Genomic DNA, 242652 nt, shown 5'->3' on the forward strand with positions numbered 1-242652 from the left:
ATGGTGGAGCAGACTCGATGGGCTGAATGGCCTCCTTCTGTTCCTATGTCTCATGGTGCTAGCTTTTCAGCTGGGATTAACAACTCTAATCTCATTCCACAGTAGTCTATATAAATAGATATAGAAGCAAAATTGATTTTACAGTTGTTGTACACCCTCTCTGAGAAACTGAATAGCGAATTGAAACCTTTTTATCGAACTTTGCATCTTCTGCTGCGGGTGTGGGAGCTGTAAAGGCTTTGAAAGGTCAGGAAGTTTCAGCTGACTGGCTCCCTCCAGCTTTATCTGGTGTCCACAATCTATTACCTTGCGGTGTTCAGTTGACACGTGCTAAAGAGGATTTCCCCAGCTGTGTTTGCTGTTTGAAAGCACAGCTGCCTCTGGGTTCCCATAAAGGAGTTGCTGAGGCAGAAAACGAGATCTACATGTGCCACTAACTACATTCTCTCCAGTGAGGGAAGCTCTCCCCATCCCTCGAGAATTTGAGTAGATGAAGCACACATTGCCGGCCTAATCTGGCATAGTCTAGGGTGATCGATAGTCACGAGGGAGTGTACATGTTAGCAAATGGCCTTCAGATGGCCCAAGGCTTTGTTAAGAGCACGAGGCAATATTGTGAAGTTGGTAGCGGGGAGGGGGCAGTGTGGGAAGTGGCTGCCGTGAGGGTAATGGTCAGGGAATTCACTGTAACGTCTGGAGGATATGGTTGCTTTGAGGGATATTAAACTAAAAGTCGATCCTGCTGCATATTATGAACTGGGACCGAGAAGGTGTGAGCCATTGCGCAAAAAATATAGGAGCAGGATTCGGCCATTCAGCCCACCAGGTCTGCCCCGCCATTCAATCATGGCTGGCAAGTTTCTCAACTTCATTCTCCCGCCTTTTCCCCATAATCTTTGAACCCCTTATCAATCAAGAACCTATCGATCTCTGTCTTAAATACACTCTGGCCTCCATTGCCTTCTGTGGCAAAGAGTTCCACAGGTTCACCACCCTCTGGCTGAAGAAATTCCTCCTTACCTCTGTTCTAAAGGGTCGTCCCTTTACCCTGAGGCTGTGTACTTGGATCTTGGATTAAGACTGAGACACACTCTGTCCAGCTGTGTGTTGCTCATGAGAGAGGGAAAAAGCTTGGAGTGGCGAGGCAGTTGTAAGGGAAAGGAGCCATTGCTGTTATTTCTTCTACTCAGAATTCTGAAACTAAGTGCCCGCAAGGGTGGGAAATATCTAAAAGGTGACCACAATAGGTCCGTAATAGAGCTTCTGTGATTTGGTGACGATTGGGCTAACTGATAAGGAGTTCTATACTCACTATCCCTGCTGGCATCAATTTCTCTCACTACTTTGATCAGTCCAGATTTTCCTTCATACTCCCCTGCTGGTCTTTGAGGTCAGGTTCTCGTCTCTTGCTCCTTTATCCTGGCTTTTCCTCCATTCCAGAGAAGATTTACACTCCAGAATTTCCACTTATTTTCCCACAGCTCCTCACGTTAGAAATGTTGCTTGCTAAAACTGCTTTAGCAAATGGCAGCAGTGCTAACCACTGTCCATCTACAGTAAGTACCTGGATTAATGTCCACTCATTTCGAGTTCTTTAAGATTGTTAAAAGAATAGGGATAGTATATCTGTTTAACATTGTAAGGTTCATGCAACATTGTTTGCCATTGACTTCCTGTTCTGCAGCCTGTATGTGCACATAACATTTACACAGAAACAGAAACAGAAGAAAGAGGAGGCTATTCGGCCCTTCGAGCCTGCTGTGCCATCATTTTGATCATAGCTGATTATCAAATTCAAAATCCTGATTTCCCCCCTTCCCCCCATATCCCTTGATCCCTTTAGCCCCAAGAGCTATATCTAATTTCTTCTTGAAATCTCACAATGGTTTGGCCTCAACTACTTTCTGTGGTCGTGAATTCCACAGATTCACCACCCTCTGAGTGAAGAAATTTCTCCCCCCCCCCCCCCCCAAAACACACACACACACACACACAAAATCGGGAACATTCTTTCTGAGTCCACCCTGTCTAATACTGTTAGAATTTTATCAGTTTCTATGAAATCCCTTCTCACTCCAGTGAACATAATCCTAACTGACTGAGTCTCTCCTCTGAAGACAGACCAGCCATCCCCTAATGTTTCCCAGTCCTGTTCTCTGCCCCAAAGTTCCTCTTTTCCCCAGCTCCTCCATTTTTACTTTTTAAGTTCTCAATGTCTGTTACCACTCCGCAATTCCTGGGATTCCTGCATCAGCTCCAGGATTTGTAACTCCACTCCAAGATTTCTGACTCCACTCCGAGATTTTGTGGCACCGTTTGGGTTTTCTGACCGCACTCTGGGATTTCTGTCTCTGCTCCAAGATTCCTGACTCTGATCCGGAATTTCTCACTCCACTCTATGATTTCCCATTCTGATATTTCCGATTCCCCTCTGGGATTGCTAAATCCACTCCAGGTTTGCCGACACAACTCTCAGGTTTCTGACATCACTGGGTTTTTTTTACATTCTATTTTGGGTTTCCATTTGGAATTCACCTGACAAAGGGACAGTGCTCCGAAAGCTCCTGATTCCAAATAAACCTGTTGGACTTCAACCTGGTGTTGTGAGACTTCTTACTGTGCCCACCCCAGTCCAACGCTGGCATCTCTACATCGTGAGTTTCCTTACTCTGTTCCTGGTTTTTTTTATCCACTCTTCTCTGGGTTTTTCTCTTTATGTTCCTGGTTTTCTGAAGCTGTTCTGTTTTATGATTCCGTTCCAGTATTTCTTCTCTCCCTTCCAGATTCTCCGAACTTTGGTTCAGATTTTCCTCACTCTGCCTTGGATATTCTGACTCTACTCTGGGTTTCCTCATGCTGTTCCCTGTCATAAAAAGGAACCCTACAGCGCAGGAGGCCATTCAGCCCTTTGAGTCTGCACTGACATCAATTCCACCTAAGACCTATCCCCATAATGCCACATATTTACCCTGCTAATCCCGCTAACCTGTGCATCCTGCAACATTATGAGGCAATTTAGCATAGCCAGTGCACCTAAACTGCACATCTTTGGAGTGTGGGAGGAAACCAGAGCATCCAGAGGTTCTGGGTTTCCTCACTCCATTCCTGGTTTCCCTATTTCCATTCCAGGTTTTCTTCACTTTATTCTGGAGTGGATTCTAATTCCTGTCCAGATTCTCTGACTCGGCTCCAGTCTTTCCTTTTCCTCACTCTCCTCTTGGTTTCCTCCACTCTGGGTTTTCTGACTGTACTTACTCCGAGTTTCCCCAAAGCCACTGTAGCTGTCCGTGTTCTAGTTCAGTTCAGTTTTTCATTTCTATGCTCCTGGTTTTCTTTACTTTGCTCTGCATTTCTTCTCACTCTGCTCCAGGTATTCCACTCCGGGTTTCCACAATCCACTCTGGATTTTCCAAACCCCGCTTTGAGTTTCACTCTGGGTTTCTCTAAATCCTCTCCAGAGTTTTCTGACATCACTCTGGGTCTTCCACATTCTAATTTAGGTTTCCAAATTCACTCTTGTTCACCCCACTCCAGGTTTCCCTGAAGCCGCTCTGGATTTTCCTCACTCCGACCCAGATTTTCAGATGCCAATCTAGGTTTCTCCTCACCTGCTCTGGTTCCACTTCGGGTTTCTCTGATTCCAGTCCTAGTTTTGCTCGCTTTGATTCGGGTTTTCTGACTCCCCTCCGGGTTTTCCCTTACCCCATTCTGTGTTCCACTCAGGGTTTCTCAGATTCTGCTCCAGATTTTCGATGCTCCACTCCTGGTTTTCCATAATCTGCTCTCCATTCAGCCTCTGCTGTTCCCTAAATCTACTTCGGTTTTTTTTGCTCCACTCTGCATTTGGCTCCAGGTTTGACCTGAGTTTTCTACACTTGGCTGTAGTGTTCCCTAATTCCACAGAATCCTTACAGTGTAGAAGAGGTTATTCTGCCCATCACATCTACACCGATTCTAACCTGCATCTTATTCAGGCTCACATCCTGCCCCAGATAACTGTAGTGCATTTATCCTGGCCAATCCATCTAACCCAACACATCTTTTGGACCGTAGAAGGAAACCAGAGCACCAAGAGGATACTCATGCAGATGCGAGGAGAACGTGCAGACTCTGCACAGACAGTGATCCAAGCCGGGAATTGAACGGGTCTCTGGAGTTGTGAGGCAGCAATGCTAACCACTGTGCCACCATGCAAACTCCATACTGAGTTTCTTTATCTGTTTTGCTCGACTCTGTTCTGGTCTCCTGTCTTAGTTTCTTGATATCCATTCTGGGTTTGTGCTCAATCCCATCCAAATTCCTCTCCGGGTTTTCATCACGCCGCTCTGGGCTCCAGTCTGGATTTTCATTCCTCCACTCTGGGCTCCTGGTTTGCCTTGCTCCATTCCATATGACCATAAGATATAGGAGCAGAATTAGGCCACTTGGCCCATTGAGTCTGCTCCACTGTTCAATCATGGCTGATATTTTTCTCATCCCCATAACCCCTGATCTGCTTATTGAGTAAGAACCTCTCTATCTCTGTCTTAAAGAAACTCAATGACCTGGCCTCCACAGCCTTCTGTGGCAAAGAGTTCCACAGCTTCACCACTCTCTGGCTGAAGAAATTCCTCCTCATCTCTGTTTTAAAGGATCATCGCTTTAGCCTGAGGTTGTGCCCTCGGGTTCTAGTTTTTCCTACAAGTGGAAACATCCTCTCCACAAAAGGCGGGGAATTATAGGCCGGTTAGTTTAACGTCTGTGGTAGGTAAAATGTTAGAATCTGTCATTAAGGAGGAAATTGCAAGGCATCTTGAAGGGAATTGCTTGATAGAGCAGACGCAGCACGGTTTCATTAAAGGGAAGTCGTGTCTGACAAATTTACTGGAGTTCTATGAGGATCGGTCTAGGGCAGTGGATAGAGGAGAGCCGGTGGATGTGGTCTTTCTAGATTTTCAGAAGGCGTTTGACAAAGTACCTCACAAGAGGTTATTGCAGAAGGTCGAGGGATATGGAGTTGGGGGTAGGGCGTTAGCGTGGATAGAGGATTGGTTGTCAAATAGGAGGCAGAGAGTGGGGGTCAACGGGTGCTATTCGGATTGGCGGATGGTGACTAGTGGAGTGCCCCAGGGGTCGGTGCTGGGGCCTCAGCTTTTTACCATTTATATAGATGATCTGGAGAAGGGAACCGAGTGTAGGGTGTCGAAATTTGCTGATGACACCAAGATTGGGGGAACGGCAAATTGTGCGGAGGGTGTGGAGAGTCTGCAGAAGGATCTAGATAGGCTGGGCGAATGGGCCAGGAAATGGCAAATGGAGTTTCATGTTGGCAAGTGTGAGGTGGTCCACTTTGGTAAGAATAATGGTAGGAAGGACTATTACTTACGGGGCGAAAAACTGCAGCAGGCGACGGTGCAGAGGGACCTCGGGGTCCTTGTGCATGAGTCGCAAAAACCCAGCTTGCAGGTGCAGCAGGTGGTCAGGAAGGCGAATGGGATGCTGGCCTTCATAGCGAGGGGGATTGAATATAAAAGTAGGGAGGTCTTGCTGCAGCTGTATAGGGCATTGGTGAGGCCGCAGCTGGAGTACTGTGTGCAGTTTTGGGCGCCGCACCTGCGCAAAGATATTTTGGCCTCGGAGGGAGTGCAGAGGAGGTTTACTAGGCTGATACCGGAGTTGAGGGGGTTGAGCTATGAGGAGAGGCTGAATGAACTAGGCTTGTACTCATTGGAGTTTAGAAGAATGAGGGGAGATCTCATTGAGACGTATAAGATGATGAATGGGATGGATAGGATAGAGGTGGAGAGACTCTTCCCGCTCAAAAAAGACAGTCGGACTAGGGGGCACAGCCTCAAGATAAAGGGGGGCGTTTTAGAATGGAGTTGAGGAGGAACTTCTCACTCAAAGGGTGGTGAATCTCTGGAATTCTCTGCCCGTTGAAGTGGTGGAGGCTGCCTCGCTAAATATTTTTAAGACGCGGGTTGATGGGTTTTTGATAAGAGAGGGGATTAAGGGTTATGGGGAGAGGGCGGGAAGGTGGAACTGAGCCACGACAGATCAGCCATGCTCTTATTGAATGGCGGGGCAGGCTCGAAGGGCCAGATGGCCTACTCCTGCTCCTATTTCTTATGTTCTTATGTTCACTCTATCCAGGGGTTGCAATATCCTGTAAGTTTCAATAAGATTCCCCCATCCTTCTAAACTCCACTGAGTACAGACCAGAGTCCTCAACCGTTCCTCACAAATCTAGGGTTTCCTCAATCTGCTCCGGGCTCCAAATTTGCTCCGCTCCGGGATTTCCATCACTCCGTTCCGGGTTTTCCTCACTTCACTCAGTGCCCCAGTCCCGCTCCGCTCCAGGTTTTCTAGGATCCGCTCCGGGCCCCAGAACCGCTCCGCTCCGGGTTTTTCCGGCTCCGTTCCGGGCTCCAGTCCCGCTCCGCTCCGGGTTTTCCCGGCTCCGCTCCCCGGGGAAGCCGCTCGGATCCGGCCAGAGGGAGAGTCGCCGCCGCCGTTGCTGTTGCCGGAGAATCGGGATCCGAGCCCGGCCTTGCCTCCCGCCTGAAGCGGCCCCGCAGCCTCCAGTTCCCCTCCCCCGCCGCTCTCCCGCCGTGTCGGAGCCGATGGCCGCGATCCGGTGAGAGCGGGGCCGCCGCTCCGGGAAGCGGCCGGCGAGGGAAGGAGGGAGGAGGAGGAGGCCCCGGCGCCGGGAGCCTCGCCTCAGCTTCAGCCCCGGAGCCCGGCTGCCGTCCGGCGGGTAAGTGAGCGGCTTCTCCGGGGGCTGGAAATCTCTTTGTTCACCGCTAGGCCCCGGGAGGGAGCCGGGGGCTGGATTAGTGGTCGTCCCCAGGAAAGGGGTGAGGGAGGGCGGGGAGGGGAGGTTTGGGTTGGTGTCGGTGAGGGATTGAGGAGCAGCTGAAGGTGGGGGGAAAGGCCTCACTCCCATCCCCGGGAGCCGGGTGAGGAGCTGAGGGGGGGGGGGAATTCAGGGGCATAAACCGCCCCCCCCCCCCCCCCCCCCGAGTCTCTGTCTCAGCCCCCCAGGCACAGAGAGAGCATTGAACAAGCTGAGATGCTGCTCTTTGTGAAGCCTCAACACCCCCTCCAACACCAACAGCCTCACTCCCTGCTCCCAAACCCATCTCCCTCATGTTTCTCTGCTCATCCTGGGGTGGCACAGTTGGTTGGCGCTGCTGCCAGGGACCACGGTTCAATTCCTGCACTGTTTGCGTGGAGTCTGCACATTCTCCCCGTGTCTGCGTGGGTTTCCTCCCACAGTCTGACAGATATGATGGTTGGGTGCATTGGCCGTGTTAAATTCTCCCTCAGTGTACCCGAACAGCCACCAGAGTGTGGCGACTTGGAGGATTTTCTTCGTTGCAGTGTTAATGTAAGCCGACTTGTTACACTAATAAACATTTAAACATCATCTCTGCCGTTGGCTTGCTTGCTGGAAATTTACTCCAACCAAGGGATTGTGGCTTCAGATCCCAGCTCCATCCCTGCTGCCATCAGACTTTTCGAATGAACCTGCCAGATATTAAGTTGATTTTTCTTTACACCCTAGCTATTTATTTATTTTATCAGTGTCATAAGTCACCTTATGTTAACACTGCAATGAAGTTACTGTGAAAATCTCCTAGTCGCCACGCTCCAGCGCCTGTTCAGGTACAATGAGGGAGAATTTAGTATGGCCAATGACCTAACTGACACGTAGAATCTACTGCATGGAGACAGGCCCTTTGACCCTAACAGGCCCTTTAACCCTTTGACCACGCCGGAAAAAAGCCTGTCTCAGCTCACCCCATTTGTCTGCATTTACTGTCAAAGCCATTCCTATCCGTGTAATTGTCCAAATGCTTTCTGAATGTTGTCAATGTTGCTGGCTCAACAACTTCCTCCGGCAGCTCGTTCCACATACGTACCACCCTCCATCTTTCAGACTGTGGGAAGGAACTGGAATACCCAGAGGAAACCCTTTCAGACATGGGGAGAATGTGCAAACTCCACGCAGTCATGCGAGGCTGGAATTGAATCTGGCGCTGTGAAGCAGCAGTGCTGACTACTATGCTGCTTTCGGTGTAACACTCCATTCCGCACCCTCTCTTTTCCTTCTGTATGAATGGTATGCCTTGTCTGTACAGTGCACAAGAAACAATACTTTTCATTGTATCCCAATACATGTGATAATAATACCTTAAAAAACTCACTCGTCTCAGCCTGGTGACTGTGTGGTGTTTGCACATTCTCTCCGTGTCTGCATAAGTTTCCTCTAGTGCTCTGGTTTCCCCTCTCACTCCAAAAATGTGTTGATTACGTGGATTGGCCATGCTAAATTGTGTCTTGGTGTCAGGGGGATGAACAGGGTAAATACATGGGGTTACAGGGATGGGGTAGGATTGTTGACTCAGTGCGACCAATCGTTCAGCCTTGGCTCAGTGATAGGTCGCCCTCTCACCTCTGTGACAGGTCACGGGTTCACATCTTGCTCCAGAGACTTGCTCACACTGGCCATCAGGTGAGTTGTTAACCCAAAGTCCTGTCTGTCCCGTCAGCTCAGATCCCAGTGGCTTTAGTTTGAGGAGCTGGAGGGTTCCCCTGGTGTCCTGGCCAAACTTTATCCCTAAACCTAAAAATCAGTGCACTGGTCATTTATTTTGCTGCTGTTTGTGGGAGCTTGTGTGCACAGTTTAATTCCTGCGTTTTAGTTGTATTTATTTGGCTGTGCTGTGCTATGGATCTTGCTGAGGTTGTGAATAGTGCTATATGAGCATAAGTTTTTAATGTAGTGTTTTGTGGTCTGACTTTTTTCAGATGCATTTAACTCAATTCACCTTTATTGTCGTTGTATAATGCACAATTACAACGAAAAGTGAGCTTGCAGGTTCCCAAGATACAAAAAAAAAGCTGAATGCAGTAGTTGTTACAAAATAGTTGCTATAGTCATTAAGTGTATACGTGCATATTACATAATGCCCATCGCCTGGGAATGTGTTAAAGAACGGAAGGGGAGTGGGGGACAGTGATACACGCACTACTTGTGAACTGTTTAAAATCTGCTTATTGAATGTCTATGGTTCAGGTAGTCATTGCTGCAAAGTGTTTTGCTGGCAGTGAGATGAATTGAGGATTTTCCCCTGATGGTGACCTCTGTCATGTAGAAACTGAGCCATGTCACAAGCTGGACAACTGTGATGTGAGTCATCCTGAGCGTTCTGTATTTGCTCAGCGGGGTTTTATCTCGATTAATTTTGACGTTTCCCTTACTGGCAGCAGTTTCTGTGGCGGGTGCCAATGATTTGGATACTTGTGTCATTGATGAGCAGAGCTTGAGGAATGTTTGATGCTTGGGACTTTTACTAACAACATGGTGAATGAAATGGCCAGTTATTCCAGTGTAACCCCCACAGAAAGAGAGAGTTGTGTTTTGGTTTGGGCCCACGTGAGGTTCCGTTAGAACAGATCGCATCGCCTGTTAACTGATGATTTTTATCTGAAGTTTACTGATAGCATTTCTCTCACTTGCTAACCTCGCTTTGTCAGGGCCATTAATCCTTCCTTGTTGATGTCCTCACGTGTCAGAATGTGTGAAGTGTCTTGGCTGATAGCTATGCTCTCTGTCGGGCAGATTTGTTCATGTGTGCTGTACAACATGATCTGATTTCAGTGCAGTCCAGATTAGAGAGAGACGAATTAGCAAGGACCTACCTCATCAGCGTGCAGTGGTCTTTACTGGAAGTAAGTGTGCATAGATATTTGCTGGGGACAGATATCGGCATCACACTGATACCTCTTGCAGTATAATCTGTCAGGCTGAACCATCAAAGTATTGCCACTTCAGGGTGACAAAAAACATCTGTGCAATCACACCTCTATGGGGAGTCAATACCTTTTAAGAAATAAATAGATTTGAAAGAGGAAATTGGAGAAATAGTGCCAGGTTAGAAAGTTTAATAATATGTATGTTTTGAAAAGAATTGAACAAGCTTCCTTTACATACCGATAGAAACTTTTCCAGTCAGTTTTTATGTTCCCCGCTTTCTTACTTTCGTACTCTATTTTCCCCTTAAGCAATTCTTTGTGGTCCTTTGCTGAATTTTTTGATTTGATTCATTATTGTCATGTGTATTAGTATACAGTGAAAAGTATTGTTTCTTGCGCGCTTTACGGACAAAGCATACTGTTCACAGAGAAGGAGAGAATGCAGAATGTAATGTTACAGTCATAGCTAGAGTGTAGAGAAAGATCAACTTAATGCGAGGTAGGCCCAGTCAATGGCAGCAGGAAAGACGCTGTTCTTGAGTCAGTTGGGGCGTTACCTCAGACTTTTGTATCTTTTTCCTGGTGGAAAAAGGTGGAAGAGGGAATGTCTGGGATGCGTAGGGTCCTTGATTACGCTGGCTGCTTTTCTGAGGCAGCAGGAAGTGTCGATGGAGTCAATGGATGGGAGGCTGGTTTGAGTGATGGACTGGGCTTCATTCATAACCCTTTGTAGTTCTTTTGTGGACTTGGGCAGAGCAGGAGCCACACCAAGCTGTGATACAACCAGAAAGAATGCTTTCTATGGTGCATCTGTAGAAGTTGGTGAGTGTTATAGTGGACATGCCAAATTTCCTTTTGGGGGGGGACTGGAACAAGTTGTTGGTGATCTGGACACCTGAAAACTTGAAGCTCTCGACCATTTCTACTTTGTCCCATTGATGTAGACGGGGGCACGCTCTCTTTAAACTGCTCCCAATCCTCAGGCCAATTGTTTTTTCTTGCCAATTTGTATGCTTCTTTCTTGAATCTAATACTATCTCTAATTTCCCTTATAAGCCATGGTTTGGCCACAATTCCCTTACCAGACTTGGGCCAAACAGGAATAAACAGCTTCTGGAGTTCACCAATTTGTTCCTTGAAGGCCTGCCTACTGCCTTTCCTTTCAGTAATGTTTTTCAGTGCATCATGGCCAATTCATGAATCATACTATCATAGTTACCTTTATTAAAGTTTCAGGATCCCGGTCTCTCAATCAACTACCTCACAATCCACCTTGATAAAGAATTTGTTTAGATCATGATCGCATGCGCAATAACTTCACACGTTTGTCTCCCTCTGTCTCTCTCTCACTCTCTCTCTGCCTTGGCACCCACTTCAGTCAAGTTTTTGTTTGTCTTTTAACATGGCACAAGAGAAGCAAGTGTCCAATTTCTTTCCTCCTCTCTGAGGCACCATTCTCTGTCGAAGGCGTTGTGTACAAACAGGTTATTGCAGACGGTTGTCAATATGTTCAGGAAGTGGCAGTCCTCATTAGAAGCGTTTGGAATCATCACTCAGTGTGAAGTATAAGATATGGTGCCAAACTTGGATACGACTTTGCCTTCAGACTCTGCGAGTGCTGGCTTCGCCACTGTGGGTGGATGGAGTGAGAACAGCAGGTTTGCTGGTCTCTCTCAAAGGCAGGAAGAGTGAGCCGGGGCGGTGACTGTAATCGTGCTCCATATGTTAAAGGTTGCAAGCGCAAGATGAGAAACTGATCTCTCAAAGAGCAGCAATATCTTGTGTTCTGCTCTCAGTGCAAGATGATTGTTTGAAAACTATTGCTGAATTTTGAATAATATTTGGTTAGCTGCTAGCTTTCTGTAGTTGGCGGGTGTTGAGGAGTTTTTTTTGCTTTTGGGGACTTTTAACAATGGGAAGAGATAGTGAAGCAGAGAATGACAGCAAACGATAAGCAGCCAATGGCAGACTGATTGAAGTTAAGAGGCTGCTTGGATTTGAGTGATGTGGAGAAATTGTGTCTTCAAAGGATTTGAAGCACTTTTAATACCGTCTGTAAGGATTGCAAGAGATTGATATTTACTGATTTAACTGTTGTATCTTAAGAGGATTAGAGGGCACTTGGGGCTGCAGGAGTTTAAGTTACTGATTGTAGTGCATGGATCGTCAGCAATAATGTGGATGTGTTTGGATAGTGAACACAGATTGTGTATACAGGAAAGGAGGAGACAGACAAACATTTGAGTTAGGAGCAAGATTAGGCCATTTGGCCTCTTGAGCCTCCTCTGCCATTCAATAAGATTATGGCTGATCTGATTTGGGGTGGCACAATGGTTAGTGCTGCTGCCTCACAGTGCCAGAGACCCAGGTTCAATTCTGGCCTCGGGTCACAGTGCAGAGCCTGCAGGTTCTCCCCGTGTCTGCGTGTATTTCCTCTGGGTACTCCAGTTTCTTCCTATAGCCTAAACATGTGTGAGTTAGGTTAATTGGCTATGCTAAATTGACCCGGGGTTTTGGGAATAGGGCTTGGGTGGGATTGTGGTCGGTGCAGACTCGATGGGCCAAATGGCCTCCTGCGCTGTAGGGATTCTATGGCTTCTATTGTAATCTCAATTCCACATTCTTGCATACCCTGATAACCTTTCACCCCCTTGCTTATCAAGAACCAATCTGCCTCTGTCTGAAAAATATTCAAAACTCTGCTTCCACTGTCTTTTCAGGAAGAGACTTCCATTGACTCACCCCGCTCTGAGAGAAAGAAGAGTCACCTTACTTCCATCTTCATCTTCAATGAATGACCCCTTTTGCAGTGACTCACTGTTCTAGATTCCCCCACAAGAGCAAATATCCTTTCCACATCCGCTCTGTCAACATCCCTCGGGATCTTGTGTTTCAATCAAGTCACCTCTTGCCCTTCTGAACTCCAGCAGATACAAGTTTAACTTAACCAACGTTTCCTCATCAGGCAAGGCACCTATTCCAAATATTAATCATCAAATCTTCTCTGAACTGCTTCCAACATGTTTGCATCTTTCCTTAACTAAGGGGACCGACACTATGTGTAATACAGCATGTGGTCTCGCAAATATCCTGTATAACTGAAGCATAGCCTCCCTAACTTCTGTAGTCAATACCCCACACAATAAATGATAACATTCTATTAACTTTCCCAATTACTTGCTGTATTTCTATGCTAGCCTTTGCAATTCATGCACTAGGCCATCCAGATCCCTCTGCGTCCTTACACCATTTAGAAAGCATACATTTTTACTCTTACTGCCAAAATGGACAATTTCACATTTTCCTACAATGTACTCCATTTGCCACATCTTTGTTCACTTATTTTGCTTATTTATATTCGTTTATTCTCTACATCTTACATTCCAACATATCTTTGTGTCAACTGCAAATTGAACAACCATACCTTTGGCCCCTTCCTCCATCATTAATCTGAATTATAAAAATTTGAGGCCCCAGCACTAATCCCTGTGTCACGTCACTCATTGTAAACACCGTGTTAATCAGAAAATGAGCCATTTAAACCAACTGTTTCCTGTTAGCCAGTCAATCTTCTATCCATGACAATATGTGACCCCCTACATCATGTATTGTACTTTTTGCAACAGTTTTTGATTTCAAGTGCCTTCCTGAAATCTAAATGCAGTACATCCACTGATTCCCCTTTATCCACAGCATGCATTACTTCTTCAAATAAGTCCAATAAGTTTGTTAAACATGGTTTCTGTTTCACAAAACCAGACTTGAGATCCATCTTTGTGCAATTAAATGCTTATTTTAAGGATTGATACTGTCTTTAACTTTTTTAGTTTGCCACAGATGGTAATCTTTCTGCTCCTTGGTGATCCTTAGCCCCCAGTATTGCTTTGGAATTTTTCTTTCTCGTTGGGATGTATATATTTCAGGTATTCTGAAATATTCCTTCAAATGTCTGCTGCTGCATCTCCATTGACTTATCCCTTAGCCTAATTTGCCAGCTCACTTCAGCTAGTTCTTTCAAGCCCTTATCGTTGCCCTTGATTAATTTTAAAATGCTGGACTTGGATCCACTCTTCTCTCCCTCAAACTGAATGTAAAGTTCAGTCATATTATGGTCGCTGCTGCCTAGTGGTGCCTTTACTTTGAATTCATTGATGAGATGAGTTAATTGACATAGATGAAGCGTCATCAACTACAGAATGGCAATCTAGTTTCGTTCCGGACCAGAGTGTGTACTTGATGAAAGGCCATCTATCAATCATTGCTATTAACCAGAGGATTTGAAAATGTCAAGGCCATGGAAAATAAATTATAGAGGCATCTTACGTCAGCCGAAAGCTACATAACATCAGCTAGAAGATAGCCACAGATTGACTTGCTGAACACAGTGCCAGAATTCTGATTTGAGATGCAGATGTAAATAGTAACAGGGCAATATTGGGGACTAAGGACCACCAAGAAACAGGAAGATTAAACTAACTGCAAGAGAGACAGTTAAAGAGAGGAGCTACATTCTTACCCATGACTATCATCCTGGAACCGAAAAAAAGCCAAGCAGCGTGCCTTAATGACTATCGGGTGGTGGCTCTGACATCCATCATTATGAAGTGCTTCAAAAGGTTAATCGTAGCACGGATCAATTCTGGCCTCCTAGATTGCCTGGCTCCGCTACAGTTCACCTACTACTGCAACAGGTCCATAGCAGGCACTGTGTCTCTGGCCCTGCGCTCAGTCCTGGAACACTGAGGTAACAAGGGCACCATGTCAGACTCCACGCTCAGCCTTCAACACCATCATTCCTACAAAACTCAATTCCAAACTCTGTGACCTGGAGCTCAACTCCTCTCTCTGAGACTGGATCCTGAACTTCCAAACCCAGGCTACAACACCTCCACCACAATCATCCTCAACACCAGTACTCCACAAGGCTGTGTTCTCAGCCCCCTACTATACGCTGATACACAAGTGACTGTCTGGCCAATTTCCCCTCCAACTCAATTTTCAAGTTTGCTGATGACACCACATAGTGAAGTTGAGTACAGGAAAGAGAGAATCTCGTGAACGGGTACAGTGATAATAATCTCTCCCTCAATGTCAAAACGAAGGAGATTGTCATCGATTTCAGAAGGCGTAGAGAACATGCCCCTGTCTATATCAAGGGGGACAAAGTAGAAATGGTTGCAAACCCTCAAGTTTTAAGGTGTCCAGATCACCAACAATCTGTCCTTGTTCCCCCCCCCATGCTGACACTATAGTTAAGAAAGTCCTCTACTTTCTCAGAAAATTAAGGAAATTTGACATGTCAGCTACAATGCTCTCCTTTTACAGATGCACCATAAAAAGCATTCTTTCTAGATGTATTACAGCTTGATATGGCTCCTGCTCTGACTGAGATCCCAAGAAACTCCAAAGGGTCGTGAACAAAGCCTAGTCTATCACTCAAACAACCTCCCATCCATTGACTCTGTCTATGCTTCCTGCTGCTTCGGAAAAGCAGCCAGCATAATTAAGAACCCCACTCGCCCTGGACATTTTCCCTTCCATTTTCTTCCTTCTGGAAAAAGATACAAAAGCCTGGACACGTACCAGCTGACTCAAGAACAGCTTCTTCCCTGTTGCCATACCTTGCATTAAGTTGATCTCTCTCTACACCCTAGCCATGACTGTAACACTACATTCTGCACCCTTTCCTTTCCTTCTCTACGTACAATATGCTTTGTCTGAATAGCGCGCAAGAAACAATACATTTCACTGTATGCTAATACATGTGACAATAATAAATCAAATCAAACAATGGATGAGCTAACATCAAGACTAGAGTTGCTATCTGGAAACAAGAGACTATAGTATTCTAAAGATCTGGCAGGGAACCGTGACGAGGTTCACATTAGACAAGAAGGAGCAGAGCTAGTGGAGAAAATAATTCAAACAGGTTAATTTTCTCATTGGAGGAACTGATTGGATGAGAGAAAGAAGTAAATGGGGATTTGCCAAAGTTTAAAGAAACATTGGTTGGAAAAATGAGAGCTACAAGTTTCTTTTCTGCTGAATACATTTGGTGGATTTTCAAACTGTACAGGCTGACATAAGGGTATCCCACTGTGTTGGATTGATAAAGACATAAGGTGCGAAAGGAAGAATTGTCTTTTGAAGAGGCTGCAGGATTCGAGGATGAAACAGTGCCAGAACTGAGGACTGAAAGAGCAACAGTGCCAGAACTGAGGGCTGAAGGGCTATACGCTGCCAGAACTGAGGGTTCCAGATCTGGGGGTTGAAGGGCGATGTGTTGCCAGTTCAGAGATCTGTGGGCAATACGCTGCCAGGTCTGAAACTTGGAGCAATGTGAGAAACAGCACTAGCCGTGCTGGAGAGAATAGAGTCAGATGAATGTTTTAGTGTGTGCTGGCTGTAACCAGATTTCAAATTCACTAAACAGGTAGTTTACCCATGTCGGTTTGTGCTGATTACTGCTGTGAACCGATGTGCCGACCTGTCAAAAGCACCAGTCCTTTAGCAGCTTACTGTGTTGGAGTTGTGCAGTTGACAATGATTTGAAATGAATTACAATCTTTTGTTTCTAGTGAATGTCAAAATATTATTCTTCCTATCCTTGGTAGCCCACGCAAGAGATAAGTTTTAAAGAGGGTCTTAAATGAGGAGAGAGATTGGAGGGGCTTTGGGGCGAGGATTGGAGGGGCCGAGGGGCTTTGGGGCGAGGATTGGAGGGGCCAAGGCGTTCAGGCAGCTGAAGGAATAACTGCCAGTGGTGGAGAGGATGAAATGAGGGATGGGTAAGAGACCAGACATGGAGGACTGGGGGAGGTTTCAGAAATAACTGCAGTGGGATTCCACAAGTAATGAGAGCACTGGCTGAAAAACAATTTAATATCACTCTCACCCACACACCGTTCCACCTTTATAATAAAGAAAGTAATTCTTCATGTGTTGACGATAGAACGAGAGCCGCAGAGTATTATAGAGAGCTCTCCCTCGTGTCCATAGCAGGTGTATAATTTTCCGATGAAAACCCCTATATCTGTGTGGTTCCTTTCTCTCCATTTACCTGATTAATGTGAAGAGTTTTGTCAGGAGCCGTCTTGCCAACAGAATAAGCAGAGGGAAGTTGCAGCTGGTTCCTGAGGCTCACAGCTGTCTGAGGATGCAGTGTGTATTTAGTGATTTTTTTTAAGAAGTGCATATCAGATATTTAATTGAGGGGCTGATGTAAAAATGAGACTGTAAACTCTTTAACCTGTTGACCTTCAAGCTGTGACTGCTTTTGCTTCACCAACTAGCTGGGAAAAATAACGTACCAAATGGTACGTGGATGACTCAGTTGCGTCTCTGGTTGAGGGGTGCCTGTGTGTTTGCTAATCAGTGCCTTCACCGGGGCAGAAGGTGCTGTCAGCTCCTGTGTGATTTGATCCATCTGCCACACAATGTTTGGAAGTCATGCGCAGGAAGGGGAGAGATTTGACGAGTGCTTCCTGAGCACCATATGGTCAGCGTAGCTGAATTGAAGCGCTCCCGTGGAAATGTGGCATTAACTGTTCTGAGTGTGTCAACTGCAGGTGTTTAACTGCAGGTTAGCCAGAGATGGTGCGGCAGTGGAAGAAATGAAAGAACTGTAGTACAGGTTTTCAGCCGAGAGTCTGCAGCGGATCCCGGTTGTGGGGGTCACAGTGGTCATCATGTTTCTGTTTGTCATTCGATTTCTGATATTTTGTCTCTTTTTTGACTCTTAATGCGATAGGCTTTCTATATTTATTTGATTTTAGGAGCTGTTTGTCTTTATTTTAAAACAGGGGGTGCCCTGCAGAGTCTCACCTCACTGGCATTGCCTGTACTCGCAGCATTTCCCCGTCTTTCGGATCAGGAATGTTTCGGGATTCGGGCTGTCTAAAATCTTTCCAAGAAAATCTTAAGGACAATTTCTAAGCAAGGTACTCTGTGTAATCTCTTTAATTTCACTGTGGATGGTGGCTTTGCTTAGAAATTGTTCTTATTCAAGCTTTGGTGTTTATAAATTCCCAGATAAATATCCGTTTCCAGTTCTCCTTACCACAGCCATTCAACCCTTCCCTCATTCGCAACATCTCTTTAAAAACATCTTCTGTTGCGGTGTCTGCTTGTTGGATTTGCACCAATGTCGCTCAGTGAGGTGTGTCAGTTTATTGAATTGTGTTCCATATGCTTTGCATTATCTGAGGAGAGTTTATGATTGGGCTAGGATTGTACGTAGTGCATGAATGTAGGATGAAAAGTGCAACAACGTGGAAGGAGGTTTGCTCCATTTGAATTCTGGCTTTTTGTTTACCTTGTTGGTGATGTAAAGAAATTATTGGGATAAAATTGATGATTTTGCTCTCAAATTCTGGAAAGACAAGCTGAGGGTAAGCTTCAGAAGCATATTGGGTGCGTATTTTCTCAGTTTCTCCATTGTCCCACTTTGCTGTTCTGTTCATGCTCTCCATGTCTCTGGAATGAGTTGAAGCATTTCCTGTGCAGTGCTGTGGTCTAAAAAGGCACTAGAGAAGGAGCAAAAATGATCTTGCATGAATGGAACAAGGAACTAAGAGTTTTCCTGACCAGGAGAGATTGAACAGACTGGGGCTTTTTCCTGTACAAAAGAGATGTGACCTGATGGAGGTCTTTAAGGTTACAGATAGTTTGATCGGGTACAAGATCTCTCCATTTGTGGAGGGGATTTGACGACAAGGTAGCCATGAATAAATCCAGCAGGGAATTAAGGAGAAACTTCCTTATCCAGAGATTGGAAGTGGTTGAAGAGTGTAGATGCATTTAAGAGGAAGCTGGTAAAATTCAAGAAGAAGAAAGGAACAGCTGTATAAAAGCAAAATACTGTGGATGCTAGAAATCTGAAATAAGAACAGAAAATGCTGGATAAACTCAGCAGGCCTGGCAGTGTCTGTGGAGAGAGGAACAGAGTTAACATTTCCAATCTGAATGATCCACTTGCGGGAATAGTTTTAACCTGATAGTGTTAGATAAAGATGGAAGAGGTTCCTTGGAACATAAACGCCAGCATTGTCCGATTGGGCTCATGCTATGGGCCTAGTGTTGGCGGGCTGATTTTATTTATTATTGTCACATATATTAGTATACAGTGTATAAAGTATTGTTCCTTGCAGACATTATAAAGCATATCGTACATAGGGAAGGAAGGAGAGAGTGCAGAATGTAATGTTACAGTCATAGCGAGGGTGTAGAGAAAGATCAACTTAATGCAAGGTAGGTCCATTCAAAAGCTTAATGGCAGCAGGGAGGAAGCTGCTCTTGAGTCGGTTGGTACATGACCTCAGACTTTGGTATCTTTTCTCCAATGGAAGAAGGTGGAAGAGAGAATGTTTGGGGTGCGTGGGGTCCTTTGATTATGTTGGCTGCTTTTCCGAGGCAGTGGGAAGCATAGACGGTGCCAGTGGATGGGAGGCTGGTTTGAGTGACAAATTCACAATCTCTTGCGGTCTTGGACAGAGCAGGAGCCAAACTAAGCTGTGATACAACCAGAGAGGATTCTTTCTATGGTAAAGATTGTGACTAAGAGGATTTGTTGTTGTACATTAGTGTTTAGTTGGCGCCTTGCATTCTGGCACAGGCTTTGCTCTGACAATTAATATGGGCCAAGTACATTTCATTTGTTACAAACTTAACGTTCTGGAAGTGACTGATCTTATAAATATTTATTTCAATTTTTTTTGGCTTCCCTGTTTAAATCATTTGCCTCCCAGTGGACTTGGGGAGGGAGGATGTGCACACTGTACGTAGCTGCTGTTCCAGGATTTGGGGTGTGTACGATACAAGTGGTCTCTAAATTAACTCCGTTCTCTGTGGGAAAGCACCTGGCTTCTTCGTTCAGAAAATTTGTCCTGTGAAGAGCTATGGCCTTGGACTTGCCTTTGGCATTTTCTGTTAGAGCCAATTCTATTCAATACACTGGCAAACTATGTATTGAAACCACTTGTTGCCTTAACACAACACTGGGCGTTCAGTACTCCAAATCTGAACTGATCTTTCATTCCACCCTAATTAATGGAGAAATTGATTTGACCAAATTGTGCATTGTTCAGGTTTTGAGTTTTCAGTGCTTGATAAGTTTTTTTTGGTTGGTTTAGCCAAATTTGGGTTATATTCTCACTTTGTGTTTCAGCTGTTCAGTGTAAATGAACCAGTTGGGATAGTGGTTTGGGATGCTCGCTGTTCACCACATTCAGCCCAAGCTGCTAGATTTAGAGTCACTCTGTGCACCATCACTACACAGCTACCCCCACGCACCACCCCCGTGTACTACAGCCACCACGACACAGCACTCCCCACCCCCCTGCAGGCCTCAGCAGTTTCCAGTGAACTTGTGATGCAAGCTGACCCTCGCTCAACGCTGAATGGGCAATATCACTAAGTGACTCCTGTGGGAAAGGAAAAAAAAAATACGGATGAAAGGTGGTCATAGATCCTTCAGTGGAGAAGGAGGCCATTTAGCCCATCGAGTTGCACTAACCACAATCCCACTCAGGCCCTACCTCCGTAACGTTTACCCTACCTCCTCTCCTCCTCCTCCACCCCCCCCCGACACTAAGGGGCAATTTAGCATGGCCAATCCACTTAACCCACACATCTTTGGACCATGGGAGGAAGCCAACGCAGACACTGGGAAAATGTGCAAACTCCACATGCAGTAATCCAATCTATATAATAAACTATTTAATATATAGTTTGCATATTAAAATGGTTTGCTGACTGGCTGCTTGACAGTTGAATAACTTAAAAGCCCTTTGTGTGCTTTTTAACTGGAGTACAACTACAATACGGCCTGTAACTGTTGGTGATGATATCTGGACTGATATTCAGGTAGACATGATTAATTTATACATGTGTACCCTGTGATATTAGATGGAAATGAAAAATGTAGATCATTGCTGTTTCATCTCATCAGGCAGTTTGAATTATCCAGATCAGATCACAAGATAATTACACGTGAAGAAAGTCATTTAGCCCACCGAGGTGCAGAACCTTCATTATTTCAGCCTCCTGTTAGATTACTTTTCTTTATTCTTCAATGGGATATGGGCATCGCAGACAGGTATTTGTTACCCATCCCAAATTGCCCTTGAACTGAGTGGCTTGCTAGAGGGCAGTTCAGAGTCAACCCATTGCTGTGGATCTAGAGTCACACTGGGTAAGGACGGCAAATTTCTTTCCTTAAGGACATTAGCAAACCAGATTGGGTTTTTGCAGCAGTTGATGACCAATTCTTGTTCACCCTTACAGATTTATTCATTGCTGTGGTGGGATTTGAACCCTTGTCCACAGAGCATTAGCCTTTGGTTACTAGTCCAGTGCCATTACCACTATACTTCCAAAACTGTTCCCAGAGTTCAGAGAATACAGTTCAGTTGAGATGAATGAGATCAAAGGTTACGGGGCAAAGTAGGATTAAGCTGTTGAGTTGGACGATCACCTGTGATCATGGTGAATAGCGGTGTGGACTCAAAGGGCCAAATGGCCGCCCCCTGCTTCTAATTCCTATGTTTCTATTGGGTAATATTGAACAGATGGGGTCTTGTATCTATGGAAAAGATAAGACCAAGAGGGAACCTAAGAGACGTCTTTAAAATTCCGAAGGGTTCAGAGGGATTGGGGGAGCAGAGTGAAAAGAGACTGGTGTGCAGTGTAACCACCAGCATAGTTTAGTTGGGCTGAGCAGCCTGCTGCTGTGCCTAGGAACTGAATTTGAAACCATGGGCTTTGTTGTTTGGCATTGGTTGGACATGTTGCACCTTTGGCCCGTTTTTCCTTTCAAATATGCTGGACTTTATATTTGCCTCGATTTGTATTTCACTCTTTTTCTGCCCGTTTGGGTATTTTGTTCACTCAGCCCATCATTTCTTCATTGGTGCTTCTGATATCAGAGTCTTTTCTGGTTTATTATCATCTGCATATTTGGCACTGGATATGAGTCCAAGTCACCTACACATATTAGTCCCAGTACTGATGCAAGGAGCATTCGTATACAATAAGCCACGCTGAGTTAACACCCATAAACAATACCCATTGTTCTGCATCTTCCGTTAGTTTAACCTCATATCCTTGCTGCATTAAATTTAACCAATCGCCATTTATGTGGAACTTTGTCAACTGCTTTTTAGATAAGACTTGCCATATGACTTACCACGGTCCATTGGTCAGATATAATCAATCTTCCCCTATCTGAATCCGTTTTGCAATTTATTACATTTTTGCACAATAGAATGTGGTGTGTGATTCTGTTATTTTACGTGGAATTGTGGCAAAGGAATATTCTCATCATATGTTTAAACCCCTCCGTGGCCTCGTCCCTCCCTGTAGAATGGCTGCAGCACAGGAGGAGGCCATTCCTCATCTTGTGTCTCTGCTAGCCCTCTGAAGGAGAGGCATTCCCCTGTAACCCCGCAGTTGTTTTCCTTTTCAAATCATGATTCCATTCCTCTCTGAAAGCTTTAGTTGTCCCTGCCTCTACCACACTGACAGCGCATTCCAGATCCTAATCACTCGCCGCATAAAAATGTTACTCCTCATGACACCTTTCCTCCTTCTGCCAATTACCTTAAATCTGTTTAAAGTTTATTTATTACTGTCACAAGTAGGCTTACATTAACACTGCAATTAAGTTACTGTGAAAATCCCCTAGTCGCCACACTCCGGCACCTGTTTGGGTACACTGAGAGGGAATTTAGCATGGCCAATGCACCTAACCAGCGCGTCTTTCAGACTGCGGGAGGAAAACGGAGGAAACCCATGCAGACACAGGGAGAATGTACAGACTGCACACAGACAGTGACCTGAGCTCGGAATCGAACCCAGGTCCGGCGCTGTGAGGGAGCAGTGCTTACCATTGTACCACTGGACTACTCCCTCCTCTGGTTCTCGATCATTCTATCAGTGGGAACAGTTTCTCCCTCTCTACTCTGTCCAGTCCCCTAATGATTTAGAACACTTAGCAAATCTATGGACAGCATGGTGGCAGTGCTAGACTATGGCGACTAGGGGATTTCCATCGTAACTTCACTGCACTGTTAACGTGAGCCTACTTGTAACACTAATAAATAAACTAAACTTAAATTGTGCTTTCAGCTGCCTAATTCATCACCCTCTCCTTTCTATCGTTGTCTCCTTTTAGATGCTTCTGAAAATGTATTTTTTTGGTGAAACTTTTGGTCAGCTGCCCTATTATCTGTTGTGGCTTGTCATATCTTGTCTGTTAATATCCCTTTGAAGTGCCTTGTGATGTTTTACTAAGTTTAAGGTGTGCTACAAATGTACGTTGTTGTTGTTGTTGATGTGGCTCCCATTTCGTAAATTGGACTGCGTGGCTGTTGATGGGATACAAGTAACTCATTTGTTGCGCAAACCTCCCCAAGGCCCACAAGATTGCAGAAGCAAATATTTCCTTCCTACGACATGCTTCTAGTAGTGGGTGTCTGGACTGAAATGGTGATGTTTCCAAACATGTTGCAAGACTGGGCAGTGCCAATCAGGCAAAAAGGCTGTGATCGGAATTCTAGCTTCCCTGTGGACGGCAGACACATTGTATTTGACATGTTGGCAGTGTTGTTTCTGTTGAGTGGGAGACTTAGCGAGCTGGAATAACTCAAAGTTGCCTGCTGGGTTGACCCAGCTTCTTGCCTCTGAGGTTGATCCAGTTATAATCTGAATGCTTAAGACTTGAGGTTGTCCTAGACCATTATAACATACAGCCTCTCCCAATATCAGGAGCTGTGACCATCAATTCACTTTGTAGTTGGAAGATTTCTGTTTCTGGGTGGAATCACAACCCCTGAAACAACATCCTTGGTGCACGGTGATTAGCACTGCTACCTCATAACGCCAGGAACCTGGATTTGATTTCCGTCTTGGGTCACTGTCAGTGCAGAGTCTGTACGTTCTCCCCATGTGTGCGGGATTCCTCCGGGTGCTCCGGTTTTTCTCCCATGATCCGAAAAACATGCTTGTTAGGTGTATTGGCTGTGCTAAATTCTCCCTCAGCGTACCCAAACAGATGCTGGAGTGTAGTGACAAGGGATTTTCACAGTAACTTCATTGCAGTGTTAATGTAAGCCTACTTGTGACACTCATAAATAAACAAACTAACTAGCTAGAATGGAAATGTTGTGCTTTGTGTGTACTCTTATTCCCTTTTTTTTAAAACCAGCTTCTTATGCAGTTGCTCAACCTTGGCTTCCTGAGATTTTAACTCAATTACAAGTCTTTCATGGGGCAGTAAACCATGCAGAGGTGCACAGTTTACATTATCTTCAACATGCCAGAGATTTGTCATGTTTGATTCCCCGTTCACAGCTTCTTATTGTTACCATCAATCAAACTGACCACTCCACTCCAAATTATTTTACTTTGGCAGTGAGAGTGATGAGGTGTATTTCTTCATTTGATAGCTTCTGTTGTTGTTCCTCTTACTTGGTTTCTGGGTTTGTATTTGCCTCTGTCAGATGTTACCATGTTTTAGAGATGATTGCCTTATTAGTTTCTCCCAGTCCTGTAGAACTCCCTTGTGTTTAACAGTTGGTGCTCTGCAGTTTTTCTTCTTGTTTCTCTTAAACATCCCAGGATATACACACAGCAACCATTCTGCTCGGGGTTGTGTTTGCTTCAGCTCCTCAACTTGCAGCCGATGAGGCTGAGGGAAGATTTATTGAGGTGTATGAAGTTATGAAGGGCGAAGACAGTGTAGATGGGGATTTTTTCTTGAGCAGATTTTCAATTGATTTTCCCACCTTGTGGTCGCCATTGTCCAGAAACTGAACTGGACTAGCCATATAAATACTGTGGCTTCAAAAGCAGATTTGACCCCCTAAAGCCTATCCACAAGTCAGGAGTGTGAGAGAATACTGTCCACTTGCCTGGATGAGTGCAACTCCAATGCTGAGGAGGTTGATACCATCCAGGATAAAGCATCCTGCATGATTGATATCCCTTCCCGAAACATTCGCATCCACCAACATTAGAGGTGCTAGTGACAGCAGTGTATCTCATCTCCAAGGTACACTCTTGCCAAGCTTCCTTTGACAGCACCTTCCAAACTCACCCTCTGCACTCTACAAACACAAGGGCAGCAGGTGCATAGAAGCACCATCACTTGCAAGTTCCCCTCTACACCATACACCATCCTGACTCAGAATCGTGTCACATATCCTTCACTGTCGTCGGGTAAAAAACCTGAAGCTCCTTCCCCACCTGTCCCCCCCCAACAGCACTGTGGGCGCACCTACACCAAGAAGATGGCTGTCCACCACTTCCAGTGTAGTTAGGGATAGACAATAAACGCTGGTCTTACCTGCAATGATCCAATGAAAAAAGTAACAAAACTTGGCGGGGGGGGGGGGGGTAGATTTAAAATAATTTCACCCAATGGGTGCTGGCTGCCTCGAACTGACTGTATGAAAAGGCAGTAGAGGGATTTCAAATGTACATGTGCATACACCTGCAGTGTCTAAACACACAAGGTTAGTAACCAAGAACTGAAAAGTGGGATGAAGTTGGATTGCTTGTTGTATTTGTGGCTGGGAAGGGCACACTGCTATCGACATCAATGATTCTACTCTGTAAACGTCCGTAGTGAACTGAACAGCCTGAGTATCAGGTTAGTATTCGTTACTACAATGAGGATATCTAGGGGGAAAAAAAAACTAATTGGCGTTTTCAACATGTTTACCTTGTTAAATTTGCTTTTCCAATGATGAAATTTTTTTACAGCTCTAGGATTGTTTTCACTGATGGAGGCTGAGGGGAGACCTGATAGAGGCACAGACAGAGAGGATAGTTAGAAGCTTTTTCCCACCGTGGAAGTGTCAGTTACAAGGGGGCACAGGTTCAAGGCAAGAGGGGGAAAGTTTAAGGGAGATGTGCGGGGGGGAATGGTTTCACGCAGAGAGCAGTAGGTGCCTCGAACATGCTACCAGAGGAGCTGATGGAAGCAGGCACATTAGCAACATTTAAGAGGCATCTGAATGGGTACATGAATAAGGAGGGAGTAGAGGGATACTGACCGAGTAAGAGCAGAAGGTTTTTTGTTTAGTTAGGGTGTCATGATCAGCCCGGGTTTGGAGGGCTGAAGGGCTGCTGCTGTGCTGTACTGTTCTTTGTTCTATTGTCAGCTCTTGACTCCTGGTAACTGTGGTTAGAATATTCAAATAAGTAAATGAAGCCGATTACATAGAATGGAGACAGAAACAAGTGTTTTGTAGATTAAAGGGGAGAGCAGAGCAGACCTGCACGTTGATAGGCTGTGCCAGTGCCGTGTAACTTGGAGAAATTCCATTTCCCAGTTGAAGGTTATGGCTCTGAGTCCAGCTATCATTGAGGCTGACTGTGTTGTGCCTAGGATGAACACTCTCTCCCTGTTTGATCAGGTGGAGGTTAAGGATCCCGTGGAACTCTTTAAAAAGAACAGGGAGTTCTCCTGACGCCCTGGCCAAATTTTTTGCTTACCCAGAAACAGGTTTATTTGTTGAGTACACAAAATGGCTGTTGCATTTGTTTGCATAACATTGACTGTGATTCAGAAGTGATCCATTTATTTAAAGCACTTTGGGGACATCCTGATGATATAAGGCCCTGTTTCTGTCTCCAGAAAGGTAGTAAAAGGCCTCCGCCTTCCCACCTGTCTTTTCTCTGAATGATCTCGGGATGCCACCCTAGTCAGCTTGGGGTGAGCTAATTGTCTGTGCGACAGGTTACAGCCTCTTTGTAACAAAGGAATGCCTTCCAACCTGTCACGCTCACATCTTTCCAGATATGCTGCCTGCCCTCTGGGCTCTCCGCTCCACCCTTTTAATGTGAGGGAAGGTGCCAGTGAGTTTCGCTCCACCCCAACCAGGAATACTGAGTAAACCCCACGGGACGGCTGTCTCTCTTTCAGAGAAGCCTGCAGCAATGGTGCACACACACAGCAGGTGTATCTGAAAGAGAAAGCCTGGTTAATGTTTTGGGTATTAGTCGTGAGAAGTGGAAGAGTTCAGACTGGTATAAAGCCCTTCACTAGGGTTGGTAAGGACAAGTCAGTCCAAAAGGTATTGTACAATGACAGGTAAAGAACATGAGTTCATTTTACTACTTTACGTCTTTCGATTAAAGATGTGGTGAATTGTTTTAAATAGCCTTTGGATGTATTTTAATGCAGGAGCGAGGTTTCAAGAGCTGTCACTGTGTGCTCTCTTGAGGGAGGGATGGGCAGGGACTTGAAAGATGAAGGCGAATGGGCGGTACAGTGACACAGTGGTTAGCACTGCTGCCTCACAGCGCCAGGGGCCTGGGTTTGATTCCTGGCTTGGGTCACTGTCTGTATGGAGTTTGCACATTTTCCCCATATTCTCATGGGTTTGCTTCAGATGCTCCGGTTTCTTCCCACAGTCCAGACATGTGCAGGTTGGGTGGATTGGCTATGCTAAATTACCCCTTAGTGTCGGGGGGACTAGCTAGGGTATATGCATGGTGTTATGGAGATAGGGCCTGGGCAGGATTGTGTTTGGTGCAGATTCGATGGGCCAAATGGCAGCCTCCTGCTCTGTAGGATTCTATGATTCTATGAAGTGAGGAGAGTATTAACTGGAAAAGATTTCAGATTTACCGATTGAGATTTTTTTTTCCTCTCTCCGAATATTGTATCCTCCCTGGTTTCCCCTGGAGTTCTGAAGAGCTGGAATCTTATTTTAGCTGTGGAAAAACAGAGCTGCTCAAAGTGCAAGTGTTTTTTTTGGCAGCTTTCTCTTGGCAGTGCCTTCAACCCTGATATCCACCCAACCTGTTCTATTGTAAATGATTGTGTGACACTTGCAACCTTTGTGGAAAACCTGCCCTGGGTTTATTGGAATTCAAGTACATACCTGGTTGGGGAGTTAAATAAATTATTTTCATAGCTTCAGCTTGCCAACTTCTGTGTTAGATATTTGTGTCTCTGACCATCTCCTTGTTATTTCCCCATCTCTGCCTGGTAGAGTAGCTGAGTGGCTTTTCTGTGTTTTCTTATCTTTTTTTTAAATTTATTTGTGGGACATGTGTGTTGCTGGCTGGCCAGCATTTATTGCCCCTCCCTAGTTGCCCTTGAGGAGGTGTGTTGTCAATTGAGTGGCTTGCTAGGCCACTTCAGAGGGCACAGTGAGAAGTCTCTCAACACCAGGTTAAAGTCCAATAGGTTTATTTTGAATCATGAGCTTTCGGAGCGATGTTCCTTCTTCACGATACCAAATAAACCTGTTGGACTTTAACCTGGTGTTGTGAACTTCTTACTGTGCCCGCCCCAGTCCAACGCTGGCATCTCCATGTCATTTCAGAAGGCAGTTGACCACATTGCTGTGGCCCTGGAGTCACGTAGACCAGACCGGGTAAGGATGGCACATTTTCTTCCTGAAAGGATATTAGTGAACCTGATGGGTATTTCTGACAATCAACAATGGTTTCATGGTCACCAGTAGATTCTTAATTCCAGATTTTTTTTTTATTGAATTCACATTCCATCATCTGCTATGTGGGATTTGAACCCAAGTCAGCAGAACATTAGCTGAGTTTCTGGATTAATAGTCTAGCGATAATAGCACTTGGCCATCATCTCTTTACGTTGTGTAATTTGTGTGTCTATCAGTGCTGCTGGCTCATTGTCAGGTAGTATTTCTGTCCATTCACATCCAGTTACTCTGTGTCTCATGCACAATTTCTTACCTTTTTCTAGGTGATGATGCACTCACATCGGAGGAGAAGTTGTGAGGACGCTGCGATAAAAACCTAACGCACCGGCACTGGTCCAGGGCCACCGAGAAGAGAAAGGAATCTTTTCACAAGGAAGGTGAATCTAAGATGTCCTTAAGCAGCAGTTCAGCTGGGAAAGGTGTGGATTCGAATGCTGTTGATGCCTACGACAGTGGGGATGAGTGGGATATCGGAGTTGGGAATTTAATCATTGACTTGGATGCAGACTTGGAAAAGGACCAGCAGAAAATGGAAATGTCAGGGTCAAAAGATGGAAGCATCCCGGTGCCAAGCGCGGTGGCAGCTCTGCCAGAGAATATCAAGTTTGTCACACCAGTTCAAGCACCTCAAGGGAAGGAGAGCAAATCGAAGGCAAAAAGGAGCAAGAATGCAAAGGACGGGGGGAAATCTGTGTCAGCTGCTTCCCTCTACGCAGTGGGAGAATCAGCAAATGGGAAGAAAGAGATTCAGGGCCGGTCTGGGGATATGGCGAATCCCAGCGGCCTGGCATCTTCCAACAGCACATCCAAAGGGTCGGAAAAGGGCCCAAAGACTGTCCGGAATGGAGCTGGATCGAAAAAGGAGAAGGAAGGTGGATCCAGCAAGAGCAAAAAGGATAAAAGTGAGAGCAGTGGAGGGGTGCAGCCGCCCCCTGGGAGTGACCCGAATGCTGCACAACAGCTGGGGTTGGGGGCAGGGTCAAAGGGCAGCCCATTTGAATGTCCTCAGGGCACAAGCTGCCCAGATGGCACTGCGGGCCAAGTGCTGGATTTAGGAAATGCGCCAGTGGATACCAACTCCATCTCCAACCTGTTGGGAATTAAAAGCGAGTCCGAGGAAGCTGAGAGCGAGTGTCGACCGCTGAAGAAGATCAAAACAGAGAAGGTAAGAACAGTGTTGGTTTTGAGTGCTTTGTGATGTCCCAGTGTAGTAAGGAGATCAGTGCTTGTTCATCGTAGGAAGAGGTCCAGTTTGACAAATCTTCTGTCTTTCATGCAATGACAAACCAAGCTCAGGACCCATTATGCATATCAACCAGCCTGTGACCTCCTGAACAGCCAAATGTCAGGACCTCTTACAGCATGGTTGTAGAGAATTGTCAGCATTGATTTACAATTGCTGCTTTTTGCTGTGTTGACGTGCACATGTATTTGTTCAACTGTGCTGGTGATATCATTGGAGAAAATGACTGTAAGGCGCATTCACTGGGGGTGTTGTTTGGTGTCCGAAACTTAATACCAGTGCAAGAAGTCATTAACTGGTGTCCTCACCTTGCATGCACTTTGGGTAGCACAGTGATTACCACTGCTGCTTCTCAGTGCCAATGACCCAGGTTCAATTCCTAGCTTGGGTGACTGTCTGTGGAGCCTGCATGTTCTCCCTGTGTCTGTATGGGTTTCCTCCCACAGTCTGAAAGACCTGCTGGTTAGATGCATTGGCCATGCTAAATTCTCCCTCAGTGTACCCAAACAGGTGCCAGAGTGTGGTGACTAGAGGATTTTCACAATAACTTCATTGCAGTGTGAATGTAAGCCTAATAAATAAACTTTTCACCAGGCTGCCACTAACCGAATCATGTCACATCAGTAACTGAAAGAGAGACTAATGAGAGAGGAGAAATGAACCGAGGTGCGTTAGAATTCACGATTTTGTGTACTAGTCGACCGTTTTTTAAAAGGTTGTCCTGATGGTGCAAATTACCTGTTAAACATTTAGACTTAGAATCCTACAGTGCAGAAGGAGGCCATTTGACCCAACAAGTCTGCACTGATCGCAATCCCACACAGGCCCTCTCCACATAACCCCATGAATTTACCCTAGTTAGTCCCCTGATACTAAGGAGCAATTTAGCATGGCCAGTGCGCCTAACCAGCATATCTTTTGGACTGTGGGAGGAAACCAGACATGGGGAGAATGTGCAGACTCCACGCAGACAGTGAGCCAAGTAGGAAATCAAACCCGGGTTCCTGGTGCTGAGATGCAGCAGTGCTAACCACTGTGCCCAGCAGGAATGGGTCGCTATCCTATAGAAATGGTTGACACTTCATCTCACAAAATGAGGGTGTTCAGCTTGTTGGCTCTGAGATCACCGTAGGGGTTGAGGGGTTTTGGGTGAATGAACTCGTGCAGCCTGCTGGAGCAGGGAGGGTACTGCTGTTTCATTGTTGCTGCTCTGCAGCTTCTCCAGTGAGGGGGCCGCAGTGTCATGGTCAGTGTTGGAGTGAGAGTTTATTTGATCAGTCAGATTTCAACCACAGTGATTCCATTGTCACCAGCTTCTAAATGCTCCAAATGATTCTGATTGCCTGCTTTGTGACTGATGTTGTGTAATTAGAATTGAAAGATACACGTATCCCCTCTCTGAATGTGGTGAATTGATCCAAAAGCGACTTGAGTGTGAGGCCTGAAATATCAAGTGGAATGTACTGCTGAAAGAACTAAATTGGAAGCAAACGAGGTGATTGTTTCACTCTGACGTTAATCATTGTATTTCACTCCACGCGATGTGTTGCCTTTGGTTTAAGCAGGAAAGAAAATCTAACCGGTGCGAGAAAACGGAAACCAGCCTGCTTAGAGATAGTCAGTGAACCATTCAGCATCTGATGGAGAGAGGAGGAAAGACGTTTCAGCTTTAGACTTGGCCTCGATGAGATATGTGTTGTAAATGCAGGCCTGGGATAACATGGCTGTGAAAGCACTGCTGAGGAAATGGACCATAATGTTGACAGTTTTCTTGCAAAGGCACCACGCGGAATACTCAAAATCTGATCTTTTCAGCACCTAACAGTGTACCACCGTCATTCTGTTTGTTTTTAGACCAGTCCATCGCTGCTTTTGCAGATAATGTCGGGCACTGTTTCCAGAACCAGAATAACAATAGATAAAAGCAAATTACTGCAGGAATCTGAAACCAAAAGAGAAAATGCTGGAAAATCTCAGCAGATCTGGCAGTGTCTGTAAGGAGAGAAAAGAGCTGACGTTTCCAGTCTAGATGACCCTTTGTCATTCCCTCACCTCACAGTATAAATATCTCCCACTTTCTATGCCTTCTAGCTTTGACAAAGGGTCATCTGGACTCAACGTCAGCTCTCTTCTCTCTTCCAGATGCTGCCAGACCTGCTGAGACTTTCCAGCATTTTCTCTTTTGGTGCCAGAATAATAATATTTGGGATCCTGGGTTCCTTCACAATCCCATACTGTTGTACCCTGTCCTTCATTCTGCCCAGGTCCCTGTGAGAACTGCAATGGCAAGAGTTAGCCGGAGTTCACTACTGCCACTGAGGGCCAAGTCCCACTCTACAACTTCATCCAGCGCAGATTCTAGGCCCACACTCCAATGCAGTAACTGAAAGGTGTGTTGCATCATTGGAGGTTGAGAACATTAAATCAAGATCCTGCTTGCCCCTCAGATGGATCCAATATCCTGACCAATATTAATCCATTTACCAAAGGCAGGTGATTTATGGGACCATGGAGTCTCCATGTTTACAGATCCTCAAAATATACAAGGAGATGGAATTAGAGTTCAGTGTTGCTTTTCTGGAGAAAGTGGTGTCTGAGACACTATGTATTACACTGACATCCTTATATGGAAAATCATAATTTAACAACAGCTCTGAGATAAGTTATTTTAATTCCTCTGATAGTGTTTGCACCAACTAACAGCTCAGGCGTTTGAGAGGTCACCAACTCTTGTCTGCAACCAATAATTGTTGCTTATGGGCATGGCTTGTCCTTGTTTCTGCTCGCTATCTGGCTATCTCTATTGAGAGCAGGTGAGGAGAGGATCGGGGATTGAGTTGCTCTCAGGCTACCTAGCAGTAGGTGATTGAAGGGTAGGGTGGGGAGGGGAGGAAGTGCGGGTGCTGGCTGGAAGTCCAGCGTGGGTTTCCTCCTACAGTTCAAAGACATGCACGTTAGGTCAATTTGGCCTGCTAACCTGCCCCTTAGTATCCCAAGACAGCGAGATTAGGGGATTAGTGGGGTAAATACATGGGATTACTGGGACAAGCCAGTGGGTGGACCTGGGTGAGATGCTGAGTTGATAGAGACTCGATGGACCGAATGCCCTCTTTCTGCACTGCAGAGATTTAGGAATACCATATTCCCAAAATAAGGCCTGTGCTGCAAATCACATTAAATCTGCATGCTCCACTTCACATATTGTAGGAATATGCAGGTGACAGAACTGGAATGATTATGAGCAGCAGTAATAGAAATGATTCCATGGCAAGTGTGTGTTTCTCCTCTTGGATCCCATGCTGAACACTAACCCTGTTGATGCAGCCAGGAGGATGCTGCTGGACTTAGGCAGAACATATTCAGTAACCTGATTACGGAGCTGTGGTGGAGGGAAGGGGCTGAAATACCAGCTCCACTGCATGGGGTTTATTTTGAACTGGTGATCCTCAGTTGGATAGTGGGCTAGATCTCAGCAGGTTGCTTGCTGCATATCCCTTACTTATGATATTTTAGTACAGACTCTGCACTAACGCAGGCTCTGTTGAGTGTGGAGGTCTGCTATAGCTACTCAGCCTGGTTCATCGAGTCCAACACCACAGAAGGAGTCTATTCAGCCCATCAGTCCCACACCTCATCATACCACCTCAAAACCCTTCAGACTGAGTGGTTCAGCAGTGCTAACCACTCTGTAGGGTGGCAGAGAGGTTAGCACTGCTGGTTCATAGCGCCAGGGACCCAGGTTCATTTTATGATTTCACTTACTGTGCAGAGTTTCCACGTTCTCCCCATGCCTGCGTGGGTTTCCTCCGGGTGCTCCGATTTCCTCCCACCATTCGAAAGGCATGCTGATTAGATGATTGGCCATGCTAAATTCTCCCTCAGTGTACCTGAACAGGCATCAGAGTGTGGCAACTAGGGGGATTTTTACAGTAACTTCATTGCAGTGTTAATGTAAGCCTACTTGTGATGAATAAATAAAACTTACTTTAGATTTCATTTTACAGATCAGTTTGATTGAGGAGGTTTGAGTGGAATTCTTGCTGCCAACAAGAGTAGAGAATTTGGCACTGAGCCACATCTCCATTCACTGCAGCTGGATCAGAGAATCCCGGCCACGTGAGGTTGGAGAATTCCAGCCTTGGTATTGGTTATTTTTCCTGTCGCTAATTCCCCCTGAGAAGGTGGTGGTGAGCTGCCTTCTTGAACCGCTGAAGTCCATGTGGTGTAGGTACATCCACTGTGCTGTCATGGAGGGAGTTCCAGGATTGTGATCCACTGATATATTTCCAAATCAGAATTAAAGGGGAATTTGCCATGGCAGTGTTACCATGTATCTGCTGCCCTTGTCCTTCCAGAAGGTGGTGGTCATAGGTTTGGAAGGTCCTATCTGAGGAGCTTTGATGAGTTCCTGCAATGCATCTTTTAGATTGTACACATTGCTACTGTTTACCGGTAGTGGAGGGAGTGAATGTTTGTGGGTGGGGCGCCAATCAAGCGGGGCTGCTTTGTCCTGGATGTGTTGAACTTCTTGAGTGTTGTTGGAGCTGTACCCATCCAGGCAAGTGGGGAGAATTCCATTACATTGCTGATTTGTGCTTTGTAGATGTGGACAGGCTTTGGCGAGTCAGGAGGTGAGTTACTCCTTGCACGGTTTCTAATTTCTGACCTGCTCTTGTAGCCACAGTATTAATATAGCTCATCCCGTTCAGTTTCTAGTCATTGATAACACCCAAGTTGTTGATAGTTGGGGATTCAGTGATGGTAATGCCATTGAATGTCAAGGGATGATTGTTAGATCCTCTCTTGTTGGAGAAGGTCATTGCCTGGCAGTTGTGTGGTTTGAATGTTGCTTGTCAGCCCAAGCGTGGGTAATGTCCAGGTCTTGCTGCATATGGGCATGGACTGTTTCAGTATCTGAGGAGTCCGAAGTGGTACTGGATGTTCTGCAATTGTTAGTGAACATCCCCAGTTCTTAGTTACGATGGGAGAAAGGTTATTGATGAAGTAGCTGAAGATTGTTGGGCCCGGGTCGCTACCCTGAGAGATTCCTGCAGAGATGTCCTGGAAGCTGAGATGATTGACCTCCATCTGCCACAATCATCTTCCTTTGAGCCAGGTACGACTCCAATCATTGGAGAGTTTTCTGATTCCCATTGACTTCACTTTTGCTAAAGTTCATGTATTAGTCACATTAACACTGCAATGAAGTTACTGTGAAATTCCCCTAGTCGCCACACTACGGTGCCTGTTCAGGTCAATGCACCTAACCAACACGTCTATCAGACTGTGGGGGGGAAACTGGAGCACCTGGAGGAAACCCATGCAGACATGGGGAAAACGTGCAGACAGATCGTGATCCAAGCTGGGAATTGAACTGGGGTCCCAGGCGCTATGAGGCAGTAGTGCTAACCACTGTGCTGCCCAGGGCTCCTTGAATGCCATGCTCAACCAAACACTGCCTTGATCCAAGGGCAGTCATTGTCACCTCACCTCTGGAATTCAGCTCTTTTGGCCATGTTTGAACCAAGGATGTAATGAGGTCAGGAGCTGAGTGACCCTGGCAGAAAGCAAACTGGGTGTCACTGAGCAGGTTATTGACAAGCAGGTGCTGCTTGACAGCACTGTTGATGACACCTTCCATCAGTTACGATCGAGAGTAGACTCATGGGGCGGTAATTGGCTGGGTTGGATTTCTGGTTTTTTTTTGTGCGTACAGGACATAACTGGGCAATTTTCCACATTGCTGGGTAGATTGGGCGTAAGTCCTTTCCAACCTCGTAATGTGATGAATTGGGCTACTCATTACAGAGATGGAATGGTGTGATTGGAGGCTGAGGGGGCGCTTCTCCTTGCCTCAAACCCTCGTAGACATTAATCCGAGGTGGCTGAAGGGCCGTTCATCATCATCAATCTTCCTGTGGAAATAAGTGGGGAATGAGAGCGCTGTCTGGGGACTAGATTCTCCTGAGCTAGGAATTACTGTGAAGACCACTAGACCATAAAGCAGACAGCAACAGGCCGTGAACTCTGGCCTGTGTGCTACCAGAGCGCTGTTTACTCAGCATTGATGGATTGTTTCTGGCTCCCCCACCGACTGCTGATTCCATTAGCAGTGCTGTCTCTCTTTAAGTAACAACACTGAAGTTACAGCTGTTGTATGCAGAGACCCAAAGAAACGTGATCTATTTGACATTGAGCAATGATAGTTGCTTGGTCAGTGTAGGGATTAGCAGTCCCCACCTCCTTGTAGTCTGGGAAGCAAGACCCTGAACACCATTATGAGAGAAATATTGGGAAGTGAGAATGTCGGTGCGGTTCCCAGTTCCAGTTGTAATACTGTTGGTTTGGATAAATGGGGCTGCTTGAAGCAGAGATGATTTAATGATGACGTTTGGGTCTAGTCTTTATGTGCCGATCTGATTTTTCTATGTTCTTGCACCACATATAGTGGTAGCTCATTGACTTTCACCTCAGACAGATTAATCTGTTTATTTCTGGGATTGCTGCCCCATCAGAGAGAGTCTCAGGCATCAGGCAAGTTAGAAGTGTTTGCAGGGATCGGTTAGTCACTTTGGTTTGACCTACATCCTGCAATTCGCAGTCGGTCTACTTCAGTGTGGAAACTGGGTAATATCTCGGATACGGTAGCAATTCACTGTCAGTTGTACATCCATGCAGGTTTTAGTACATGTATCTCTAGGGTGTGATCTGTGGAAGTCATTGTGGCTTATACTATTGCTGTGGCTTGTCCTATCATGTCACTGTGGTGCCAGCCTTTACCCTCTGGATATCTGTTTCTGGACATTACCCCAAAGGGTGAATGAGGGAATGAATGGTCAGAATGGAACTTGCTGACCCTCCTTTGGGAATGTCGTGCCATGGCTAGGAAGTGGTTCCTTGCCTGCCCTCCAAGGTCGTAAGTGGGCGAGGGGACCGGAAACCTAAAACAGAAGATGCAATATTTGCTCTGAAATTCATTATTCTAATACCAGCCGCACACCGTCGCAAATCCCCCCACTTCTAAGTGTTCATGATTCTGTCAGCAAAAATCGCTGGTTTCATTGTGATTTCAGAATGCGTTTATTGTCCCCTGCCAGCTAATCGTAGCAAACATTTTTCCTCTCTAATCTCTATGAAATTACTGTCTCTAACTTGTTGATTTCTACCTCCTGCGTCTCTGCCACAAGTTTGGAGTTTCGGCAGCACGCGGCTGGAGTTGTAACTGCAGATGTTTGCAGAAGCGACCTGTGAACTATGTAAATAACATGGTGCGATTGTTATCTTCAGTGGGTCACTTGATCAGTAAAACTTATTTTGTCACTTCTGCTCAATTGTTTCCGTTTGAAAGTAATTTCTGCTGTAATTTGGAAATGAATAACTAGAAAGCTGAAATCAATCTCCACTGCTTGTCAGAAGTTCACGGTCAGTGAACCTTTCGTCTATTTTTTTCCCAAAGAGTGTGGGTGATAATGGGTGGGCTGCATTTGTTGCACGATTCCTTGTTACCCTTCGATGTGTTCATTCTATAATAATTGTTTTTGCAACTGAGTGACTTGTTGACAGTGTATTATTAACCAGAGAGGTGTAGGCTGGTAGTTTCTCAATCTTTCATTGTATCGCTCTGATATAATTACCAAGAACTAAGAGTAGGAACAGGCAATTTAGCCCCTCGAGCCGCTCCGCTATTTAATTTGATGATGGCTAATCTCATCTCGGCCTCAACTCCACTGATGCCAGTTCACCGTAACCCTTCAAACTCTTAATTAAAATCTGTCCACCTCTTGCTTAAATTTACTCTGTCCTGGCATCCATGGAATAGGATGTGACTAGTGCGGTAGACAGAGGGGAACCGGTGGATGTGGTGTTTTTAGATTTCCAGAAGGTGTTCGATAAGATGCCTCACAAAAGGTTGCTGCAGAAGGTTAGGGTACACGGAGTTGGGGGTCAAGTGTTAGCGTGGATTGAGGATTGGTTGTCTAATAGGAAGCAGAGAGTTGGAATCAATGGGTGCTTCTCTGGTTGGCAGTTGGTGCCTAGTAGAGTGCCACAGGGATCAGTGCTGGGGCCTCAACTGTTTACCATATACATAGACGATCTGGAGGAGGGGGCTGAGTGTAGGGTAACAAAATTTGCTGATGACACGAAGATGAGTGGAAAAGCGAATTGCGTGGAGGGCGCGGAAAGTCTGCAGAGAGATCTGGATAGGCTGAGTGAGTGGGTGAGGATCTGGCTGATGGAGTATAACGTTAGCAAATGTCAGATTATCCACTTTGGTAGAAATAATAGTAGGAGGGAATATTATTTAAAGGGTGAAAAGCTGCAGCATGCTATGGTGCAGAGGGACCTGGTGGTCCTTGTGCACGAATCGCAAAAACTCAGTCTGCAGGTGCAGCAGGTGGTCAAGAAGGCGAATGGAATGTTGGCCTTTATCGCGAGGGGGATAGAATATAAAAGCAGGGAGGTCTTGCTGCAACTGTACAGGGCACTGGTGAGGCCGCAACTGGAATAGTGTGCGCAGTTTTGGTCGCCTTATTTGCGAAAGGACACATTGGCCTTGGAGGGAGTACAGAGAAGGTTCACCGGGCTGATACCGGAGATGAGGGGGTTGGCTTATGAGGAGAGATTAAATAGACTAGGCCTGTACTCGTTAGAGTTTAGAAGGCTGAGGGGGGATCTTATAGAGACTTACAAGATAATGAAGGGGCTAGATAGAGTAGAGGTAGAGAGATTCTTTCCGCTTAGAAAGGAAACCAGAACTAGAGGGCACAGCCTCAAAGTAAGTCGGGAGGGGGTGCAGTTTAGAACGGAGTTGAGGACGAACTTCTTCACTCAAAGGGCGGTGAGTCTCTAGAATTCTCTGCCAATTGAAGTGGTGGAGGCTACCTCGCTGAATATATTTAAGTCACGGGTAGATAGATTTCTGATAGACAAGGGAATTAAGGGTTATGGGGAGAAAGCAGGAAAGTGGAACTGATCCACTTCAGATCAGCCATGATCTCATTGAATGGTGGGGCAGGCTCAAAGGGCTAGATGGCCTACTCCTGCTCCTATTTCTTATGTTCTTATGTGGACAGTGTTCAAATTCTCTTAGTCTCATTCCACTGCAAAATCTTTCTGTCTGATATATTTTCCTGTGGGTGCCTGGTTAGTCCCATCCACCTGCCTTTTTCATTTTCTTTCTTTGGTAACTCTTGTCTTGCAGGTGCCAGTGGGTCTCTGGTACCTGGCACAGTTGTCCATTCGTCCATGCCCCAACATTCTCTCTCAGCAGCTTGCCTTTCTCGCACAGACCACCCCTAGGACATGAACCCTGGCCATTTCCTACTCCCTGACAGAGTCAGCTCAAATTGATTAACTCAGCACAAGTTGCGGAAATCCCTCCTTAGGTTTCCTTAACATCAGGGCACTATTTTCAGGCTGTTCTGTTTTTTCCCTGGACGTAGCTTTTGTCTTTTTAATTATTAATGCAGATCATTTTTATTCATTTTTGTCAAAGTGCTTATTGATTTCCATCCGGTTCAGTTACATGTCCCAGTCGGTGAAATTTCATTGTCCAAATCAGAACTGGAGCCGGCTGTGCAAACTCAATCCAGGTTTCTGCTGAACAAGGCACAAACCTGGGGTCAGTAAAAATACTCTGGGTGCTTTTTTCCTGATGTCTGACCCTGCGAGGTCACTCAGCCTTTTGGGGGAAACCTGATGTTACTGGAGATGCGTGGATATAAGTTTTAGGAATTGAAAGCATAAGGCATTTACGAGAGTGTCAGAAATAGGAGCAGGTGTTAGCCATTCAGCTCCTCAAACCTATTCATTTGTTCAATTGGAACATGGCTGATGTTCTTTCTCAACTCCACTATCCATACATCCCTTGACTCTGAATATCTAAAATTCTAACGCTCTCTGACTTGAACACACTCAGTGACTGAGTATCTATGGTCTTGTCTCGCACCCTGCTTCTTGTAAGAACTCCATTTCATCTCCATTGCATCTGTTCTGATGATGTAACCTCCACATTCGTGCATCAAATATGTCTTCCTTTTCCCTTGTGAAAATTCCCACCCAGTGTGATTGACAGGGCACTCCAACCTGTCTAATTCATTTCACGCATCAGTTCTCTTACCTCTTGTCCTCACCTTTTACCCCAGCAGCCTCTGTATTCAATGGATCATCCAAACACATCTTCCCAGGCCCTCCCTTTTCAGCACTCCACAGGGAGGCTGCACAACACCTTAATCAACTCCTCAATCAACCCTAACACGCTAAACATTCCCACGGCACATTTTCACGCCAGTACAGTGATGCAACATCTGTTATTTCACCTCCTGTCATCTCACAGTCCAAAGCTACAAACACTCCTCCCAAGTGAAACAGCAATTTACTTGTACATCTTTCAACTTCGTATTCTGTATTTGCTGCTTACAGTTAAAGTTTATTCATTAGTCACAAGTAAGGCTTACATTAATGCTGCAATGAAGTTACTGTGAAATTCCCCTAGTCACCACACACCAGTGCCTGTTTGAGTCAGTGCACCCTAACCAGCATGTCTTTCAGACAATGGAGTACCTGGAGGAAACCCATGTAGACATGGGGAGAACGTGCAAACTCCGCACAGACAGTGACACAAGCTGGGAATCGGACCTGGGTCTCTGGCTGTGTGAGACAGCAGTGCTAGCCACCATGCTGTCCATTGTGACCCCGTCTACACTGGGGCGAGCAAATGCAGTCTGGGCGTCTGCTTTGAGGAATACCTTTGTGCAGATTGCAAGCATGAACACAAGCTTGTCATTTTCATTCTCGACATTGCTCTTGCCCATGACCTGCAGAGTGCTTTAGGAGCTTGAGGCAAGCTCCAGGAACAGTACATCATCTTTTGACTCAGCATTCTGTGCAGTCTTCTGGACTGAGCATCGAGTTCTACAACTGTACCTCAGAATCTCTGCCTTCGTCTTGTTCAGTGTGTATCTTCACCTTTTTATTGTATTTGCTGATATTGATTCTTCATTCCTTTGTGTTGCATTGAGGTGTTTTTTAAAGTGCAACCCATGTCTCATTTGGACACAACCTTTTGTTTCTTTACTTCATCCATTGGCTATGGCATGAAGGAATCTTTTGTTATTTAAACTCACCTGCCCTTCTACCACAGACTTTGTTCTTCCTGTTTCTTCTCTTCCAGCACTGCCCGCCCCCCTTAAATGTCTGTCTGTCTGTCTTCAGAGCTGGTCATTGACCTGAAAGGTCAACTCTGTTTCTACAGATGTTGCCTGACCTGCTTGTGTTTTTCCAGCTGTTTTTTGTTATTTCTGGTTTTCCTCTTGTCAGTCCTAAATGGCCTGAAAGTGTGACTCCCCAGCCAAGGGAACACCCTTCAATGTCAATCCTGTCAAGCCCCTTAAGAATGTTATATACTTCAATGAGATCACCTCTTCTCCTTCAAAATGCTAGGGAGCAAGTCTCTGAAGTCTCCTTGGGCAAACCCCTTAGTGCAACAATTAGTCGAGTGAACCTTTGCAGCATTCTGGCTGAGAATGGACATTTGATCAGAGGTGTGAAGGAGCTGTGCAAATGAGGGTATTGATACTGCAGGTAGTCTTTTGTCATCCTATTTCCCGCTTGTTCATTGCTTGTACAAGTTCCTTTTGTTCCTCATGCACACACTATATTCCCAGAATAAACACTCGGCAGCCTCGTATCTCCATCTCCCAGGATTTCATAAGCGAATCCCTTCAGTAACCCAAGGGGAATTTATTGATGGAGCGAAATGATGAGAACATTGTATATTTGGATGATGCAATACGCTTGAAGGAAGCACTTTGCTGGTGAATGTTCATTCAGTTAGATTGGAAAGAGTTTGTAACCTGCATGATGTGTTCTCCCGAGGTGGGTGGATTAGAGTAGGATACAATAGTTGCTGTTAGCACAATGAGGGCCTTTGAACAACTGTGGAACATTACATCAGTTGAATACCGTAGGCATTGTACAGCAATGCATTGATTTATTGTTAACCTGTATTAGCTGCAACCTTTGGAAAGCAAATGCAGGGGAATCCAAAACCAGGGCCATTAGTGTAAGGTAATCGCTCATAAATTCAATAAGAAATGCATAGAATGAAAATGTGGAACTTGCAACAATTTGGAACGGCTGAGGCAAATAACATTGAGAAAGGAATTGAAGAATTGTGAATATAGTCATAGAATCCCTACAGTGCAGACGGAGGCCATTCGGCTCATTGACTGACCACGATCCCACCCACGCCCTAATCCCATAACTCCATGCATTTACCCTAGCTCATCCCCCTGACACTAAGGGGCAATTTGGCATGGCCAATCCACCTAACTGGCACATTTTTTTGGACTGTGGGAGGAAACCCACGTAGATATGGGGAGAAAGTTGTCTACAGGGTTTTCCGTTGAATCCACCCCTCACCCCATGAAACCTGTGATGTGGGTGCACGGTTGGTGGGACCCTTCGATTCCGTCAGCATGGGGGCAGCAAGATTTTGGAAACTATTTCCTATTATTTGATATTGCTGCCTCAGTGCACCTTGCAAATTTGGAAAGCCCCGCCTGTTGTACCTCTGTAACCACCACCACTTCCTCTGCCTCGGTAAGGCTTGCAAACATCAACCAGGTTGGCTTTTGGGGGGCGGGGGGCGCGGTGGTTACAACAACTACTGTGGCATCTCCTCAGTGTCACTGGCAAAGCTTTTACCCAGAGCCATTCCAACAAGGCTTCATCAATTAGCCAACAGAATAATACTGAGAGACAATGTGATTTCAGAGCAGGCAGATCCAAGGGAAGTGTGGTCAGCTTCAAGAGAAGTGCAGAGAGTAGCAAAAATACTCCGCTTTGCTTTTGTGGATCTCATAAAAGCACTTGACCTGTCCTAATTGGGAACTTCCGCATATCCTGATCTGTATACTGATGGTGTTAAACCAATTGTCGGGACAGAAGAGCAGCTCCAAAGGTTCATGGATCATCTGCTCCATGCCTATTTCATGTCCCCTCTCATCATCAGCGTTAAGAAAACTGTCGTATTGGGACAGGGTGTTGTGTCTGTGTCAGTGATCGAAGTAAAAAACACCACCGGAAGCACATTCTGCCTCCTTGGGTGCCTGGTGATAAACAATCTGTCTCTTGATAGAGTTCAGCACGCTCATAAATTTTTGCTGATTAACAAAGCGGTCATGGAAGATAATCAAAGCAGTAAGTGCTGGAAAACCTCAGTAGGTTTGACAGCATCTGTGGAGAGAGAACAGAGCTAATGCTTCGAGTCTGGTTGATCCTTCTGTTTGGGTACTGAAGTCAGACCAGACTGCAACAATTTTGATATGATGTTTCACTCAAGGTGACGCACTGGGAAGCTTTTATCAAAACAAACTTTATTTAACAACACAGTTTAACAAATGAATCAGCTTACCTTTTAACAATAGAACAGTATTTAAACAAGGTACAATTCTTAACTGCTAACCTATCACTGAGTTCTAATCAAGCAATATTTCTCTTATAAGACTTAAACCCTTCTTAAAAATTAGTGAGCAAAACACAGGCATACTTGCTTTGAGTTGGATTAACAGTTCTGGAGCTTTCAGAAAGTCTTTGGAGAGAGAGAGAGAGAGAGACGGAGCTTTTTTTTTCTAGCAGCTTCAGGCAACAACTGATTGTATTTTGAAATGAAAATGAAATTGGGCTTTCTTGCAAGCTTAGGTCCTCCCATGAATCACATAACACTGTCTCTGTCAATCAGCCAACCTAATCGAAATTCTCACGACTCTGCATACTTAGTCTATAATCCCAGGAGAACGTAAATAAACAAAAGGTCCATTAATTCCACCAAGTAACACATTCCTATACAAAAATCCTGCATTCTTAGCAACTACTGCATGTTTACCAGGCAAATCAACTTGTGTACAAAACACTTCCTCTTGAAGCAACCCCACCTTAAACATAAAATATAGTAAAATAGCACAGCGTAATCGCACTTGTTTAGAGCTCTGAATAAGCGGAATCCAGGCTCCATAGTCATTTATTTTTATGGAAAATGACAAACTGGCCCACAGGACCAAGATGCTTCTCTACAAGGCCAGTATCCTGAACACCTTGCAGTGCATCAGCAAAGCTTGAACAACCTGCACTTAACAAGATGCAGAGAGACTCAATAATTTCCATCTCTGGCATCACATGGAAAGATAGAATCAAGCAGAGAAGGTTTCCTATCTTGGGCATGTGAACAGGATGCAAGGTGACTGCATTTCTAAGGATATTCTGTATGGGAGTGGGTGGGGGGAGGGTCACCCGTTCCATTACGCCAGCAGGATCCCAAAGCTCTAGTTCAAGGATTCCCTCAAAAGACACGTGAAAGCCCTCAACATCAATCACAACAAGCTGACAATTGATGCAAATGGTGACACCAGCTGCGGGCAGGAATTTGCCACCATAGTGACGCGTGATTTCTGAAGTTCCAAAGCTAACGCCAGCCCAGCAAACTAGGGAGAGATCATCCTCAATCGCAGGCAGAAATTAACCTCATGTAGCACTTGTGGCAGACTGTACCTTTCCAGAATCGACTGATTCAACCATCGAGAGCAGGTGATCTGATCTGACTTCACCATGTGCTCTGAGACCACATTCCTAACCTCTCCCGCAGATGGAAAGATGCCAAATATTTGGGCATCTTGCATTGCTGCTCATCAGTTACTGTTCCGCATTCTCTGCACTATTTAACTGAATCCTATGGCTGTTTTGTGCATTGTTGCGTTTGGTTAACTGCTACAGTAAACATCATGGTGATTTGATCTCTGCTTATTGCCTTGACTGCCAGGTCCTAACTCTGTTGCTTGCTGCAGGGACAGAGTGCTGCATGTTATTGACTGTATGGGTCTTGACCTTGATGTTCTGCTGCTCTGGGCACTCATTAACAGGTGCCCCACGGAGGATTTTACTTTGTCCTGTCACAACCACGTGGGCTGATTGTTTGAAAAAAAATTCAACTCCGCTGTATTGCTTCTGATTGATTGCTGTTTAACCCTTTGGAGATATGACTGGCTTCCAATTGTTAATAATCCCTGCATTTTAATGAGTGACAAAGTGGGTGAGTGGAGCTGGTGTGACAGTCCTGCTAGCGCTGTCTCACGGCTGAGCAGTTCTGTCAGTAAGTGTGCCTGACTTTCAATTCTTGTCTGTGATCTAAACGATTCAGATGGGAGAATTATTTGCTGAAGATAGCTAGAAGCTCTGTGAAGAAAACAGCTGAGTGGAAGGGTGAAGATATTGTACCCTCCAAGTGTCAGGTTACAGTTCAGTCATTCTGCTTTTCATAGAATCATACAATGCAGGAAGAGGCCATTTGGCCCATCGGGTCTGCACCGACCACAATCCCACCCAGGTCCTACCTCCATTGTTTTTGTACAATGTCCCCTCATACACAAAAACCTACGGGACATTTTCCTGCATTGTTTATTCAGATGTCGGTTTTGGCGTAGCTTGCTGGTTGAGAGTGATAACCTGGCATCTGGAACCTTAGACCCTTTGTCATGTCATTCGCTATCTCCATAACCAGTGATATTTGGGGATGTTTAGGGATGGCTCAGTGGTTAGTACTGCTGCCTCACAGCTCCATGGGCCTGGATTTGATTCCTGCCTTGGGTCGCTGCCTATGTTGCATGTCTGTTTAGGTTTCTTCTGGGTGCTCTGGTTTCCTCCTACACTCCAAAGATGTGTGGGTTAGGTTGATTGGCCATTTTAAATTCTCCCTAGTATTGGGTGATTAGCAGGGTAACTGTGGGTTACAGGAATAGGACCTGGGTTGGATTGTGGCCAATGCAGACTCGATAGGCCGAATGGCCTCCTTCTGCTCTAGGGATTTTATGACAGTGCTAGTTTTGTTCTCTGATTCACAGTAGGGATGTCAACATTAGTAGAAAAACGAGCTTTAATTCACCACCCTGGTTTGTCTTCACAGTGTGGGAGGAGGTTGATGGAGTGAAGAGTTTTTGCTGATTAGGGTGGAGATTGGTGTTGGAGAATTCCTGGAGAGGTTTGGTTTTGAGGTTAAAGGTGACAGTTTAGTTTTCTGGTTATGTTTAAAAGTTAGACCTTCTTCCCGGTGTTAAGTTTTGAACTAGAGGCAGAGGTCCAAATCATCAGAAATCGGACCTACCTCCCAAGATACGTGTCGGCATCCTGTGGAACGGCCGACTTGCAGACCTCTGTGAAGTCACCCAGATGTTTGAACTTCTATTGATCAGTTCTCTGCTCCTCGGATGTTCCTTAAAGTCTCAGACTCAGAGCTAAAGTCAGTGATATCAGACAGTTCCACTATAGTTTAAAGTATATTTAGTGTCACAAGTAGGCTTACATTAACACTGCAATGAAGTTACTGTGAAAATCCCCTAGTTGCCATTTTCTGGTGCCTGTTCAGATATACTAAGGGGGAATTTAGCGCGGTCAATGCACCTAAGCAGCACGTCTTTTGGACTGTGGGAGGAAACCGGAGCACCTGGAGGGTGTTAGCTGTGAGGTGAGATTGAGTAAACTAGGGTTGTTCTCCCTGGAAAGATGGAGGTTGAGGGGCATAGATACAGTGAACGGTTGGAAACTTTTTCCCAGGTCGGAAATGGCAAACACAGGGGGTCACAAGTTCAAGGTAAGGGGTGGGCAAGGTTCCATACAGGTATGTGGAGGATGTATTTTACACAGGGGAGTGGGGGCCTGGAATGCACTACCAAAGTGGTTGAGGCAGACACACTAAGATCATTTAAGACTTAGCCACATGAACAGGCTGGGAATAGAGGGATACAAACGGATGGTCTAGTTAGGAACACATGATCGGTGCAGGCTTGGAGGGCTGAAGGGCCTGTTCCTGTACTGTACTGTTCTTTGTTCCTTGTTCTTTGATATTTATTTTCATTTTCTATGCTGCTGGTTGTCAGTCTTGGCTGAGTAGTATCACGTGAGCTTGCCTATGGATTGCCATTGCTTAGATCTGAATATGTAATCTTGGTAGACGTTTGATGCAGTACAGAGGGAATAGCGGTGTTTTCTTGCAGACCAAATGTAAAGCTGAGACACTGTCAGCCCTTAGATGTGAAAGATCGACTGTATCAAAAGAAGAATAGGAGAGTTCATCTCTCCTGGTCAACAGTAATCCTTCACTCAAATCAGATTATCTGTAACTGTTTGCAGTACGTAAACAGCATGGAAGGACATGCTCTGAAGGCTGCAAGCAACACGCTTCTTTGAAACACCTTCACATCCCTACAGCCTCCTGGCCCACCCAGAGCAAAACCCCTTCAGCCGCAGCTGATTTAATTCACCTTTATAAAAAAAACCTGATGATTGAGGGAAGAATATAATTTGGAAATCTGGGAAACCGCCATTCCTCCTGTGTGTGTATGGCCTGATCCTCCACGCGAACCTGACAGACAGAGCTTCGGATTAAGGTCTGAACTGCTCAACTCCAGCTTTGCAGCGCTGAAGGTTCGTCCTGAAGTGGGGCTTGAACCTGGAGCTTGCTGAATCAGCCGTCAGAGTGCTACCAACTGAGTCAAGGTGCCACAGACTCCTGGGTTGTGTGCCAGGGATAAGAAATAGGCGTGTTTAGAAAATGGCAGCTGCTACGCTGCAAGTTTTTACTGTCGCGTCTCCCTGTTTGACAGGGAAACGGTTGTAATCCTGTTCTGATGCTGTCCCATTCCCCATCCTACAAAAAAACCCCATTCATCAGAAATCCTATTTTTACCTCGAACCAAGTTACTGAAGCAATTTAAAATTCTCATCCCCGTCTTTAAATTCCTTCTTGGCCTTGCTTCCCCGTTTCTCAGTCCGAGGACATCCCCAGAATATAAAAGCAGGGAGGTCTTGCTACAACTGTACAAGGCACTGGTGAGGCCGCAATTGGAATACTATGTACAATTTTGGTCCCCTTATTTGCGAAAGGATATATTGGCCTTGGAGGGAGTACAGAGAAGGTTCACCAGGCCGATACCAGAGATGAGGGGGTTAGCTTATGAGGAGAGATTGAGTAGATTGGGCCTGTACTCGTTGGCGTTTAGAAGGCTGAGGGGAGATCTTATAGAGACATATAAGATAATGAAGGGGCTAGATAGGGTAGAGGTAGAGAGATTCTTTCCACTTAGAAAGGAAACCAGAACTAGAGGGCACAGCCTCAAAATAAGGGGGGGTGGGGTGCAGTTCAGAACAGAGTTGAGGAGGAATTTCTTCTCTGAGGGTGGTGAATCTCTGGAATTCTCTGCCCATTGAAGTGGTGGAGGCTACCTCGTTGAATATGTTTAAGTCACGGGTTGATAGATTTCTGATTGATAAGGGAATTAAGAGTTATGGGGTCCAGGTGGGTAAGTGGAACTGATCCACTTCAGATCAGCCATGATCTTATTGAATGGCAGGGCAGGCTCGAAGGGTTAGATGGCCTACTCCTGCTCCTATTTCTTATCTTCTTAGAACACTCCATTCCTGTGACTGCAACTTCTCCGATCAGCTCACCTTGAGCCCCTTCCTCTGTAATTCACCCCCTGAACTCTGCCTTTGCCAATTCCTCCTTTAAAACTCTCCTTAATTCCCACTTCTTTGACAAAGCATTTTGGTCACGCTTCATAATATCTCTTCCCTCGTCTTGATGTCTGTTTTCCCATCTTGCCATCTGGGAGTTTTCCAGGAAGCCTTTTGAAGTTGAAAGCTAATTGTGATATAAAAACATGCCCTCCAATTGCAATTCACAATTGGGCTGCCTTCTTCCCAACTCTTATTGCTGAAACGCCTGCCTTCAACTCACGTTTTTAGCCCCCGGTCCCTGGAAAAAAAACAACATTTTCTGGAAATCTTTGGTAAGCCAGCGCATTTTTAGCCTCGGTTGCATGTTTGGCAACGTGCATATTTGATGTCTGATCTATCTAACAGCATGCTACGCGTTTTAAATCGTTACAGGTTTCAGACATCGTTCCTCTTGAGAATTGTTTCAAAATCACAAACAGTAGAAGATGGATTAATGAAATTTACGTTCCTTAGATTTCTTAATTAAAAATTGAGGTCACCTGAGGTCCCACGTCAGTCACCAGTGAGTTATGATGAGTGGCGTGAATGGAATATTGGTTGTATCCCGCAGATTTCAAGAATGTATTGTCTAAAATAATTATAGCCATATAAAGAAAAGTGTAATTATTCAGCAGTGGGTTCGGTGATGCTGCAGTGTTTTATTATGCATTAGTTCCAGTGCTTTCACTGCTGCTCTCCTCCTGAGTGATTAAAAAAACATTTAATGCATTTTCATTTCTGGGATCTGCTTTAAGTTAAGACAGTTTTCCGTAAAATGAATTGTTAAAAGATGGAATGAATCCAGGAACAGTATGGAATGATCTGATATCTGTGAATGTGTAAAGCAAATGTGTGGAGGCAGGAAACACAAGAGGAAAGTTACAGCTTATAAAAATAAAAGCAGAAATTAAATATTTGGGCTTTTTTAAATCTCTGCCTCAGAAATATTTGCATTCAATGAGTTACATTTTTTGAAGTGTTGCTAATGTAATACAGGCAGATGTTTAAAGTTTATTTATTCATGTCACAGTGGCCCATGGTTAGCTGCTGCCTCAGAGTGCCAGAAACCTGGGTTCGATCACTGTCTGTGTGGAGGCTGCATGTTCCCTCCGTGTCTGCGTGGGTTTCCTCCGGGTGCTCCAGTTTCCTCCCAGAGCCCGAAAGATGTGCTGGTTAAGTGGTTTGGCCGTGCTAAATTCTCCCTCAGTGTACCCGAACAGGCGACTAGGGGATTTTCGCAGTAACTTAATTGCAGTGTTGATGTAAGCTTACTTGTGACACTCATAAACTTTAGAAAAAAAGGTAGGCTGACATTAATACTGCAAAGAAATTACTGTGAAAATCTCCTATTCATGCACAGTAAGATCCCACAAACAATAAACACGAGGGAAGATCATTTCAAAAAAAAAGGAAGTTGGACAATTGAGGAGCTTTTTTGGTCCAATGCCTGCGCACTCTGCCCCAAAAACTTGCTGTGTAAAGACAGGATCTTCAAATTTGGAGTGGCTCTAACGTACTGTGCATCCCACACTTCTGATGCCCCACTTTGCTGGCCATGCCTTCATCCATAGAGACTTTAAGCTTTGAAATTGCTTCCTCCAACTTCTGCTTCTCCACCTCTTTTCCAGATATTCTTTAAAATCCTGCCTCTCTTGATGAAGTGTTTTGGTATCTCCACTTAGTTTCTATCTGAATATTCTCACATGATGCACCTTTGTCATTTTAATAGGTTTAAAGACACTGTAAATGCAAGTTGGGGGGAGTGGGTGGTGGGTTGATTGGCCATGCTAAATTGCCCCTTAGTGTCAGAAGGATTTGCAGGGTAAATACATGGGGTTATGGGGATCGTGGTCGGTGCAAACTCGATGGGACAAACAGCCTCCTTCTGCAGTAGGGATTCTGTAGCTGTCCTTGCGCATGTGATTTCTCCCAGTTATTGAGTTATTGCTGGTGATCAAACTTGATTTCTAATCAGAAGGGTTGGAATTTGTTTCAGTTATTATTTAATGAAAATAGCATTTGAAAAACACATCTGTAATTCCTGCCAGGAAAACAGTCAGGGTGGCCACGGAGATGAATGTAAGAGTCTCCTAACATGTTAAAAGGTTAATCAGGAGCCAGAGAGGGGCCAGAGGGAGTCAAACGTAACCATATGCAGTCAGGAAGTCTTTGGGAAGGATGTTTCTATCGCTCTTGGGGCTAAAGGATCAAGGGATATGGGGAGGAAGTGGGGGATCAGGATATTGGATTTGATGATTGGCCATGATCGAGATGAATGGCAGAGCAGGCTCGAAGGGCTGAATGGCCTAATCCTGCTCCTAGTTTCTATGATTCTATCAGTAAGAGGATTGTCCAAGAGTTGGGACGTCTTGTTGAAGTTGTACAAGACATTGATAAGGCCACACTTGGAATACTGTGTACAGTTCTGGTCACTATTATAGAAAGGGTATTATTAAACTAGAAAAAGGGCAAATAAGATTTACTAGGAGGATGCCACCAGGACTTGATGGTTTGAGTTATAAGGAGCGTAGAAGGCTGAGGGGTGATCTTGTAACGGTCTATAAAATCAACTGAACAGCCAATATCTCTTCCCAGAGATAGGGGAGTCTAAAACTAGAGGGCATAGGTTTAAGGTGAGAGGGGAGAGACACAAAAGTATCAGAGAGGCAATGTTTTTGCACTGAGGGTGGTGAGTGTCTGGAACAAGCTGCCAGAGGTAGTACAAGATGTGGGTACAAGTTTGTCTTTTTAAAAGCATTTAGACAGTTACATGGATAAGAAAGGTATAGAGGGATAAGGGCCAAATGCAGGCAATTGAGTTTAGCTTAGAGGTTTAAAACAAAAGGGTGGCGTGAACAATTTAGGCTGAAAGGCCTGTTTCTATCATGTAAACCTCTATAATTCTATGACTCTGTGATGCGAGAACCCTATAGGATGATGAAAAAGAGTTGGCTGAACCAGGGATAACCATAAATACTTTATTGTTTGGCTATTTCCAAGCCATCACAAGGGGATAAGTCAACACGGCATCCTTTGTAATTGGTGATCGTCCAAATTGGACAATCAATGAGATGGGGGCCCTCAAAGGGGCTGAAAACAATTTACTCTTCTGTGATAGATGGAGTTTATCCTCAGGGAGGAAGTGAGACCAAGGCCAAGAGATTGGTGATATGTTCTTTTGGCAGAAAGCGGAGGGCTGGACAGGCTGTGCTAGATTGGATGTAGGCTACCATTGTCAAAGAGGGAGACTAAATAGATCCAGGAGATGGGAGAAACAGTTTCACTGTTGTACCAGATAAAATTATGGAATCAGTTTAGCAAGATTAAACTGCAGTTCTTCTATGATTCTTTAAATAGTCGCAGCCAGTACTGATTTAGAATGGGAAATCCTGACTGCTTGACACTTCTGGAGGAAGTGACATCCCCTGAGTGACATTCTCTTGAATTGGTGTTGGAACCTCTGCTATTTCTGAGTAGGCAACTGGGACCCATAAAATGAGAAAGACTAAATATGTAAGTTCGTGGATCTGTGCCAGGTGTGTGTGATAAACTGCTTCACAGGAGGAAAAAGCACAGGCAACCTGAGTACTTTAAATGGTGTTGAAAAAGCTAAAGTTTATTTATTTATGTCACAAGTAGGCTTACATTAACACTGCAATGAAGTTACTGTGAAAATTCGCTAGTCACCACATTCTGGCACCTGGAGAGAATTTAGCATGGCCGATGCACTTAACCAGCACATCTTACAGACTGTGGGAGGAAACTGGATCATGTGAAGGAAACCCATGCAGACAGTCACCTAGCCAGGAATCGAACCTGGGTCTCTGAGCTATGAGGAGGCAATGCTAACCATTAAACTCAGTGACAGCAGCCATAGGAATTTTGTCTCACCTCCGAGTGAGTTATCATCATAGAATCCCTGCAGCGAAGAAGCAGGCCATTCAGCCCATCAAGTCTGCACTGACTCTCCAAAAGAGCATCTCACTCAGACCCTATCTTCCATAACCCCACACATTAACCCACTTATCTCCCTAACCTACACAGCTTGGAACACTAAGGGAAATTTTGCATTGACAATCCACATAACCTGCACTTCTTTGGAGTGTGGGAGGAAATGGGAGCACCTGGGGAAAATGTGCAGACTCTACAAAGACAGTGACCCAAGCTGGGAATTGAAGAAAGGCCCTGCATTGGAGTCTGGCACTGGAAAGATGTGAGCGCTTTCAACAGAGAACCATGTCACCATGCAGTGTCACACGCTGATGAAGGGTTACTTGTCATTTGTACAACACCAATAAACAGCATCAATTGCTAACCAGTCTCAATATGGTGGGAAGTGTGAACACTTGGTCAGTGCAGTTCCAGCAAGTCTGAAAGCAGTTTGCTCTGCCATGGAGAGAGCCAGGAGGAGGAACTCAGGTTGGCAGAAATATGGGCCAGTAATTAGGAGCAGATTTCCCCTGCCTGAGGAATGATGATGACTAGCCTCTGCCCCAACAGGTGGAGTGATTTCAATTGCATGGATTTTTGTGAAGGAAGAAGCCAACCAGTTGCATCCAATAGGTTTCAGGGTAGATTTCTTTATTTTAGTAAAGGTTTGTATCAGTGTTAGCTCTGGTGTAGGGAGAAGAAAGAAGGATATGGGAGACGGCGGTAAAATGATCTTAGTGTTCCGTCTGAACTCGACAGTGAGCTGTCTTAGATGTGGCAAGCTTCAGGTTGAGGAGCAGCCTGGAAACAACAGCATTCGCTGATAGTTTAGAAGGTTGAGCAGGCAAAGCAGCGTCAAGATTTCGAAGTAGCCTCACACACCAGGTTAAAGTCCAACAGGTTTATTTGTTAGCACGAGCTTTCAGAGCATTGCCCCTTCATCAGCTCGTGCTATCAAGTAAATCTGTTGGACTTTAACCTGGTGTTTGTGAGACTACTTACTGTGCCTACCGTAGTTCATCGCTGGCAACTCCACATCAGAATTTCTCAGTGCACAGTGGCTAGCACTGCTGCCTCACAGCGCCAGGGACCCAGGTTCAGTTCCCTGTTTGGGCCACTGTCTGTGCGGAGTTTGCACGTTCTCCCTATGTCTGCATGGGTTTCCTCCAGGTGCCCTGGTTTCCTCCCACAGTCCAAAAGATGTGCTGGTTGGGTGCTTTGACCATGCTAAATTCTCCCTCAGTGTATCCGAACAGGCGGCGGCGGAATGTGATGACTAGGGAATTTTCACAGAACTTCATTGCAGTGTTAATGCAAGCCTAATAAATAAACTTTGCTGTTTCCACATGAGTGAAATTTGACCTTCTCTGTCTCCCACTAGTGTTATCATGTGGTTCTGTTCAGAGGCTTTTGGATTCTTGGAAGTTTGTACTATTAGAGTGGAGTTGCTCTGTTTTAGGTAGGCAGAAAAGGGTGCTGCCTTTTGGTAATTTGAACTGAGCAGAAGGCAGGGCCTCTTTGCAGGGAAACAGGAGAGTGTTGCAAGTGAAAGTATTGTATGAGAAGTTGAGACAACAGACTGGATAAACAGGAAATAGACCTTTGGTTTTTTTATCAGAGGAGGAGCATTGGAGACCGGGGCAGATGTGGTTAACTGTTCAAACCGCAGTTAACTCATGTTAGACTTTAGATTGAGGCTGAATTTGTGGTTTCAGTTGGTGTGAGTGAAATAATAACTCAGTTCTCCAAACCTTATTGAGCAGTTCCAGCAGACCAGTTGAACCACATTTGATCAATTGATTGGATTCCCAATCATGAGATCTTGTACCAATAGCCTGTGTTGATTTCCACTTTGAAACAGACTGCTTACCCCCACCCCTCAGACCTTTTTGACCACATTGGTGGTACAGATCCTTGTGGTGTAGTTGGAATAAAGATTTACTGTTCTCCCAGAATGTAGCTGAGACACTTCCTGTATGCTTCAGTTAAAAGTTCTTTCAGAGACTGTCTTATGTGGTTTCTTTACTCTATTTCTGAGCAAAGCTATCACGCTAATGTTGTTATTTGTGGTGATCATCTTGCTTGAAGATATGGGTGGCGTTGTATCATGCCTATGATGTTGTGCAGCTTGAATGTGACCCACATGCTATGTCAGCATTGAGCTATACTGGTCTTGTCTGTAAGCTTTTGAATTTATGACTGTTACACTGTGGGGCTCCCTACCCTGTCATCCATTGACAGATAGCAAGCATCTTTGATATGCTTACAAGGTCAAAATGCTGCATGGGTGGCACAGTGGTTAGCCCTGCTGTCTCATAGCGCCAGGGATCTGGGTTTGATTCCCGGCTCGGGTCACTGTTTGTGCGGAGTCTGTACTTTCTCCCCATGTCCACATGTTCCGGTTTCCTCCCACAGTCCAAAGATGTGCGGGTTAGGTGAATTGGCCATACTAAGTTGACCCTTAGTGTCGGGGGAATGTTGGATAAATGGGGTTATGGGGATAGGGCTGGGTGGGATTGTGGCCGGTGCAGACTCGATGGGCCAAATGGCGGCCTCCTGCACTGTAGAGATTCTTCGATTGTTTTTTTTAGTCCCTGTTATGTCATGCTCCTCTATTGTATAGAAGAAGGTGAACAATTCTGTATCTGACCTTCCCAGATAACTTGATGTTCTGTGAGACCCAGTACCAGGATATGATACTGTGTGGGACCCTGTGTTATTCTGGATTAATCCATGGATGTGCAAAATGGCGGTGGTCAGATGATCTGCGAAAGAAACTGTCAAGAGGGTCACGGGGTAGTGATTCCATTTCCGGGTTCAGCTGACCATTTTGTTGTTGTATTTCTGACATCTGTTCTGCCCTGTCGAAGCAACACTTGTATAGTATCTTCAGCATTGCCCCAAGATTCTCAGCAGTCAGCCACGCATTTTGAAAGTGTAGACACGGTTGTAATGTAGGAAATGTGGGCAACCTGTGATCCACCAGCAAAAATGACCACATCCTATGCACCATCTGCAGACATTACCACACTCCCACAGACTGCCTGAAAATATTGCAAAGCTCTTGGGCTTGTAATTTTGAGCTGTATGAAAGAATGCCATTTTTGACCCGATCTCATACCATGGCAGTCACATTTTTATTGCATCTGAAAATTCAAGAAACCACAAGCAAGCTGCAGAATTGTGAAATAAGGTTCATAAAATCAATGCCCCCCAACCCCGGTTTATATTTTTAGGACTAATCGACAGGATTAGCTCAATTGTGAAGATGCTGAAGTGTAGTTTGTCAGTGAAGAAAGTGTGAGAAGTGCAGTGTTTCCATTTGCAGCTTTCGGAGACAAGAAGCCAGTCTGTGACCACTTCAATAACAGCAAAGTATCTGAACCTGCCTTACTGTTACGGTGCTAGAGCACAAACCTCAAAGTGTTATGAAGCCTGACTGCAGACCGACAGTTTTTCTGTTTCGGCATTAGTGTGAGGTTCAGGTGTTTCACTCCAGGTGTGATTCTGTTGACACACCAGGGAGCTTTTATCAATACGAACTTTATTTAACAATACAGTTTAACTATAACAAATGCATTAGTTTAACTTTTACCAGCTGAAATATTTAAATGTGACAAGGTGCAGCTCTTAACTGCTAACTTATTACTATTTCTCTTATAGACTTAAACTCCTGTTCAGAATCAGTTAGCAAATCCCCAGGCTTTATGTGCTTGTATTTGTTAACAGTCCTAGAACCTTTGAGCACCTCTGAGAGAGAGCAAGGAAGAGAGACACAGATACCAGTCTTCTGAAGTCTTGCCAACCATTCCCTTGCTCGGACAGAATTCCACATTGGCCCAAAGCCTCAGTCCCCCTCCTTGGGTCAGGTGCCCCACAGCATGTGCCTCCTCATGGAAATGTCCTCTGTGCCTTTTTCCACTGCGTGGAAGTGTTTCCTGTACAGGCTGCTACCATGTCCTCGGCTGTCACTCAGGTACATCTTGGCGGGCCTTGGTGCCGTTGGGCGGCTGAGGTCCCCAGTGAAGGTCTCTTTATGGAGGCATCTCCCCCATTACATTGGGGACCTGGGATGGAGGGTGATGTGTGCAGCAGTTCCACACAACCGTAGGATTCACGGGCTATGAAGCTTGCCCCCTCTGTGGCCTTGTGTAGTCCATGGACATGTGTATGTTTCATGTCTTAGGTTGCACTCCCTTTTTGTTTTCCTGAAGAACCTTCTATTAAAGTTTTGTTTGCACTTCAGTCCCACCTTCCTGATCTATGATCACCCGGGGCGGAAAAGGGCGGGTCAGGATGACGACCCTCTCGTGAACCTGCACCTGGGCATGGTGAAACACACCATTTACAGGTCCAGTCAGCAGGTGATCGAGGGGGCCATCCATCCTGACTGTCTGCCCCTCTACCACGGCTACGTTCGCGGCCAGGTGTCCCTGAAAAGGGAGCATGAGGTGCCTGTGGGTGCAGTTGATACCTTCCATGCCTGTTGGGCACCACGGGCTGGGGTGTATTATCAACCCCAATAATCGCATCTTAATTTAATGTTTTCAGGTTTCCTTTGTACTTTTATTTGGGCTGTTCTGCCTCCTTTTGTGGAGCTGCCGCTTTTATTTTGTCCTGATTTAACTTGAGTTTCTTTATTTGGTTTGACCTTAAGAGGCCAAACAGCAACTTCAGGAGAGAGACAGATGTGCCTTGCTTCTTTCAGGATTAGGCAGAAACTGACTGTTTTAAAATCAAAGAGAACTCTGTGTTTTCCCTGCAAACTTGGCTCCGCCCATTCACATGACTACCTCTGTCAATCAACCTATTTAAAACCCTACTCTGAAACCCCAGGGGAAAACCAAAATAAACAACAATGCGTTAACTCAGATTAAAACAAAAGCCTAGCTAAAATCAACCACCAGCTCGCATTCTCAGCATGAGTTTCGTGGTGCAGACAAATTGGCACTGTGCAAAACAGCTGAATTTTAAACATAACTTTTACAAGAAACATGATAAAAATACATTTCTTAAAGTCACACTTACGAAGTTGACAGCTGAGGCTCATTTTATAGGTGCTGTCCTTCAGATGAGACTTTAACCTGAGCCCTTGCCTGGCCTGTTAGGGCTGTAAATGTTGCCATGGCATTAGTTTAAAAAGAAAGCAGGGTGTTTTCCTCAGTTAATATCACTGAAACATATCTGATTGCTGTCACATTGCTGTTTGTGGGAACTTGCTGTGTGTTTCCGACTTTACACAGTGACTACACTTCATGAAGTGCTTCATCGGCTGCAAAGCACTTTGAGACGCTCAGTCGTTGTGACGGTTGCCAAATAAATGCAAGTCTGTCTGTGTTCTTGCATAAAGGGATTGTAATCGGAGGATAGCTGAGACCTTTTGGAGCTAATTCCAATTCCAATCCATTAAAAGTCATCATTCCACCCCACTTCGCAGGGAACACTTCACTCCTTGAAACCCAGCGTCTGTTTCAAAGAAAAGTACAGTACGGGAACAAGCCCTTCGGTGCTCCAAGCCTGTGCCGATCATGATGCCTAAACTAAAAGAAAACTTTCTACCTTTACTTGGCCCTTATCCCTCTACTCCCTCCCTATTCATGAACCCATCCAGATGCCTCTTAAATGTTTCATGTTTCATCTTTAAACTAATCCATTTTCCTCCTTAGCACCCACCGTTGCATTGAAGGATATGTTTGAGATGTGATTTCCACTTGCAACCTTTCTCGCCCTTCCCTTTTGCTTTGCAAGCTGACAGCCCAGTTGTGACACACCTCGAGTCGTCATGTCTTTCTTTACTCCCTATGGATCTTACAATGAAAGATTATGATTCATGTCACTTGGTACAATCACTGTAGAGACCAGTAATGGTTTAAAGAGAAATTTGAACTTGCTGTTATTTGCTGAAAGAACAAGACCCAAGATTTTGCGTTTTAAAGCTTTTACTATGTCAATTGACTAAAAAAAACACTTTCAACAAAGGTCTGTTTTCTATTGGCCCTTTGCTTATTAAACTGCTAAACCGAATTTACACCATTCTACTTTTAATGATGATCCCAAATTCGTTATGTTACTTGGCCTCTCAAGTAAACATCCAATTCTTCTGGAAGCAATCCAAAGTAAGCAGTGTTCCAAATGTTTTGCTTCTGTTCTTTTCCTTTCCCAATACTATTTTCCACAATAAGAGTTTTCCCAAGGGCTTTCCCTTTAGCTCCAGTTTGATGAACCCTTCCTTAACTCCTCACAAACCAAGTCTTTGAACTGAGCACAAACACCCACCCATATTCTATGATAGGATCAACATTTTCTCTGCTGAAGGTGCAGGTCCAGTTAACATTCTCCTGGCAATCCACCCCTCAATTGGCTGCAGACTACTGCAAGACCAAACTGCAACTCCAGAAGCTGCCTGTCTGTAATAAGCTTGGGTTTATCAGGAAGCCCGTAACCTGATCTCAAAATGGCTTCTTCTGTCCCCTTCTCTGGTAACAAGAAACATAGTAGCTTTGTATCAAGTAGAAGCCGGTCGGCTATCTGATCACGATGACCTTTCAACTTGGAAACAAAGGCACAATGTTGACAACTTGATATTAATAACTCCTTTCTGGACCTTAAGCTGGTTAAGGTGTTCACATTGTGGAGTTAGAAATAAGCTGTCTTTATTTTCAAGTGTAAATATCTCGCATGTGCCACTCAATAAACCTGCTTGCGACAGTCTATTGCCAACAACGAGAAGCAGAGGTGAGTGTTCCACTAGAGCATCATCTTGTCACAGAAATAGTCTTCCTCAGCCACACAGGACATCGAGATGACCTACACAGCGATGAAAGAAGCAACAAGTTTGTCCACTCGACAAGAAACAGTTTAGAATATCAGTGGCCATCGTTCAATGCAATAGCTGAACTGGCTAGGAGGAATGGTAGGAAACAACGGAAGCACAATCTCCAGACTGACAGGAAGAACCTGCAACGCAGAGCCTTTCGTTCCTCTCCAGAACTGTGAACAAGGTATGGAAAGGTTAGAAGGCCACAAGACCACCTGAACCTCCAACTTCAAGGACTTGAAAGGAGGGATATGGGGTAGTGAGAATATGTTAATATTAACAACAATGGAGAGGTATGGCACCAATAACAATGTCCGACATAAAGTAAACCAGTCTCATTCAAATGTGTTTCTCTCTCCCGCCCCCCCTCTCTTCTCGTCCTCCCTCCCACCCTCCAGTCGTCCCCCCTCCCACCCTCCAGTCGTCCCCCCTCCCACCCTCCAGTCGTCCCCCCTCCCACCCTCCAGTCGTCCCCCCTCCCACCCTCCAGTCGTCCCCCCTCCCACCCTCCAGTCGTCCCCCCTCCCACCCTCCAGTCGTCCCCCCTCCCACCCTCCAGTCGTCCCCCCTCCCACCCTCCAGTCGTCCCCCCTCCCACCCTCCAGTCGTTCCCCCCTCCCACCCTCCAGTCGTCCTCCCTCTGTGTGATGGGAAGGTGTAGGGAAGCTGCAGTGAGATGTTTGAGCTGGAAGCTGGGATCTGTATCGCCTGACCCTCGTGCAGCTAATTGTTCACAGCAGAATGCTGATGATGATCACGTGCCCAGTTGTTTAGATGAGCCAAAGAAGCAATTGAATTTTCAGCACAGCCGGGGTGGTGGCAGGAAGGGGGTTGTACTACACCATGAGGGAAGTGTTTTTCTGAAGGCTTTTACATTGAAAAGTTTTCATGAATGAATGGAAATGATATCATGGCAAGGTTCCTCTTCTGTGTGTCTAATCCTGAAGTAAGCTGTATTTATCAGCACCATTTTGAAATGTAAGGTTTTCAAAATGGTGGGTATTTCTGTGTAGCAAGCCTTCCGTACACAAGTCTGTTCATCATGAGTGAAACATCCAACAACAGAATTCATGTTTTTGTATCATGTGGGGAAGTGTTTTGACAGAGTACAGTGCTGTTACTGTGAATAATATTGTTCAAATACTCCTGTGACCCAGTCAGATTTCTCTGTGTGCTATTTGAAAAGGCTCACGGGTACAAACCAGGGTGCTAGCACCCTGTGCTGCAGCCCTTGTTCCTATCTTAGCATTTCATTTGAATTCTGTGAGCCCAGTGCCTGGGCACAGCTCCTTATGTCTATGCTGCTGGACCAGGCTTTTGTTAACGTGGTACTGATTCTCTCTTTGAGTCTCTTTCTAATCAGTGGATACAACATAAGCACCAGGATCAGTGGGCACTTAGAATCCACACTAGTAGGAGTCTGTATGTCCCCGCAACAGTGCCTTGCAGGTGAAAAACCATAGAATCCCTGTAGTGCAGAGAGAGGCCATTCAGCCCATTGTGTGTGCACCGATACCTGATGGAGCCCTCATGGCCACTCAACCTAGCCAGCACATCTTTGGACCGTGGGAGGAAACTGGATAACCCAGAGGAAACCCATGAAGACAAGAGAATGTGCAAACTCCACAGATAGTGACCCAAGCCGGGAATCGAACCCAGATCCCTGGTGCGTTGAGGCAACAATGCTAACTGCTGTGCCAGTGGATTGTTCATGTATAAAATGCATTGTGGAGCCCAAACCAGCTCATTCATTTGTCTCTGGTGAAGTGTTGATGTGCTGCAGGGATGAAGTCTAGTATGTGAGGTTCACCTTCGAATGAGGTGAAGTGTACAGGACAGCTTGGAGTGCGGCCTCACTTTCTCTCGTGGTTCTGCGATATTGCAGAATGAGAGTGAGCAGGGAATGAATGAACTTTTTTTGCTTTGTGAGATCGACATCAGGGATCTCAGGGAACAGGAATTAAGCATTCTTTTCCTCAGCTGCTTAGCAGGTGTGATTATTGTCTATTTACTGCTGCATCTTCAAATAGAAATTCTTTGAAGCTTTTAAGGTCACAGTTTTATGGCTGTGCTGTTTGCCTTTCCCCGGTTAGTTGTGTTTAAACAGCAACAGGTCTGTCACGTTTGCTTATCTGATTCTAGTTAACCTAGAACGTGAATCAGAGATGTGATAGGTCCCTCCAAGTTGTGATCATGCTGCTGTCTTCACAGGTCTGGCCCAGTTGAGATTGTAAAAAGTCTGACAACACCAGTTGAGATTGACTGAGGCATACAGCTTCGAGAGTTTATCAGGAGCATATCATGGGAACCTATGGGCACCTGTCTTGTGCAGTTTAAAAGCTCCTGGAATGATGGAAAATACCTCCCAGGAAGAGATTGGCGATTTCCTCTCCTTGTACCTTACATATTCCTCCCTTGTTAATATTTGCTCTGTTCCATTTTAAACGCTGCCCAAATCCATATCTCCAGAATTATTTTTAGCAAACAATGCCATCTTCCAACAATTTTTCTGATGGGGGAAAAAACTAACATGTTGAAATCAATTTTCAAATCTCAATATAAATTCCTGGCCTTTTTTTGTTATTGTCTTCTTAAACGACCCTCGCCTCTGATACTGTGTAAGGACTATAGGGACTCGTCACAAAAATCGAGACCACCCATTCAGCCTCCTCTACTGCTTCCCTTCCCTCCCCTTCGCCTATTGGGATTTCCCCAAATGTACCCCACTGCCCCATTCTCCAAATTTTATCCCATTCCTGTAATGGGCTCTCAGACTTCATTCTTGTCCAGGCAATCCTATTCTAACCAAGCTGATGAGCTTTCAGCTTCCCATCCTGGGCCCTGTTTTAACTGATATTAATGGTTCCCTCCTCTTGGGGCTATTCCATTTACCTCTCTCTCTCTCTCTCTCTCTCTCTCTCTCTCTCTCTCTCTCTCTCTCTCTCTCTCTCTCTCTCCCCCACACACACAAACATCTGCTGTTGTCACATCTCACCTCAAAAATTCTAGCCGTGATCTCTCTGTCTTTGTGAGCTCTCACCCAATCTCCAACTGCCTTTACCTCTCCAGAATTGCCATTTCCCAAATCTGTGCCCACCATTGTCACAGCTCTGTGTTGAACTCTCCCGTCAGGTTTCTGACTACATTACTGAACCTGTCTTATAAAAGTCACTACAGTCATAGAGGTTTACAGCACGGAAACAGGCCCTTCGGCCCAACTTGTCCATGTCGCCCAGTTTTTACCACTAAGCTGATCCCAATTGCCCACATTTAGCTCATATCCCTCCATACCCATTTTACTCATGTAGCTGTCTAAATGCTTTTTAAAAGACAAAATTGGACCCAACTCTGCTACTGCCTCTAATGAGGCTGTTTGTGACTGTGGCCAGAATAAACTATCTTTCTCAACCCATCTGCGGCCTAGTTGACCTTGCCATTCTCCATCACCCAGCTGCCCTTAGTGACTATCTTATCTAATTTGGTGTGAGGCGCTGGTGTGGTGGTAATGTCACTGGACTAGTAATCCAAAGACCCAGGGTAATGCTCTGAGGACCCAGTTTCAAAGCCCATCACAGCAGATGGTGAAATTTGAATTCAGTAAAATTTTTGAATTAAAAGTCTATTGATGACCATGAAACCATTGTTGATTGACATAAAAACTCACTAATGTCCTTTATAGAAGGGGGATTAGCTGGGATTAATACATGGGGTTATGGCGATAGGGCCTGGGTGGGATTGTGGTTGGTGCAGACTCAATGGGCCAAATGGCCTCCTTCTGCACTGTAGGATTCCATGAAGGATATCCTTACCTGGCCTGGCGTACATGTGACTCCACACCCACACAATGTGGTTGACTCTTAAATGCCCTCAGAGATGGGCAATAAATGCTGGCCCAGCCAGCGACATCCATCCCATGAACGAATAAAAAAAATTTAATTGTGCCCAGTCAATTGCCTTCAATGGCTGCCCCTCTCATTCTGTCACTTTTCTCTGGACTCCACCTGTGTTTGGTTCCCTTCCATTATCTATGTGCTATCCCCTGGTAGTATCACCTGAAATCCAGGTTGCACATGTTGACACTCTGATCGTACTTTAGCACCACGCCCCCACCTCCCGTCTGGTGTCTCTGATTGTCGTGCTGTTCATTCACTATTGGCCGAGTAAAAATTTCTTCCACTAAGCATTGTGAAGATTAAAGCCATTTCCTTAGGTCTCCATCATAAACTCTGTTCCACTGATTCCATCTCTGGCACAGTCTCTACCTGATTTCCCGAAATCTGATTGCCCTTGAGAAAGTGGTGATGAGGTGCCATCTTGAACTGCTGCTGTCTATGGTGGTGTTGGTAGGGAGTTCAAGGATTTTAATCCAGAAGCAGTGAAGAAACAATGATGTATTTCCAAGTCAGGATGGAGGGGAATTTGCATGTGGTAGTGTTCCCATGTGTCTGCTGTCCTTGCCCTTCTAGATAGTAGTGCTCATGGCTTTGGAAGATGTTGCCTAAGGAACCCTGGTGAGTCGCTGCAATGCATCTTGTAGATCCACGGCCGCTAATGTGCGTCTGTGGTCGAGGTGGTGAATGAAGTGCCAGTCAAGTGTGCTGCTTTGCCCTGGATAGTTGAGTTCTACAGTTGTTGGAGCTGCACTCATCCAGACAAGTGGAGGGTATTCCATTCCACTCCTGACTTGTGCCTTGTAGATGGTGGACAGGCTCTGGAGAGTCAGGAGGTGAATCACTCGTCATAGAATTTCCAACTTCTCACCTGCTCTTGTTGCTACAGTATCTATATGGCTAGTCTGATTCAGCGTCTGCTTGATGGTAACCCCCTGGATGTTGATCATGGGGAATTTAGTGATGGTGATACATCGAATGTCAAGGGAGATGGTCAGATCCTCTCTTATTGGAGATGGTCATTTCCTGACAGTTGTGAGGCACAGATATTACTTGCCACTTATCAGCCGAAACCTCAATATTGTCCAGGTCTTGCTGAATTTGGATATGGGCTGCTTCAGTTTCTGAGGAGTCGCGAATGGTGCTGAATATTGTGCAATCGTTGGTCTTTGCAGCATTGAGAAATGGGGCCAGTTTGTGCATAGCAAGGTCCTGCAATCAGTCGTGAGATAATGACCAAATCATGTTTTGATTGCTATTGGTCTGAGGGATAGTTACTGGCCAGGGTACCAGGGAGAAGTCTCATGATCTTTTTTGAACGATGCTGCGAATAGCACCTTAACTACCTCGTAAACATTTTGCTGCTAGCCCTGACATGGAGCTATGGAAGTTTACACTGCTGCTGAGGCCATTCAGTCCATTGTTTTTGTAGCAATGCTTTGCTAATTCAATCAAAGGATAATGCTGCTATCCTGCTGTCGTCCCAGAGCATCTGCTTCAAATGCTGAAACCAAAAGAGAAAATGCTGGAAAATCACAGCAGGTCTGGCAGCTGAGATTTTCCAGCTTTTTTTATTTTGGTTTGGGATTTCTCAGTAATTTGCTTTAATCCTTTATTTGAAATGCTGTTGGCTGTTACCACTTTCCAAACTGGGGAATTGAAACTGAAAATGGGTTGCTCCCTTTTTGAATTGAAATGCAGTCAAGCTTTTATTAATAAAAAAACTGAGAACAAATAATAATGTTGACACTTCATGACTTTGCAGCCGTATGTGTGTGTGTGTCCGACTCTGCATCTCACATAAAGCTTCTCTCCACGTGGCTGGTCCACAGATGAGATCAAAGTTGGGTGGGGGAGCACTCTGGGTTTGTAAAACACTAAAAATGAAATCACGTCCTCCTCGCTGAGTCTCCCTCATCCTCTGGCCTGCTGACTTTCTTGAGCTGCAGGTTCAATCTCTGTATCTCTGACTCAGGCTGTTACATGGCCATGTAGCTTGGTGGCTGCTCCCACTGACTGGCTGGCCAGCGGGCAGGCATTACAACTGCAACAACTGATTGGCTGGCAATGCAAAGAGGTGGGGTGGGTTGAGGTATGGAACACTCTGAAAGAACCCATGGGGTGCTCCTGGTAATTAGGAGCTGAGAAACAGCTGACAGGTCAGTGTGATGTTGTTAAAGCAAGCTGCATCTAATGCATTCGTTGCAGCCACTATCTCGGAAACATATATGGTCAGTGCTTTTGGGCCTAACTCCTCCTTCCCCATACCTTTGTGTTCTGGGAATTTTGTGAATGCCAAGGGGAATATCAGGATTGAGAGTTGAGCTGAACAGGCCCCAATAAGTAATCCCAGTGATCATTTCTCCTCTTCCCCCAGCAGTCCCAAACATTCCCTAAGGGAGGAGAGGGGGAGTTTGTCCTTTTGATAAAAGTTAACTATTGAAATGTTACAGACCTGATCCTGAACGCACAGATGCCAGAACTCCATCCCGTCCCACATTCTCATTAAATAATCAGGTGGAACCTGCTACACCAGATTTGACTGGCAGCACCTACTTCTGAGTGTATGTGGGTGAAGCAGGGTGGCTGGGGTTACAGGAGGAGTGGTTATCTAGAGTGAGGTTTGCGTCTGGTTCAAATTTTTTTTGAAAAAAACGTCGAATATAAATCCAAAAGATGTAAGAAGCGGGGGGAGGGTGATTTAGGAGAAGGAAAGCAGTGAAAGCCTCCCTCAGAAGATAGTGAAAAGATAAAAGAATCAAAAAGGATGTGGTAAAACAGAAACACATTTAGCATGAACCCTCCTGGGTAAAATCTGTGCCTTTTTTGAAGGGTTGGATGAACAGAATTACAGTGTCTGCTCCAGCAACTTGGGAAACAGGCCCAGGGCTTTTGAACTACTTTGACAGCAACTCAGAGAAAATTACTCTTGACCCTGTGTGCTGCACTCTGACAGAGGACTACACATCATGCATCTATTAAACAAATCCCTGTGTCTGCGAGAGCTACACTGAACAGAATATGGTGTGATCTTGCATCATAGAGGGCAGGGAATCGAGCATATTCCCCAGAGAGGAATCCTTGTGAGCTCCTAATGAGTGCGTTTTCTTGTTTGGCAATGATCACAAATGAGAAAACAAGAGTCCACGTCCCATCTGCTCGCATAGGCTTGCGTCAGGGTCACTTGCTTTGCTGGACTGCTGTGCATTGGGCTACAGTTTGAGGCATCACCAGTGTCTACACTTGGTACCAGTTGCTGGGAGGAGAGAGCGGAAGGTAAGATTTTCAAAAGAAATGGTATATACATCGGTTCACAGAATGGAGCATCTGGGATTGAACAACAGATGAAGGGGTTTGTTTTCTGGAGCTTTTCAAGGCAGGGAGAGTTGACAAGGTGAAGAGATTTTGAGAAGGGATTCCAAAGGTTAAGTCTTTCTAGAATATAATAGGAGCTCTTTAGTAGAACTGAGTTGTACAAATCAGAATGCCCTACATTCAGTCTCTGGTGTTGTAGTGGATGTTAATGTGAGCCACAAATCCCCTTTGATTCGCTATTTGTAATCACTCCCAGAAGTTCAGACACTCCTTGTGGTAAAGTAGGCTGAGATGTGCGAACCCTCCTCATGGTGGACCACACAAGTGGCCGTATACATTACCAGTCCAGAAGCCCCATGTGTTAAATCTATATATTCCAATTTTTAAAATTCATTCATGGGAAGTCGGTGTCGCTGGCTGGCCAGCGTTTATTGCCCATCCCGAGTCGCCCTTATTCAGAGCATAGTTGAGAGTCAACCACATTGATGTGGCTCTGGAGTCACATGTAGGCCAGACCAGATAAGGACAGCAGATTTCCTTCCCTAAAGGACATTAATGAACTGGATAGGTTTTTCCGACAATCGACAGTGGTTTCAAGGTCATCAGTTGATTCTTAATTCCAGATTTTTTTATTGAATTCAAATTCCATTAGCAGCTGTGGTGGGATTCGAATGATGTGGAGATGCGGGCATTGGACTGGGGTAAAACAGAAAAAAATCTTACAACACCAGCTTAAAGTCCAACAAGTTTATTTGTATCAAATGCCCCAAGCTTTCGGAACACGCTGTTCCTTCGTCAGGTGGGTTGGAGTTCTGATCACAAAAGGGCAAAGACACAAACTCAATTTATACAAACCTGTGCGTAAAGCTCTCTCTACTCACATTGTCTGTGCCTTTAAGAATTGATTAGTTGTAAAGACTCACATTCCAATCATTATGCATGTAAATTGAGTTTGTGTCTTTGTGCCCTGTTTGTGATCAGAACTCAAACCCATCTGACGAAGGAACAGCGTGTTCTGAAAGCTTGGGGCGTTTGCTACAAATAAACCTGTTAGACTTTAAGCTGGTGTTGTGAGATTTCTTTCTGCGGGATTTGAACCCAGGGCATTAGCTGAGTTTCTGGATTAATTGTCTAGCGATAATGCCACCAGGCCATTGCCTCCCCAATTAATCTCCGGTTGCAGATGCTATTGAACCTGCTGTTCTGATTTGGTATTTATCCACCAGGGGGGCAAGATGTCTTAAAAATATTCATGACCAAACATTGGCGCTAATGACAAGTAAGCAGTCCTCACACAGATCTGATCTGGTGCTGAAACTTTGAGGATCGATGGCTAGGACTCTGAAGACAGCAGGTTGTACACCATTCCTGGACAATTCAAAGTCCATGGCCAGAGGTGAGAGGTGCTGCTGGACTTGCTCAGAGTTATCAGGATCTAGATTGTCCTATCTGGGAACATCGTGAAAACAGATCCTGCAAACAACCTTGAGCGAGTTGGACAGGTGTTTGAAGATAAAAAACTCGAGTTTCTGCAGACAAAACATGGGGACGTGAGACTAAGCATGTGTTTTCTTTGAAAGATCTAGCCCAGACATGATGGGCCAAATGATTGCCTTTTATACTGCAAGATTTCCTCAACGAGAGAAAGATGAGAGGTTGTGAAACCAGATGGGGTGCCACAATGCCCCATTTTATAATGATGGGATACGGATTCACCTACAGGGTTTCCCTACAGTCAGCTGCTGGTGTGAAATGGAAAGATGTCTACTCTTGACCAGGTGGCTGTCTTTAATCCCACCTGCTCTCAGCCCAGTGATTTCCCAGCAGAAGTGCAAGGTAGGTACTTGTTTTAAAGAAAAGGCTCCATTCAGGTTTTTTTTTGCTAAACTCAACTGACCTTGTGCTGAACCCTTCTGCCTGTTGGTACTGCTGACTTGTAATAAATGATCGACTCAGAAATCTCAGCTCTGAGCTGTGCTGATTGTTCTTTAGTCTCGCCCTGTCTCAGAGCCGTTTGTAACCAGTGACCAGCCTATTTTTAAATATGTCTGTATGGATACACTGTGATTTGTTTACTGGGCTAATATGTTATTTCCCTGAAGGGCAGATAGAAAGATTTTACTAAGCTGCATTGGGCCCTGCTTATTTACAGCTTATAAACCAGTTTTAATGCGGGATACTGTAGAATTAATAAAGATCTTAGACTGGAAACTTTTCAGTACTTCATGTGTCAATCTAGATCTTGATTGCTATTTTTAAATGAAACAAGCGTTACTTCTGCCTGTTAGATCTGCTTAATGGTGTTAGCACCCAGTTCATGTTGCGAATTAAATTAAGTTGAAATATTGATTTCTACCTGGGTATTAAGTGTGGTTTCTAGGGCAGTAATCACCTCCCACTCAGTACTAACCCAGAACCACTCCTTGCTCTGCGCTGTGTGTGGAATCTGCATTCCTGGTAAACATTAAAGGAAGTGATAACAAGCATTCATACACTGTTAACTTTCAACTCCTCCCAATTGAAGGTAAATCCTCAGCTGTAGTATACCTGCATTAACTGTATGGGACCTTTTTTATTGGGGTCAGTTTAGTTCAGTTGGCTGGCCGGCTGGTTAGTAATGCAGAGTGATGCCAACGGCGCGGGTTCAATTCCTGTACGAGCTAGGGTCTGCCTTAATCTTGTCCCTTGCCTGAGGTGTGGTGATCCTCGGGTTAAATCACCACCAGTCAGCTCTTCTTCCCCTCAAAGGGAAGAGCAGCCTAAGGTCATCTGGGGCCACAGGGACTTTATGGGACTTGTTTTACTTATTGAAGCAGGCCCTTCATACCGACTGGTCTGTGTCAGCATTTATACTCTATAGGAACCTCTTCCCTCTCTAATTACCTCCTCCTGCCTTGCTTCATAATCCCACCATTCCAGTGCTTTCCAACTTTTTTTCCCCCATTGAGTCTTCATTTTAAAGCTTGAAGGTTGTTGACTGTAAAATTTGGTGGTTGTGGGGGCTGAATGGGAGTGAGAAGAACTGTGTGAGCGGGGCAAAGGGGGTGGCATGTGAGCAATTAAAGTGTTGGTTGGGGGAGAGAGAAAAGCAGTCTGAGTTGGTGGAAGGTGGATAAAGATTAGTTTTTTTCCAATGTTTTGCATGCACACTGGGCACCTGATGCAGAGGGGGACAGGAGAGGGGCCTTGTGGGCCTGCTTCTGGGCTGAGACAAGCTGGCCATTAAATATCATCTATCCTGACAGTCTTCCCCTCTTCTGTGCCTCTGTATCACTGGAGTGAGAACGTGTAGCTGCTGACACCATCCAGGCTTTCTGTGTGCAGTGGGCACACACTGGGGTGTGTTATTGACCCCTTTAATCACATTTTGTTTCGATTTTTAAAATTTCCTTTGAGATTCTATTTACTTTCCTGCAATAACCCTTTAAGGAACTACATTTTAAATTTATTCCTATTGATTTAGTTTATTTGGTTAATGCAAAGAAGCACGTTGATGGGGTCTCCGAGAAATTCTGTTGTGAGGCAATGTTTGAATCTTGGATAGAAATAAAAACCTCGGCATATCAAAGAGCTGTGTGGCAGGTTCCTGATTTCCACTCCGAGATTTACACATCATAGTCACTCATGAAGACTCGGAGCTTGTGACAATTTCTTTTTAAATTCATGCATGTGGGATTCGCTGGCTAGACCACCTCTAATTGCCCTTGAGAAAGTAGTAATGAGCTGCTGCCTTCAACCACTGCAGTCCATGTGGTGTAGGTACACCCACAGTGCTGTTAGGAAAAGAGTTCCAGGATTTTGACCCAGCGACAGTGAAGGAATGGTGATATATTTCCAAGTCAGGTTGTTACTTGGAGGGGAACTTCTAGGTGGTGGTTTTCCCGTGTGCCTGTTGTCCCTGTCCTTCTAGATGGTAGTGGCCATGGGTTTGGAAGGCATTGCCTAAGGAGGCTTGGTGAGTTCCTATAGTGCATCTTGTACACATGGCTGCTACTGTATGTCACTGGTGGAGGGAGTGAATGTCGAAGGGATGCAAGTCACATTGGCTGAATTTGTCTTGGATGGTGTCAAGCTTACTATGTTGTCGGAGCTGCACTCATCCAGCCAAGTGGGGTGTATTCCATCACTCTCCTGACTTGTGCCTTGTAGATGGTGGACAGGCTTTGGGGAGTCAGGTGAGTTACTCGTTGCAGGATTCCCAGCCTCTGATCTGCTCTTGTAGCCACAGTGTTTATGTGGTTAGTCCAGTTCAGTTTGTAATCAATGGTAAGGATGTTGATAGTGGGGGATTCAGAGATGGTGATACTATTGGATGTCAAGGGGCGATGGTTAGATTCTCTCTTGTTGGAGATGGTCATTTCTTGACACTTGGGTGATGTGAACGTTACTGGCCACTTGTCAGTCCATGTCTGGATTTAGTCCAGCTTTTGCTACTTCTTTTGTAATCCTCAACATGAGCTGACCTTTACCAATTTGTCATCATCTGCAAATGTTAATGTTATACAGTCAGTTCCCGAATCCAGATTATTTGCTTGTGAGCCGAACAAAAGTAGTTCCAGGATGGATCCGTACAAAACACCACTTTGTACTGATCCAGAAACCTTCCTTTAATCCTGTTTTCTGTATTTTTGTCAACTTTCAATCCATTCTTTGACTCTGACTCCACATAACTTTGTCATAAGTGTTTTATGAGGCAACTAACTGAAGGCCCCCTGATTGTCCATGTAGACCATACACATGGCAGTTAGGCAGAGACTGGAGCTGTGGTAAAGTCAATGGACCAGTAATCCAGAAGGGCAGGCTTATTCTCTGGAGCGTGGGTTCAGATCCCGCTACTGGAATTTAAATTCAATTAACAAATTAAACTAACTAATCCAAAAATATCTGTACAGCAAGCTAGTTTAAGTAATAGTGACCGTAAAACTATCATTGATTGATGGAAAAAGGCACCTGGTTCATTAATGTCCTGTAGGAAAGGAAATCTGCCATCCTTACCTGGTCTGGCCGACAACCAGTTTCCCATCCATTGACTCTGTCTATGCTTCCCACTGCCTCGGAAAAGCAGCCAATATAGTTAAGGACCCCACGCACCCCAGATGTACTCTTCTGTCGGGAAAAATATGTTAAAGTCTGAAGACACATACCAATTGACTCAAGAACTTTGTCCTGTCTCCTAGCTGAGGTTTTAGTATCTTTCCTGCTGATGCACCATATTTCCCTGGATTTGTTCTTTCTCCATTTTAAAGACACATTGCCATTTGCTGCGAATATTTGTTCTCCTGTTTCAGTTTTACATGTGGTATCGGTTCTTCTCTCTTCCTCCTGGTTTCTTTAATTTCTCCGGGTATAATGCAGCTGAATCGGGTCATACACTTGTCTGTCTAATATCCCATTTGCTTTTATTTTAACTCCAGCAATATCCCTTTTCACTACTGTCGTGACTTACTCTGATAGCATCTCCAATGAGAACAGATGCAAGGTATGTGTTCAGCAACCTTTAGATCTTAGCCTCACTTTCTGTGATATTTTCTTGCTCATTGCTTCATGTCCCAATCAAATCTTAATTCTTTCACATCAAATCTTAACCATTCACATTCTTTGATATTGTTATTGCACAATTGCCTTTCTTAAGAGAAAATGCTGGAAAATCTCAGCAGGTCTGACAGCATTATGAAAGCTTTGACAAAGGGTCACCTGGACTCGAAACGTCAGCTCTTTTCTCTCCTTACTGCTGCCAGACCTGCTGAGATTTTCCAGCATTTTTTCTTTTGGTTTCAGATTCCAGCATCCACATAACTTGCTTTTATGCCTTGCTTAATTGTCTTTTTAAACTGTTTATTCAGCTTTTCAAATTCCTTCTTGCATTTTTCACCTTCATTGTGCAATTATTTCCCCAGCCTCTTCATACACTTTTTATGGAATATTTTTCATCTAAAGTCTTGATTTTTCCAAAGCATTGTCCAGTTCTATTTCTATATCAGTACTTATCTCTTGTTTACATTCCTCAGTTCCATCTTGATTCTTTCATAGCTTTATTTTAATCTTCAACATTGATCTATAGTATCTAGACCATTCCTCAGAGCAACCCTCCGCCAACCAGTCAAAAGTTTAAATTTCAAACAATTCTTGGCAATTAACTGTCATCAACTGGTTTATTCTCCATGGTAATGTTTCTATCAATGTCCACTTGCCAACCAATTATACAGTATAAATTTATTTTTCCTTGCATTGGTAGTCTTGCAAATTGCCCTGATGAGTGGAAGATGAAAATCTTTGACAAAATGTCTTTGTTGTCCGACAGCACCATATCATTATGTGAAACTTGATGATATATTAAGATCATTACTAACGTGATGCGCCCCCCCCCCCCCAAATGTCTGCACCATTTCAGTTCACTTTTTCATGTAAGGAATTTCTCTTGGTTCTTTATGTATAGCATACACCACACAGTTCGGATCAGGAGGATACAGATTGTGGTTGTGTACAATTCTGCTACTGCTGATGGTCCATGGTGTCTCACGAATGCCCAGCTTTGAGTTGCTATATCTGTTCCAAATCTGTTCCAATTAACGTAATGATTGGGTCTCTGTAAGGACTGTATGGTGATCGCTTCTCCCGATACTGTCACAGGCAGAAGCACCTGCTACAGGTAGATTGGTGAGGGTGAGGTCAAGTAGGTTTTTCTCTTTTGTTGGTTCCCTGCCACTGCCCATTCTGGCAGCTATGCCCTTCAGCTGCTTGGTCAGCAATGTTTTGGTGCCATTCTTTGTAATGGGTGTTAAATTGGCTCACCCAGAGTACGTTCTGTTCCCTTGCTACCCTCAGTGGTTCTTCCAAGTGTGCTCAACACAGAGAAATGCTGATTTACCAGCTGAGGATGGTGATATGTGGTAATTAGCAGGAGATTTCCTTCCCGTTTTTTGACCTGGTGCCATGAGACTTCATGGGTTCCCGAGTCACTGTTGAGGACTTCCAGGGTAAACTCGTTCCCAACTGAAAGTAACTGAAGTTATTTCAGGTGGGACAGAAGGTACTGAGGGATGATGGTCTCTGTAACGTTGGCTGTAAGATATGATTTGGTGAATATGACTGTCAGCTGCTGAGAAGTCTGGAACAGCTCTCCCAACATTGGCCTAAGTTCTGAGGTGTTAGTAAGCAGGCCTTTACATGGTGGCACAGTGGTTAGCACTGCTGCCTCACAGCGCCAGTGACCTGCGTTCAATTTAGGCCTCAGATTACTGTCTGTGTGAAGTTTGCACGTCCTCTCTGTGCCTGTGTGAGTTTCCTCTCACAGTTCAGAGGTGTGCGGGTTAGTTTGATTGGCCATGCCAAATTGACCCTAGTGTCAGGAGGATTATCAGACTAAATGTAGGGTTATGGGAATAGGACCTGGATGGGATTGTAGTCGGTGCAGACCGAATGGCCTCCTCCTGTGCTGTAGGGTTTTTATGATTCCTTGTTTCTGTGTATGCAGTGCAGTGTCTTGATTTAACATGGATGTAGCAAGTTAAAGATTCTGATTAATGAGGGCATCACATGGTCCTTATGGCGAGCTCCCAGGGGCATGTTGTTGAAGGCTCCTTTGTGTACTGAGAATCATGAGTTGATTGTTCCACTACCCTTTCCACATTCCCGACAGCCTTCCTTTCTTGCATTCCTCAGAACAGCAAACGGAGAATCACTGGCCATCTCATATACTTCTCATCTGTTCCAGTTGTAGAATTTTCCTTCCACCAGTCACTCAAATAGTTCCTGGCAATTTGTCAGCTGTGATGGGCAGGGAGTCCTGAGGTCGGATACTTATTCCCTGTGCTCAATCCCACCTGTTCCATTCTCATCCCGTTTGCATTGAGCCTGGAGGTAGAAGGATGAACGAACAGAAATCTCATGACAAAATCCACATTTTCACTCAAGTCTCTTGCTGCAGGTATGGATCCGTGATTGTGATCTCTAGGAGTTGGTGAGCAAAGTTGAAGTCTTGGAATGCTTAACATCGACGCAGTGTTAGGTGGTTCAGGTTTGCCAACATATCAAGGCACCGGAGGGTGGAGAGAGAGAGAGCAGAATCTGGTTTCTGATTAATAATTCTGCAGCAAGCGCCTCTTCTCCCAAACTAATGTTTCAAAATAAGGGTTAAAGTTTATTTATTAATGTCACAAGTAGGCTTACGTTAACACCGCAATGAAGTTACTGTAAAAATCCGGCACCTGTTTGGGTACACTGAGGGAGAATTTAGCACGGCCAGTGTACCTAACCAGCACGCCTTTGAAATGTGGGCGGAAACCGGAGCACTGGAGGAAACCCACGCAGACACAAGGAGAACATGCAGACTCTGCATAGACAGTGTCCCAATTGAACCTGGGCCCCTGGCACTGTGAGGCAGCAGCACTAACCACTGTGCCATTGCGAAGATAGTGGCAGAAGGGGGAGGGGTAGGGCATGAATTGTAGAATCATTTGAGCTGTGGTTTGATGCTTTCAATAACTTGGATGGTGGAGGAAAGATTAAGGGGAAAATATTTGTACATTTGTATTCCTGCCAGTTACAGCCTCTTTCATAAATGATTAAATTCCTCTGAGTATCTCCATGGAGGTGTGAAGTCAGCCAAAGAGCCATTGTCAGACAACAACATGTAATCTTCAGGTTCTACACAGGTCTGACAGATGGATACAAACAACAGCTTTGATGAAGGCTCATCTAGATTTGAAACGTTGGTTCTATTCTCTCTCTCCAGATGCTCTCAGACCTGCTGAGATTTTCCAGTGTTTTCTGTTTTTGCTTCCAATTCCAGCATCCACAGTATTTTGCCTTTACATAAAAACAATGGCATTCATTTATATGGTGTTTTTCGTGGACCTCAGAACATCCTAATAGTGCTTTGCAAGTGATAAGTGCTTTTTGAAACAGGGTCACTTTTGTCAAGTAGGATTGAAGAGGGGGGTGGGATTGAACAAGGTAAATGAGGTCAGTACAGATGAACTGCACTGATAGCTTATGTTTCCGTTATGTTAAGCACCCTGAGGTGAGGGTCTTGCACAATCAAATCTACGAGAAGTTACTGCCAAGTCCACCAGTGTGACTGTTCATTCTTGAAACTCACTCTTTGTGAGATTGGCAATGGTGTTGAATTACATGTAGTTTTCAGTGCACCCCTTGCCCTGTAGGAGCTGGGATAACACTGTCTGGATTCATTTTGTAGCTGGCTGGCTGTGCTACATTCCAATCCAGGTTTTGTGGTCAATAGCAGTTGTGCTAAACTCACTGTGCCCCCGATTCCACAGAAATTTACTGGTGAAGGTGCCAGTGTGTTAATGACGTGCCAAAATCAGAGGCAGGTACAAACAACAAGTATCCAAGGCATTGGAGAAAACGTCACTCCTACTTTGTATCGTGCTGTAGCTGTAGGTTTAACATGCAGTAATATCAATGCCAGCCTTTATGTACAGACCTACACAGTTTGAGAGCAGTACTGAGTTTAACTGAGAGGGAGAGATGGCATGAAACAAACAAAGTCGTCATCTGTCATTTACACAGATTGACTTTGTAAGTGCCCTATACGGTTTGGTTGTGAGGTTTGCTGCCCCAGCCTGCATTACAGTGACTTAAAAGTGCCCTGGTGTTGAGGATACCCATTCTCAGCCTCTGTTCTCTAAGCACAGTTATTTCAGTTTTGTTATTGACCGTGTATTCAGAAAATCCTGCCCCTGCTCTGTTGCCATATCAACTCACCCTTGAAACGAGTCAAAAAGACATAGCCGGCTACAAATTAAGTAGTGGTGTGTGCATGGGGAAATTAAACATTGTGCGTCAAATTGAGTGTATCGTGGAGATGGAGAGAGCTAAAGTGTTTGAGAAAAGCTTCAGAGAAATCTGGGTGGGCTGCGTAGTGGAGATCACTGCAGCACTGGGGATAGTCTTCTGAAGATTCAGCTCAAATTGGGAAGAGAATTCAAAACTTGGGTACACCTGAGATGATTCAACAGTGAGGTCTGCTTGCAACGTCCTATGGCTGACTGGTAATGAGTATGTGAATAATATGGCAGTACTCAGTTGTGCCTCTGGCATGATGTGAAATGTTCTTTGGTTTTTTTGGCGATGACAGTGTGAGTGTGTTGAATGTGTGTTTGTACAGGTGTGGATTACCATGGTCCCTGGCCCAATCACTGCTGTGATCACCTTGCATCCGAATGAGGTTCAATTCACGGGGTGGTGTAAATCACTACCTGTACAACCATTTCACCCAACAGGAAGGTAATGGTGGAGAGGCAGAGCCAGTTGGAGAGTATATGGATGAGGTGAGGCAGGTGTCTTATTCTATAGGACAAATGTGGCCCGTATCACAACCCTAGGTAAGTTGGGGTGGCACAGTGGTTAGCACTGCAGCCTCACAGCAAGGTGTCACAACACCAGGTTAAAGTCCAATGGGTTTATTTGGCAACAAACGCCACTAGCTTCCAGGCCTTTGCTCCTTCGTCAGGTGAGTGGGGAGTTCTGATCACAAACAGAGCATATAAAGGCACGCATTCAGTTTACAGAATACTGATTAGAATGCGAGTCTTTACAGCTAATTGAGTCTTTACAGCTAATCAGGTCTTAAAGGTGCAGACAGTGTGACTGGAGATAGCATTAAGCATAAGTTAATAGGTTATTGTCTCCAGACAGGACAGTAAGTGAGATGTTGCAAGTCATACCTGCGTGGCAGGAACTGCAGCCGTATGCTTAACCTGTGCTTAATGCTATCTCCAGTCACATTGTCTGCACCTTTAAGACTTGATTAGCTGTAAAGACTCACATTCTAATCAGTATTCTGTAAACTGAGTGTGTGCCTTTATATAGAACAAGAACAAAGAACAAAACAGCCCGGGAAACAGGCCCTTCAGCCCAACGAGCCCGCGCCGCCATTTTAACACCACCAGTCCCCCCCCCTCCACCCATGACCCTTATCTATTGTTTTATGGCCATCCACATTGAGGGAAACTAATTTAGGGACAATTTATTACTGCCAATCAGCCTAATAGCACATCTTTGGGGTGTGGGAGGAAACCAGAGCACCCGGAGAAAACCCACGCAAGCACAGGGAGAATGCGCAAACTCCCACAGACACTGGCCTAAATCCACGTGTCTGCACAGCAAACAGTGATAATCACTGAGCTGTCGTCTTACCCAGCATCTGGTCCAGTTTAAGCACATACTAACGACATGAAGCACCAGGCCAATCTCGAACAACCAAGAGAAGCCCAAGTACGACCCATCGTGTGTATGTCCCTCATTGGGCAACAAGGCGGACCGACTTAAAACCTGTGAATGAAAAAGAGAAAAAACATTATTATCATACCATATCCATTTACCTTACCAGGGTCGCCCCAATGCTAATGAACCTTATTTAAAACAATCTCCTATATCCACCCATCTCCAACCCACTCATGTGCCTGTCTAAGTTACTCTTAAACATCGCTAGTGTGCTTGCCTCCACCACCTTACTTGGCAGAGCATTCCATACCCCCACTACCCTCTGTGTGAAAAACCTCCCTCTAATATCTGTGTTATACCTCTCGCCCCTCACCATAAGCCCATGGCCCCTCGTACTGTGTCTCTACCATAGGAAATAGCTTATCTCTGTTTACTCTATCTATACCCTTCATAATTTTATATATCTCTATTAGATCCCCCCTCAGTCGCCGTCTTTCAAGGGAAAAGAGCCCCAATTTCTTCAATCTTTCCTCATAACCCAGTCCTTCCATACCAGGCAACATCCTGGTAAACCTCCTCTGCACTCTCTCCAGAGTCTCCACGTCCTTCCGGTAGTAAGGCGACCAGAACTGTACGCAGTACTCCAAATGCGGCTGAACCAACGTTCTATACAACTGCAACATTAGACTCCAGCTCTTATATTCTATACCCCTTCCTATAAAGGCTAACATACCATACGCCCTGTTTGTGATCGGAACTCCCCACTCACCTGACGAAGGGGCAAAGCCTGTTGGACTTTAAAACCTGGTGTTGTGAGACCTCTTACTGTGTTTACCCCAGTCCAACGCCAGCATCTCCGCATCATGACTACTGTTGAAGACTCTCAGCACCAGAGACTGGAGTTCGATTCCTGGCTTGGGTCACTGTCTGTGTGGAGTTTGCATGTTCTCCCCGTATCTGTGTGGGTTTCCTCCTATAGCCCAAAGATGTGTGGGTTAGGTGGCTTGGCCATGTTAAAATTGACCTTGCGTGTCAGGGGGACTAGCTAGAGTAAATGTATGGGGTTGTGGGGATAGGCCTGGGTGGGATTGTTGTGGATGCAGACCAAATGGCCTCCTCCTGCACTGTAAGATTCTGTAAGTACAAATGGAAGAGAAGGAGTTCACTCAGACCATTTGGCTGCATGTGGGTACAGCTGCAGTTCCTGCCACATGGGTATGACTGCAGTTCCCGCCGCACGTACAGGGAGTTTGTTGTGTTGCACTCATGTTTCTGGTTACTGAAATCCTGGCTTGTCGCAGAGTGCTCTAAACTCCTGGCCTTAATTCAGTTTAATACTTTGATCAATACACTTGAGTATATCTGGAAGTGGTTCATGTTGCATTGATGGGAAGCATTCAATTCTAACATCCTTTCAGTTCTGAGAAATGGGTCTGTTAAGCGAATCCCTGCCAGAGGATTGAAGCTGTTCTGTGGCTCATCTCTTTAAGCACCTTAAATTCTCCATGCGCTTTAGAGAGAGCTGTACTTTTCATGCTGGCTATTCAACTCTGTGCCCTATCCTTTCTGTCACGTTATCAACATTGACAGTCACAGCTCATAATCTAAAACCAAAAGCTGGTGAACCACATTCTCGAGAAGAATGCTACAGTGCAGGTTGAGTGACGATTGTATGCTGGCGTAAATTTAAGTAAAGGTTGTACTATTTCCCGAAAGGGTGTGGACAGTCATTGTTCAAGGGAGGGCCAGGAGGGGAATGGACACTTGGAAGGGTTGCAGAAGATAGTTAACTTGGTATAATGATGATGAGCAAAATACTGCTGAAACAGAACAGAGGATGCTGGAAAAACTCAGCAGGTCTGGCAGCACCTGTAAGAGAAAACAGAGTTAAGGTTTTGAGTCAGTTTGACTCTGTATCAGAACTAAAAAGAGGAAAAAATGTGTTGGATGTTAAACTGTAGCTGGGATGGATTGCAACGAAAATGTAGCAAACTTAACAGAGACAGATGGGCTGCGTGGAGGGTGGTGGGGTGTGGGGTTGTGTTGGGATGATAATGTATGGACTTGTGGCAGGTGGGATGGACTTCACACAGTTCAACAACTTACGCAGTTGTCCAATGCAAAATAAAAGTGAATGTTTATTTCGCTTTAGATACTCAGCAAAACAGAAGAGAAAAAGAAACAAGTACCTACTTCTTTGAGCTTAACTTTACACACACTATATCCCTAATTGTACCTGGAAGCTTAATCCATTTCGCAGAGGCAAACAACACGTTGTATCCAACAAAGACAGTCTTTCAGGAGGCAAGGCAGAGAGGTAAGGTCACATAGAGTCATAGAGGTCATAGATGCTGTTCGGCCCAACTTGCCCATTCCGCCCTTTTTTAACCACTAAGCTAGTCCCAATTGCCTGTGTTTGGCCCATATCCCTCTATACCCATCTTACCCATTTAACTGTCTAAATGCTTTTTAAAAGACAAAATTGTATCCACCTCTACTACTACCTAGTAGTAGTATGAAATACAGACAAAAAGGTCAGGTTACCAGAATGCCAAAGTTCTATCCAAATCGGGATTTTTATATAGTCCGAGGTCAGGAACAAAACACAATTATGTCCCCCACAACCTCTTCACTTTCCAAGGCATCCTTCTTGCATTCACCAAGATGGCCTCCACCCCTGAGTAGGACTCAGTGCTCTGCTTATGTAGTCTAGCAGGACTACACAGCTGATCCTCTTGGCATTTTCCATCAGTCTGCCATGTGACTTCCGGATTGACTTCCTGTGGCCACCTTGATAGGGGAAAACAATGTTAAGAAACTGGAGAATGTTATACCAAGCTTGGGTCTGTGCGGAGTCTGCACATTCTCCCCGTATCTGCATGGGTTTCTTCTGGTGCTCCTGTTTCTTCCTACAGTCCAAAAGATGCTGGTTAGGTGCATTGGCCATGCTAAATTCTCTCTGTGCACCCGAACAGGCACCAGAGTGTGGCGACTAGGACTTTTTCATAGGCTTCATTGCCGTGTTAGTGTAAGCCTACTTGTGACACTAATAAATAAACTTAATTCCTTCTGGCACTCAGCCCCTGGTGACACCACAGTGTATAAAAAAAGGGTTAAGACGGAGGAGAAAGATTGCAGTTTAAAGTTATTGAACTCAGTGTTGAGCCCTGAGGGCTGTTGCATGCCTAATTGGTAGATCAAATGTTGTTCATAACTTTGCATAATATTCTGATCAAGGTGTTCCCTCTCTTATTCCACCTTTTAGTTTAATACACCCCGGCAATGTTGATGTGAGGTTGCTTGCACGGAGGGCTTGTGTGGGCAGATGCTGAGAGTTTGTTTTCCCTGCTGGACAGTAAGATTGAGATGAGAAATAACTTGAGTGGGTTATGAATCTTTGGAAATCTGTACTTAAGAGGGCCATGGATGCTTGCAACCATTGAGTAAATGTGAGGCTGAGATAGGCAGATTTATGATCCATATGGGAATCAAGGGTTATGGGGATTGGGATAGGGAAGTGGGATTAAGATCACAATAAAAAATGATATTAAATGAAAAAGAAAGCTTGAAGGGCCACCTGACCATCTCCTGCTCTTGTTTCTTATGCTTCTGAGGCTTTCACTTGAACTACCTGATTGCCCATCATTCGGGCATTGAATGTACTGTCAGAAACTGTTGGGAAGCTGTAAGCTGGACATTGCACCAGTCAAATTAAAACAAAAATGCAAGTTGAAGCTTTATTGTTCTGCCCAGTACCATCAGCCATGGTTTTGATGACAACTGAATCCGAGCAGATTGAAAGAACGTAATAGAGACGTCTTGGAGTTGAAGTTAATTTCTCTCAGCCTCCTCATGGCTGGATCGAAATTTGAAATGGGGGCAAGAGAGTCCAGTTCCTGAACTGAGATCTGACTGTGCGAGATGGGCAGCCCTGGAACCACCTTTCCCTGTTGCACTGGGTTGACAAATGGAGACATTTTGTCCCTCACTGACATCGTCACTTCAGCTGAATACAAACATGTGAATAAAAGAAAAATGTGTAACAGTAGATGCCTTTTTTTTAAAGTTTATTCATTTATTAGTCACAAGGAGGCTTACATTAACATTGCAGTGAAGTTACTGTAAAAATCTCCTAGTCGTCACACTCCAACACACTGAGGGAGAATTTAGTATGGCCAATGCACCTAACCAGCATGTCTTTCGGACTACGGGAGGAAACCGGAACACCCGGAAGAAACCCACGCAGACGGGGAGAATCTGCAGACTCCACACAGACAGCGACCCAAGCCGGGAATTGAACCTGGGTCCCTGGTGCTGTGAAGCAGCAGTGTTAACCGCTGTGCCGCCCAACCTAGATACCTATATTTTCCTTTATTATTTAACAGTGCAATAATTGGGGAATTGTTATTTTTGAATTTGCAAGATTTCAGCATGTGTTTCTCAGTCTCAGGCACTTCAGTCAGCTCCATATTTGTCTTTAATTTGTGGAAAAATATTAGAATGTTGGAATATTGTGCCAGCTCTGGTGATGGATGCCAGTCATGGGGAATGAAGTATTCTCCTTGTGTGGTACCCAGTAGCCATTGGGGACAATCAGTTCAGTTAAGAGAGTGAGCCATTGTAAAGTTCTCTAGCGGTAGAAAACTGGTCGTTTTGCCAGTCCCGCAGGCTTCTCACAGGCAGTTACTGTATATCATGTTGATTTTAATGGCCCCATTTGATTTTTGTTTGGTCTGTGCCACTTGGATTACACTACTTATTAAATCTTTGTTAATTCCAACGCACTGCTGGCTGATATCCCTTGTTCTTTTTGTATGTGTTTCGATCTAGCCTCTGCCTTGCTTTCCTGAATCCCAGTCACCTGTCAGCCCTGCACTCACTAACCTATTCTAGTATTGGTTGAACAAATTCTCCATTTAAAAATGCTCATCCTTGTTTTCAAATCCCTCCATATCTCTGTAGTGTCCAACCGTAAAGCCCTTAAGGTTTCTGCACTCCACTGATCTTGATCCAATTTTAATTCCTCCACCATTGGCGACTGTGCCTCTAAGTGCCAAGGCCCTTAGCTCTGAAATTCCCTCCTTAAACCTCACCGCTTCTCTCTCTCTCTCTATGCCCCACAGATGTTTTTTAAAACCTGTGTCATCTGCCTTAGTATCTCCTTCTGTGACTTGGTGTTAAAGTTTGTTTTAACAGTGCTCCCGTCAAATAGCCTGGGATGATTCATTGTATGAAAGATGCTGTATAGATGTAAATGGATCTTGCTGCACTTCCGATAAAACTGGTAAATTCTCAAGTTGTGAAACCACTACATAAATGCAAGTCTTTCTCTATGACCCTTTCTATTTATTTTATTATCTTCTGTTTTTTTCCCTTTTCCCTTCTATATTTCACGCTTTCACTTGTACCTCAAACTAACTCTTGTACAAAAATTGGCTCTGATTCCATTTCAGGATTCACTTCATCCAATTAAGCTGCTAGCCAGCGTTCTGAGGGGATTGATTGTTTTATTCTTTTGCTACCTCCAGCGATCTCCCGTTATCATCATGCATTATCCCTGGAGTAAGAACGGGAAGTCATTGATTGGAGGTAGTTCAGAGAAGGTCAACTAGGATGATCCCCAGTATGGCTGGATTGTCTTATGAGGAAAGGTTAAATAGGTTGGGACTCATTGGAATTTAGAAGAATGAGAGGTGATCTCATTGAAACATATTAGATTCTTAAGGGACTTGACAAGGTAAATGCTGAGAGAATGTTTCCCATCTTGGGAGAGTCGAGGACCAGAGGTCACAGTGTTGTGATTCAGAGGTTGTTCCTCCTTTTGAGATGTAATACTGAATTTCCCAAAGAGGAATACCTCGCCTAGTAATATATTGAAAGTGTGTGGGAAGGTCTAAACATTACTGAAGGACAGGTTTACCTTCCCACACACCTTTTTTAGTGGATAACTAAATGTTACTGAAGGACAGTTTGCCTTCTCGCACAAGACTAGTGGGTGACAGAAATACCTGACACACGCCTTCAATGAACAGTTAACATTTATTTATTTTAACTAACAGAGAATTTTAACTAAATGAGTAACATAACAAATAAAATCAGATTCTACTGGAATGTTGTTCAAGTATCCAAAAAAAAACAGAATTTAGTCACTCAAAAAAATGGTTTTTGTGTCTTTTGGAACCTTCTGGTGTTTCTCGGTTGATTTCTGTAAGTTCTATTTAATTTGGTACCTTTCTCTGGTTAGATGGTGCGTTCTCTTAAGAGATATCTGAAGCTGACAGGGTGGAGAGTTGCTCTCCCTCTCGGGACTTGAGAGGTGGCAGTCGCTATCCCCTGTTTTTCTCTTTTGGACTCTTTCTTATACCTGTGATGATCTATCAACTTTCCTACAATAGGATTGGTCTAATTTTGTTTCAATGTCAAATTCAAATCTTATAGCTTCTTGGTAGTGGAGTGCCAGCTTTAAATTGATTGGGCAAAATTCAAACAACAACAAGTTGTCTTTGTCAAGACTGTTGCTTGACTTTTTGATACAAATGTTTCTGCTTGGACTTTGGGATGTACTTTGCATGTTAAACCTCCAAGCACTGAAACAAAACCAGCTTTTAAAGGGAGCATGCACTGTTCTTTTTCCTCGAGCATTTTTACAATTTTTTACACTTTATCAACATCACATTCCAACCCCAAGCTCAACTTCACAACAATAGTCTCAAAATAAAGGGGCACTAATTTAAACTGAGGTGAGGAGGAGTTTCTTCTCTGAGTTGTGAGTCTTTGGAACTCCTTGCCATGGAGATCTGTGGGCGCAGAGTCCTTGTGTATATTTAAGGCTGAGATGGATTTTTAATCAGTAAGGGAATCAAGGGTTACGGAGAAAGGGCAGGAAAGTGGCCGTGGGGAATGTCAGATCAGCCATGATCCTGTTGAATGGCAAAGCAGGCTCAAGAGGCCAAACGGCCGACTCCTGTTTCTTATGGCCTTAAGTGACCTGCTTTATGTCCTATGTTAGAAACTGGATACTGGCAGGTGATTGGAAGCAGGACATTGAGGAAACTTGGATGTTCCATGCGGAATGATTTTAAGGCTTAAGTTGGTGGAGTAGTGCCAGGTGAACTTTACTATGTGAAGTACGTGGGGAGAAAATGCACAGAGGGAGAAAATGTGGTAGCACTTCAGAAACGATGTTAAATAGCTGAGGCAAAGCAGAAAGAGATCCAGAGATATTTGTCAACAGCCACTCACTACACAATCATCATCAGCAGAGCAAACAAACAGAATTATCCCGGCGAAAAAAGGATGCAAGTGGTTTGTAAATTGTGCAGCAGCAGACAACTATTGTGCAGAGGCGAGCAGATCTGACTTAACTCTGATTTCAGGCACTTATTTCAAGGAAAAGTCCAAGGTTCCTCAAATCTCATCTTTCTAACACTTGGTTTCTCCTCTCAGGTTATTTCAGTGCCATTAACTGCGGGGAAATGTTCACTTTGGCAGGAAGAATAAAAAAGCAAAATTTCAGGATGTGGAGGCTTTGGAGGGGGTGCAAAAAGAATTACCAGGATATTGCCTGGTATGGAGGGCACTAGTTATGAAGAGAGGTTGGAGAAACTTGGTTTGTTCTCAATGGAACAACGGAGGCTGAGGGGCGACCTGATAGAAGTTTACACAATTGAGGAGCGTGGACAGAGTGGATAGTCAGAAGCCTTTTCCCAGGCTGGAAGGGTCAATTACTATGGGGCATAAATTTAAAGTGTGAGGGGCAAAGTTTAAAGGCGATGTACGAGGCAAGTTTTTTTTTACACAGAGGTTGTTGGGTGCCTGGAACTTGCTGCCAGGGGAGTTACTAGAAGCAGATAAGCTAGTGATTTTTAAGGGGCGTCTAGATAAATACATGAATAGGGTGGGAATAGAGGGATATAGTCTCCGGAAGAGTAGGGGGTTTTAGTTCAGTTGGACAGCGTGGTTGGTGCAGGCTTGGAGGGCTGAAGGCCTGTTTCTGTGCTGTAATTTTCTTTGTTCTTTGTACGTAAAGGGAGAAGGACTGCAGAATTCTAAAGTGTAGTGAGATCTCGGTGTTCTAGTGCGTGAGTCACAAAGTTAGCATGCAGGTGCAGCAAGTAATTAAAAAGTCTAATAGAATACTATTATTTATTGCGAGAGGAATTGAACATACAATGCTTCAGTTATACAGATCTTTGGTGAGACCACATCTTGAATACTGTGTGCAGTTTTGGCACTGATGAATTAGGAGCAGGAGTAGGCCACTTGGCCCTTTGATACTGCTGTGCCATTCAGTAATATCATGGCTGATCATCTCAACCGCACATTCCTGCCCACCGACTGATAACCTTTCACCCCCTTGTTAACCAAGAACCTATCTAGCTCTGCCATATAAATATATTGCTAGATTTTGCATCCACCACCTTTTGCAGAAGAGCATTCCAAAGAGACTCAACCTTCGAAGAAAAAAAGAGTCTCCTCATCTCTGCCTCTTTATTTAAGGAAGGATGTAAACGCGTTGGTGATGGTTCAGAGGAGGTTTGCTAGATTGATACCTGGAGTGAGCTGGTTGTCGGATGAGTAACGGTTGGACAGTCTCAGCTTGATTGCACTGGAGTTTAACAGAGTGAGGGGTGACTTGATTGAATAATTCTAAGATCCTGAATGGTCTTGACAAAGTGGATGTTTCCCTTTGCGAATGAGTTCAGGACGAGGATGAGGAGAAATTTTTTCTCGAGGGTTGTAAGACTTCAAAACTCTGCCCCAAGGGGTGATGGGGAAGAGGTGGGGGAAGTTGAATATTTTTAAGACAAAGGTAGATAGATTCATATTAGGCATTAGGGAATCAAAGGCTCTTTTGGGTAGATGGGAACGTAGAATTTGAAACACAAATGGGCGGCAGGGTGGCACAGTGGTTAGCACTGCTGCCTCACAACACCAGGGACCCAGGTTCAATTCTGGCCTTGGATGACTGTCTTTGAGGAGTTTTCACATTCTCCCATGTCTGCGTAGGTTTCTTCCGTGCTCTACTTTCCTCCCACGGTCAAAAGATTTGCGGGTTAGGTGGATTAGACATGCTAAATTGACCCTTAGTGCCGGGGGATGAACAGGGTAAATATGTGATGTTACGAGGATAGGGGGCCTGGGTGGGATTGTTATCAGTGCAGCCTTGATGGGGCCGAATGGTCTCCTCCTGCACTGTAGGGTTCCTATGATTCTATAAGATCAGCCATGATCTTTTTAAATGGTGGAACATGCATGAGGGGCCAAATGGTCTACTTCTGCTTCAGTTTCATATGTTGTACTTATTTTGACCCTTTTCACTTTAATGAAAGAACTTGCGTTTCTATAGCGCCTTCCACAACTTAAGTGTCTGAAAGTGCTTTATGACAAGTGATGATGTTATGAGGTGGAGGTGACTGTTGTGATTTGGAAGCGGTGCAGAGCAGGCAATTTGAATAGAGCACGGTCCCACAAACAGCAACAAAGTAATGATCAGAGTTTGATTTTGTAATTTGGCTGAGGGATGGTTATGGAGTAGCAATCCAGGGAGGACACCCCTGCTCTTTGTAATTAATGTTGTGGGATCTTTGAAAGCAGACTGTAACCTCAGATGGCACCTTTGACAGAGCAGCATTCCATCCAGCGCCACTACACCAGCAACAGCCTAGCCTTTGCCCTAAGGTTGTGGGTGGGACTCGTACTGCAGCCTCTCAAAGTGCGAGTGCTACTGGCTGAACCATGGCTAATCATAGAATCCGACAGTGCAGAAGGAGGCCATTTGGCCTATCAAGTCTGCACTGACCACAACCCAACCCAGGCCTTATCCCCATAGCCCCATGCATTTAACCTAACTAGTTCCCCTGACACTATAAGAGCCAATTTAGCATGGCATGATACTGGAGATAACACGAGTACTGATCAGTTTGGTACAGTACCAGCTGGTGTCTTATATACGCCTACTTTTGCAAAGGGGCAATGTTTGAATAGTGAGGGGGGGGGGTAATGGAAGATGATGAACTACTTTCCAACACTGCTGTGAGGTAGATAAAGCTGCAGAAATACATTCTGTTGCTTCACCTACGTGAATAAGCCAGAGGACACAGAGCAACAAGGCAGAATAAGTGACCTTCAGTTGTGATCTAAACAGCAGCCACTATTTTCTGGCATTCTGTATTTGTTTTCGTTTGAAATTGGCTGTTGTCCTTGTTGCTTTCTCTCTATCACCATCACTCTGGCTGACAGGAGTGCACTCTGCTTCATGTAAAGGAAAATCCAATTACTTCCGACAGTGCACCTTGAATATGATCATTTATTAAAAAGCTGTAAGCCTCTGAGAGCATTAATGATGATGAGCAAGCACGCGGTGGAGAGACTGTTAGTTTGAATAACATTTGGAAAGCTGCCCAGCACTCAATCTCCTGATGGAGGCCGGGGACAGAATGTAACAGCAGAGCTTGGTGTCGGGAACCTCTGCCTTGCAAAACAAGTGTCGTGTTGATGCTCCGAGCTGCCTGACCATCCATGGAATGTTGCTCAGGGAGAATGTCAGTGCGATTCCGGAGACATCCATTGCCAGTTTCCCATGGAGAAAAAAAATGCACAAAACTGGAACTGCAGTGTAAGCATTTTGATTTTCAGGAGCAGACTGTTTGCACCAGCCTAGCTGGCATTTGATGCGATCATTGTGGCATGGTAAGATACGTTACCCATTGAATGACCTTCCCTTCCTGCTCCCAGCGTAAAACTAGAAGCAGGAGTAGGCCATTTGGCCCATTGAGCCTGCTCTGCCATTGATTTTGATCATGGCAGATCATCAAATGCAATATTTCATCAACTTTGTAAATTCCATCATGGTCTGTTGAGGATTCAGTTTCAGTGCCCAGCCTGGTAAGAAATTAGATCCAAATTCTTTATTTATAATTTTGTTTATTCATTGGATATGTGTGTTGTTGGCAAGAGAATTGTTTATTGTCACACCTAGGCCCACTTGAAAGGATTAAGGTGAACTCTTAAAGTGGTTGGCACAGTGGTTAGCACTGCTGCCTCACAGCGCCAGGAACCCGGGTTCGATTCCCTGGTTGGGTCACTGTCTGTATGGAATTTGCGCATCCTCCCCATGTCTGCATGGTTTCCTCCGGGTGCTCCGGTTTCTTCCCACAGACATGCAGGTTAGTGGATTGGCCGTGCTAACTTGCCCTTAGTGTCAGGGGGAACTATCAATGTAAAATACATGGGGTTACAGGGAAAGGGCCTGTGTGGGATTGTTGTCAGTACAGACTCGATGGGCCGAATGGCCTCCACCTGCACTTTAGGGTTTATATGGGATTTATGAAACTGTTCTATGTGATGGACGGGGTTTGCTGTTGGGATCAGAGTTCCAGAGATTTGAGCAGTGACAGTGAAGGGGGATGGTGATACAGTTCACGTCAGGGTGGTGTGTGACTTGGAGGGGAACTTGCATATGATGGTGTTTACATGCATTTACTGCCTCGCCCTAGCAGGTTGTGGTTTTGGAAGGTTTTGTGAAAGGAGCCTTGGTGAGCTACTGCAGTGCGCCTTGTAGATAATATGCATTTTTATTTAAAAAGCCAGCTGTGTAACTATTTGTTTTGGTTCCTTTCACTCACCCACAGATGGTTGTCAATCTGTTCATCCGTCAGGATGTTGAAAAATAATTGTTCAGGTGGATCATAAAAATCGTAGAATCCTACAGTGTAGAAGACCCATTGGGTCTGCACCGACAACAATCCCACCAAGGCCCTATCCCTGTAACCCTACATATTTGCCCTGCTAATCCCTCTAACCTATGTATCCCGGGACATTAAGGGGCAATTTCTTGGCCAATCAACCTAACCTGTACATCTTTGGACTGTAGTAGGAAACTGAAACTGGAACGCACAGACTCCATACAGGCAGTAACCCAAGCCAGGAATCGAACCCAAGTCCCTGGAGCTGTAAGGCAGCAGTGGTAACCACTGTGCCACCCCAAATACTGCCTGTTGGAGAGATTGTATGATATGAGACTATTCTTGACTGAGCATGGCTGTAGAATGATATAGAACTCTTATCCATGAAGAAGAATCCATGAAGTTTTCACTGGTGTAAATAGGGTTCCTTTAACATTCGCTGTAGGCTGAGCTTTCTACGTTGACTGTGCCTTTGAAAAATGTGAATTTGCCCTGCGGAGTTTTCCTTTAATCCCTGTTTATTGCTGTTGTCAAGCGTCCACTTGAAGATGCCACTTTAAACAGTGCAGCTCTTCCACAGTACGTCACTGAGCTGTCAGCCTAAATGATGTGCTCAGGTCTTGATTGGAAGCTGAAATGTACAGAGCTGGCCAGGGAGGAAGAGAAATCAGCACAGTAATTGATTGTACAGTGAGAAATGATGAGATGCTATATTGGTGCCGTGAGTCAGTGAGTGCTACTGGAATGTGTCCATATAGGGGCGTTGAATAGGATTTTGTAGAAATGTTAGCCTCTCCTCTGTTAATCAAATGCATTCACTCTCTCAGCTCATGCATGAGGGTGGGGGTGGGGGCAGGCACTGGCATGGATGGTCATGTAACTGGACTAGTAATTCAGAGTTCCAAGATAATACTGAGAGTCTTGGGTTCACACACTACCATGGTAGTTGGTGGAATTTAAATTCAATTAATAAACCTGGAATATAGAGGAAACCTCATTAATAGTGGCACTAACAGCTATCATCTACAACAAATGTCCCATCCAGTTCACTACCATCCTTTATGGAAGGAAATCCATCATCGTTATCTTACATGTGACTCCAGATCCACAGCAGTGTGGTTGGTTCGCAACCATTCCCTGAAATGGCCTAGCAAACCATTCACTTCAAGGGCAATTAGGGATGGGCAACAAATGCTGATGCCCAATCCAGCAGTGCCCACAACCCATGAAAGAACAGGGAAAACAAAATGTTGAAAATCTCTAACCACTGAGTAGTTCCCAACCTTTTACATGTCATGGCATACCTCTATACTATTAAATAATTTTGAGGCACCCCTTATTTTCTCTGTCTTCTTCCCTTCCTGGGGACCTTTTTTTAATCTCTCCCTCTCTCTCTTCCTTCTGATGTGGAGATACCGGTGTTGGACTGGGGTAAACACAGTCAGAAGTCTCAGAATACCAGGTTAAAGTCCAACAGGTTTATTTGGTAGCGCAAGCCACTAACTTTCAGAGCGCTGCCTATTCATCAGGTGGGCAGCACTCCGAAAGCTTGTGGCTTTTGCTACCAAATAAACCTGTTGAACTTTAACCTGGTGTTGTGAGTACTTCTTACTGTCTCTTGCTTCTCCCAGGCTTTTTGCACCCTTTGAGTTTTTCCTTTTTGTACAGGGGCTTTTAGTCTTCAGCTCCAAGTCCCATTGGGCCATGTACATGGGCCTGACCAACTTAAAAAATGTTTTAAACCATGCATGTGCACTTCTTTCCGAACCAGCTCATGCACTGGGTCTCCAACCACAGAGCTGAAGACGAAGGTTAGTTTTGGTTTAATTATACAAACTTACAATCATTTTGAATCTTGTTTTTGTGGCACACTTTGGGGGGCGGGGGGCGTCTTTGTTCTGTGGCACACTGACTGGGAACCACTAATCTATGGTACTGTTTCCCGTACTGCATTGATACCATCAGGAGAAAATGTTAAGGGGTCTGAACTGAGCAGTAAATCCTTGCAGTGGCTGGCTTCGGGTGGCAGACAAAGGAAGTACTGGTGCAGCTAACCACTGGTTGCTTATTGCCTGACTTTCTTCCGTTACAGGGTGAAAGGTCTCCAGTCAGTAACTTTTGGACGAACTGTTCTTATCAGCTGAGTCAGATAAAATAGGGAAGTGTCTCAGCTTGCAGCTAGTTCTGTGCGTCTGTCACCTCCAGTGCTTGCTTGCTGAGCTTCCTTGGCTCCCAGTTAAACAGTATCCTGATTTTAAAATTCTCATCCTTGTTTTCAGATCCCTCCACTTCCACACCCTTCCCTATACTGAGATACATGTGCTGTAAGTCTGGTGCATCCGATTTGAATCACTCCATCCTCGGAGGCTGCACTTTCAGATGCTTCGACTGCATCCTCTGGGAAAACTTCCCCACATCTCTCTGCCTCTCCTTACATCACTCCTTGAATCCTGAGAGGCCCCCTTGGGATGTTTCATTAAGTTAAAGGTGCTGTATAAATACAGGTTGTTGCTGCAGTCCCAGATTGAATTCTGAAGCGATGTCAAGTTGTTGGGTCAGGTTGGTGTTGTAAAGAGCCCCGTGTGTGCTGGGCAAGGGAGAGGAAAGCTACCAGTGACTGAGTGTCAACAAATCTGGTGAGTGTGTGGCCACTTGCTGCTAAAGACTTGCTAATGACAGCTGATTATTTGACGGCAATGCTGCCAGACCCGTTGAGTATTTCCATCATCTGCTGTTTCTATTTCAGATTGCCGGCATGCACAGTATTTTGTTTTAGGATGCTGGTCATATTCGCTTCTGTACAGCTGACAGTTTGCAACCGTTCAGAAGTCCGTGGGTGAGGCTCTCTCTGTCAGTACCATCATCTCCGGTCAAGAAACCAATCTGGCAAATTGCCAAAAGGCCACTGTCAGATCCTTTCGCAACCTTTTCCAGAATGCGCTTGGGCCACCAGGGACTGCTGTCACAGCAACTTGATTTGAAATGTTTTTGTTCTGTCTCTGGGGGGGTTCTGCTCCCCAGTGAATAGCACAGAAGAATAGCAATATTGTCATCCTGTCGGGCTCACACTGGGGTCTGGGTCCACACATCCTCAACTCTCCTTGCCTTACTGAGCTGAGACTGTTTAGTCCTGGGAATGGCCGAAGGAATCACAGCCTGCCCCATCCTGCCTGAAATCCAAGTGCACAAACTTTCCAATAGTCGGTTCATAACATCCAATCCGCTGACACTGAGCAGGGAACTGTTGCAGCCCATTGTCTCCTTGCTGGAGCAGTGCAGAAGTTGATGTCACTGCCCTGCACTCTTCCCTGTGTCTCTGTGTTTAAAGTTTATTTATTAGTGTCACAAATAGGCTTACATTAACGCTGCAATGAAGTTGCTGTGAAAATCCCCTAGTCGCCACATCCTTGTTTGGCTACACTGAGGGTGAATTTTGCAGCTAACCAGCACGTCTTTCAGACTGTGGGCAGAAACTGGAGCACCCAGAGGAAACCCATGCAGATGTGGGGAGAATGTGCAGACTCCACATAGACAGTGACCCAAGCTGGGAATCAAACCAGGTCCCTGGTGCTGAGAGGCAGTCGTGATTATCACTGTGCCACTGTACTTCCCTGTCTCTGATGTTTAGTTTTCCTCTAAACCAGGCAAGGGTCTCTGCGTTAACCACTCCGAGACAAAACATTGCATGCTGCAATAAGCCCTATTGAGGAGCACTCCTCACTTCTGACAAAGTTAAATTGATGTATCCATCAAAAGAAAATGATTAGATATGCAATTGATTGTCCCCTGCCTCTGCAGTATTGCTAATTTCACGTTGTCTGTGTATGATGTTGAATGAGATATTTTTTGGCATCGCGTCAGAAATCACCAGGTTTAGACTTTTTAATTAACATCATGCAGATGGATATGGATCCCACTTTGCCCTGCATTGTATCATATGTTTACAAGAGAGCAGATGAGGTGGGCTTGTTTAATGCCTTTTGACTTCATGCTGGAGATTGGTCGTCAGCGTTCTCTGACTTGCGTGAGTTGACTGTTTCACTGCTGGGTTTATAATTTTCACTGCATATTGCAGGGGGCTGGCAGCCCTGGTCTAAACAGTTATATCCTGCTGCAGCATGCTCAAGCGAGGCCTCACACAGGAGGTACACACACTGCTCGAAGAGAATATAGTGTCTGTATGATTTGCAGCTTTGAATTCAATACATTGACTATGATCAAAGGCCAGCACAAAGGAGATGTTAATGACAGTTAGAAGCAGCGCTGTGACTTTGACCATGGGATGCAGTTGATTGCGAGTCACAGACTCGTCCATTCCATTCAGTAACTGTTGTGTATTGATTATGAATAATATTGGCTGATTTCCAGGAAGCTTTGACAGGCTGCTGTTCACAGCAGGTCATTGAACGACTGTGAATATAATGAGATTTGCCCTCATTCCAAATCAGTATTGGAGCAATTTATTCGGAAAACATTGAATTTCTGTCTGTCTGGGCTGGAGGCCAACGCCAGAGGTTAAAGGGACTTTATTGAATAATTAACATGACTAAAGCTTCAGTTATTTATTTGGGCAGGCTCTGCACGCCAAGCTGCGGTCAGACATATTTGTTGTTAAACTTACAATGGTTGATTTTAAAACCAGTTTTATTGATCTGCTCTTGTATTAACAACTGACCTGGATACGGTCACTGTGGAACAGGGGCTACACAAATTTACTGCTGACAAAACATCCAGCAATGATTAACAACATTGCTGAAAATTGTTACAGTCCGCATCCCAGTAATTCTTCAGCTGCAGATATTTTTGTTAGATTATGTTGAATAGCACACAGCTCCTTTTTAAAGGTCACAATTACAAGCTTGCTACAGTGCACTCTTGGAGAGGTTGAGCACAGGAGTGTAAACAGAAATGCATGTTTACATGCGCTGTGCACCTCCGACATATTCACGTGTTTCATATGTGCACCCTCCTTTATGTATGTGTATGTGTGTGTATACATATATCCTGGAAAGGATACAGAGGAGACTTATGTGGATGTTGTCAGGAATGGAACATCTAAGCTAGGAGGAAGGAATGAGTCAGGCTGGGTCTGTTTCCTTTGGAACGGGGAGGCTGAGGGGTGCAAAGTATAAAATGAAGTGCCTTGATATTGTGAATAGGAAGGATCCAGGGCACTCAGCAGCAAGGGTGCATAGATTGGATTAAGGCAAAACACTGCGGATGCTGGATTCTGAAACAAAAATGGAAATGCTGGAAAATCCCAGCAGGTTTGATAGAGCGCTGACTAAGGGTCATCCAGACTCGAAATATTGGCTGTATTCTCTCTGCACAGATACTGTCAGACCTGCTGAGATTTTTTAGCATAGACTGGAAGCAATTGGTAAAGAGTTGAAGGAGATTGATTGAGAAATGTTTTTACCCAGAGGGTGGTGGAGTTCTGGAACCCACTACCTGAAATTGTGGTCGAGGTAGATGCCCTTGCACTGGAAAGTGGATTCAGGATGACTAGCTCTTTTATAGCTGGCCCGTACGCAGTGGGCTGAATGGCTTCCTCCAGCGCCAGAAATGCCTTTGATCCTCTCCCTGAACTTTGATTTCCTCCTTTTAAGCCACTCCTGAAAACATTCCCTTTGACCATTCTTTTGGTAACCTGTCCTAATCTCCTCTTGTGTGGCTCAGTGCTCTATTTAGTTGGATAATACTCCTGTGGAATATCTTTAGACACAGCATTTTACTGCAAGTATCGGGGTTGATTATTCTGAGTGATTGTTGCTACTGAGGCTCTTTGGCAACAGGTCCCTTTGTATTGTGCGATGTGTATGGTTTCCTGTCTGTCTTGCTACATTAAAGGTTCTGTATAATGACAAAATGCTGATCCTATCATATGCTGGCCTGACCTGTACCTTTTCAAAGTTCCTGTGTAGCGTCGAGCTTGTTTGTGCGGGCAGTGTGCACATCTGATCTTATTGTACCTGCTGCATATATACTGTGTGTATAAATCCAATTCTGGGAGAAAATTCAGCAAAGTAATATAAACGTTTAAAGTTGCACTTCCTGCAACCACTTTGTTGGTTTGAGTGGTTTTGTGAAATATAGTTAGACGTTTAACGCTAATCTGTGGGTTGGCACATTTCTCTGTAGCTGTTTTCCTGAGGTTATATTTTGAAGAGTTGCACAAGGGTGTGTTGCTCAGAGACGGGCAGCATGTGATGACCCACATCGGTAAGCATTGGCGTGGAGCTGGAACCAGGCACCAAAGGCCAAAAAGCTCTGTCGGAGATACAGTCTTCCAAAAGCTGCTTTCCAAATTGTAGCTGCTGCACACGCATTGTTCCAAAGTAGAACTCTAAATTTGTGCAGCTGAAAGGAAATCTGCCCCAAGTCCAGTGCAGAGCTTCACTGGTCACACAGAGTCAAATCACATCGAGGAACTGATGGGGAAACACTCCTTGAACTAGGAAGCCTCAAAGAAAAGCAGATTTCTGTGGTCAGACAGCAGACCCAATGGCGATGGAGGAAAAGCAGGTAGATTTCCAGAGTCCTCTGCTATTTCTGATTTCTACTGTTTGGTTTCTGTTGTGCTCACCTTTTCTTTAATCTCTGGCCCAACAAACGCTTTCTCTTTTCACCCTCTACTCTCGGTGTTCTTGCCTGATTTTGAGTCTTTAAAGAAAACGATGATTGACATTTGCATTAGTTACCCCGGAGAGGGGGTGGTGAAATTTGTTGAACTGCTGCAGTTTATGTGATGATGGTATTTCAGGTTTAAAGTTTATCCATCGGTATCATTAACCCCGCAATGAAGTTACTGTGCGAATCCCCATAGTTGTTAGTTAGGTCCAGGGTTGTGATCCAGAGACTGTGAAGGAATGGTGTTATAATTCCAAGTTTGGTCATTCAAAGTTTATTTATGAATGTCACAAATAGGCTTACATTAATGCTGCAATAAAGTTACTGTAAAAATCCCCTTGTCCACACTCTGACGCCTGTTTGAGTACACTAAGGGAGAAGTTGGCACAGCCAGTGCACCTAACCAGCATGTCTTTTGGACTGGGAGGAAACTGGAGCACCTGGAGGAAACCCACGCAGATACAGGGGGAATGTGCACTCTTCACACACACAGTGACCTAAGCCAATAATCAAACCTGAGTCCTTGGCGCTGAGAGGCAGCAGTACAACCACGGTGTCACCTCATGTCTGACTTGAAAGAGAACTTTGCTGGTGGTGACTTTCCTGCATTTCTCTTGTTCTTGGCAGTGGCGAGTTTGGGCTTGGAGAAGGGTGCGATGAGGAAGCCTGTAGAGCTCCTGCAGGGCATCTTGTAGATGGAATGCACTGCAGACATAGTGCTTTGCTGTTGGAGGTTGTGAATGTTTCAGCTGTTGATTGGACTGACAATAGAGCATGTTGCTTTGACCAGATGGTGTTGAGTGTTTTGTTGCCACTGCACACAACCAGTCAGGTGTAGAGTATTCCACCACACTCCTGACTTGCAGATCAAAAGTGGGGAGGCTTTGCGGGAGGAGGGAATGAGTCACTTGTTGCATAATTCCTAGCCTCTGATCTGCTGCCATTGCATTTATGTCACTTTAGTTGCAAGTACTGAGAACAGAGGAGACAGGATGAAGCAATGCACAGCTTTTTCAGATAACAGTATGTCACTGCACTCGTCAATTTTTCAAATCAAGTTGACTTGTGTTTGTAGGTAAGGGCCTGCCATCAGGTTGCAGCCTAGTCTGTAGTCATAAAACTGGCTTTGCAGTCGGGGGCCTGGATGGAATCCAGCACATGCAATGCCTCTTCGAAAACCATTGAATTGAAGACGCTTACAACACAGAAGGAAGCTATCATCTCTTGGCTACAACAGCACTAGACCCCATTCTGTCCATTTCTTGATTACCAAATTGCTGGGCTGCCTGCCTAGAAACTTGCACCATTGAAACCAGATGCCGATTTCCTGGGACTGACAATTGGAACCAAAATCGACTCCTTGCACAGCTCTTGCTGCGTTATCATCAGTTTATTGGGTCATTGCTGATCCATACCTTGCTTCCATTTAACTGCCGTGGCCATATAGCCTTGACAAAGAAAAATCTGTCCCATCTGATTCAGAGAGGGTGCAAAGACAATTTGAGATTCATATAATTGGCTCAAAGAGTGCTGAATATATCAGCAAATTTAAGAGAGGATTAAGAAAGTGCCTGGAGGAAAATATAAGAATGGGAAATGAGTGGCAAGAGAATATTTCTTAGGAAATTGGGCAGGCCAGATGATGTAAATGGAACATAATGAGCCTATTGCACGTCTTGCTTCCTAAATTGGTATTGCGATGTCGGGAGTTGGGATCGTGGGTTAGGTTCTGGTCTTTACTTTTGTCACAGATGAACATTTACTGAGAATTTGCATTATCCTTGTTAACTTAAGTCTCCACATCACCAAAACACTGAAGTAAAGTGAGGTGGAGACGGACTTCAGTTATATAAACCAGAATTTTGATGTCTGGTTTATATTTGAGAAATTTCCAGACAGGCCACTCAGAAATCCACATGGTTTTGTCCAAAACCAATATATACATTTATTCCACGAATAAGTCGCTCAGTATTTTAACAATTAGTGCGCCCTCGGGGTTTGTAACGCAAGGCAGGGTTCCAAGCCTTCAAGTGGCATTCCAAGTTGAAATCAAATACTTGAGAACTTTCTCACTGCATAAACAGAAAGAAATAAAAAAAAATTGGTGTTAAATCAAGCACTGGGCAAATGGATGAGATGTGATGTTTGCACCAAGCCAGATGGGCGTTCCTGCTCCCAAATTGTCCAGGGTGCATTACAGACAGATTCGGAAGAATTGGGGAAGGCTGCTCAAATTCCTTAAGCTTGCTCCCCCATTTGGCTAGATCATGGGCGATCTGTTCTCAACTCTGTTTACCCAACTGAGCTCCATTGTCTCAGCTACCCTTTCCCAGCAAAAATTCTGCCCATATCAAATCTTGAAAGGCCAAATTGTTCCCCAGCATTCGCAATGTTTTAGGGGCGATGGTACCTATTGTTGATTTGATTTATTATTATATGTACTGGGATACTGTGAAAAGTGTTGTTTCTTGTGCACTATACAGTTAAAACATACTGTTCATAAAGTACATAGGGGAAAAGGATAGATTGCAGAATATAGTGTTGCAATCACAAATGGAGTGAAGAGAAAGATCAACTGAGTGTATGGTAGGACCTTTCAAAAGTCTGATGAAAGCAGGGAAGAAGCTGTTCTTAAATCCTTGGTTCATTTTCATACTTTTGTATTATTTTTACAATGGAACAATGTGGAAGAGAGAATATCCGGGGTGCGTGGGGCTCTTGATTTTGCTGGCTGCTTTTCCAAGGCAGCGGGAAGTGTAGACAGACTCAACAGATGGGAGGCTGGTTTATGTGATGGATTGGGCTATGTTCACAGCCTTTTGTAGTTTCTTGTGGTCTTGGTCTGTTTGTGAAAAATTACTTTTGAATTTGCCCCCTGTATAGCTTCGGACTCAAAGAACTCACAGACCCTTGTTCTTGATCCTGTTTCTACTGAATCTTTTTTACGTTTTAAACATTGATTTGTTGAATTGTTATGGCACAAGTGGCCATGCAACCTGTTGTGTCCATGGTGATTATTTGCAAGAGCAACTCCTCTTGCCCCACTTCACCACCTTTTCCCCAAAGCCCAGCACTTTGTTTTTTTCTCTTCAGATAATGATCCAATTCTTTTTTTGAAAAATTTAATCTGCTTTCACCATGCTCTCAGGCAGATCCTGATCCTAACCACTTGCTCCGTAAAATAAAACTTTTCTGATGTTACCGCTGCACCTTTTAGCCAATCGCCTTAAATCGGTGCTCTTTGGTCCTCAGCTTTTCCACCAAACAGCCTCAGCTTCTCCAAGGTATCCATGTAACTGAAGTTCCTCATCCTTGGAACCACTTGGGTGGCATGGTGGCTCAGCGGTTAGCACTGCTGCCTCACAGCACCAGGGACCCCAGTTCAATTCCCAACTTGGGTCACGGTCTGTGCGGAGTTTGTATGTCCTCCCCGTGTCTGCGTGTGTTCCCTCCGGGTGCTCTGGTTTCCTCCCACAGTCCGAAAGACGTGCTGGTTAGGTGCATTGACCTGAACAGGTGCTGGAGTGTGGCGATTAGGGGAATTTAACAATAATTTCATTGCAGTGTTAATGTAAGTCTTACTTGTTACTAATAAATAAACTTTAACTTTTTATTCTCATGAATCTTAACCGATCCCTTTCTAATCCCTTCACAACCTTCCTAAGATGTGATGCCCAGATTTGGATAGAATACAGAACTCTAATTGAGGCTGAGCCAGTGTTTTATACAGGTGTAGCATAAATTCCTTCGTTTTGTACTCTGTGCTCCTACTCATAAAGCACAGGATCCCGTATATTTCAGTAATTGCTTTCACATCCTGACCTGCCGTCTTCAATGACTGCATACTCCCCCACCATGAGCACAATCAGGACCATTCCTGCTTTTACCCTGAGCCAACTGCCACCTTTCACCTGTGGGGCAGAGAAACTACAGAAAGATCATGAATGTAGCCCAGTACATCTTGCAACCAGCCTCCCATTCATTGACTCTGTCTACACTTGTCACTGCCTCGGAAAAGCAGACAGCATGATCAAGGATTCTACGCACCCCAGGCATGCTCTCTTCCACCACCTTCTGTCGGGAAAAAGGTACAAAAGTCTGAGGTCGTGGAGAACAGCTTCTTCCCTGCTGCTGTCAGACTTTTGAATGGACTTACCTCGCATTAAACTGATCTTTCTCTAGCTATGACTGTAACACTGCATCCTGCACTCTTTCCTTTCCTTCCCTATGTACGGTAAGGTTTGTCTGAATAGTGCACAAGAAACAATACTTTTCACTGTATACTAATGTATGTGACAATAATAAATCAAATCAAAAAGGGAGTTGGGCCCAACTTTGTGACGGAATTCTAGCTCAAGGGAAATAAGGATGCGATTTTATTTTTCTAGCAAATTCAATTCCCTGAAGTCAAGCAATGAGGTGATTGATTCAGCACTTGGTCTGTAGCAGGGACGCTAGTCGATAATGTGCAGTATTTGATTTGATTTTTATTGTTGTCACATGTACAATGAAAAGTATTGGTTCTTGCACGCCATATAGTCAAAGCATACCATTCATAGAGATGGAAAAGAGAGAGTGCAGATCGTAGTGTTACAGTCATAGCTAGAGTGTAGAGAAAAATCAAGTTAATGCAAGGTTTGTCCATTCAAAAATCTGACAGCAGCAGGGAAGAAGCTATTCTTGAGTCGGTTGGTACGTGACCTCAGACTTTATCTTTTTTCCGAAGGTAGAAAGTAGAAGAGAGAATGTCTGGGGTGCGTTGGGGTCCTTAATTATGCTGGCTGCTTTGCCAAGGGTGTGTATTCTACTGAAGTGTAGACAGAGTCAATGGATGGGAGGCTGGTTTGCGCGAATTATTGGGCTAAGTCATGTACTTTTGTAGTTCCTTGCGGTCTTTGGCAGTATTGTTAGTGTCTTTCCACATAGGTGTTTCGTCTGAGGCCCCAACAGTGGAGTCATAGGGGCCTTGGCCTGTCCCGACAAGGACAAACAAGGCCCAAACACAGACGGATACAATAGAACGGGGTCAGAGAAGACGTTTCCAGGATTTTGCAGCAATAGTTAATGACCAGCAACTTGAGAATTGTGGATGCTGAAATTATCAATGATTTCAAAAGGAAATTGGATTAACGATTGAAATAAACTTTGAGGACTATGTGATTGAGCATGGGAGTGGAACGGGCTGGATTGTTCTGGGGGGGGGGGAGCCAGCTTGGACTCAATGGGCTTGAATGGCTTCCTTCTACACTGTAAATGACTGATCTTCTATGATTTTTGCACATGTACCCTAGGCCTCTCTCTTCCTGTTATCCCTTTACAATTGTAGCTTTCATTTTATATTGCCTGTCTTCGTCCTTTCTGTCAAAATGGAATCAGTTCTCTGCATTAAATTTCATCCTGCTGCTTGTTTCCTCATTCCAGCAGCATGCTGCTGGTGTGCTCTTGAAATCTACTGGTATTCTCCCCCTTAGTTCACAATGCCTGAAACTTCGTGTTATTGCAGATTTTGAAATTGTGCTCTCTGTGCCCCAGTTTATTGATTTAGGTCAGGAAAATCAGGGGACTTGACTCTGGAGAGACAGTTTAGAAAGATGTCATGTGTCAGCACAGTTTTGGTGGGCCGAAGGGCCTGTTCTGCGCTGTACTGTTCTTTGTTCTAACCACACCGAACAGTTTCTTCGAATTCAAAGAACAGCCATTCCCCACACTCTGATTCTTATCACTTTGCCAGTTTTATATCTCATGTTTCTGCTGTCCCTTCTTTTCTGTGGACTCTCATGCTTCTGATAATGCTGATACGTGGAACTTTATCCTATCTACATCTTTTGGAAGTCCCTGTACACAGCATGAACTGCATTATCCTCATCAAAAACTCAAGCATGCATGATCTGTTTGGTGTGGCAATACCTCAATTTTAATATTTTTAAACTTGTTTTTAAATCCCCCCCCCCCCCCCCCATGGTCTAGCCCTTGCCCCCCTCCCCCCCCTCCCCCCACCTTCTCCAGCCCTACACCTCTTTGTGATCATTGAATCCCTACAGTGCAGAAGGACGCTTAGCCAGGCCCCCTCCCCTGCCTCATCCGCGCAATCTCACACATTTGCTAGGATAGTGCAAGACAAACTAATCCCTCTACTTCTTCAATTCTGGCCTTCCTGCTTTTAATCGCCCCTTTACTGGCAGCCCAGTGTGAGCTGCCGCTAAAATTCCCTCCACGCATCTCTCTATGTCTCTTTCCCTGCCTTCAAGACATTTTTAAAACCTATGCACAGGCTTTTGGTCACTTGTCTTAATGTCTCCTTATGTGGGTTGTGTCAGTTTTAATTTTAATTATGCTGCTATGAAGCTCCTTGGGGCAATATAAGACTGCAATATAAATGCATGTTTTGGGGAATAGCCCATTTCATTAATGTCAGCTCTGATCAGAGGAAGTAAAAACGTTGCCATATTTGTCCCAGACAATTGCAACATTATATGATTGCTACATTGTTCCTTCCCACACCCTGTATTAGTTCCCTTGACTTCCTCCAAGTTTCTAAAAAAAAGTGTGTATTTCCTTGCAACTGAATCCACAGTGAATTGCAAATATATCGCTGTTTCCTCACTATTGCTGGGTCAAAATCCTGAATTCCCTCCTTAACAGCGTTGCGGGTATATCAACCCCCCCTCCCCGTCCCCCTCCCCCTCCCCCTCCCCCTCCCCCTCCCCCTCCCCCTCCCCCTCCCCCCAGGGACTGCAGTGGTTTAAGAAAGCAGCTCATAAGAACATAAGAAATAGGAGCAGGAGTAGGCCATCTGGCCCTTCGAGCCTGCCCCGCCATTCAATAAGATCATGGCTGATCTGTCGTGGCTCAGTTCCACATTCCCGCCCTCTCCCCATAACCCTTAATCCCCTCTCTTATCAAAAACCCATCAACCCGCGTCTTAAAAATATTTAGCGAGGTAGCCTCCACCACTTCAACGGGCAGAGAATTCCAGAGATTCACCACCCTTTGAGTGAAGAAGTTCTTCCTCAACTCCGTTCTAAACCGCCCCCCCTTTATCTTAAGGCTGTGCCCCCTAGTCCTACTGTCCTTTCTGAGCGGGAAGAGTCTCTCCACCTCTATCCTATCCATCCCATTCATCATCTTATACGTCTCAATGAGATCTCCCCTCATTCTTCTAAACTCTAACGAGTACAAGCCTAGTTTATTCAGCCTCTCCTCATAGCTCAACCCCCTCAACTCCGGCATCAGCCTAGTAAACCTCCTCTGCACTCCCTCCAAGGCCAAAATATCCTTGCGTAAGTACGGCGCCCAAAACTGCACACAGTACTCCAGCTGCGGCCTCACCAATGCCCTATACAGCTGCAGAAAGACCTCCCTACTTTTATATTCAATCCCCCTCGCTATGAAGGCCAGCATCCCATTAGCCTTCCTGACCACCTGCTGCACCTGCAAGCTGGGTTTTTGCGACTCATGCACAAGGACCCCGAGGTCCCTCTGCACCGTCGCCTGCTGCAGTTTTTCGCCACCTAAGTAATAATCCTTCCTACCATTATTCCTACCAAAGTGTACCACCTCGCACTTGCCAACATTAAATTCCATTTGCCAGTTCCTGGCCCATTTGCCTAGCCTATCTAGATCCTTCTGCAGACTCTCCACACCCTCCGCACAATTTGCCTTTCCACCAATCTTGGTGTCATCAGCAAATTTCGACACCATACACTCAGTTCCCTCCTCCAGATCATCTATATAAATGGTAAATAGCTGAGGCCCCAGCACCGACCCCTGAGGCACTCCACTAGTCACCAACCGCCAATCCGAATAGCACCCATTGACCCCCACTCTCTGCCTCCTATTTGACAACCAGTCCTCTATCCACGCTAATACCCTACCCCCAACTCCATGTCCCCTGACCTTCTGCAATAACCTCTTGTGAGGTACCTTGTCAAACGCCTTCTGAAAATCAAGAAAGACCACATCCACCGGCTCTCCTCTATCCACCGCCCTAGACACATCCTCATAGAACTCCAGTAAATTCGTCAGACACGACTTCCCCTTAACGAAACCATGCTGCGTCTGCTCTATCAAGCAATTCCCCTCAAGATGCCTCGCTATTTCCTCCTTGATGACGGATTCTAACATTTTACCTACAACAGATGTTAAACTAACCGGCCTATAATTCCCCGCCTTTTGCCTGGCACCCTTCTGAAACAACAGCGTAACATTAGCCGCTTTCCAATCTTCCGGCACTTCCCCGAATACAGCGACGTCTGGAAAATAACCACCAAGGCATCCACTATCACCTCCGCCATTTCTTTCAGAACCCTCGGATGCATTCCATCCGGTCCTGGGGACTTGTCCACAATCAGCCCCTCCAGTCTGTTGAGCACCACCTCTCTAGTAACAGTAATGTCATCGAGACCCTCCAGTCCTACCACCTTTCCATCTCTAACACCCGGCAAATTATTCACGTCCTCCTCCGTGAATACCGAAACAAAAAAGTTATTCAAGACCTCAGCCATTTCCCCATCCCCTACCACTAAGCCCCCCTTCTCATCCTCTAAGGGTCCAACGTTCACCCTAGCCAGCCTCTTCCTTTTTATATACTTATAAAAACTCTTGCTATCGTTTTTTATATTAAGCGCTAGCCCAGCTTCATAGTTTATCCTACCCTTCTTTATCAATTTCTTTGTCAATCTTTGTTGACATTTCAACCTCTCCCAATCCTCTTCTTGCCCACTACTCTTAGCTACTCTAAACGCCTCCGCTTTTAATTTAACACTTTCCTTCACCTCCTTCGTTATCCACGGCTGATTACCTCTCCTCCTACGGTCTTTTTTGACCATCGGAATAAATTTTTGCTGAGCACCAAGAAAGATCTCCTTAAAAATCCTCCACTGCTCCTCAGCACATCACCACCTTCTGATTCACATCAATGCTGGCTTCGCCAGTGTTGCTCGCATCCTGCAAAATTAACCTTAAAAAAAGGCGTGGAGGAGGATTTTTGGCCGTTTTATAAGTTAACAGGAAGTTGTTTAGACTATGGGTTGCCTACTGAATTGTGTTTAGCTAATGTTGCTTTTAGTATTTGTTACAGTAAAAGCTGTGAAACCTGAAAACTTGTTGTGAGGTCTTTTTACTGGATGTTCAAGTATCTTTTCAAAACATTACCTGTATCTGTGGATCATAACAGTTCAAATAAAAGCAGGGCTTCCAGTGCAGATCCTTGGGGAACACCACTCTCTACCATCCTCCAACCTGTAAATGAGCTATTATTATTCACTGTTTGTCTGTCAGTTTTTTAAAAATCCAAACTGACCGTGAGCCTCTTACTTCACGAGCTTGAGTTTTGTTAACCATCTTTTTTTTGTCAGAAGCTTTCTTTGCAACACAATGAGCTTGGTCAGCTCTCCGGTCGTGGCTGGTGTATGCCTGGCTGCCTAGACTTCCTGGAAGCCAATGGTTGAGACCTTGTCTTAATGAGTCTTGTGGGCAACTTCACTCTCAATACGTTCAAATATTCTCAAAGGAGCTCAGGATGATCATGGCCTTGGAGCGCATGCTAGTGTTGCTGTCAATCTGCTTTGTTTGTTTGCAGGTATAGGCAGAGAAACTCTCCTTCCTCAGCTATCTTTGCTGATTGTTCAAAGAGTTCTTGGACACTACTTTCTTCATTCTTTAGCTAATGCCAAAACATAAGAGCTAGGAGTAGGAGTAGGCCATCTGGCCCCTCGAGCCTGCTCCACCATTCAGTAAGATCATGGCTGATCTTTTTGTGGGCTCAGCTCCACTTACCTGCCCGCTAACCATAACCTTTAATTCCTTTACTGTTCAAAAATGTATTTATCCTTGCCTTAAGAACATTCAATGAGGTAGCCTCAACTGCTTCACTGGGCAGGGAATTCCACAGATTCACAACTCTTTGTGTGAAGAAGTTCCTCCTCAACTAAGTCCTAAATCTGCTTCTCCTTATTTTGAGGCCATGCCCCCAGTTGTTTGTTTGTTACAATAAAAGTCTTAAAATTTGAAAACTTGTGTGATGCTTTTCCTGGATGTTCAAATTTGTTTTTAAAATGTTTATCTGTATCTACAGATCATGGCAGTCAAAAAAAAAGCAGGGTTTCCAGCATGGACACTTGGGGAACACCACTGTCTATCATCCTCTCTTCCTGAACTCAGTGTTTTGACAGACACCCAGGTCCTGGCATTCCGTCCTTCGGCATCATCCAAACTCTGAACTGAGATAAATGAGTATTGGGAGGGTTAAGGGGATGGGGTGGAGGGTTGGGGAGGGGTCAGCGAGGTGTCTGTAGGTGAGCACCATATCCACATTTACTCATTGTCACTTGACATATGAATGCACTTGACTGTGTGACAGAATTGGACTGTGGTCAGTGACGGATACTTACCGAGAAACAAGGCAGTCGGACTTATCGAGGCTGCAATCTGCAGACTTTGCGCAACGTAAACAACTTGCATTTGTATCATGTCGAAAACAGATCCTGGCTGGGTCACTCGTGTTGCAGTTCTCAATGCACGTATCTTTCTGAAGAATTCCCTCAGATTGTGCTGTTACAGAACTTGAACAGGGAGTGCTCTTTCAGTATTGCCGACCCTCGGGACAGCAGAAAGTGGAGCTCGCCTGCGTTTATTTAAAAAGAGACATTGTGTTCGATATAGTATAACAGGGTGTGAATTCTACTGAATGACTGACTGACTGACTCTGTTAGCACACAAAACACAGAAGCAACACAGCTAGTCTGAGACTCTCTGACTGCTGCACAACAATAAATATTTCTGATGATTAGAGATTGTGATTGTTCAGTGGAACACGCTTTCCCTTTTACAAGGGGTGCAGCTGACTGCATGAAGTTATTCAGTGTTCTCCACATAATAAAGGTATTACCCTGATCTTCAGTTGGTTAAGACAGTGAGTGATTGAACCACACCAATCAAGAAACTTAGAGGTATGAGTTGACCGATAGAAGTTTACAAGATTGAATGGCATGGACAGAGTGGATAGTCTAAAGGCTCTTTCCTCAGGTAGAAAAGTACTCGGGGACATAGGTTTAAGGTGCACGGGGAAAAGTTTAGAGGAGATGCGCGAGACAAGCTTTTTACACGGAGGGTGGTGAATATCTGGAACGCGCTGTCCGGGGAGGCGGTGGGAGCAGGTATGATAGCGGCATTTAAGGGGCATCTAGACGAATAAATGAATAGGATGGGAATGGAAGGACACGGACTCTAAGTGCATACGGTTTTAATTTAGGCAGGCATCGTGATTGGTGCAGGCTTGGATGGCCGAAGGGCCTGTTCCTGTGCTGTCGTTTTTTTTTAAACTTATCTTAACTTGAGTGGTGAGGGGGGATTCTTTGGGATTCCTGTCCCTGATTACTACCCAGCATGCCCTGATGTGTGGACCTCTGGTAAGGACTGAATTTATTGTAATTGTGATGCTTCCGGCAGTCAAATAGTCTGAGACATCTCCCAGTTTGCACATTGTGCTATATTGTGCTGTGGGCGGCATGGTGGCACAGTGGTTAGCACTGCTGCCTCACAGCACCAGGGACCCACGTTCGATACCCGGTTTGGGTCACTGTCTGGAGTTTGCATGTTCTCCCCATATCTGCGTGGATTTCCTCCGGGTGCTCCCGTTTCCTCCCCCAGTCCGAAAGATGTGCTGGTTAGGTGCATTGACCGAAACAGGTGCCAGAGTGCGGTGAATCTCACAGTAACTTCATTGCAGTGTTAATGTAAACCTTACATTAAATAAGCTTTACTTTATGGACACAATGATGGCAAATTCATATATGATGACAAGATTCAAGACTTGTAACGCAGATAATCTGCACAAGATCGTATCCATTTTGTAGAAGAAATCTTTCTTCTGCAGTTGCATGATGATATTATTTCACACAAGGAATGTAATTGAATTCTGTTCTTTCAGTGATCTCATAGGGTATAAAATCAAATCACTCCTGGGCAAGAAGTTTGAGTGGTTGAGCAATGATTAACCCTGCTGTGGAATTCAGAGTGTGATTCCTGCCTGCTAATTGTTGACCCTTAGTTAAGATCAAGCCCAAGATGGGGCGCATATGTTGTCAGCTTGGAACTCATTTGTCTCTCTTGCGCGGGGACCGTGAATTGGATTCAATTGGATTTTGGCTTTTGGAGCAACAAGGAGGCTGTCTGGTCCATTCTGAGCATTGACTTTGTAATTTTGAGAATGGAGTAAAAGTTTAAAAAGGGAAAAAAAATGATGGCAGAAGTAAGGAATTATATGGAGAAACTGGGGCTGTCCTCAAAATAGGAAAAATAGAGAAACTGAAGAGGAGATTTGTCCGAGGCTTTCCAAATCACGAACAGTGAACCAGGAGAGATTGTCTAGAATGGCAGTCAGATCAATAACTGAAGGACACAGATTTAAAATGCCCAGGCAGAAAGATCAGAGATTACATTATTTTACTCTGATATATTTCATGATTTGGAACGCACGGCCTAAAGGGTGATAGAAATCAATTTGTTGGTATTTTTCAAATAGGGATTGGATGAATACTTGAGAATATTTCCAGACTATCAGCAGAGAATGGCGAATCGGATTATTTGGCTGGCTCTACCCCCCAGGAAGCAGGGTGGGCCTTTGATATTGTGGGAATCTAGTTCAGTCACACTACTGATCGTTGAATGGGCACGCATGTTAGCATTGGAGGTTACATCACATGACCCCTAAGTGCCCCAACCCACACATCCCCAAGCATCAGTTGTCCACCATATCCATGCAGATGGCTCAGTACCTTCCCCAACTAATTGGGAACCAAGTGGTTGCTTTATCTGACAAGTCAAGAATCATCCAATTGAACAGGCTTATTTTTTCCCAAACTCCAACATTATTACAGAAATTGCTGGGAAATCTCAGCAGGCCTGACAGCATCTGTGGAGAGAGAATAAAATCAACATTTTGAGTCAGGTTGACTCATTGTTATACCTAAATAAAAGGTTTTAAAAAACACATTTTTTAAACAATCATTTCATTTTAAAGATTGCATTCAGAAATGTCTAGGGAGTTAATCTGCACTTCCTGGAGACTTCAGGACCGTGCTGGGAGGAGTGCTTGCTTGAAGAATGGTAGGAAGGACTATTACTTACGTGGCGAAAAACTGCAGCAGGCGACGGTGCAGAGGGACCTCGGGGTCCTTGTGCATGAGTCGCAAAAACCCAGCTTGCAGGTGCAGCAGGTGGTCAGGAAGGCTAATGGGATGCTGGCCTTCATAGCGAGGGGGATTGAATATAAAAGTAGGGAGGTCTTGCTGCAGCTGTATAGGGCATTGGTGAGGCCGCAGCTGGAGTACTGTGTGCAGTTTTGGGCGCCGCATCTGCGCAAGGATATTTTGGCCCTGGAGGGAGTGCAGAGGAGGTTTACTAGGCTGATACCGGAGTTGAGGGGATTGAGCTATGAGGAGAGGCTGAATAAACTAGGCTTGTACTCGTTAGAGTTTAGAAGAATGAGGGGAGATCTCATTGAGACGTATAAGATGATGAATGGGATGGATAGGATAGAGGTGGAGAGACTCTTCCCGCTCAAAAAAGACAGTAGGACTAGGGGGCACAGCCTCAAGATAAAGGGGAGGCGGTTTAGAACGGAGTTGAGGAGGAACTTCTTCACTCAAAGGGTGGTGAATCTCTGGAATTCTCTGCCCGTTGAAGTGGTGGAGGCTGCCTCGCTAAATATTTTTAAGAAGCGGGTTGATGGGTTCTTGATAAGAGAGGGGATTAAGGGTTATGGGGAGAGGGCGGGAAAGTGGAACTGAGCCACAACAGATCAGCCATGATCTTATTGAATGGCGGGGCAGGCTCGAAGGGCTAGATGGCCTACTCCTGCTCCTATTTCTTATGTTCTTATGTTCTCTTGAGTCTGAATTGGCTGTTCTGGATGGGGTGATATGTAGTGCATTCTTCAAATGTTTCTGTAAATTTTTTTTTCAGAGGACTTGATATTGATTGATTGAAGGATTCCGCAATGGAAGGCTAAGTGTGAATGTTAGTAAATCTTCCTGACCTGATTGTGAGCCAAGTGCTCTACCACTGTCACTGCAGGGCTACCCATCATGAAACTGTCATCTGATAGTGGTTTACTATCTTTCTTTCTTGCCTGGCTGCTCTTTAGATATAGGATAGTTATTTTGTGTGAAGCCTTGGAATCTAAGCTGGCACAAGAATGGTGTTGAAAAGATTCCTTCCAATTAATGCTTGTTTAACTTTGTTTTCCCCCCTCCCCCAGCAGATGGACTCCCCTGCCTCCACTCCAGCCCCGCCACCCCTTCATCTTCTGCCTCCTGTCAGCAGTGGTGTTGCATCCCCAGTGGAGCAGATCATGGTCCGCACCCGATCGATTGCGGTCAATACCTGCGATGTTGGACTCGCAACAGAGCCTGAGTGTCTAGGCCCCTGTGAACCAGGGACAAGTGTCAATCTCGAAGGGATTGTGTGGCAGGAAACGGAAGATGGTAAGAAAATCATATCAGCTTTTTTGCTGTTCAAAGCTTTTTGCTTGAATGAGAGAGCCTGTGAATTGTGATCTGGGAGATGTAGCAGGGACCACAGTCTTGCAGAATGTGGCTTGCAGACATTAAAAAAAAGGCAAACTCAGTTGCATTGTTAAAAATGATTAAATCTGTTTGTAGATTGGTTAGAAGAGCTCTGGGTTTCAATGTGCTAAAATACAGATTTGTATGTTAGCCATTTTTGGAGTTTATATTGGGGACACGAATCTTACAGGCCATTATTAGCGTAGCTATTTTGAATATGTCTCCAAATAGCTTGGCTATCACATGATGGTTTTGATTAAAACCAAGCAATCCCAGATTTGTTTGTTATTCTCAGCTTAAAAGATTCCGGTTGTTGCTTCTGTTAAAATTGCGGACATGTTTGCACCGTGCGTCCTTTTGAAGTGACTTGTGCCAAACTGGAGAAGTATAGGAAGTGAACTGAAAGAGAGGATGCAACTTTTAAAAATCACCGGCGCGTATGCAATAAGGTGAGAAGGTGCAGAACAGGAGTACGTGAGGATTGCAAGTAGGCAGCATTAGTCAGTGAAATGCAGGAAGTAACGCTTTGCTTAGCACTGCAGAAATGTGGCTCAGGTGGCGCTTGAACCTTGTTCCTCACCAGCTGCTGAAATGAATAACCTTCAGTACAAACTTCCTGATCAAATTAAAAGTTAAAACCTACTCTATTCAGTGCGCGCGTTATTTTAGAAAAAGACTTGCATTTAAGTAGCATGTTTCAAAACCTCGGCAAGCCCCAAAGCATTTTATAGCCAAATAAGTACTACATTGTGAAATGTGGATCTGTTATAATGTAGGAAACACAGCAGCCAATTTATGAAAGAATAGGCCCTCGAAAGAAGTGATCGATTTTTAAAAAAAAATCAGATTCTAATGAAAGGTTATCAAAGGTTATCGGAAATGTTTGTTTTTCTCCATGGATGCTGCTGGACTTGCTGAGAATTTCCAGTGCCTTTTTGGTTTTATTTAAGCTGAACATCAGTTTTAGCAAAGACATCTGGGTGAATCTCCCTGTTGTGAAATTGTGCCATGAGACTTCTGTATCCAGCTGAGGGAGTAGACGGGGCCTCGATTGAATATCTGATTCTAAAGGTCTGAGACATTGGAAAGTTGAAGATAGTAATGCCTATTTACTTCCGCTGAATGTATTTCTTGAAATGAAACGTTAGAGTAATGGAATTGTCACCCTTATTTCAAGGTGTCCCACTCCAAGGCAGTCCTGGCCTGCTGCTTAATGGGATGGTGAGACACTGGCTGGCTTGCTGATCTGAATTGTGCGATTGTGGGAAAACAGCACTGGCTGTCGTGTACTCCTGTACATGGTTTGTGGGAAATTGGGAAGGCACATCCCTTCTCTTTGAATCCTGTTCAGTCAATAGTACCTCAGAGCACGTACTTCCTTTGGAAAGATTGCCTCTTTGTCTGGGGAACTACAGATGTAGAGGGAAATAAAGATCTTCGGCATTTGATGATATGGAACTTGAGTATTGCTGAAAGAAAATGGAGACAAAGCTTTTGGTCATGCACACATCAATGTCAGGGAATTCAACAAATTTGCACTGTATGGGAAGAGGGTGCTGATTGGTCGGCAAGTGGGTTCTGATAGAGTGGTTGTTGTGGGGAGTATACTAGTTATTGATGACTGACAGTTAACTGCTAAGCATTGTTGGAAATTAGCTTGAATCTGGTCAAGGCATTGCCCTGAGGAATGGATCAGTGAATGGCTGTCACTGTTTTGTTTAGTTGAAACAGTTGCAATGTGTACATGTACATGTTCTTTCTGCAAAGAACAGGGCCCTGTGTATTCATATATGTAGCTTTCAGTACCTGCAGATGCCCCGCAATGTGAGACTGATTGACGATCTTAAATTGGTTGTCAATGTAGTCCTTAGCACAATGAGGATTACTTAGCAAGTGTTCTCCAATCACAGAATCACATCTATGTTGGACACTTGTGTTCTGAGTTTTGCAAGCGTGGGTTGGTTGTATATAGTCTGTATCTTGCCCGTTGCAAACAGCAGAAGGAAAATGTTTGACACAATCCACTGGTCTTTGGGATATTGGCCCATCATATCCAGTATCACACTGTGTTGAAATCCATATACCACATTACTCATTTGTGTGACAGGCAGCAAAGCGACAACAAAGGAAATCCCTTTTTTTTTTGAGCAGTATTCAAATATCCTAGAATCTATAGAATCCTGACAGTGCAAAAGGAGACCATTTGGCCCATTGAGTCTGCACTGACCACAAGCCCATCCAGACCTTATCCCCGTGACCTCATTTACTTCGCTAATCCCCTTGACGTTTATTTTGACCAGTCACCTAACCTGCACATCTTCGGTTGGGATCTGGAATTCAGTTGCTGAGGGTGTGATGGAGGCAGGGCCATTTGAGGCTCTCAGATGGAAATTGGATCATTCCCTGAAAGAGAACAATTGCAAGGCTGTGGGGAAAAGGCAAGGGAATGGCACAAGGTGAATTGCTGCTTCAGGGGGCTAGCACAGACATGACATGCTGAATAGCCACCTTCTGAACTGCCACCATTTTAAGTTGCCGTGATTTGAGGTTGAAACAAGCGAGTTGAAAATCGAGGGGCAGTGACCATGGAAGGCTTCAGGCAGATCTAAATGATAATGATGGGAAGAGACAGCTCCTGGCACTCCTGTTGTCACTGCACAGAATTTTACAATGTGACATTCGACATTTCTAGCAAAATGTTTAACTAGCTAATTTAACTGAAGTATAAAAAACAGACAGCTGAGCGACAGTAATAAGTTTAGATTTCTCCCTTATAATATTCAGAGTGCAACCTAAAAATAGGATAAATCTCCCCACGAACAGACAGCATATCTTTACACTTCAATTCTTAGTTGACTTGCATTCAGCGAGTAGAAAGGGATTAGGTTTTTGATTGGTGATTCCCGGAGGTTGATCCTAACCTGGTTTGATCCATATGGAGCAGAGTTTCAGTTAGATCTCGGTTGCAGTCGTGTCTTGCATTCCGGGCGGATAGTGGTGAGCACTGCTGCCTCACAGCACCAAGGGACCAGGGTTCGATTCCTGGCTTGGGTCACTGTCCGTATGGAGTCTGCACATTCTCCTCGTGTCTGTGTGGGTTTCTTCCAGGTGCTCTGGTTCCCTCCCACAGTCCAAAAGATTTACGGGATAGGTCATTTGGCCATGCTAAATTGCCCCTAAGTGCCAGGGGGATTAGCTAGAGTAAATATGTGAGATTATGGGGATAGGGCCTGGGTAGGATTTGGACTCAATGGGCTGATGGCTTCCTTCTGCACTGTAGGGATTCTCTGATTCTACTTTTGGAAGCATTTTCGGCATCTTGGAATGGATTGGGGTTAAGCAGTGTACCAGAATGATCCCAGGGAATGAGGGGCTTCATTGAAGTGGAAAGATTAGAGAGGCTGGAGTAGTTTTTCTAAAAGCAGAGCAAGTTCAGGGGAAATACAATAGAGGTGAGGGGGTCTTAATAGAGCAACTGTGGGGAAACTGCTGCAGCTGGCAGGAGGATACCACTTTAAGAATATTGACAAAGCAGCTGGAGATGACGTTTGTTACAATGCGGCAAATTATGATGTGGAATAATTGCCTGAGAGAGAGTGATGGAATCAGGTTCTATAGTAACCTTACTTGACTCGACGGGGTGATTGGCCCACTGTGTAGTAAGAATCTGGATACCAGCCTAACTTCAGATTAGATCTAAGGGGTAATTAACCATGACCAATCCACCTCACCTGCACATCTTTGGACTGTGGGAGGAAACCTCAGCACCCGGAGGAAACCCACGCAGACATTGGAGAACATGCAGGATCCGTACAGGCAGTGACCCAATGCCGCGTGTGAACCTAGGTCCCTGGCGTTGTGAGGCAGCAGTGCTAAGCACTGTGCTGTGTGAGTGGGCTACGTAACTGTAGGGGAATGTGGCTTGTTGACTGTGGTAACTGGGGAAGAATGGACGTCAGGTTTTGCCTTCAAATAGATTGGATGGAGGAAGAAAGCTGCCCCTCATATCTCATGCCTTTTTTAAAATTTTGAATGCTGTTCATCTTTGTTGCTGCTGTTGTTGTGCTAATGGATTGTTTGAGTGTAGAGCAGCAGGATTTGGGGAGGAGGGGGGTAATGGAGATGAAAGAGAGAGCCAAAGCTGAGAATGTTTTGATTTTCACAACGATAATTTCCATTTGCTTGCAGCATTTGGAGTGCAGTGCTCCGATTGGCCAGGCCCTGTGGGTTTAGACTTGTTCCAGGATTTCCTTGCACAATGCCTTTAAATGGTAACTGGCGTCGAGCGGTGCCTTGATCCACCACAAATGAAAGCTCAGAGCTGCAGAGATTGCAGACAGCAGTGTCTCGTCAAACTGGGGCTCCCTCCCCGCAACAAAGAAGCTATTTTTCATAAATTTGCTCTGAATTAGAAGGGGTTCTGGTCAGATGTGTTGGGAAAAAGCTCTTCTCACTTGTTAGTGAGTCAGCAAGTCAACGATGCTATCATTTTAGGCTGATTAAAAGAAGAGAGGAAGGGGCTGAAGGAAGATTGTTTTTGAATAAAGCTGCTGGAACATGGATTGTCTGACTAACTGCAGAGAAGGCAGAATCCTATTTTAAAGGGCAGTGGATCAATGTTTGAACAAAAAGAAAATCTGGGTGAAAGGCAGGGGAATGAACTGTCTCGGTAGAATCATAGAATTCTACAGTGCAGAAGGAGGCTGTTCGGTCCATTGAGTTTGCACTGACCACAATCCCTCTTTATCCCTGTAAGTCCATGCATTTATCCAGGCTAGTCCCCTGTCGCTAAGGGGAAATTTAGTTTGGCCAATCAACCTAACCCACACAGCAGCACGGGTGGCACAGTGGTTAGTGCTCCTGCCTCACATCGCCAGGGATCCAGGTTCAATTCCAGCCTTGGGTCACTGTCTGTGCAGAGTTTGCACATTCTTCCCGTGTCTATGTGGATTTCCTCTGGTTGCCCCAGTTTCCTCCCACAGTCCAAAGATGTGCAGGTTTGGCAGATTGGCCATGTTGAATTGACCATCGTGTTAGGGGGATTAGCAGGGTAAATATGTGGGGTCGTGGGAATAGGCCCTGGGTGGGATTGTGGTTGGTGCAGGCTCGATAGGCCAAATGGCTTCCTTCTGCACTGTAGGGATTCTATGCAAATCGTTGGAGTGTGGGAGGAAACCCCACACACACATGGGGAGAACATGCAAACTCCAGAGTGTGACCCAAGCCAGGAATTGAACATGGGTACCTGGTGCCGTGAGGCAGCAGTGCTGTGCCACCATGCTCTTCCAGAGGACTGGCTTTGTAAAATGGACCAAATGACCTCCTCCTGGGCTGTACACTTGCGTTTCTGTTCTATGAAAGACTACGAAAGGCCGGTTGTTTGTGACTTATTCTGTGGAGTGAGGAGGAGAGGTGCTGAGAGGTGATATTTTGAGAATGGTGCTGAAGGTTGTAGGCAGAGGGTGAGATCTTTGCTCTGCTGTAATGTACTAATCTGCTGCTCTGAATTCTGAACTCTGTGACCTGCTTTCTTTATTGAGAAGCAATGTGTTGACAGATGGGTTTTTTTTTGACTACTTGGCAGCTTCAAGTTAAACGTGTAAGCTGGCTGGGCTCAGACATCTCCAGTTTGCTTCAGTCAGTTAGCTTTGGGTTTCTTTTGCTGCTGCAAATATTGATGCAGGTTTGTAAATGTCTCGAACCCTCAGAAATCAGCATCCCATGGAACAGATAGGACATGACACACACACCTCTGCCTTCAAACAATTCTTGTGGGTACACCACTCACAGGTTAGAACTGACATTTTTTTTGTATCACACGCACACACATTCCATTCTCTCACCATCCATCCACTTGCAACACTTCTTGCACCTGCACGCACACACTCTCTCCTCCCTCCCTCTCTCTCACAAACACACACACACACACACCCCTCCATTCTTGTGCGTGCACCTACCATTCTTGTACTCGCACACACCGCTTGTGTGCACATACTCCCACATCACTCACGTGCATCTTGCACACAAAACGTTGTGTGCATACTTTCATACTCACAGCACTTGTACAAACATCGCCAGTGATGTGTGAATGCCTGTGAACACCCCGTTCGTGTGAGGGCCTGCACACGCTTTATTTGCTGCATTCACATGTTCGCTTGACTCCAGCTACACACACACTAACCACCCCTGTGAAAAGTGTGGACAAGATGCTGTGTGGAAACTGTTTCACCTGCCGGAGTGAGAAGGGACCAATGAGACTCTGGATAGACATGAGATGGCAAATGCTGGCTCCTGGGATATCCTTCTCAGGCATGCATCTCAGACACTCGCAAATACTGTCTATGAAAGAATAACTGCTCCCTTCCTTTGAGCTTTCGTCATGTGTTTCAGAGTTTGATCTATTTACTGCAGTAAGCAATGCTACGTGTACAGTTCTTGCTGATGACTATTTGCACTGATCTGTTGGGTAAATGTAGCAAAACTGCTGTGGATTTAATGCTGAGTTTTATTGGGAAGAACAACGATTATGTTATCTGTTGAAAGTGAGGCAGCTCCAAACTTTGCCAGGATTAGTGTTCCATCATTCTCAGATATTTTCTGTTGCTACGGTGTCTTGAATTAGGATCAGTGAGTGGAAATCTGGCTGAAACTGCTCAGGACTAATCTCATGGAATTTCATGAAATCAGCATCAAACAAATGGACAATATTTTCACCCCTGGAGGGTGAGGGTGGGAGTTATACTGAGGAGCTTGGGAAATTTAAAGAGGTATGACCATTCAGAGATAAATCGGATGACGGGGTTCGATTCCCAGCTTGGGTGAATGTCTGTGCGGAGTCTGCATGTTCTCCCCATGTCTCTGTGGGCTTCCGGGTGCTCCGGTTTTCTCCCACAGTCCAAAGATGTGCAGGTTAGATTGATTGGCCATGCTAAATTGACCCTTAGCATCAAGGGGATTAGAATCATAGAATCCTGTAGTGCAGAAGGAAGCTGTTCAGCCCATCGCATCTGCACTGACCACAATTCCACCCAGGCCCTATCCCCATAACCTCATGCATTTACCCTAGCTAGGCCCCTTGAAACTAAGGAGTAATTTGGCATGGCCAATTCACCTAACCCGCACAGGGTAAATATGTGAGGTTATGGGGATATGACCTTGGTGGGACTGATGTCAGTGCAGGCTGAATGGACCAAATGGCCTCCTGCCCTGTGTGGATTCTGTGATTCTATCATAGTCTGATGGAATTCGAAGAAAGTGTGTTTCACCAGGTAGTTGATGTGATGTTTTATTTCATTCTCCAAGGGAGCCTGGCCAAAGGCGACAGCCAAATAAGTTGGTGGAGGGAATGACCTTGACTGTTGTTGCCTTTGGCAGTGCCACCCAGATTATGCAAGTTGCCCGCAGGGATCCTTGCAGCAAGTGACACCGAGCTTCAAATTGCCACACACACACACACACACACACACACACACACACACACACACACACACACAAAAACATCCCCCCACCTCACTGCTGACAACAGAGGCTGCAGAGGCAGCTGCTAGACTGATATGCTGTAGAAAGGGCTGGTAATAAATAGCTGGTGGCTGTGGGCATTTTAATTCTGCTTCCTGACCTCCCTGGCATGACTTATTTCATCTTGTATCACTTCAGTCACGAAACACTGAAATGGGAGCATTTTAAAACAAAATGGGGGGGCCGCTAATCAGAATGCCGACTATCTGCGATGTGGCAGAATGTCGCTCCCTAATCACCAGTGAAAGCTTGATTTGTTTCACCCCATTTTACTGTTACAAAGTCAATGCGTGAAGTGGATTGGGCGAGACTTTAATCCACCTCCTTGCTCCATAAAATTCAAACTGAATCCAATTCATGGTCCCCGCTCGAGAGATATACAAGATCCCAGCCGAGGAGGAAAGGGCCGGATCTTGGGTTTGATCTGATGCTCTGAAGAAGCACAGCCCAGCCAGTTGACCATGGTTTCTTCCTTTCTGCTCAGAGTTTCAATTGGAATTGGTTATCAGTGAATCAAAAGTAATATTCTGCTGATTTTTAAATTCCACCCATCCAGGTCATAAAGTGGGGGGTGGGGAGGGAAATAAGTCTCATGAAATAGCAGTTTAAAAAAAAATTACACAGACCTGTGCTAACAGAAAACTGCAGGCTCAGTGGAACCGTTACTGCAATCAAATCTTCAATCTACAGAGCAAAGAAGCAGGCGGTTTTCCTTGTGGGGAAGTGAAATAAGTGCACAGGATTTCAAATATCAGGGGCAGCCTGCCGGCAGCCAGGCCTGGTGCTAGTAATGTGAGCACCGGTGCTGAGATAAGATTACTGTATCGACGGCATCCTCTGAACTCTGCACCCAGCCTCTTGGAAAACTCCAGTCACCCACTTGAGCCTGAGTTTGTCCCACGGCAGCGCGCGATGCAAGAGCACGTGGTGACGGCAGCCTCAAAGCCCTGCAGTGGTTCAGACCAGCAAGCAGAGGCTTCTCATGTGGACTTGCTTTGTGTAAATTGGACTTGGTGAGATTGAAGCAGCCGGATTTGTTTGTGGCTGCCTTGCAGTATTCCCCTTTGCAACTGCTGAGAATGTAATAGGACAAATCCCACCCACCCCCAGCCCAGGGCACCTGAAATAGGGCAAGCGCCTCAAGGTGGCACTTTAGTCTTTACACCTGGCCTCCGTGACCTCCTGTGTTTTGGTAGGAACATTGTAAGTAAATGTGTAAGGACCAGTGCCATCCAGCTCCCCTCCATCCCAGACACTTTAATATGCTGCACTATCTAGACTCCCTGGGGTGACCCTAGGTGACCTCCTTCAAGCTTGCTGTGAGCTCCATTGTACACTTACTGGCATGAGGGAAAGTTACAGCCAATTTGAACTATGCAACATGGGAAATGAGAACGTTTTAATGAGACAAGCAGCTGAAAGTCTGCAACCTCCTGACAACGCTCTTAAAAAAAAATCTAAGCAGACAAATCCCAGAGCTCCCCAGCCCCCTGTTGTACGCATTTTATATTTGGTGCCCCATGTTAAATGCGGATCTATAACTGTTGGGGATCATGTCATGTGCGTCAGGTGCACTGGGCACTGTTTTGTAAGCTTACTCCAGTGATCAAACCTGAAGCATTGGTTGTCCAGCATAAACTCTGTGCAATGTTTGATTAATAGATCCATCATTATAATAGGAACTTCACAGGCAGTGACCTCAGATCACAGAATCCCTATGATGCAGAAGGACGCCACTCAGCCCATCAATCCTGCACTGACCACAATCCCACACAGGCCCTATCTCCATAACCCCTCATTTACCTGCTAACCTTCTAACAGTAGGATCAATTTAGCGTAGCCAATCAACCTAACCTGCACAACTTTGGAGTGTGGGAGAAAACCGGAGCACCCGGACAAATCCACGCAGAGACAGGGAGAACATGCAGACTCCGCACAGACAGTGACCTGCAATGTATTCCCTCTTTAGTTGGTACGTTTATGTTGCTGCCCCATCTTAATTTACTGCCCTGATTTTCCATTCCTGGTAAAAGACAACATTTAACCCACTTTATATTCTAGATGACATCATCAGTTTTCTCAACTAACTGCGATAATTGCTTTCTAGGTAATAAGCAGAAACTGACCATCTCCCAGATCATTGGCAGGATTGTCCCAAAACTATCTCCAGTAACAACTGCCCTCTGCTGTGCACTGACCCCAGTAACAACTGCCCTGTGTCCTGCACTGACCCCAGTAACAACTGCCCTGTGTCCTGCACTGACCCCAGTAACAACTGCCCTCTGCTTTGCACTGACCCCAGTGACAACTGCCCTCTGCTTTGCGCTGACCCCAGTGACAACTGCCCTCTGCTCTGCGCTGACCCCAGTGACAACTGCCCTCTGCTCTGCGCTGACCCCAGTGACAACTGTCCTGTGCTCTGCACTGACCCCAGTGACAACTGCCCTGTGCTCTGCACTGACCCCAGTGACAACTGTCCTGTGCTCTGCACTGACCCCAGTGGCAACTGTCCTGTGCTCTGCACTGACCCCAGTGACAACTGTCCTGTGCTCTGCACTGACCCCAGTGACAACTGTCCTGTGCTCTGCACTGACCCCAGTGGCAACTGTCCTGTGCTCTGCACTGACCCCAGTGACAACTGTCCTGTGCTCTGCACTGACCCCAGTGGCAACTGTCCTGTGCTCTGCACTGACCCCAGTGGCAACTGTCCTGTGCTCTGCACTGACCCCAGTGGCAACTGTCCTGTGCTCTGCACTGACCCCAGTGGCAACTGTCCTGTGCTCTGCACTGACCCCAGTGGCAACTGTCCTGTGCTCTGCACTGACCCCAGTGGCAACTGTCCTGTGCTCTGCACTGACCCCAGTGGCAACTGTCCTGTGCTCTGCACTGACCCCAGTGGCAACTGTCCTGTGCTCTGCACTGACCCCAGTGGCAACTGTCCTGTGCTCTGCACTGACCCCAGTGGCAACTGTCCTGTGCTCTGCACTGACCCCAGTGGCAACTGTCCTGTGCTCTGCACTGACCCCAGTGGCAACTGTCCTGTGCTCTGCACTGACCCCAGTGACAACTGTCCTGTGCTCTGCACTGACCCCAGTGACAACTGTCCTGTGCTCTGCACTGACCCCAGTGACAACTGTCCTGTGCTCTGCACTGACCCCAGTGACAACTGTCCTGTGCTCTGCACTGACCCCAGTGACAACTGTCCTGTGCTCTGCACTGACCCCAGTGACAACTGTCCTGTGCTCTGCACTGACCCCAGTGACAACTGTCCTGTGCTCTGCACTGACCCCAGTGACAACTGTCCTGTGCTCTGCACTGACCCCAGTGACAACTGTCCTGTGCTCTGCACTGACCCCAGTGACAACTGTCCTGTGCTCTGCACTGACCCCAGTGACAACTGTCCTGTGCTCTGCACTGACCCCAGTGACAACTGTCCTGTGCTCTGCACTGACCCCAGTGACAACTGTCCTGTGCTCTGCACTGACCCCAGTGACAACTGTCCTGTGCTCTGCACTGACCCCAGTGACAACTGTCCTGTGCTCTGCACTGACCCCAGTGACAACTGTCCTGTGCTCTGCACTGACCCCAGTGACAACTGTCCTGTGCTCTGCACTGACCCCTCTTCACCTGACAAAAAGGGAAACCTCGAAAGCTAGTGAGTTTACTATCAAATAAATCGGTTGGACTTAAACCTGGTGTTGTCAGATTTTTTACTGTGTTTACCCCAGTCCAACGCCAGCATATCCGCATCCTGCACTGACCCCAGTAACAACTGCCTTGTGTCCTGCACTGACCCCAGCAACAGCTGCTGTTTCATATTCAGTTTAGCCATCACCATCTGCCACGATGTGCACATTGAGATATTTTTCAAATTAAAAGGCGCTATATCAAAATTGTACAAGCTGTTGATATGATTTCCAAGGCTAGTCTAAGCCATGATCTTGAAGTTGTTTTACAGCTTTTTGGTTATGAACTGATTGAGAGATGCCAACTCATTGTGGTGCTGAATAGCATTTCCTTGTCCTCAAGGCTGCATTTGAAATGTTGGGATGCTGCCCTGTGCTGTTTATAATGGAGCCATACGACACTCACTGATCCAAAGCTCTTTCCGTGATGTCACAAACTGCCAGACGTCCAGCTGTATCTCAGCTTTCTGAGCCAGTGTGACATAGAGCCAGCCTTGACCCAAGATTCCTCTAGTGACAGCCCTGCACACTGAATCTGCTGCTTCGATCGCAGTGGGGTACTTGCCTGCGTGCCTTTGATGAGTTGCTTCCTCTTTGTGGTTCTGATAGTTATCTCACTTCCAGTGAAGAGAGGCAGAGGTTTCAAGATAAGCCAGTGGCTGTTAGTGCTGTGTGAAGCGGGGCTTTTCAGTTGAGAAAGGTGGGGAGGCAGAACGTTATCAGGATTGCAGCTTTATTAACTTACTGGCTTATTCACAAAAAAGCAGACGTGTCTGACCATGACTTGAGTGTGTGTCCTGCGTAAGGAGCCATACTTAAACCACTTTCCCTCTTTTCCAGCCCTGAACCTCCTCCAAGCTGACAAAGCTCTGATTTTAACACTGTTAAGCATTCAGATTTCCTTCACCCTATTGGTGACTCTACCTTATAAGTTCATAAGTTATAGGAGCAGACTTGGGCCATTCAGCCCATCGAGTCCAATCTGCCATTCGATCATGGCTGATATGCTCCTCGCCCTATTTTCCCGCCTTCTCCCCATTACCCTTCAACCCATTCCGAATTAAAAAAACTGTCTAACTCCTCCTCAAATTTACTCACTGTCGCAGCATCCACCGCACTTTGGGGTAGTGAATCCACTATTAGGGACTCAAACTCAAGAATACTGTGCCTAAACCTCTCCCTGTCACTACCTCCCTTCCACCTTTAAAACATTCCTTAAAAACTCCCTTATTGAGCCTTCTTGGTCATTTGACCTAATCTCCTTAAGTGATTGTAAAGTTTAGTTTCATTATGTTTCGGTAAAGCACCTTGGAGGTTTTACATAAATGCAAGCTGATGTTTTTGTACAAGTGTGGATTGTAACAAGTGGAATTTATAGGGCAGCACAGTGATTAGCACCGCAACCTCTCAGCTCTAGGGATCCAGGTTCAGTTCCAACCTCGGGCGATTGTCTGTGTGGAATTTGCACTTTCTGTCCGTGTCTGCGTGGGCTTCCTCTGGGTGATCCGGTTTCCTCCCACACTCCAAAGACGTGCGAGTTAGGTTGATTGGCCATGCTAAAATTATTCCTTAGTATCAGGGGGATTAGCAGGGTAAATAAAGTGGGATTACTGGAATAGGGTCTGGGTGGGATTGTCGTCAGTGCAGGCGCAATGGGCTGAATGGCCTCCCTCTGCACTGTAGCGATTCTATGGAATTGTATACCTGGTACTGTGTAGAATTGGATTGGGTCACCCCAAATTCAGTTCACGTGTAACTCCGACACACCTTGGGGAAGAGACTTGAATTGCAACTGGCCAATTCTGAGGCTGGGCCTCAGCTGAAGAAGACAATTTTCACAAATCAGAGAATACTCTAGATACATTTGTGATGACAGGAGCATCCAAACCTTTGTCCTTGCGGGTTGTATTGGAGTGTCTGTTAATCTTAGCGGATCCCTGCAGCTTCTAGTTTCTCCAATTATGTAATCTCCTCCTCCCCCAACCCCCCGTGAAAAGCAGCAAAAAGAGCAAAACTAAGTGCGTTTATTGGCAGAAACACCCTGGCCTTCAGGGCTGTATTGTAGTGTCAAATTCATTCAGCGATTGAGATTAGCAACCTTAGCTGCAGCCCCAGTGCTGGTTTCAAGCCAGTTGTGGAGGCAGTGGTGAAGCAGGGTAGCCACAGCACACCTTTACCAACCTGAATTCCCCTCTTTTCATCCTCAATGCCGAGCAGTGTCTCAAACTCTATCTCTCATGTTGGACTGAGAGTGTGTGTGTGTGAAGGAGGGGGATTTGGTTTTACGGCCACCGGTGCTGAGCTTGTCAATCAGTGTTAAGCTTGTTGTATAACAGTACCTTGCATTTTTATAGCGCTTTTTAATAGACGAAACCAATCCAAAGTATTTAACGGGAACATGATAAGACAATGATTGGCACCGAGCCAGAGGAAGCGACATTAGGATGGGTGACTGTAAAAAGGTGGTTATTAAAGTTTGGCACAAAGTGGGGAGAGAGGTAGCGAGGGTTCAGAAAGAAATCCGAGAGGTGTGGGCCTCGAGAACTGAAGGTGCAGCGGCACGGTGGCACAGTGGTTAGCACTGCTGACTCGCAGTGCCAGGGATCCAGGTTAAATTCCCGGCTTGGGTCACTCACTGTGCACAGTTCTCCCTGTGTCTATGTAGGTTTTCTCCAGACCTTTCTTGTACACTGGCTGCCATGACGTCTTTTAAATGATGTTAAATAATTCGGTTTCCTCCCACAGTCCAAAATAACATATCGGTTAGGTTGATTAGCCATGCTAAATTGCCCCTAGCGTCAGGGTGGATTAGCAGAGTGAATGTGTTGAATTGCAGGGATAGGGTCTGGGTGGGATTGTGGTCAGTGCAGACTTGATGGGCCGAATGGCCTCCCTCAACACAGGGATTCTATTCTTGATTCAGTGAGGTATTTGTGCGGTGATGGTGATGCAGACATCTCCCCAGTTCGCAGCTCTTCAGGCGATGTCTCTGGGATGATCTGGAGAGGTGAAGCACATTTTGAGTTTTGAGGTGCATTATTGGGCCGTTGTTGGTTGCTCACCAAGATTTCAGTGTGGTGTTGTGTGCAAGACCCAGCACAGCAAATAGCCTTGTGTGTTTTTTGTTTTAGTACTGAATGTTTTGGCTCCGGATGGCTGTGTGCGTTCTTTGTGTAGTACAGAATGTACCGCCCCAAGGACTGCCTGTGCACTTTCAATAAGTGGATATTGGCGTCGTTCCGAGTATTCCTAACCAGGTCCTGAATCACAGTTCCCCCTGCACTCCCTGAGGGCAGCTGATGAAAGGGTAAGAGGCCAGCAGTGCCAGACGCGATTAGTATTTGGTAAATTCCAGAAAGTGCCTGGCCTTGGGAAACAACCTGCTTCTGATTTCTGATTCATGCAAACCTTGACACTGGGAGCTGTTTGCATTCCTCTTTTATTTTCCTCCAGAAATATTGAGTGTGGTTTTACAGAAGGTGCCAGTTGTGGACACAAAGCGGCCAGCTCACTATATCCAGCCTGCAGTCAGGATCCTAATCCAGTCAGCTGTTTTCATTGTAATGGTGAAATCGCTGCCTGGCTCGGCTTTCTGGCCCTGAGCGAGCTGAAGTATTTGGAAAAACAAAGGCGAAGGATCATATGGGGACACAAGGGGTTTCAAACGGAGCTGGAGCTGTTGGCCTATCCTGTTGACATTGCTGGGAGGGAAGGCTGTGTGGTGAGGCACTGAGCTTCTTGTAATGGCCTGGTGTTGTGTGTGGTCTGTGGCTGATCTGGCAGCTGTTAGTGGGCTCTCTCCTTGCCTCTCCCTGATGAAGTTTTCATTACTATCCTGGTATCTCCTTATGTGACTCGCTGTCCAATTTTATCTAATAATGCAACTGTGAAGCACCTTGGGATGTTCCACTGCGTCAAAGGCGTTATAGAAATGATGTTGCAGAGGTTAGTGTGTAAAGGATGTCCCTCAGAGACCCAAACTTGATTTCCTTCCTCTGGCGTAAAATAAGAAGCTGTCTTTCGGGTTGTTTTAATGTATAGGAAAGCTTGGCAAACCACTCAACCTGTTCCAGATACACAGCGATTGCTGCCTCCTGAACTACTTTCTGCTCTGGCGCTTAGCTCAGATTCCAGGAGACCTTTCTTATACACTGGCTGCCATGATGTCTTTTAAATGATGTTAAATAATTCCTCCAGATGCAAGATTATGACTCTAAAATACCAGTGATTTAAAGTTTATTTATTAGTATCAAAAGTTGGCTTATATTAACACTGCAGTGAAATTACTGTGAAAATCTCCTAGTTGCCACGCTCCAGTATCTGTTTGGGTACCTTGAGGGAGAATTTAGCATGGCCAGTGCACTTAACCAACATATCTTTGGGTGTGTGGGAGGAAACTGGAGCGCCCGGAGGAAACCCACACAGACCTGGAGAGAACGTACAGACTCCAAACAATGATCCAAGCTGGGGATTGAACCCGGGTCCCTGGTGCTGTAAGGCAGCAGTGCTAACCACTGTGCCATCCTAATGCATTACACTAATGTAATAATTGTTATAGTTATACAGTTTATTCAGACAACCTGGTTTCCTGCAAATTCAAGGTGATCACACTTTCCCTTTGTGGATGTTGGGTCTTTGACTGTCCTGTGGGTTTGCCCTTAGAGGGGCTGTTCCCTGATATTTTGTGCATCCTTTCTTTGAGAGTAAAATCCTGTGATAACCAAAATGTACTGAAGCAAGTTCCTTCCCACCCAACCTCCAGACTCAGGTTACTGTCTTAACTGTTCAGCAGTTAATATTACCAAGGGAACAGGCTGATCTGGACAATCTCAAATCGTTCAGTGATACTGCTGGAATATTTCCATTGTTCTGGCCAATACCTGACTCTCACACCTGGTGTGAGATATTGCCAACACGCCTGCTCGAATTTCTACTTCAATTGTTCTAGCCAGTAACTGATAAATTCAAATGCTGATAATCTCATTGGGATTTGGGCAAGCTCTAACCCTGTCCCCTCGCCAGAGTTTATCTTGTTCAATCCAAGAGGGCATGGCCATAAACCCAGGGTCTCAAATTCTTACTGCTGGGTGTTGGGAGCTGCTTTCAGCAGTTTCAGGGTGGGGAACTCGATAGTGAAGGCAGAGACTGCTCTGTGTTTATAGGTTGCATCTGTGAACTGTTCTGTCACACAAATATAATGTATTATTGAACCCCACTTAGGACAGCGCTGCTGTCTGTTGAAATGTTTCTACTGTATGTCAGTGTCTCTTTGGTGTGTTTACACAGTATTGAAGGACCTTGGGGCATTCCAGTTGATCTTGCTGTGAGTCGGTGAGCCCTCATTTGGGTATATTTTGACTTGGAGAGCAAGCTACCTGATCCACAGTGAAAACTCATCTCCGTTTCTTTCCTGCCTCCCACTCTTCTGTCTCACCCCCCCTCTTGCTCTCCCAGTCAAATTGCTTCTCTTTCTTCATTTCCTGAAGATGTTAACTGTTTTTGTGTTCCACATTTTGCAAATATACCATAAACAGTTATAGAGTCCCTACAGTGGAGAAGGAGGCCATTCGGTCCATCGGGTCTGCACTGACTCTCCATTAGAGCATCCCACACAGGTCCTATCTCTGTAAGCCCACACATTTACCACGCTAATCCCTCTAACCTACTCATCTTTGGACACTTGAGGGAAAATTTAGCGTGGCCAATCCATCTAACCTGCACATCTTTGGAGTGTGGGAGGAAACCAGAGCACCTGGGGAAACGCACGCAGCCACGGGGAGAACGCGCAAGCTCCACACAATGACCCAAGGCTGGAATTGAACCCAGGTCACTGGCGCTGTGAGGCAGCAATGCCAACCACTGTACTGCGCAACAGTGTGTTCCAGCAATCTGCACAACAGTTGTGGTGAGGCATTTCAGATCTGAGCTTGAGTCACGTTCTCTTATATCGCATACTTCCTTTGGGAGAGTAACTGTGAGGCAATCAGGAGTAGGAACCCTGGCTGATGTTTTTTGCCTTCCCAGTCCAGACTGTGAATCGGATGCGAGGCATTTCTCATCTTTTAGTCTTTCGTTAAGAAGAAACGTTTTTTTTTCCCTTTGCCATTATAATTCAGGACATAAAGGAAATAACCAGACTGTTACAGTCCACTTGGAATAGTTCGGGGAGCTGGAACTGATGTTGGCTAAGCATTGAGATTCTGAAACAAATCTGAATTCCGTTTGATATTGATTTAATGAGAAGTCTATGTAGCTGGGCATGGTATTATTGCATTGGAACTGATTTGGGAATTCTGATCCTGCTGATGGGAAGAAAAAGCCATAAAACAGGAGAATTGCAAGAAGGCTGGAAGCTATCGTACGGTGAATGCATTATTTGAAATTTGAGCATAGACAATGATGACACCGCTCTCGCTTTCGCGCTCTCGCTTTCGCGCTCTCGCTTTCGCGCTCTCGCTTTCGCGCTCTCGCTTTCGCGCTCTCGCTTTCGCGCTCTCGCTTTCGCGCTCTCGCTTTCGCGCTCTAGTCTTCTGCTTTGTTGCAGGAATGTAGGTTGGCTAGGCTGCTGCCTCTGACTCATCGTTTCTCTGGTGGTGCTTATATTGTGATCCAATTCTCTTCCACTGTGGCTCCAGCTCGTGATGTGAGTTGGAAAGTTTGGAACGGCAAACTGAGCATAGAAGGTGCCAGAAAACTGAGAATTCTCCGAAGTTGCAGGTTGCTCTTGGTCACTTTTGGCATCAGCAAACTAGTATTTGGATCCAACAATTACTTTGGACCCTGGCAGAGGTTTGGCAGTTTGTCTTAGTTGGCATTCTTCTTCGGTCTGAGTCAGAATGTCACTGGTTCAAATCCCGATTCAGTATTTGATTATCTCATCTAAACTGACAACAGATGTTGCTGGAATTTATGAGTAAGATTAAGGCGATTGAACACCTTGAAAAAGTCCAGCTGTTTGTAGAGAGGCTGCACAGACTCATTGCGCTATACTGAGCGTGTGCTGCATTGTCAGATGTTTAAGTTCTTTTGAAACAAAATCATGCCCCTAATGTCAGTTAAAAATTGATAACTTGGTCGTCTTCAGTGGATTCTTTTACCCTTTTGTACTATAGATTTTTGACTTTAGGTTTCAGGCAGTTGTTGAAGAGAACTCTTGCTCCTTCTGTCCTCGAATATTTTCACTTGGTTGGAGTGAAGATTGTTGTGTACCTCAGGCAATGAACAATGAACCCCTCATAGATCAGGAGTGTCAGAAAGAAAGGATGGGATTGGGGCTAGTGTATTGAAATGGACAGAAAACTAGTTGTCAGAGAGGAAACAAAGATTAGGAATAAACAGGACTTTTTCTGAATGTTAAGCAGTGACTAGTGGGATACCACAGGGATCAGTGCTAAGACCCCACCTCATCACAATATATATTAATGATTTAGATGAGGGAACTAAATGTAATTTCTACAGATTTGCAGATGACACATCTGGCGGGGAGGGTGAGCTGTGAAGCATCCCTGTATTCAGAGATGCTTCAGTGTGATTTGGACAGGCTGAGTGAGTGGGCAAATGCAAGGCAGATACAGAATAATGTGGGTAAATGTCAGGTTAGCAAAAACAGGAAGGCAGATTACTACCTGAAAGGCTATAAGTGAGGAGAAAGGAATGTGCAATGAGATCTGGGTATCCTCATATAGTGGTCACTTAAAGTAAGCATGCAGGTGCAGCAGGTGGCAAAGAAAGCAAATGGTATGTTGGCCTTCATTGTGAAAAGATTTGAGCAGGGATGTCTTGTGACAGTTATACAGGCCCTTGTTGAGGCTGCAACTAGAATAAATATTGTGTGCAGTTTTGGTATCCGTATCTGACAAATGATATTCTTGCTATGGGTGACATGGTGGCACAGTGGTTAGCACTGCTGCCTCATAGCGCCAGGGTCCCAGGTTCACATCCTACCTTGGGTGACTGTGCAAACTCTACACAGGCATTCTCCCCGTGTCTGTGTGGCTTTCCTCTGGTGCTCCGGTTTTCTCCCACCGTTCAAAGATGTGCGGGTTAGGTTGATTGGCCATGCTAAATTGACCCTAATGTCAGGGCAATTAGTAAGGTAAATATGTGGGGTTATGGGAATAGGGTGGGATTGTGGCTGGTACAGACTCGATGGACTGAATGGCCTCCTGTACTGTAGGGATTCTATAGAGGGAGTACAGCGAAGGTTTACCAGACTGATTCTTCAGTTGGTGGGACTGAAGTATTAGGAGAGATTGAGTCAGTTAGGATTATCGTTGCTGGAGTGCAGAAGAATGAGGAGGGGGATCAAAATCTCGTAGAAATCTCTAACATTCCAATGCAGTGTGCCTTAACAGCAGTCTGATTTTGATTAACATCAGCAAACATTGCTGCTTTTTAAATGATGATGTTAATTTAAATAAAATCTTTATTTAATTTTCCTCTGCTCTCAACTCTGTTTCACACATGGTTTGCTTCATAACATCTTTAACTGTTGTTTCCCTTGGTCAGAGCTGCCTGTGGCTTAGGGATCAAATACTTGCGCTTTCTTTCATGGTCTCACAGAAATGCAGAGGTAACTGGTGTCAATGTTCTGGTAATTTATCCAGTTCACACTGCATATGTTGTGGGTCACAAACAGCACATGTTAAGAGGAGACGATCTGAAGGCAGCAGGGAAAGGCTACTGGCAAAGATTTTCTAAAAATTCCTGTGTTTGCTTTTAGAGAATTCCAGATTCTCTCTCTTGTAATGAAGCACTGAAGTTATTAGTAGTTGTTCTCGCACCAACAACACAGTTGAAGCAAAATAAAGGCGCGATTTTAATAAAATCATTGATTTTAGAATGATCACCAGCTAGTAAAGGGTATGATGGAAATACAGGAATACCAGAGGAGTTCAGCATGGACATAGCTGCATTTCCAAGACTTGCATATTTATATCCGTGAAGTGCCAGCCATTGGAGCAGACTGTCCTCCAGTTTCATCTTTTAACCTCTCCACTTTGTCACATTCTAGCCCAGGCATAAAAACAGTCTTACTGTCATTAAAAACCGCTGAAAAATAAACAGCTTTCCAAATTCCCACATGCCATGTATTGTTGAGGTTTTTGCATACAGCTCTTTGTTCTCTGCCTGCCCCCCACCCACCCCCAACAACTCTGCCTCTCCACCCCCACAACTCTGCCTCCCCACCCCCTACACCCCCACCCCCTCCGCCTGTCTCCCCCTTCCCCTGCCTGTCTTCTCCCCGCTCCCCCTCCCCGCCCCGCTCCCCCTCCCCGCCCCGCTCCCCCTCCCCGCCCCGCTCCCCCTCCCCGCCCCGCTCCCCCTCCCCGCCCCGCTCCCCCTCCCCGCCCCGCTCCCCCTCCCCGCCCCGCTCCCCCTCCCCGCCCCGCTCCCCCTCCCCGCCCCGCTCCCCCTCCCCGCCCCGCTCCCCCTCCCCGCCCCGCTCCCCCTCCCCGCCCCGCTCCCCCTCCCCGCCCCGCTCCCCCTCCCCGCCCCGCTCCCCCTCCCCGCCCCGCTCCCCCTCCCCGCCCCGCTCCCCCTCCCCGCCCCGCTCCCCCTCCCCTGGCTTTCTCTTTCTCTCTCTCTCTGTCTCTGCCTCTCTCTGTCTCTGCCTCTCTCTGTCTCTGCCTCTCTCTGTCTCTGCCTCTCTCTGTCTCTGCCTCTCTCTGTCTCTGCCTCTCTCTGTCTCTGCCTCTCTCTGTCTCTGCCTCTCTCTGTCTCTGCCTCTCTCTGTCTCTGCCTCTCTCTGTCTCTGCCTCTCTCTGTCTCTGCCTCTCTCTGTCTCTGCCTCTTCTCTGCCTCTTCTCTGCCTCGTCTCTGCCTCTTCTCTGCCTCTTCTCTGCCTGTCTCTGCCTCTTCTCTGCCTCTTCTCTGCCTCTCTCTGCCTGTCTCTCTCTCTGCCTCTCTCTCTCTCTCTCTCTGCCTCTCCCCCTCCTTTATCAGATGTTCTGTTTTATTCTTTTTGTCTCACAGACATTCTCAGTAGACAGAATCCTTCTTGCTGCCATCCTCTCTCACCTGTTTCATTGATGTGGGCTATTGGGATGTGAGTTGTAAGTTACTTTTGCATGGCCTGTTCTAGATGATTTTAGCTTTTAATTTGCATCTACGTCTCTTCAAATTAAACAAACGGAAGAAGTAGCTGGGAGTGTGGTGTGTCACTACTCTGACATGTTATACAATGCCATGTTACTGCACCGAGGAATGCAGATTTTCACACCAACGGTAAAAGCCATTGACTAATTTCCTGGAAAGATGCTGCAGAACCGATGCTGATTTGAATTTCTGAGCCGGTTATGCAGGGTTGACGTAAACAAGATAAAAATCAAATCTATGCATCATATCACGTTTTTGAAATTGTTACAATCCGTATTGCTATTGTCGTAGACATTTAAAATTAGCAGCGACGCTGCAGGAGAGAAATCATCATCAAAATATGTAACTCAAAAATAATCCTTGCCACTGGAACAGTGTGTCTCCCTCCTCCGATCCCATTCTCCATCTGTTACCACTGTGAGGAGACCCAGGTTTTGAGCTCTCCGAGGAGCTGGCAAGTCGGGCGCAGGAAGGAGGAATCGCAGGGCCGTGCTTCTGTGGTTTTATTTATTCATGGGATGTGGGCACCACTGCCAAGGCCCATACTTATTGCCCATCGTTAATTGCCTTTGAGAAGGAGTTGGCAGTCTGTTTCCTTGAACAGCTGCAGTCCAGGTAGCATAGATACACCTACAGAGCTGCCATTCCTGGATTTTGACACAGCAACAATAGTTTGTTTTTTTAAGTTTATTTATTAGTGCCACAGCTGGGTTAACATTAACACTGTTACTCCGAAAATCCCTTAGTCGCCACATTCTGTGCCAGTTCGGGTACACAGAGGGTGAATTTAGCATGGCCAATGCACCTAACCAGCATACCTTTTAGATTGTGGGAAGAAACTGGAGCACCTGGAGGAAACCAGAGCACCACACTCTCAGCCACTTCTTAATTTGAAGAGACATAGACGCAAATTAAAAGCTAAAATAACCTAGAGCAGGCCATGCAAAATTAAAATCATCTGGAACAGGCCATGGAGTCAGAAGAGATGGGTGAGGCATTGAATGAATACTTTTCTTCAATGTTCACTAAGGAGAGGGGCCATATTTTTGAGGATGAGATACAGACTGATAGAATGGAGGAGGTAGATCATAGATCATAAAACCGTACAGTGCAGAAGGAGGCCCATCGAGTCTGCACTGAACACAATCCCACCCAGGCCCTACCCCCATATCCCTACACATTATACCGGCTAATCTGCCTAACCTACGCATCCCTGGACACTAAGGGGCTATTTCTTAGCGTGGCCGATCAACCTAACCCGCACATCTTTGGACTGTGGAAGGAAACCGGAGCACCCACAGAGTGCCATCTATCAAACTGCAGATACACTGCATTCAAAGTTGAGCATCGGTTCCAGTTTTTCACTCTCGCTCTTTTTAGCCATGATGTTACAACTCGTATCAACTTGTATCTTTGGTATGCCAGTGAGATTCAGGCAAGAGATGTATCTGCGTACATTTACAGATTAATGGTAGGACATCAGTCTTCGATAAAATCAATAATCTTCCACAAAAACCTTTCCATCATTAATGGGTTACTGGGACCAGATTCTAACGGCAAAACAGATCTGAAGTAATCTGGTCACAGAGTTGATCTCATGTTTTTATTTCAAATTGTCATTTCCACAGATAGGGAGAGTGTTAGAGATTGAACGCCATGACGGATCTGAATGATATTCAGTACCTCAGGCCATGACTAACTTCCTCAAGGGGAGAACCTAGGAACTCTTTCTCATCTAATATGGGATCACGGGTTCAGAGGATGTGGGAAACCTCACTGGAACCAGTGACCATCGATCCACCATTGTCCCAGGCCTGAGGCTTACCACCATAGGCTCTATCCTGACAGAGTGGGCATGCTTGCTTTAAGTTGCAAGTTCAAATGGGAATCCCTTCTCCTTCACTTTAGATACCGAGCCTCTCAGCTCATGATGAGAACATGATGTTGGTAAGGAAATTAAAATGGGACACACCTTCTTTCTACTAGTTCCTGCTGTTGAAAACATTCCTGAAACAGGCCGGGCAGAAACCATTGGGAAGAAGGTGTGTCCTATTTTAGTTTCCCTGTATTCTTGCGTCTGCTCCTGACCTTGTTACTGTGTTTCTAGCCGCTGCCTCCATCCTCTTATTCTGCTTCTTGTCCTAAGCCTCCCTGATGATGTCGCACTTCCATGGTTGTGTGGGTTGGACTCGTGGAATCCCTACAGTGCAGGAAGAGGCCATAGAGGCTGAACTGACAACAATCCCACCCAGGTCCTATCCCCGTAACCACATGTATTTACCCTGCTAATCCCACTGACACTTAGGAGCAATTTATCATGGCCAATCCTCTTAAACTGCACATCTTGGGATTATGGGAGGGAACACCTGGAGGAAACCCAGACAGACACGGGGACTCCACACAGACAGTCACTCAAGGCTGGAATTGAACCCGGCTCCCTGGCTCTGTGAGGCAGCAGTGCTAACCACTGTGCCAATCCCTTGTCTGCTGCAGCTCCTCCAATCACAGGCTTTCTCCTTCCTCCTCACCCTGCCTGTTCCTCCAATCAAAGATTCTTGCTGTCTCTGGACATGATGTGGAGATGCTGGTGTTGGACTGGGATGGACAAGATGAGAGGTCACATGAATCAGGTTATAGTCCAACAGCTTTATTTGTATACACAAGCTTTCGGACGGTTGCTCCTTCGTCAAGTGAAAACTTGTCGTTTCAAATAAACCTGGACTATAACCTGGTGTGGTTTGACCTCTCATCTTTCTCTGTAGAAGCAGCAAGAATGGCTAGGTGAGAACTGGAGCAACTAATATGGAAAAGGAGGAATCTGTGATTGGAGGAATCATCCCTGACAGGTTCTCTCTGTCCAAGTTCATTGCTCCTCCAGTCAACCTCTGCCTTGTTTTCCTGCTCCAGTGAGACACCTGAGCCTGTTCCACATCTGGACCGTGGAGGAGCTTTTGCTGAATTTTTCATCCCTGTTTTTGTTTTTCATGGACTACTTATGACATTTCAAGAGCAGATCTGCATGTTATACCCATGTGTTTTGAACTCTGCTGCCCGGATAATCCCACAGCGCAAAACAGAGTCACCAGCCACAGTCACTGAGCTTCTTCAGTGGCCGTTTCCTAGTGGTAACTGTCTCATCAGAACCTGTACTTACACGCAATGACTCGCACATCAGCTCACAGAGCACCCCACATGTTGTCCATAAGCAGCAAAGGCCATGGGGGGGCTGGATCAGATCTCAGGTCTCATATCTGACATTGTCATTTTGAAAGCTGCAGAATAACACTCTGCTAGCTATTAAGAAGGTGCAGTTATGAGGAAAGATTGACTTGAATGTGGTTCTCTTTTCTTGCAAAGAGAAATCTGGGCGGTTACCTAATAGTTTTTAAAAATATGAAAGAGTTTGATAGACTACAGATCGAGAAAATGCTTTAACTCATGGAAGTGTCACTAATAAATCCTGTAAAAAATTTGGGAGAAAATTCTTTACCCAAAGAATGATGATATTATAATTCAGGTTACAAACTCCCAAGTGTTTTATGAAGCCCGCTTGAATCATAAGTTTTGCATCTTGAATTTGGCTGGGATAAGCATGAGATGTTTCACTTCAGATATAATTCAAGTGGTCCCCTAGGGAGCTTTTATCAACATTTATTTAAGAATATAGTTAACATGTATCGTAAGAAAATTAGTAAAAACTTTTATCAATTACAAACAAGAAACAAAACAACCACTAGAATGTATAACCCTTAACCAATATAATATATATATATCAGATGTTCCAATCAAAACCAATGTCCAATATACCAAACCCTTCAAACAGATTTATCACTGCATAGGCTAAAGCTCACATGATACTGGAATCCAGTTCCCTGGGTTGAATGCTGAGTTCAAATGGTCCTGAAAACTCAGAGCAGCTTGTAGTCTTCAGCTCCCCAAAGCACCAAAAACATAGATTCTTTACTGCAGGATGGCAATAAACTATGCTTTCAGCTAACTGGCAAAAATTTCAAAATAGAGAGAGAGAGAGACCTCTTTTACCTGTGCTTCTAACCCAGCAGCCAAAACAACTAAAAACAATCGTTGTCACCTGAGCTGCACACAGTTTTTTTTTCCTTCCACCAATGACATCACTTAAGGCTGTGAGCTGCAGAGATCATGATTTAAAAAAAAGTCTTAAAGGGACACTAACATCACAGTGTGAATCTGGAGCTTAGTTTCCACATTTTACAGAAGAGCAACTAGCTTCGATCATTTACTTCCCCTTAAATGCAGAGAGAGGAATGAAATAATGTGTTGATAACATGAGGTGACGAAAGATTGACTAGTTGTTTCTGAGCTGGAACTTTCTATGCAGTTACTTCTGATAGTAACTGCTGAATGTGGATTAAACATTACTCGAGGAAATAAGTAGCAGGAATAATAATATTAATAATTGTGTTTTGTTTTGCAGAAAATAATTTGCAATTCTGCATTAAAATGAGGCTGTAATTAATTTGGTGCTTCTTATCAATCAATCTACCTCGACTGAGTCCCTTCAGAAATTGAGGATGAATTTCAAATGCTTCAACCCATGGCAGACGCAATGTTTTAAATGACACAGGACTGGATTTTTCTCCAGACCAGCAACTGGAACCAACAGCAGTCTGAATTTATCCTGTACGTTCAGGTTAATGGAGCATCATTACCCAACTGTTATAGAGCAGGATCTGACTCTGAGCCACAAATTGAGAAATAAGAATCTGAATAACTGCCTCGAACAGCCGTGTGCAGCCAGCAGCCAAGTGGCAAGGCATGTTGATATTTGAATTGAGTGCATTTGCTTCTCATACCTGCCTTGTAACTAAACAACAAATTCTCATATCCAGTGCCAGCAATGCTAATTGTAAATGAGACATTTTTTTTCCTGCACTGATGCCAATAATAAGCTATTTCTTACACAGCTGTGTTATAAATAGTGATGAGCCAGGTGATGTATGGGAGGTGTAGATAGGGTGAACAGTTGGAAGCTTTTTCCCAGGGCAGAAATGATAAATTACAAGGGGGGTTCAAGATAAAGTGGGGGGATTTGGGGGGGGTGGGGTCAGTGGAGATGCGTGGGGGAGGTCTTTTACACAGAGGGTGGTGGGGGCCTGGAAGTGAGGCAGTTATGTTTGCCACATTTAAGACTTACCTTGATAGGCAAATGAACAAACAGAATAGAGAGATATGAGCAGGTGGTCTAAATAGGACAATGTGATTGGCTAGGCCTGGAGGGCCAAGAGCCTGTTCCTGTGCTGCACTGTTCTTTGTTCTTTATGTGACGCATCCTGCGGTTAACCAGCCTAGTGTTACTGTCCAGATTGACATAGGAATGGCTGCTTGAAGAATGCAACATGGGGTCCCTAATGCCTCTGGAGCTAAACTCCAGTAGTAAATTGATAACATTCAGGAGGTGAAATAAGTATAAAAATCATTGAATCCTTTCAGTCTAGAAGTTGACCATTCGGCCCATCAAGCCTGCTGCAACAACGATTCCACCCAGTCCTGTCCCCATGACACCATGTATTTATCCTGCTATTCCCCCTGACACTAAGGGGCAATTCAGCATGGCCAGTGCACCTAATCTGCACATCTTTGGACTGTGGGAGGAAACTGGAGCACCCGGAGGAAACCCATGCAGACACGAGGGGGAACATGCAAGCGCCACACGGGCAGTGATCAGAGGCCAGAATTGAACCCAACTCCCTGGCACTGTGAGGCAGCAGTGCTCATCACTGTGCCACCGTGCCATCCCAAGAGTTGGCCAGGAAAGCTAGCAGTGACATTGTGAGAAACTCTTGACTGGTTAGGAAAGATGCAGTGATATTTAACATGATGATTGTGAGTAAAAATCACAAGAGTGAAAAACTGGAACTGATGCTCAACTTTGAATGCAGTTTATCTGCAGTTTGTTAGATGGTCCTCCGTGGGAGTGGAATTCCCTGTCAAGAGCTTGGGTGCTGAGGGCTCAGGGGAACCATACCTCGATTAAGTTTCCACTGAATTTATCTCTGCTTTTGATGAGTCTTGAGCTTCTACCCGCAGTAAAAGCATTGACCTGCACACCTTTTTAAAATAAATTGCTGACTACCTACTTTGCCGTGATCCTGTTCACTAACAAAGATAAACTCACGCCCTGTAATTCTGCCTCTGCTTCTTTCCACTTTCTAATTTCTGTGCCCCAAGAATCATCAAATAGATATAGCACTGAACGTGACCATTTAGCCCATCATGTTTGTGTTAACGCTCTGAAGGAGCAATTCACCTAAAGCCACTCCTCCACCATCTCCCAATAGCCCTGTGCATTCTCCCTGTCCACACCTCATTCCCTCTTGGATGCCTCAGTTGAATCTGGCTGCATTGCACTTTCAAGCATGGCACTGCAGGTCATAATCAGTCGCTGTGTGAAAAACACATCCCTCTTTCATCATCTGCCTTCCCGCTCTCTTTCTGCCTCTTTACTATCCCTTATGGCTCATTTGGTTGCACTCATACTCTTGGTCAGAAGGTAGTGAGTTCAAATTCCACTCTGGGAGTTGAACACAAAAGTTTAGGCTGACGCTTCCCTGAGGGAGTGCTGCAAGGTCAGAGGTACTGTCTTTTGGATGAGGTGTTAAACTGAGATCTCATTTTTAAAAAACCAAAGCAAGATTTAAGCAGGGTGATTTAAACTGAGGACTTACTGCATTGGTTGTTTCCTTGGTTGATTCTTGTATGGTCGAAATTCTTCTATTTGTCTGAAACCATGTTATCTTGTGGCTTTATTCTCTTAATATGTAACTGGAATTTCAATCTTGCCTGCTTGGCAACAGATGTTACTGATCCCTAGCCAGATCATCACAACTGTTCTTTTGTATGTTTGGCCTTAGTACCTTTCTAACATGTGGTCATCCAATGGCACCATCATTACAGAGTTAAAGAAAAATTAGCAAAATATCACCAGAAAAGGTCCAATTGATCATTGCAAATACTGTGCATGCTGGAATCTGAAACAAAAATAGAAAAATGCTGGAAAATCTCAGCCACTCTGATAGCATGAGTGGAGAATGAATAAAGCCAACATTTTGAGTCTGTATGATTGTTCATCAGAGCTTTTTGCAGTGTTCCATTGAACCCCAACACAGACTGGAGGAACAGCACCTAAATAAAACACACCTAACACCTCACCCCCTGCCTGTGGCACCTTCCCATGCAACCACAGAAGGTGCAACACCTGCCCCTTTACCTCCTCTCTGCTCACCATTCCAGGGCACAAACCACTTTTCAGGTGAAGCACTGTTTCACCTTCAATCTGGTCTATTACATTTGCTGCTCCCAATGCTCTACATCAGAGAGACCAAACGCAAACTGGATGACCACTTTGCAGAACACCTTTGGTCCGTCCGCACGCAGGACTTGGACCTTTCTATCACTTGCCACTTCAGCACGCCCTGCCCTCCTGTCCACATGTCCGGCCTTGGTCTTTTGCAATGTTCTAGTGAACCCCAATGTAAACAGCCACCTATATAAAAAAAAGCTCTGACGAAGGGTCATCCAGACTCAAAATGTTGGCTCTATTCTCTCTCCTCAGATGCTCAGATTTTCCAGCATTTTTGTTCCCATTGATATTTCTACTGCTATCTTGCAGGGGTCCTGAGGTAAAACTATCTCTTTAATCCTGTTTGACTTTAAACTGGATATGTTTTCATGATCTTTCTCTTGTCAGCGGAACTCCATTTTCATTTGAAAAGAATTTTGTAAGTGGAAACTAAAATGTAAATGTGCTGAGTTTTAGCACCATTGTGTCAATCAATGGCTTGGAGTTGGGACAGGACTTGTGCTCTTAATGTGCTGAGCTTAGCCGAAACTACAGCAAATGTTCTCCCAAGTGCGGCAGGGTTTGCAGTCAGTGGAGGATAGTTACGCACGCATAATGACAATCTCAGCCACTTAACACAGTGCAATCTCCAGACTCTATTGACAGGGAGGAATCATCATAAAATTATCATAAGATCATCTTAAAATCTCAACAGTACAGAAGAAGGCCATTCAGCCTATTGAGTCTGCACTGCCCACAATCCCACTCAGGCCCATATTCCCATCACATATTTATCCTGCTAATCCTCTGAACATGAGGGTCAATTTAGCACAGCCAATCCACCTAACCCACTCATTTTTGGATTGTAGGAGGAAACTAGAGCACCCGGAGGAAACTTACTGTTATTATGTGCAGTTTTTGGTTTCTGTCCTGTGGATTGCAGCAAGTATGACTACGCCTGCGTTCTTGTAACCGATACCAGAGTCTGCCGCACCCAGCTCTTGGCAGCTGAGAGTATATGTTACAGCAAACACAGCTGTACCTAGGCCTCACCTGTTGTCTTTGCCTCCATTCTGACAAATAAGGCTTTGGCCTCTCTCTGACAGTGTGGTGGAATAGCAACTGTGATGTGTTGAGAGCAGAGATCTGCGATCCCTATATTCTAAAAGTAACAGCATTTCAAAATTGGCTGTAAAATGCAATAGGATGTCCTGGAGTCTTGAAAAGCGCATTAGAAATGCACATCCTTTTTTTCCCAGCCCCACTGTGTGCTGCTTGGCAAGCGCTGGACACAGCCCCTTTGAAATGTTGACCTTTAAGTGAACTAACTAGACTGCTGTTTATCAAATCCCTCTGGATCGCAAAGGCTCGTATAAATTGAGCGATATCATCGCTGTTGGAATTTGTGCTGGAACGAAATAGAGCCTCAGAGGCAGAGTGGTCAGGTTACACAGAGTGAGTGTCAGAAACCAGAACCCCCCTGTGCACCCCCGCAGACCCTGTCTTCAATTGGTGCCAGCTGCCTGGAACAGAAGATGGCACATTATTGGCACACGTCCCTGTGCCACCTGTTTGTTGCTGGTTTGCTTGCGTTGGTCATAACGTGGGGATCAGAGGCTTTACTGCATTGTAAATTCTGGCTTGTTGTACTGAAGGTGGTGCAAGTTGAAGACCTCCATTTTGCTTGTGTCAGGGAAATATTGGGCAGGCCCCACTCTGAGGCAGGCTGCCTTGCTAAGCTGCTACTGATGGTGTTGTCACAAAGGCTCGCCACTTCTGTGCAAGGGAAATGAGTTCATTCCAAGCGACGGCCCTAATGAAACATTTATGAGCAGAGAGAGCAAGTGAGCCGGGCCCATGCTGTGCAAACACAGCCTGCTGGAGCAGAGGTTTGTTCTGAGCTGAACAGATCGTGGCTGGGTTCCCATCTTCACACAGGCGATGCTTTGTGTGCAAGGAGCCCCAAGGCAGATCGTGCCCTCGCATTCCACCCTTCATTCTCCTCGTTCGTTCAGACATGAATCCGATTATTGGAGCTGCTGGGTGCTTCTTGCCAATGTCTCAAGTCGTTTGAGCCTCAAAACTGTGTGCTCCGTGGGAGAGTTGAACAAAAAAAGGTGTTAGTCTGGAATCTTGGGAATGTCACTCCAGTTGATTTATCGGCTTGCTGTGCCCTCACTAGTGGCTTGCATTCTTTCCCTGAACTGTAAGCAGTTTATGATTTATAGCCTAGACACATAATTTGTTTGTTTCTAGTTTTCTATTTTATTCCCCGTCTGTTCCGCGTTCCTCCACTGGACTCCATCCCTGTGCTTTATTTCCTTCCCTTTCTGGGATCCCTGCTGCATTTCTGTACCTCCACGAGATTCTGGGAAGGGAATGGCCCTCTGAAGCTCGACCCTTTTGAAAAGCTAACACTGGGGCCTTTCGGTTTAGCTCTCTCCACGTGAGCAAACGGCTTCAATCTCCAGTTCATACAGAGCGGGCAATATCTCTCAGAATAGGCAAATACTTGGTAAATGAAGTTCAACACTGGTAACTGTTGGGTCGTACGTTTTGGCAACGAGAAGGAGGAAGTCACTTGTTACTTGGAAAGTGAAAGTCTATGTGGGGTTGAGGAACAAAAGGATCTTGGAGAACAAATACACCAATCACTAAACATTGCACAGGTTAACAAGGCTGTTTATAAAAAAAGCCAGACCAAGCACTAGGCTTGTTTCTCAAGGGATAGAATGGAAAAGTAGAGATTAATGCTAAATCTGTGACAAGCCTTGGTTACAGAGCACCACATGCCCTTCTGGTGGCCATGTTATGAAATAAATGTTATTTATCAGTGTCACAAGTCGGCTTACATTAACACTGCAATGAAGTTATTGTGACAGTCCTCTAGCTGGCACCTGTTTGGGTACACTGAGGGAGAATTTAGCATGACCAATGCTCCTAACCAGAACTCCTTTCAGACTGTGGGAAGAAACTGGAGCACCCAGAGGAAACACCCGCAGACATGGGGAGAACATGCAGACACCACACAGACAGTGACCCAAGTCAGGAATTGAACCTGGGTCCCTGGCACTGTGAGACAGCAGTGCTAACCACTGTGTCACCCACATGTAAGGGCACTGGAGAGGGTGAAGAAAAGATTTCCAAGGATAATATTAGAAATGAATCAATATGTGTGCCGGCAAAAGATGGATAGGCTGGGAATCCTTTTCTTTTGCAAAATGAAGGCTGAAGGATGACCTAATAGAAGCCTTGAAAATGATGAACGTTTCTTTTAAAGAGTGGATAGTGAGAACTTGTGGGGAATGTGACTGCAGCTATTAACATAAAATAGTCACCAAGATTTCAGACAGGGAACTCAGGAGAGACCTCTATCCAGAGAGTGGTGACAACTAGAAACTCACTCCCTTCCAGGAGTGGCTAAAGCAAACAGCAGAAATAGCTTCAGGGAAAGCTTGGAAAGCATACGAGGGAGATGGAAACAGATAGTTCCGATGGTAAATTTAGATGAGGAATGATGGGAGGAGGACTGAATGGAGTATATAAACACTGGCATAGAATGATTCTGTAGTTTCTGTGTTGTGTGATGTATAATGATGAGGTTCCCATTAGGCCTCATGTCCCCAAGTGGCCAGCATTCACGTGTAGTTCTGGACAGTGCATCGTGTCCGATATTTTAATGAAAAGGAAAATGCATTGGCCTAACGTTGTCTGGGATGGCGCATTGGAGCTATAAGGAGAGACTAGATGGGCTTGGATTGTTTTCTGTCGAGCAGAGAAGGCTGAGGGGGGGGACATGATTGAGGTGTATCAGATTATGAGGGGTATGGACAGGGTGAGTAGGGAGCAGCTGTTCCTCTTGGTTGAGGTGTCATCACTAGGAGGCATAGTTTTAGGGGGAGGGGCAGGAGATTCAGAGGATATTTGAGAAAAATCTTTTCACTGAGAGGGTGGTGGGAATCTGGAATGCATTGCCTGAGTAGGCAGTGGAGGCCAGAAACCTTACAACCCTTAAAAATGGACGAGCATTTGAAATATAACATTCAGGGATATGGGACAAAAGCAGGAAAATGGGAACAGCATGGCTTTAGTGGTAGATATTGTCGGTGCAGACTCGATGGGTAGAAGGGTCTTTTCTGTGGTGTATAACTGTATAAGTACAATCCTGTCCCGTCACCCAGTGACCATACAGGAGGGTGCAGGTTAGCATACAGTACCTTTCTGTGTGTATATACAACACAGAACAGCTGTGGTTTTAGAAATAAGTTGATTTTCAATTTTATTGTAGTCCATCCTTGGTATGTTCAAAGCTGATTTTAATCAGGTTCAGCCATTGTCTTGCTGCGCTGAACTTATTCATAAAGAAAGACTTGCATTCAGAACGGAGTTGAGGAGGAACTTCTTCACTCAAAGGGTGGTGAATCTCTGGAATTCTCTGCCCGTTGAAGTGGTGGAGGCTGCCTCGCTAAATATTTTTAAGAAGCGGGTTGATGGGTTTTTGATAAGAGAAGGGATTAAGGGTTATGGGGAGAGGGCGGGAAAGTGGAACTGAGCCACGACAGATCAGCCATGATCTTATTGAATGGCGGGGCAGGCTCGAAGGGCCAGATGGCCTACTTCTGCTCCTATTTCTTATGTTCTTATGTTCTTATGTTATGTAGCACTTTACTCAATCACTGAAGTGCTTCACAACTAGAGAAGTACACCATTAGAAGTTTGATCACTGTTGTAATGTAGGAAATGTGGCACAGCAAGCTCCCATAATAGCAGTGTCATAATGATCAGTGAACCTGTTCTACTGTTGACCAAGAAATGCATGTGAACCTGAATAACTCCTCTGCTCCTCAAAATAGGGCTATGGGATACATTTTATTTCCACCTAAAAGGTAGTTTAATATCTCATTTGAAAAACAGCTAGTTTGACAGTGCAGTGGTTCCTGTGTACAGCACCGGAATCTCAGCCTAGATTTTTGTGCTTTGATCCTGGTGTGGGACTTGAATTTGGAACCTTGTGAGTCAGAGGCAAAAGTGCTACCAACTGGGTCACAGCTGACAAGCTGTAACATAAAGTGGAATTCATGGTGGAATAGAAGTTCGCAGTTGTTTTCTTAAATTCTGTTAAGGTAAGCCTTGTCGAATTATCTATTTTTATGGCTATACCAGGTGTGCGGAGCTAACTGTGACTTGGGATCTTGCTGACTCCTCGGTCTCGCTGGTGGATGTGTTGGCATGGGGCTGTGTTTATACTGCGCGTTCCTTATGACTCTGGTGAATCAATCTGGAGGGAGATGAACATCTAACCAGCTTTCTAATGAGGCCAGAGTGATAATTCTGCCCAGAGTTTACAATTGTATCCATCCTTTTCTTCACCTTGTAAGCAAAATCTGAAGGCATCGTTCGGTAAGAATGAATGTGGGTGTTTGGAGTTCTGGATATCAGAAGCACAGTGCGTCCTGCTATTCCAGCTGTGCTGGACTTAAACAAGGGTGGTGAAATTAAGCACGGCCTGACAGATGTTTGAGGTCACGGGAGGTGGGTGTCACAGGCAAGCACGGCATTTATTTGTCCTATCAGTGACTTGGCCCTAACAACCGGTGAGACTCGAGCGACTGAGAAAAATACTTGAGGATCTCGCAACTCAATCTAATGTTGTAACAGAGTCAGAGATTCCATTGGATGTGAAGATTTATTATCTTTCGCATCCTCAAGCTGTTGTTCATCCAGAGGTGTTTGGAATTGTAGTCACTGTAGATAGACATTTTGGGTGCAGCCAAGTCCCAATTTACAGCATTGAGGTGAATGACTGCTTGATGGGTTTTAGTGTGTCAGTGTTCACCAGGGCACTGAGAAAACTCACTGCTCATCTTCACAATGGTTCTAGGGCATGTTTTACACTAACAGTCCAGTGAGACCTCGTGTATCATGAGACCTAGGAGCAGGCAATTCAGCCCCTCCTCCACCATTCAATACAGTCACGGCTGATCTCATCTCAACTCCACTTACCTGCCCATTCACCATAACCCTTCAATCGTTACTAATTAAAAACCTATCCATCTCCTCAGATAAGGGGCGGCACAGTAGCACTGCTGCTTCACAGCTCCAGGGACCTGGGATCGATTCCCGGCTTGGGTCACTGTCTGTGTGGAGTGCATGTTCTCCCAGTGTCTGCATGGGTTTCCTCAGGTGCTCCGGTTTCCTCCCACAGTCCAAAGATGTGTGGGTTAGGATGATTGGCCATACTAAAATTGCCCCTTGGTGTCCTGAGATGTGTAGGTTAGAGGGATTAGTGGGTAAAATGTATGTAGGAATATGGGGGTAGGGCCTGGGTGGGTTTGTGGCCGGTACAGACTCAGTGGGCTGAATGGCCTCTTTCTGTACTGTAGGGTTTCTATGATTTACTTTCTCCTGGCATCCACTGCGCTCTGGGAGTGTGAATTCCGAAGGTTCACCACCCTTTGAGAGATGTAGTTTCTCCCCATCTCTATTTTAAATCTGCTACTCACCCTACAAGGGTGAGGGATTGGAATGCCCTGCCTGCTGTAGTTGTAAATGCGCCTAGTTTGAGGGCATTTAAGAGATCCGTGGATAGGTTTATGGATGGAAAGGGTTTGGTTTAGGTTAGAGGGTCATTGCTTTTTAACTGGTTGGCACAACATCGTGGGCCGAAGGGCCTGTTCTGCGCTGTTATGTTCTATGTTTTAACTATAACCTCTTGTTCTAGAGAAAGCATCTGCTCTGCATTGACTTTGTCAATATCTTTTATCATCTTATACGCCTCTAATCTCCACAGAGTATGGGCCTTAACTGCTCAATCTCCCTTCAGAAGATAAACCCCTAATCTCTGAAATCTATCTCATGCACCTCCTCTGAACTGCCTGTAATGCCGCTACATCCTTCCTCAAGTAAGGGGACCAAAACCGTACACAGTACTCCAGGTGCGGCTTCACCAATGCCTTATACAGTTACAGCAACACTTCCTTACTTTTATACTTTCCTCCTTTAGCAATAAATGCCACAATTCCATTTGATTTCCTTATTACCTACTGTGCCTACAGACCAGTTTTATGCAACTCATGCACAAGGGCATGCAGATCCCTCTGCACTGAAGCACCTTGCAGTCTCTCTCTGTCTCTCTCCATTTAGATAATAATTGCATTTCTACTTTTCTGACCAAGTGATAGTTTGTGCATGAATGGGCAACAAGCCCTATGTGTGGCTTCATTTGCCCAAAATACATAACTGCATGAAGTAATGGCTCATGTACTACCTCTTGATTTCTACACTAGAAGTTATATGTTGCTTAGTGTCTAAATGTTATGTCTTAATAAATATGAGTTGCAATTATGGTATCTATAAACAGGTATCGTGGCTGGTCTCGTTCAGTTTCTAGTCAATGGTAACCCACAGGATGTTGACAGCGGGGGGGATTCAGTGATGGTAATTCCATTGAACATCAGAGAGATGGTTGGCTGGATCTGATGAAGGGTCACCCAGACTCAAAACATCGGCTCTATTCTCTCTCCACAGGTGCTGTCAGACTTGCTGAGACTTTCCAGCGTTTTCTGTTTTTATCTTAAGTTTCAGCATTTACAGTATTTTACTTTTATTTTTGGCTCAACTCTCCCTTGTTGGAGATGGTCACTGAGCTCTATCAACAATGTAGGTAAAAAAAAAGTCAGGTCATTTATAGTGGTGCTTTACTTGCAAGTACAATTGAACTGTGTCCAGTCTGTGAATCTACGTAATGATCTGTCAGTGCACGTTAATGTGTATATACAGGAGGAGCCATGATACCTCTTCCAGCTGACCCTGAAAATCCTAATGTCAGATCTTCTCTCCACTGATTGCCTGTACCTGAAGGCTGCCTTTCTCCCTCAGCACATTTCTGGAAGAGATGCTGGATGTGTTTATTTAATGATATTGATGGGAAGAAAATTGAGTTCTCAGTGCAAAGGATCCAGTGACTGAAGGATTAGGTGTGTGAGCATTGCTGAGGCACTCAGTTGAAAAGACTTCTATTTGGCCATGTCATAGAATTTTGCAACACCAGGTTAAAGTCCAACAGGTTTATTTAGAAGCAAAATCCACTAGCTTTCAAAGCGCTTGCTGCTCCTTCGTCAGGTGAGTGCTCACCACTCACCTGACAAAGGAGCAGCGAGCTCTCTGAAAGCTAGTAGCTTTTTCTACCAAATAAACCTTTTGGACTTTAACCTGGTGTTGTGAGACTTCTTACTGTGCATCTCCATATCATAGAATTTTGCAGCATAGAAGGAGACTAGTTGGCCCATTGTGCCTGTGCTAGGCATGTTAATGTCATGAATTTAATTTGGGAGCCATTTTATCCTCAGGGAATCCAGACAATGTGTGAATTTAACTTTAAACTCCACTGTGGTCTGCTGTGGCCCATTACCACTAAAATCTGTCTCTGGGGCTGACCAATCTCCTTGTGTTGCAAAAGAAAAGGACCACAAGACCTACCAAGTCACCCTGTTGATGAGTACAGCTCAAAGCTGAATGAGAGCGCTTTTGTAATTTACATGAATCACCAGCACTATCTTAAAATCATAGAATCTTTCAGGGCAGAAGGAGGTCATTCAGCCAAGGAGGCTGATCCCACCCGGGCCCTATCCTCGCAACCCCACGTAGTTACCCCACGTAGTTACCCCACATACCCCCTGACACTAAGGGTTAATTTAGTGTGGCCAATCAACCTAACCTGAACATCTTTGGACTATGGGAGGAAACTGGAGCACCTGGAGGAAACCCGTGCAGGCACGGGAAGAATGTTTAAACTCCACACAGACGAGTGACCTGAGGCCAGAATTGAACCCGTGCCACTGGCGCTGAGAGGCAGCAGTGGTAACCACTGTGCCACCCCAGCAGTGAAATCTGTGTTGGCATTTTGTTAAACTGAGCCTCAGTGGCCCTCAGTTAGAGGGGGAGCATTGACCAGTGCTCTCAGTCCCTATTGTCATTGAGCTGCCCTCACACGTGGACATCAGATGGATACCGGGGAAGTCTTGGCCATGATCCTTGCTGCATTTGAATGATCTGATGCATGCTTATACACGAAGAATGACTAATGAGTTGAGATGTAGGGGTCCAACAGATAAGAAATCCTTACTGTCAGGATGGAGCAAGATTCAACTGGTGGGGCAGTAAAAGAAAACGGGCAGATTGTGATCCTGGAATTACAAAACTGCATGTCAGAGGAAGGTAGTATAAAACTGTGTATTGCAATATTTTAACAGAGAAGGGGAACTTGGCTTCAGAATTTCCTGGATTAATCTTGCATCAAAACAACCAGTTTCTGAGCCTTGTTATCATAGAATCCTTGGTCCATTTGGCCCATCAAGTCTGCACTGATCACAACCCTACCCAAGCCTTATCCCCATAACCTCATGCATTAACCCTAGCTAGTCTCCCTGACACTATGGCGCAGTTTAACATGGTCAGTCCTCCTAACCTGCACATCTTTGCACTGTGGGAAGAAACCAGAGCACCCAGAGGAAACCCATGCAGACATGGGGAGAATGTGCAGACTCCACACAGGCAGTGACCCAAGCTGGGCATCGATCCCGGGTCCCTGGCACTGTGAGGCAGCAGTGTTAACCACTGTGCCATCCACCATTGTTGTTGGGAACTTGCACTTAAATTTCTGACGGAGTGCAGTTGCCTTCATCGGAATGCAAGGACACACATAAAATGATGGTGATTGCGGCATTGCCAATAGCAAGCGTGTTATTTTCTGCTGTTCTGAAACCTCACTCTGTGCCTGTTACCTCTGGTACTCTGCTTTCTTTTCTGTCATAATGCAGAATGCGGTTATGTATTTGAGATGCTTAATCCTTTAGAATGTATGTGGGGGAGGGAAGGAAGAGTGTTGAATAATTTTCCCAAGATTTCGCTTACATTGTCATCAGCTGTCTCTCGAATCGAGGATGGCCCCTCCTCGGGGTGGCGAGTTTCTGCTACGGGTCTTCATGAGACTCAGTAGTCCAATTCTTGACCCGCAGATATCTGGACATACGGGGCAGGATGTCCCATGGTTCGTCCAGAGTGCAGGATCTGCATCTGCCATCATCCTGCCTCATCATGAAGCCGTTTAAAGTCGAAACATGAGGCAGCCTAATGGACAAGTTTTCAGTCATTCTGAAAGACAGGTAGTAAGCTCCCAATCATCGATGTCAGTGTTCCCAAGCTTCAAGCAGTGCCTCAGCGTTCCCTGGAATGCTGGCCATATGAGAGTTGAGAAAACAGAACCTGGCGAGGGATATACTTTTAAGTCATCTGGATGCGTGTGCTGTCCATAGTCATTGAGTTTGCAGGAATTTTACCTGAATGTGGATTCAGGAAGAATACTATGTGTTTGGCCCACCAAATCTGGAGGATATGGCGGAGTCCTTGCTGATGGAATTCCTCTGGTACTTGGTCCCACTGCGGTACAAGAGTTTAACTCCAATTCGGTATGCTGTTGGCATCCATAAAGAAAATTCTAAAAGAACCCCAAAGAAAATTGTTATCAAACTCCACAAATTTCAGATGCACTGGCTTTGCTAACTTCAGGACACTGCTCCTAAATCTTCAGGCACAACCTTCAGGCAGTGCATTCATTATTGTTGTTAATGCAAGGATGTTGAGTGATGCAAATATTCTGCATGGAAGGCAAAAAGAAAGGTAAGTGACAGAGGCTGGATGTGTATTGGAAACATCAAACAGTTAAGGAAATTCTTGCTCTTCTGATATTTCAGGGAAAAGCCAGCGTGAATCAGTTAGTTGCAAATTTTCCCCCGTGCAGAAAATGTCGCGCTCTCTCTTGCGCCATAGTTCCGTCACACACCATTCCAGGAAATGGCAGGCTGGTGTGTGTGGGGAGATGCAAGTCTGTGGAACAGTGCACGGATGAGGACATGGGGACCTATCTGGAGGGAAAGGAAGTAATCTGCCTTTTAATTGCTGGCTCTGTTCAAACACTCAACTGCTGATAAAGTACTCCAGTGTGACCTCTGGCAGCCAGCCAAGCCCGCCTGTGTAAATGCTGAGGGGAGGCTGGGTTTCAGGAAACTCTGATACTTCTCATTCCTAATGAAAAGTGAATTTGTTGTGCAGATTGCTTGCTAACATTCCATTCCGATTAGACACACATTACCTCAGTGTGGATTGGGTTACAGAGTGGGTGTGTGCACATGTGTGTTCCTTCTGCTCATTCACTCAAAGACATACACGCAACACTGATACAAATCTGGAGAAGAGGGATAAAGGTAGAAAGTCATGTTCTGTGAGGGTGTGTGATGGGATCGCTGTGGTTCACTGTTTGCAAGAGCAACATGGATTCTGGAGTCAGAATTACAAGATCAACAGTTGCCGTTGATATCAAGCTGGGGAGTGTAGTTAATACTGAGGGTGACTGTGACAGAATACATTGCAGCATTAGCGTGTCAATGGCAGATGAATTTCAAAATAGAAAAATGAGAAATTTTGGTCGCAGGAATGGGGAGTCCCCAGAAATAAGAGTCCAAACTGAGGAGAGAGAGAACAGGGGTTTGGGAATAGTTTTTAGTTTATTTATTAGTGTCCCAAGTAGGCTTACATTAACACTGCAATGAAGTTACTGTGAAAATCCCCGAGCCCCCACACTCTGGCGCCTGTTTAGGTACGCTGAGGGAGAATTTAGCATGGCCAGTGCACCTAACCTGCATGTCTTTTGGACCATGGGAGGAAACTGGAGCACCCGGAGGAAACCCAAGCAGAGAATGTGCACACTCCACACAGACAGTGACACAAGCTGGGAAGCGAACCCGGGTCCCTGGCATTGAGAGGCAGCAGCACTAACCACAGTGCCAGGAAAATAAATACATAAATCATTAGAAGTGGTAATGTGGATTACCAAGGCTGTCAGAACTTGCAAAACACTGGGGGTTCACTTTTGAATGGGACAAAATTGAAAAGCAGAGACGTTGTTAAGCATGCATGAAAACTTGGTTGGACAACTAATCACTGCGCAGGTTTGATCTCCATGTTGCAAAGAAGCTGAAACATTATTGAAGAGAATAATTCAGGGACTGCAGGGGGTGCTAACATACCCGCCAATGAAGATGGAATAGTCTCAAACTCTTACTGTATTTAAGTGGGGGGTGACTTGAGTGAGGATTTTAAAGTTATAACATGGTTTCACAGGGTAAAAACAGCAATGATGATTCCATTGTGTGGCTTCCAAACTTAGGAGCCATATATCTCAGTAAATCTCAGGAGGAATTCAAGACCAACATTGTTATCCAGAGAATGCTTAGTATGTGGAACCTTCTACATTTGGCCAGATGAAGAGCATCGCTGTATTTAGTGGGGACTAGACAAGTGTGTGAGGGAGATAGGAATGGATGGATCTATTGTGAGGTGAAATGAAGTGAATAATGTGGAAGGAGGATCACGTGGAGCGTAATTACTGTTGTGCTGAAAGACTTGTTTGTGTGTTGTGCCCTCGATGTAGGCAGTGCGCTGACTCACCGTTGCTGGAACATCTGTGACCTATGCTGTTGCATAGTGAAGTGAGGCAGACTGTGGGCTCGTGTGGAGTGACAGGGCTGGCTGCAAAGTGCGGGGGTAGGAGGGTTATTATGTGAGGTCATTGTACCACCTCCAGCCTGTTTGACAGTGTGGAGGTGGCTTTTCAAAGAAAGACCCGGGGTGGGCTCATGCAAATCATTGTTCCAGCTGGAATAGTAATGCTGGAGATCAGGGAGAAATTCCTCTCACATAAGTGTACTTTCAGGGCACTCCATTAATTTAGCATACGCCCATTACACCGTGCAGTGTTCCTCGTGTCTTGCACTGTGGGGAAGTTTGGGCATGAACTTTTCCATCAGCGTTTACAGTGGAGCCAGTGTGAGGTTCATTCTGCCTCCATGTCATTGATTACTGAAGAATGGAAATCAATATGTCCGCACCATTGGACATCTCCACATGATCCCTGAGTGTTCCCCAGCCTCCTGACTTTCATTACTCTCACCAGTTGGTGCATTCACTCACAGGCCTGTAACTCAACTTTTCTCCCCAACTCATTAAATCCTGTTCTATTTGACAGTGTGTAAAGAGCGGGAGGAGATGGGGACACATCCACACGTGCACACCCACCGCACATGCATGCGCACACACACCCCCACACACACCCCCACACACACACTCATGCTATCATGCACATAAGCTCACGCACATGCTTGCTCACATTCACTCACTTGCACCCACTCTCTCATGCACATTCACACCCACTCTCTCTCTCGCTCTCACGCTCATGCTCACATTCTGTCACACCCACGCACACATGCTCGCGCTCACACACACTCTCACACGTGCTCTCGTACTCACACATACTCTGACACTCATGCTCTCACGCGTACATATGCGTGTACGCACACACACACACACACAACGTTCTACCTGCTCTTTTAGCAGAGGTTTGAGATCTCCTCCAGGCTTATGGTTGGTACTGGAATGTTCTGTTCTCATGCACTCTGGCTGGAATGTTACCACCATTCACACTGGGATTTTCCTATCCCCCAGTGCAGTGAGCTGAAATTTGGCTGGGTACCGAATTCTCCGACCTGGCTGCAGCGGGAACGTGGCATGAACAGCCAGTGAGATTGCACTGTATGTGCCAGCTCTGGACAGGTGCAGCTTGCACAGGGTCCAGTGTTCTGATTAAACAATCCCTTTAAAACACAGGAGGAACTGGAGGATCATTGAATCATGTACATTCAGCCTGTCAAGCTGTGCCAGCTCTGAATGAGTGACCCAGTTAGCCTCACTCTTTTCCCCGGAGCTCTGGACTTCTTTCTCTCAGATCATATACAATTTCCTTTAGTAAATTACAATTGAATCCTACAGGCAGTGCAGCCTAGGTTATCAGATTGATTTGGTTTCTTATTGTCACATGTATTGGGATACAGTGAAAAGTATTGTTTCTTGCGCACCATACAGAGAAAACATACTGTTTGTAGAGAAGGACAGGAGAGGATGCAGAATGTAGTGTTACAGTCATATCTAGAGTGTGGAGAAAGATGCAAGGTAGGCCTATTCAAAAGTCTGATGGCAGCAGGGGAAAAGCTGTTCTTGAGTCGGTTGGTACGTGACCTCAGACTTCTGTATCTTTTTCCCAGTGGAAGAAGGTGAAAGAGAGAATGTCTGAGGTGCATGGGGTCCTTGATTCTACTGGCTGCTTTTCCGAGGCAGCGGGAAGTGTAGAGAGAGTCAATGGATGGGAGGTTGGTTTGCATGATGGACTGAGCTTTGTTCACGATCCTTTGTAGTTTCTTGCAATCTTGGACAGAGCAGGAGTCATACTGAACATAAGAACATAAGAAATAGGAGCAGGAGTAGGCCATCTAGCCCTTTGAGCCTGCCCCGCCATTCAATAAGATCATGGCTGATCTGTCGTGGCTCAGTTCCACCTTCCCGCCCTCTCCCCATAACCCTTAATCCCTTCTCTTATCAAAAATCCATCAACCCGCGTCTTAAAAATATTTAGCAAGGCAGCCTCCACCACTTCAACGGGCAGAGAATTCCAGAGATTCACCACCCTTTGAGTGAAGAAGTTCCTCCTCAACTCCGTTCTAAACCGCCCCCCCTTTATCTTGAGGCTTTGCCCCCCTAGTCCTACTGTCTTTTTTGAGCGGGAAGAGTCTCTCCACCTCTATCCTATCCATCCCATTCATCATCTTATACGTCTCAATGAGATCTCCCCTCATTCTTCTAAACTCCAACGAGTACAAGCCTAGTTTATTCAGCCTCTCCTCATAGCTCAACCCCCTCAACTCCGGTATCAGCCTAGTAAACCTCCTCTGCACTCCCTCCAAGGCCAAAATATCTTTGCGCAGGTGCGGCGCCCAAAACTGCACACAGTACTCCAGCTGCGGCCTCACCAATGCCCTATACAGCTGCAGCAAGACCTCCCTACTTTTATATTCAATCCCCCTCGCTATGAAGGCCAGCATCCCATTCGCCTTCCTGACCACCTGCTGCACCTGCAAGCTGGGTTTTTGTGACTCATGCACAAGGACCCCGAGGTCCCTCTGTACCGTCGCCTGCTGCAGTTTTTCGCCACTGAGCTGTGGTACAACGAGAAAGAGTGCTTTCTATGGTGAAAAAGTTGGTGAGAGTTGTCAGGGATATGCCAAATTTCCTTATTCTTCTGAGAAAGTAGAGGTATTGGTGGGCTTTCTTAACTATAGCGTAGGCATGGGGGGACCAGAACAGGTTATTGGTGATCTGGCACCTAGAAACTTGAAGCTCTGGACCATTTTTACTTCATCCGCAGTGATGTGGACAGGGTCATGTTCTCCACTACGCTTCCTGAAGTCGATGACTATATCCAGCGTTTAAAAACAAAACTCGGTTTTAAAAAAAAGCCTTGTTTCTCCTCTGGCTCTTTGGCCGATTATCTTCAATCCATATCCTCCGATCACTCACCTTCCTGCCAATAGAAACAATTTCACTTTATCTACCCACTCAAACTCCTGATCATTTTGAGTATCTAATCAATATTTCCTCACTGTTCCTCAATCAGACTCACTGCCACAACAAGTGACTCAGGTATTTTTGCCGTGCTGTGTTTGCCTTTATTCCCATCAGTGTTGATTTTTTTTGCTATCAAGTAGTAACTGATTCATGGTCGATTTATGCTGGGCTGTGCACTGGAGGGAGAGTGTCAGATCCCCTCGGGGTACAAGGACTGTCTGTTGGGGTGGATTGTGTGCCTGGAAGAGCACTGATTTCCCTGGGTTAATTCATCTGGATCCAATCCAGATCAACTGCCAATTTAGTGATGTAATTGACCATAAATGGCGCCAATTAATTAAATTCTATTCTGAGGAAGTGCAGATGTGGAAAAGACAGTTCTCAGAACCAAAGGAACAACTTGAAATCCCATCTGTGACTGGCCATCAAACGCAGATCAGAGGGGACTGCTTTCTATATCGGTGGCACAGAGCATGAAGGGTGTCTGCAGATTAATTGCTTCCTACGTACGGATTAAGTAGATAGGCTTGAGTCCATTTAGGGAGCAGGGAGTAATGAAATTGGATTTATCTCTCCTTCTGGGGCTGTGCGTGTGTGTGTGCATGCGTGGGTGCCGGGGGAGGGTGTGTGTGTGTGTCGGGGGATGTCTGTGTGCATATTTTATAGATAAAAGCCAGTACTGCAGATGGAAATCTGAAATAAAAAAAAATGCTGGATAAATTCAGCAGATCTGGCAGCATCTGTGGAGCGAGAAACACATTTTGAGTCCATATGACTTCGTCAGAGCTTCAAGGCAGGCATTCCTGTAAGAGAAGCATTTATGTAGTGCCTTTTAATACAAGATCATGCCCAGGAACCCAATTAGACAAATTTTGACACTGTGAACCAAGGAAGGAGATACCAAGAGCAGTGACCAGAAACATGGACTGGTGTCTTCAAGAGAACCATAAAAGAAGAAAAGTTGGAGATAGAAACATAGAAAAGATTAGGCCATTCGTCCCTTCGAGCCTGCTCTGCCATTCATTTTGATAATGACTGATCGTCAAATTCAATATCCTGATCCCCGCTTCCCTTCCGTATCCCTTGATCCCTTTAGCTCTAAGAGCTATGCCTGATTTCTTCTTGAAATCACACAACATTTTGGCCTCAACTACTTTCTGTGGTAGTGAATTCCACACATTCACCACCCTCTGGATGAAGATATTAATTTTGCCTCAGAATTAGTCTGGTGAATCTCCTTTGGACTGCCTCCAATGTTACTATATCCTCTTAAAGGTAAGGGGATCAAAATTGTACACAGTGTTCCAGGTGAGGCCTCACCCAAACCCTGTAAGTTACAACAAAACCTCTCTATTTTTAAACTCCAACCCCTTTGCAATAAAGGCCAAAATGCAGTTTGCCTTCTTAACTGCTTGTTGGACCTGCCTGCTAGCTTTTTGTAATTCATGCACTAGAACACCCAGATCCCTCTGTACTTCACTCAGTCTCTCTCCATTCAGATAATAATCTGCCTTTTGATTCCTTCTACCAAGTGCAGGACCTCACACTTCCCCACATTAAACTCCTTTGGCCAGATTTTCGCCCCATCATCAGTCTATCTATATCCTGTTGCAGAATCACAATATCCTCATCAGAACATGCCCTTTGTATCATCGGCACATTTGGAAACCTTCCAATCTATTCCTTCCTCCGGTTAATGTAAATAGTGAACAGTTGCGGGCCAAGAACTGATCCCTGTGGTACTCCAATAGTTGCATCTTTCCACTCTGAAAAATAACCCATTTATTCCAACTCACTGTTTTCTATGTGACACAGTAAGGAGTCTCACAACATTGTGAGACTTCTTACTGTGTTTACCCCAATCCAACGCCGCCACCTCCACATCATGACTCCTATGTGACAGCCAGTTTTCAATCTGTGCTAACACACTTTCTCCAATTCCATGGGCTTTTACTTTATGCTCCAGCCTCCTGAGCGGCACCTTGTCAAATGCCTTTTGGAGAATTCGCGATTCTGTAAACGTGATTTGTAACTGACGGGAGGTGTGAGAAGCCCAGGGCTTTGCTATTTCAGCAACGTTTCCTCTGTTGTTCAATTTTAGGATTTTTTTTGTTGCGTACCAAGCACAGAGACTTCCATGTGAACTGTACTTCTCCGGAACACCAGGTGCAGTCGTGTGTATGTGGGGAGGGGGGAGAGACACACTGGCTGGGGTGGGGGAGAGAGACACTGGCTGGGGTGGGGCATAGACACTGGCTGGGGTGAGGGAGTCCCTCCACTCACGCCTTTTGGATTGCATATGAATGTTCATGGTGTTAAGAGACTGGAAAGTGTCCTGTGTGGAAGAAAAGGCTGGCCTACCACTGTTAGGTAAGAAGTCTCACAACAACAACATCTTATTGTGTTTACCCAAGTCCAATGCCGGCATTTCTACATCATGACTGTCCCCTGCAGGCCAGTTAAAATATTGCGGCTGCTGGCTGAGACATTGGCATTTCCTGCTGGCTCCCTTCAGGTCTGCAGCATCTTTTACAAGATGTACTTGCTCTGACCTGGCTTGGCGATTACAATTGTGATGAAAATCATGAACTGATTAATCCAGAATGTGCTGCAAATCCTCTTCCTGTTAACATCACCCCCCGTCCCTCCAGGCCATTTAAACCTATCAGGAAACTGAAAACCTTTAATGTCCGTTGTAATAGAAATAACTGGACAATGAGTGGGAAAAGCTGTGACCTAATGTTGGTCTTCACATGGTGTTTGTAACCGTTTCCACACCATTTCCCAAGTGGTCTTGATTTGTCTGATTGTATAAGCTCTGGAGAAGGTTGTGTTGAATTCCGGAGTCCTGACACTCCAGGTACACGATGTGTTTGATTAGCTTATCTCTATCCTGTTCAGCAGGAGTCAGGCAAGATAATTGCAATACAATGTGAATGCTAAGAGGTATTTTGGACTTGATTAAGTTGGGCAGCTGCCATGTTACAAGTGCTTGCTTAGGATAAATTGGATATGACTGTGCTTTTCTGAGGGCTGGCACCAGTTGTGTTCTGTTTAATGTCATGCCAGCTGACCCTGTACGGTTCATTTACAATAGGGCTCGAATTCTGTGTATCTTTCATTTAGGAACAGAAACTTGGCTTGGTCTCTCTTTTTATTGAGGATGTAAAGCGTTTGACAAAAGCCTGCCTGGAACAGTGGCTTTGTTGTGCTTGGGTCAGTGTGGTGCTTTGTTTGTAACCCAGATTGGTAGCGAGCCCGCCCTTTCTCTTGGGTTGCTGCCAGTCATTGCCGGGTTCACTGGGTTCATTTTTGACTTTGATAAATGGGGGAACACGACCGCATTCTGCTGGCTGTGACTAGTTGCCGGGATCGAGGCCTCTAACTGATCCCATTTTTCACACTGCTCATTCCTGTGCTAAAGTCAGTATTGACGCAGAGATCAGCATTGACTGTGACTACAGAAAGGCACATCAAGGTCTAAGAGGGCTGAAATCAGAAATCTCATAAAGATGAGATTGTCACTGCAGCCTCTCTCCTGACCCATGCTGACCTGTACTTGAATCCAGTGCTTTAATATGCAATGAGAGTTCAGCTTTAATGTAATGGGCGGCACGGTAGCACAGTGGTTAGCACTGCTGCTTCGCAGCTCTAGGGACCTGGGTTCGATTCTCGGCTTGGTTCACTGTGTGGAGTTTGCACATTCTCCTTGTGTTTGTGTGGGTTTCCTCTGGGGGCTCCGGTTTCCCCCCACAGTCCAAAGATGTGCGGGTTAGGTTGATTGGCCATGCTAAAATTGCTCCTTAGTGTCCTGAGATGCGTAAGTTAGAGGGATTAGCGGGTAAATATGTAGGGATATGGGGGTAGGGCCTGGGTAGGTTTGTGGTCGGTGCAGACTCGATGGGCCCAATGGCTGCTTTCTGCAGTTTAGGGTTTCTATGATTCTATGTACCTTACTTGGATGCTTGTACCAAGAGGACAAGTTTACCAGATCTCTCTCTCTAGTTTTTAAAAGTGCAATTTGAGTACAAGTTAAATGATTCTCTTAAAAAAACTCATGGGCGTGCACCAACTCCCTGGCTCACCTTAATTTTGGGCAGAACGAACCTACAATGCTGAGCCACACACCCACAAATCCTAGTTTCCTGCAAGAAATATCCGTTTAGTAAATCCTCTGATTCCCACAATGCTTGGGTTACTGAAGGATGTGGCACAGTAGTAGACAGCTTGGGGTAGGTTTTTAATTAAACCAAAGGTTATATGGCATTCAGAGTTGCTGAATATTTCATTTTCATTATTAAGGGGAAAAGAGAGCATCGGGTAAGATATAGAACAAATAGATTCGAGGAAAGCCAATCCCCTCCTTTATACAGCTCGTAAATAGTATGTAAATGATTCAGAATTTAATGAACTTAACCTGACACCATATGATCTATGGACTTTAGTAGAAAATGCAGGAAACAGTAAACCTTTCATTTTTATTCTGTGAATGAAGGAAAGGGTTGTATTTATCTGTGTATGGAAATGTTCATAATTATGCAATCCTTTAGTACTTCATACTTAATTTTATATTAGTGGTTGGAGTGGCACAATGGTTAGCACTGCTGCCCCACAGCACCAGGTTCGATTCCTGGCCTGGGTCATTGTCTGTGTGGAGCCTGTATGTTCTCCCCGTGTCTGCATGGGTTTCCTCCAGGTGCTTCGGTTTACAAAGATACAAAGAACAACCCAGCACGGGAAACAGGCCCTTCGGCCCAACAAGTAAAAAATTTTAAGCCAGACCTGCTGAGTTTATCCAACATTTTGTTTTTATTCCCATCTTTCATTACTCACTACCCCATTTCTTTAGATCCCTCTCTTTTATTCACTGTTCCCCTCTTTTCTGAGACAATGGAAGCAGGCTGAGACATGGGTATTAATTCAAAACAGTATGAGGACTCATGCCAGTAAGTTAGAGGTTGTCACTGTGTTTGGAATATGGTGGGAAAAGATTTATCAAAAAAACCCACATTCTATACTAATAGTCAGATGCTAGACATCAGCAACAGTAACATAGGCTGGCGGCAGGATCAAAGAGTCCTTTGGCAGCTGGCTGTAGAGATAGTGAACATTGGACTCTACATTTGTGAGCATGGGTCAGTCACTTGTTCCAAGTTCCCTTCCTCTGCCACGTCAAATATAGAATCCCTACAGTGCAGCAGGAGGCCAATTAGCCCATCAAGTCTGCACAGGCTACCCAAGAGATCCCACCCAGGCCCTTTCCCACAACCCCACATACTTTTTTAGTTTATTTATTAGTGTCACAAGTAGGCTTACATTCACACTGCAATGAAGTTACTGTGAAAATCCCCTAGTCAGCACATTCCACACCTGTTCAGATACAGAGGGAAAATTTAGCATGGGCAGTTCACCTAACCGGCACATCTTTTGGGCTGTGGGAGGAAAGCCACAGACATGGGAAGAACATGCAAACTCCACAGTGACCAAAGCCAGGAATCAAACCTGGGTCCCTGGCACTGAGAGGCAGCAGTAGTAACCACTGTGCCACCATGACACTCAATATTTACCCCATTAATTCCCTGTAACCTACACACCTTGGGATACCAAGGGGCGATTTAGCATGACCAAAACCCCTAAGCTTCACACATTTGGAGCGTGGGAAGAAACCCAGGCAGACCCGCAGAGAACGTACAGACTCCAGACAGTGACAACCCCCCCCCCGCCCACCGGGAACCCGAGTCCCTGGTGCTAAACACTGTGCCACCATGTTCCATGTTCCCACAGTCCGAAAGACGTGCTGATTAGATGCATTGGCCATACTAAGTTCTCATAGAATCATAGAACCCTACAGTGCAGAAAGAGGCCCTTCGGCCCATCGAGTCTGCACTGAACACAATCCCACCCAGGCCCTACCCCCATATCCCTACCCCCATATCCCTACATATTATACCCACTAATCCCTCTAACCTGCACATCCCTAGACAATAAGGGGCAATTTCTTAGCATGGCCAATCAACCTATTCCGCACATCTTTGGACTGAGAGGAAACCGGAGCACCCGGAGGAAACCCATGCAGACACGGAGAATGTGCAAACTCCACACAGACAGTGACCCGAGCCGGGAATTGAACCCAGGACCTTGGAGCTGTGAAACAGCAGTGCTAACCACTGTGCTACCGTGCCGCCCCTAAGTTCTCCCTCAGTGTGCCTGAACAGGTGCCGGAGTGTGGTGACTAGGGGATTTTCACAGTAACTTCATTGCAGTGTTAGTGTAAGCCTACTTGTGACACTAATAGATAGACTTTACTTTAATTATGTTATAAATTATGGTCATTTGTTATGTTTGTATTGCCTCAGTAATTTGTGACAAGCCATATTATTTTTTCAATCAACTGGTTTTCTAATTTCCCCTTTCACTCTCTTTACTAGGAGTCTTAGTGGTAAATGTGACTTGGCGCAACAAGACTTACGTTGGAACTCTTTTGGACTGCACAAGACATGATTGGGCACCTCCAAGGTGAGCAGCGGGGTAAAGCCTTGGGGATAAAGGGGATATGCAGTGGAAGGATTTTTAAAATTCATTCATTGGATATGGGCATCGCCGGATGGACCAGTATTTATTTCCTCATCCTTAATTGCCCTTGAGAAGATGGTGGTGTGCTGCCACCTTGAGTCTGCTGAAGGTACACCTTTGAATCAGCAACAGTGAAGGAGTATTTCCAAGTCAGGATGGTGTGTCACCCAGAGGGGAACTTGTCGATGGTGATATTCCTGTGCATCTGCTGCCCTTGTCCATCGCAATCATGGGATGTCGGAATAGTAAATACATTGACACTTTGCATACAAGTAGCGTCATTTATGTCAACCATACTGTTAGCATGGTCTAAATCCCAGAATAGATATGGTGAGGAAAACTATTCCAGCGTCCAGATGCAGAAGTAACCTACAGTCTGCTTGGCATACCACCCAACTGTTCCTTTAGCTGTCGTAATGCTTGCCTCCGTGTTACTGGGGTCTTTACTGCAGTGTGCGTGAACGTTTTGTCTTGGCAACTTTGCTTATTTTCAAGTTCTTCTGTTTTATTTCCACATCTATTCTGCTGGCCCTGATAATTCAGGGAATTATTTTTATGCTTAATTCTTTGAGTTATCCAGTAATTCGAAGCAACATAAACATCACAAAGCCCAAATTAGTGCCAGCGTTTTAGAATTGTCAGCTTCCCGAAATAAGGAATTGTTAATTAAGAGAAGTAGATTTAATAATTCAATAAACATTTTGAGGATTGGGCTTCCTGTTTCCAAGGCTGCTCACTTTGAGCTCTGGGACAGTGGATGTTAAGATGTTGTTTCTTTCATTACCTCATTTTAATCTCTAATCATAATTATTTTTTAAGAGTGTGTATTAGTTGGTTTCACCTATTGTGAGACAGTTATTGTCAGAAATTATTGAAGAGCTCATAATTACTATGAGGCCTTAGCACCAATAAACCTGAGCCAAGAGTGATTTGAAATGACTTGGCATCTCACTCCTTTATCCCAAGTGCTCCTGGTCTGTTGGATCTATTCAGCCGTTTGAAGAGACGCGAGGACAGCACTGGTATGAGGTTTTAAAATGGTTTTCCTTTGTTTAAAAGAACTTAAAAAAAAATTAATATGACTGAAGCAAAGAAAAGTGGACTTGGGGTCAAGCTTCTCAGCCACTCTCTGAACTGAACTTGAAGTACTTTAAAAATCAAAAATATATTTCAACCCTTATCTCGTTATTGGAAGTGTTTTTCAGTCTGTCTCTGTCTAGAAAAACAATCCTTGCAGCTGCTGTTCTGAGAACTGTTGTTTGCCTGTATTGTGTACCCTTCAGGAATGCAGTCAATTTTTAGCTAACCCAGCATACCTTCAGATGCTACATGTGGTCAAGCCAGCTCCAATTGTTCAGCTCAACAGAGTTAGTGAACCCCTACAGTCTAGCATTTAACTGTAATTGTGCATAGGCAGAAATATCTTAAAATGAAATCTTTGCATAGACTGAAGCAAACAGGGCTACTCATACACAGGATCCCTTATGGTCTCACCTTGTTCATTGTGGGACAGTGTCATTCAGAAGCCAGATGTTTCTGTCATGGCACAGTAAGAGTGGCATGGTAGCATGGTGCTTAGCACTGCTGCCTCACGGCAGTAGGGACCCGGGTTCGATTTCCAGCTTGGGGGGTCACTGTCTGTGTGGAGTCTGCACATTCGCCCCATGTCTGCCTGGGTTTCCTCTGGGTGCTCCAGTTTTCTCCCACAGTCCAAAGATATGCAGATTAAGTGGATTGGCCATACTAAACTGTCTCAAGTGTCCCAAGACATATAGGTTGGAGGAGGCTAGTGAGATAAATACATGGGCATTGAGGGAGGGGCTTGGTAAGAGGAACTGTCAGAGGGTTGGTGCAGGTTCCATGGGCCGAATGGCCTCCTTCCGCACTGAGGATTCCCTGCAGTGACAGAAGCTGATCAAGAGGGGAGTAGTTTCGAGTTGCTCTTTCCACTTGGTGGTTGTGTCAGAACTGCATTGCGAAATGATGAACTCTTGAAACTCTATGGCATACAAGGCTGCGGATCAAGTGCTGGAAAATGAGAATCAACCGGATAGCTGCTTGATGATCGCTATAGGCACAATGGGCCGAAGGGCCACTTTCTGTGCTGTAAAACTCTGAGGTTACTTGGTGAGTGGGAGGTCGAAAATCAATGAAAAAGGAGGTGTTTTCAAGAAATTAAATGCATCAGTTTCCACTTGATTCCTCAATGCCCCTCCATGACACAAGCCTCACTGTGATAGGCCATTAGACGGCCTCCAAAAACCATTAACAAATCCTTCTCTAATAGAGTTTCATCCTTTGGCCTTTAATTCTGTGAGAAAACTTATGAGTGTTCACTTGTTTCTTGAGGAAGCCATGGCTGAGATTGCTAACTTACCAACAGAAATATCAATCCGTACACAACCTGCCAGGTATAGTCTCTTCCAGTGTGGTTTTTCATATACTGAATATCTTGGAATCTGTTGTCAAAACTTTAATATTCTTTTTTTCACGTGTACAGATTGGATGTTATAGGTAACTCAGCCTTTTACTCGGCCCTAGATCTCTTTTCATTATCCATTAAACTCAGATTCTGACATCATTAAAAAGAGAAAGGTGGCACAGTGGTTAGCAGTGCTATCTCACAGTGTCAGGGACCCGGGTTTAATTCCAGCGTCAGGTCATTGCCTGTGTGGAGTTTGCACATTCTCCCCGTGTGTGCGTGGGTTTCCTCCGGGTACTCCAGTTTCCTCCCACAATCCAAAGGTGTGCTGGTTAGGTGGATTGGCCATGATAAATTAACCATAGTGTTGGGGGGAGGGGGTTAACAAGGTAAATATGAAGGATTACAGGAATAGGGCCTGGGTGGGATTGACGTCGGTGTAGACTTGATGGGCCGAATGACCTCCTGAACTGTAGGGATTCTATGAGAACCCTGATAGGACTGTATCATAACTCTGCTTGGCACAGTCGCTGATTTTTATTTGCTTTCTCCAGGTTTTGCGAATCGCCTACGAGTGACCTCGAGATGAGAGGAAACAATCGAGGGAGGGGGAAGCGGGCACGCCCCAACACGAATGTTCCAGTGATTGAGGCCAGCACGGTGCCAGATAGCAAGGTGGTCAACAAGACTCGGGCATGCACGAGTAGCAAAGGGCGGAGGGGCAGCCAGAACTCTTCCGAGAGGCGCACCCCAACGAACACTGTGGAAGACATCAAGGCGAGTCCCACAGCTGGAAACAAACGGAAGAATAAACCCGCCCCGGATTTGGATTTAACCTCGAGCTCTGAGGACTCCAAAGGAGGGAAAAGGATGCGTTCGAACTCGCGAGGGGCAGCAACCCCGACTCCGGTTATGGGGATGAAAACAGAACCTTCTGTCCCCGAGCACAACTGCCCGTCGCCTGTCCTTATTGACTGTCCCCACCCCAACTGCAACAAGAAATACAAGCACATTAATGGTCTCCGGTACCACCAGGCCCACGCGCATACGGACAGCGATGGTAAGCTGGAAGGAGACATTGACAGCGAGGAGAAGAACTCGGATGGTGAGGACTGCAGCCAGCACCCGCTGCTGAGCCAGGATTCCAGCAGCTGTAATGGCTCCTCCAGCTCACACACGTTCTGTCAGGCAAAGGGCTCCATATCCCCTGCTCGTTCAGTCACGCCCAAAGGCAGGCGGGAAGGCAGCATGGAGGCACATAGCCCTTCCCCCGCTGCAAAGCTCAGCACCGGGAAGGGATCAAGTAAGAAGAAAGCCCCTTCGGAGGCTGACCCTGAGTCTGGTGGCATGTATAATATTGAGTGTTCAGAAGAAGGGCCTCCAGTTGCCAGCCCAGGCGATGATACAGGTAATGACGGAGATGATTCGAGTGAAAAGAAATTGATCCTGGAAAAGGATAAAGCCAAGAAAGCGAGCAGCTCGAAATCAGAAAAGCTTCCTCTCAAAACCAAATCAGCCAGGCCCATTGTCCCTGCCATGCCAGCGCAGATGTACAGTTTCCCCACTGCTGCTTTTGCTGCCTCAGGCCCAGGGCCTGCTCCAAGCCTGGCCACCACCGTGGTCCAAGCCATGTCCAAGAGCCCACCGCTCAAGGCCATTCAGCCCAAGCCGACTGTGATGGGGGAGCCGTCTACAGTGAACCCATCCCTTACCCCCTTGAAAGAGAAGAAGAAAAAGGAGAAGAAGAGGAAGGATGCCAAGGAGACGGCGAGTCCCAAGCCTCTGGGCAAAGGCGGAAAGCCGGAGGATGGGAAAAGCCCTTTCCGGGATTCAGCCGCGGACTCTGTGCCCAAAGGCGAAGGCCTCTTGAACGGTTCTTCGGAGTCGCACGAGAGTCGCTTGGCAAGTATCAAAGCCGAAGCGGACAAAATCTACAGCTTTACCGACAATGCGCCGAGCCCTTCCATAGGCACAGCCAGCAGGTTAGAGGGCACTGGCTTGGTCACACCTATTATACCCTTGCATGTGGTGACACAGAACGGGGCCGACAGCTCTTCAGTCAAGACCAATAGTCCGGCCTATTCTGATATTTCTGACGCAGGAGAAGATGGAGAAGGGAAGGGAGATGGGAGTAAAGTCAAAACGTCATCTCCGGACCAGATGGCGAAGGAAAGTGCCAAGAAAGCATTATTCTCCTCTTCCTCTTCCTCCTCCTCTTCCTCCTCCTCTTCCTCATCTTCATCAAGAACTCAGCCACCTTTAAATAAGGAAACTCATTCTCCGTACTACCAGGGCTATGACACCTACTACTCTCCCAACTACGCCCACTCGAGCCCTGGGGGGACCAGCAGTGGTTCAGGGGCAGTCAGCCATTCGGTCAAAATCAAGAAAGAGATAGATGAGGAGGGTGTGGAGGTGAGGGTCAAAGTTGAAAGTGCGGACGATAAAAAGATTGAAATGGGCAGTGCAGGCCACCATCCCTCGGTGATCCAACAAAGGCCCCAAATGTATATGCAACCTCTCTATTACGGTCAGTATGCATATATGCCCCAGTATGGGTACAGCGAGCAGGGGTACCACAGTCACGTGATGAGTACGAACCCAGCGTACAGGCAGCAGTATGAGAAACTGTGTGAGGAACAGCATAAGCAGAGGCAAGAGCAGAACCGTGGGAAGCACAGCACTAACGACACCGACAAGAAGCAGGAGCATGGCATTAAGGACCGAGACAGGGAGGAGTGGAAGCAGAAGTCCCCCGCCTCGGCCACACTGTCAAAAGCCCCCAGCTTGACAGACCTGGCAAAGCCGGTGCCCAACAAGCCCAAGGACTCAACGGACTCCATGAAATATGCCATCATGGCAAAAGCAGATGATGGCTCCAAGCTGCAATCCCAGCAGGCTGAGGGGCTAAAGATGAAATTGACTGAGGGGAGCCACCTTGGGAGGGAGTTGTGTGAAACAAAACCTGGACTGGAGTCCAGCAAACATTCGGGAATGGATCCAACACTCTGGTACAGACAGGTGAGAACAAAACTCCGATACCCAACGGCTTATTGTTCTGCAGTACCGAGGTGCGTCTTTAACCAAGAATATTAATTCCGCTTGTAACAACCTGTGGGAGAACTTTACACCTAAAAAAACAAGTTTATCAAGTGATCACACACCCCTCCCCCCATGAAGGAATTACCAACAAGATTTCACTTTTTCTTTGATATGAATTCAAACCAACATAAACGTGAATTAACAGTAAAAGGTCAATTTCTCTTTAGTTGACACAACAAAGATAAGTCTGTCAAAACCTGTATCACACCACAGACGTATTGCCATGTGCAGTTTCAAACCTCTCTAACTATACCTCTTTGAAACATAGAATCTCACTTTTGCACGCAATCGCTTCAGCCCTTGAATCGGGTTCATTGCAGTTGTGTTCCCCTGAGACATATGTCACCCAAACGGCACACCCTTGAATTATCTCCTTAAGCAGCTTCACAGTGATCTGGAAGGCACCGACTCTCCAGAGACCTCTTTATCTGATGCATTAAATGTCCCCTGTAAAACTGTCTCTTCAGCTCTGGCAAAGCTGATGTAGCAGCAGTAAAATTATTCACTTCACAATCCCTACTCTAATCCTGTTCTTTACCTTGCTGTTTTGTTTAAAAGCGCGCATGCACACACACACACACACACAGACACCTAGACACATAATGTGTCTACTGTGTTCTCCAATCTGTTGCCACTCTCCTTCGCTCTTTATAGCAGTAACTTTTTTGTCTTCTCTCTGTCTGGCTAAATGGCCTTTTTGTATATTCCTTCCTGTTGCTACTGCTTCCAGTTCAGGAGCCACCAGGCCATGTGGACTAATATTTCTGATTGATTCCTTTACAGTTGATGCAAACTCTTTAAAGGTTCTTTTCAAACATTCCTAAAAAAATTCCAGAATCCCTAGACATTGCAAAGAAATTACAAACTTCGTTTATTTTAATGCTTTCAGGTCAAAGGTCGTCACACTCTGTATGTTGAACTAATCTAATAAGGAGTCTGACAATACCAGGTTAAAGTCCAACAGGTTTATTTGGAATCATGAGCTTTCGGACACTGCCCCTTCCTCAGGCGACTCACCGATGAAGGAGGAGCTCTCCAAAAACTCATGATTCCAAATAAACCTGTTGGACTTTAACCTGGTGTTGTGAGATTTCTTACTGTGCCCACTCCAGTCCAACGCCGGCATCTCCACATTTTGAACTAACCTAACTATAGTGCAATGCCGTGCTGGATTGAAACCCAGACGTTTGTATATGCACTGTAAAAAGCACAGTATTAATACACAAACAAGATTGATACATAAGTGAAGAAAGGTCATATATTAATAACACACCCTCACGATGGCAGCACAGTGCTGCCTCACAACGCCAGGGACCCTGATTCATTTCCCGACACAGAGTTCTCCCCGTGTCTGCGTGCGTTTCCTCCGGTTTCCTCCCACAGTTTGAAAGATGTGCTGATGAGGCACATTGTCCGTGCTAAACTCCCTCAGTGTACCCAAAGAGGCACTGGAGTGTGGCGACTAGGGGATTTTCACAGTAACTTCATTGCAGTGTTAATGTAAGCCTACTTGTAACACTAATAAAATAAACAGTAACCCAAAATGCTTAATGGTCAATCAATTTACATTTTGAAATATGCTGTTTTCCGGATGGCAAACTGGGTAACCAATTTACACACAGTAAAATCCCAAATGAAACATTCAGGCAGTCTGCTTTTTGTTGGCATTGACTGGGAGATGCTTGTTGGCCTTGTCACAGAGAGAACTTCCCAACTTATTTAGAAAGTTGCCAAGGCTTCCCTTTATGTCCACCTGAACAAGCGGCAAGGCCACGTTCTAACATCGTGATTGAAAGGTGACACCTCCAGTGCAGCTTTTCCTTAACATAGCACTGAAGTGTTAAGTCGTGGAGTGAGGCTTGAACCCACAACCTTACTTTGACAGCAATGACAGCCTATGTTTATATCGCACCTTTAGCACAATAAAACGTCCCAAGGTACTTCACAGGCGTGATATAAAGCAAAGCATGGCACCAAGCCACAGAGGGGGTTTGAGACTGAAAGTTTGGTTAAGGAAGCAAGCGTCCTAAAGGAGCAAAGCAAGGTAGAGAGTCAGAGAGGTGTAGGGAAGGAGTTCCAGAGCTCGGTGCCTCAGCTACTGAAAATTGAGGGTGTACAATATAGAGGAGCGCAGATATCTTGGAGGGTTTTGGGGTCGGAGGAGATTACAGAGATAGGGAGGGAGTTGAAAACGATAAGAATTTTAAAATCAAGCTTTGGTTGACTGGAAGCCAGTGCAGCACAGGGGGTGATGGGCAAACAGGACTTGCTGAGAGTTTGGGTGCCAAGTGCTATGGTGGTTCACTTCCTGGCTTGGGCCACTGTGTGGAGTTTGCACATTCTCCCTGTGTCTGTGTGGACTTCCTCCAGGTGGTCCAGTTTCCTCCCACAGTCCAAAGGTGTGCGGGTTAGGTGGGTTGGCCATGGTAAATTGCATCTTAGTGTCAGGGGGAATAACAGAGTAAATACATGGGGTTACGGCGGATAGGGCCCGGGTGGGATTGTTGTCAGCACAGGTTGGATGGGCTGAATTGCTGCCTCCTGCACTGTAGGGATTCCCTGAAGACACAGGCGGCAGGGTTTTGGACAGTCTGAAGTTTACAGAGGGTACAACATGGGAGAACAGCCAGGAATGCGTTGGAGTAGTTGAATCTCGAGGCAACAAAAGCACGGATGAGATTTTCAGTGACGGATAGACTGAGATGGGGATGAAATGGGCAATATTGCAGAGGTTGAAGTCTTTGCGATGGCATCAGTTTGAGTTGGGAATCTCCTCTCAAGATCAAAACAGGATCTCCAGCTTGTGAATGAACTGGCTTAATCTCGAACTGTTGCCAGAGAAAGGGATGGAGTTTTAGCTGAAGATAATATCCTCCGGTTTCCAACAGGAGAACACTTCTGCTGTTCTAGTACTAGATATCAGATGAGCAGTATGGTAATTTTATAACAGTGGGGGAGTTGGGAATGGCGGTGGTGAGGTGGCTGTGGTGAATTGGGCTGGTGTTGTCAGCATACATTTGAAAACTCGCGCGGTGCCTTTGTGCTATATCGCTGAAAGGCAGCATGGAGATAATCAATGGCGAGGGACCACAAGGAAACATCCTTGGTGGACACCAGAGGTTAGAGAGCAGGAATACAAGGTGATGATCTGGCTATGATTAGATAGATAAGAATAGAACCAGGTTGGAGCAGTCCCACCTGGCTGGACAACAGCGTAGAGGCGTTGGAGAGGATTTGTGGTTAACCACTTCGAAGGCTGCAGACAAGTCGCAAATTTTGACTTCCATCCTGAACTCTTACTGAAGTCCCAGGCTCCAACTAGTGGCAGAGATTGTCCTGGCTACCTGCACTGACCATTTTTTGCCACTAAATGGATCTTGGTCTAAAATATTATACTAGAGGCGAGTGCAGTTGTTTTTATTATATATTGTATCTCTCTTATATTTAGTAATGTATTTTGTTTTGCAAGTTATTTCCGTTAAGAATACACGGTGTTGCTAGGGACCAGAATGATAGAGACATTCTAGTTATAGGAGTGTGAAATGTTAGATACAAGCATGGTGAGAGAGGAAGTACTGGAGGGACTGACATGCTTAAAGGTGGATAAATCACCAGGACCGGATGAATTGTATCCCAGGCTGTTGAAGGATGCCAGGGAGGAAATAGTAGATCCTCTGAGGATTATTTTCCAGCCCTCACTAGTTAAAGATGAGGTTCCAGAGGATTGTCTGCGAGTGTTGTGCCATTGTTTAAAAAGGGTATAAGGGATCAGTCAGAAAACTATAGGCCAGTCAGTCTGACTTCGATGATGGGTAAATTATTGGAAACAATCCTGAGAGACAGGATAAACTGTCACTTGATCAGGGATAGTCAGCAAGCTTTTATTAGAGTAAGATAGTGTTTTACTAACTTAGAGTTTTTTGAGGAAGTAACAGGGAGGTAGAGAAAATCTTCCCGCTTCGAAAGGATGGCAGAACTAGAGGGCACAGCCTCAAAATAAGGGGAGGGGCAGTTTAGAACGGAGTTGAGGAGGAACTTCTTCACTCAAAGGGCAGTGAGTCTCTGGAATTCTCTGCCCATTGAAGTGGTGGAGGCTACCTTGCTGAATATATTTAAGTCACGGGTAGCTAGGTTTCTGATAGACAAGGGAATTAAGGGTTATGGGGAGAAAGCGGGAAAGTGGAACTGATCCACTTCAGATCAGCCATGATCTTGTTGAATGGCAGGGCAGGCTGGAAGGGCTAGATGGCCTACTCCTGCTCCTGTTTCTTATGTTCTTGTGAGGGTGGTGCGGTGGATGTTATCTGTGTGGAATTCACCTTGACAAGGTCCCACATGGCAGACTGGTCAGGCAAGTGAGGTCTTGTGGGGTACAAGAGAAGAAGTTGGATTCATAATTGTCTCAGTGACAGGAAACGGGGTATTTGGTCAGTGGGTGTTTTTGTAAATGGACAACGGTTTTCCCTGATGTTCCACAGAGTCCAGTGTTGGGACCTTTTCTGTTGGTTGTATATATTAATGGTTTAGATTTAATGAGAGTGGCATAATTGGGAAATTTACAGATAACACAAAAATTGGCTGTGTAGTTGACAAGTGAAGAGGGTCGCTGTTGATTCCAGAACGATATCTATGGTTTGATTGAGTACATGGAAAAGTGACAAATGGAATTCAGTCTGGTGAAGTGTGAGGTGATGGATTTCGAGGGTAAACAAAGCAAAGGAATACTCAAACAGGCAGATACTGAGAGGGGTAGGAAGTGAGAGACCTTGGAGTGCATGTCCGCAGGCCCTTAAAAGTGGCAGGACAGATGGATAAGGTGGTCTAGAAAGCATATGAATGCCCTCCTATAATGGACGAGATATTGAATACAAAAGCAGAGATGTAATAATGGAACTGTATAAAACACTTGTTTGGCCACAGCTGGAATTGTGTGTACAGTTCCGGTCACCACGTTACAGGAAGGACCCAATTGCTGTGGAGAGAGAGCAGAGGAGATTTACAAGAAGGTTGCTGGGGCTCGAAAATTGCCGCTATGAGGAGAATTGGTTGGGCTGGAGCTGTTGTCCTTAGAACACAGAAGGCTGAGGGGGTGACCTAATTGAAATTTACAAAATTGTGATGGGTCTAGAAAGGGTAGACAGGAAAAACTTGTTTCCCCTAGCTGAGGGGTCAACGAGGTTGAGGGTGATTGGTAGAAGGATTAGAGGGGACATGAAGAAAAACCAATGGGTTTTTACCCAGTGGGTGGTGGGCAACTGGAATTAGTTGCCTAAGTTGTTGGTTGAGACTGAAATGTTCCAGGTACCTGGATCTGTGAAATGCTGGAATCAGCAAGGCTATGGACTAGGTGCTGGAAGGTGGGATTAAAATGAATGGCTAGTTTCTTTGATGGCTGGTGCAGACATGATGGGCCAAATAGCCTCTCTCTCTGCACTGTAACTTTTTCATGGTGCAATACTTTCAACTTGTCCAGGTGAGAAGTGTCGGAAGGAACCCAACTCCTGCTTTATCATTGATTCCTATGGGAACTTATGATTCATTTAAAGTCACGTCACTTAAAATTGCAATTTTCAGGAACGCAGCTACAACTTTAAGTGAGAACTTGCTGCATTTTGGAAGTGTTTAGCCTGCTTTTTGCAATTTGAGATGTTCTTTTCTAAAGACAACCTGCGTGTGATTCAAAAATCCAATGAACGTTTTGAGGGGTTTATTTGAAAAAGTTACGTCCCCCTCAGATTTTGTTCTGTACGTCATCAGACTCTGGGGATCATGTGAGGCCAGAAGGCTGAATGACGGAGTTTCATAATGGGCTTGGAAAATCTGAGCTTTCTAAAAAGACTTTTAAAGTCTCCAATTGATAAATCAAGATTAAAGCCCTTGAAACCGTTAAGATTTCACAAGACGTCATTGGCCTTTGTTGAGTCAGGTGATCACATTTTGGCAGTGACTGAAGGTCTTAACAATTTACCTCATTGTGCTTGGAGCTAGACTGGGTCACAATCAATCAGATTTGGCAGGCGCAGGGTGGCTTTGAACTTGAGCCATTGTGCAGCACTCATTGTATAGAACACATGAGTCACTGGCTACACTGGGGAGAGAGTAAAGTGGATGAGGTTTGGTGGCAGGGGAGGAGGGAGAGCATGAGCATAAATTGCTCATCCAGATAACCAACACTGGTCTAATTGGCCAAGTGACCACCTTCCATGCCACATCCAATGATTCCACAAGAGAGAAATTCATACTATCTATGAATAAAATTATTGAAATAATTTTCAAACAATTCAAAAATGTCCACAAAGGGAACTGCGCAGAAACGCAGCTGGGGACTGCGCACGAAATTAAAAGCTAATGCAAAATAAAAATGTTTCGTATGAGATAATATTAGGCAGTAACACCGTTACACCTCCAGATTTTCAGTGTTGCAGTGGTAATTTGACCCCTCCACCCACCCACCTTTCAAATTCCAAAGGAAGCAAATGCCGTGGATTTGTAAGTGCCAAGTGACCTCTCTGTGTCCATATTCATGATGGTGCCATTATGTTATTATGAGAAGAGGTGATGGCGTAGTGGTATCTGGGAACTTGGGTTTGAATTCTGCCACGGCAGATGGTGAAATCTGAATTCAATTTAAAAAAGTCTGGAATTAAGAGTCTACTGATGACCCTGAAACCATTGTCAATTGCCAGAAAAACTCATCTGGTTCATTAATGTCCTTGAGGGAAGGAAATCTGCCATCCTTTCCTGGTCTGGCTGACATGTAACTTGAGCCACAGCAGTATGATTGACTCTCAACTGCCCTCTGAAATGGCTGAGCAAATCACTCAGTTCAAGGGAACTAGGGATGGGCAATAGATGCTGGTCAGCCAGCGACACCCATGTCCCATGAATGATTAAAACAAAACCTTTAGCTAACGTGTATCTCCATTAGGAATTAGGTTTTGAAATATCCAAGGGCAGTCTCACACGTTAATACTTAGGTTAAAGAGCTTGTGAATGAACGTGAAGAAGCATTTTCTAGTGCATTTGCTTGTGGTCCACCATGAAATAGATTTCCCCTGATGATCCCATTGTGCAGATTGGAAAACAGCAAATGTGACGCCACTGTTTAAAAAAAGTTGGTTAGCTTAACTTCATTAGTGGGAAAAATGCTTGAGTCTATCATCGTGGAAGAAATGGTGAAACATCCAGATAGAAATTGTCCCATTGGGTAGACGCACCATGGGTTCACGAAAGGCAAGTTTTGTTTAACTAATTTTCTGGAATTCTTAGAGGACATTACGAGCTCGGTGGACAGTGGGAATCGGTGGATTTGAGATATCTGGATTTCCAGAAGGCATTCGACAAGGTGCAGCACAAAAAGCTGCTGCATAAGATAAAAGTGTTAAGAGCAATGTATTAGCATGGATAGAGAACTGGTTAACTAGCAGAAAGCAAAAAGTGGTTGTTTTTCTGGTTGGCTATCAGTGACTAGTGATGTGCTTCATGGATCAGTGTCGGGACTGCAATTGTTTACAATTTACATAGATGATTTGGAGTTGGGGACCAGGTATAGTGGGTCAAAGTTCGCAGATGACACTAAGATGAGTGGCAGAGCAAAGTGTGCAGAGGGCACTGAAAGTCTGCAAAGGGATATAGATAGTCTAAGTGAATGGACAAGGGTCTGGCAGATGGAGTACAATGTTGGTAAATGTGAGGTAATCCATTTGATTGGAATAACAGCAAAATGATTATTATTTTAATGGTGAAAGATTGCAGCATGCTGCTGTGCAGAGGGACCTGGGTGTCCTTGTGCATGAATCACAAAAAGTTGGTTTGCAGGTGCAGCAGGTTAATTAAGAAGGCAAATGGAATTTTGTCCTTCATTGCTAGAGAGATGGAGTTTCAAAACAGGGATGTAATGTTGCAACTATATAAGGTAGGTACGGGTGAGGCTACACTTAGAGTACAGTTTTGGTCTCCTTACTGGAGAAAGGATATACTGGCACTAGATACAGTATAAAGCTCCCTCTACGCTGTCCTCATAAAACACTCATTTAAAATCACTAAAATCATCAAATCATAAATCACTCATCAAAGTGATATTAGAACAACTGGGCTTTTTATTTGGTCACCGTATCAAATCCCAGTTTTAGATTAGACTGAAGTTGCAAGAAGACATGACCTATTTTGGATGGCCGTAGCTCTGGCATAACCAATCAAATGGATGCTTTATCTGCATTTCATGGCGAGTTGTGTCATATGCACCTCTGCCCATTTTAATTTACATTGGCAACGCCTGGTGAAGCCAAAGACCATCTGGTGGCCTGGTGAAGAGAAGCACATGATGTTTTGGTAGCTATTTGGGTTGTAATGCCGTTACGTGATAAGAAGGGTATAGAGAGGTATGGGCCAAATGCAGGCAATTGGGACTAGCTTAGTGATTTTCAAAAAAAGGGTGGCATGAACAAGTTGGGCAGAAGGGCCAGTTTCCATGCTGTCAACCTCTATGACTCTAAGGATTGTCGATTGGGTGAAATGTTTGTTTTGGATCTAAGGGATGCACTGCGATATGCCTCGGGCTGCCACTGAGATCCGGCAAGAATCTTTTTTCCCTGTGACAGCGAAACTGAATGCAACAACAGCTGTCAAGTTAGTTGGCGAGTGTGGTTGAGGTTAGATCACCTTTCCTGAATGACAGTAGCTCTGGCATTGATACAAGTCATGATGTGAAGATGCAGGCATTGGACTGGGGTAAACACAGTAAGAAGTCTTCTCACTGTATTGATGCAAGTCTCAGGAGGTCTTCTCGAAGCACCTAGGTAAAAGGAGAATATTTTGGCTGATATATTCAGGATTGTTGGTTAAAATCTCTCAGGGAAGCTCTGTTTTCAGTGAGTGTTTGTTTCCGTCTTAGACAAGATCTGAAGCATTGACACCTGAAACAGGGATAGAGCCAGACGTCTGAAAGGGCTTTGCCATTTTCTAGAAGGGCTGTTTTGTATCTTCTTTTGCCCTCTCCTGTAATCCCTTGTCTCTTCAGAAGGTCAGAATAGCTTGGAGGGAAATTTCTAACTACTCAGGAGGACTGAGACTAAAGTATCTGTTGCAAAAAGGTTGTTTGTCTAGAATGTGCAAGTCCTAAGTCCTTCCTCTCTGCAGTGACGGTTTCATTGTTGAGGAGAGATGTAACTGCACCACTCTGTTCTGCATAACATAAAATGGGACAGATCTGTCCTCTAGCCAGAGAGAAGAGCCTTGGGATTTCCCTTTGCCTCATTTTTAAGCCTACAGTTCGTATGAAATTGAGTTAACTGCAGGAAGATTGCTAATTGAATCCGCCCACCATCCGTGGGGATTTACCTGATACCAGTTAGTGGAGATATTGTAATTGGTCCCAGTGTTCCCGCATTGGAGGCGAGGAAGTTTCTTACTCTAGATTGCTATCCTCAACTCCAGTTTGGAGTTACCTGTGGCATCAGTTCAGTTAAGATGGCCTCACAATCGGGTAGGCTGCTGTGCCAAGGTGTGCACTTGGAGAATGACTGGCACCCGTACTCAACATGAGCTTTTTCTTCTGCGGGGAAATGAAGAGAAAAGTCTATATATATTTACAAGAGAGGATACTGTCAATTGTCATTGATCCCAGAGCTTCCAGCACTCTTGGGAGAATTGGCTGAAAGCATCTGTTATCAGGTAGATATTTTGTCTTCTAGAAAGCCACAGAACCTGGAACCGACTGCCTGAAAGCCTGGTAAGAGGCAGGAACCCTTACAACATTTAAGAAGCATTTAGATGAGCACTTGAAACAGCTTAGCAATACAATGCTACAAAGTGACTGCAGGAAAATGGGATTCCAATGGATAGGTGCTTGATGGCAGGTGCAGACATGATGGCTGAAGGGCCTTTTTCTGTGCTGTAGAACTCTGATTCAAAAGTAAATCCTCCTCCATGAATCTGAAACCTGAACTCCATGCAGCCATTTAATTGAAATTGCGGTCGGTGCTTTCCTCTCAACTGAAGGCTCTACCCTGGATCACTGTCATGGTCTTACTTCACTGAGTCTACAGTGGCCTGGACTTGAGACCTTGCTCGAAGTTCCTTCTACAAATAGTACTGGAATCACGATTGGCACATATTATGATCCCCTTTTCATTGTCCTTCATTCTGGAAAGCATCAAGGACATGTTGTGTGGACATACAGAAGGTACATTGCTCCTGTGTGTGAGACCCAAAGCCATTGGGTGTTAAGCATAGTGGGCAGCACAGTGGTTAGCACTGCTACCTCACAGCGCCAGGGACCAGGGTTCAATTTCGACCTTGGGCAACTGCCTGCGTGGAGTTTGCATGTACTCCCCCTGGCTGCGTGGGTTTCCCCTCGTATCAGGGAGATTAGCAGGGTAAATATGTGCGGTTACAGGGATAAGGCAGCTTGATGGACCAAACGGTCTCTTTCTGCACTGTAGGGATTCTATCTTGGAAGCTCACTGTGGAAGGAAACGTTATGTGAAGCGCAGATGGACAGTTTGTGTGGTCTTAAAAGAATGGTCCACACTTTATCGAAAACTAGAGAATACTCATACTGTATAGAGAGGATTTTGTACCGAATCCTGGTTGCTACACCTGTGGCGTGTAATCTATCTGTTTTTGTATTTATAGCAGATTACAGAGATAGAACCTGATCCTAGCTCATTTACTCAGTACTGCAGTTCATTACATCTTGTGCCGAGACATGGCAGTGACTTTAATTCTTCATCACTAAAGGGATTTTCAAGATGCCAACTTATTCATTCCTGCAGAGAGGTGAGAGGCCGCACCCCATAGCCCATTCGGGAAATCCTTAGACATGTTCTGTATTCATTAGTTATAACCCTGTGTGTGTGTGTGGTAGGGAAGAAGCACTCTTCGCAACAGGCGCTCGGAGCTGCGAGTCTCTCAGCGTTTTTGTTTCTGAGTACAGTGGGGATTCGACACGATAAATTTTCACTTCATTCATGTCATCGCCATGGTGTAGATGTGTTTGGACAAAAGAAACATCAGTGCTGCATTTGAGTCCAGCAGCTGACAATCTGCCTGGAGTTAAATTCAATCCAAGCATTGGGTGCACCTAAAATTGCACCCTTGGTGAACAGTGAATTGAATACAAGAGTACAATAGAAATTCACCAGGGAGCTGATGACAGGACACTTGGTAATACTGCAGACAAGGCCAGGAATACTTTATTTGTGTTTGTCTATGTGGTATAGACTGTACTAACTAGGGAACAGTGGCAGATGGAATTTATTCCATTAGGGGGAATTTGATAAATTAGTTTTGCATGTTCTGGTATCCCGTTGAGGATCTTTACCTCAACTGAGAAATGCCTTTTAAAGAGAAGTAGAATAGTGACTCTCTGTGGCACTACTGGAAGCTCAGGTTGGTTAGAATCGTAGTATGATTCCAGGACAGGGGAAGGCCATTTGGTCTATTGTGTCCATGCCAGCTGCTAGCTCAGCTTACCTACTACCACTCTCCTGACCTGCAAGATTTTCTCTTCAAAGATCCTGACTACATCTGCCTCCATCAGAGTTTCAGGCAGTTATAACACCGTTAACTGCAAATTTGACTTAATTACACCACATGCATTTCATTGGATCAGACACAATTAACCTTCTCCTACACCTTCCAAAGCCTGTTCTGCCACAGTAGTTGGGATTTAACACTTGGGGATAGTGACGGTTGATGTATTAAATAGAGCAATGTTATTTCCAAAACTCCACTGTGTTTCACCTGAGACAAGGTGTGACTCACGGTGGCACAGTGGTTCGAACTGTTGCCTCACAGCATCAGGGACACGGGTTCAATTCCCGGCTTGGTCACTGTCTGTGCGGAGTCTGCACGTTCTCCCCATGTCTACGTGGGTTTCCTGCCAGTGCTCAGGTTTCTTCCCAGTGCTCCGGTTTCCTCCCACGGTCGTGCTGGTTAGGTGCATTGGCCGTGCTAAATTCTCCCTCAGGTGCTGGCAACTAGGGAATTTTCACAGTACCTTCATTGCAGTGTTAATGTAGGCTGACTTGTGACACTAATTAAAAAAAATCTTTAAACAGAGCAGTGTTTTACTTAACAATACTTAATTCCAATAGTAGTGTAGTGAATCTGCTGCTAATTTGTCAAAACAGTCATTACACATTAACTGAATGCAATGTCTTTCTGGTAAGTGTTATGAGGTAGTGAAATTAGACTTGGTGTTTATTATTGAAAATCACACTTTTAAATGTATGAATTAGTTCATAAAAATAGTATGTGTTATGGTGATTTAGTTAATAAAATTGTCATTTTTTAAATTTTTTTTAACCTCTATTTCACAAAGTTGAGTTCCTCCCTGAATGTTGGTGAGTACTTCAAAGATTGTGTTGGATCAAATTGACCACTGCCATTGTCCCCAGCCAGCACTGGAGCAGTGATTGGGGGGAGGAGGGGCGGAGTACAGTTAGGCTTAGCAATCAGGTCAAGGAAGGCATCTCTGGATCATAACATCCAGACTAGTGGGTGTGGGCAGGCCTGGGAGTAAAGAACACTCGAGCTGTGCCCAGCATTTAGATAATCTGGAACAACCTAGGAAGCTGTCCTTCAGCACCCCTGTTCTCGGGACTTACCCAGTAATTGCTGTGTGTGCAGGAGACTTCTGGTTAGAATTTCATACGCTCAGGGATATCTTTAATAGATCTATTAAATAGATCTATTCAAAATACGTCTCTGGACAGTGCCCTGCCTGGAAGGTCACTTTGTTTTTTCATGTAGTGGCACTGGAGGCAGTTCAGTGGAGGTTCACCAGATTGATTCCAGGGATGATGGGATTGATATACGAGAAGAGATTAAACAGTTTGGGCTTGTACAGCACACTATAAATGGTGTTCTATATTAATGATGAACTGACATTCCATAGGTGGCACAGTGTAGCGCTGCTGCCTCAGAGCGCCAGTGACCCGGGGTCAATTTTTAACTTGGGTCACTGTCTGTGTGGAGTTTGCACATTCTCCCCGTGTCTGTGTGGGTTCCCTCCAGGTGCTCTGGTTTCCTTCCACAGTCCTAAAGACTGTGCATTGGCCATGCTAAATTCTCCCTCAGTGCACCCGAACAGGTGCTGGAGTGTGGCAACTAGGGGATTTTCACAGTAACTTCATTGCAGTATTAATGTAAGCCAACGTGTGGCACTAATAAATAATAATAATAAACTTTAATGCCTGTTTGCTTTACTGTGGCCTGGACAGTGTCCAGCGGGGCCTTGGTATTCACACACAGTAGCAACTTTTCATGCTGGTTAGCAGGATTGAGTCACTCAGCCTTGTGTTTTTCAGGAACCTGAAAGCAGGCTGTGGTCATATGTCTATCCAAACAAGTACTCGGAGCAGCAAAAGGCCGAAGAGGAAAGGTGGAAAGAAGCAGAGCGAGAACGGAAATTCAAAGAGGAGAGCTCATCACGGCTAAGAAGCAAAGAGATAGCGGTTAAAGAGGAGAACAAAGACAGCATGTGCTTAGAGTCCCGTTCAACCTCTCTGGAAGAGTGCCGCTCTGTTGGGAAAGATCCCAGATCAGGACTTCACATTCCTGTGTCCTCCTCCATGGTTCAGCATCCATCTTACATGCCATACGTCCATGGCTACCCTTACGGAAAGCCTTATGAATCTCCCCACCCAGGATTTCGAGGAGTGACACCAATGATGATGCAGAATTATCCAGGTAAAGGCAGGGGTTCGTGTGTCGCTATCTGATATTGTACGTGTCACCAGCCAATAGGGAGATTATTAAAATCCAGCCAATTGTTGATCCTAGCATCACTATTTAGCTAAACAATAGCAAACCATTACTACAGTTCGTGATTGATTCTTCCCAGTGTTTAAGTGAATAAAGGACTGAGCAATGAGGGTCATTTCACAAATGAGTGCCTTAAAGATTGTTCATAGTTGAATGTGAACCATTGGTCCATCTTGGATTCTGAAGGTAAGCATCAATTTGGATGCTTTCTTTTTCTTTATTCTCTGGATGTGGTGTTACTGGCAAAGCTGTCATTGAGCGATCGTCCCTAGATGCTCTTGGGAGGTTGATGGTGAGCTGGCTTCTCGACCTGCTGTGGTTTAAAGACAGTGTGTACTCATACAGAGGCCCATGTCTTCTGTTTCCTAAATTCAAAAATTGTTTCAAACTATTCTTTTGTGTGTTATTGGTTTATATTTCTGGAGTACTGACGCATTAACGTGGCCACTGTACCTGTTGGTGTAGAACTGATGTACATGTACTCCAATGGAATGTTTTTAGCAGGCCTTGTCAAAAGTATTTCAATGTATGGGATGGGATTTTCCCCAAAACTGGAAAATCCCACCCGAGGTTAATGGACCTTTGCATGGTCCATCCCCCCACCTCACCCACTACAATTCCCGTGGTGAGCGGGACGAAAAGATTCCCACCGTGGTGTTACTTCATTGCACAGAGACACACAACGTTCCGCGCTGTGGGATGCACGATTGCAGTCTTACCGTTCCTAACCTCGGCTGCATCACCATTGGGAGTTGCAGAGCAGAAACCAACTAATCCCAGGAGAGTCGTCATTGTGGTCGATATCCAAGTTTAGGAGGATATTGCAGGGACTCAGAGATGATCTGAATTAGGGGCTTGCCACCATTGCAGCTAATGTTGATGAGATAGACGTTTGTCTTTTTCTTCCTGTTATTGGGGACAGAGGGATGAGAGTGCATTGTGAGAAATCTCAACTTGTCACCCTATCACGGTGGCACAGTGGTTAGCACTGCTGCCTCACAGTGCCAGGGACCCAGGTTCAATTCCCAGTTAATTTTGCATGTCCAATCAACCAAACCTGCATATCTTTGGGAGTGTGAGAGGAGCCTGGAGCACGCGGAAGAAACCCACGCAGACACAGGTTATGTGGATTGGCTATGCTGAACTGCCCCTTAGTATGTAGATTAGGGGAATTAATGGGTTAAGTATGTGGGATTATGGGGATAGGACAGGGGATGGATTGTTGGAGAGTCAGTTGGCCAAATGGCCTCCTTCTGCACTGTAAGGATTCTATGATTCAGGGCAGGAAATGTGCAGTGCCATTCTGATCTACGTGAGACTCCTGGCCTAAAGCAATGTAGTTGTCTCTTACCTATCCTCTGAAATGGCCTAGCAAGCCACTGAGATGTATTTAACCACTACAGCAAAAAGCACAATGGGTGTTCCCATAACCACATGGACTGCAGTGATTCACGATGGCCCAAGGAGCTGCCATCGGTGCGATACACAAGGAGATACTCAGAGTCATTTTACCCCAGATGCTGGTCATATGCTTTAGGATAAGGTTATTTAATTTGGTCAGCGGCCGTGGACAGGAGGGTGGAACTATGAGTGAAGCAAGTGAAGCGGGATCCAGAAGGTAGAAGTGAAGGAGCCTCAACCCTTGCAGTTGTGCAACAGGTTTATGCTTCTAGCAGCCTGAATGGAAGAAGGCAAGAGCTGAAGGAAGGGTGGATGAGCAAACTGACCGTAATGAAGGGAAGGGAATTAAGAGGAATGTAGTGGTAGCAGGGGACACTATAATCAGAGGCACAGACACAGCACTCTGCAGCCAGGAACAAGAGTCCTGAAGGTTGTGTTGTCTGCCTGCTGCCAGAGTTTGGGAGTTTTGCTCGGGGCTGGAAAAGAACTTGCAGTAGGAGGGGAGGATCCAGTAATCGTGATCCAGGTTGGTGCCAACAGCATAGGTAGGACTTGAGAAGAAGGAGTTTGAGCAGCTCAGGGCTAAATTAAAATGCAGAACTGCAAAGGGGTGCATGGTGGCAGCGTGGTTAGCACTGCTGACCCTCAGTGCCAGGGACCCTGGTTCAGTTTCCAGCTTGGCTCCGTGTCTGTGTGGGTTTCCCCCCGAGTGCTCCAGTTTCAAAGATGTGCAAGATAGGTGGATTGCCCCTTTGTGTCAGGGGGATGAGCTCATGGGTTATGGGGATAGGGCAGGGGTGGGGTTGTGGTCAGTGCAGACTTGATGGACCAAATGGCCTCCTCCTGCACTATAGGATTTGCTGTGAGCCAGTCAGTGTAAGGTAGATAGGATTAGGGAGTTAAATGTACATCTCAAAGATTGGAGTGGGAGAAATGGGTTTTGGTTCATGGAGCCCCAGCACCAGTATGTGGAAAGTAAGAGCTGTGCCATTGGGTGTGCTTTACACCTGAACCATACTGGGACCAGTGTTCTGGTGAGGCTAATAATTAGGATAGTAGAGAGGGTTTCAAACTAGTGATCAAGTGTGGGAAGATGTGGTTCTTTAAAGGGAAGAGATAAAGCAAGCGAGCAAGGTGGCAATAAGGGAAATGATAATCATTGTGGCAGGAAAGCATTAAATGTACAAACTTAAGAGTGAGCCAGGAGATACGTAGATTACAAAAACAGTGAAAGGACAGAACTGAAGACTTTGTATCTAAATACCCTTAGCATTTGTGATAAAACAGATAAGTTAAGAACAAAGAACAACACAGCACGGGAAACAGGCCCTTCGGCCCAACGAGCCCGCGCCACTGTCCCACTGTCTCAGTGTCCTATTCATGATTTTAGTCTATGCCTAATGTGCGAGGATCAGGGAGGTCCAATTTAGGGACAATTTAGTACCCAATCAATCAGCCTAAAAGCACATCTTTGGGGATGTGGGAGGAAACCGGAGCACCCGGAGGAAACCCACGCAACCACGGGGAGAACGTGCAAACTCCCACAGACACAGGCCCAAATCCATGTGTCCGCACAGCAACAGAGATAGTCTCTGAGCTGTCATGTTGCCCTCGAGATGGTCCAGTTTAAGCACACTAACGACATGAAGCAATAGGCAACTCCCGAAGCAACGTCCAAGAGCAGCCCACTACAACCTGCCGCATGCATGCCCCTTGCTTGCTGGACTTAAATGCCGTTCAGATAGAAATAAGTATGTATGTACTGATAGCTATTACAGGGACATGGCTGCAAGATGATGATGGCAAGGACCTGAATATTTAAAACTACAGGGATGGAGCAGGGAAAAGGATTGGGGGGGGGGTGGGTAGCTTTAAGAGGGGTGGCATTAGTTCTAAAAATCAAGATGTACAGTCAGTTTGGGTAGTGATACGAAACAGTAAAGTTGGGAAGTCACTTGTGGAAGTTGTTTATAAATCCCCTGGACAGTAACTACATAAAGACAGAACTAAAGACTTTGTATCTAAATACCCTTAGCATTTGTGATAAAACAGATAAGAGTTCAGATAGAAATAAGTATGTATGTACTAATAGCTATTACAGGGACAGGGTCAGCAGTGCTAACCACACTGCCACCATGCACCCCTTTGCGGTTCTGCATTTTAATTTAGCCCCGAGCTGCTCAAACCCCTTCTTCACAAGTCCTACCTATGCTGTTGGCACCAACCTGGATCACGATTACTGGATCCTCCCCTCCTACTGCAAGTTCTTTTCCAGCCCCGAGCAAAACTCCCAAACTCTGGCAGCAGGCAGACAACACAACCTTCGGGGGGATATACAAGAGGAAATGATGATGGCTTGTGACTAAGGTGCAGCATTAATCATGGGTGATTTTAATCTGTATATAGATTGGACAGATCAGATTGACAAAGGTAGACTGGAAGATAGTTTGTGGACGTTTCTTCGGACAATTTCTTTGAGCAGCATGTTCTATAGTCAACTAGAGAGCAGGCTATTGACCAGGTAATGTGCAATGAGATGGGATTAATTAATGACTTCATAGTAAAGGCACTCCTATGTAGGAGCAATCATAGCATTGTGCATTCAGTTTGAGGGAAAGAAAAATGGATCTAAGACTAGTATTTTAAACTGAATTAAGGGTAATGATAATTATGAAGACAGAGTTGGCACAGGGGACATCGTAAATATTTAAGACAATATGCTCCTGTGAGAAAGAAAGATCCTTGAGGAAGGATATGCCCTTTCCATCTAACTTCGGAAGTTAAGTATCGAATTGAAAGAAAGAGCATACGGTTTCGTATAGATCAATGACAGGTCAGATGGTTGGACAGAATACAGAAAAATGATTAAAAGAACGTTGAGTAAGAAATTTGAGTATAAGAGAAAACTAGCTCGAAGTATAAAAACAGATAAAGTTTAAAGTTTATTAGTGTCACAAATAAGCTTACATCAACACTGCAAAAAAAGAGAATGTAAAAAAGTATCTGTCTCTGTTTGCCTTCTTCTGCTTAATGCCTTTGGTTAAGAATTGATCTAGCATCAACTGTCATTTATAGAAGAGAGTTCCAAGCTCCTACTACACTTTGGGTGTAAAAGTACTTCCTAATTTCCCTCTGGTAAAGTTCTGAGCTAAAGATTGTAGTTAAGATCTTTCCTGTGTCACTGGTTATTGGACCTATATGGTTGGTTTGAGAGTTTTTGATTTGCAAAGTATTGTTTTTTGCGCGCTATACAGACAAAGCATGCCATTCATACAGAAGGAAAGAAGAGAGTGCAGTATGTAGTGTTACAGTCATACCTTAATGTGAGATAGGTCCATTCAAAAGTCTGATGGCAACAGGGAAGAAGCTGTCCTTGAGTTGGTTGGTACGTGACCTCAGGCTTTTGTATCTTTTTCCTGACGGAAGACGATAGAAGAGAGAATGTCTGGGATGTGTGGTGTCCTTGATTATGTTGGCTGCTTTGCCAAGGCAGTGGGAAGTGTAGATGGAGTCAACGAATGGGAGGCTGGTTTGCGTGATGGACTGGGCTTTGTTCACAACCCTTTGTAGTTTCTATGATAATCGACAATGATTGTTGAGTTGGTGCCATTTTCTCTGATTAATTTAGACCATCTATTTTTCAGGGTCGTACTTGTCCTCGGGATTCTCTTTCTCACCGTACGCAAATAAGGTTCCAGGACATGAAGACAGCGACCGAGCGCGCGGGAGCCCTGGCGTAGGCAGCAAACCCAGCTCCGAATCCATGGCCCTTGATATTCTACAGCAGCATGCCAGTCAGTACAAGAGCAGGTCACCAACAGTAAGTAAGCAAGGCTGACAGCAAGGGGAACTGCTTTGTCTGCTGAGATACCAGTAAGAATCGCTCCAGCAAATTAACTCTTCATTCAGGTTCAGGGCCACTTTCAAAACTGGAGGAGATGCGTTCAACCTGCTTCAGCACAAAACCATAACAGTCTCCAAACCTTTGATGTATTTTGCAGCTCTATATAAGATTAGTGCCAACATGTCCCTTTACAACTGCTTAATTTCAGTGTTTAATTTGCGCTGGAATAGGTGCCTGCTCCAGGGTCCCCCATTTCTCCCTGAATATAGAATAATAGAATCTTTACGTGCAGAAGGTGGCCATTCGAGTCTGCACCAACCATAATCCCATCCAGGCCCTATTCTTATAACCCCCCCATATCTGCCCTACTAATCTCCCTGACACTAAGGGGCAATTTATCATGGCCAATCAATCTACCCCGCACATTGTTGAACAGTGGGGGGGGAAACCCATGCAGACACAGGGAGAATGTGTAGACTCTACTTAGACAGTGACCCGAAGCCAGAATTGAACCCGGGTCCCTGGCGCTGTGAGGCAGCAGTGCTAATCATTGTGCCACCCCAAAATAGTGGAGAGGCAGTAGCGCAGTGGTATTGTTGCTGGACTATTAATCCAGAGACCTAGAGTAATGCTGGGAGACCCAAGTTTGGATCCCATCACGGCAGATGGTGAAATTTGAATTCAATAAAAGTCTATTGATGACCATGAAACGATTGTCGATTGTCAGAAAAACCCATCTGATTCACTAATGTCCTTTAGGGAAAGGAATCTGCCATCCTTACCCGGTCTGGCCTAGATGTGACTCCAGAGCCACAGCAATGTAGTTGATTCTTAAATGTCCTCGCGGATTGACAATAAATGCTGGCCCAGCCAGTGAAACCCAATCCCATGAACAAATTAAAAAAATATAATCAATGATCTATCTTCAGCCAGTCTGATCACCTCTGTGCTGTTGGAACCGTTCTGCATTCATCGAGTTCGTTCAGTATCAGTGCATGCAGCCTTCAATCGCCTAGCAGTGCTGTGATCAAATCACAACATCTCTAAATCCCCTCTGTTCTTGTTGAGTAAGAACTATCTGGATCCCTTTCAAATTGTCATTGCCTGAGTCTAGCCAGTGGCTGCTGCCTTGTGGCCTTGATGACTCCATCAGGGGTCCTCCGTCACTAGTGAACATTCTCATTACTCCCACCATTCCCAAAATGTAGCTCAATTTCCTCTTTGTTCCTTTCCTCTCAACAATCCTTCAGTCATCGTACACACAGCTCTTTTCCAACACTACTTCCAAGAATATTCCGATGCCTCTCTTGTGCTGCTGGAGAAGACATGAGAGAGCCCTTCATCTGACGCAAACCCTTCTCTCACCACTAGCTCACAGAGCCTGCCCTTTTCACATCTTTCCTATTGCTTCTCACTGCTGCTACACTGATCTGAATTTACCCATTGTTCTTTATAATCTCCCTATAGCTCCTTCACCACACATCCTCGCTGTGCTAAGACTTGCCCTGATTACTTGGCCTTCTGCTCAGAGGGCATTCCTTGGCCCGTGTGGGACCCCAAACCCTCTGCCTTTCAATATTCCTGCAATCCACCTGCTTTGGAAACCATAATGCCCCACCAGCAATTCCTACCTGATTTTCCTCATCTACCATCCAGCTCTGTATCCTTCTCGGAGCTTTCTCAATTTAAAAGTAAATTCTGGATACTTCATCAGAGTCTGTTCACTGTCAGGGGAAGGGCATCATAATATGTAAATGGAAATTAAGTACCCATTTATTCACAAGTTTAGCCAGTTTCCTATTCTGACTAGCCATGCCCATGATAGTAAACCTGTCATTCCAGTCTCGATAACACATGGTTGTCTGGCAGATGGGTGAAGTTCCAGTTATGTGCTGCTCATGTCATCAACCTCCAGAATGTTAGCACAGGAATAGGATGGGTAGCGTGCTGATTCTAAAACATACGCTGTTTTAATTGGACAGATTAATTGGGTCATAACTTCCAAGCTCCCCAGTGACTAATTTACAGATGTGGGTATAAACTTAGGTTGGCTCCACCAGCAAAGATTAGAAGAATTGAAACCTGTTCTAACTTCTGGATAACTATTACAGACAGCCAGAGGGGACACCCTGAGGACCCCACACATCTGCAAATGTGCACACGCATGCAATGCACATGCCTACAAATGTGTGTGCACACATTTGCAAATGCGCATGCATGCAAACATGCGCACACGCAGCCATGCAAGCAGACACAGACACACACCTCTGACCTCCCCAAGGGACCCCCCCCCCCAAACAATCAGTGTTCCCTGACACTCCAGGAACCTGACTCTTCCCCCTTCCACCTAACTCCCACTCAGCACTCTCACATCTTTCAACCTCTAGCCAGTCCAGAAGCTTCAAGTACTAAGCTCCAAAATGACTGTAAACTCTTGGATATGTTTAATCTTTTGTGACCGACAGTAATTGTAGCTCTGTTACATTGCAACAAGAACTAATACTTTAACGTTTTATTCGGAGTTATATTTGAGAGGTCCTTGCATATATCCTGAACCTGAGGTCAGAATCCAGTTCCAACTAGGCTGGCCATGTGTTACTTTGCCCAGAACTGGATAGAAAACAAACATTTTGTTGTATTTAAAAAAAAAACCTGCTTTTTTTCTTGTCTGTGAAAACTAACCACAAGGTCAAGTGGCCTTCAATTTCAGATTCCCAAAATCTGCCACCTTCAAAATACTAACTAATCTCAGGTTAGAAGGTGGGTGGGAGTCTCTGATAGATAAGCCTCAACCTGCCGGGTATAATGATTCACCATGAAATCTGTTTGAGCTTCAGTAACCTGCCCTGTGGGTCTGCCAAATCCTCTGCAGTTTGGGTATTAAGGAACATTGGACTTGGGAGCAGGGATAGGCCATTTGGTCTTTTGAGCCTGCTCCTCCATCCGTATGATCATGGCTGCTCTCATCTACGTTAAGTTTTCTGACCCAACTGGCCTGGGGAATGGGAGTGGCATGTCGATGCTGTTGTGAGGCTGGGATTAAAGTACATCATCGAGATAGGCAGTGAATTGCACTTGGCCATGGTACGCCTGAATTGGTTCTAATCCCAGGCACTCACTTTGATGCTAACTGTCCGCATGATAAACCTTTTCAAATACATTGATAGTGATTTGGTTCTGTACAAGCGTAACATTGTACATTTTATAATCCACTGATCCATATCTGGGTGATTAGTGCTATTGCCCACTCTCACCTTGCGTGCACAGTTTGTCAATGAGTAATCAAGGGCACACAGTATCTCACCAGAGATAGTGATAGAACTTGACTTTATTTAGTGTCCTGCTATGTCCTTGGTGTAGCCAAATGCCCTTCACAAATGAGTAATTACTTCATGAGGAATAGAGTGCTTGCCTTTTTGATCTTGGCAGGCATTTCGCACGTGGTAAGATTCCACAAACAGTGACTGGGGTGAGCAACTAGTTCGCTACACCAAGCAAACTCCCTGTGCTGCTTCAGGGAGTGCCGCCTGGTAGTTTATTCCCACGTAGACAGGAACACAGTTCATTCAGAAGCTGGCACCTCCAACAGTGCAATATTCCCTCAGTACTTGCGGCGGCAGGGTGGCATAGTAGCACTGCTGCCTCACAGCGCCAGGGATCCAGGTTCAATTCCAGCCTCAGGTTACTGCCTGTGTGGAGTTTGCATGTTCTCCCCGTGTCTGTGTGGATTTCCTCCAGGTGCTCTGGTTTCCTCCCACAGTCCAAAGCTCTGCAGGATATGTTGATTGGCCATGTGTCATGGGGGATTAGTAGAGTAAATATGTGAGGTTATAGGAATAGGGCCTGTGTGGGATTGTGGTTGGTGCAGATTCAATGGGCCGAATGGCCTCCCTCTGCACCGTAGGGATTTTATGATACTGCACTGACAGCTGAGGTATTTTGTCTGAATCCCAGAGGGAGGCTTAAATCTAAAACTCTTGAGTGCTCCCAGCTGAGGCAAACTGGCCATGATGTCTGTGATGTTAACGTGTATTCTTTCTCCCGAAATGTAGACAAGCGAGAAACCTTCTCACGAAAGAGAGCGAGGAGATCGAGAGATCGATAAAGAGCGGCCCCGTTCTTCACCGTCCCAACGACAGATCACCTCACACCACCACCTTGGAATGGGGTACCCATTGCTCCCCGGGCAATATGACCTCCCATATGCAACAGGTAGGACTGACAAGGAAATACAGGAATGAATGAATGCAGTATTGTTTTGTATGTAAATGGAATTTAATAATTCAGAGACAACGGCCGGTGGGATATTTAATATTGGAGCTGTGAGTGAGGGTGAATGGCTGCTTCAACTCCTGTCACTGCTGCTAAACTCCAAACTAGTATTCAGCCCCAGTGTTTTGTTTGTATTATGTATTAACAATCAGCCTATCCATGAGGTGAAATTCTTCAAATAAGAATGGTATAATCTCATCATATTGCTAGGGGAGGTGATGGCTCAGTGGTAACATCATTAGACTATTAATCCAGAAACTTGGCTAATGTTCTGGGGACCCGGGTTCGAATCCTGCCAAGACAGATGGTGGAATTTGAATTCAATAAAAAAAAATGTGGGATTAAGAATCTACTGATGACCATGAAACCATTGTTGGAAAAACCCATCTAGTTCACTCGTCCTTTAGGGAAGGAAATCTGCCATCGTTACTTGGTCTGGCCTACATGTGACTCCAGAGCCACAGCAATGTAGTTAACTCTCAACTGCCCTTGGGCAACTAAGTATGGGCAATAAATGTCAGCAACACCCATGTCCTACAAATGAATAAAAAAAAAGTAATTTCATTGCAGTGTTAATGTAAGCCAATTTGTGACACTAATGAATAAACTTTAAATATGAAAATACGGGGTATCAAGCTGTAGTAGAATGGGTGCTCATGGAATGATTTGGCCCATCGACATTTTATATAATTAAGCATGATTTGGAATTGTATTAAGTTTAAGTTTATTTATTAATATCACAAGTTGGGCTTAGATTAACATTGCAATGAAGTTACTGTGAAAATCCCATAATTGCCACACTCCTGTTTGGATACGCTGAGGGAAAATTTAGCCTGGCCAATGCACCTAACCAGCACATCTTTCATACTGGGAGAAAACCCATGCAGACATGGGGAGAATGTGCAGGCTCCACACAGACAGTAACTCAAAGCCAGAATCGAAACTGGGCCCCTGGCGCTGTGAGGCAGCAGTGCTAACCACTGTGCCGCCCTTTTAGCTCTACCCTTACAGAAGCATATGATCCCAGTCATTCTCAATAGCTGACTTAATAGCCTTAAATAATCTTAGGAACAAGGCACTTTGGCCCATGGAGATTGTCCAGTTTATTCAGCTGGATCACGGATGACCCAAGATCTAACTCCATATCCCACCTTTGCTCCATATTCCAGCTTTAATGCCTTTAGTTAACAGAAATCTTTCAATCTCAGAGTGAAATAAACAGTCAACTTCGCATCAACAGCATCAGACACTTGTCTAATGATATTTGAGACATGCAGGAGTGGTTTAGGGTCTTTGTGGATCATTGCTCCACTCTCTGCATGGACAGAATGGATAAGGAACAGCTGTTCCCCTTAGTTGAAGGGTCAGTCATGAGGAGACACAGGTTCAAGGTGAGGGGCAGGAGGTTTAGGGGGATGTGAAGAAAAAAGTTTTTACCCAGAGGGTAGTGAGGGTCTGGAATGTGCTGCCTGGGAGGATGGTAAATGTGGGTTGCCTCACATCCTTTAAAAAGTATCTGCATGAGCCCTTAGCACATCATAACATTCAGGGCTATGGGCCAAGTGCTGGTAAAATAGGATTGGATGGGAGGTCAGGTATTTCACACGTCGGTGCAGTCTCGATGGGCCAAAGGGCATCCTCTGCACTGTACGATTCTATATTATCCAATGCTGTTGCTCTGAACAGAAGTGTTGACCCAAGAACTATGTCCTTGCTAACTCACTCCTTTGTTGCAAGCACCTGCTAATCTTCAGTTATCCCGACATCTCCCTGCCTCCCTCTGTTCTCTGTGTAGCTTGTGGCTACTGTCCTTTCCAAAGTTGCTTGTTAAAATGTGTGGCTCAGGTGATCTGGACATCAGGATAGAAGCAAGGTACAGAACATGATGGATGATCATCTATTGATTTGATTTATTATTGTCAGATGTATTAGTATATAGTGAAAAGTATTGTTTCTTGTGCTATACAGATAAAGCATACTGTTCATAGAGAAGGAAAGGAGAGGGTGCAGAATGAAATGTTACAGTCATAGCTAGGGTGTAGAGAAAGATCAACTTAATATATGATAGGTCAGTTTAAAAGTCAGATGGCAGCAGGGAAGAAGCTGTTCTTGAATCGGTTGTTACATGACCTCAGACTCTTGTATCTTTTTCCCAACAGAAGAAGGTGGAATAGAGAATGTCCGAGTGCATGGGGTCCTTAATCATGCTGGCTGCTTTTCCAAGGCAGCAGAAAATGTAGACAGAGTCGATGGGAGGCTGGTTTGTGTGATGGACTGGGCTTCATTCACGATCCTTTGCAGTTTCTTGCGGTCTTGGACAGAGCAGGAGCCATACCAAGCTGTGATACAACCAAAAAGAGTGTTTTCTATGTGCTTGTGTAGAAGTTGGTGAGAGTCGTAGCGGACATGCCAAATTTTCTTAGTGTTCGAGAAAGTAGAGATGTTGGTGGGGCTTTCCTAACTATAGCATTTTGTGATCGATATCCAGTATACTTTGACTATACACGATTTAATTGAGAGTGCGGTGTAGCCTATACACTACAACCTCTCCAGTGCAGACTGCTCAGGAGCAAGTCGCATCTGGATTTTGGGAAGTTCTGGATTATAGAATGCCTAAACACAAGTGAGTGAACAGATAAAAATAAGATTGTGATGAAACGTTGTAAAACAGTAATGGAAACTATTGTACAACTCCTAATGTAAAGAGGATGCTGATGAGATTGAGGGATCAGGTTGGAGCTGCTCACAGAAGGTTTCCCCAATCAGTAAACCACAGAAGGTACAGCATTAAACATATTTCCCTCCCATTTCTCACTACAGTCCATCTACGTGAACTCTCGGTTTGGGTTTGATAGACAGGGAGACAGGAATTTCTCAGCTTCGGGTTGTTTCTCTCTCTTGTGTCATACAGAGTGGGGAGGGAGACAGGGAGAAGAAGGATCTGTTTAGTCATAATGATATGGGCCTGTCTAGATGGAACAGCTGCACTCAGCCTTCCCCTTTCCATTCGATTGTTGTGTGTCTGTCTCTTCATCAGAATTTCTCTCCACTTCTCCAGGTCTCTCCTCTCCAGCCATTGTTGCAAGCCAACATGCTGCAGCCCAGGCCTCTGTGTCCACCCTATTCCCACCAGCCAGGAGGTGAGAACGGTAAGAAAAATCATTTCTTATACTTTGTCTTTTCCTTTGCATGGTTGGCCAAGTTGCAATGGAGATGTTAGTGTTCTCCTCCCCACAGGGGATGTGGCCTTCTCCCCAACCCCATCAAAAACTCCTTCCTTCTGATTGTAAATGAGCATTTAGGAAAGTTCGGTGAAGTGTGGGGATGTGTAGGTTAGGTGGATTGGTCATGCTAAATGTGTAGGGTTATGGGGATAAGGTGGGGAGTTGGGCCTGGGTGGGATGCTCTGTCAGAGAGTTTGTGTCGAGTCGATGGGCCAAATGGCCTCTTTCTGCACCGTGGAGACTTGATGGCACAGCTGACACTCAAACGGGCAAACCCTCCGCCGCTGAATAAAGCGTCACTTGGGCCAATCAAGAGGCGGAGCAGGTTCTAGGCTGCAGGCTGAGAATAATCTTCCCAATCCTTACAAAACAGCCCCCTTGATTGGCACCTTATCCACAAACATTCACTCCCTTCGCAACTGCTACACATTAACATCCATGTATACCATCAATGAGGTGCACTGCAAGAACTCACCAAGGCTCCTTAGGCAGCACCTTCCAAACCCACAACCACTTCCATCTAGAAGATACATGGGACCACCACCTGGAAGTTCCTCTCCAAGCCACTAGCCATCCTGACTTAAAGTTTATTTATTAGTCACAAGTAAGGCTTACATTAACAACTATGAAATTCCCCTTGGGAAATATATCGGCTGTTCCTTCACTGTCGCTGGGTCAAAATCCTGGAGCTTCCTCCCTAACAGCACTGTGGGTGTACCTACACCTGAGGACAACATTGGTTCAAGAAAGCAGCTCACCATCACCGTCTCAAGAACATTAGGCTGGGCAGTAAATACCAACAATGCCCATGACCCATGAATGAGTGTATAAAAATCTGAGCACTCGGGCGGGATATCCCACTTTGGAGCTTGTTGCCTGTGACCCAGATTGAGCTTACAGCCTGTAATTTAAAGGGGCAGTCCTGCCCTCTGAGCAGCGCAGTGCGCGCAGGGACCTTTCTGCAGAAGGTCTCAGGTTCTTCGACCCTCAATTCATGTCCGTCTACATCGACTTCTTCCATGAAGCACTGCCGGTGATCAAAGAACACGGAACAGCCAAGATTTCACTCCAGCCTCTGACAATCCCACCCTTACAGTCTGCCGAATGGGAATAAAAAACAGAAACACAGTTATATAAATCCCCCTCTGAAAGCTTTCTATTCCATTCTGTACCCATTATGGCTGGCGATTGTCTTTTTAATGAGCGCAACAAGCCTATTACCTTCAGTTGGCATTGTGCAGCTCAGCCCGCTACCCTAGACTAGTATAATGCCACCAGGAACGCAAGGCAATGTCTTTGTACCTGATGATACGTTTGCAAGGACACGTTTAAATCAGGTTTTCCAAGAATATTTTTCAAGCTGTGATATCTGTCGTCAGGGAAAGTTGTTGAATTTAACCTGGTCACCATGGCGGTGGGTAGGAAAATGAGGAAGTGGGTGGCACGATGGCCCAGTGGTTAGCACTGCTGCCTCACAGCACCAGGGACCCGGGTTCAATTCCCCGGCTTGAGCCACTGTCTGTGTGAAGTTGGCACGTTCTCCGTGGCTTTCCTCTGGGTGCCCCGGTTTCCTCCCACAGCCCAAAGCTGTGCGGGTTAGATGCATTGGCTGTGCTAAATTACCCCTTAGTGTCAGGGAGGTTAGGAGGGTGAATATGTGAGGTTAAGGGGATAGGGCCTGAGTGGGATTGTGGCGGGGGCAGACTCAATGGGCCGAATGGCCGCCTCCTGCACTGTGCGGATTCTATGAACTGCGAACTCATCTAAATTTGCTACTTGCACCTTTCACTTTTGGCTGGAAGAGATGCCAGTTTATGATGCTGGCAGGGAGCGGGAGAGCTATGTGTTTGCTCTGATAGCGAGTGGACAATAAATAGTGACACCTACCGTTCGCACAGCAGTGCATTGAAAAAGAAATGTATTTTTAAAGCTTGCTTTTCTCCAACACTTGTCACTGCTTCTGGATGTCCCATTTCCACCCAGCACTGTTGCTATAATCACTGTTGTAGGAAATATGCAGCAAGTTCCACACCACAAAGCCCCACAAACAGCAGTGTGGTGATCAGCAGATAATTTTGTGCTAATGAGATTGATTGAGGATAAATATTGTTCGGAACACTATGCTCTTCCTCAAAAGAACGAACATGGGGGTACTGTACGTCTATCTGAGGGCAGGCAGGGCATTGGTTTAATGTCTCTTATGAAAATAAAACGGCACCCCAACAGGGCAGCACTCCCTCAGTACTGTGCTGGAGCACCAGCCTAAATTATGGACTAAAATCTTTACAGTGGAACTTGCAGCCACTGACAGGTGACAATGCTACCACCAGTGAGCCACAATCATACCATTCATTGTGGATTGTAATTCTTCAGACCCTCTCAATTAAATTGATCCTAATTTAATGGGAGGGAGGAGAGGCATTATTGGGGGGTTGTTAAATATTGGACCCATGAAGGATGTCCTAATCTTCTTCAGATAATGTCCCGGGACCTTTCAGTCCCATCTCAGAGGTCAGCACCCCATATATCATTGATTATTGAATCGTAGAATTCCTGCAGAAGGAGGCCATTCAGCCCATTGAGCCTGCACCCAACAACAATTCCCATCCAGGTCCTATCCCCGTAACCCCATGCAGTTACTCTGTTAATCCCCCTGACACTAAGGATCGATTTAGCATGACCAATCCACGTAATCCACACATCTTTCAGACTGTGGGAGGAAACTGGAGCACCCGGAGGAAACCCACTGTGGAAACCAAGAAGGAGAAGTTTTTTTTAATCAAAAGCCTTGCACCATTGCTCCATCAGCCCTGATTCTGAGGAGGCTGCCCTGTTTCTCATTATGTTTATTTTGTCTTCCAGGGAATGAAAGGATGCAATCACTTCATTTGGAATCATGTGACTGGATCATGTGACGATGCTCTGCATTTTCTTAGACATCAGTTCAATGGTGTTTCTGGTTACTGCCGTGAAGTCAGGCAGACTATTGTAATGTTTCTCCTGAAGGACTCTCGACCTTGGTAATGGAGACCTGATAACCTGTTGTGTGTGTCGCGGTGTTTATGAGCAGGAAAGTTTTGACAATTCTGCCTTTCTCACTGTGTAGATATATTGTAGAGTACACCCTTATCTGTCTCACCCCATCAAGCAAAGGAGATTTTAAGATTGACGACTGTATCAATGCAGTTGTTGAGTTCACTGCTTTCTGCGGGTTGTCGGGTGCTGGAGAGCTGGCCGATACGAGGGTAATTCTGACTCATTCCCTTACACGTGACGTGGTCTGGATTGAAAGTGGGTAATTTATAAATGACTCAAATCATTGCTGACACGATGATTTAATGGTGAATGGTGTTTTTAAATGAATGAGGAATAAGATTTGGGAATATTGTTGCTGCCTTCTTGCTTCCCCTCCCTCCCCAACCTTCTCACAAGTCCACTTCTTAGTCCCTATGACCCTTACCCTTCCACCTCTAACCAGTGCCTGGTCTCTCAGGATGCAATGCTGTCGGCTGTTGAGATGCGGGATACACAATCCCCCCCATCTCACCTCTGATAGAGCACAAGGTGAATCAAAGTGTGTTTTCTACAGCTCGGAGTATGGCTGCCACTTTGCTCTAAAGAGAACACAGTTTCATTTTAACATCAACAGTTTTGTTTAACAAGTGTTCATGCGGTGACCTCCTTGGACCTTTCTGGGCAGGTCTGCCTAGAGTTGGTTCACATGTTGAGGTGATACGAACACAAGCTCTCCAAGTCCAGTCCTTGTGTTTGAGGAAGGAGAGTGGAAATCATCCCAGTTGAGGCAGTCAATGTTCTCGTCTCTGCCACAGCCGATCTAACAGCCAGAGCTTCTCCAGCCTCGGTAGAGAGCAGTCCACACTCCTCCAGAAAGGCATTGTTTCCATCAACCTCCCCCGTCTCTCTGTCATAACCGGCTCATGCCAAATTGATTTGGAGCTGTTGGGAATGCGATTAAGACAGACTAAACTGATGGTCAGCAAGAGGTTTGCGAGCGAGGGCTGGATTTATAATCGATACCCAGGGCTGCACGGCTTTCCAGCTTCACATGCTCAAAAAATTTATTAGGCATGTGGAGAGCAGCCCTGTGCCCAGTCTGTATGTCCAGATCCACAGGGGGCTGGCAAATAGCTGGAATTAATCTAGGATCAGTGTAAACGGAAGCTCATTCATCACGGTAGGTTCCAGGCTTTCTGTATAACTCTGCACCCCTGGGCTGCAGAGAGAAAACATTAGTTTCTGTCTCAAGCGATCAGAGTCCATTGGAGTACAATTCCAAACGTGTGGATGGATCCTGGCTTCGAGATGAGGCTGTTGGTTAGCTCAGTTGGCTGGACGACTGCTTTGTGCTGGAGAGCAATTCCCAACAGCCAGGGTTCGATTCCCGTGCCACCTGAGGCTGCCTGTGAGGGCCCCGCATTCTCAATCTTGCCCGCCGCCTGAGGTGCAGTGACCCTTGGGTTAATTCGCCACTAGTCGCCCTCAAAGGGGAGCGCAGCCTCCAGTCCTCTGGGACTGTGGCGACATTTCATTTAGATTCTGAAGACATTTAACATTCAGTCTGATCCAGAATGAAGGCACTTAAAGATGTTTCTCAGTTTCAGTCCTTTGTTGTTGTTTCTATTATATTTTCTTTGGAGATTTTTTTTATTGAGTGTTGGCCTTCAATGACTAGTGATGCTGTCAGGAACCTGTGGCCATTGTGTGTGTGTGTGTGTGTGTGTGTGTGTGTGTGTGTATCCTCAGGTATCAAGGATATGCTTGCTACAGCACAAGAGGACGAATTAGCACCATAAATCTTTGAGACGTGTAAATAGAATCTTTTTATAAATCAGGAGCAGTACCTGCTAATAATGTCAAGCTTGTTACTCTAAACTTAGGATCCAGACAATGCACGTAAATCAGTTCACTTTCCCTCTTGCAGGGAGCAGTTTTCAGGTATTCTGTACATAAATCACGTGATTAGCTTGTTCCTCATTCCCAGGCCGGAAGGTTTGGAAATCGGAGAGATTTTTGGGCTGTTATCATTTTGTAAGGCTCCCCCACCATTGTCCCAGAAACCTGCGGCAGTTCTGAGCAGTTTTGGGGCGGAGCTGTGCCAGTGGACTGTTGGCCATCGCCCAACCTGTCCAGTTGTCATTGCAACATCCTGTAACGTCTTTCCGCTGGCAGTCACTGTTCCTGACATCACAGAGTCTGCTCGTAACACCCAGGGGCAGATAACTTTACTGCACCAACACTGTCTCCACTTTAACCCCCTCGTACCCGCTGTGAGAATAATGGGCAAGGGATGAGCTTCAGAATCCTCGGGACTGAGCTCTTGAGTTTGCTCAGCATCATGCTTAGGAAGTCTTGTACTTTTCATCAAAATAACTGTTATAAATTATCACTGATTATGTGAACAGGAGGGCTGAGGTGAGGGCAAAAGTGTGACGCTGGGCTGAAATGAATATTCTGATTTATTAATGCAAACATTAATCAGGTGTGGACCACGTTCTGGCATTTGGAGCCCAAGCCTGAGGAAAGCAGTGACCTTCCATTGGTGCTGCCTCTCCGTGTAGCCCTGCCTTCGCTAGGCCTGGGACAGGCTCCTGTTATTTGGGCAGGGCCTAACCTTCCAGTTGTGGTTTCTAAGTGAAGTGGGGTTAAGTTTTTGGGGCTGAACTTAATGGTAAAAGTGTTGGCACTCAAGGTTTTTTCGTTCAAATGGCTCCAAGTGTGGGCAGTGAGTTTGGGCATGAGAAGCATACCAGCCTAGGCCTGTCTGGGTCTGGACTGACTTGGCCCAGGGTTGTCTGTGGAAATGAGTCAGAACGTTCAACCCCATCCGGGTGCCCACAGTGCACCCACAGAGACGTCGCAACCCACTGTTCGTTTCTTCATCTTGTAATACAGAGTTAGAATGGTCAACAAAGTTTTTTAAAAAATGCTGTTACGCTGTGTTTTAAAAAAAAAAGAACAATCTGTTTTTACTGTTACTGGATGGGTTCTAGATGTTTCTCCCTCTCACTACTTTGCTGTTTTTTGTATCATCAGTTTTACGCATTGTCTCAGACATTAGTTTCAGGGTCCGATGAGGCATCCCCTCCCTTCCCGGGATAGCTTTTACCCTTCTATCTGCAGCAGTCTGTACTGCAGTCAGGTGCTGTTTGCTGTAAATAATGTACAGAGAAACTATTGTAAAATGTTTTGTTTTTTTTTAAAAAGAGAAAATCCTAGATTCTGATTTCTGGACTCTTTTTCTGTTGGTGAAAATTTTTTCCAGAATCCTGATTGTGATCCCTTTACTTTACTGGATCCATCCAGCTGTTGCCCACTGGTGAATTCTATGGTGTTAGGTGGGCCCCGCAAAATCTCCCACTGGGCCCCCACTTCGAAATGTGGAGCTCTCTTTCAAATTCAGAGGCGGAATTTAATTGCTCCTTGTAATGAAACATCTCCATTGATCCCCTTCCCCTGTTGAATACGCGGTGTCTCTCATTGTGCGGGATTCCTAAAGCAGCTCCCAAGTTCTGTCCCAGAGTCGCAGCCTGTTGTATCAAGTCTCAGTCCCCAGTGCCCCCACACACACACAGGGTCGTACACGTGTCTCTTGGTCAGTGGCACTCAGTGCGACATGCTGATCCGGTCATGAAGAGCAATGGGCTGAATCTCCGCACTGTACCGCTGTGTGTGCGGATAAACATTGGGTGCAATGGGGCAAACACACCAGCCACTTTCACCGTGCCCCCCTCCCCGGTTCACTGAATTCTCCGTCTCAGCGCCGCCATACTGTTTAAACCAGAATCAAGAGGTCCCTCTGGAGCTGTGGAATGAAGAACTGATCCACACTGGCATCTCCCCAAACTACAGTCCACCACTGTCTGCAGAAGGAGTGGCAACAGTGTCACCCAGTCAGGCTCTGACTAGGGGATGGAGCTTTGAGCAGGGTGGGGTTGGTAACCAACCAGGGGGTTAGGATGTGGAGAGTAATTTTAATTTGTGCTTCGCATTATGTAGGAGTCGGAGGGATGCTCAGGGTAGACTGATGTGCGCACGTATCGACGCGTGCACACGTGCACTCTGACATGTGCGCTCAGGCTGCTTTTTCCAGGTTATCTTGCCCTTCCCAATCCCTGATTGGCTGCCCTGCTCAGTTCTCTGGAGACAAAAGTCAAATCTTTTCCAGGGGAGGTTCCAGCCCCCAGCCCACAGTTTGGATTAGATATGCCCACAGTTCTCCTGGCTGGGCAGGGACTTGTGCTAAGAGATTTATTTGAGAGGGCTCTGGATCTGGGCGTGAATCCAGAGGGTGCGCCACAAGAAACTGCATTCCTGAATAAGTTCCTGCAAATAGCGTTTCAATCTTCTCAATACGAATGGGAAACAGTGGCAGATACCAGCTCCCAATCCCCTGAATGCTCTGTTCATTATTAGGAAGCTCTGAATTCCAGGCTGGGAGCTGATATTGATGCAGCCCAGACTCGATAGGCTGATAAATGCCACCAGTCTGTAGGGTTTTGCTGTTCAGACAGGTACCTGGAGTCAGGCTGGCTCCGCTCTCCAACTCAGTTTCCATCAACAACTCCTGTGTTCTGCCGCTGCTCCAGATTCTGCTGATATCTCACCTGACTGGAGCTGTAGCAACAATAGCCAGAGATACTCCTTTATGAACCGAGAGTCACATTTACAATACTCTCAGTGGGGCAACTCCAAACACACCCTCTTTAACATTACAGTGGGCACAAGAGGAGGAGAGATACGTCACCCTCTCTCAGGGTCCAGTGTGCAGGAGCCAGGAGGACAGTCACTGTCATGAGACGGGTTGTGGGGAGGCCACTGAGTGCCTGGGCCAGATCGTGACCCCACCAGAACATCCTGCCCCATTTTACCAGGGCCACCACTGGTTTGGATTTGAACCATCTTTCACGTATGGCCCCGCTGCCCCCTGGTCTTCACCAGTCACCACAGCGGGGGGAAGCTGGCTGTATTGTACTTCATTTGTCCTGTACTGTTCTGTAGTTTCCTCACCCCCAATCCCCTTCCCCGTGAATGTAGCTGTGCGTCAGACTGACGGAGCCTCACCGGTACTTGAAGTGTAGACGTTTACACCATATTATTTTTGTTGCTGCGTTGGATGGTTTCCTGATGAATTAAATGAAAGCTCTTACTGGTGAATCTCATGTAAAGTGTATATTAAGGAGTTCTTTTTTATACAGTACTGTACCTTGCCTTGTGCATTTAGGCAAAAAAAAAGTAATAAATCTTTTTATGAGACAATCACAATCCCCCCGGGTTTCGTCTCTTTATTCTGAAAGGTGAGGATGTGTAAATGCAATATTCCGGCTGGATTTGAATGGGATTTTGGAAGAACAAACAGCCAGCACCGATACACAAATTGTAGAACTACCGACAACATAGTCACACTGCAATCTTGTTACTTGCAGCAACTCCAGCCATGAGGGGGCAGCATTCTCGCTTTGGAGTCAGTGAGTCAATTCACGCCTTACTTGAGGCATTCCATAGAACATTACAGCTCTGAAACAGGCCTTTTGGCCCTTCTTGTCTGTGCCGAACCATTTTTTGCCTCGTCCCACTGACCTGCACCTGGACCATATCCCTCTACACCCCTCTCATCCATGAACCCGTCCAAGTTTTCCTTAAATGTTAAAAGTGGCCCCGCATTTACCACTTTATCCGGCAGCTCGTTCCACACTCCCACCACTCTCCGCGTGAAGAAGCCCCCCCCCCCCCGCTAACATTCCCTTTAAACTTTTCTCCTTTCACCCTTAACCCATGCCCTCTGGTTTTTTTTCTCCTCTAGCTTCAGTGGAAAAAGCCTGCTTGCATTCCCTCTATCTATACCCATCAAAATCTTATACACCTCTATCAAATCTCCCCTCATTCTTCTACACTCCAGGGAATGAAGTCCTAACCTATTCAATCTCTCTCTGTAACTCAGCTTCTCAAGACCTGGCAATATCCTTGTGAACCTTCTCTGCACTCTTTCAACCTTATTTACATCCTTCCTGTAACTAGGTGACCAAAACTGTGCACAATACTCTCAATTGGGCCTCACTAATGCCTTATACAACCTTACCATAACACTCCAACTTTTAAACTCGATACTCCGATTCCAGTGCAGCACTGTGGGAGCTCTGCACTGTCAGCGATGCTGTGTTCTGGATTAGAATCCTGTAAATCCCATCTGCAGACTCCTATTTAAGTTAAAGATTCCAAGAGAGCGAAAGCAGAAAAGTTTTCACATTTCACCACACACACAAAACACCACAAATGGATTATCTGGTCTTTTGTCTCATTGTTGTTTGAGGCGTCTTGCTGTAATGGCATTGATTAATCTTGTGTTGCTTTCTGATCTCATTCATTCTACTTAAATAGTCTTAGTCCCACTGCATTAGAGGTACAAAGCCAAATGTGTGGTCCATTGTATAATGTGGAGGTGCTGGCGTTGGACTGGGGTAAAAACAGTAAGAGATCTCACAACACTGGGTTAAAATCCAACAGGTTTATTTGGTAGCACAAGCCGCTAGTTTTCGGAGCGCTGCCCCTTCAGGTGAGTGGAATTTCAGTTCACAAATGGGGCATATAAAGACAAACTCAGTTTACAAAATAATGGTTGGAATGCAAGTCTTTACAGGTAATCAAGTCTTATAGGTACAGACAGTGTGAGTGGAGAGAGAGTTAAGTACAGGTTTAACAGATGTGTATTGTCCCCAGCCAGGACAGTTAGTGAGATTTTGCAACTCCAGGCAAGTCGTGGGGGTCACAGATAGTGTGACATGAGCCCAAGGTCCTGGTTGAGGCCGTCCTCGTGTGCGGAACTTGGCTGTCAGTCTTTGCTCAGCGACTCTGCGTTGTCGTGTGTCGTGAAGGCCGCCTTGGAGAACGCTCACCTGAAGATCAGAGGCCGAATGCCCGTGACCACTGAAATGTTCCCCAACAGGAAGGCAACAGTCTTGCCTGGTAATTGTTGAGCAGTATTCATTCATCCGTTGTTGTAGCGTCTGCAAGATCTACCCAATGTACCAAGCCTCGGGACATCCTTTCCTGCAGCGTATCAGGTAAACAATGTCGGCTGAGTTGCAAGTGTATGTACTGTGTACCTGGTGGATGGTGTTCTCATGTGAGGATGGCATCCATGTCGATGATCCAGCAAATCTTGCTGAGGTTGCTGCGGCAGGGTTGCGTGGTGTCCTGGTCTCCTGAAGGCTGGGTAGTTTGCTGCACTCAGTGGTCTGTTTGAGGTTGTACAATTGTTTGAAAGCAAGAAGTGGGGTGTGAGAATGGCCTCGACAAGATGTTCATCTTCATCAATGACGTGTTGAAGATGTCGTAGCTTCTCCGCTCCGGGGAAGTACTGGACAACGAAGGGTACTCTGTCCGCCATGTCCTGTGTTTGCCTTCTGAGGAGGTCGGTGCGGTTTTTCACTGTGGCACGTCAGAACTGTCGATCGGTGAGTCGAGTGCCATTTCCTGTTCTTATGAGGGCATTTTTCAGCAAGGGAAGCAATCCTCATCTGGGCAGATCCTGTGTATACAGAGGGCTTGTCCATTTTATAACACAGTGACACAGCGGTTAATACTGCTGCCTCACCGCCAGAGATCCGGGTTCATTCCTGGCCTGGGTCACTGTGCGGACTTTGCACGTTCTCCCTGTGTCTGTATGGGTTTCCTCCAGGTGCTCCGGTTTCTTCCCACAGTCCGAAGACATGCTGGTTAGGTGCATTGGCCATGCTAAATTCTCCCTCAGTGTACCCAAACAGGCGCCAGAATGTGGCAACAACAAGATTTTCACAGTAACTTCATTGCGGTGTTAATGTAAGCCCATTGTGATACTAATAGATGAACTAAACTAAACGCACAAGGGTGAGATAAAGATAGAAGGTACGATGCATCTCAGGGAAAGCGAAAACCAGAGTTTATAAGTCATCTTGTCCAAGTGGCTTAGATCCTCAGGTTGCTAAGTTAAGCAGGGGTGGATTTGTAGAAAGGTTTATCCTAATCTTCCAACCTTCCCTAGATATCAGGGAAATTGGTTCAGGATTGGAGAGTGGCAAATATGATAACACCCTCCCCCCCCTTGCCAACTCATTAAAGAGTGCAAGAACAGCCCAAGTACCTGCAGGCCAATTAGTTTAAAATCAGTGGTGGGATGGTTTTCAACATAATAATTGGATGGGAAAAAATGAACAGGCCTCGACTGGAGAGGTTTGAGTTAATTCAGGAGGAAGTTATAAAATGCAGATTTGTCTTTGACTCACTTAACTGAATTAACAGGTCGATGAAGCGAATGTGGTGGATATTGTCTCTGGATTTTTCAAGCATTTGATGAAAAGTAAACTGGTGTAAGAGGAGGTTCAGTGTCAACTTGGATTTTCAAAAAATGTTGCACAGAAAGCAGTGGTTTTATAGTTGGGAGGATGGTGCCTGTACCTGCGCACTAACATCTTGTGACTCATTGACTAGAACACCCAGATCCCTCTACCTTGGAATTCTGCAATTCTCTGTTTAAGGAATACTCTTGTTTTTTTTTAAATTCTTCCTGGCAAAGTGAACAAAAAAATTCACATTTTCCCAAATTATAGACCATCCACCAGAATTTTGCCAAGCACTGAACTCATCTTTATCTGCCTGCAACCTCCTTATGACCTTCACAACATAGAATCCCTTCAGTGCAGGAGGAGACCATTCAGCCCATTGGGTCTGCACCAACTCTCGACCGAGTATCTTCCCAGGCACTGTCCCTATAACCGCACACATCCACTCCACCAATTCGCCTAACCTTTACATCCTGGGACAGTAACACACGATTTGGGTGGCGCAGTGGGTTAGCACTGCTGCTTCACAGAGCCAGGGATCCAGGTTCAATTCCAGCCTCGGGTGACTGTACGGAGTCTGCACATTCTCCCTGTGGGTTTGCTCCAGTTTCCTCGTACAGCCCAAAGGTGTTGTTAGGTTGTTTCGCCATGGTAAATTTCCCCCTCAGTGTCAGGGGGATTAGCAAGGTAAATATACGGTTACAGGGCTAGGACCTGGGTGGAACTGTGGTCGGTGCAGACTCAATGGACCAAACGGCCTCTTGCACTGTAGGGATTTTATGATCCTGCAAATTTATCGTGGCCAGTCCACCTAACCTGAACATCTTTGGACCGTGGGAGGAGCACCCAGATGAAACCCACGCAGACACGGGGAGAACGTGCAGACTCCACACAGGCGGTGACCCGAGGCTGGAATCAAACTTGGGTCCCTGGCGCTGAGAAACAGCAGTGCTAAACGTTGGACCACCATGCTTTCTGACCTACCTTTGTGATATCTGCAAACTTAACTACCATGAGGAGTTCAAGTGGATGACTCTCAAAGTTAATATGCAGGTGCAGCAAGTAATTAAGAAGATTAATGGATTGCTATCCTTTACCAGAGGAATTGAACATAAAATTAAGGATGCTTCTGTTATCCAGGTTAGACCACATCTCGATTACTGTGTGTAATTTTATTCTCTGTATTTAGGGAAGGGTGTAAATGCGTTGGAGATCGTTCAGAGGAGGTTTACCAGGTTGATACCTGGAGTGAGCTGGTTGTCGGATGAGGTAAGGTTGGACAGTCTCAACTTGATTCCACTGGAGTTTAACAGAGTGGGGGATGACTTGCTTGGAGTATACAAATCCCTGAATGATCTTGACAAGACGAATGTGGGAAAGATGAATCCTCTTGTGCATGTGTCCAGAATTAGGGTGGGGGGGGTGCGGGGTACAGTGTTTTAAAATTAGGGGTCACCCTCTCAGGACAGGGATGAGGAGAATTCCTGCCTCAGGAGGTGATGTCACAGAATATTTTTAAAACAGAGATAGAATACCTACAGTGCAGAAGGAGGCCATTCGGCCCACTGAGAAGGTGCTGGTGAGCTGCCTTCTTGGATCGCTGCAGCTCCTGAGATGTGGGAACACTCAGTGATGTTAGAGAGGGAGTTCCAGGATTTTGACCCAGTCACAATGAAGGAACAGCCGATATATTTCCAAGTCCGTTGGCAGGTACGGTGAGAGATTTGTACAACCAGGTATAATGGAAGCTAACTCCGATGTAACCACTTGACTCAATTTCTGCTTTACAACACTCTCCTTGTGACTGATAAGTAGATTGGGTGCCCTGCAGGTAACAAATTGTAGGGATTCCTTTGGAAGGCGTAAGCTTTCCTCTTAACTTACAGTGCTGAACTTATCCCTTTTCCAGGGAGAGATACAAAAGCGTCCAGAGGGGAAATTTTTTTCACACAGAAGGTGATGAGTGTCTGGAACAAGCTGCCAGAGGCAGTAGTAGAGGTGGGCACAATTTTGTCTTTTAAGAAGTGTTTGAACAGTTACATGGGTAAGATGGGTACAGAGGGATATGGGCCAAACATGGGCAATAGGGGTTAAAAAAAAAGGACGGCATGGACAAGGTGGGCCGAAAGGCCTGTCTCCATGCTGTAAACCTCTATGACTCTCTCATACATATAAAGATAGTTGTAGGCCATTCGGCCCCCTCAAGCCTGCTCTCAATCAATAAGATCATGGCTGATCTTTAAGTGTTGTAAGTCCTACGTTCCCATCTACCCACGATAATTTTGGATTCCCTTACCGAACAAGAATCCATCTACCTCCATCCATCAGGGGCGCCACGGTGCCACAATGAATTATAGAATCCCTACAGTGCAAAAAAAGGCCAATTGGCCCATCAAGTCTCACCAACCACAATCCCACCCAGGCCCTACCCCCATATCCCTACATATTTACCCGCTAATGCCTCTAACCTACGCATCTCAGGAAACTAAGGGGCAATTTAGCATGGCCAATCAACCTAACCTGCGCATCCTTGGACTGTGGGAGGAAACCGGAGCACCCAGAGGAAACTCACGCAGACACAAGGAGAATGTGCAAACTCCACACAGACAGTGACCCGAGCCGGGAGTCGAACCCAGGTCCCTGGAGCTGAGAAGCAGCAGTGCTAACCACTGTGCTACCGTGCTGCCCAGCGGTTAGGAGGATTGGCTGTGCCAATCCAAAGATGTATAGGTTAGGTTAATTGGCCATCTTCACGTGGGGGTTGCATCTAGAGTAAATATATGGGCTTATGGGGATAGGACCTGAGTGGGATTGTTGTTGATGCAGACTCGATGGGTCAAATGGCCTCCCTCTGCATTGTCGGGATTCTACGATCTATGAAATAAGCAGACACTGGAACCTGAAAGGATCAGAGAATGCTGGAAAAGCACAGCAGGTCCATCAGTGTGTGCAGAGAGAAACAGGGCTCAAGTTTTGAGTCTGTTTGAGTCTTCATTGGGAGTTCGGAGTTTATCCGTTATTCTGAAGTCTTCAGTGAAACAAGTAAGTAGTGTCACAACGTCAGGTTAAAGTCCAACAGCTTTATTTGGAATCACAAGCTTTCGGAGCACTGCTCCTTCATCAGGTGAATGAATGAATGAGGAAGGAGTGACACTCCGAAAGCTCGTGATTCCACATAAACCTGTTGGACCTTAATCTGGTGTTGTGAGACTTCTTACTGTGCCCACCCCAATCCAATGTAAATTAAACAACTTATTGGCTTGTTTAAGTGTTGATTCACTGTGTACCTGCAAAAGATGTGGAATAGAGATCACTGCACTCAGAGGATAGATAGAATAAACACTAAAGTGTAAAAATCATGCACATTCAGACATCTGGACTCACATTGATCTCTAGAGGGGTCTGGGGGGAGGTGTTTGGAGAGGAATTCTGTTTGTCTTTTCTCCTAAATCAAGCCTGGATTTATACCCAGAAAATTCCCTGCCTTTGAGTAACTGGAGAATCGTGAGGTAGAAAGTGGTATCCGTGGAGATGGGTTAAATAGAATCTTTGGAGCACTTTCAGGATGGACTTACCACAGAGGGAGTGCAGTGAAGGTCCACCAGCCTGTTCCTTGGATGGTGGAATTGTCATGTGAGGAGAGATTGGGTCAACTGGGCTATATTCCTTGGAATTGTTCAATTTTTAGGGGGGAATGGCGGGGGTTGGGATGCTCTTCTGGAGAGTCAGTGCAGACCAGTTGGGCCGAATGGTCTCTTTCTGGGCCGTAGGGATTCTGTGGATGTTTGGAAAGGTATAAAATTCTCACAAGGCTGGACTGACAGGATGCACCAATGCAGTTTCCTCTGGCTGGAGTGGGGGAGGGGGCTAGCACAAGGGGTCGCAGTCTTGGGATATGGGGGGCGGCCATTTAGAACTGAGGTAAGGAGAAATGTCTTCACTCAGAGGGTGGTGAATCTGTGGAATTCTCTACTGCAGACAGCACGGTGGCACAGTGGTTAGCACTGCTGCCTCACAGTGCCAGCGATCCGGGTTCAATTCCCGCTTGGGTCACTGTGTGGAGTTTGCACATTCTCCCTGTGTCTGCATGGGTTTCCTCCAGGTGCTCCAGTTTCCTCCCACAGTCCATAAGACGTGCTGGTTAGGTGCTAAATTCTCGCTCAGTGTCCCCGAACAGGTGCCAGAGTGTGGTGACTGGGGGATTTTCACAGTAACTTCATTACAGTGTTAATGTAAGCCAACTTGTGACAATGAATAAACTACAACCAAGTCACTGATTTCTAGACACGTGAGGTGTCCAAGGTTATGGGGAGAGTGCGAGAGTGTGGCATTGAGATAGGAGATTCGCCATGATGGTGTTGAATGGGGGAACAGGTTCAAAAGGCTGAATGGCCTCCTCTTAGATGCTATGTTCAAATTTGACCCCTCAGTTCACTGCACAGAGTTCGGAGCCACTGACTGCAATAATGTATTCAAGTATTTTGGAGAATTACAGAAACAGCACAGTCAGAATACCCACTCCCACACCTTAAAGATCAATGACACCAGCGTGTAATCGGATCATATACACAGCCTCCTGAGTGTGATTCTCGTCCAGAACAATCTGTGACTCCAGTTTAGAGTTAGAAACTCAATGAATAAGATCTGAACCTATACATGGTGCATGGGCACCATCTAGTGGCTACTGACCAAACTGCACAATACAGATAAAAGCAGCAAGTGCTGGATATAGAATCCCTGCAGAAGGAGGCCATTCAGCCCGTCAGACCTGGCCCTATCCCCCATGAGTTCACCTTGCTAATGCCCCTGACACTAAGGGGCAATTTAGAATGTCAGATCAACCTAACCCAAGTGTCTTTCGGACGTAGGAGGAAACTGGAGCACCCGGAGGAAACCCACGCAGACACAGGGAGAACGTGCAAACTCCACACAGACGGTGACCCAAGGCTGGGAATCGAACCTGGGTTCCTGGTGCTGTGAGGCAGCAGTGCTAACCACTGTGCCACCGTGCCTCTGGTTACTGATCCTCAAACACTGCAGACAGCTTCTCTTTGTCTACTCCAGGTATCAAACCCCTGATTACATCTCTTTAAAACCTTCCCGTCACCTTCCGTGCTCAAGGGAGAACTATCCCAACTCCTCCGGCCTCTCCACGTGAAGTTCCTCATTCTTCCTGGGGAGAGACCAGGACAGCAGGAATGGTTCAGAGGACAGAAATGTCACGAGCAATGTTGATAAGGTAATTGACATTCTGTCAGTCCATCACCAAAACCCTTTAACCTCACCCGCGGCAGGGGGTGGGGTTCTCTGGTGTTACCACGGTGAATGAGTGACATTCTGCTGCAGTCCCAGTTTAGCAGCGATGTCCGTTAGCATCCGGCCAGCTCACTCTGTGGTGGTGACACTGAGTCACGCTGTGGTGATGGACATTCGAGTCTCCCACCCAGAGGGAATTCTGTGCTCTTGCCACACTCGGGAGACATAGTGGAACAGTGGTTAGCACTGCTGCCTCACAGCGTCAGGGACCTGGGTTCAATTCCAGTCACTGTCTGTGTGGAATTTGCATGTTCTCCCCATGTCTGCGTGGGTTTCCTCCGGGTGCTCTGGTTTCTTCCCACAGTCCAAAGATGTGCAGATTAGGTTGATTGGCCGTGTTGAGTTGCCCCTTAGTGCCAGGGGATTAGCAGGGTAAATATGTGGGGTTACAGGAATCAGGCTTGGGTGGGATTGTGGTTGGTGCAGACTCGATGGGCCAAATGGCCTCCCTCTGCACTATAGGGATTCTATCATGATTCTTCTTCCAAGTCATGTTGAACATGGAGGAGTGATTCATCCACTGAGGTGGGGGATGGTATATGGTAATCAGCAGGAGGTTTCCTTGCCCATGTTTGACCTGGTGCCGAGAGACTTCACGGGGCCCAGAGCCGATGTTGAGGACTCGCAGGACTCCCTCCCTCCAGTATACCACTGGGTCGCCACCTCTGCTGGACCTGTCCTGCTGGTGGGACAGGACATACCCAGGAATGGTGATGGTGGGGTCCGGGACACTAGAGGGCATAAGTTTAAATTGAGGTGGGAAAGAATTAATGGGAATCTGAGGATCAACTTTTTTACACAGAGGGTGGAACGTGTGTGTGAATGAGCTACCAGAGGAAGTGGTTGAGGGAGGGACATTGATAACATTTAGAAGGCATTTGGACAGATACATGGATTGGAAACGTTTAGAGGGATATGGGCCAAATGCAGGCAAATGGGGTTAGCTAGAAGGGTAATTTGGTCAGTATGGACCGGTTTGGGCCAAAGGGCCTGTCTCTGTGCCCATGATTCTGTGGTTTTGATTTGATTTATTATTGTCACATACAGTGATAAGTATTGTTTCCTGCGCGCTATACAGACAAAGCATACCATTCATGGAGTACATGGGGGAGATGAAAATGAGAGAGTGCAGAATGTAGTGTTACGGTCATAGCTGGGCTGTAGAGAAAGATTGAAAGAGACAAGGTGAACTCTCAGCCTCCCTGTTCTCTGCGTGAGGATCGGATTGGAGGGGACGGGACTGAGAGTCTCGCTGTTCATTTGGGATGAGCGGAGGAGGTTGTTGTGTTTTTGGAGAGGGTGAGATGTTTATTCCAGAATGAGAATTGGATCTGATCTTTGTCGGGAGGGTTGTTGTGAGTGAGAGAGAGGCTCACACCTGTGGAACAAACCTGATGTTCCACAACCTCCCACTCACTGCCCTATTTATAGAGGGATTCTCGGACAAAGCAGGAATCAGGAGGAGAGCTTCCCAGGAATGTCACTAAACCCTTTCCACGGGGTTCTTGGGGCGGAGCAGAGACACAGACAACTGCTGCTTCCGGACGCTGTGGGAGAGTACGGACGTGTCGTAAATCTGTGGAGAGAAGCTGCGAAAGTTCCCTTTAGAACAGAGAAGGTTCCAGAAAGCGGCACTGAGGGTTACGAGGGGTTTGATACAGGGGAAGATCTGATGTTTGTGTGTCTGGGTGGCATCACCTTCATCATCAGGACAAGGGTTAGGAAGGTTTGTTTTACACACAGGGTTGTTAGGGCACTAATTTACCCCTTCAGAAGGTGGTGGTGAGGTACCTTCCTGAACCTCTGCAGTCTGTGAGGTGTAGGTACCTCCACAGCGCTGTTAGGGAGGGAGCTCCAGGATTTTGACCCAGTGACAGTGAAGGAACGGCCGATATATTTCCAAGTCAGGTTGCTGTGAGGCTTGGAGGGGAAACTCCAGGTGGTGATGTGTTTGCTGCCTTTGTTCTCCTCTAGAGGACGTAGATTTGGAAGGTGCTGTCGAAGGAGCCTTGCTGAGTTGCTGCAGTTAGGGTTGGAGTTAAAGTTAGGGTTTACGCATAGGTTCGGGGTTAAGGTTAGGTTTTTGGGATCAGACAGAGAGAGGAACTGCCCCCTTTTCCACTCGCTCAGCCTCTTTTTATTCGGCTCACAGGGTCAGGGTTAGGGTTAGGATTGCTGCAGTACATTTTATAGATAATGTTAGGGTTCAGTTTAGGTTAGGGTTGCGGTTAAGATTAGGGTTGGGGTTAGGATTGGTGTTGCTTCACTGTATTTTGTAGATGGTACACACTGTGTTAGGGTTAGGATTAGGGATTGGGTTGCTGCATCTTCTGGATGGTATGCACTGCGTTAGAGTTCGGGTTAGGGTAGGTTTAGAGTTGGGGTTAGGATTAAGATTAAGATTTAGAGTTGGGTTAGGTTCGGGTTACTGCATCTTGTTGAAGGTACACACTGCATTAGGGTTAGGATTAAGTTTAGGGTTAAGGGTTAGTCTTATGGTTTGGGTTAGAGTTAGGGTTAGGGTATGGGTTGCTGCATCTTGTAGATGGTGCACACTGCATTAGGGTTCGGGTTGGGGTTCGGGTTAGGGTGAGTGTTTGGGTTGCTGCACCTTGTGGGTGGTACACCCTGCGTTAGGGTTAGGGTTCGGGTTAGGGTTAAGGTTAGGATTAAGGTTGGTGTTGCTGCACCTTGTGGATGGTACACCCTGCGTTAGGGTTAGGGTTCGGGTTAGGGTTAAGGTTGGTGTTGCTGCACCTTGTGGATGGTACACCCTGCTGCTGTTTCAGGGATTAGAAGGAGTGAATGTTTAAGATGGAGGATTGGGTGATTGGCTACTTTGTCCTGGATGGTGTTGAACTTCTTGAATGTTGTTGGAGCTGCACACACCCTGACTTATTGCCCAGTGTCTGTTCTCAAAGTGTCAAATCATCAGCTACACACCTTGTTATTCTGTTTTGCGTTTTGAGATTTATCTCAAAGAGTTTAGGATTGTGTTTGAGTTCCCCAGACAGTGTGTGAATGATGCTGTGAGTATGCGGTGGGATTTGTAGCTGTCCTCTGGTTGGGAATGTGTCGGGTCTGGTACAGATTCCGTCCAGCACCCACCGCTCCGCTCACGTGAAGCAAATGGAAGTTCCTGCCCCCACAATCGAGGAGATTCACCCTGAATGGGGCAGGAATCTGAGAACAGATCCCGGGACACGGGATTCCAGCAGGTGACTGTGGTCAAGGAGCAGGGACACTGGCTGATTGTTCCCCTTCCTCTGCTCTGGGACCAGCCAGGACTGACCAGGAATCAGAGATGGGATCTTTCTGTGCTTGAATATTTAGTCATACAGTGGTTGACACATTCGCTTAGTGCAATATTAGTGGGTGGTGTTGGACAGGTAGAGCTACACAAACAGAACAATGTCATGTATTTATCTGGCAATTAATAAAATACTGTCCCCAGGTAACCCTCAGGAATGTTATGAGTAAAATGTAAAAAACACGATGCTGAACCATAAGGAGTTGTGAGGTCAGGTGAACCAGCATTTGGTCCAAGAGGCTGATTTTAAGGAGCGTATTGAAGCAGGAAAGTGAGATAAAGAGACAGAGTGTCTTTGGGGAAGATATTTTTTATTCATTTGGGGAATATGTGTGTCACTGGCTGGCCAGATTTATTGCCCATCCCTAGCCCTTGAAACAGAGTGGTTTGCTAGGCCATTTCAGAGGGTGGTTGAAAGTCAACTACCTTGCTGTGTCTCTGGAGTCACAATTATAGAGTCATTGAGGTTTACAGCATGGAAACAGGCCCTTCGGCCCAACTTGTCCATGCCACTCTTTCTTTTAACCACTAAGTTAGTCCCAATTGCCCGCATTTGGCCCATATCCGTCTATACCCATTGTACCCATGTACCTGTCTAAATGCTTTTTAAAAGACAAAATTGTACCCATCTCGACTACTACCTCTGGCAGCTTGTTCCAGACACTCACCACCCTCTGTGAAAAAATTGCCCCCCGGGACTCTCTGTATCTCTCCCCTCTCACCTTAAACGTATGCTAAAACCTCTAGTTTTAGACTCCCTACCTTTGGGAAAAGATGTTGACTGTCTAGCTAATCTATGTCCCTCATTATTTTATAGACCTTGAAAAGATCACCCCTCAGTCTCCTACGCCCCAGGGAAAAGATTTGATTTGATTTGATTTATTATTGTCACGTGTATTAACATAAAGTGAAAAGTATTGTTTCTTACGCACTATACAGCAAAACATACCATTCATAGAGAAGGAAAGGAGAGAGTGCAGAATGTAGTGTTACAGTCATAGCTAGGGTGTAGAGAAAGATCAATTTAATGTAAGGTAATTTCATTCAAAAGTCTGATGGCAGCAGGGAAGAAGCTGTTCTTGAGTCGGTCAGTACGTGACCTCAGACTTTGTATCTTTTTCCTGAAGAGGAAGGTGGAAGAGAGAATGTCCAGGATGTGTAGAATCGTAGAATCCTACAGCACAAGGAGGCCATTCAGCCCATCATGTCTGCACCGACCATAATCCCACCCAGGCCCTATCCCCATGCATTTACTCTAGCTAATCCCCCTGACACTAAGGGGCAATTTAGCATGGTCAATCCCCCCAAAACTTGCATGTCTTTGGATACTACGAATCAATTTAGCATAGCCAATCCACCTAACCCGCACATCCTTGGATGCTAATGGGCAATTTGTCATGGCCAATCACCCTAACCTGCACATCCTTGGACACTAATGGGCAATTTATTATGGCCAATCTACCTAACCTGTACATCTTTGGACTGTGGGCAGAAACCGGAGCACCCAGAGGAAACCCACGCAGACACGGAGAGAACGTGCAAACTCCAGACGGACAGTGACTCAAGCCAGGATTTGAACCCAGGACCCTGGTGCTGTGAGGCAGCGGTGCTAACCGCTGTGCCACTGCCACCCAGGAGACGTTAGAATGCATTAATAGCATTTGCAGCATGACACTGGAGCCACAAAGATTATAAAATGTGAACAGGAGGCATAGACTAGAAACATTGTTGCCTAAGCAGCTGGTTAGATATTGGAGGAAGCTGGCCACTTGCTGCCTAGCAGCATATGCATTTGTGAAATAGAAGATTTTAGTTTGTTATTGGGTTTGAACTTAATTTCAAACCATCTGCCATGGAGCTGTCAGAGATCCTGGGCACAGCAACCTTAGTGCTGGTACCCAGGACTAGACAATTAGTCTACTTGAGTACTAACAGCGTGAGACACCATGCATAATCCAATGCAAGACCTTTAATGACGTGTGTACAAGGAGAAACTACCCTGCATTTGTCCTGCAAATGTTTCTGAAGTTGCCAATTACAGTCAATTACAGCAAATCAGAAACAAGCAATTTTTCAAATCCCTCATTTGCACACACATTTGGGACTATGATGTTGTGGTTAGAACAGGGACAGGAATGGTTGTTGGCCATGTCTGGGGTATAGATGTTTCAGTAAGTGTAGGGAAGGCGGTAAAAGAGGTGGAGGAGTAGCCTTGTTAATCAAGGATAGTTTAACGGCTGCTGAAAGGCATTTCGAGGGCGATCTGCCTACTGAGGTAATATGGGCTGAACTTAGAAATAGGAAAGGATCGGACATGTTGTTAGGAGTTTTCTATAGGCCCCCAAATAGTAATAGAGATGTGGAGGAGGAAATGGCAAAGCAGATTATGGATAGGTGTGGAGGTCACAGTGTAGTTACCATGGGTGACTTTAACTTTCCAAATATTGAATGGAACCTTTACAGGTCGGATAGTTCAGATGGGACACTTTTAGTACTGTGTGTGCAGGAGAGTTTCCTGACACGATATGTGGATAAGCTGACAAGAGGTGGGCCACATTGGACTTGGTACTGGATAATGAACTGGGCGAAGTATTAAATTTGTTTGTGGGAGAGCACTTTGGAGATAGTGACCACAATTCGGTGTCCTTCATTATTGCAACGGAAAGGGATAGGATCACACAGCAGGTCAAGGTTCATAATTAGGGCAGGGGTAATTATGATGCGATTGGGCAAGAATTGGGGAACATAAGATGGGAACAGAAACTGTCAGGTATGGACACAAATGAAAACTTGAGCTTTTTCAAGGAACAAATATTGCGTGTCCTTGATACGAATGTCCCTAGCAGGCAGGGAGGAAATGGCTGAGTGAGGGAACCATGGTTCACAAAGGAGGTTGAATGTCTTGTTAAAAAGAAAAAGGAAGCGTATGTAAGGATGAAGAAACAAGGTTCAGGTGGATCGCTTGAGGGTTACAAGGTCGCAAGGAATGAGTTAAAGAAAGGGCTTAGGAGAGCTAGGAGGGGGCATGAGAAGTCCTTGGCAGGTAGGATAAAAGAAAATCCCAAGGCTTTTTACTCTTATGAGAGAAATAAAAGAATGACCAGGGTGAGGTTAAGGGCAGTCTAGGATAGTAGTGGGAACTTGTGCATGGAGTCAGAAGAGATAGGTGAGGCGTTGAATGAATACTTTTCTTCAGAGTTCACTAAGGAGAGTGGCCATGTTTTTGAAGATGAGTGTGTGATACATGTGTAGGGTCCTTAATTATGCTGGCTGCTTTTCCGAGGCAGCGGGAAGTGTAGGCAGAGTCAGTGGATGGGAGGCTGGTTTGCATGATGGACTGGGCGACATTCACAACCTTTTATAGTTCCTTGCAATTTTGGTCACAGCAGGAGCCCATACCAAGCTGTGATACAACCAGAAAGAATGCTTTCTATGGTGCATCTGTAGAAGTTGGTGAGAGTCATAGCGAACATGCCAAATTTCCTTAGTCTCCTGAGAAAGTAGAGGCGTTGGTGGGGCTTTCTTAACGATAGTGTCAGCATGGGGGGACCAGGACAGGTTGTTGGTGATCTGGACATCTAAAAACTTGAAGCTGTCAACCCTTTCTACTTCATCCCCGTTGAGGTAGACGAGGGCGTGTTCTCCTTTACGCTTCCTGAAGTCGATGACAATCTCCTTTGTTTTGTTGACATTGACGGAGAGATTATTGTTGCTGCACCAGTTCACCAGATTCTCTATCTCGTTCCTGTACTCTGTCTCATCATTGCCTGAGATCCAACCCACTACGGGGGGGGGGGGGGTGTCATCAGCAAACTTGAAAATCGAATCGGAGGGGAATTTGGCCACACAGTCACAGGTGTATAAGGAATATAGTAAAGCTCTGAGAACACTGCCTTGTGACGTTGAGGGTGACCGTGGAGGAAGTGTTTGTTGCCTATCCTTACTGATTGAGTCCCAGTCTATCCAGCCTCTCCTTGTAACTCAAACCATCAAGTCCCGGTAGCACCCTAGTAAATCCTGGCTGACAATTTCCCTCAATTCTGGAATAAACATCTCATCTTCTCAAAAACTCCAACAGCATAACAACCTCCTCCGCTCGTTCCAAATGAACAGCGAGACTCAGTTCCACCCCCTCCAATCTGATCCTCACACAGGGAACGGGGAAATCACCTTGTCTCTTTCAATCTTCTGCCTCAGGCTATTTGTTCAGGGTGACAGGCAGTGATATTTAATGAGTTCTCTCCGAACAGATTCCATTCCTCTCCATTCAGATATGGCCACACAATCACGTTTTTGCTTTATTCCTTTATGGGACGTGGGTGTCGCTGACTGACCAGCATTTATTGCCCGTCCCTAACTGCCCTGGAACTGAGTGGCTCGCTAACCCATCTGAGGGTCAACCACATGGAATCTTAGAATCCCTACAGGTTTAAAGGAGATGTACGAGGCAAGTTTTTACACAGAGGGTGGCGGGTGCCTCGTTGCCGGGGGAGGGAGTGGAAGCGGATACGGTAGTGACATGAATACATGAATAGGATGGAAATAGAGGGATATGATCCCCAGGAGGGTAGGGGGTTTTAGTTAATTCGGGCAGCCTGGTCGGTGCAGGCTTGGAGGGCTGAAGGGCCTGTTCCGGGTGCTGTAATTTTTCTTTGTTCTTTGTCCTTTGAGGAAGGAAACCTGCCGTTCCTTACCCAGCCTGGCCTACATGTGACTCCAGACTCTCAGATGGGTTAGCGAGGCACTCAGTTCCAGGGCAGTTAGGGACGGGCAATAAATGCTGGTCAGTCAGCGACACCCACGTCCCATAAAAGAATAAAGCAAAAACGTGATTGTGTGGCCATATCTGAGTGGAGAGGAATGGAATCAGTTCGGAGAGAACTCATTAAATATCACTGCCTGTCACCCTGAACAAATAGCCTGAGGCAGAAGATTGAAAGAGACAAGGTGATTTCCCCGTTCCCTGTGTGAGGATCAGATTGGAGGGGACGGGACTGAGAGTCTCGCTGTTCATTTGGAATGAGCGGAGGAGGTTGTTGTGTTTTTGGAGTTTTGAGAGGGTGAGATGTTTATTCCAGAATGAGAATTGGGTCTGATCTTTGGCGGGAGGGTTGTTGTGAGTGAGAGAGAGGCTCCCACCTGTGGAGCAAACCTGATGTTCCACAACCTCCCACTCATACAGTCAGAGAGGTTTACAGCATGGAAATAGGCCCTTCGGCCCAACTTGTCCATGCTGCCCTTTTTGTAACCAGTAAGCTCGTCCCAATTGCCCACTTATGGCCCATATCCCTCTATATCCATCTTACCCATAAATGCTTTTTAAAAATCGTACCTGCCTCTACTACTGCCTCTGGCAGCTTGTTCCAGACACTCACCACCCTCTGTGTGAAAAAATTGCACAATATTAGAGTGGTTAAGGAGGCCATTCAGCCCATTGTTTCTGTGCTGGATCTGTGCAGGAGTCATTCACTTCAAGGTAAAGTCAACCTTGCTTTGGAGACCACGCTAAGATTCTGTAAACTCTGAAAACACTGCAGTGATAGGAGGCCATTCGGCCCATTGCTGGTGCTGGAACTCAAAGCACAATCCAATCAGTCACAATCCCCTCCCTATGTGTTGTCTGTTGCCATTGCCAATCTTACTAGTTTAGATATTTCTTCAATTCTCCGTTCAGAGTCACTGCTTCACTCACTCCCCTAGGTATACCCACACCCCCCTGGACCCTTTAGTATCTCTCCCCTCTCACCTTAAACCTGTGCCCTCTAGTTTTAGATTCCCTGACCTTTGGGAAAAGATATTGACTATCTCGCTGATCTGTGCCCCTCATTATTTTATAGATCTCTATAAGATCACCCCTTAGCCTCCTAGTCTCCAGAGGAAAAAATTTCCCAGTCCATCCAGCCTCTCCTTATAACTCAAACCATCAAGTCCCTTTAGCATCCTAGTAAATTTCTTCTGCACTCTTTCTAGTTTAGATGCCTGGCTGAGCTTTTGGACAACCCTACAGCAGACAGACCGGAGAGAAGAACAGCCCAGAGAGCCTGCAAGATACAACATTGACATTGCAGCCCTTAGTGAAACTTGTCTTGCCAATGTAGGTCAGTTGACTGAAACTGGAGGTGGATACACATTTTTTCTGGAGCGGTCGCGGCAGCGATGAGCGTCGTGATGCTGGAGTTGGATTCACCGTCAGGAGTCACCTTGTTCAGAAACTTGCTAGTCTACCCAAGGGTGTGAACGACCAGCTTATGACATTACAGCTTCTACTACAGAACAGATATCAAGCCACCCTGATTAGTACCTATGCCCCACAATGAACAACCTGGACGAGATGAAAGAGAAGTTCTATGATGAGGGTCAGTGCTGAGGGAGCGCCGCACTGTCAGAGGGTCAGTACTGAGGGAGTGCCGCACTGTCAGAGGGTCAGTGCTGAGGGAGTGCCGCACTGTCAGAGGGTCGGTGCTGAGGGAGTGCCGCACTGTCAGAGGGTCAGTGCTGAGGGAGTGCCGCACTGTCAGAGGGTCAGTGCTGAGGGAGTGCCGCACTGTCAGAGGGTCAGTGCTGAGGGAGTGCCGCACTGTCAGAGGGTCAGTGCTGAGGGAGTGCCGCACTGTCAGAGGGTCAGTGCTGAGGGAGTGCTGCACTGTCAGAGGGTCAGTGCTGAGGGAGTGCCGCACTGTCAGAGGGTCAGTGCTGAGGGAGTGCCGCACTGTCAGAGGGTCAGTGCTGAGGGAGTGCCGCACTGTCAGAGGGCCAGTGCTGAGGGAGTGCCGCACTGTCAGAGGGTCAGTGCTGAGGGAGTGCCGCACTGTCAGAGGGTCAGTGCTGAGGGAGCGCCGCACTGTCAGAGGGTCAGTGCTGAGGGATTGCCGCACTGTCAGAGGGTCAGTGCTGAGGGAGTGCCGCACTGTCAGAGGGTCAGTGCTGAGGGAGCGCCGCACTGTCAGAGGGTCGGTGCTGAGGGAGCGCCGCACTGTCAGAGGGTCGGTGCTGAGGGGGTGCCGCACTGTCAGAGGGTCAGTGCTGAGGGAGTGCCGCGCTGTCAGAGAGTCGGTGCTGAGGGGGTGCCGCACTGTCAGAGGGTCGGTGCTGAGGGGGTGCCACACTGTCGGAGGAGCTGCCATTCAGATGCGTGCGTAGCTAAGGCCTTGCTTTGCCACTTCCCCGGTATGTTTCAGATCCCTGGGCGCTGGTTGATATTTATATCTCAATCAACAAATTAAAGGAAAACATGACTTGGCTTCAAGAAGGGAAAAGGATTCGATCTTTCCTGAGGTGGTTTGAGAGGAAGTGTGAATCTCACAGGACAGTCCGGGCTGGATTTAATCTTTATTGCTCCGGTGTTAGTCTCACCTGGACTAGGAGGAACATCTGGTTCTGAGGTTCTGATACCGAAACTCCACTCTCCTTCAATAACACTGCCTCGTACGCTCTCCCAGAATAAATCCAAATCCCCAACCACTCCACACACGATACCACTGGGAGTTAGCGGCCTGTGTTTGAGGGTTTGACAAGTACAGATGCTCCCAGATTGAATGTTCCCCAACTGTTGATGTCCAATGTTGAGTTAACCTGGGGATATTATGAAGGTGATGGGGGGGTAGGGTGGTGGGTGTGGTGGTCTCGGCAGCTGTCTAGGGACCCGATGTGTCCCCTCCCCCACCCCTCTCTTGCTCCATGTTGCCATGTTGGGAGTTCCACCACATTTCTGTTCCATTCAGGCACCCATGGTGGGCCTTCCCTCGGGTTCAAGGACCCCACAAGGGCAGAATTCCCACTCATTGGAATCCATTGGCCAATCAGAGGCCTTACCGAATGGCAGCCATGATCTGGAGGGTGGGGGAGGGGGGGTTGTTTAATGACAGCTGCCATTGCGATGCCCACCTAAGGCCTAGTCTGATCCCAGGCCTGAGGAGTGAGGGGAGATTGTGGGTCGGAGGTCAGGGGTATCGGGGTTGGAGAAGGGGGTGTGTTGTGGTCTCGGCAGCGATGGGGAAGAGGTGCTGTGGGGGGGGGGTGGTATGGGTCCACTCTCTCTTGACACTGGACCTCTCAATGGGACACTGAGGGCACTTAAACGAGGAACTGTCCCAGGGACCTGCGAGCGATCCCACTCTTCCTGTGCTCCCTGGCTGACCCACCCTCTACCTGACTCCAGGTTAACCCTGCGGAGGATGGGGTAGGGTTGGGGGTTTTGGGCAGGGGGGGGTGAGACCCATAAGTGGGCGGTAAGTTGCCCCTGACCAATTCCTGTTGGCAATGGAGCCGTGAGCGTAGGCCTTGCTGCGCTGGACTCAGTCTGGGTGAAGGTTGAGGGTGGCACAACTCCCCATTCATCAACTAAATGCCCCCTGTGGGGTGGGGGGGGTGGAAACGGGACAGGGAGACACAACCCAACCCCTCTGAAAAGTGGAGAGAGAACACTGCTGAACTCGAGAGTTTTATTTCCATGCAGAATTTGAATATTTTTGCTTCCAAAATTAATCCAGAAACTCAGCTAATGTTCTGGGGACCCAGGTTCGAACGGCAGATGGTGGAATTTGAATTCAATAAAAAACATCTGGAATTAAGGATCTACTGATGACCATGAAACAATTGTCGATTGTCAGAAAATCCCATCTGGTTCCCTTTAGGGAAGGAAATCTGCCGTCCTTACCCGGTCTGGCCTATGTGTGATTCCAGAGCCACAGCAATGTGGTTGGCTCTCAATTGCCCTCCAAGGGCAACGAGGGATGGGCAATAAACATTGGCCCAGCCAGCGATGCCCACGTCCCACGAATGAACAGCTCTCAGGCCTGTTCCTCAATCCAGTTAGACCAACTCAGATCCGTATTGGAACCCCACACGGTGGCACAATGGTTAGCACTGCTGCCTCACAGCGCCAGGGACCCGGGTTCGATTCCAGCCTTGGGTTGCTGTCTGCGCGGAGTCTGCATGTTCTCCCCGTGTCTGCGTGGGTTCCCTCTGGATGCTCCAGTTCCATCCCACAGTCCAAAGATGTGTCGATTAGACTGATTGGCCATGATAAGTTGTCCCTTAGTGTCGGTGGGTGGGGTATTAGCAGGGTAACTATGTGGGGTTATGGGAATAGGGTGGGATTGTTGTTGGTGCAGGTTCAATGGGCCGAGTGGCCTCGTTCTGCACCGTAGGGATTGTGCGATTGGACAAAAACTATCACCTCGCTTTTTAAAATCCCCGGTGTGCCCCCCCCCAATACCTCAACAGCTCATTGGTGGGAGGGAAATGGCTACAGCTTCTTACTAAATCCTGGTAAAGTGGATCATTGAGATAATCAGTAACTGAAACTCCTTCCAGCAGAAACACTTCGCTGTCAGTCAGGTAAATATTCATGTTACCAGTGGGTTGAGTGATGGCCCACATCCTGTCCACACTTTGATTATTCAGCACTTTGACAAAGTTCTGAATCTTATCATTGATGTCTCACGTTTAACTAGAACTTTCCACCAACGAACTGCAGTCAGGCGTAAACTTTGACTCAATCCTGTGTCGTTTAGTTATTTTCTGTATTAGTGTCTCAACTGGGCTTACATTAACACTGCAATGAAGTTCCTGTGAAAATCGCCTGGTCGCCACGCTCCTGTTCGGGTTACACTGAGGGAGAATTTAGCGTGGTCAATGTACCCTAACCAGCACGTCTTTCAGACTGTGGGAGCACCCGGAGGAAACCCACACAGACACGGGGAGAATGTGCAGACTCCGCGCAGGGCCCCCAAGCCAGGGATTGAACCCAGGTCCCTGGCGCTGTGAGGCAGCAGCGCTCACCAACGTGCCACTGTGCTGCCCATGTAGGGAACGGCAGCTGAAAACTTTGCTTTATTATCACCAACCCCTTCCTCAATCACACACAACACCCAGAGAAGTGAACAGGCGATGTAAGTCGCAGTGGGTAGAGAGAGAATAATATCGGAACATCGGAGTTAGGAGCAGAAACCGTTCACTCAGCCCTTCGATCCTGCTCCGCCATGCAATCTGATCATGGCTAATCTCTCCCTGGTTTCAAATCCACCTCTTCCCCATATCCCTCTCCTATCAGAAATATATCCACCTCCTCCTGGAAACCATTCAATGATTCAGACTCCACCGCGCTATGGGGCAGCGAGTTCCACAGATTCACCCCACTCTGCGAGAAGTAGTTCCTCCTCATCTCTGTTTTAAATCTCCCGCCTCTCAACCCATACCTGTGACCTCTTGTTCGAGATTGTCCCACAAGGGGAAACATTTGGTCTACATTTATCTCATCAATCCCTTTCTAAAATTTCCAATGACTCGATCAGATCCCCTCTCATCCGTCTAAACTCCAGCGAGTACAAGCCCAAACTGTTCACTCTCTCCTCATACGTAACTCTTTCATCCCTAAAGTCAACCTAGTGAACCTCCTGTGAACTGCCTCCAATTCCACCACATCCTTCCTCAGATAAGGAGACCAAAACTGGGCACACTACTCCAGATGTAGTCTCACCGACACCCTATACAATTGCGATAACACTTCTCTCCTTTTATATTCTAGTCCTTTTGCGATCAAAGCTAACATCCCATTTGCCTTTTTCAATGATATGCCATACCTGCACATCCACTCACTGGGCTTTAGTCAGAATGTTACTCTCCAGGTGGAGCCTCTTAGTAAACAAGGTTGGTTGCAGAATGTGTTGCTCTTTCTCTGTTCCATTTGATAAGGACCCAGGGGCAATGGTAGAATTTTAATCCCTTGTAGATTGGAGTTGGAGGCCCGATGATACACAAGAACAAATCAACTGGGCTCGCCATAAACAACTAGTTCCAATTAATTTATCTTTTGTTTCCATCAACAGCGGCATACAAGGATTATCCAGTGTTCAAAAATAATTATCGTTCCTCCTTGGGCTGTGAGCATCCTTGGCAAAGCGTTAGAGAAAACCATGTCAACTACAGCAAGATCCAACGACAGCAAGGCCAATCCTTTCCCCTCTTAGGCAACAGAAAGAGAAGATCGCCAACATTCTTCAGCAGATGTATGGTGTTGGGTTAGTATTTGCAGGAATGTGTTTGATTTTTGATTTGATTTGAGTTATTATTGTCACGTATTAACAGTGAAAAGTATTGTTGCTTGCATGCTATACAGACCAATCATACTGTTCGTAGAGAAGGAACCGAGAAAGTGTAGAATGTAGTCATAGCTAGGGTGTAGAGAAAGATCAACTTAATGCAAGGTAAGTCCATTCAAAACTCTGAAGGCAGCAGGGAAGAAGCTGTTCTTGAGTCAGTTGGTATGCGACCGTTTGTATCTTTCTCCTGGCGGAAGAAGGTGGAAGAGAGAATGTCCGGGGTGCGTGGGGTCCTTAATTATACTGGCTGCTTTTCCAAGACAGTGGGAAGTGTAGACAGAATCAATGGATGGGAGGCTGGCCTGGGTGATAGACTGGGCTACGTTCATGACCTTTTGTGGTCTTGGGCAGAGCAGGAGCCCACACCAAGCTGTGATACAACCAGAAAGAAAGCATCCTGCGGTGCATCTGTAAAAGTTGGTGAGAGTCGTAGCTGACATGCCAAATTTCCAAATCATGGCTCTCTGTGTGTGATGTTAATGAGTCAACCTCACTGAACCCTTTCACACACTGAAACTCACAGGCTGTGACCCATTTGTAATCAGGGCTAGACCAGACACGCGAGCATTTAGGAGAGACAGGCCCACAGAAAGGGTGGTAAGGAAGTGGAATTCTTACTCATGTGAACTTGAGCTCAATTAATAGTTTCAAATCCGTGATCCGGAGATTTTTACAGTGAGAAATACAGAAGGAGGCCATTCAACCCATCAAATAAATCCATGTGGCTGGTGCAGTGGGACAGATTGAGGTTAAGCTGCAAATGGCCTTATGAAATAGCAAGACAGACCCGAGAAGTGTTTCTATATTCCCAATAGCTGACTAGCTTTACAATTAAATTTCAAATGAAGTCCCCTTCTCACACGGTGTGAAGGCAACATTTGAGATTGCCTCAGGGAATTTAAGAGCCAATGTGGTTGATTCTTAAATGGCCCAGTCAGTGACCCTCACACTCCATGAATGAATAAAACAAGCACAGAAGGCTACAGAGCAAGTGCTGGAAAATGGGATTAGAATAGATAGGTGATTACACACATGATGGGCCTCTCTCTGTGCTGTGAGAACTGACTCTATGTGGGATTAAGTGTAGAGTGTTAGATTGGTGCTGAATGTTTGATGGCACGGTAGCACAGTGGGTTAGCACTGCTGCCTCACAGTGCCAGGAACCCGGGTTCAATCCCCAGCTCGGGTCACTGTCTGTGTGAAGTCTGCACGTTCTCCCTGTGACTGCGTGGGTTTTCTCTGGACACTCCGGTTTCCTTCCATAGTCTGAAAGATGTGCGGGTTAGGTGGATTGGCCGTGATATATTGCCCCTTAGTGTCAGGGGGGTTAGCAGGGTAAATACATGGAGTGATGGGGATAGGGCCTGGGTGTAGGTGTCGGTGTAGACTTGATGGGCCAAATGGCCTCCTTCCCATGGTCACAGTGAAAAGAGTGGGTGTGCCTATTTGTCATTGCACCCAGCCAGCGTGTTAGAGTAGAAATGGGTCTTAGATTAAGACTGGCAGTAAACAGTCTATTTTTATAGCAGTCTGGGTGTGTTGGAACAACGCACTGTAACAAACAGTCTACAGAATTTACTTTATAAACTCGCTGCCCACTACAGCAAGCTGAACCCATGGCCAGAACTATAGCTTCTCCTGGTAAAAGCAGTGATAATTGTCCTGCAAAATCCAGTGAGTGGAGGATGGTTTCACACAAATTTTGCCTGGTGTGGAGGGCATTAGCTATGAGGAGAGGTTGGAGAAACTTGGTTTGTTCTCATTGGAGCGACAGAGGTTGAGGGGTGACCTGATTGAAGTTTACGTGATTATGAGGAGCATGGACGGAGTGGATAGTCAGAAGCTTTTTCCCAAGGTGGAAGAATCAATTACTAGGGGGGCACAGATTAAGGTGCAAGGGGCAAGGTTTAAAGGAGATGTAGAGGCAAGTTTTTACACAGGTGGGTGCCTGGAACTCACTGCCGGGAGAGGCAGTGGAAGCAGAAACGATAGTGAGTTTTAAGGGGGGTCTTGACAAATATATGAATAAGAACATAAGAACATAAGAAATAGGAGCAGAAGTAGGCCATCTAGCCCTTCGAGCCTGCCCCGCCATTCAATAAGATCATGGCTGATCTGTCACTGCTCAGTTCCACTTTCCCGCCCTCTCCCCATAACCCTTAATCCCCTCTCTTATCAAAAACATAGGATAGGATGGGAGTAGAGGGGATCTGGTCCCTGGATTAATTCACTCAGGCAGCATGGTTGGTGCAGGCTCGGAGGGCCGAAGGGCCTGTTCCTGTGCTGGAATTTTCTTTGTTCTAAAGGCAATCCCATCACTTACAGCAGATCCAGATGTATTTACCAATCATCTCCGTTTGGCCTCTTTCTCCAGCAGTCCCACAAAACAAGGGAGCCAAGAACTTCCACACACACAGTCTGTCCAGGAAAGCCTCCTGCTCCTTACCGGAGATACATTGGAAAGATTGACATGTTGGCAACTCGACCACACCATTTCATGCACCTTCCAGGCCATCAGCTCCTGGAGTGGGATTTGAAGCCAGCACATCTGGATCCAACATTGGGACATGACCCAATGTGCCAGCAAAGCCACTATTCAGTTAATAAAGAGAGGGCAGGTGGTGGCATCCATTATATCCACAGCAGGGTGGCACAATGGTTAGCACTGCTGCCTCACAGCACCAGGGAACCCAGGTTTGATTCCGGCCTCAGGTCACTGTCTATGTGGAGTCTGCATGTTCTCCCCGTGTCTGCGTGGGTTTTCTCCAGGTGCTGCAGTTTCCTCCCACAGTCCAAGGCTGTGCAGGTGGATAGGCCGTGCTAAATTGTCCCTCAGTGTCAGGGGGATTAGCTAGGGTAAATATGTGGGGTTATGGGAATGGGGCCTGGCTGGGATTGTGGTCGGTGCAGACTCGATGGGCCGAATGGTCTCCTTCAGCTCTGTAGAGATTCTATGATTCTACTTGGCGCTGACAAACTTTACTCCAGTTACAATCCTTTCCAAAGTGACCTTTTTTATAACCAGTCAAACATTGGGATGTAACATAACTCTGTGTTACGTAACTTCCAAAAGAACTGTTTCTCACTGGGAGATTCCCACGTTGGGAATGTGGGAAAAGGTTGGAGCTAATTGATCCAGTGCTTTGTGCAATAATTACTGAAGCAGTGATGGAGAGGAAAGAGATCTGTTAAATCCTGTCTGAGACTCACTGATTTCTTTTTCATTTGATTTGATTTATTACTGCCACATGTATTAACAGTGAAAAATATTGTTTCTTGCGCGTTATACAAAGCATACCGTTCATAGAGAAGGAAAGGAGAGGGTGCAGAATGTAGTGTCACGGTCATAGCTAGGGTGTAGAGAAAGATCAACTTAATGTGAGATGGGTCCATTCAAAAGTCTGACAGCAGCAGGGAAGAAGCTGTTCTTGAGTCGGTTGGTACGTAACCTCAGACTTTTGTATCTTTTGCCCGACAGAAGAAGGTGGAAGAGAGAATGTCCGGGGTGCGTGGGGTCCTTAATTATGCTGGCTGCTTCTCCGAGGCAGTGGGAAGTGTAGACGGAGTCAGTGGGTGGGAGGTTCTTCTGTTTGAGGGACTGGGCTAGTTTTTTTGCGATCTTGGTCAGAGCAGGAGCCCATACCAAGCTGTGATACAACCAGAAGGAATGCTTTCTATGGTGCATCTGTAAACGTTGGTGACAGTCATAGCAGACATGCCAAATTTCCTTAGTTTTCTAAGAAAGTAGAGGCGTTGGTGGGCTTTCTTAACTAGAGTGTCTGTGTCTAGGGACCAGGACAGGTTGTTGGTGATCTGGACACCTAAAAACTTGAAACCCTCGAGCATTTCCACTGTTGATGTAGACAGGGTTCTTCACTCCACTGGCTAAAGTCGATGACTCTCCCCTTCGTTTTACCGACCTCGAGGGAGAGATTATTGCAACATTTCACCATTGAAGTCTTGCTGGGTTCATGTGTTAGTTACTGAGGAAATCCTGTCCGGACACGATTTGGGTGTTTCTTACCATGGAGAAACCACCTGGTCCTAATCCTTACTTTTGGGAAACTGAAGAGAGCTTTGCCCTGAGGGAATCTCGCACAGTTGTCCTGACACGAGCAACACAAACACTGCTGCCTTGTTGCTCAGGGACGTGCTGCTAGATCAGACATGTGAAACTGAGGGTGTTTCCCCTGCAGCAGATCAGACCGATACTCTCTGGAATTTAGAAGAATGAGGGGAGATCAAACTGAGATTTACAAGATGATAAACAGCCTGGATAAAGTAGGCGTGGAGCGGATAATTCCTCTTGTGAGACATTCTAGAACGAGAGGACAAAGTCTCAGGATAAGGGGCAGCAAACTTAAAACAGGAGAAACTACTTCTCCCAAAGTGTAGTGACTCTGGAATTCACTACCCGAAGTGCGGAGGATGCTGGGACAGTGAGTACATCTAAGGAGGAGTTAGACAGATTTTTAATTGGGAATGGGGTTGAAGGGAGAGGGCAGGAAAATGGGGATGAGGAGCATATCAGCCATGATCGAATGGCAGAGCAGGCTTGATGGGCCGAATGGCCTAATTCTGTTCCTATATCTTATGAACTTATGAAGCAAAGGAGGCTGAGGGGAGATACCAACATACCAATTAGGAACAGGAGTGGGCGCTCAGCCCTTCAACTGCTCCACCATTTAATATGATCTAACTGTGGCCTCAACACCACATTCCCAGCTCCCCCCACCCCCCCCTCCCCCCCTTCCCCCCCCTTCCCCCCCTTCCCCCCCTTCCCCCTCCCCCCTCCCCCTGAAACACTTTGGCTCTCTTAGAGTCATAGAATCCTACACTGCAGAAGGAGGCCATTCAGCCCATCGACCACAGTCTCACCCATATTCCCAAACCCACACTTATTTATCCTGCTAACCCCCTGACGCTCAGGGGCAATTTAGCACAGCCAATCCACCTCACCAGAACATCATTTGGACTGTGGGAGGAAATCGGAACATCCGCAGGAAACCCACGCAGTCACGGGGAGAATGTGCAGACTCCGCACAGGCAGCAACCTGAGGCTGGGATTGAACCTGGGTCCCTGGCGCTGTGAGGCAGCAGTGCTAACCCACTGCAGGGTAAATTCTATCATATTGTGCTCACTGCTCTCTCCTTCACCTCCATAATCAAGTCTGCCTCATTACACATCACCAAATCATGAATTTGAGCTCCCCATGGCCAGTATCATGACCAGTACTAGGTCAGTTAGTGGGGTCACTGCGCTCTGATGGAACAGTCGACACGTACAGAGACGTTACCACGTCGAAGGAGAGGAGGGGGTGTCCCCATATGTCCTGGAATGATATTCAGAAGGCAGATTATCATCCCATTGCTGCCTGTGGGATCTTGCTATGCAGATTGGCCGCCACCTTTCCTCTGTTATAGTGCTGACCCACGGTGCTATAGAAATGTAAGTCTGTGTTGCTTTAGGTTTTTGAAATCTGGTCAGGAACTGTTAAGGACGGCACAGTGGTTAGCACTGCTACCTCAGAGCACCAGGGACCCCAGTTCGATCCCCAGCTTGGGTCACTGTCTGTGCGGAATTTGCACATTCTCCCCGTGTCTGTGTGGGTTTCCTCCGGGTGCTCCGGTTTCCTCCCACACTCCAAAGATGTGCAGGCTCGGTTGATTGGCCATGCTAAATTGGCCCTTAGTTGTCAGGGGGACTAGCAGTGTGAATACATGGGGTTAACACAGGGAGAGGGCCTGGGTGGGATTGTTCTCAGTTCAGGCTCGATGGGCTGAATGGCCTCTCTCTGCACTGCAGGGATTCGATATCAGTAATTAATACACAGATACACATTGTGTGACTATGTTGCCCCTGATGAGAATTGGCAAGGATCCTGGGGGTAGTCTGCTGTGCGCCTGGGAGAACATTTATTTCCCACGTGTGAACTACAGGGGAATGAGGGGGAGGGGGTGGGTGGGGGGGGGGGACCACGCTGAACCTCTGGTCCCATTCACTTTCCGTCAGGAAGCCAGGGATGTCCCTCAAGAGGAGGCGGAATGAATGAGGTGGAAGGGACTGTTCCCATACCCTCTCACCCCATTCCCCCTCCCCTCCTCCCATCACCAACCTACCCCACAGGCTCTCTGCAGGTGTAGGGAGCGTGAAGAGGTTGTATTTGGAGGCTGTGTTTGAGGTTTTTATACCACAGGGACTGAGTGGCAGGGAGGTGAAACAAGTGAGAGGCCTTGTTTTGCGATTGTAACAGTTGGGGTCTTTAGGCTTTAGTGGCCTGGCAGCACTGGCTGCCTTTTTCCAACCCCCCCGGCTCCCCCCCCTCCGGGCACAGACGGTGGCCTCCTCCTGGGTACCAAAGCAGCTCAGTGAAAATGCTGGGGGTGCTGTGAGTTGATGCTTTTGGTGATGTCCCCATGGCGGACCCAAAACCAGGGCAAAGAACTTGTCTTTATTGAGCGAGTTGATTGGTTTGTTGAGTTTCGGATTGCTCCTCCCACCCAACCCAGTGCCCCAGCCATCCCCGATCAGCTCAAAGACAGGTCATAGCCATCGCCTGTTTCTCTTAACCCCAATGATGTAATTGATATTAACAAATTATAACAACATAATTAACATTAAGAAACCAGAACAGTGGAATTAATAAAGCATTGACAGTACCCAGTCTTGGTAAAAGGAAGATATTTGTGAGGCCTTTCCATCAAATGGGATGTGGAGCGATTCCCTCCCATAGACTGAAACTTGTGCTGGTTAAGGGTGCATTGACCCAAACAGGGGCCAGAGTGTGGTAACTAGGAGAATTTCATAGTAACTTCATTGCAGTGTTAATGTAAGCCTTACTTGTGACTAATAAATAAACTTTAACCTTTAAGTAAGATTTGGATTCTGACATGATATAAGACCCATAGTTAACCATCTAAATACTGCATCTACTACTGATGGCCAAGGGCTCAGTATCCTGCAGTAAGTAGTTCACCTCCTGATTCCCCCCTCCCGAACCCTGTCTACAAGACACAAGTCAGGAGTGTGATGGAATACTTTCCATTTGCCTGGATGGGTGTAGCCCCAACAACACTCAAGGAGCTCATTCACCCCTCCACCACCGATGGACAGGAGCAGCAGTGTGTACCATCTACAAGACGCACTGCAGGAACTCACCAAGGCTCCTGCAACCCGAGGCCATTTGGCCCATCGAGCCTGCACTGACAACAATCCCACTCAAGGCCTAACCCCTTGCCCCCCCCCCATATTTACCCTAGCTAGTCCCCCCCAACACTGAGGGACAATTTAGCACAACTTTGGCTTGTGGGAAGAAACTGGAGCACTCAGAGGAAACCCACGCAGACACAGAATGTGCAGACTTCACACAGACACTGACCCGAGGCTGGAATTGAACCCAGGACCCTGGCACTGTGAGGCAGCAGTGCTAACCACTGGGCCACCATCCCACCCTTTAATAAGGCATAAGAAGGAAAATGATACACTTGTAGAAATCCAAGCGCTATTTATCAAATAGAGAATGTGACAATGGAACAAGACTTTATAAACAGTGTGGAGAACATTCAAACATAACCTGGCACAGGTACACATTCAGATCAATGTCTCCCTGTGTTAAAATTAAGATGAAACTGAAAATATCCAAGCAATAGAAGCATTTGTATGAACTCGACACGTTGAAAGATGAGAACAGAGACATGTTCCCTCAAAGTGGAAAATAAAGATGAATTTTCTGGCAAACAGAAAAAACAGAGATCACACAGCCAGGAATAGAAAATAAATGAAAAAAAAACATTAAAGCCACAAGCTGCAGAAGAAACACTACCAAAACTGGACAAGGAGTGGATGGCGGATGAGTTACTGCCAATAATGCCAGGGAGAGGGAAGCAAGGATGGTGAGATTGAAAAGACGCAGGCAGAGAGACGGCAGAATGAGATTTGGAATAAATTGTTAAAGCTGGAAGGAAATTGTAGAATGGGAGTTATGGACCAGAAAATGATCTCTTCGGCAGATCGGAAGAAACAGCTGATAAAAGATGCAGCATGGTGGCACAGTGGTTAGCACTGCTGCCTCCCAGCGACACGGTGGCACAGTGGTTGGCACTGCTGCCTCCCAGTGACATGGTGGCACAGTGGTTAGCACCGCTGCCTCCCAGCGACTCGGTGGCACAGTGGTTAGCACAGCTGCCTCCCAGCGACACAGTGGCACAGTGGTTAGCACTGCTGCCTCCCAGTGACACGGTGGCACAGTGGTTAGCACTGCTGCCTCCCAGTGACACGGTGGCACAGTGGTTAGCACTGCTGCCTCCCAGTGACACGGTGGCACAGTGGTTAGCACTGCTGCCTCCCAGTGACACGGTGGCACAGTGGTTAGCACTGCTGCCTCCCAGTGACACGGTGGCACAGTGGTTAGCACTGCTGCCTCCCAGTGACACGGTGGCACAGTGGTTAGCACCGCTGCCTCCCAGCGACACGGTGGCACAGCGGCTGGCACGGCTGCCTCCCAGTGACACGGTGGCACAGTGGTTAGCACCGCTGCCTCCCAGCGACACGGTGGCGCAGTGGTTGGCACTGCTGCCTCCCAGCGACACGGTGGCGCAGTGGTTAGCACCGCTGCCTCCCAGCGACACGGTGGCACAGTGGTTAGCACCGCTGCCTCCCAGCGACACGGTGGCACAGTGGTTAGCACTGCTGCCTCCCAGCGACACAGTGGCACAGTGGTTAGCACGGCTGCCTCCCAGCGACACGGTGGCACAGTGGTTAGCACCGCTGCCTCCCAGCGACACGTTGGCACAGTGGTTAGCACTGCTGCCTCCCAGCGACACAGTGGCACAGTGGTTGGCACCGCTGTCTCCCAGCGCCAAGGACCTGGGTTCGATTCCCGACTCAGGTCACTGTCTCTCTGGAGTCTGCACATTCTCCCCGTGTCTGTGTGGGTTTCCTCCGGGTGCTCCGGTTTCCTCCCACACTCCGAAAGATGCGCTGGTTAGGTACACTGGCCATGCTAAATTCTCCCTCAGTGTACCCGAACAGGCACCAGAGTGTGGCGACTAGAGGATTTTCACAGTAACTTCATTGCAGTGTTAATGTAAGCCTATTTGTGAGACTAATAAATAAACTTAAACTTCCATCATATTGTGGGGGCTACCTGTCTCCAGCTGCATAATTGTACAATTCACACATTCTATCCATTTTTTCTGCTACATCCCTTTCAAAGAAGATTTGAAGTTTAAAGTTTAATTTAAACACGGAGGAAACCCATGCAGACATGGGGAGAATGTACACACTCCACACAGACAGTGACCTGAGGCTGGAATTGAACCTGGGTCCCTGGTGCTGTGAGGCAGCAGTGCTAACCACTGTGCTGCCTCAAAGGTCACACAATACTGGACAGATCCAATGTGGAGACAGCAGCCATACCGGGTGTACCTTGCAGATGCTGTTCTCACATTCCACTGCCCAGGAACCTGTAGCGGGCGGCACGGTGGCACAGTGGTTAGCACTGCTGCTTCACAGCTCCAGGATCCTGGGTTCGATTCCCGGCTCGGGTCACTGTCTGTGTGGAGTTTGCACATTGTCCTCGTGTCTGCGTGGGTTTCCTCCGGGTGCTCTGGTTTCCTCCCACAGTCCAGAGATGTGTGGGTTAGGTTGATTGGCCATGTTAAGAAATTGCCCCTTAGTGTCCAGGGATGTGTAGGTTAGAGGGATTAGTGGGTATGATATGTAGGGATATGGGGGTAGGGCCCTGGGTAGGATTGTGGTCAGTGCAGACTCGATGGGTCGAAGGGCCTCTTTCTGCACTGTAGGGTTCTATGGGAGGTCACCGTGGGCAGGACTGGAACATCCTGCCAGTGGAAAGGGCTGGAAAATTTCAGCCCAAACATTCCGATGTGAGAGGTGTGAAAGAAATGCTTTGAAATTGCTGAGTAGAGGCAAAATCACCAGGCATAGAGAGAGTAACAACAGAACATCTACAAAACCCTCAGAGAACGAGAATTCAGAGTGATAGCAGAAACTTGTGGTCAAAGTGACTTGAGAAATTCAACATTTGTTAAGTTGCCGAAGTACCTTTCAGTCATGGAATGCAATGTAGAATTAAAGTTTAATTTTTTTTAAAGTTTATTTATTAGTGTCATGAGTAGGCTTACATTAACACCGCAATGAAATTACTATGAAAAATCCCCAAGTCGCCACAGTCCTGCGCCTGTTCGGGTACATAAATCATAGAAACTCTACAGTGCAGAAAGAGACCCTTCGGCCCATCGAGTCTGCACTAACCACAATCCCACCCAGGCCCTACCCCCCTATCCCTACATATTTTACCCACTAATCCCTCTAACCTATGCACCTCAGGACACTAAGAGGCAATTTTAGCACGGCCAATCAACCTAACCCGCACATCTTTGGACAGAGGGAGAGTTTAGCACGGCCAATGTGCCTAACCATCACGTCTTTCAGACTGAGGGAGGAAACCGGAGGAAACCCACGCAGACATGGGGAGAACGTGTAAACTCTGCACAGTTAGTGACCCAAGCCAGGAATTGAACTCGGGTCCCTGTAAGGCAGCAGTGCTAACCATTGTGCCCATGTGCCGCTGAAACATAATGAGTAATCTCACTGAACTGATCTGGAAAATGATAATTGTAATAATGCCGTGAGATCACAGTGTGAAATTCTGGTTATGTGGAAATTGCCAATCATTCCTGCTGGCAGAATAACAAGTTCCACAATGATAAACTCAATGTTCACACCGGTAATTCTGGATTAGCCAAATGTGACTCATCTTGTCATATTATGCTGACCAGTGAGTTTGTTGTAAGGTTTTTTTGGTATCTCACTAAGGGGTGTGGGGGAAGGTTTGGTTAAAAATAAACTGGTAACCCATAACTATGTACATCTCCAAGGTACACTCTGTATGGCTGATGTCCCCATATTGCACCTTCTTTTGGATTCTACAGCACACTTTCCCCATTGTGTGAACCTTTACATCATATTGTGAGGGCCACTGTTCTTCATTCTCACATTAACCTGTGTTCTTCCCCTTGCCGCCGCAGACACCTTTATACTACATCTCCACCCAAGACCTTACCGAAATATATTTACAATATAATCAGTACTTGCCACCTCTTCTCTCCCTCCTCTTTGTAAATTCAGATTTCTGGGGGTGGCACAGTGGTTAGCACTGCTGCCTCACAGCGCCAGGGACCCGGGTTTGATTCCAGCCTCAGGTCACTGTCTGTGTAGAGTCTGCACATTCTCCCCGTGTCTGCATGGGTTTCCTCCCACATTCTGAAACAAGTGCTGGTTAGGTGCTACGTTCTCCCTCAGTGTACCCGAACAGGCGCTGGAGTGTGGTGGCTAGGGAATTTTCATAGTAACTTCATTGCAGTGTTAATGTAAGCCTAGTTGTGACACTAATAAATAAACTTTAAACTTAATCGTGAAATCCCTACAGTGCAGAAGGAGGCCACTCAGCCCATTGAGGATAGGGCCTGGGTGACAACAATCCCACCCAGGCCCAATCCTCGTAGCCCCATGTATTTAGCACAGCCAATCTAAATAAACTTCACGTCTTAGGTTGTGGGAGGAAACCGGAGCACCCAGAGAAACCCACAGGGAGAATGTACAAAACTGACAGAGCCAGTCATCCGAGGCTGGAGTTGAACCCAGGACCCTAGTGCAGTGAGGCAGCAGTTCTAACCATTGTGCCATGATGCTGATTTATTTATTACCCATCCCTAGTTGCCTGAGGATAGTTGAGAGTCAACCACGTTGCTGTGGCTCTGGATTCACATGTAGACCAGACCAGGTAAGGACAGTAGATTTCCCTCCCTAAAGGACATTAGTGAACCAGATGGGTTTTTCCACCAATCGGTAATGGTTTCACGGTCATCAGTAAATTCTTAATTCCAGATTTTTTTTCATTGAATTCAAATTCCACCATCTGCCACAGTGGGATTTGAACCTGTGTCCCCAGAACATTAGCCGAGTTTCTGGGTTAATAATCCAGTGATAATACCACGAGGCCATCACATTGAGATGCTGCTGTGGAACGATGTGCAAAGCCCATAACTATTGGTGAAACCTTAAAGAAACGGGATTTCACTCAGTCCCGAACCTACAGCAAATACACACAGCTGAAACAGCACGCTAAGCAGAAAAAAGAAGTTTATCCAGATTTCATAGAAGGAGGACATTCGGCCCATCAAGTCTACACTGACCACAATTCCACCCACGTTCTATCCCCGTAACCCCATGTATTTACCCAGCTATTCCCTTGAAACTAGAGTCAATTTAGCACGGCCAATCAAACTAACCCACACACCTTTGGACTGTGGGAGGAAACTGGAGCACCCGGAGGAAACCCACGCAGACACGGGGAGAATGTGCAGACTCCACACAGGCTGGAATTGAACCTGGGTCCCTAATGCTAGCGAGGCAGCAGTGCTAACCACTGTGCTATCGTGTCACCCCCCTGAAATGAAGATTTACTTCTCGATACACTTCAATGCAGTGTCCTTTATAACATCAGATCATTGTACATCAAGTACAGGAGTTGGGACGTTATGTTACTAGTGTACAAGATTTGGGTGAGGCCACATTTGGAGTACTGCATGCAGTTCTGGTCACCTGGCTACAGAAAGGATGTTATTAAACTGGAAAGGGTGTGAAAAAGATTTACAAGGACGTTACCAGGACAGGAAGATTTGAATTATAAGGAGAGGCTGGATAGGCTGGGACATTTTTTCCCCTGGAGTATAGGATGATGAGGGCTGACCTTGTAGAGGTTTATAGAGTCTAAAGGTGTGCGGGTTAGGTGGATTGGCCACGGCAATTGCCCCTTAGCGTCCCAGGAGGTGTAGGTTAGTGGCATTAGTGGAGTAAATACTAAGTGGGTTACGGGGATACGTGGGATTGTTGTTGGTACAGGCTCGATGGGCTGAACGGCCTCATTCGGCACTGTAGGGTTTCTATGATTCGATGGTAAAATCATGAGGGACATGGATAAAGAGAATAACTAAGATCTTTTCCCCCGGGTAGGGGGGTGCAAAACTAGAGGGCATAGGTTTAAGGTGAGAGGGGAAAGATTTAAAAGGGAACTTTATTACACAGAGGGTGGTGTGTGTATGGAAGGAACTGCCAGAGGAGGTGGTAGAGGTGTGTACAATTACAACATTGTAAAGATACTTGGACAGGTACATGAATGGTTTAGAGGGAGATGGGCCAAATGCAGGCAAATGGGACTAGTACAGTTTAGGAGACCGGGTCAGCATGGACGAGTTGGGCTGAAGGGCCTGTTAGCGCGAGTGGGCGAAACGACCACTACGGACTCAGGGTGTAGTTCAATAACGGCACAGCTTTATTTTCTTTTACGTCGAGGGAGGTGCAGTCAGGACATCCAATCGGACTGTCCCTAAAGCGCTGTAAAGGTCCGCCGCAACGGGCTATAGTTATACCTGAACTTCGCGATTCAAATGCTAACCCTTTATTTACAGTATTTGACTTCAGCCATCCTGTGTTGCTGTCTTTGAGTGTTGGGGCAATTGTTTTAAGTGTGTGTTAATCATTTTTGTCTGATTGGTTATTAATGGTCTCGAATCTCCGGGGTTTGATCCATGGGTGTGTCATTGATCTCAGAAGAGTTTTGAGGGACCAGGGACATTTCCTTAGCTATGTTAATTTTAGGTGTCTCCATGGGTTGTTTGGCTGGTTTAGAAGTGCTGATTTTGATGGGGTGGGGATGTGTTCTTTAATTTAGTTCCTGTAGGTGCCATCCTGTCCAGCTTCCCTTGTGTGCTAACCCTTATTTGCATTCTAAAAGCGTGCTCTTGCCTACTGATCGGTGTCTGTTACTCTGTGATTTTTAGTGGAGGGCTCTGAGTGTAATGTTAGTCTGCTTCCATATTGTGTGCCCAATTTTATAAAACTTGTCCGATAACAGGCCTGTTTTTGTGCTGTCTGTCCCTATGACGGTGTGAACAAATTGAAGAAAGACTTTTTTCGCACATTTACTGTGTTACTGTGATTGCGTTCGAACCTGTTGTTTGTTTGACAAAGGCTGTGTTTATGGACATATTGGGTTACACAGGGAGACATTCACGTGGGAATGGAACCTCCTCGGCCACCCTGACGCTCCTTTTAACACAAACTCGGAGACGGATTCGCTGAAATCCGACGCATCTGGATTTTACTGTAACAATACTTGCGAATCAGAGACTGGTGAATAACCTTCTCGAGTTACACCCGGAGCAGGAACAAGAGAAAGGACTATTTAACACAGGGACAGCCCAAAGGTGTGCGAGTTAGGATGATTGGCCATGCTAAATTAACCCTAGGAGATAGTGGGATTGTGGTTGGTGCAGACTCAATGGGCCAAATGGCCTCCTTCTGCACCGTAGGGATTCTATAATAATCTTCAAGAAATATCGGGGGGTAAAGAAGAACATAAGTTTCGCACATACTGTGGGCAGTACAGGTGGCTTAGTATCCCGGGGTCAGGAATCCAGGTTTAATTCCAGACTATGTGGAGTTTACGCTTTCTCCCTGTGTCCGCTTGCCCAGGGATGTGTAGGTTAGGTTGTTTGGCCATGCTAAATTGCCCCTTAGGTTGGATGGTTCAACGGGGCAAATACATGGTGTTGCAATAGGGCAGGTGGTTGGGCCTGGGTAAGATGCTCTGTCGGAGAACTGATGTAGGTTCGATGGGCCGAATGATCTCCTTCTGCACTGTAAGGATTCTATGAAAATGTGGTTCGATCATCGTGTTTAACACCAAAAGCTAATAGACCAGGTGTTCACATGTGACATTGACAGTAAAGATGTGAGATTCATCCAGCAATTACACTGGGATCACATAGTGAGGATCAGGCTGGAAGAGGGACAATCAAATATGTTTCAATTGAAGTCAGGATTACAACAAGAGTGTGTACTATCGCCAAACCTGTACAAAGATCTAATATTCAGAGGATTGATGTATTTCCAAGGGTTAGAAATCAGAGGAAAGAACATAGCAAACTTGCAGAATGATGATGACACACCGCTACTCGCAGGATCAGAAGAAACCCTAAATAATACCGTAGGTCAAGTGTAATCCAGGAGTTTAGAATATGGATTGGGTATTGAGATGTCCCCCAGGAATTACATCGGGAATCACTGATTGACCTCCCCATTGGACTCATTGAATACGAACTCCCTGGGGATTGGTAATTAACTCACCTGGTGTACCGAACCCTGTATAAAGCAAGACCCCGAGTGGGTCCGTTATTGCAATGGGACCATTTGTGTTCGCCACAGGGTTGTGGTATTGCTTTACTTTACATTGTGCAATGAAGCACTCCTGGAGTTATTAAAAGTGTTTCTACACAATTGAAAGGAATATTGGAAGAAACTAGAGTGAAGATTGAAGTGGATGGTGTCAGATGGGGACAAATTAGGTTCGTTGGTCTATTTAAGTCAAATAATGACTGAATAATTCTCCCTTGTTCTAGCTAGACTCCACCTAAGAAAATAATTGCTCTCTATTTGCGCAAATCTCAGAACCATCTTGAATACCTCAATTTGATCATCGCTAAACCTTCTAAAATCAAGGGAATGATTTGGGAAAATGGTTTGTGCAGCCTATCAACTTATCTTATCAATTTCATTGTTAAGGTTCGTTCACATCAATTACATTGTTAAGATCAAGAGAGGCAGGGTTTGGGGTATTCATTATCATTGAGGGTATCTGCTCTGACCAAGATCACTCTGACAATTGATTAATAAGGGGATCAGGGGTTATGGGGAAAAGGCAGGAGAACGGGGATGAGAAAAATATCAGCCATGATTGAATGGTGGAGTAGACTCGATGGGCCGAGTGGCCTAATTCTTGCTCCTATTTCTTATGGTCATATGGACAAAGGGTTGTGAATGTAGCCCAGTCCATCACGCAAACCAGCCTCCCACCCACTGACTCCGTCTACACTTCCCACTGCCTCAACAAAGCAGCCAGCATGATCAAGGACCCCACTCACCCCGGACATTCTCCCTTACACCTTCTTCCATCAGGAAAATGATATAAAAATCTGACATCACGTACCAAATGACTTAAGAACAGCTATCAGACTTTTGAATGGACCTACCTTAGCTTAACTTGATCTTTCTCTACACTGTAGCTATGACTGTAACATTACATTCTGCACCCTCTCCTTCCCTTCTCCCCTATGTACTCTATGAACATTATGCTTTGTATAGTGTATAAGAAACAGTACTTTTCACTGTATAACAATCCATGCGACAATAATAAATCAGTTCAAAACTAATTGGGGAAATTGTTCTTGGCTAAAGTGTTCTTTAAAAATTTATTTATTAGTGTCACAAGTGGGCTTACATTATAGAATCCGAGAATCCCTACAGTGCAGAAGGAGGCCATTTGACCCATTGAGTTTGTACCGACTACAATCCCACCCATAACCCCATGTATTCTAGCTAATCCCCCTGACACTAGGGGGCAATTTAGCGTGGCCATTGCACCTAACCCGCATATCTTTTGGACTGTGGGAGGAAACCGGAGCACCCGGAGGAAACCCGCGCAGACACGGGGAGAACGTGCAGTCTCCACACAGCCAGTGACCCGGGGCCGGAATCGAACCCGGGTCCGTGGGGCTGTGAGACAGCAGTGCTAACTAACCACTGAAGTGTGGGGGTTGGCATCCGGTGTCAGCAGTACAATTCTGTCTTTCCAAACCTGCCAGGCACCAGGCTGGTGTTCAGCAGCGTCACCACAGGAAGTGATATTTTTCTTCGGTTGGTTAAATTTCCTTTTGACCTTTTGTTTCAGTTACAGTGCCCCGCCAGGGACTGTCAGTTCTGTTTGATGTACTGGTACATTCTGTTCTATTTAAGAAGGGTATAAACGGGGAAAGGCACACCCCCTCCTCCCACTCTCACCCCCTCAAGAATTATGATAAAGATGAAAGGCTTGAGTTGAAACTGGTGGAACAGGAAAGGGTGTGGAACAGGAAAGAATTTATTCGCACACTTAGGCAATCTCCCAGTGTCAGGTTGGATCCCAAAGCCAGTCCCCTTCTCCCTCTGTTTACGGGAAGGAGATGGCGGGAGATTTTCCACTAGTTATTCTTGTTAATGATATGTCGTACCTGCCTACTGCTGGGTAAATGAAGGAGCTGTTACTATTCACTAACAGGGTCCTGTGAACATTTCACCTTGTCCAGTATCACAGTCTTGGCTGTGTGACTGGTGGGGTTCACGTTTCTTATCAGAACCCACCTGACGAAGGGGCAGCGCTCCGAAAGCTCGTGCTACCAAAGAAACCTGTCGGACTTTAACCCGGTGCTGTGAGACTTCTTACTGTGTTTACCCCAGTCCAACGCCGGCATCTCCACACCGGGGTTAACATTAGGCCAGGGGGTTTATCAGGGGGATCTCGAGACGGAGTGGGCTGCACAAGTTCAGAGTCACACCAGCGTGACAGAAAGGCAGCTCGTGAAACTAAAAACCCCACCGAGGAGTGTGGCGCTGTGTGGGAAGGATCAGAACTGGTGGCGCAGTGGGTTAGCACTGCCGTCCCACAGCGCCAGGGGTCTGGGTTCGATTCCCGGCTTGGGTCTCCGTCTGTGCAGACTCTGCACATTCTCCCCGTGTCTGCGTGGGTTTCCTCCCATAGTCTACGCTGGTTAGATGCATTGGCCGTGCTAAATTTCCCCTCAGTGTACCCGAACAGGGATTCTCACAGTAACTTCATTGCAGTGTTAATGTCAGCCTACTTGTGACACTGATAAATAAACTTTTAAAAACCCTTTACGGAGAGATGGTTCCAGCCATCAGTATGTTTTGGAAGAAGTATCCGGGGTTTTCAGGAAGACCTGCATTTATATAGCACCTTTCACAGCCTCACAGTGTGCCAGAGTGCTTACAGCCAATGAAGTACTTGTCTGAAGTGTAGTCTCAGTTACCACAGAGCAGCCAGAGCCAATTAAAGTGGGGCTGTATTCCAGCTCTCCCTCCTGTTTGTTTCCTGCCGAGTGTTCGGGGTGGTACAGCCAGGGGCAATGCCAGGTTTGCCAGCGGGCAAGCTGTCCCAGCGGGTGTGCTCCCCCCCCCCCCCGTTTGATTTCCCCTCCTCCCCCGCCTGCCACCCCTGAGACAATTAGTCCGGGTCCCCGATCGAGACCGTACTCCGGAACTTCCTGTGGCATCGCTCTCCCAGCCTGGCTCGATCCGGCAGGAAAACCCTTCCCACAAAGAGGGCCGAGCGCTGGCACCCACCTCGCCTGGAGGACGGGCTCCCCCTCGCCCCCCCCCTCTGCCACCTCCTCCCTTTCTCATTAACCTCACAAAACTTTTATATCCAGCTTTGTAATCTGACACTGAAAGCTTTTTCGGATAAAACCTTCACCCAAAGGTGCAGCTTTCTGCCCCAGCTAAAGCTACAGAGACAGGTGTGTGGGAGACGGGATTTTACAGAGTGATTATATTTGCAGCGTGTGTGTGTGTGTGTGTGTGTGTGTGTGTGCGCGCGCACGTGCGCGTGTGGCTGTGTGAACGTCTGTGTGTGTGCGTGCGTGTGTCTGTGTGTATGTCTGTGCCTCTGTGTGTGTATCTGTGTGTGCGTGTCTGTGTGTGTGCCTGTGTGTATGTCTGTGCCTGTGTGTGTATCTGTGTGTGCGTGTGTATCTGTGTGTGTGCCTGTGTGTATGTCTGTGCCTGTGTGTGTATCTGTGTGTGCGTGTGTATCTGTGTGTGTGTGCGTGTGTATGTCTGTGTCTGTGTGTGTGTGTGTGTCTGTGTGTGTGCCTGTGTGTATGTCTGTGCCTCTGTGTGTGTATCT

At 45.8% G+C, this 242652-nt stretch overlaps 1 protein-coding gene across 8 annotated transcripts; it reads left to right on the forward strand.

Annotated features, from left to right (window-relative positions):
* The first annotated feature begins 6453 nt into the window (after positions 1–6453).
* On the forward strand, positions 6454–201037 carry znf609b (zinc finger protein 609b). 8 transcript variants are annotated; one of them, XM_080216280.1, is made up of 11 exons: positions 6454–6736; positions 28475–29376; positions 109720–109945; positions 160585–160672; positions 163706–166172; positions 176889–177032; positions 179567–179948; positions 185069–185244; positions 189321–189480; positions 192599–192689; positions 195627–201037. In XM_080216280.1, the coding sequence occupies exons 2-10, from the start codon at positions 28600–28602 to the stop codon at positions 192682–192684; spliced, it is 4506 nt and encodes a 1501-aa protein (XP_080072406.1). In that variant the 5' UTR covers positions 6454–6736; positions 28475–28599; the 3' UTR covers positions 192685–192689; positions 195627–201037. The 8 variants fall into 8 exon arrangements, with proteins under 8 accessions (XP_080072406.1, XP_080072410.1, XP_080072411.1 ...); XM_080216284.1 differs by having other exon boundaries at positions 176892–177032; XM_080216285.1 differs by having other exon boundaries at positions 109723–109945.
* The last annotated feature ends 41615 nt before the right edge of the window (positions 201038–242652 follow it).

The sequence above is a fragment of the Carcharhinus amblyrhynchos genome, chromosome 32 (genome assembly GCF_965287045.1).
Source record: "Carcharhinus amblyrhynchos chromosome 32, sCarAmb.v2.hapA, whole genome shotgun sequence".
Taxonomy (NCBI): domain Eukaryota; kingdom Metazoa; phylum Chordata; class Chondrichthyes; order Carcharhiniformes; family Carcharhinidae; genus Carcharhinus; species Carcharhinus amblyrhynchos.

Excerpts from the sequence above, each read along its gene's own strand:
- znf609b (XM_080216280.1), top strand. The coding sequence starts at position 28,600 with ATGTCCTTAAGCAGCAGTTCAGCTGGGAAAGGTGTGGATTCGAATGCT. Across the intron at positions 160,673-163,705 it reads CATGATTGGGCACCTCCAAG|GTTTTGCGAATCGCCTACGA; the intron begins GTGAGCAGCGGG and ends TGCTTTCTCCAG. Across the intron at positions 177,033-179,566 it reads TTATTCATTCCTGCAGAGAG|GAACCTGAAAGCAGGCTGTG; the intron begins GTGAGAGGCCGC and ends TGTGTTTTTCAG.